At 44.1% G+C, this 288,358-nt stretch overlaps 2 protein-coding genes across 6 annotated transcripts in view; one reads left to right on the top strand and one right to left on the bottom strand.

The window, feature by feature from the left end:
- The first annotated feature begins 77,607 nt into the window (after positions 1–77,607).
- Positions 77,608–202,793, top strand: nkd2b (NKD inhibitor of WNT signaling pathway 2b). 2 transcript variants are annotated; one of them, XM_080203174.1, is made up of 10 exons: positions 77,608–77,948; positions 78,114–78,140; positions 78,390–78,511; positions 164,227–164,284; positions 183,450–183,577; positions 186,856–186,951; positions 191,726–191,873; positions 193,060–193,144; positions 196,579–196,706; positions 200,413–202,793. In XM_080203174.1, the coding sequence occupies exons 1-10, from the start codon at positions 77,924–77,926 to the stop codon at positions 200,973–200,975; spliced, it is 1,380 nt and encodes a 459-aa protein (XP_080059300.1). In that variant the 5' UTR covers positions 77,608–77,923; the 3' UTR covers positions 200,976–202,793. The 2 variants fall into 2 exon arrangements, with proteins under 2 accessions (XP_080059300.1, XP_080059301.1); XM_080203175.1 differs by lacking the exon at positions 186,856–186,951.
- Positions 202,794–252,149: 49,356 nt separating this feature from the next.
- Positions 252,150–288,358, bottom strand: part of LOC145352844 (solute carrier family 12 member 7-like) — a 222,292-nt gene continuing 186,083 nt past the window's right edge. For 3 of the 4 annotated variants that reach the window (XM_080203176.1, XM_080203177.1, XM_080203181.1), the window contains exons 18-26: positions 286,205–286,400; positions 276,212–276,381; positions 275,299–275,430; positions 272,707–272,814; positions 268,682–268,789; positions 264,069–264,244; positions 260,355–260,369; positions 256,736–256,869; positions 252,150–253,397 (exon numbers count right to left, since the gene is read on the bottom strand). In XM_080203176.1, the coding sequence (XP_080059302.1) occupies positions 253,306–253,397; positions 256,736–256,869; positions 260,355–260,369; positions 264,069–264,244; positions 268,682–268,789; positions 272,707–272,814; positions 275,299–275,430; positions 276,212–276,381; positions 286,205–286,400 (1,131 nt within the window). In that variant the 3' untranslated portion in view covers positions 252,150–253,305. The remainder of the gene's footprint in view (positions 253,398–256,735; positions 256,870–260,354; positions 260,370–264,068; positions 264,245–268,681; positions 268,790–272,706; positions 272,815–275,298; positions 275,431–276,211; positions 276,382–286,204; positions 286,401–288,358) is intronic. The other variant, XM_080203178.1, reaches the window with a different exon arrangement.

Below are 288,358 nucleotides of genomic sequence, written 5' to 3' on the forward strand. Positions count from 1 at the left end.
TCGCGCCTTAAGTCTTCTTGTTCTAGGTTTCCGCACCATTTACCACTGGAAATAATTTCTCTGTACTGACCTTTCCGATGCCCTATTAATACTGATGGAGAAATATATAATCACTGGGGAGAACAACCTCACTCCTATTTGAAAGAGTGCTTTTAAAGTTTTTCAATGTATTTGAGAGGGAAGGCCAAAGAGAGCACTTCCATCTGGAGCAACGTCCGAGGTTACATGGTTAACTTTCCGTAGTGGGACTTCTGACTAAGAGATGAGCATGCTAGACCACAGATTATACCTTAGCATACAGCAGGCAAGGCAGAAGTACCAGTCAGTGCAGTAGCAAGACATGTATTACTGGTTTTACCATCACACTGTTTGGAGTCAAATGGTAAATTGTCTCTGTTGCACTAATGTCACTTTTTGTACTGGAGGACTTACTTCAGTGGCCTCTCTTGCTCTGGGCAAATTTGCCACAAGAGCAAACATCTTCATGGTAAATGAAAGATAGCTGTCATGCACATACTACGCATTGATATAAAATTCCCATTAAAATAATTGTTGTGGGGGTAGGGGGGCAAAACGTAAAGCAGAGGGGAGGAGGGGGGAAGCGGGACAGTGGCACAGTCATTAGCATTACTGCCTCATAGTGCTGGGGACCCAGATTCAATTCCAACCTTGGGTCACTGTCTCTGTGGAGTTTGCACATTCTCCCCGTGTCAGCGTGGGTTTCCCCCAGGTGCACCAGTTGCTTCCTGCACTCCAAATATGTGCGAGTTAGGTTGATTGGCCATACGAAATTGCCCAGTAGTGTCAGGGGGACTAACAGGGTAAATTTGGGGATTGTTATCAGTGCAGGTTCAATGGGCCGAGTGGCCTGCTTCTGCACTGTGGGGAATCTATGATTCTATGAAAGAGACCAAACTCAGCCAACAAGTCATTTTTCAACTGAAGTATACACATTGAGTGCAGTAAGTCACAACTGAATCCTGCCAGCACCTATTGATTCCTTCCACATGTTGTCGAGTAGTAAAACTTTCCCGTCTGATAAGACTATTTATTGTGGAAGCATAGCTAGAAGGAAAACAGAAGGAAAAAGAAATGCTTTGTGATAGCTGCTCTTTCAGGGTGAACATGCAGGCCAGATATCAACAATGTGGCTTTGATTTAGTTTCAACACTGATGTGATGTGATCAGTGCAATTCTCAGTGAAGCTCAAAACTCAACACTGCAATTTGCCTGATTGCCGATCTTGCAACTGAACTCATTAGCTACCTCTTCCATGACTGGTGTGCCATGGCCACAGTGTGTATGTCCTATAGCATTCACCATGGTTACATCGACATTCCCCTGGTCTCTATTGCCCAGGAGGTACAGAGCAGCAGAATGGGAATACCACCACCTCCATATTTCCTTCCAAGTATCATGATAGTTTGACTTTCCACGTACAGAGCGGTTCCTTCATTGTTGCTGGGTCAATATCCTAGAACTCCCGACCCTATTCCACAAGAACAGCAGCTGTTTAAGAAACTCCCTACCACCTTATGCAGGTAGATATATGATGGCACAATATATCCCAGCCTTCCCACATCGCAAAACCAAATACAAAAACATTTTCCAAATTAGGAGAGGTGGGTACAATTTTGTCTTTTAAAAAGCATTTAGACAGTTACATGGGTAAGATAGTTATAGAGGGATATGGGCCAAATGTGGGCAATTGGGACTAGCTTAGGGGTTTAAAATAATGCGTGGCATGTACAAGATGGGCTGAAGGTCTTGTTTCCATGCTGTAAACCTCTATGACTCTATGACTGTCAGTGTTGAACTTCGAATGGTGGGGATACATGTTGGGAATCCATACGCAGAGGCCATTTGCTCTGCATATTAACTATCTGTAAGTCAGTCACCTCTGAATTAGAAAGATATGTGTGCAAACCCCATTCCAAAGATTTTTAGCACACAAACTATGCTGATATGTCAGTGCAGTCCTGAGGGAGATAAAGCCAGGTCTGACTTCTTGGGTGGATGTGAAGAATCCCACGGCATTATTACAAGGACAGCATGGGTCTTCAGGCCAATGTGTGTCTCTTCATCAACAGCACTAAAAATTAAAGATGATTTTATTGCTTATTTCTTTGTTGTTTGTAGGACGTGGCCATGTGCAAATCGACTGCTCTGATTGTGCATAACATAGCAAGAAGCCTCACAACACCAGGTTAAAGTCCAACAGGTTTATTTGAAATCACGAGCTTTTGGAGTGCTACTCCTTCATCAGATAAGTCAACTGATCACTCACCAGATGAAGGAGCAGCACTCTGAAAGCTCGTGATTCCAAATAAACCTGTTGGACTTTAACCTGGTGTTGTGAGACTTCTTACTGTGCCCATCCCAGCCCAATACTGTGTAGCCACATCATGGGTAACATGATTCCCGGTGGGATTTTCTGCCTGGTGGATGATTTGGTGGTGGGGGGCAGTTATTCAGGCAGGAGGATGGTGGGCGGGACGCCCTGCCACCTCCACCCCAATTAAGTCCAGGATGAGAAGATTTATCCCATCACCAGTTGAGGCCCTTGAGTGGGCAATTAATGTGGGGTCTCGTGGGGAACATGATGAATAAGCCTTGGCATTTTTATTTGCGGTTTTTCGGATGGGGAGGTGGGGGTGGGGGTGGGGTGGGGGCGACAGTTCCCTCATTCAAAAACACACAGTATCTGATTGAGGGGCCTATTGAGAAGAAGGGGGAATGGCTAACAGCCACCCATGCCCTTGCTGCTAACCCCCTCATTCCCCTCCCTATGGTCCTCACTCCGTGATCCCCTTCCCACAATCACTTTTCTATGCCTTGGGCCTGCCTGATCCGAGGCCTCAGGTGGATGTTGTACCGGCAGAATCCACCACCTGTCTGGTGGCGCTGCTGAGTACGGAATAGCTGCCAATGGATGGTGCTTCTGTCCCCCAGAGGATCCTTGATGTTAGGGGCAGGCTTGCTGCTGGCCGGTCAAGTGCCTGAGTGGCACAGGATGAGGCCGCCCTTCTCAAAAAGAGGTGGCGCTAGGCTCTTGCCAGCTTTCCAGTCGGTGGCCAAGGTCCCCATCACCTTCGTAAGCTTCAACCCAACTCTCCAAGATGAGCTTGGCTTTGAAATGCTTTCAGACATCTTAAGAACATGAAAGGCTTTTCTTTCTAAATATTGGCTAGAAAGCTCACAGGTCTTGCTAGCACCTGATCCTATAGAGCTTTGTATCTGACATATGAGCCAAAACCCTATAACATCGCAGGGTGGGCGAGGTTCCCAGAATGGAAATCTCCATTGGCCTCGGGCAGGACTTTACAATCTCGCCCAAGTGAGGCCGTAAAATCCCACCCATGGTGTTGTATGATCTATTATTATGCTGGAATGGTGACCACTATTGGCTGCCAGTGAGTGTGAAGGTCCAGCTGCCATGAATTGCCACAATTAAAGGTCTTCTTCAGAAATTATATCTTGCTTATACAATATTGAAGATGAACATTCATTCCAACCAGCTTCACATCATTCAAGCTGTGGGAGTTAGACCTGGACTATTTTAATGAGGGCAGCAGTTAAAATGGCGCACGTGTGCTCACCTTCCATCCCAAGTTAAAATTGGGGCGAAAGGAAACAATATGGAATGGTGGTAGTGGGGTGTTGGGGGGGTAGATTAGGGGTAAAAAAGGGACTGTTTCCAAAAACCTGCCCCCGTGGGAGAAACATTCACTCATTAGGATTTTGATGGAGGTTTCAGTGGCTCATTTCATTGACACAGAGACAGATTCTCAGTCTACTTAAGGGTGGTGGTGGGCTCTCTATTCTCTGGGGGGATGGGGAGGGGAAGAGGGTTCATCAGAGGCCTTTCACCTTGAGTGGATAGCTGCATGCAGTAGAGGGTTAGCAACTAGGAAGACATTTCCATATGGAAGTGCCCTCTCACCAACTTTTGTATATGAATGAAAGGAACAGAAAAGGCAGCAAGGCCACCCCTGTGGGGGAGTGGGGTGGGGGAGTCCATCTATAGGGTGATCTTCAGCTTCAGGGGAGACCCCAGATGTGGCCTACCACTGGGTGCCTCCAGGCAGCTAAACTTGCTCTCATTGCATCAGGAAACTGGAGGCTAACTGCAAAATCCCATTTGGGCTCCTTTCTGTCTTCTTAGTAAGGTTCTTAATGGGCCTATTTGATTATCTCTCTGCCAAAGTGGTTAGAGCTGCCAGCCCCAAACCTGCCTTGGCAAAATTGTCTGATGTTGGGTATCTGGGCCCCGTGTGCCCCCATTTCCAACTTTGACATGGCCTGATAATTCAGCTCCAGAGTTTTATCCCATAACCTGGTCACCCTATTATGGAAAGGATATTATTAAACTAGAAAAAGAGCAGAAAAAATTTACTAGGATGCTACCAGGACTTGATGGTTTGAGTTATAAGGAGAGGCTGAACAGACTGGGACTTATTTCTCTGGAGCGTAGAAGGCCGAGAGGTGATTTTATAGAGGCCTATAAAATAATGAGGGGCACAGATCAACTAGATAAACAATATCTTTTCCCAAAGGTAGGGGAGTCTAAAACTAGAGGGCATAGGTTTAAGGTGAGAGGGGAGAGATACAAAAGGCTCCAGATGGGCAATTGTCTCACTCAGAGGGCGGTGAGTGTCTGCAACAAGCTGCCAGAGGTAGTAGTAGATGTGGGTACAATTTTGACTTTTAAAAAGCATTTAAACAGTTAGATGGGTAATAAGATGGATATAGAGGGATATGGGCCAAACGCGGGCAATTGGGACTAGCTTAGGGATTTAAAAAAAGGGCGGCATGGATAAGTTGGGCTGAAGGCCTGTTTCCATGCTGTAAACTTCTATGATTCTATGACTCTAATAGACTGATGAGTGCCAATAGGAGATTTCTCAGGTTTACCCTGTGTGCTGACCTGAATATCGCAGCCATAGAGAAATGACAATGGGTCATTTTTTTGAGAAACACAATTCATAAAAGATTTCCACGCATGATAGCAGAACTTCTTTCACTCACTGATAAGACGTGTGCAACACCATCAAGAACAGTATTTATTGCCCATCAGAATTGGCCTTGAGAAGGTGTTGATGAACCGCCTTCTTAAACCGCTATTGCCCATCTGGTGTAGGCATTGCTACAGTGCTGTCAGGCAGAGGATTTCAGGATTTTGACCCAGTGGCAGTGAAGTAATGTTGGTATATTTCCAAATCAGGATGGTGTGTCAGGGCTAGGCCTATGCGAAAATGTTGACCAAGTTTGGACTCGTTTCTCTAGCAAGGAGAAGGCTGAGAGGTGGCTTGATGGAGGTCTTTAAGAGCATGAAAGCATTTGATATGCTGTTGTAAAATATTTCTACTTGAGGGGAGGACCAAAACTAAGGCTCATAAATGTCACTAATAAATCCAATAGGAAATTCATGAAAACATCTGCAATGACCTTGACAAGGCCCGTGAGATTGGCCTCTTGGTATATGAGCTCCCTGATTGAGGTAATGATTGCCTGCCCAATCAGGGAGCATCACCTATATATTAGTAAAGTTTATTTATTAGTAGCAAGTAAGGCTTACATTAACAACGCAATGAAGTTACCCTAGTCGCCACAGTCCAGCGCCTGTTCAGGTCAATGTACCTAACCACCACATCTTTCAGAGCGGGAGCATCCAGAGGAAACCCATGCAGAAATAGAGAGAAGGTACAAACCCCACACAGAACAGTGACCCAAGCCAGGAATCGAACCCAGGTCCCAGGCACCGTGAAGCAGCAGTGCTAACCACTGTGGTACTGTCCCGCCCTCATTTTTATATATTGAAGAGTGTCAGATTGGGCGGCACGGTGGCACAGTTGTTAGTACTGCTGCTTCATAGCTCCAGGGACCTGGGTTCGATTCCCAGCTGGGGTCACTGTGTGGAGACTGCACATTCTCCTTGTGTCTGCATGGGTTTCCTCTGGGTGCTCCAGTTTCCTCCCTCAGTCCAAAGATGTGTGGATTAGGTTGATTGGCCATGCTAAAATTGCCCCTTAGTGTCCTAAGATGCTTAGGTTAGAGAGATTAGCGGGTAATAATAGGTAAGGATATGGGGATAGGGCCTGGCTGGGATTGTGGTCGGTGCACACTCGATGGGCCGAAGGGCCTCTTTCTGCACTGTAAGGTTCTATGATTCTATGATTCTATCTAATGACACTCCAGATTCTTACTTTGCGCCTGTAGCACTCTTAGGAGTGGAGGTAAATTTGTAAACAAAAGAAATCTGGTGAAGGGGCACTGGGCTCTGGGGAATTATTTCAACATGTTTAGCTAGAGTGTGGTTAGAATGTGGAACTCGCTACTGTGGAACGTCCCTTGAAATGTGTTGTGAACCATATTAGATTAAATGCTGAGAGCTATCGTATGGAGTAGTTGAGGTGAATAGCAGAGAAGTCTTTAAGGGGAAACTAGTTAAGTACATAAGGGGAAAAAAAATCAAAGGCTACACTGATAAGGTTAATGAGAGTGGGGCCAGGCTGCTGTGGACCAGATAACTCACCTCTGTGCTGTATGTCTGTGTAATTCCCTGTAGAGGGATGTCCATTAGGTGGCAGATGTATTGTCAATTTTTTAAGTAGGTTTCTAGCAGGCCCTCATTCGCTTTCCAATGTTCCCCATTTGCGAGGTGTTTGATCAGCTTTCTGTACACCTAAATTGCAAGAAAAATAAAAACTTAAAAAGATCACACGGTGAAACAGAAATACGCAAAAATCCCCAAAGGTGCAAGAACTAAAGATTGAATACATTTTTATCACAAGACTTAAAATCACCACAGATTTACAACTGCACTATTTGAAAGGGAGAATCATCGTTGTAAGGCATGTAAGAATTCATCTCATGGCAGCTTTATTTGGATATTAATTTTATGCATATCAAATGTCATGCAGAAAGTAGCAAACCTAGCTTGACAATTTCTATTTTGTTGCTGAATGCTTGTCTTACTCAATATGGTTTTGGACAATTCAATCCAATGGGTTGAATCCAATGGACAATCCAATCCAAACCACGTCATTGAGTCATAGAATACCGACATCCGGCCCATCAAACCTCATTGAGACGGCAGGGAGACACAGTGGTTAGCATTGCTGCCTCGCAGCACCAGGGACCCAGGTTTGATTCCCGGCTTGGTTGGTTGTCTGTGTGAAGTTTGCACGTTCTTCCCGTGTCTGTGTGTGTTTCCTCCGGGTGCTCCGGTTTCCTCCCACAGCCCAAAAATGTGCAGGTTAGGTTGATTAGCCATGCTAAATTGCTCTTTAGTGTTGGGGATTAGTAGTTACGGGCGGTTAGCGGGGATAGGGCCTGGGTGGGATTGTTGTTGATGCTGGCTCAATGGGCCAAATGGCTTCCTTCTGCGCTGTAGGGATTCTATGATCCTATTGACAACTATTCCATGCAGGCCTTATCCCTGTAACCTCAGATTTTACCCAGCTAATCCCCCTGACATTAAGGGGCAACGTGGTATGGCCAATCCACACAACTTGGGACTGTGGGAGGAAACCGGAGCACCCGGAGGAAGCCCCAGCAGACACGGGGACAATGTGCAAACTGCACACAGACTGTCATCTGAGGCTGGAACTGAGCCTTGGCACAGTGAGGCAGCAGTGCCACCCATTGTGCCACTGTGATGCCCTTTGGTCAGCTGAAAAATGGGGGCAATTATGAGTTTCAAACGGTTTCCGGCCACTATTAAAAGCTAATAAAACGGCGCGTGGATCAGAAGTTATGAAAATGTGTCTGGGTGCATGGGAAAGCAGAGTAGTGATTGTTGCTGGAATGGACATGTTGAAGAAAGATGCCACAAAGTGGGAGGAGGACAAGCTTCTTATCCTGAAGTAAATAGCTTAGATATGCTGAAGGAGTTGTTTCCCATGGTTTGTAGATCAACGCTGGTGAAAGCTAAGGGCCACACATGACTTGTTCACCCTACTTAATTATCTCGTCATATGGCATGACGGGTTAAATAATGGTCAGTGATCAAATCTCAAAGTGACCACCAAAAAGTACAACAACTGCACACATAATTCAACAAATGTTTAGGGTCGTTCATGCCCTTGAGAGGGTATATTGATTGTGGGGGGAGTACAGCGTAGATTGTACCAAAAAAATACACTGGGCTTAGAGGGTTAAATTTATGAGGTTAGGTTGCAAAATCTTGGCTTGTAATCCTTTAAGTTTAAAAGGTCAAGGGAATGTTCTAATCAAAGTCTTTAAAATGTTAAGGGGATTTAATAGGATAGATACAAAGAAACTATTTCCTCTGATGCAGGAAACCAGAACAAGAGGGCATAATCTTAAAATTAGAGCTAGGCTATTTAGGAGCACAGTCGGGAAGCACTTACTCACACAAAGAATAGTGCAAGCTGGAACTCTCTCTTCCAAAAGTCTGTGCAGGCTCAGACAATGGAACATTTTAAGACCGTAAGATTGATAGATTTATGCCAAGTAAGGGTGTCAAGGTGTATGGGAGAAATACGGCTCCGGCCCAGTCCATCTGCCTCTGAAACCCTCATCCACGCCTATGCTGCTTTTGAATTTAACTATTCCAATGCTCTTGTGGCCAGTTTCCCATCCTTCATTTCCTGCAAACCTCAACTCATCAAAATTTTAGTACCTATGAGTGAATTGTAGAATCATAGAATCCCTACAGTGCAGAAGGAGGCCATTCAGCCCATCAAACCCACACTGACAACCATCCCACCCAGCCCCTATCCCCGTAACCCCTCGAAATGCTGCAAAGATGTAAGCATCATGTGAAAATCCCCTAGTCGCCACACTCCAGCACCTGTTCGGGTACACTGAGGGAGAATTTAGCATGACCAATGCAACTAATCAGCACATCTTCCGGACTGTGGGAGGAAACCCATGCAGACACGGGGAGACCATGCAGACTCCACATAGACAGTGACCCAAGCCAGGAATCGAACCCGGGTCCCTGGCACTGTGAGGCAGCAAGGCTAACCACTGTGCCATCGTACCTGCCCAGTAATTCAGCATGACTCCTGTTGTGAGTGTTATAATGATATTAAGGCACCAATTGCTCACAAAAGATTGTGCAAACATGATGTGTTATTAATTCTAGGCACATGTGAACATGTGAGTTGGAAAAGTAATCCATACTTCAATCCCAGCTGGAAATTTTTCTCCCCCTAGAGCACAGAAGCTGCGGCAGAATCTTCAGCACTCTGACAGCTTTGCAATCCTGTCCAACAACTATGTCACCCAGTGGCTGAAATTTGCCTCATTGCAGAAGATGTGTCGAGTGCTGCCTTGTCTCCATATTCTCACCAATTTTTCCCATTGCCCTGAGTGCAGCAGTTTAGCACAGATGAAAGTGTGTATCTACAAAAAGTAAACAGTCCTTCTGAAATATCATCGGGAAATCGTCTTCCTTTCCTGAAAGTCTTACAAATTTTGATGTTTTTCTTTGTCATTATAGAATCATAAAATGCCAACAGTGCAGAAGGAGGCCATTCAAGTTTGCACTGACCACAATCCCACCCAGGCCCTATCACCCCACATAGTCACCCTGCTAGCCCCCTGACACTAAGGGTCAATTTAGCATAGCCAATCAACCAGACCCACACATCTTTGGACTGTGGGAGGAAACTGGAGCAACCGGAGGAAACCCACGCAGACGCGGGGAGAACAGCAAACTCCACATGGTGATCCGAGGCCTGAATTGAACCCGGGTCCCTGGCGCTGTGAGGCAGCAGTGCTAACCATTGTGCCATCGTGCTGCTCTGAACAGCGTGAACGCAATCCCCCACTACCACAAGTTCTGCAGTCGAGTAGCCCACATTCAGGAACATTACAGGCATTGCACAGCGGGAGTGCAATGGGATGGCTTCATTCTGAGAGATCAAACTGCTTGATCATTGACTCTCTCCTTATCATCCAGACTAATTGCAACCTTAGATCTTCAATATATTTCAGTCTTCAATGCAGCATTGTCTGAGAGGGTCTATGGCTGACAGAGTCTTCCCTGGAGCTGAAAATCATTTGTCTTCTAAAGGTTTTTTCCCTGTGAGCTTTGAGGGAATAACACCTTCTTCAGAGAATCCTGATCTCCTCTCTCCAAATCTCAGAGTGCCCAAAGATTGATGCCCTTCTGTATTTGGCCTCAGATCAGCCTTTCATTGCAAAAGATTCCTTGGATGGGATTCTACAGCCTTGCTCAAATGAGACTGGAAATGCCTGCCCGATGTCAATGGACATTTCCATTGTCCGCCCCTCGCCCGCTCTGATTCCGCAGCGGATGGGACAGTAAAATTTCAGCGTTTGACCTCGCAGTTCAGTAGTCCTAAAACCTACACTCTGCTGATCAACAATGCTGCTAAACTGATATCCCATTCTGCTGATGATGATGTCCTCCAAGAAACAGAAGAAAGCCTCCATGTCTCCAAGAAGACTCCCCTAAGGGCTGAGAGTACTGTGGGACATCAAATCCCTGTGACTTGGGAAGAAGGAAGAGCTGGATTGGAGTTTGGTAGAAGCTGTAGTTGTAAAAATGGAGTGGCAGGAATATGAATAGTTGAAAACATCAGTCAGTATTCTCTGATCTCATCCGTAGCTGGGATTCTCCAGTCCTGCTGCTGAGAGCCACATACAACATTGGGCTGAATGGTCCAAGAGGGCGTCGGAGCATGGCAACTCTTTGTGATCAGTGCCCACCATACCCTCTAATTCTATCTTTTACCCCCGTTATACACCGTAGCTACGACTGTAACACTACATTCTGCACCTTCTCCTTTCTTTCTCTATGAACGGTATGTTTTGTCTGTATAGTGTGCAAGAAATGATACTTCTCACTGTATACAAATACATGTGACAATAATAAATCAAACCAAATCAAAGAATTCCGGCCGCAGTTTCATGTTGTTAAAAATGTAGATAATTTATTTGGGAGGGATGTGCAGTGGAAAAGGGGTTAACAGAATGGATATGCTAATATATGACGGGAGATGTATGGATTCTCTGAAGACGGTGTTTGTCCCTCAAAGTTCATGGGGTAAAAGCCTTGAGAAGACAAATGATTTTGAGCTCCAGGGAAGACTGTCTCAGCCATATCAGACGCTACCGCAGTGAAGAGCGAAAAGATATTGAAGATCCGAGATTGCTTGAGTCTGGGTGACTAAGAAAAAACATCAAAATTCCTTGAGTGAGAGAGAGAGAGGTCAGAACATCATGCTCAGGGACAACATACCTACTCTGTCATCTGTTTCGATGTAATACTAATAAATAAGTGCAAAACAAGTGCCAGAGTATGACTACGGTCTACTCAATAACCAAGAACCACGGCCTAGAGTCGATAGATTAGTGGGACCATCTCAAACTACTACTCACTGCTCCATCTCATCAGCTCACACCATTGGTAGCCATGCCGTCATCCGAAGCCATACACAGAAATTCCCTCTCTTTTCCCCATTGAGACCCAGTTCTTTGTTCAAATATCCCTGATACCTCCTGTTTCGGTTCAATGTACGATTTTTCATCTGATTACACCTCTGTGAAGTGCCTTGGGATGTGTTTTTCTGTCTGTGTTAAAGGTGCCCTATGACCCTGAGTTATTGCTGTTGCCTTTAACATCTGGATATGGGTTATCAGCAATGATATTAAATCTGCGGCAACGTGGAGTCGAGTAGCAGAACCATTTAAGCGGAACAACCTCCCCCGCCTTTTGATCTTTGCGTTGAGCTTCGCTTCATACTCGCCTTCTGATTTTTGAAGCAGCTTTCCTTAAAGAAAAGGTCCCCCAGAGTAAACAATCTGCCATGAAAGAAATTCTTTTGAAAATCACAGTGCTAATTATTTATTTCTCTCCCCTTAATCTAAGCCGCAGTTAAATGATTAGTTCTTGCTGGACTGCTTCCAGCTGTAAAGCATGAGCGATGAAGTCAATCCCCAAGTGGGAGTGATCGAGTTCTGAAAAACATGTTTCCACAGAGTAATTTTGAGGCTGGAAGTAATTTGGACATCGTGGGGCCAGGCAGTAAGGCAACTGTGAGGGAACAATCAGGCAGAGAAGTTAACTGACGCAACTGCAAGCCACCCAAATTAATGAATAAGTGCTTTTTGGTTTAAATCTGTTCTCTCGCAGCTACTATTCCTTGCTGGAAAATCTTTAAAGGGAGTTCAAAGAATCCCTACAGTGCAGAAGGAGGCCATTTGGCCCATCGAGCCTGTACTGGCAACGATCCCATCCGGGCCCTGTCCCCGTCAGCCCGTGTATTTACCCTGCTAACGTTACGGGGCTGTCAGGGGGTTTAGTACAGTAAAAATGTAGGATTGCAGCAATAGGAGGGATTGTTGTCAGTACAGACTCGATGGACCAGATGGCCTCCTTCTGCATTGCAGATATTCTACTCTATGATTCTAATCCCCCGACACTAAGGGGCAATTTATCACGATCAATCAACCTAACCCACACGTCTTTGGAGTGTGGGAGGAAAGCAGAGCACCCGAAGGAATCCCACGCAGACACGGTGAGAATGTGCAAATTCCACACAGACAGTCACCCAAAGTCGGAATTGAACCCACGTTTCCGGCACTGTGAGGCAGCAGTGCTAATCACCGTGCCGCCCGCAGGAGAAATTTATCCTGGTGCTCCAGGGCAGTACTGATGGAGTGCCGCATTGTAGGAGTTGCTGTTTTTCAATTGTGACTTATTACACGGCAACAGGAGTAGTCCATTCAGTACCTCGGGCCTATCCTGCTCGTCACTCAGGCTGCGTTGGTTGCCAATGTACTCTTCCCTCCAGCCATAACATTAATCTCATTGCTCCCCAAGTGCGGCCTTCTCCGGGGCCTTCCCAGTGGGAGTTTTCCCAGGCAAGCTGAGGGGGATTTGATTCCTCGGAGGAAGTTAAATTCCGCAAAATTATTGTCAGCTCTGGATCCCTGTTACATTGACCCACCAGCTCGACAGGCTTGATGTCATTGGATTTCTGCTTAGCAGTGTGCACGCACAGTTAGGTACCCGGAACCATATTCATAGAAACATAAAAATCATAGAATCCCTACAGTGCAGAAGGAGGCCATTTGGCCCATCAAGTCTGCACCAACCACAATCCCACCCAAGCTCTATCCCTATAGCCCCACATATTTACCCTGTTAATCCACCTGACATAAAGTGTAGATTTAGCATGGCCAATCCACCTAAGCTGCACATCTTTGGAGTGTGGGTCAAAACTGGAGCACCCAGTGGAAAACTGTGCAGACGCGGGGAGAACGTGCAAACTCCAAATAGAGTCACCCAAAGCTGGAATTAAACCCAGGTCCCTGGTGCTGTGAGGCATCAGTGCTAACCACTGTGACAAGTGCCACCCAATGCATTGGCAAGAGTCACAGTGATTCATTTAGATGATAGCTGACCTGTGTTTTAACTCCATCGATTTTGCATTCGCTCCATAACCTTTAATAACTTTGCCAAGCAGAAATCTGTCTGTTTCTGCAACACAACTTCCAACCCCTTTATACTCCAGGTCCTCCTCCTGCAGGTACCATTCCCTAAGAGGGTATTAGTGACCATGAACTTCCGTTGGATTGGTCCATGATTATGCTTGGCCAAGATCTGCTGTGGTGTGCCTTTGTCGTGTGCAGCCTAGCAGACCAGGAAACTCTCCCACTCTTACCGCCTGCCACCAGGCCTACAGTCATGGAGTCATTGAGTTACAGAGCACAGAAAAAGGCCCTTCGGCCCATCATGTCTGTGCTAGTCAAAAAAATCTAAGTATTCTAATCCCATTTCCCAGCACTTGGCCTATAGCTTTGTATGGTTTGGCATCGCAAATATATTGGAAAGATTTACAGGCTGATAATCAGCCTGCTGTGGCCACGTAGGGTGGCACATTGGCACAGTGGTTAGTACTGCTGCCTCACAGTGCTAGGGACCTGGGTTTGACTCCTGGCTTGGGTCACTGTCTGCATTGAGTCTGCACGTTCTCCCTGTGGGTTTCCTCCGGGTGCTCTGATTTCCTCCTACAATCCGAAAGATGTGCTGGTTAGGCGCACTGACCATGCTAAATTCTCCCTCAGTGTACCCAAACAGGCTGGAGTGTGGCACCTTGGTGATTTTCACAGTAACATCATTGCAGTGTTAATGTAAGCCTACTTGTGACTAATAAATACATTTTAATTTTGACTATCAAATCCTGAAGCGGGTCTTGAATTCAGGGGTTCTGGCCTCGAAGTAGGGATGCTACCTCATGCACCACAAGACTTTCCAACCATTGCTCATCCCACTGTAGATACTGAAAATAATAATTATGATTTGATAGGTAAACATTTACAATGTGACTGACTAAATCATTTCTAATTTCACCAACAATTGACCCTATGTGACAATTAAACATTGATAAAGTGATAGACTTTTGACACGTTGGGTTACAGAACCATGATTGATATCAGTGACTGTTACACCAAACATCTTTGGTGTCTATCTGTCTGTAATGAGGCTATCAAAAGCAGAATGTTTCCTGCCATGACACTTATAGTTTAGCTACATTGCTTGCGAGAGGAGGAAATATTTTGTCTTCTGTGAGCAGCCTAACAGCCTCTCTCCAGATCACATACAAAACCTGGGATCCTTGCAATCGGTGTGGCTCAGAATCACATGTCCTCCATCACCCACTGGGCCATTTGGAATTGTGGTAACGTGGCCCCTTTAAAGGGGGCGAGCCTTTGCAGGTCATGTGATCAGGCCAGACCCTATGGAGAGGCACCTTGGGAAGCTGAGCCAATTGGTATCAAGTGCAGGAGTACTGGATTGGGGAGGAGCCTTAGTTGGAGCCAGGAAGGAGAAGAGAGCAGGTTATGTAGTAATTCTCTCAGGCCCACATCTTGTACATATCTTATATTAGTTAATAAACCATTCCTTGTTGAAGCCACAAGCAGTCACCTTCAAATTTATTGCAAAAACAATGAGAGGTCCTGATGCTTTGGTAGAGAATTTCTTTCAATTTTTTGCACTTATTGCTAAAATCAAGCAGTAAGGGGAAATTGAAACAATATAATGGTCATCAGTTAGACTCAATTCAAGTCTAGAATCCATAAATGAAAGGTTAGGGCTATCCAGTTTCAATAAATATTGAATTCTATTGCTGGAATATGAGGGAAGGTACAACAGCAGGCACACAGCCGATGGCTGAACAGGATTTGGTGTGTATTAGAAAATGGGCAGCAGAAACTTGTCGGTATTCAGGTTAATGGATGATGTATATAGGAGAATGGTCAGGAGACCATTAGAATAGATGTCTAAATGTACCAAAGGCATGGATGATGGCTTCAGCAGCTGATAAGCTGAGGCAACAGCAGGAACATAAGAACATAAGAAATAGGAGCAGGAGTAGGCCATCTAGCCCTTCGAGCCTGCCCCGCCATTCAATAAGATCATGGCTGATCTGTCGTGGCTCAGTTCCACTTTCCCGCCCTCTCCCCATAACCCTTAATCCCCTCTCTTATCAAAAACCCATCAACCCGCGTCTTAAAAATATTTAGCGAGGCAGCCTCCACCACTTCAACGGGCAGAGAATTCCAGAGATTCACCACCCTTTGAGTGAAGAAGTTCCTCCTCAACTCCGTTCTAAACCGCCCCCCCTTTATCTGGATAATTATCTAAAGGGAAAAAAAAAATTACATGGCAATGGGGAAAATATGAGTGCACAGGATTAGGTGCACTTTCAGAGATCTGGCACAGACGCTGCTAGCACTGCTGCTTCACAGTGCCAGGGACTCGGGTTCAATTTAGGCCTCAAGTCACTTTCTGTGTGGAGTTTGCACATTCTCTCTGCTTCTGCGTGGGTTTCCTCCAGTTTCCTCCCACAGTCCAGAGATATACAGACTAGGTGGATTGGCCATGCTAAATTGACCCTGATGTCAGGGGGGTTAGCAGGATAAATATGTGGGGTTATGGGAATAGAGCCTGGGTGGGATTGTGGTTGGTGCAGACTCAATAGGCTGAATAGCCGCCTTCTGCACTGTCGGGATTCCATGATTGAATGAGACAAGTGGCTTCCTTCTGTGTTGTGACTATTTTATGCAGATCAAAATGATGGTCTCAGAAATAGGGATGATATGGATTTGGAAGTTCAACTTAACGTTCAATAGAATGCCCAGTTTGGTAATAGTATTTTATAGCCCGAGACACTGGGCAGGAAGAAGAATGGAGTCAATAGGTTAGAAACAAAATTTGTGGCAGAGATCAAAGCGTGTAGCCTCGACCTTGTTAAAGTTTATCTAGAGGAAATTTCTGCTCATCCAATACAGGAAGTTGGACAAACAGTGCAACCAGCGGAGGCATTGAAACAGGTCTTTGTATAATTTTCTTCTTGTAGTCATTGAGACTCTTTCAAAGATTTCTAATTTCTGCAGAATATATGCAGTTTTTTTCTTAAATCCCCAAAATAGATTAAACACATGGAAACAGGAAGTTTTTGAAATAAGAATCAAACAGTTACATCAAAAGCTTCTGAACATTTGTTCTTTAACCACGACGCTTTTAGAAAACTAGAAAATGCTTACAAATGGATTTTTGTCCTTCAAATACAAGTAACAGCGAGTTAAAATTGATATTTTTATTGATTCATGGGACATGGGCTTCGCTGTCTAAACCAGCATTTAATGCCCATTGCTAATTGCCCTTTCGAAGGTCGTGCTGAACCGCCTTCTCAAACTGCCGCAGACCTTGTGGTGTAGGTACAACCGCAGTGCTGTTAGGGAGGGAGTTCCCAGGGTTTTGACCCAGTGACAGTGAAAGAACGGCTATAAGAAGGGGTTCGATTCCCGGCTTGGGTCACTGTCTGTGTGGAGTTTGCACATTCTCCCCGTGTTTCCCCCGGGTGCTCCGGTTTCCTCCCACACTCCAAAGATGTGCGGGTTAGCTTGATTGGCCATGCTAAATTGCCCCTTAGTGTCGGAGGTTTAGTAGGGTGAATGAGTAGGGTTATGGGGATGGGGCCTGGGTGGGATTGTGGTCAGTGCAGACTCGATGGGCTGAATGGACTCTTTCTGCATTGTAGGCATTCTATGAGTCTATGGTGAGTGGCTTGGAGGGGAACTTCCAGGTAATAGTGTTCCCATGCATCTGTTGACCTTGTCCTTCTAGGTGGTAGCAATCATGAATTTGGAAAGTGCTGTCTACGGAGACTTGGTGAATTCCTGCAGTGCATCTTGAAGATGGTACACACTGCTGCCACTTTGCATCATTGGTGGTAGGAGTGAATGTTTATGGACAGTGTGCCATTGGCCTGGATGGTGTTGAGCTTGTTGTATGTTGTTGGAGCTGCACTCATCCAGGAAAGTGGAGAGTGTTCCATTACACCCTTGACTTGTGCCTTGTAGATGGTGAAAAGGCTTTGAGGAGTCAGGGGATGAGTTACTTGCCACAGGATTCTAGCCTCTGACCTGCTGTTGTAGCCACAGTGTTTATAAGGCTGCTCCAATTTGGTTTCTGGTCAATGAATCAAGTAAGTTGCATGAACAGCACGAACATTCCTTGAGGTCTGAATCTAAACCATGGGGGAATGTAATAGATCAAGGGCGACTCGATGTGGCTTGAAAGGCTTTACTTGCCAAACAATCAGAATAATATATACAACAAGGACAGATTATATTACAATGCGTCTGCTCCACTTCACTCCCTGGCTTCCGCTATAAGTCTCCTCACGATCCGTGGTATGCGTCCCCCTGCTGATTGGCTCAGCTTCATGCCATGGCCATCCATAGGGTCCTCACCAAACAGGTGACCCTCGGAAATTCCCTCCCCCCCTTAAAGGGGGCCACACTACTACACTCCTTCCCCCTAAAATCCTAAATACACCAATGGAGGAACAAAGAAGAGGATTGGTAAGGTTGCATAATAGGCTTTAAATTAAATGCAGAGAAGGGCTGTTTTGTTAGCTGCCTACAATTATACGTTTTAGCCTTGCCTCAGAAAGCAGATATCACATGCCTTTGCCACAAACAGTAGCATCACCACTGGTTCCTCAAGAGATTATACTGAATCTGTATTTTGTGGACATCTAGCCAGTCTTGGCAAAATACATAATATTGTGGACAGAGAGAGATGTAAAAAAGATGGTCATGAAATGGTGACAGCATGAGAGGTCAGAGTTGTTATAAGTAGAAGGTCAGAAATAACCTGTAAAGATGGGGTGTTACTGTGGGGTCCAGAATTAGAGTGCTACCACAGGGAAGATGACTCCAGCTACAAGAATTGCATGACTCTCATCCAGGTCTTTTGATTTGATACTTTGTTGTCAGATACAGTGAAAAGCACTGTTTCTTGCGTGCTATACAACGCATACCACACATAGGGAAGGAGAGAGAGTGCAGAATGTAGTCTTACAGTCATAGCTAGAGTGTAGAGAAAGATCAACTTAATGCGAGGTAACTCCATTCAAAAATCTGATGGCAGCAGGGAAGAAGCTGTTTTTGAGTCAGCTGATACTTGATCTCGGACTTTTGTATCTTTTTCCCGATGGAAGAAGGTGGAAGAGAGAATGTCCGGTGTGTGTGGGGTCCTTCATTATGCTGGCTGCGTTTCTGAGGCAGCGGGAAATATAGACTGTGTCAATGGATGGTAGGCTGGTTTGAGTGATGGACTGGGTTTCATTCAGGACCTTTTGTAGTTTCTTGCAGTACTGGGCAGAGCAGGAGCCATACCACGCTGTGATATAACCAGAATTTTTTTTTCTATGGTGCATCTGTAGAGAGTTATAGTGGACATGCCAAATTTCCTTAGTCTCTTGAGAAAGTAGAGGCGTTGGTGAGCTTTCTTAACTATAGGGCGGCATGGAGGAATCTGGATAGGTTAAAGTAGAATGAAGACCCTAGCCTGGAGTTACGTGTGATAGCCAGATATTGACAAGGAAATGGAAAGGATGATTAGTCAATGCCCTACTTGTGAAGTTCAACAGGCTTTACCACCACAAGCGAATTTGCATCCGTGTCAGTGACTAGGCCGACCATGGGCGGGGCTACATATAGATTTTGCTGGACCATTAATGGGTCATATGTTTCTTATACTAGTAAACACACACATCAAGTGTTCAGATGTACAGTTGATGAAGTTCACAACAACCATGGCCGCCATAGACAAGTTAAGGAAAATATTTGTGTCCATGGCATTCCAGAAGTGGTGGTTTCGGAAAATGGCGTGTCAAGTCTTTGAAGGTGGCAGTACAAGTGGAAAAGGTTGTGAAGAAAGCTTGTGGTATGTTAGCCTTTATAGGAAGGGGTATAGAGTGTAAGAGCTGGAGTCTAATGTTGCAGTTGTATAGAACGTTGGTTAGGCCGCATTTGGAGTACTGCATCCAGTTCTGGTCGCCTTACTACCGGAAGGGTGTGGAGACCCTGGAGAGAGTGCAGAGGAGGTTTACCAGGATGTAGCCTGGTATGGAAGGACTGGGTTATGAGGAAAGATTGAGCAAATTGGGGCTGTTTTCCCTTGAAAGACGGTGACTGAGGGGGGATCTAATAGAGGTATATAAGATTATGAAGGGTATAGATAGAGTAAACAGTGGAAAGCTATTTCCTATGTTAGAAACGCACAGTACGAGGGGCCACGGGCTTAGGGTGAGGGGGGAGAGGTATAACACGGATATTGGAGGTTTTTCGCACATAGTAGTGGGAGTATGGAATACTCTACCAAGCAAGGTGGTGGAGGCAGGCACACTGAAGTTGTTTAAGAGTTACTTGGACAGGCACATGAGTGGGTTGGAGATGGAAGGATATAGGAGATTGTTTTAAATAAGGTTCATTAGCATTGGGACGTCCCTGGTAATGTAGAAGGATGTGGAATGATACTAATGTTTTTCTCTTTTAATTCACAGGCTTTAAGTCGGTCCGCTTTGTTGTCCAACGAGGGGCATACACGCGATGGGTCGTACAAGGGCTACTCTTGGATGTTTGAGAATAGCCTAGTACTTCATGTTGTTAGTGTACGCCTAAACTGGACCAGATGCTGGGCAACACGACAGCTCAGTGACTATCACTGTTTGCTGTGCAGATACATGGATTTGGGCCAGAGTCTGTGGGAGTTTGCGCATTCTCCCCGTGCTTGCGTGGGTTTTCTCCGGGTGCTCCGGTTTCCTCCCACACCCCAAAGATGTGCTATTAGGCTGATTGAATTGTCCCTAAATTAGTTTTCCCTCAATGTGGAATGCCATAAGCATAGATAAGGGTCATGGGCGGAGGGGGGACTGGTAATGTTAAAATGGCGGCGTGGGCTCGTTGGGCCAAAGGGTCTGTTTCCCGGGCTGTTTTTGTTCTTTGTTCTTTGTTTATTCGCAGCAGAAAAATTCCAGAAATGTTTCACGTCCAATGGCATTTGCCGTGTGAGGTCAGCACCTTATCACCAGGCATCAAAAAGGCTGGTGGAGACATTTAAATTGTCAATAAAAACATAAGTAAATAGGCCTCTTCCTTTACGCACAGCCAGCTATTTTATGACACCACCCCAAACATGACTGCAAGGGTCACGCCACCCGAGTTACTGATGGGACATTGTTTAAGAACACGATTCATTTGCCAGGGGTGCTGGAGGCTAGGTAAGCTTCTCCAGAAAGAAAATCACAATTCAGGAAGTAAAAATGAGTGTTCAAACTGGAGGATGCAGTCATGGTGAGAAATTTTAACAGCAGGCTTGGCTTGGGTGGCTGGTAAAATTGCAGTGAGAACAGAACCGGTGTCCTCTGTCATGGAGGTACGAGGCTTTGACCACCTGAGGAGGAGAGCAGTAATGAACACAGAGAATCTACAGGCGACCCTTGCAGCTAGTTTGAGGATGCCAGGACTGATTACTGGGATTTTAGTGGAGAATGTGGGATCAGAGTAACCAATGTTGTAGAGACTGAGGAGCCTGAAGTTGCTGAAGAGCCGGTGGCACGGTGGTTAGCACTCTTGCCTCACAGTGCTGGGGACCTAGGTTCGATTCCCAGTTTGAATCACTGTTGTGTGGAGCTTGCATGTTCTCCCTGTATCTGTATGGGTTTCTCTGATGACTTCAGCCAAGCTAATGAGGTTGGCTTGCTGGAATATGAACTATCTGATGAGTCCTTTGAGTTTGTTTGCAAAAGAGCTATCTGATGAGTCCTAATGATGGTTAAACCACGGAGCTTTATGCTCCTTATTTAAAGCAGGTGCGTCAGACTCCCAGCCTGTACTCAGCAGGGAGCAACTGGAGAGCTGGCCATGTACAGATGTATGGTGTAAATAAAGTAACCTGGTGATGGGACTTTCACCTCAGTGGAGTTATTACAATTTCCTCTGGGTGCTCTGGATTCCTCCCACACTCCGAAAGATGTGCTGGTACACTGGCCATGCTAAATTCTCCCTCAGTGTACCCAAACAAGCGCCAGAGTGTGCCAACTAGGAGATTTTCATAGTAACTTCATTGCAATGTTAATGTAAGCCTACTTGTGACACTAATAAATAAATAGCCTTAAACTTTAGATCCTGGTTTATTGAGTCTGCTTTTTCATCTGTCCTGTCTGGTCCTTAAAATTTAGAAGAACCCACCATTGAACTGAGGCATGCTGCCCAGAGCCTGGAAGTCTCTGGACCAATTAAACCTTTGGTGCTTTTTCCAGAGGTTCTTCCTGATACCCTTTATACATTAGAGCCTAATGTATATCTTTCTCCTTAAGAATATTTTGGATTTCAAGGGGAAAGAGATGTAGTAAATGTAGTGGCCCTCAAAGGAGGAGCATTTCCCGAGGGTCACGCGATTGGTGAGAACCCTATGGATCATCTTGGCAGGAAGCTGAGCCAATGACAGGAGGACGCAGACCACAGGTCAAGGAAGGACTTATAGTTGGAGCCACAGAGTGGAGAACAGTCGTATTGCATTTTAGTCTGACCTTGTTGTATGTACGTTTTTTTTTGGCCTATTATCCATCAAGTCTCCCTCAACCTATTACAGTTATGGGTTCAAATCCCACTCCAGGATTTATGCATCTAATTTTCACTGATATTTCATTGCATTGGAGATGCTGGCTTTTGGATGAGATGTTAATCCCAGGGCCCCATTTGCTGTCTCAGGCAGACATAAAGCAACCCCCTATTTTAGAGAGCAGTAGGGCAGTTCTCCCTAGTATGTAGGTCAATATTTATCCCCTGATACATTACGAATACACATCATCTGCCCATTGCTGCTTGTGGTACTGTTTGTTTTACATAAATTGGCTGCTGTACTTGCGATGTTACAACAGACATTTCAGAAGTATTTCATTGGCTATAAAGTGCATAAGACATCCTGGTCACTAACTAGGTAAGATTCTTTGGTTTTTAATGGATGCCAGGGGAACTTGGACCACCTCTACCTTGGGCACAGAAACACATTATGGATTTGAATCATAGAATCCCGACAGTGCAAAAGGAGACCGTTCGGCCCATCAAGTCTACACCAACCACAATCCCAGCAGGCCCTGTTCCCGTAACTCCACATATTTACCTCACTATTCCCCTGACACTAGGGTCAATTTAGTATGGCCAACCAACCTACATAAAGGTAGCTGTGGACATAAATGTAGTTGTGGAGAACACTGGGTTACAGGGTTGTAAACTGGACAGTATTGCAGTTGATAAGGAGGATGTGCTAGATATTCTTGAGGGTTTGAAAATAGATAAGTCCCCTGGGCCGGATGGGGTTTACCCTAGGATTCTCTGGGAGGCAAGAGAGGCGATTGCAGAGCCCCTGGCTTTGATCTTCAGGTCATCGTTGGTCACAGGTATAGTGCCAGAAGATTGGAGGATAGTGAATGTTGTCCCATTGTTTAAGAAGGGGAACAGAGACTTCCCCGGGAATTATAGACCGGTGAGTCTTACTTCTGTTGTGGGCAAGGTTTTAGAAAAAATTATTAGGGATAGGATTTATAGTTATTTGGAGAGTAATGAATTGATTAGAGATAGTCAGCATGGTTTTGTGGAGGGTAGGTCGTGCCTTACTAACCTTATTGAGTTCTTTGAGAAAGTGACCAAAGAGGTGGATGGGGGTAAGGCAGTTGACGTGGTATATATGGACTTTAGTAAGGCGTTTGATAAGGTTCACCATGGAAGGCTTCTGCAGAAAATGCAGATGTATGGGATTGAGGGTGATTTAGGTAATTGGATCAGGAATTGGCTAGCAGATAGGAGACAGAGGGTGGTGGTTGATGGTAAGTATTCGTCATGGAGTTCAGTTACAAGTGGTGTGCCTCAGGGATCTGTTTTGGGGCCACTACTGTCTGTAATTTTTATAAATGATCTGGATGAGGGTATAGTTGGGTGGATGAGTAAATTTGCTGATGACACCAAAGTTGGAGGTGTGGTAGACACTGAGGAAGGGTGTCATAGTTTACAGGGAGACTTGGACAAGTTGCAGAGCTGGGCCGAGAGGTGGCGGATGGAGTTTAATGCGGAAAAGTGTGAGGTAATTCACTTTGGCAGGAATAACATGTGTAGAGTATACGGCTAATGATAGGACTCTGAATAGTGTGGATGAACAGAGGGATCTAGGTGTATGTGTACATAGATCCCTGAAAGTTGGGAATCAAGTAGATAGGGTTGTTAGGAAGGCATACGGTGTCTTGGCATTTATTGGTAGGGGGATTGAATTTAGGAGGCGCAGCGTCATGTTGCAACTGTACAAAACTCTGGTGCAGCCGCACTTGGAGTATTGTGTGCAGTTCTGGTCCCCACATTATAGGAAGGATGTGGAGGCTTTGGAGAGGGTGCAGCGGAGGTTTACCAGGATGTTGCCTGGTATGGAGGGGAGGTCCTATGAGGAGAGACTGAGGGATTTGAGGTTGTTTTCGTTAGAAAGAAGGCGGCTAAGAGGGGACCTTATTGAAACATATAAGATGATTCGAGGTTTAGATAGGGTGGACAGTGATAGCCTTTTTCCTCGGATGGAGAAAGCTAGCACGAGGGGGCATAGCTTTAAATTAAGGGGTGGTAGTTATAGGACGGATGTCAGGGGTAGGTTCTTTACCCAGAGGGTGGTGAGGGATTGGAATGCCCTGCCTGCTGCAGTTGTAAATGCGCCTAGTTTGGGGGCATTTAAGAGATCCGTGGATAGGTTTATGGATGGAAAGGGATTGGTTTAGGTTAGTGGGTCATTGCTTTTTAACTAGTCGGCGCAACATCGTGGGCCAAAGGGCCTGTTCTGCGCTGTAATGTTCTATGTTCTATGTTCTAACCTAACCTGCACATCTTTGGACTGAGGGAGGAAACCAGAGCACCCAGAGGAAAACCAGGTAACTAGGTAGTTTCACCCCACTGTGGGACAGCAAGTTATTCTGCAAAGGCTGAGTGGAGCTGGGAGAGAGCTGAACCTTTTAACTTCCAGTTGTGTAGTAATACTGGGTGTCGTCACTTAATGCAACACAAATATTTATTAAGCACTTAAGAATAAATTGCTCTTTGATATAAATCTCACTAACTATGGTAATGGCTGAAACACCCCAAAAAATAACAAAAGACTTCACACGCTGGAACTCTGAAAACAGAAATAGCAAATGACAGGAAATATTTCCATTCACCTCCCACATGTCACCACTCTGCAATCATAGAATCCCCACAGTACAGAAGGAGGCCATTCAGCCCATTGAGTCTGTACTGACCACAATCCCACCCAGGCCCTATTCCCACACTCCCACACATTTACCCGGCTAAACCCCCTGACGCTAGGGTCAATTAGACATAGCCAATCCACCTAACATCTTTGGAGTATGGGAGGAAACCAGAGTACCAGGAGGAAACCCACGCAGACATGGAGAGAATGTGCAAACTCCACACAGACAGCAAGCTGGGGCCGGAATTGAACCTGGGACCCTGGCACTGTGAAGCAGCAGTGCTAGCCACTGTGCCACTATGCTGCCCACTAACAGTTCTTTTCCATAAATCCTTTCTTTGGGTTCCTGGTAAGCAGCTTTATGCCTCCCTAAATTCCAATGCCAGTGGGAGTCTGTGCTTCAGAATCTTAATGAGGCCCAGTTTTCGAAGTTGTGAGCACTGCCACTCCAAACAGGCTCATTCCTTGTACTAGGCCGTATACCCACCCGGGAGTTAAAACCAACCTCTTACTGTAAGAACTCATATGTGTGTTTTTGCACAAAGCATTTTTTCCAATGACTCAAGCTTTATAGCATAATTAAAAGATGATTTCCAATTAAAGGGTGATTAAATCCTGATGTTTTGTACGCCAAGCAATGCAAGATGAATGGATTACCAATACATACTTGAATAAATCTGCCGTCATTAGACATTTTCCTTGAGTGCTTGTAAACTTCTTGTATATTATTATAATGCCTACACCAGTACTCAAAATATTAACATAGCTTACTTTCTACATAACTTCAGTTGTCAAAAGACAATCATTACTTAAGAAACTGCGACCGAGAACTTTAATTAGTGACAATACTGGCTCCCCACATAAGTTCATTTTTTGTTTGAATTTGCACTGTCATTAGAATGCGGCTTAGCAAAGCTGACGGGTATAAATGTGGTCTACAATTCAATTTCTGCTTTAAATTCACATGGTAGTTTTGAAGCAGATTCCTGCAAACAATCTCCACGGGGTGGGTGCTTAATTCCTTCGGGATTTTTAACCTTACGTTTGAGATTAACCAAGTTGGACTTGAGAAAATAAATCACGGAGAGTCAAAATTCCACCAAAGCCAAATATTGCCCACTTTAAGTGAAATCTTGACAAGGTGGTATTGCACTACTCGGAGAAGACATTCCATAGCATCAATTTCATTCGCTGTGAAAATTATTTTAGTTTAGATTTAACGTCCACTCAAGAGGTATTCATTATGATAAATGTGGAAAATTCCAGAGACAAAAGAAGTGGCATGAAAATCGCTCATATTTCAAGCTTTTGAAAACCCAAGGGATTTATAGGGCAGGCTCCATGCAGGCAAAGAGTGGACAGTGTTGCTGGATGTTTGACAATTAATATTCAGCATTGGCAAGGGAAAGCAGAGAGGTGTGAGTAACACAGTGGATAGAGGGACCTTAGTGTTCAACACAAAGGAGGAGAAAGCTGTTACTAATTATCCCCCATTTTATCGATGTGCGTAAAACATCAGACATCGTCAAGATTGCATCTGAACCATATCAGCATAAAATATGATGTGGTTGACTGCAAGGGCAAAATCTTTGATTGTTGTTAATGCAAAACAGGAAATAAAGCCTGAGCTGGGACAAGGTAACTGGGTTCAAAAACCGTCGTCCAAAGCAGTGGACACAAAATTCTTGTTTTTAAGGAAATAGAAGCATCAAGTCTAAAAACTCAGGCTGAGAATTTTGTTCAGATTGCTGCCAGTCCATCAACGGTGAACTATTGCCCGCGGAGTGGGAATATACCTGCAAGGAACTTCCTGGCCTAAAGATATATTTCCTGTCCACAACCACAGCCTTGTCTTAAACTAACTGGTTTGATTTGGGTTGGCCTAGCTCTACTGAAACGTGTGCAGAGAGAAATTGAGTTCACGTTTCAAGTCCATTTGACCCATGACCCTTCTACAGATCCTTCTACAGCTCTGCAGAAGGATCATATAGACTCAATGGCTGGAATTCTACTGCCCCACCCACCACAGGAATCGGAGCAGGAAAGATCCATTGACCTTGGATGGGATTTTACGGTTTCAGCAAGAGCAAGGCCATAAAATCCCACCTGAAGTATTAACCCTGTTACTCTCGCCACAGATGCTGTCAGACCTGCTGAGTTTATCCACCACTTTCCGTTCTTAATTCAGACTTCCAGCATCCATAGTATTTTGCTACCATTTAAATATCCTGTGTTAAAAATTCTCTGTCTATATAACAACGCAGTGAGAAGTCTCACAACACCAGGTTAAAGTCCAACCAAGTACTTCCCCGGAGTGAAGAAGCTACGACATCTTCTCCAGAGCCTTCAACATGTCATTGATGAAGACAAACATCTTGCCAAGGTCATCCCCACACACCCACTTCTAGCTTTCAAACAGACCACTGTCCACAGCAAACTACCCAGCCTTCAGGAGAACAGTGACCATGACCCCACACTACCCTGCCACAGCAACCTCTGCAAGACGTGTCGGATCATTGACACGGATGCCATCATCTCACATGAGAACACCATCCACCAAGTGCACAGTACATACTCTTGCAACTCGGCCAATGTTGTCTACGTGTTATGCTGCAGGAAAGGATGCTCCAAGGCATGGTACATTGGGGAGACCGCGCAGGCGCTACAATAACGGATGAATGAGCATCGCTCGACAATCACCAGGCAAGAGTGTTCTCTTCCTGTTGGGGAACACTTCAGCAGTCATGGGCATTTGACCTCTGATCTTCGGGTAAATGTTCTCCAAGGTGGCCTTCACAACATATGACAACACGGAGTCGCTGAGCAGAGACCGATAGCCAAGTTCCACACACATGAGGATGGCCTCAACCAGAATCTGGGGTTCATGTCACACTATCTGTAACCCCCATGACTTGCCTGGGCTTGTAAAATTTCACTAACTGTGCTGTATGGAAACAATACACATCTCTTTAACCTGTGCTTAAAGCTCTCTCCACTCACATTGTCTGTACCTTCAATACTCGATTACCTATAAAGATTTGCATTCCAACCACTATTTTGTAAATTGAGTTTGCGTCTTTATATGCCCTGTTTCTGAACAGAAGTCTTAATTTCCTGACAAAGAAGCAGTACTCCGAAAGCTAGTGGATTTTGCTACCAAATAAGGTTGGATTTTAACCTGGTGTTGTGAGACTTCTTACTGTACTTACCCCAGTCCAACGCCGGCATTTCCACATCATATATAACAGCACTGCGGGAATATATCGTCATCACACGGTCTGTAAATGGCTTAAGAGGAAGACCAGCAATCACCTTCTATTTCCATTTCTTTTCCCAAAGGTAAGGGAGTCTAAAACTAGAGGGCTTAGGTTTAAGGTGAGATGGGAGAGATGCAAAAGGGTTCAGAGGGGCAATTGTTTCACAGAGGGTGGTGAGTGTCTGGAACAAGCTGCCAGAGGTAGTAGTAGAGGCGGGTATAATTTTATCTTTTAAAAAGCATTTAGACAGTTACATGGGTACGATGGGTAGAGAGGGATATGGGCCAAATGCGGGCAATTGGGATTAGCTTAGGGGTTTAAAAAAAAATGGCAGCATGGACAAGTTGGGCCAAAGGGCCTGTTTCCATGCTGTAAACCTCTATGACTTTATAACTCTTTGACTTTCTCAATAGTAACTTTTTGGATGTCTAATAAATGGCTGGCCTTGCCAGGTGTGGAGGAGAGTGGGGGGATTGAACCAAGCGGGCAAGAAGGATTTCTAAGCCTCATCGGAGTGCTAGGCCTCAGGTCTACCATCAGCACCAGACAATAAAAAGCTTTTTGTTAGGTTAATGGATTATCCACTTATTGCAGCTGCCTCCAAGAAACTTTCCAAGGTGGGGGACATAGCAAACGTTACTGCCTGTCCATTCCATTTCTGGCTCTGGTGAGGGTTAATGCTGATTTCTGTCCTAAGTTTATAGTTTACTACTTAGAATCTGTATTCCTACATGACGCTGTTTTACTTGAAGCACTATTTTGATGTAGAGAAGGGGTGTTTTTGCCTTTGCCAAGGTGTCACTGCCAGGGCGTCACTGCCAAGGTGTCACTAGCAGAGTGTTACTGTGATACTGTCATTGCTAGGGTGTCAGTGCTAGGTTGGCACTGTGCGCATTTGGCCCATATCCCTCTCTACCCATTGTACCCATGTAACTGTCTAAGTGCTTTTTAGAAGATAAAATCATACCCGCCTCTACTACTACTTATGGCAGCTTGTTCCAGACACTCACCACCCTCTGCGTGAAACAATTGCCCCTCTGAACCCTTTTGTATCTCTCCCATCTCACCTTAAACCTAAGCCCTCTAGTTTTAGACTCCCCTACCTTTGGGAAAAGAAATAGAAGTAGAAGGTGATAGCTGGTCTTCCCCTTAAGCCATTTACAGACTGTGTGATGAAGATACATTCCTGCAGTGCTGTTATATATGATGTGGAGATGCCAGCGTTGGACTGGGGTAAGTACAGTAAGAAGGGCCTGGAGAGGTGAAGCCTGAGGGAGGTGGTGTGGCCTTCATAGAACCTACAGTGCAGAAGTAGGCCATTCGGCCCATTGAGTCTGCATCGGCCACAATCCCACCCAGGCCCTATCCCTGTAACCCTACATATTTACCCTGCTAATCCCCTGACACTAGACTCAATTTAGCATGACCAATCAACCTAACCCGCGCATCTGTGAAGTGTGGGAGGAGACCACAGCACTCAAAGGAAACCCACACAGACACCAGAAGAATGTGCAAACTCCACACAGACAGTGACCTGAGGCCAAAATTGAACCCGGGTCCCTGATGCTGTAAGGCAGCAGTGCTAACCACTTTGCCACCATGCCATGCTCTCGTTTTGGGTGGCGGGTGAGGCCTCTGACCTGGGGAGGAGGGGACGGTTGCCCATTTGTCTGAATGGTGAGGGGGAAGGTTGCCCCTCTGTGGTGAAGGCTTGGGGGTCCTCCCTTGGGTCTGCTGGGGGTCACCATGGAGGCAGGAGATGGGCTGTCAATGAACTCTTGAGATCAGGGGGCCCTTTAATGATGGGAAGCCTGGCTGATTGGTGGGCGCCCCATTGGGGGATTTATTTCCCAATGATGGTTGAATCCCACCTGGCTAGGCACCAATGGAAAACATTCCGAAATTCCCACTGGTGGCAGCTTTTTCCTGGGCAATCTTGACTGCTGTATTAGGTTGTAGAGAATTTAATTATATTGAGGTAGACATTCAGTTGTTGGATCAGGGTGTTTTATTTATGAAGAGGCTGTGTAAAATCATGTACTGGAAAACCATGTTCCCATGGGGCGGCACGGTGGCACAGTGGTTAGCATTTCTGTGTCACAGTGCCAGGGACCCGGGTTCAATTCCCAGTTTGGATCACTGTCTATATGGAGTTTGTATGTTCTCCCCGTGTCTGCGTATGTTTCCCCCAGTTTCCTCCCACAATCCACACATGTGCAGGTTAGGTGGATTGGCCATGCTAAATTGCCCCTTAGTGTCAGGGGGACTAGCTAGGGTAAATGTATGAGGATATGGGGATAGGGCCTGGGTGGGATTGTGGCCGGTGCAGACATGATGGGCAGAATGGCCTCCTTCTGCATGAGAATTCTATGATGAACATGTGAATTTAGTCAAATGTTGCCACTAAGTTTCAGCAAATGACTACTTTTCTATTAATATTGCAAAGCTGCACATTTAGCCTTTGACCCTTTGGGGTCGATTTACTAAGGTTACACAGATGAAATGAACAGCACGGAGATAACAAGACAAGGGATCCAAGCCCACAACACACAATGCATTCATATCAGTACCCATTGCCCCCTAAATGTCATTGAGAACACATTGCAAAGATCACAGCATTGAGTCGCTTCAAAGTCGAAGCAGCTTGATCTTTTGAGTCCAGTGTAAAAAAAGAAAAAAAGTAAAGATCCTGCTGCCTGCCAGCCTTGAGAGCAAAAGGGAGGGAGAGAGAGCAATGTTTGATATCTGTGATTCAAAGGACTGTTCCAGGAAGACATTTCCCCTCAAGTGACACAAGGCAGAACAGTCGTGTACAAAGTACCTCACTACAAAGTTGGGTTTGAGGTTATTCTCATACCAGAATGCAGCCTGCTCTGTTAATTGGAAAACATCTGAGGAATCTGTTTTAAGTCTCGCTCATGGTGCGTTTGTGCTGCAGCTCAGAGACACTGTGTGCTCGACAGTCGAGTTCAGAGAATGTCAGGGAAAATTAATGCACTCATAGATAAGTCACCGGACCACGGTTCTCTAAAGTTCAACGTGATCATATTCAGAATAATGGGGTCGCAGTTATTCTGGGCGGATTTAATGGCTGTTGACACAATTCCCTTTGGTGGAGCCCAAATTGTTATCAGTGCAAATTCTAATTTGGTTAGGTACAGACGAGGGGTTATATCCTACAATGTCAAATGATACATAAGCTTGTACTTGCATGCCTTTCTGATCTGCCTGGTATCAAAGAACCAGAAAGAATTAACCACGTACTCTTATAGTTCTCAATGGGGCATACCCATCCATCAAAATTTCTCAAAGCACTGTCAGTGTCTCAAAGGGACACATGAACATAGTGCACCAGCTCCACCATATATGGGCAGCACAGTGACACAGTGGTTAGCACTGCTGCCTTGCAGCGCCAAGGATCCAGGTTCGATTCCCGGTTCGGGTCACTGTCTGTGTGGAGTTTGCACATTCTCCCCGTGAAGTGTCTGCGTGGGTTTCCTCCGGGTGTTCTGGTTTCCTCCCACAGTCCAAAAGACATGCTGGTTAGGAGCATTGGCCAGACTAAATTCTCCCTCAGTGTACCCAAACAGACACAGGAGACAAGGGGATTTTCACAGTAACTTCACTGCAGTGTAAATGTAAGCCAATTGTGACTAATAAATAAATAAATATAAACACCATGATAGACCCCTTACCCTTTGACCAATGCATATCCTATACAACCAGTACTAGGTGACCACAAAGGCCATCTGAAGCTAAAGTGCCATGTTGGATGGGATTTTACGGTCTCGCTCAGGCGAGGCTGGACATTCCCACCCAAGGGCAACAGAGTTTTCCGTTGTCAGACCCTTGTCCGTGGCAGGCAAAGTGGTAGATTTGATTTGTTTTATTATTGTCACATGTATTAACATACAGTGAAAAGTATTGTTTCTTGCACGCTATACAGACAAAACATACTGATCATAGAGAAAGAAACAGGAAAATGCAAAAATGTAGTGTTGCATTCACAGCTAGGGTGTAGAGAAAGATCAACTTAATGCAAGTTAAGTCCATTCAAAATCTGATAGCAGCAGGGAAGAAGCTGTTCTTGAGTTGGTTGGTACGTGACCTTAGACTTTTGTATCTTTTTTCCAAATGAAGAAGGTGGAAGAGAGAATGTCCGGGGTGCATGGGGTCCTTAATTATGCTGGTTGCTTTGCCAAGGCAGTGGGAACTGTAAACAGAGTCAATGGATGGGAGGCTGGTTAGTGTGATGGAATGGGCCACATTCACAATCTTTTGTAGTTCCTTGCAATCTTGGGCGGAGCTGGAGTCATACCAAGCTGTGATACAACCAGAAAGAATGCTTTCTATGGTGCATCTGTAAAAGTTGGTGAGAGTCATAGCTGATATGCCAAATTTCCTTAGTCTTCTGAGAAAGTAGAGGTGTTGGTGGGCTTTCTTAACTATAGTATCGGCATCGGGGGACCAGGACAGGTTGTTGGTGATCTGGACACCTAAAAACTTGGAGCTCTCGACTTTTTCTACTTCGACCCCATTGACATAGACAGGGGAGTGATCTATTTTACGCTTCTTGAAGTCGATGACAATCTCCTTTGTTTTGTTGGCATTGAGGGAGAGATTGTTGTTGCCACATCAGTCTACCAGATTCTCTATCTTATTCCTGTACTCTGTCACGTCATTGTTTGAGATCTCACCCACTATGGTGGTGTTGTTAGCAAACTTGAAAATCGAATTGGAGGGGAATTTAGCCACACAATCATAGGTGTAGAAGGGGCATAGCAGGGGGCTGAGAGCACAGCCTTGTAATCCAGTCGTTGGATCTGTAGCATTAACATGAACTCTGCTGACTCCATCACTTTCTGTTATCATAGAGTCATAGAGGTTTACAGCATGGAAACAGGCCCTTCGGCCCAACTTGTCCATGCCACCCCCTTTTTAACCCCTAAACTAATAGCGGGACAGCAAATTTTACTATTTCTATTGAACTCACACTGAATCTCCAAATTTATTTAACACTGAAGCCGACAAAATAGAAGTGAGTGAGGTTCCATCTATTTGTTTGAGATCACCGATTCTTGTTCGGAATCAATTGAGGGCATGTCCACATGGTTGAGTTTATAAGGGTGAAGTGACCTAATTTAGGTGTTTATAATGGAAACAACAGGCTAGATACAGATAAAATATTTCCTCTGGTGGGGGGAGGCAGGGAGTCCAGATCAAGAGGGCACAATCTTAAATTTAGAGTTAAACTCTTGAGGAATGAAATCAGGAAGAATTTTTTCACACAAAGTAGTAGTGGAAATCCTGAAAAACCATGGATGCTTGAGGGCAATTATATTTTTGGCTGAGATTGACAGATTATTGTTGGCTAAGGGAATCAAGGGATAAGGAACAAAGGCAAGTAAATAAATTTGAAGTGAAAATCAGCCATGATTGAATAGAATCACAGAACTTTTCCCTTATTCCCAATGCCAGCCCACAAATAACCAGATTGGTGGAATTAGGTTTTATGATTTGCCATTAAGAGATTTGAACTCACAACATCTGGATCCCTAATCCATAACAATAACTAATGCATGGCCAAACCTTTCCGAAGGTTTGATGTCAAAAACATCTAAGCTAAAAGTCAACCTATACAGCAATGTCTTTTGTAAGGTGTCATGGACTTTTACAGCTTATACTCACAACTCAACAACCCGAACAATGAGAGAAAACCATTGGGGCGGCCAAGTACTTCATGCTGGCATATAGATTTTATTTCAGCTCACTGGAAGTGCACTCCATGCAGGATAAAATAAAAGGACATCTCTCTTTTAAATGGGCCCAAGTAAAAGAGCTAGCTTGCTTGTCCTGCAGTGTTAGTGATGGAATCTAAACTGAAGTTCCATATAATCAAACCTTAGTTATAAACACATGGTTCATAAATGGCTTCCATTAGATATGGAGCGGCACGATGGCACAGTGGTTAGCACTGTTGTCTCTCAGTGCCAGAGACCTGGGTTGAATTCCGGTCTCAGGTGACTGTTTGTCTGGAGTTTGCACGTTCTCCTCGTATCTACATGGGTTTCCTCCAGGTGCTCCCGTTTCCTCCCACACTGCAAAGATGTGCGGGTTATGTGGATTGACCCTGATAAATTGCCCCTTCGTGTCAGAGGGCTTAGGAGGATAAATACGTGGAGTTACAAGGATAGGGCCTTGGTGGGATTGTTGTCAGTGCAGGCTCAATGGGCCGAATGGCCTCCTTCTGCACTGCAGTGATTCTATCACTCTATATCTGGGGAAAACTGTCAGAAGAGGGCACTAATAGTGGACTAATAGGGTCAAGGTGATAGTTTCAGATTGTTGGAGAAGAAAGCACAGCATCAAAACCACTTTATTGAGTCAAGTTCAAGACTTACACTGTTATTTAAATAACACAATAGCTCTAATCAATCACAGCAATCATCACAGCATTATTTCAAAATTGTTGACTGAGACGATTTAAGTTACTGTCCTTCCTGAACACTTACTCATCTCCTGTTTAAGGCCTGATTGTTGGATTTTCTACCTCTTTCTTCCCATCCTACCTCAAGAAAATTTGTACCCAAGATCACAGAGTTTGCTGGTCTTGGTATACGAGGTGTTACATTATCTGAAGAGAGTTAAGGAACTATATTATTGCACACATGTATACAAAAGAATCCAAGATACCGCATCACTCACTACAGTCAGTATACTAACGCAACAATATATCATTCCACACGCACCACATGGAAATCTACAAAAAAAACTGTCATGTCAGCTCCAGAATTTGTGTGTAAAAATGGGATTTGTATAAACTTCTGTAAACCACAAGACATAACACCAAGAGGTATAATGCCCAGAAGAAGGAAGAGAGTTAACTGATCACTACCAGTTCTATCTAGGCCCTACGAGGATTCTTTGGGATTCTCATGTCCCAAGCTTACCTCCCCAGTCTCCCAACCACAATTACTGACTACTGCATCATGTCCTCACTGATCCAATTACCTGGATGAACAGGGGCAATCCGCGCTGATCCCTGACTGTGGCCTCTTCCCTGTATCCCACCGACTGGCCTCAAGTCATCGATGTCAGATGCCAGCTGGTCTGGTTTATTTAAATGAAACTCAGGGGCTTAAATGGCCCAGGCCTTTGTTTGAAGGGACAGCCTGTGTTTGGTGCTCCCTACGAGGCCCATGTTTGTTGCTCACTTTTGGTCAGTTATCCAATAAAATAGAGGGGGTTCAAGTCACAACTTAAACTGAAAGCTTGAATATTTTTAACATCAGCAGTGTAATCAAATGAAATTACTTCAATGGGGATGAAGTGGAAATGGTTGAGTGCTTCAAGTTTCTAGATATTCAGATCACCAACAACCTGTCTTAGTTTCTCCACGTCGATGCTAGATTAAAAAAGCCCACCGATGCCTCTATTCTATCAGAAGAATAAGGAAATGCAGCATGTCTACTATGATTCTCACCAACGTTTACAGATGCACCATAGAAAGCATCTTTTCTGGAGATATCACAGCTTGGTATGGTTCCTGTTCTGATCTACTCTGGGTTCAATTCTCGGCTTGGGCCACTATCTGTGTGGAGTTTGCACATTCTCCTCATGTCTGTGTGGATTTCCTCCGGGTGCTCTGGTTTCCTCCCACAGTCCAAAGATGTGCGGTTTAGGTTGATTGGCCATGCTAAAATTGCCCCTTAGTGTCCTGGGATGCCTAGGTTGGAGGGGGTAGTGGGTAGATGTATGGGGGTAGGGCCTGGGTGAGATTGTGTTCGGTGCAGACTCAATGGGCTATGATTTCTATGATTCCAAGACCGTAAGAAACTACAAAGAGCAGTGAAAGAAGCCCAATTCATCATGCAAACCAACAGACCATTGACTTTATCTAACTTCTTGCTCCCTGTGAAAAGCAGCCAACATAATCAAGGACCCCACACACCCTGGACACACTCCCTTCCTCCTTCTCCTATTGGGAAAAAGATAAAAAAGTCTGAGGTCACATATCAACCGACTCAAAAACAGCTTCTTCCCTGCTGCCATCAGGCTTTTGAATGGACCTATGTTATATTACTTTTATCCTTCCCTATATCCCAGCTGTGATTGCAATACCACATTCTACACCCTCTCCTTCCCTTTTCTATGAACGGTATGCTTTGTCTATAAATGTGCAAGAACAATACTTTTCATGGTATACCAAAAGATGTAACAATAATAAATCAAATCAAATCAAAAATTAACTAGCGAACCATGTAAGGAGATTCGGGTGACAAAAAGCTTGGTTAGAGAGATTAGCGTTAGGTCGTGCCTTAAAGGAGGAGAGAGAGCTAGAGAGATTTAGGGATGGATTTCCAGAGCTTAAGGCCTGGGTAAGCAAGAAAGATTGCCAATGATGGATTGATGGAGGTGTACAAGAAGCCAGGATTGGTGGAGTGCAGAGATCTTGAGCAGGGTGGCAAGGAGGAGGTTAGAGGGATAGGGAGGGGTGAGAAACTGGAGGCGTTTGAAAACTTGAGTGAGAATTTTAGTGTCACTGGTTCAGAAGTTTATGGAGATCAGTGAGCAAATGGGTGGTGGCGAAAGGGACTTGGTGAAAATTAGGGCGCAGGCAGCAGAGGTTTATCTGCGTTTCTCAAGACTGAGAAATTAAACTGACTTATGAGTGAATGACCCTTCACTGAGTTTCACGGAAACAAGTGGGATAGAGAAACTAAGGGTGGGATCTTCCAGTTCTGCCACTGGGATTGTCTAGTCCCACCGAAAGTGAGTTGACTATTGGCGAGGCTGTCAAATCTCCCACGGCAGTTCCCGGAAAGAGCAGGAAAATCCCAGTCTATAACAAAAAAAGTATCGTGAGAGTTGATATTCAGTGGTAGATCTTTTACCCAATTAACTGTTACCTCATCAGTTAATTGCTAACAAAGTATCAGCAATCAGAAAGTCTCAGATGTTTAATTTCCCCTTCAAAGTTTCAAGAATGAGGACCGGCAAGAATGTGTACCCAACTGAGAAGGGTAAATACTTCAATTATTCATGGTTTCCAAAGTCAATGTTTATACTGGGAAGATTAGACTTATTATCTGGTTGTTCTAAGTTCAAAACAATAGTCCTGTTTATACTACTGTATATAACAAGCTTGTTCCAGTGTAATAGCAGTGGGCTAAGAACAGAGACTGAGGCAATAGAAGGATAACAGGCAATAGATGAAAGGAAAAATGTGTAAGCATGAGATAGCATTCACTAGCGGATCTTGAGAAGAGCTATCTTGAGAAGATAGTTCCTTCAAATTGTACACTGGAGAGTCAGGGGGCCAGCTATTCCTGTGGGCTCAGGAAAACCGAGAATGTGCATTATTGCACCTTTTGCAATGCATCTCCCTCCCCCATCCCCATCTGTGATTTTGCTCAGGAGTTTTGTCTTTTCATAGGGGTGAGGCTCCCAGTGCGATCTGTGATGGAGTGCCTGAGGAGGTGGAGTGTGGAGGTGGGCCTCAGTTCTACAACACAGCAGCACAGTCTCCAACATCAGTCAAAAGTCTCGTAAAGCTCACCTCACCTCTCACAACTGTTCACCTCACACCCACCCTATAGCATACCTTTCCTCCAAGATCACTCTTGCAACTCTGTGCTGCCTCATCTTCTCAGTCACCTTATCCCAACTCATGCCCTCTTAGTTCACCCATGCCACCTCCATGATACCTTCATGTACCCTCCATAGTCACTTATCCAATAGCCATTATATACAGTCCTCAGGAGTCATGAAATAGCAATATTTGATCATCATTTGATTTGATTTGATTCATTATTGTCACATGTGTTAGCATTTAGTGAAAAGTATTGTTTCTTGTGCACTATACAGACAAAGCATACTGTTCATGGAGAAGGAAACAAGGGAGTGCAGAATGTAGTGTTACAGTTATAGCTGGGGTGTAGAGAAAAATCAACTTAATGCAGAATAGGTCCATTTGAAAGTCTGATGGCAGCAGGGAAGAAGCTGTTCTTGAGTCGGTTGGTACATGACCTCAGACTTTTCCTTTTCCCCAACAGAAGAAGGTGGAAGAGAAAATGTCCAGAGTGCGTAGGGTCTTCAGTTATGCTGGCTGCTTTGCCGAGGCAGTAGGAAAGTGTAGACAGAGTCAATGGATGGGAAGCTGGTTTACATGATGGATTGGGCTACATTCACAACCTTTTGGAGTTTCTTGCGGTCTTGGGCAGAGCAGGAGCTATACCAAGCTGTGATACAACTAGAAGAATGCTTTCTGTGGTGCATCTGTAAAAGTTGGTGAGAGTCGTAGCTAACATGCCAAATTTCCTTAATCTTCTGAGAAAGTAGAGGCATTGGTGGGCTTTCTTAAATTTAGTGTCAGCATGGGGGGGAACCAGGACAGATTGTTGATGATCTGGATACCTCAAAACTAGAAGCTCTCAACCCCTTCTAGTTCATCCCTGTTGATGTAGACAGGGGCACGTTCTCCTCTACGTTTCCTAAAGTTAATGACAATCTCCTTCATTTTGTTGACAATGAGGGACAGGTTATTGTCCCCGTATCGGTTCACCACATTCTCTACCTCATTCCTGTACTCAGACTTTTAGATTATGAGGGCATATCCCTGATTGTTGCTAGCAAAAGAGACGCTTCAGAAAACACAGAAGAGAAAGTTAATAATATTTCTAAGACCCTCAAGATGAGACAGAAAGAATTAGGTCAAAGCTGCTGCCTCACAGCTGGGACCCAGGTTCGATTCCTGGTTCGGGTTACTGTCTGTACAGAGTCTGCATGTTTTCCCCGTGTCTGCGTGGGTTTCCTCGGGCGCTCCAGCTTCCTCCCACAGTCCATAAGATGTGCTGGTTAGGCGCATTGGCCACGCTAAATTCTCCCTCAGTGTACCCAAACAGGCGCCGGAGTGTGGTGACTAGGGGATTTTCATAGTAATTTCATTGCAGTGTTACATGTGACACCAATAAATAAACATTAAACTTTTAATCTCTTAGAACAAGAAGGGAAATCAATTGAGAACAATAAAATCCTCAGCAACTCATTTAATTCAGGCTTTAGAGAATAGAAAAATGGATGAGTGCTTGGAAGCCTGTGTGACTATGTGGCTACATTCCTGCATTACTTCAAGCAGCAAATTGTTATCTAATTCATGCTCACAATTTGTTCCAGTGAATGAACATCTGTTGATCCAGTGAACCTCTGGCTTGTAAGAATCTCAGTGGGGTGAGGTGACAAATTTGTCTTGTAATTTCACCAATGTGATGATGAAACCTAAATGTTACACTGTTGTTTCATAATGTCAGGACTGAGTATCTGCAGGAAACTGAGTTAGATCAACCACAAAAGTGCGCACCTCTGGGACCCAAACTGTCATCACTGTGCAGTCAATGCTTCCCTAGTATGACAGAGGAACCTACTTTGATCTTTCACAGAGGAGAACATTGTTACATTCTTTTGATATATCGGAATGGATGACTGTGAAAAGTCTGAAGTTTGAGGAGTAGTATTCACCCAATCATTGAAATGCCTGTTACATTTAAAAATCACTATTGTACACCAATCTGAAATGATATTGTTACATGCTAGATCTGATGCTCAATGATGGCTGAAATAGCCTTTGAGGCCCGACTGTTGTCCTTAGTCTACTGAGATATCACAGCATAGAAGTATGTGCCATGATTCACAACCCTCAGCCACAGGACTGTAAAATCATAGAATCCCTACAGTGCAGATGGGGGCCATTTGGCCCATCAAGCCTGCGTTGACAACAATCCCACCCAGGCTCTATCCCCTTAACCCCTGCTAATCCCTCCCATGCTAAGGAGCAATTTAGCATGGCCAATCAAACTAACCCGCTTATCTTTGGACTGTGGGAGAAAAATCGGAGCACCCGGAGGAGAACGTGCAAATGCCGGACAGTGACCGAGGCTGGAATTGAACCCAGGCCTCTGGCACTTATGAGGCAGCAGTGCTAACCACTGTGCCACCCTGTAGCATGTAGGATGCTACATGAAGAGACGGAGAGAAGTATCTGAGTGTTGCTTTGTTAAGGTTAGATGTAGAATGTGAACATATGGTTGGTCAGTGATGAATTACATCATTCATTATCAGAATGTCAGCCAGATCCCCCTCAAGGGAAGAGAGATAATTAAAGGCTGGATCAAAGGAGAACTGTTGTCAGCCTTGATGGGTTTTAAATTGACCTTCTGTAAGGTTGAGAATGATCTCATTTTGTGACCTTTAAAAACCGTGGAGACGGCTATGTTTCATTTGCTGCTCTTCTCCCTTTCAATGCATTGTACATTCTTCATTCCGCCATTGGTGGCTGTGCCTCCTGCTACTTAGGCCTTAGGCTCTAGATTCAATCTCCCCAACTCTGTCTTAATTGCAATTGTTTACAGACTTTCCAGGATCAAGCCTCTAAAAATTAAACTTGTTCTTTTAGGCTCAAGGACACTAAAATGAACTATTAAAAAGCTTTTGAATTTTTTTTATTTGCCAATTAAGAGATGGACTGCTGTACCATAAATAGTTCGGAAATGGTTCTCTATTTTTTTAAAATACTTTTTCACTAATTTAAAATGAGGTCACTTGTGGACGGTGGTTGTCATTGTCTTAGAAATCGCTCATTTTTATGGTAAACACATTTCAGCTATATTAATCAACCTCATTTTCAGAACCAAAGAGAATGACAGGATCTTTATAAGATGCCACTGAGTCCATCGGGTGTGCACTGGCTCTCTGAAGGAGCATTCTACCTCATCCCACTCTCCTGTCTCATCCCTGTAACTTTGCACGTTCTTTCTATTCAGAAGGCTATACCTCAATTGCACCTGCCTCCACCACCCTCTCAGGAAGTTTCTTCCCAATCCAATCGCTCTCTGGATGATTTTTTTTCCTCACATAACTTCTACTCCTTTTGCCCAATATTTTGAATCAGTGTTCTTTAGTTCTTCGTGTTTTTTTGCGAGGGAACAGTTTCTCATTATTTTCCTTGTCCACACCCCTCAGGGTCTTGAATATCTCTATCAAGTCTACTCTCAGCCTTCTTTTCTCCAGGGAAAATAGACCCAAACTCTCCAATCTGTCCTCACAGCGACAGTTGTTCATCCCAGGAATCATTCCTGTGAATTTCCTCTCTATTCCCTTGATTGCCTTCACATGTTTCCCATGTATGATGCCCAGAACTGGATGCAGGGCACCAGATGAGACTTAACTAGTGTTTTACACAAGCTCAACATGACTCTTGTGCTAAGTGTCCCTACCAATGAAACCTAGAATACCATATGCTTTACTAACTGCTCTCTCAACATGCGCTGCCACCTTCAATGACTTACATACAAATACAGTGAAATCCCTTTGTTCCTTCACCTCCTTTAGAGTTTCTCCCTTTATTTTATCCTGTATCTCCATATTCTTCCTGCCAAAATTAATCACCTCACATTTTTCTGCATTAAACTCCATCTGTCACCTGCCCCTCAAATTTAAAGGAGGCCAGTAACTGGAATCAAGAATTTTCACTATTAAAGACTTGGTGTCTTTGACACCTGCCCAGTATCTTACTTCCTGACAGGTTAGTAAAGGGGTAGTTTTGCCACTTGTCTGTTTTCTGCCTCCAGGTTGGAGTAAGAAACCTGGGTGAGGTCCATTTATCTGGATAATGAAAGACATTCCTCCATTAATTATAAACTGAATGCACACTGGTGATGTAGAAAAGCTCCTGGAAACACAGCAATCACAAGCTGATATTAGAAAGTAAGTTAGAGTCACAGGGCAGGATTTTACCACCTCACTCATCCCAAAACTGTAAAATTCCGCTCAAAGTCATGGAGCTTCCCATCGTCTGCCCCTCACCCGCTCTGATATCCATGGCAGGCAGGACAGTAAAATTCTGGTCATAGTCATACAAGTTTACAGCATTGAAACAGGTCCTTTGGCCCAACTTGTACATGCTGCCCAATTTTTATCACTAAACTAGTCCCAATTGCCTGCATTTGACCCATATCCCTCTATACCCATCTTCCTCATGTAACTGCCTAAATGTTTTTTAAAAGACAAAATCATACTTGCCTCTACTACTGTATCTGCCAGCTCGTTCCAGACAATTATCACCCTCTGAGTGAAACAATTGCCCCCTTTGGATCCTTTTGTATTTCTCCCCTCTCACCTTAACCCTATGCCCTCTAGTTTTAGACACCCCTACCTTTGGGAAAAGATGTTGACCTTATTTATGCCCCTCATTATTTTATAGACCTCTATGAGATCACCCCTAAGCCTCCTACACTCCAGAGAAAAAAGTCCCAGTCTATCCAGCCTCTCCTTATAGCTTAAACCATCAAGTCCTGGTAGTGTCCTAGATGGAGATGTTATAAGCAACTCTTGTGAGTAGGGGGTGGAATACTTGTTGTGCATTTACTAGGACGTAACCAAAGTGCTTTAAATTCTGACACTCCAAAGGTGAGCGCCCATTTCAGTGGGTTTTATTGATGCCCTGAAAGACGACTATTAAATTTAGGATGATGATGTGGAAATGGAGGAACCCACTGGTGTGGAGAATGAAGTAAATGTTCTATAGTTCTTATTGCATTGACTTCCGCATACACTGCTAACACAAGGCTCTTTTATTTATTTTTCCAAAGCTGGACAGGCTACACATGAGCCCGAGTATATTGTTCAAAGGAGCATCAGAAGAGAGACATCTTCTCCACATGTCTTTCTTAAATGGCAACGTTGGCTTGTGTTAGTAGCAATTCTAGCCTCTGAGTCATTCGAATCTGAGATCCAGTCCTAGATGAGTAAATTATTGCTAAGATCAAAGCCATTGTCTTCAGTTCCAACCACAAACTCAGTTCCCTAGTCAGTGAATGGTGGTTAGCACTGCTGCCTCACAGTGCCAGAGACCAGAGTTCGATTCCAACCTTGGTCACTGTTTGTGTGGAATGTGCATGTTCTCCTTTGGCCTACATGGATTTCCTCCAAGTGCTCCAGTTTCCTCCCACAGTCCGAAATACATGCTGGTTAGCTGCATTGGCCGTGCTAAATTCTCCCTCAGTGTACCCAAACAGACACCGGAATGTGGCGACTAGGGGATTTTCACAGTAACTTCATTGCAGTGTTAATGTGACATTACTTGTGACACTAATAAATAAACTTAGTCATTGTTTCTGGTCTTCTCCCAGCCATAATTCACAGTTTCGAAGTTCTATCTGATAGCTGGTCCCCATACCCTCTCCTTCACCAAGACTGCATACCTACGCCTCCATAAGATAGCAAACTCTGTTACTACTTCATCCATCTCCTGCTGAATCCTTCATCATGTCTTTGTTACTTCCCATTTTGATTATTATATTGCCCTCCTGGCTGACCTCCCCCACTTCCAACAGCTCATCCAAAACTCTGCTGCCCACATCCTAATCCCTATCAAGTCATATTCACCCCTCAATCCTGTCTGCATTGACTCTCATTAATCATCATTCCAGCTGCCCTTCAGATTTAAAAATCTCATCCGTCCATAGTCTCACTCTGCCAAATTTTTGGTAACCTCCTCCAGCCACACAATCCACTGAAAACTCAGTGTTTATCCAGTCGAGCCCTCTAGTGCACCCCTCATCCTTTGTGTCCCATCACTGGTGGTCCTTTAGTTGTATGGGTCCCAAGGTCTGGAATTCTCTCCCTGAATCTGCGCATATCCGTCTACCTCTTCACTTCGATGCTCCATAAAACCTACCTCATGGCCAAACTGTTAGTCATCCCTCCTAACGTTGCCGTTTATGGGCAGAATTGTCCAGCTGTACTTGCCCCAGGACTGGAAAATCCAGCCCGAGGTCAGCGGACCTTTGTATAGTCCGTATCCCACCCATTACAATTCCTGTGGCGGGCGGGATGGGAAAACTCCCCCCACGGCTCAGATCAGTTTTTCTCCAATTATTGTGAAGTATCCTGGGAACGTTTCCTTCTTTAAAGGTGCTATATAAACGCAAGTTGTTGTTGACCTTGCTGTGTACAAATTATTGGTCACATTTCTCAAAGTAAGACAGTACTTTAAAAGTGATTCATTGAATCATAGAATGCCTACAGTGCAGAGGGAGGCCATTTGGCCCACTGAGTCTGCACTGATCACAATCCCCCTCCCGTAACTCCACGTATTTACCCTTCTGATCCCCAGATACTATGGTCAATTTATCATGGCCAATCAACCTAACCTGTACATCTTTGGATTGTGGGAGGAAACCAGAGCACCAGGGGGAAACCCACGCAGACACAGGGAGAACGTGCAAACTCCACACAGTCACCCGAGGCTGGAATTGAACCCGGATCCATGGCTCTGTGAGGCTAACCCCGGTGCCACCGTGCCGCCCCATTCATTGGCTGTAAAGTGCTTCAGGACATCCAAAGGATGCGAAAGGTGCCATTTAAATGCATGTCCTGTATTCATTTGCAGGCTCCGTACCGAGAATGATTGCAATTAGCCAACTGAATAATTCCCACAGTGGATAGGGAGACACTTTCCCAGTGACTATGAGCATATCAACATGAAGCATTAGGCTGTAAAAAGCATGCTTGGGGTCAATTAACTGTGCAGCTGATAACATGCTTTGAAACAGAAATTTAGCTAATTAATGTTTATTTACAGTTGAGCAGATCCCGAATTCCATTCAGATTTTGAACACAGCCGAGAAAGAATACATGGGAAAATGTTACACACACAGACAATGAAGAGCGGTTTGATGCAAAGACTGATTGTCGGAGCCCAATAGAAAGTACACATTAAAACGAGAGTTTACTTGAAAAATGGGGAGGGGCACCTGGGAACTATTACCATTCTCATTTGTACTTTGTGCTTGAATGACTATTTGTTTGAATGCCGTGTTTTGCGATATAAATTAGGTGAATAATGAACTACTTAGGGAGCACTTAACGGAAAGCATTTAACGTTTAGCAAAAACAGCATCACAGTTGGATGATTTTGATCCTTTGGCTCTGTCTGGCTTTGGACGGAATACAGGAACAGAACATCAGATAATACTTAAAATATACAGGAACATTCTGGCAAATACATTCTGGGAGTTGGGAGCCCTTTCAAAATCCAAAATGCTTGGGGGCAGTGGAATATGTAATTGGAACTCTCTGCTGCTAGTAAGAATCACTGGTGCCTTTAAAAAGCCCTGGTAATTAATAGATTCACATTGGGAGACCTTGATGTGTTCCAATATACTCCTGTGAAAAGCCTGGTGGAACAGACAGAATCTAGACCAGTGCATGAATAGGCCAGTGCAGTCCTATTGTTTAAGTTTACATAATGAACTGTTTGGGGTGAAGCTCAACTATTGATGTAGGAAGGACAGGAATGGGGGCTGAGGGACTATGAATGGTGGCACAGTGGTTAGCACTGCTGCCTCACAGCTCCAAGGATCCAGGTTCAATTCCAACCTCAGGTCATTGTCTGAACGGAGTTTGCATATTCTCCCAGTATCTGCATGGGTTTCCTCCGGGTGATCCGGTTTCCTCCCACAGTTCGAAGATGGGCTGTTTATGTGCACTGGCCAAGTTAAATTGCCCCTTAATGTCATGGGGTGTGTAGGTTAGAGGGATTGGCAGAGTAAATAAATGGGGTTACAGGGATAGGGCTTAGGTGGGATTGTGGTGGTGCAGACTCAATGGGTCAAATGGCCTCCTTCTGCACTGTAGGGATTCTATGATTCTATGCCGTCAGTGGGACCCAGTAGGTGACTGGTAGAGGCGTGCTGGTCAGTGTGACTTTTATGGGACCTAACCTGCCACTCACATTACTGAGGGAACTCTGTACTATTAGAGATGCCATTTCTCGAATGTAACATTAAACTTTTCTTTATTCATTTGTGGGACATGGGCATCGCTGGCTGGCCAGGATTTAGTGCCCATCCCTAGCTGCCCTCGGAGGGCAGTTGAGATTCACCCAAATTGCTGCGGCTCTGGAGTCACATGCAGGCCAGAACATGGAGCACGACAAATTTCCTCCCCTAAAGGACATTAGTGAATTAGATGGGTTTTTCCAACAATTGACAATGGTTTCATGGTCATTAGTAGATTCTTAACTCCAGATTTTTTAAAATTGAATTTAAGATCTACCATTTAAACATAAGAACATAAGAAATAGGAGCAGGAGTAGGCCATCTAGCCCTTCGAGCCTGCCCCGCCATTCAATAAGATCATGGCTGATCTGTCGTGGCTCAGTTCCACATTCCCGCCCTCTCCCCATAACCTTTAATCCCCTCTCTTATCAAAAACCCATCAACCCGCGTCTTAAAAATATTTAGCGAGGTAGCCTCCACCACTTCAATGGGCAGAGAATTCCAGAGATTCACCACCCTTTGGGTGAAGAAGTTCTTCCTCAACTCCGTTCTAAACCGCCCCCCCTTTATCTTGAGGCTGTGCCCCCTAGTCCTACTGTCCTTTCTGATTTGTTGTGGCGGGACTTGAACCCAGGTCCCCAGAGCATTAGCTGAGTTTCTGGACTAATAGTCTAGTGATAATACCACTAGACCATTGCCTCTCAAAATGGAGACACCCATTTGCCCTCAAAGATGGAAGAGCCCATGTTATTTTGAAGGAGAGCAGAAGGGTTCTTCTGCTCTTTTGACCAACATTCATCTCTCAACCATCTTCACCAAAACAGATTAGCTGATCATCACATTGCTGTTCTGTGGGATCTTGCAGCGTGCAAATTAGTTGCCGCTTCTCCTCAGGTGAAATAGTAACCACACCCCCCCAGCAAGGTGCCAAAGAACAGCTCAGGCCTCTCCTGTACAATTAGCATGTCACATGATTTTCCACTACTTTCTGCTGGGAATAAGTAGCTAGTGGAATTTAAATGAGACCTTGGAATTAAAATACCCTGAATTCTGGAGTAGTGAGTGAGTTTCGAACTGGCGCTGCCCACCCACAGAAAATTGGCCTGGTGTTAAACGTGGCCTACATCTCCCTTTTGTGTTTATTATTATTAATCTTTTGCTATTCTAAACTCTGTACAGAGCTGCCCTGTGCAACTATGTCAAAGTTAAGCATTTTTATTAGCACTCAAAAGTGCTCAGTGGTAGCGAAAGTATTTTTCTTGCTGGTCACAACATTTTTACTTCAATAAATCATTACCTAGGCACAAAAAAACATGTCATGGGATTGACATCCAATATCAAAAATGCTAATAATCCAGAAACATCATCCAGAAGTCATTTACTGAATCATGGAATCTTACAGCATACAGGAAGAAAATTTGGCCCAATGTTTCAGCTCTCTGTAAAAGATATACCCACAGCCTTTCCTTTGTCAATAACGTCGAGAATGTACAGATAGTGTCCCAGAAAATCAAATTCCAATGATGCTATTCCTAAATGTGAACATTCTCCAGTAAGGCCAGTCTGCATACACGGACTAATGGCTTCCTTGCAGAACATAGATAACATTTCACCAAGCTCCTAAGAGTAGGGGAGTTCTCTGGCCAATATTTACCACTCAACCATCGTCAGTAAAACAGATAATCTGTCCATTATTGCGTCGCCGTTCGTGGAACCTGACTGTGTGCAAATTGGCTGCCACATTTCCAACAACATTATATTAGGGACGGCAAGAGGACACAGTGGTTAGCACTGCAGCCTCACAGCATCAGGGACTCGGGTTCAGTTCTGGCCTGGAGTCAATGTCTGTGCAGAGTTTGCACGTTCTCCCAGTGCCTGCGTTGGTTTACTCCGAGTGCTCCGGTTTCTTCCCACGGTCCAAAGGTGCACAGGTTAGGTGGGATTGACCATGCTGAATTTCCCTAGAGTGTCCCGAGATGTGTAAGTTGGGTGGATTGGCCATGATAAAGGGCGCAAGGTTATGGGAATGGAGCAGGGATGGGCCCTGGAGAATCAGTGCAGATGGGGTGAATGGCCTCCTTCTACAAAGTAAGGATTCTATAGTTCTATACACTTCACAAATATTGCATAAGCTATGAGGTGTATTGAGATGTCCCGAGAATGTGCATGGAGTTAAGAAAAGTAAATGCGTTCATGTTCTTTTATCTTTTCTCTCTTTTCCTTCTTTGGCTTTATGCCATGTAACAGTCTTAATTTTGCTGCTGCTTTATAATTTCCTTTTACTGTATCCATCATTCTGCATGTGACAAAAAAGTCAGCATCTCATTGAGAAAAATAATGGCAATACATAACAAACTACTGTATGTGTTGGAAGACTAACCTCTTAGAGATTATTTATTAATGTCATAAGTAGGTTTACATTAACTCGGCAATAAAGTTAAAGTGAAAATCCCCAAGTCGCCACACTCTGGCACCTGTTCGGGTACACTGAGGTAGAATTTAGCATGGTCAACTCACCTAACCAGCATGTCTTTCGGACAGTGGGAGGAAACCCATGCAGACACTAGGAGAACATGCAAACTCTGCACAGACAAGCCAAGGATCGAACCCGGATCACTGGCGTTGTGATGTAGCAGTGATAACCATCGTGCCTTTGCTGCACTTAAAGAGCAGGATTCTGTGTAACACAACGAAATGTTCTTTCATGATTAAGTGTCTCCTGGAGGCATGTGCTGGGGTTTGATCTTTCAGGTGGATACAACTGTTGCAATTCTATGTGATAACTGGGCAAATTTGTAGAGCACCCTGTTACATCAAGTTTTTAGATATTTTTGTGACTGTAAACTTCTCAATGTGAACCTCCTAACGTGTATGGTGAGTCTTTGTGAGCCGTGACCGTAAAAAATGTTATTGCACAATAAAAAACATTTGTTCACTGAACCAAAGTTGTAATTATCCAACAACAACCCTGGTAATAATCAAAATGAGAAAGTAATAAATAAAGTTTACTTACTAGTGTCACAAATAGGCTTAAACTAACATTGCAATGAAGTTACTATGAAAATCCCCTAGTCACCATACTCCGCCACCTGTTTGGGTACACTGAGGGACAATTTAGCATGGCTAATGTGTCTAACCAGCATATCTTTCGAATCATGGGAGGAAACTGGAGCATTCAGAGAGAACCTGCACAGACATGGAAGAACATGCAGACTCCGTACAGACGGTGTCCCAAGCTCGGGAATCGAACCTGGATCCCTAGTGCTGTGAGGCAGCAGTGCTAACCACTGTGCCACCATGCTGCCCATAAATACATAACCAAAATCATGCTTGTTCTCAGAGCTTTTTAGATTGGCTTCAATGCTGCTTGTCCAGGGAAAGAAAGAAAAACAGATGAAAGAATTGAGAACCTGGCCTTCAGCCATCAGCGTTTTCCAAAAATCATTCACATTTTCCAAATTTTTTCTCAAATGATCGTTCTATATCCAAATGCTTTCAATGCAAGCGAACCAAATCCTGCCTTGTGTTGACAGAAGAATGAGGCTCAGGCATCCACAGGAAACATAAATCCATAAGACACAAAAATTCACATGCAGAGGTGTTGCTGATTTCCAGAAAACAGGAATAAAACAAGGGGTGCGTGCAGATCAACACTCGGGGCCCATGAACTCCTCCCTGCTCATGGGCCACTGGGTCACAGGTAAAACTTGCCATAAAGCAGAAAAGCTGTGCACAAGAGTGACACCAGAGTCTTCTAGCACTTAGAAACTGTCTGGGTGGCACAGTGGATAGCACTGCTGCCTCACAGTGCCAGGCTTGATACCCGGCTTGGGTCATTGTTTATGTGGAGCTTGCATGTTCTCCCCATGTCTGCATGGGTTTCCTCGGGGTGCTGTTCCCACAGTCCAAAGGTGTGTGGGTTAGGTGGATTGCCCATGCTAAATTGCCCCTTAGCGTCAGGGGGACTAGCAGGGTGAATGCATGGGGTTTTGATGGGGTGTTCCAGTTTCCTCCCGTAGTCAAAATGTGCGCAGGTTAGGTGAATTGACCGGGCTAAATTGCCCCTTAGTGTCCTGGGATGCATAGGTTAGAGGGATTAGCAGGGTAAATATGTGGGGTTATGGGTTTAGGGCCTAGGTTGGATTGTTGTCAGTGCAGACTTGATGGGCCAAATGGCCTCCTTCAGCACTGTAGGGTTTCTATGGAGGGCAGAGTCAGTAGATTTGTTACAGCATTGTGTAAAAATTCAACAAGACTATTTCACAATGTATTTTCCCGCAAGTTTAGTTTTCAGTGGAAAATAGCAAATTTGGCCAGGGGTGGAGGTGGGGTTGGTCGTTTCGGACAATTAAAGGAGTTGATTGTGCAGAGAGAGAGAAATCAGCAGCAGTTTTTCAGCCAGATAGAGTGTTGGAATCCTGGCCTCATCTCAGTTTTGGATTCAAAGTCATGTGAGGAATCCCTGTGGGTCTGGCAGGGAAGAAACTGAGGTGACTGAAAGGCAATTAAAAACCTTTAAAACCTGTGAGTTCCTTCTTTCCCTACAGAACGCAGCTCCTACACTTTGCACTTCACCAGGGTTACCGTGGGCGGCACGGTGGCACAGTGCTTAGCACTACTGCCTCACAGCGTCAGGGACCCGGGTTCGAATCCCAGCTTAGGTCATTGTTCTGTGTGGAGTCTGAGTCTGCATGTTCTCCCCGCGTCTGCATGAGCGTGCTCCGGTTTCCTCCCACAGTCCGAAAAATGTGCTGGTTAGCTGCATTGGCCGTGCTAAATTCGCCTGCAGTGTCCCCGAACAGGTGTAGCAACTCGGGGATTTTCACAGTAATTTCATTGCAGTGTTAATGTAAGCCTATTTGTGACACTAATAAATAAGCTTTAGACTTAGGTAGGTACAAAATAGGAAGAGCTTTCCCAGTGCTGGGAATATTTTGATCAGTTACTCTGAAGAACTCCAGCAATGTGGTCATAGTGCTGTTCAAAGCATTGCTTCCTTCAGAGAGTGCCAACACTGTTTGACAGGTGATTGCCAACTTCTTGGAAGGCGCTGCACTGTCTCGCACTTTAACCACTTTCAAATTCTCTTCCTTGCTGCCAGCCTTCACCGTGACATGGGAGTTCTACAACTGTATGGTTTACGCCTCTGCTGAGGGCAAGAGCTGAGCTCCAGGAGCTGTAGCAGCAACTGCAGCAGCAGCACCAGTTGCCCTCTCCTCAGTCACCTGCCCCTCCACCGGACAGAGGGGATGGCCATTGGAATGAGGTGAGACTCCCCCACCCTTCCCAACACAAGCCAACTAGGTCTGAGTGTCAGCATCTCCTGAGGCTCAGACTCTCACGGCTGATCACTGCTGACCTCCTGGTATACGACCTCCTTTCCAGTGCCACAGGCCTACAAGGTGTTTGTCACTGGAGGTACCACTCTCACCCTGGCTCTCTGCCTCTCAACAAGTTCTCTTCTCCTGCAAGGTCGAGGAAGCAGAGAGGTCTGAGTGTTCATAATGGCTTGTGTGCAGAGGGTGGAAGGACGCTATTTGCGCAAAGTCACTGTGAAACACGGGTGAGAGAGGGCAATAGGCTGAGGGTGGGTGTGAATGTTGGCTGCTGAGGGGATGTGAGGGGCCTGCAGAGTGATGAATGAGTGGAGCTGCAAGGTGTGTTGACCTGAGGAGTGCTGTGCAGGAGAACACTAAAAATGGAGAAAGTGTGGACATTGGCCCTAGATAGTGTTACACCGCTCACCTGTCAAGCACTCCCGAGGCCCTGAATCCTATTGATACACTGTCTCCAGGTTGGAGGGAGCGTGTGCTGATTTGCTTGGCCACTTCCATCCATGCCTGTGTGATTAGAGTGGCTGTCCTCCTCTCACCCTCGGGAGAGCTCACCTCATTGTTGTTCCTCAGATTTAACAGCAACACCTCCAGACGTGAATGAGAGCCTCACCATTCTTGTGGCTTCTGCAGCCTCAAAACAAAAATCCAAGATGGCGCCGGGACACAGCGACTTCTTGCGAGCTGTACCCAGCATACCCTCTAATTCAATCTTTTACTCTTGTTCTATGCTTTTAAAACTATATTCTAACTCTTATAAACTCTCTAAAAGTGCCCTAATTCAGTCTCCCAGACAGCTCCTTCCCTGCTGCCATCAGACTTTTGAATGGACCTACCTTATATTACATTGACCTTCCTCTACACCCTAGCTATGACTATAACATTACATTCTGCACTCTCTCCTTCTCTATGGATAGTATGCTTGTCTGTATAAAACACAATACTTTTCACGACATATTAATACATGTGACAATAATAGATCAAATCAAATCAAATGCCCAATCCGCTGGTCGAAATCCTTCCTTTGACAGAAGGGATGGTCATCCCATCCACTCTTACTAACTGCTTGGGGGCTGGTAGGTGACATGCTAATGGCGTTGCATCGGGAAACAACTTCAGCAAACCTCGAACTGTAGGAGATTGGGTTCTCAAGATGAAATTGATTCCAGCCAGGAAGAAGCAGACAAGATTCCCTCTCAGTTCCACTGATCCTACAGTGCAGATGGAGGCCATTTGACCCATCGAGTCTGCAGCCACCACACTCCTGTCCCGACCCTATCCCCATAACCCCATACATTTACCTTAGCTAGTTCCTCTGACACTAAGGGTTAATTTAGCATGGCCAATTCACCTAACCTGCACATCTTTGGACAGTGGCAGGAAACTGGAGCACCTGGAGGAAACCCACGCAGACACGGGGAGAACGTGCAAACTCCACACAGACAGTGACTCAAGCGGGGAGTCGAACCCGGGTCCCTGGCGCTGTGAGGCAGCAGTGTTAACCAATGGTGTATAATCTTAAAGTTCGGGCGAGGATGATCAGAGGCAATGACCAGAATCACTTCTTGCAAAGAAATCTGAAACCTTCTGTGCCAAAATGCTGTTGAAGCTGGGAGTCCATTAAAAATTTTAAAGCATAAATTGATAGATTTTTATCAGGCAGGGGTATTAACCCCAGTGCAGCAATATAAAGCAAAGTATGACACCGAGTCACCAAGGAGATATTAGACCCAAGATTTGATCAAGGAGCTCGGTTTTACGGAGTGTCTTGGAGGAAAAAAGGGAAGTGATGGGATGGAGTGATGTAGGGAGGGAATTCCGGAGCTCGGGAGCTGGGAAGCTTTCGGCACAGACACCAATGACTGGCCAATTAAAATCAGGGATGATCAAGAAGCCAGAAAAACGTATTGAGAGTTGCAGTGCCGAGGCAGGTAAATGGAGTTAAGATACAGATCAAACATGATTGAGTGGGCGGCATGGTGGCACAAGGGTTAGCACTGCTGCCTCATAGTGCCAGGGGCCCGGGTTCAATTCCCAGCTTGGATCACTGTCTATGTAGAGTCTGCATGTTCTCCCCGTGTCTGTGTGGGTTACCTCCGGGTGCTCTGGTTTCCTCCCACAATCCAAAGATGTGTGGGTTAGGTGGATTGCTAAATCGCCCCTTATTGTCAGGGGGGCTAGTTGGGTAAAAGCATGGGGTTATGGGGATAGGGCCTGGGTGGGATTGTGGTCAGTGTAGACTCGATGGGCCGAATGACTTCCTCCTGCACTGTAAGATTCTATGAATTGTATAGAGGAACAAAAATCAGGGACTGAATAGGCAACTCCCATTCTTACTCCTTCCTAACGCTCTTTTGATTTAAGTGCCTTCATCTGTGGTGCAAATACAGCACATAATGCGAAGCAGAATTATTCCATGTCTGAGAAAACAATTCATCACCAATTTATGTGTAGTGATGCCTCCCTTACTTGTGGTATGAAGCGTGTATCCCATTGGTCCCCCTTGTGTCTCCTCTCTCTCGATTTCTTTGCCTTGAAGGGAAGGAAGTTCAGTACCCAAAGGGTTACACAGTAACTGGTTCTAATTATACTCACAACTCATTCCAGATCTAAGAAAACATACTGACTTTGACCATGACTCAAGCCCATTCATAATCCTCGTAAAAGCAGTCACCCTGGTGCCGTTGACCATATCAGCGAAGTTTATTGCACACTCTCAATGAAACGCCGTTGGAGATGTGTCTTTGTGATTAGACCATTAACCTCATTTACATTAATCTGCAAAAACGCTAACGGGATCAAACTACAGAGTTACAATACACTGAATTGTGCACCCTATCCTCATTTTCATGGCAAGACAGACTTCTGGCGTTGTTTGTAATAATTAATGTTTGAGGGCACACACTTCATCGCAACGCCAGCTGATAGTTAGTCCTAATCCACAATTGATCCGGTTGCAAAATTCAAAGATTACGCAAAGTTGAACATTTGAGTAGCAATCTCTTGGCGGAAATGATTTCATACAGGTCGGTTTTCACATACCCCCACCTCTGTCCATTTAAAGAAGAAAGTTTGTGTAGCGCCTTTCATGACCTCAGAGTGTCCCAAAAGCCGTTTACAACAAATGACGTCCTTTTGAACGCTAGCCTCTGTTGAAATGTAAGAAGTGCAGTAGCGAAAGTTGCAGATATTAAGGTCCACAAACTGTAACGCACTGTATTTCCTGATGCTGGTGTGATGGTGTTTTTCATATCTTTGTGTGTGCGCACACATTTGTTAAACGTGCTCAGTTTGCTCTCATCGATTGGGCGGCAAGGGGAGTTCAAGATGATTGTAATCAGCCCTGGGTGGATGATCGTGTAGTAATCAGACATCAGATTTGATTGATTATTCATGATTAATCGACTACAATACCACAAACTGTACAGAATATGCCATTACATTAGAGTCATAGAGATATACAGAATGGAAACAGGTCCAACTCGTCCAACCAGGTTTCCTAAACTGAACTAGTTCCATTGGCCCATATCCCTCTAAACCATTCCTATCCATGTAACTGTCCAAACATCTTTTGAATGTTGTAATTGTACCTGCCTCTACCACCTCCCCTGCCAGCTCATTTCATATACACACACCACCCTCTGTGTGAAAAAGTTGCCCCTCAGGTCCCTTGTAAATCTTTCCCCTCTCACCTTACACCTACGCCCTCTAGTTTTAGACTCCTCCACTCCGGGGAAAAGACCTTGGCTATTCACCTTATCTATGCCCCTCATGATTTTATAAACCTCTATAAGGTCACCCCTCATCCTCCTACGCTCCAGGAAAAAAAGTCCCAACCTATCCAGCCTCTCCTTATAATTCAAACCATCCAGTCCCAGTGACAACTTTGTAAATCTTTTTAAACCCTTTCAATTTTGTAACATCCTTCCCATAGTAGGGTGACCAGAATAGTACACAGTACTCCAAATGTGGCCTTACCAATGTCTTGTACAGTTGTAACATACCATCTGAACTCCTGTACTCAATGATCTGACCAATGAAGGCAAATATGCTAAATGCCTTTTTCGCCACCTTGTCGACCTGTTGCGCCACTTTCAAAGAACTATGTACCTGCATTCTTGGGTCTCTCTGTTCGACAACGCTCTCCAGGACCCTACCATTAATGATGTAAGTCCTGCTCTGGTTTGTCTTACCAAAATGCATCACCTCGCATTTATCTGAATTAAGCTCCATGTGTCGTTTCACCATATTGCAGGATATTCTTCCCAGCCTGCATAAGGAAGTGCATTCTCTGCAGTCGCAGTGACACCAAATACAGCCAATGAGAAAAGACCATAAGATAAAGGAGCAAAATTAGGCCATTCAGCCCATCACATATGCTCCGACATTCAATGATGGTTGGTAGGATTCTCATCCCCATTCTCCTGCTTTCTCCCCATAACTCTTGATCCCCTTATTGGTCAAGAACCTATCTATCCCTATCTTAAAGACACTCAATGACCCAGCCTCCACAGCCTTCTGTGGCAATGGGTTCCACAGATTCACCACCCTCTGGCTGAAGAAATTCCTCCTCACCTCAGTTTTAAAGGAGCGTCGCTTTACTCTGAGGTTGTGCCCTCGAGTTCAAGTCTCTCCCACTAGTGGAAACACCCTCTCCATTCTATCTAGACCTCTCTGTATTCTGTAAGTTTCAACTGAATCGCCCCCTCATTCTTTAAAACTCCCATTGATAATTTCAATGTCGCTTTTAGTAATGTTTGTTGATGATAAATGTTAGGCAGGACATTGCGGAGAACTCTGCTGCTCTTTTTCAAAGAGTGGGATGAGATCTCTAATGCCTCCGGACAGACAGAGGATGAACCCTCTGTTTATCATTCAAAAGGCCACAGGTACAACAGTGCAGCACTCCCTCAGTCTTGCACTGGGCTGTTGGCCTAGATTATGTGAGTGGGGTGTGAACCCACCAATTTCCGACTCAGAGATGAGAATGCTAGCACTGAGCCCAGATTGACACACATCGTGGAGGAAACTGAGGATGCGAACAAATGTCCCCTTTAAATGAATGAACGGGGTGCCTATTAACTGGAGTGTACTGTGTTGCAATATTCATCTAGAGCTAAAGAATCACATTCTTAAGGGCCATTATGTCCGCCAAATGTTTCAACTCTCCAAATACTTAAGGATGTAAGCCAAATTGAAAAAAACATGGTTGTTAAAATGGATGAAACAAAACCCTAACACATATGTGCTGTAACAACAAAGAACAGGCTGTTTCTCTAGTTTTACTTATCCCAGTCTAACTCCTCAGGAAACGAACACAGCAGGATTCCAGACTGAGTCTTAGGTGTCTTGCCAGCGTAACACAGCATGAAGCTGGATGGAGAATTTTCACCCTTTCAATAGGCCCCCTATCATTAAAGGAGAGTTTAGCCGTGACTGAGAAATCCGCGTGTTAATGGCAAAGATAAAACTACCTGAGCCCTTCTTTTGTCTTTCACTGAATAAACAGTAATTTACTGAAAGTCGGTGTAACGTTAATCCCTGGCTGGTGCTTTTTAACCCCCTCCCTGCTGCACTCCTGGTTGTGAGAGAATGAATCAGTCAAAACTCAACATGTAGTCATGTAATAGTAGGTGTCATTTACTTGGCACACTGTTAATACTAAGAATGGTGTGTCAACTTGGAATCAAATCTAGTGTGGAATGCACAAGGCCAATCTACATAATCCATTGACTGATTCCGGAATGGATGGTAAATTATTGTGGGTTTAATTCCTTTGGAAAAGTAGTGAGAAAGCTAAGACGGGGGAAAACGTGGATTAAAAGGTGTGGGAAGCAAAGTCAGTTTTTAGTTCATGATTGAGCAGCAGAGAGCAACACTGTAAGTAAGGACAGGTCTCTTCAGAGAACTGGAGAGTGAGAGGGGATCTCATAGAAACTTGTAAAATTCTAACAGGGTTAGTCAGACAAGGTAGATTCAGATAGAATGTTCCTGATAGTGGGGCAGCCCAGAGCGAGGGGTCATAGTTTGAGGATAAGAGATAAACCTTTTAGAACAGAGATGAGGAGAAATTTCTTCACCCAAAGAGGGTGAATGTGTGGTATTCACTACCACAGAAAGTACTTGACGCCAAAACGTTGTTTGATCTTAAGAAGGAATTAGATATAGCTTTTGGGGCTATAGGGATCAAAAGATACAGGGAGAATGGGGATCAGGATCTTGAATTTGATGATCAGCCATGATCATAATGAATGGTGGAGTAGGCTTAAAGGCCTGATTGGCCTACTCCTGCTTCTAGTTTATATAGTTATATGAATTTGCCTTTTAACTGCAATGAAACTGACTCAAGTAACTAATATGACACCAGCTTCTAAAAGCATTAAAAAAACATTTGTAGCAACAATAAACACCCCAATATACCATTCTGGTTTCCATATTATTTTTAAAAGGTTATAGAAGTGCTGGAGAAAGTGCAAGGAAGATTTATGAGGATGATAGCAGAGCCGAAGAGACTGGTGTTCTTTTCTCTATGAATGACCGAACAGATGTCTTCAAAATAATAAAGGGTTTCAATAAGGTAGACATATGGAAGGTATTTCCAAAGAACAAAGAAGGGTGGCATGGTGGCACAGTGGTTAGCACTGCTGTCTCACAGCCATGATGTGGAGATGCTGGCATTGGATTGGGTACCTCACAGTGCCAGGGACCCAGGTTCAATTCCAGCCTCGGGTCACTGTCCGTGTGGAGTTTGCATATTCTCCCTGTGTCTGTGTGGTTTTCCTCTGAGTGCTCCGGTTTTTTCCCACACTCCAATGATGTGCGGGTTAGGTTGATTGACCATTTTAAATTGCCCCTTAGTAGGGTAAATAAATGGGGATAGGGTGGGATTGTGGTTAGTGCAGACTTGATGGGCTAAATAACCTCCTTCTTGCTGCACTGCAGTGATTTTATGATGAACAAAGAATAATACAGCACAGGAACAGACCCTTCAGTCCACTAAGACTGCGCTGACACTTGATGCCTTCCTAAACTAAAGACTTTCTGTGTCCATGTGGTCCCTAACCCTCTATTCTCTGCCTTTTCATGTATCTGTCAATATGTCTCTTAAACGTTGCTGTTGTATCTGCTCTACCACCTCCTCTGGCAGGGCATTCTGGGCACTTACCACCCTCTCTGTAAAAATCCTGCCTCTCTCCTTTAAACTTTCCCTCTTTTACCTTAAACCTACATCCCCTGGTACTTGACATTTCCACCCTGGGAAAAATGTGTGGGGAAAACCAAAACCTGGGGCTTATTGATAGAAAATAATCACTAATAAACCCATTAAGGGATTCAGGAAAAACACTTCTACCAGCGAGTGATTAGAACGTGACTTGCTGCCACATGGAATGGTGAAATAACACAAATCTCTACTGGGGAAATATATGAGGAAGAAAGGAATAGAAGGCTATGGACGTAGAGTTAAATAAATTAAGTGGGAAGAGGCTTCCTAGAAGCAGAATAACCAGCATAGACCAGATGGGCCGAATGGTCTGTTCCTGTACTGCTAATTCTATGCACCCTGTATTAAGGTACTCTTAACCACAATTGGAAGTAAGGGTTAATGATAAAATAATTTCACAGTGTGATTTAAAAATGTATAATAAAAATCTTGGTACTTTCAATATTTTCAACGTGTAACTGTGATGTATTGTGTTATTTGTTCAAATTCACATCATTACCTTCAATATGTCTTTGGCTCCATGTTTGTATAATTATCATTTTGAACTGGGAGCCTGGGGTGGGGGGGAATGGGCAGGTATAGACTTGAATGGCAACAGTTCAAAGTCGGAAGCAGGTATTTGATTTTGATTTGATTTGATTTATTATTGGCACATGTATTAGTATTCAGTGAATAGTACTGTTTCTTGTGCGCTGTAAAGGCAAAGCATACCATTCATAGAGAAGGAAACGAGAGCGTGCAGAATATAGTGTTACAGCCATAGCTAGAGTGTAGAGAAAAATCAACTTAGTGCGAGGTAGGTCCATTCAAAAGTCTGATGGCAGCAGGGAAGGAGGTGTTCTTGAGTTGGTTGGTACATGTTCTCAGAATTTTAGTATCTTTTTCCCAACGGAAGAAGGTGGAAGGGAATATGTCTGGGGTGTGTAGGGTCTTTAATTATGCTGGCTACTTTTCTGAGACAGCGGGAAGTGTAGTCAATGGATGAGAGCCTGGTTTGAGTGATGAACTAGGCTTCATTCATGATCCTTTGCAGTTTTTTGCAGTCTTGGAGAGAGCAGGAGCCATATCAAGCTGTGATACAACCAGAAAGTATGGTACATCTGTAAAAGTTGGTGACAGTCATAGCGGACATGCCAAATTTCTTCAGTCTTCTGAGAAAGTAGGGGCACTGGTGGGCTTTCTTAACTATAGTGTCTGCACAGGGGATCCAGGACAGGTTGTTGGTGATCTGGACACCTAAAACTTGAAGCATTTCTATTCCACAGGAGCCTATGAGTGCTGTTGACTCTTGGGCCTCATTTTAATATGAGAGGATATACTTCTACCTAAATCTGGCAGGAATCACACCAGATCAGTAGACAGGAGGGGGATCTTAGGCAGCAAGAGGCTACCACTGGGGTCCTAACATTATAGTCCCCAACATTAAGATAAGTTGACTTGTAGTGAAAGAGGAGCTATCTGGAGTCAGTGCTGTCGGAGGTGAGATGGAGTGGGAAGCCTCAAGGTAGACAAGTCTCCCAGTTTCCTAGTAGGGCAATGAGGAGCTCGTCCTGGCCCACAGGGACACCTTAGGATCAAATGCAAACTTAGATCCTTTATCCAACTCCCAGCAGCTTTGTTAAAAACAAATTACTGCGGATGCTGGAATCTGAGACCGAAAGAGAAAATGCTGGAAAATCTCAGCGGGTTCTGGCAGCATCTGTAAGGAGAGAAAAGAGCTGATGTTTCGAGTCCTCATAACACTTTGTCAAAGCTATAACACATAGAAAGCGGGAGATATTTATACTGTAGGGTGAGGGAATGAAAGATGAGCCACAGCCACAAAAACAAGGGGAAAGGCTGCTAATGGCAGCCCATAGAGAGAATAGAGGTGTGAATGGCCAAATGGCAGAGAAGCTGAAATCAGAGGGTAAACTGTGAGAGATTAAGATGTGGGGGGAGGGAGGAGATGGGTAGGAGATAGGCAAAACTGAGTAAAAGGGAGAAAGGGGAAACAAAGGGGGGGAAAAGGTAAGGGAAGGGGGGATAAAATATAGGGAAGAGTTGGGCTGAAAAAGAAAAATAAAGGAAGACAATAAAGAAATAAAAGGTAGAAAACAGGTAAAAATAAATAAAATGAAAACAAAGGGATCCAGGTGGGGTATAGCTAATCATCTGAAGTTGTTGAATCTGATGTTGAGACTAGATGGCTGTCCTGTGCTGAGTCAGAAGGTGAGATGCTGTTTTTCCAGTCTGACATGGAAGCCACCACGGCGCCCAAATTTCTCCCCTCGAGTTTCCAGGTTGCAGGCAGGCACAAGGCTGATTGGCTTTGGGTGACAACAGTTAGTGGCGTTTAACTGTATGCAGGTGGAGGGTAATAACCCGGGATTTACTTGTGTTCCTCTAAACAGGAACAGGATGATTTTTGAGTTAGGCTGGAATGTTTGGAATTTCTCATTTCTGCGCATAAATGCTTACACAAAGTATGCAACGATCCGCTCCAATTCTATCCTTCAGCACCTGCCTTTCTGGGATAACGTTGCCTGCAAATTTAAATTGTACAGTCGGCCAGATGGGAAGAGAGGCCAGTGGCCAAATCTTCCCTTCCACTTTAACTGCTTCCACATCTGGTTTCTGCTGGCCAGGGATTGTAAACATTGCTTAGGATTACATAGGATTTACAACTCAGAAGCAGGTCATTCGGCCTGGTTGTCCTAAGCTGGTGTTTATGCTTCTCCACATGAGGCTACACCTACCTTCATCTAATCCTATCGTCGAACTCTAACTCCATCACAATGTCCTTTCTCACACCTGCACTTTGTCTTAGATGCAAACTATGTCATTTCTTTCAACCAACTTCCACATTCTCACCACTCCCTGGGCAAAGAAATTTCTCCCAAATTCCTTACTGGATTTATTAGCAACTAGATTAATGGCCCCTTTGTTTTGGATTCCCTCATAAGTGAAAACACCTTCTACGCTATCGAACCCTTCCATCATTTTGAAGGCCTCCATCAGGTCATCTCTCAGCTTGCCAAAGAAAATGACCGCCGTTAATTTAGTCGTTCCTGATTGTCATAAGCTCTCAGTTCTGGTATCAGTGTTCGTAAATAAAAAAACATAGTGGTGGATTTTTTTTGGTCGCAAATTGGGCCTGCCCCAGCACCACCCACCCTCCGCCGATGGGAGATTTGGGTTGGCGATTCGAGGCATCATGTCTATAATGTGGAAGACAGGTGGGAAATAGGCAGCCCACCATTTTGAAATGACTAGCTAACAAGATGTTAACCCTGGTAACAACCCAATTGCTCACCATCTTTCACTACCTGATACAGATGTTGGATTGTAAGGGAGGCAGTGGCGTAGTGGTAATGGTCACGGGTCTAGTAGTCCATCTGCCATCCATCTAGAAGCTGCTTAATTTTGAACACCTCCAGCACAAGAAGAATAATCATACAAACATACAGGCATCGAGCAGGTATAGGCCATTCAGCCCCTCGAGCCTCTGCTCCCCCATTTAGTAAGGTCATGGCTGACCTAATAGTAACATCATATCAGTTTGTCCAGTTATGCCACAAGGACTCCACCCCGATAACATTCTGATCTGCTCTGCACCCTCTCCAGGGCTTTACCATCCTCATAGAACCCAGAATTTTACATGAGTCCTGCCAATGATTTATAAAGGTTTAGCACCAGGTCCTTGCTATTGGAACATTATAAGTGAGGTCATTGCACCTGACATGAAAAGGAGGAAAAAATAAATTTGGAATCACCATCTGATTTGATTTGATTTGATTTTTCATTTGGTATACAGTGAAAAAATCAGTGAAATACAGACAAAACATACTGTATATAGAGAAGGAAAGAAGAGGGTGCAGAATGTAATGTTACAGTCATAGCTAGGTTGTAGAGAAAGATCACCTTAATATAAGGTAGCTGCATTCAAAAGTCTGATGGCAGCAGGGAAGAAGCTATTCTCAAGTTGGATGGTATGTGAGTTTTGTATCTTTTTCTCGATAGAAGAAAGTGGAAGAGAATATGTCTAGGGTGTGTAGAGCCCTTGACTATGCTGGCTGCTTTTCCGAGGCAGCAGGAAGTGTAGACAGAGTCAATGAATGCGAGGCTGGTTTATGTAATGGACTGTACTTCATTCACAACCCTTTGTAGCTTCTTGTGGCTTTGGACAGGGGCCACACCAAGTTGTGATACAGCCAGAAAGGATGCTTTCTATGATGCCTCTGTTGAAAAACAGTGAAAGTCGTAACTGACATGCCGAATTTCCTTAGCCTCCTGAAAGGGAAGAGGCATTGGTGGGCTTTCTTAACTATAGCTTCAGCATGAAGGGACCAGGTTAGGTTAGGGTGGTCTGGACAGATCTACCTATCTGATCAATAAAAGTGTACAGTGGATTAAAAAACATGATCAGGCCATCACTACAGTCCCAACTGAATGGAATGATCTTGTTGAATAAAGCTCACATAGTTGATAACATTGAATAAACATCTTCCAGAATGAGAAAGTGTCTCCAACTAACTAGGGGTGTAAAGAGGAGGAACTTGAAAGGAATAAAATCTTAAGTGTGTACTTTGATAAAACATTAAACTTTGTGTTACCAAAGTATCTGAGTATTAATAATGAAGCACTTTGTTTTTGGAGGGTACTGATGCCACCTGACATATCCTACTTTCAAATTACATATATTAATGATTTGCTGAACATAGGCAGCACGGTGGCACAGTGGTTAGCACTGCTGCCTCACAGCACCAGGGACCTGGGTTCGATTCTAACCTTGGCCACTGTCTATGTGGAGTTTACACGTCCTCCCTGTGTCTGCTTGGGTTTCCTCTGGGTGCTCCGGTTTCCTCCCACAGTCCAAATGTATGCTGGTTAGGTTGATGGGCCATGCTAAAATTGGCCCTCGTGTCAAGGGGATTAGCAGAGTAAATTTGTGGGGTTGTGGAAATAGGACCTGGGTGGCCATGTGGTTGGTGCAGACTTGATGGGCCGAATGGCCTCCTTCTGTATTGTAGGAACTCTATAATTCTATGATTTTATGACTAAAACCAGAAGCCATCTTTTAATTGTGAACAGCGTTCCTTGTGAGACGTTAGGCCATTGATACTGCACTTAAAGGCCCTTGGGTAATCCTGGGAGTGGGAGCACCTTCTCATTTCAGCATCCCCTAAAACAAAAAGTTTCATTATTTTAAAGGACATTTTTGTTAGTAGCGGATTCCCAACCAATGTTCAACTGTCCAGCTGAAGGGTTGTTTGAGAAACATTCGCAGGGGGTTCTCCTTCATTGCCGATCTAGCACTCCAGGTAGAATGGCAGTGTTGACAAATAGCACATTGTTCGATACGGTTAAGTCACCGAGTGACTGAGCCATTCAAGTCTGAGTGACTAATGATTCAGCTCCATGGCAATCTGAGTCACTTTGCTTCAAAGCAAGTGAAGGCTGGTGCATGTACAGAGTAATTTTAAAAGCTAAGGAGAGCGATTCAGTGTCAACAATCGCTGCCAGCGGACAAAACCTTAGCTCTGCAAGAGCTCATTGAGTTCCTTCCAAGCTCTTATTACGTAAAAACTATTATGAGCTATTTGGAAAGGTGATTTTCCTGGCTGAGACTCTGCCTTGGCTAATCCCACAGAAAGCTGTTTGCAGTACAGTGAGGGCAATTCTCCCAGCTTGCTGCGCTACTCTGGCAGAGCAATGGGCCAGGAGGTATCAACGGAGGCCATTTACCAGGCTCCCCGCTGGGCACCTCGGTTTTCATGCAACTCCGGGGCCCAGATTTCTGTAAATCGGCATGGACTTGTTTTAAATATCGAAATTCAAATTTCCATCCTATTAATGGGCCTGGGACTGAAATCTCCTTCCCCGCGAGGGGTGTTTCACCCCAGCAGGGTTTACAGCAGCTCCCCACTAACAGCGAGCTGGCGGCCCTACCCCGCTGGACTGAAGGGAGGCCATGGAGGCCCCCCTCCCCCCAAGCAGGTCAGGGGTAAGAGGGGTGTCCCCTGCACATTGCCAACCTGGCAGTGCCAGCCTGGCCCCCTGGCACTGCCCAAGGAGCAAAGTGGTCATGCCCAAGGGGCACCTTGGCATTACCTATTGGGCATTGGGCAGAACTAAAGGGTGGGCCAGAGGGGTGGAACCTATTTGGGGCAGAGTCCATGGGCTTGGGGTTCCCACTGCCACTCTGCAGTTGGGATCGGTGGCAGAGGGAGGGAAGAAGCTGATTGGGGATGGGAGTAGGGTGAGAGGCTGCCGGGAGGATTCGGGGCTGGCGGGGAGATCGGGACCACCAGGGGAAAGGTTGGGAGACATTTGGGAGGCCGGGGACCAGAGGGTGGATGAATTGGAGGGGCAGCGTTGTAGGGTTGTGGGGCTGGCCAGCAATCAGGAGGCCCGCAGTGCGAGGCTACTGCACATGCGCCAATCTTGGCTATGCTGCGTTGTCTCCAACGGGAATAGGCCCCACATCCGGATCTCCATGAACACTCTGTGATGCACGAAGTGTGGGAAATTCATTTTGAAAATCCCACCAAAAAAAAAACGGGAGTTACTCCTATCTTCATGCAAATTCAGCACTGAGAATTTTTTTGGAAGAATCCTGCCCAATCTGTATCCATCACAGCCTGGAACAGTACAATGAGTACTGTTACAATCGGACTTAGCCATCCAGTTCCCTGAGGCCAATCCCCTCAAGAAAACCACAGCCGAGGCCATGGTCTAAGGGTTAACCCAGTTTTTTGCTCTCCTGAAAGAATCCAGTCAGATCCAGGAAAGGATTTCATTTTCCAAGTGTTTCAGGAGGTCATACAAAGATATGTAGAGGGATAGGTAGTATTGAGGAAACGGGGGGGCTGCAGAAGGACTTGAAGAAAGAAGTGGCAGATGGAATACAAGGTGGAAAAGTGTGAGGTTGTGCACTTTGGAAGGAGGAATGGAGGCATAGACTATTTTCTAAATGGAGAAATGCTTAGGAAATCGGAAACACAAAGGGACTTAGGAGTCTTTGTTTAAGATTCCCTTAAGGTTAATGTGCAGGTTCAGTCGGCAGGTCGGAAGGCAAATGCAATGTTATCACTCATGTCGAGAGGGCTAGAATACAAGAGCAGGGATGTACTTCTGAGGCTGTATAAGGCTCTGATCAGACCCCATTTGGAGTATTATGAGCATTTTGGGCCCCATAGCGAAGGAAGGATGTGCTGGCCTTGGAAAGGATCCAGAGGAGGTTCACAAGAACGATCCCTGGAATGAAGAGCTTGTTGTATGCGGAACAGTTGAGGATTCTGGGTCTGCACTCGGAGTTTAGAAAGATGAGGGGAGGATCTTATTGAATTATAGGATTACTGTGAGGCCTGGATAGAGTGGAGAGGATGTTTCCACTAGTAGGAAAAACTAGAACCAGAGAGCACAAACTCAGACTAAAGGGACAATCCTTTAAAACAGAGAAGAGGAGGAATTTCTTCAGCCAGAGAGTGGTTGATCTGTGGAACTCTTTGCTGCAGAAGGCTGTGGAGACCAGGCCATTGAATGTCTTTAAGACAGAGATAGATAGGTTCTTGATTAATAAGGGGATCAGGGCTTATGGGGAAAAGGCAGGAGAATGGGAATGAGAAAAATATCAGCCATGATTGAATGGTGGAACAGACTCAATGGGCCGAGTGGCCTAATTCTGCTTCTATATCTTATGGTACACATTTAGGGTTAATCCAGCTGAAATCCTTGGAGTATCACCCTTTGTCCCAAGGGGCCCTAGTTACAATCTCATGAGATCCTAAAAACCATGATTCGGACCAAATATCCATATGACTAGGATAAGGGTTTCGGCTTCCTGCTGTTTGGTATCAGGGATTCCTCAAATGGGTCTATTGGCTACAGCCACATTGAATTAATTTACAGGCCTGAGGTGTGGAGCCTCCTGGAGATATTAAAATAAATTTCTGGAGCTCAAAGAGGGTACCTCTTATATCGGAGTACATCTCCACCTTCTTGGAACAGCAATGCATATGTGGTGGCCAAAGAGCATTTGAAGACTTCCCAGTAAAGCATGAAAAAAACAGGCAGATGGGCAAGCTGAGGCCCAGACTCTCCAACCTGGAGATAGGATCCTATTGCTGCTGCCCCTACCCACTGATCCTTTCTCAGCCAAGATCAGCGGCCCATATCAAGTAGCCAAAAGAATCAATGATGTCAATTCCCTGATCCCACAGACATGATAGGAGGAAGAAGAACTGATTACTCCACCTAACCGGCCAAAGAAATATTGCAGCCAAGAGCCCAGTCAACTGATGGGTGCCAAAGAGTGGGAATAGCTGAGGTCAGCTAATTTGGAGTAGGGATTGGAGGGGCTCCAGGTTGAACCCCCAGCTGGCAAACGTCAGAGTCTTGGAAGACTTTAAGTACCCAGTTAACATACCTGACCAAAAGGCAGTAGGGGATGTAACCGCATGATGCAGAAAATTGAAAGAGATCTGTAAGGGCCAGCCAGGGTGTACCAGCCATGTTGCGGATGTGGGAGACACCTCACCAATAAAACAAATACCCTCCTGGCTGAGCCGTCTCGGCTAGCTCAGTACAGGCAGGAAGTCTGCTATAAGCTGGATAATGATATAATTCGGTCTATCCAGGGAAATTCCCCATTGTACTGGTTTCAAAGCCGGATGGGTCAAAACGATTCTGCATTTGACTACCAGAGTTGAAACGAGTAACCAGGTGGGCTGGTTCTGCCAGCAGAATACACACCACAGGAGGAGGGGCAGTGGGAATCCAACCCTGGGTCTTATTCCATCACTCCAGCAATTTGAAATCTATGTTCCATGGGCACCGAGAGACCCTTGTATAAATGGATGTGCGGGTTAGGTTGATTGGTCATGCTAAATTGACCTTGGTGTCAGGGGGATTAGCAGGGTAAACGTGTGGGATTATGGGAATAGGGCCTTGGTGGGATTGCAGTCGGTACAGATTTGATGGGCCAAATGGCCTCATTGTGTGCTGTAGGGATTCTATGGATTTTAGACCACGACCTTTTGAAATTTCCAGAAACAATTAAATTGACCAATTGTGGGCAGCACGGTGGCACAGTGGCGAGCACTGCTGCCTCACAGCGCCACCAGGGACCCAGGTTTGACTCCTGGCGTAGGTCCCTGCCTGTGCGGACTCTGCATGTTCTTCTCGTCTCTGCTGGATTTCCTCCTGGTGCTCCGGTTTCCTCCCACAGTCCGAAAGATGTGTTGGTTAGGTGCATTGGCCATGCTAAATTCTCCCTCCGTGTAGTTGAACAGACGCCAGAGTGTGGCGAGTGGGGGATTTTCACAGTAACTTCATTGCAGTGTTAATGTAAGCCTACTTGTGACGCTCATAAATAAATAAATTGACCAATGCCAGGTTGTTCTGGTGGAGTTTGCTCTTACTGTTGTTTGACTGAAAAATTGCCCACATTGCAGTAAAGAACATCATCACTGATGCCCTTACTTATGTTTAAATCCTCAGAGTGCAGCAGAAAATTGGCATTGCACCTGCTAGCTGTGTGTTTGACTTCCAAGCGTGAATGAGAGAATGAACAACTATCGCTTTATAATTCTTTTGCAAACAAAATGAAACAGAATTAATTTATTTTCCCAGAGGGCAGAAGGAACATTATGTGCAGAAGACATGAAAGAGATCATCAACTGTTTAAATCAAACCTTAATTTCTGCTTATTTAAAAACTTTTTGCTGCCAAAAACATGGCTGCTACAGGATTTACGAGTTGGCTACAATTCTGGAAACTTCCACCAGTAATTGCAGGACAAAGTTCAACCCTCATCCTTGTGGAATCTCCCACCTACTGTTACATGGATCCGTTACAGTCAATGAAACAATGGAGCTGCAGGTAGTCTGTCGTCCCAGCCTGGACCTATCACAAAGAGAGAAAGCCATTGAAACTCATTGTACCTGTGGAGGTGTTAATGGCCACCATCTATCTCCTGGATTTTGACCAGAAGCATAAAAACGGATTATTAACCTGAAACTGACTCATCAGTGGGTAACATGACCTAAGCTCTTTTGGCCTTTGGAAAGTTCTAATGTTACATTCCTGGACTCCCAGGGCAGTCTGCTGTTAACACCCAGCCCCTGTCAACACCGAAACAGAACTCCAGGCTGACAACAAAGCCTGTCTCAATTCTAAACTTCCAGGAAACCTGGTTCTCTGGAAGATTTCTGCCTGCAGAATGAACCAAATATCTATATACCAGCCTCATCGCCACCAACTTTGAAGGGATTCAGTAACTCCTGCTTTTAACTAGCTGAACATGCTTGGAAGTTAACTCCTACATGAAAGAAGTCTCATTAGAATCTAACATTCACATGAATCAATATTCCTGTCTTATTTTTGTTCTATGTTGTTCCTAGTTGTTGCAGTAAGAAGTTTCACAACACCAGGTTAAAATCTAACAGGTTTATTTGGAATCACAAGCTTTCAGGTGATGAAGGAGCAGCGCTCCGAAAGCTCGTGATTCCAAATAAACCTGTTGGACTTTAACCTGGTATCGTGAGACTTCTTACTGTGCCCACCCCCGTCCAATGCTGGCATCTCCATATCACTCCTAATAGTAAAACTCTATTCTTGCCTATCCCCCTCTTGTGTGCTTGTGTAGAAGTGACAGCCATCCCCAGGGTTTAAATGTACGAATAAACAATACATCTGATTTAATTCTAAAGAATTTGCTGCATGTTGCTCAAAAATTAATTTCATTAAACAGAGGGTTTGGGGAAAGACACCAGAGTCTGGTTCAAAAATCAAAATACCCATGTTTAGAGACAAACGGTGAGAGAAGTAAAGGAGTTTGGTTAGCTTGTCTTTCCTGACCAGATCTTTCAGGCCATTCTGTTCTGGTCCCATTGCGGATTTCCCAGCAGCGATGAATACATTCAATGAGAAACCCGGTTGACATTGGTGGGCCCAGAACATCCCACCAGCAGCCACTGGCAGGCAGTCTCTATCGCTGCAAAACACGTGGTGGAAAATCCTGCCTGCTCTCTGTAACACCGTTTATAAAAGCAGATGAATTCCCAGCTAATGCCCGCCACCCGCAATTATACACAATAATCAAATAATTGACATTTTCTGCCCCTCTCTCTTTTATGACACTGCTTAAAAAGTATCTCTTGGGCCAAAACCTTTGAGCCGTCTTTTCTAATATTTGACGACCTGATGTCAAGTTTTGTCTGACAGCTCTCCTGAGAAGGCCCTTGGGCCATTTTATTTGGCTAAAGATGCTATGTAAATGCAAGGAGCTGTTGCAAAATAACAAGAGCAATTAGTTGGCACATTGGGAGGGGGGTCAATGCCTTCTCCTCACCCTTGGCTTTTCCAGGGTCCCAATACCCTTGTACCTGGTGTATCAATGTTAGTCATTTAATTGATGTGCAGCAAGGATTTTCCTTGTTGATCCAGGCAATCCCTATCATTGTTGAAACTGTAATTTAAACGTCACTTGGTCCCTAATACCCTTGGCTCACAGTGAAAGTCACCCAAATTAAAATATTGCTCTTCTACAACTTTTGGTTGAATTTTGGGCAGGTCCTCCCCCCATCCACCACAGCGCGGTTTGTAGTGGTGGAACCAGCCCATCATTGGCTGGGGGCAGAAACCTCCAGTCCCACAGGTGTCAATGGCTTTCTGTTGCTCCCACCCTCCGCCATCGGGGAAGGGGAGTTTGCCATCGGGACTGGACGATCCCACTAGCAGGAAGGGCTGGAAAATGTCAGCCATTTTCATGAAGAAGAGTAAAACGCACTCCTGCAGAAAGCAGACAAATAGATACGCAGAAAACCAATTCCTCTATTTCACTGAGTTTCAGACAATCAGCAACAATGTGTAAGAAACCACAAAGTGGGGGAAAGAACACAGGTCCCAGAGGTAGGGGAATTGCCAAACCTTTCCCGTAAGCTCCCAACACATGAAAATAACAGGCGGGCAAAAGATGATCCGGACAATCAAGCCTACACACTCATGGGCTGGAATTCGGCACCCGTTCACACCGGGAGGATTCTCCAGTCCCGCAGCAGAGCATGTGTCTGTGGGTTTCCTGCTGGCATGGGGGTGACATCAACGGGAATTCCCATTGACAGCAGTGGGACCAGAGAATCCCACCGCAAGCAAACAACCAGCCACCTCCCACCCATGGGAAACACGCAACTGGGAGACCGGAGAATCTCGCCCACGATGCCTGGACACCATCCTGATATGATAGTTTCTACTCATTTGAGCTTCACCCACTTACACACAGTGGAAATTAAAATGTGGTCAATATAATGTGTGGCTAACCAAATTCTCCCATTTTACATCTTGGTCCAGAAACACTTATCCGTTAACTTGTGTTAGTTTCTAAAACAAAGCTACTGAAATGTTAACTTTAAAATAACGTTTTTATGGCATAGTGATTAGTACTGCTGCCTCACAGTGCCAGGAACCTGGGTTCGATTCCCGGCTTGGGTCACTGTCTGTGCAGAGTCTGCACGTTCTCTCCGAGTCTGCGAGGGTTTCCTCTGGATGCTCCAGTTTCCTCCCACAGTCTGAAGGACGTGCTGGTTAGATGCATTGGCCATGCTAAATTCTCCTTCAGTGTACCCGAACAGGTGCCGGAGTGTGACTACTAGGGGATTTTCACAGTAACTTCATTGCTGTGTTAATGTAAGCCTACTTGTTTTTTAAATTCATTCGTGGGACATGGGCATCACTGGCTGGCCAGCATTTATTGCCCATCGCTAATTGCCCTTAGAGGGCAACTGAGATTCAACCACATTGCTGTGGCTCTGGAGTCACATGTAGGCCAAACCAGGTAAGGACAGCAGATTTCCTTTCCGTAAAGGACATTAGTGAACCAGATGTAACAAATAAATAATTTTAATTGGGGGGGTTTGCAGAAATGACATACCAGGATCCTGTGCGATTACATAATTAAAGAATTTATTACATAACTTAAGGAGAAGACAGAAAACTGAATAAGTTCAGCTCCAGCCAAGAGGATGATTTTCATCTGACTTTACTTCCACTCTTTCTACCAACACCACTCCTCTCCCTTCTCCCTCAGTGTATCAGTGAGAAAAGTGAGGGAGGGACGAGTAATATTGAGGGATGAAAATAGAACACAAACTCACCACAGGATTTCAGGACTGAATTTAGTCTACCTTCAAATTTTAAGCAGACTTTGATTTAGACACATAATACTTCCTGAAGCCTCATCAAACTATGTAAATTGGGTTCCAATAGAGTGTACATGGGACCCTTGTGCAATTTTAGTGTTCATAGAAACATAGAATCCCCACAATGCAGCAGGAAGCCACTCAACCCATTGAGCCTGCACCGACCACAGTCCCACCCAGGCCCTATTCCCGTAACCCCACATATTTACCGTACTAATCTCCCTGATACTGTTGTAGCATAGTCTTCCCAATGTACCATGCCTTGGGACATCCCTTCCTGCAGCGTATCAGGAAGACAATGTTGGCCAAGTTGCAAGACTATGTACCATTTACCTGGTGGATGGTGTTCTCACGTGTGATGATGTCATCCCTGTCGATGATCCAACACGTTGCTGTGGCAGGGTTGTGTGGTGTCGTGGTCACTGTTCTCCTAAACTGGGTAGTTAGCTGCGGACAATGGTCTGTTTGAGGTTGTAAGGTTGTTTGAAGGCAAGAAGTGGGATTAATTTAACAGGGGCAATCAATCTAACCTGTACATCTTTGGAGTGTGAAAGGAAACCAGAGCACCTGGAGGAAACCCACCCAGACACTGGGAGAATGTACAAACGCCACACAGACACTAATCTGAGGCCAGAATTGAACCTGGGTCCCTGGCGCTGTGAGGCAGTAGGGCTAACCACTGTGCCACCATGCCACCTGGTTCCAGTGGACACATACAAATTCTGCCACAATCTCAATGCAGAGAGCTCGCCTCACTGTCTTTCAGACAAGCTGATGAAACTCTCAGGTGTTCGGGGAAGCTGAGTATTTTCTGCCTAAATCAAAATCTGCTAAAAATTTGGTGCAGAATTTAATGGGGCCTCTGGGAATGGGAAATGAGGTGGCCATGAATGGCGGTGGGGAGGGGTGGGGGGGTGTGGGTGGATGGGGGAGGGCAGATTAATTTGATCACAGTTGAAATTCCTGGATCTCATCGTTGGGGTGATGTAACAGAGGAAGAGTGGCTTGAGCTGGCAGGAGACCCCTCCCCGACGTCCAAAGGCATGTTTTGCAGCAGCAGAGGCCATTGGCCAGCAGAGGAATCTTCCAGACCTGCTACTGTCAATGGGTTTTCCTGTTGTTTACGCCCTTCACCACTAGGGAACCTATGGCAGGGAGTCACCGTCAGCAGGACTGGAAGATCCCACCAGTAGGAATGACTGACCAATGTGTGTTTACCTCACTTCCTTTTGAATGCGACTATTTAAGCCAACTCATTCTCCCTGTGGAAGTTAGTTCCACATTAATTCTCACTACTCTTTGGATGTCGAGGCTGATAGACAAAACAGATGACACTGCTCCCTGCCAGCTTTTCCTTCCTGTTGACTTCATTGGAAATGAAAATCAGAGAAATTGCATTGTACGTTGCAGAATCATTGTTGTTTTTCACTAGTCACCATGTTAAAATGACCCCTCAGATCTGATGAAAAGTGTCTCCAAAAGGCTAAATCATAGAGACCCTACAGTGCAGAAGGAGGCCATTCAGCCCATTGAGTTTGCACTGACCACAATCCCACCCAGGTCCTATTCCCATAGCCCCACAAATTTACCCTACCTCGTCCCCCTGACACTCAGGTCAATTTTTGCACAGCCAATCAACCTAACACACACATCTTTGGACTGTGGGAGGAAATTTAGAGAAAGCGATTGTGTGTGTATGTTTGTGGTGGGGGCAGGGTAAGGATGGTGGAGGGTTGAGGCAAGGTTTTCTCCATAAGGTTTGCTAATCAGAAGATATAATTTGATTTAGCAGCAGCATGGTGGTTCAGTGGTTAGCATCGCTGCCTCACAGCGCCTAGGACCCAGGTTCAATGCCACACTATCTGTACTGTACACTTCTACACTGTAGGATTCTATGAAAGAACAGGGTCAGGGATTATTTGCAGCAATGCCAACTCTCACAAATATATCACAAGAGACACAATTTCTCAATAAAATTGAGCTTAACAGTTTCACAGAATGAGCTTTGAACTGTCAATATTTTTAACAGGCATTGACAAGCACTATCCTTTCCCTGTTGAATCTTGCTGAGACCCCTGAATGGATCAAGGGCTGCTGTCCCCCTCAGTGTGGAAGTGAAGCCTCCAACAGACTCATCTGCACCAATCTGGGGCAAACATTGCAAGCACATATCACCAGTAAAACCCACGCACCTGGCACTGTTCTCGAATGACAAAAATTGGCAAAAGCCACTTCACTGGATTTTCCAAAGCTTTATGACGCTCTGTAATTTTATACAAAGCTGTAATCTGCCCTCAAAGTTCCTCATAAAAGCAATATTACAATTGATAGGCTGTGCATGGCTGTGTGAGTTACTTGGTGTTGGCGAGTGGTAACAGCCAGGGTTTGGTGCTATGCACACAGGGATCAACAGGATCCTTATGTCCAGGTTCTTACCTTGACACTCATGGTGAAAGTCACAGAATTGCATAAAAATCATAAATCCCACCTGCCCCCCCCACCGCCCCCCCCGCCCAAACTCAACAATTTCCACTTTCATGGAGATGCGAATGGAGGAATTTATTTCATGCATTTTTATTTTACAGAGGCAACTGGCCACTGCGACTGGATCCTGAACTTCCTAACCCACAGACCACAATCAGTAAGGACAGGCAACAACACCTTCTCCACGATCATCCTCAACACCAGTGCCCTATAAGGCTGTAATCTCAGCTGCCCCTACTATACTCCTTATACACCTATGACCATGTGACCAAATTCCCCTCCAACTTGATTATCAAGAAAATACAAAGGTTCATGAATGTAGCCCAGTCCGTCATGCAAACCAGCCTCCCATCCATTGACTCAGTCTACACTTCCCGCTGCCGTGGAAAAGCAGCCAACATAATTAAGGACCCCACCCACCCCAGACATGCTCTCTTCCACCTTCTCCCATCAGGAAAAAGATACAAAAGCCTGAGCTCGTGTACCAACCGACTCAAGAACAGATTCTTCCCTGCTGCCATCAGACCTTTGAATGGACTTTCCTTGCATTAAGTTGATCTTTCTCTACATCCTAACTATGACTGCAACGCTACATTCTGCACTGTCTCCTTTCCTACTCTATGAACGGTATGCATTGTCTGCATAGCACGCAAGAAACAATACTTTTCACTATATACAAATACATGTGACAATAATAAATCAAATCAAATTTAAATAATCAACTACTTTCAATCTGGTCTGATCTTGGTAGAATGTAGATCCCAAAGTGTGTAAAGTGGACCTGGTGAGTGGAGATCAGATCTTGATGTCTTTCTTGGATAGCAGTGGAACCCTTTGAAGAGGTAGGATACCCCCGTGGAATTGGCTTTAAAATGTTATTCACAGCCCCAGTAGAGACACTAAACAGGTTCTAACTGTCTTCCCTTAACCCGAAGTAGTAGGAGTGTGGGGTTCATTGATCCTACAGAACAATTATTGTTGCTCCTATTGATTCATGCACCCAGGTACCACAAGAACTTTGAGCTGTGGCACAGCATTCCTTTCACCATAGTGGCCTCCACCACCATGAGGTGGAGTTTATGGGATGGGCTGTTGGTGCACAACTGTTGTCCATTCTGTCAACTGCTGTGCCAATGGCATGATTGTTCTGTTCAGAGTACACAGTTCTTCACATAGCCCCCGGATGTCAATATTCATGCTCTGAGTGGGCTGTTTCTGGCTTCTGAGGGAGGTTTGCACCCCTTCCTGACCGAGACACGATTCAGGGTGGCATGGTGACACAGTGATTAAGCACTGCTGCCTCACAGCGCCAGGGACCCAGGTTCAATTCCTGGCTTGGGTCACTGTATGTATGGAGTTTGCACATTTTCCCTGTGTTTGTGTGGGTTTCCCCCAGGTGCTCTGGTTTCCTCTCATAATTCAACAATGTGCGTGTTAGGTGGAATGACCATGTTAAATTGCCCCTTAGTGTCAGGGGGACTAGCTGGATAAATGCATGGGGATAGGGCCTGGATGGGATTGTTGTCAGTGCAAACCTGATGGGTTGAATGGTCTCTTTCTGCACTGTAGGATTCTATTCTATGATTCAATCCACTCTGAGTGCCACAAGATTGGTCAATCTTTCATGGTCAGAGTCCATGCAGTTGCGCCCCTGAGGTGGATATATAGTGATATATATGCAAGTGAAGCTCATGAGAGAGATGGACTCCTCCCTTCACAGTACAGCTGCTTCCACTGCTTCAGGAACTGCTGGTGATTCCTATCTAAATACTCTTCCTCAAAAGGTGACTCCTGAGGCTCCATTTCCCTGCCCCACTTCAATATCTTCATTGTGATCCTCTCTCCTGCAAGGGTCAGATGTCTCTGACTCTGACGCTTCCTCCTGCATTCTGGTGCGGTGATTTTCACCCTGTGCCACCAACTCTCCACACGAGCTACATCCCTTCAACATGCTTGTGCCTGAGTTGGTGGAGCATTGGTGTACTAATGGAGTGACGTGGTATCCACAGGCATTTCTTCCATCTCTTTGTGTCCAAGGGCTGTCTTGGGTGGCTGAAGAAGCAGAGTTGGGACTGAGACACAAAATGAGTTATTTAGGTCTAGCCCTTTAGAAATGAAAGCACAGTCTAATACACATCATTGCCTTAAGCGTGCTTAAGTTTATCCTGCATCTTCTGTTTTTGTTTCAGATTTCCAGCATCCACAGAATGTATTCTGCTTTTATTTATCAGATATAAACAAACACATTTTTGTATTCATTCATAGGACGTGGGCGTTGCAGGCTGGCCAGCATTTATTGCCCATCCTGAGTTGCCCTTGAGAAGGTGGTGGTGAGCTGTATTCTTGAATCGCTGCAGTCCATGTTCTGTGGGTTGACCCATAATGCCATTAGGGAGGGAATTCCAGAATTTTGACCCAGCAACTGCAAAGGAACAGCCGATATATTTCCAAATCAGGATGGCGAGTGGTTTGGAGGGGAACTTGCAGGTGATGGTGTTCCTATGTATCTGATGCCCTTGTCCTTCGAGATGGAAGTGGTCATGGGTTTGGAAGATGCTGTCTAACAATCTTTGATGATTTGCTGCAGTATGTCTTATAGATAGTACACGTTGCTGCTACTGAGCGCTGGTGGTGGAGGGAATGAACGTTTGTAGATGTGGTGCCAATCAAACGGGCTGCTTTGTCCTGGATGGTATCAAGCTTCTTGAGTGTTGTTGGAGCTGCATCCATCCAAGCAAGTGAGGAGTATTCCATCACACTCCAGACCTGTGCCTTGTAGATGGCGGATAAGCTTTGGGGAGCCAAGAAGCGAATTACTCACCACTGTGTTTATGTGATGAGTCCAGTTAAGTTTATAAATAACACAGATTTAAGCCACAAGTGCTGACAAAGGTATTAAAAATTTACTGTTGCAGCCCAATTTGTTTAAGTGTAAAATAGATATGTCAGTACAAGTGACAGAAAAATGCATGTAAATGCATTATTACGGTAATGAACCCTCCCCTCTCCCTAACCAGAGAGTCCCCAGTTCTTGGTCCAATGTCTTTTTGCTGCAGACACATTGACCTCTGCATCATTTTTTTGGTAAAGCATTTTCAGACGCATTAATATAGTTCTTTTAAGAAGAGCTTCTGACCTGTTGTGGCACAGTGATTAGCACTGCTGCCTCACAGCGCCAGGGTTCCAGATTCAATTCCCGGCTTGAGTCACTGTCTGTGCGGTGTCTGAACGTTCTCCCCATGTCTGTGTGGGTTTCCTCTGGGCATTTCATTTTCGTTCCAGAGTCTGAAAGATGTGCTGGCTAGATTCATGCTCGATGCGTGTACCCAAACAGGTGCCAAAGTGTGGCAGCTAGGGGATTTTTCCACTGTAACTTCATTGCAGTGTTAACGTATGCTTACTTGTGACACTAATAAATGAACTTTAAACATTATTTATCAGCATCACAAGTAGCCTTACATTAACACTGCGATGTGACTGTGGGATAATTGGCATTCCTGTAATTGGTTAGTAAGGACGGGCATTTGAATGACGGGCCGAACGGTTGGCTTCTGTACTTTGCAATTCAGTGGGAACGATTTTTAAGAGGAGTCACACAGATGGTGCCCTCGTAAGATATCCTTGAACGTGTGTGTGTGCACATTGAAGCATTTGGGGAGGACTCAGCACTCGACTGATCGCGTCTACGAGAGTTTAAAGTGTCTGGAGCTCGGGATTCATAGGGAAGTCTTGCCTCCCACTTTTAAGTGCCGCTTGAGTGTGAGCTGCAGGTTTTTTTTTGAATGTGGTGTTAGTAAGAGAGGAACATAGGAGCCAGCCTGACTTCTCTGCTCCCAGTGACAGCACCTCCTGGAAACTCTAGAAAGGTTTAGTTGGGAGAGAGGGGGAGGAGAGCTTGCTTTGTAATTGCAGGATTGTTACACATTTGTCCACCCACCCCGGCAAAGGAGAGAATCGCAATAAAAACCCCAAATGCTTTTCTCGGAGTGGAAGCGAAGGAGAGACTATTAGCAATTGCTGAGAATGGGCAAGCTTCAGTCAAAACATGGTAGGTAAATGAAACCTCATTCCTCTCCCACACGTGGGATCCGTTCACATTTTTCTATAGTTATTTTTTTTGGGGGGGAGGAAGGAATGAGAAATTGAAAATCGCGACTGTTGCTAACTGTTTACATTTTATATTTTTTTTGTAACATTGGATTGAAACTGACAGCTTACAAGCGGAGAGAGAACCCTGAAGGTGAGATACTCTCTTTAAACTCAGACACTGATCAATGTGGATCATTTAAGTGTTAATTCTAACGACTTTATTCATTTGATTTCCCCCCCCCTTTTCCTTTTAAAATTGAGTTCTAATTTAATTTCCCCCCCCCCCCCACTTTACTCTGTTTCTTTGTTAGTATTATTTTGGGGGTTCTCACCGTTATTTTTCTTTGACCATCCTCCTCTTTTCCCTCCCCCCCACCACCCCGGACATGTGTTTTTGCAGGCGACAGTTTCGTGGTCAATGCCTACCTGAATCGAAGGGGTGTGGAGGAGTTTGAGCGGCAGAGGACATCAAACGGCGTCCTGGAGCCGGCGAAATTGCGCGGATACCGACCCTTCTCCACGGTAATTGACATGAACCCCAACCCCAACCCAGATACAACCATACATCCCAGGGAGGATACAGTGCACTGGGTACAGCCTCACACACAGTAAACATTCACCAGCATGCTCTTAGGTTATTCTCTCCAATGTTGTGCTTTGATTGTGTGTGTGTGTGTGTGTATATGTTTTTTTTAAGGAGAATTAAGTAACTGTCTTTTAAACCTGGAATGCCTGTCTGTCTTAGGAATGAGAAAGTCTGAGCTTGACCCTCCTCCCTACTTGCGTTGGGGTTTGATTCCGAGAGCTTTTTTTTCCCCCCCCTTCCCCATTCCCAATCTTGAGAACAGAGTAGCTGCAAGGTGGACTCAGGGATGTATTTCTTTCCATCTAGTTCCAACTGAGAAGAGTGCGAGAACATGGTAATCTTCCCGTCAGCTTCGTTTCAGTTCCACGCTCGGTTGTGTTAGAACATTTGATTACTTCCAATGGGGCGATCCATGGGAGCCCCCCCCTGGTCTATTACCAGTTAAATCCCAGTCGCCCAGAAATTCGACTGAGCTAACGAAATAGCAACTTTTAAGTGTCTCACCACATAATCATTTCAGATGTAGGGAAATCATTTAATCCGCAAGTTTTGTATGGCGTGCATGTCAAATTTCCTCCCCATGGTGTTTCCAGATCAAAGTAGTGTTGCACATTCTTGAAGGGCTGGGTGGTGTTTTAGAAGGCTTATGTTTTATAAGTGTTCAAACATGATTGAGTGATCTATTTTTCTGCTTTACAAAACTAAAGACATTTGGAGGGAAATGCATTTGGTTTTCCTCCACCCTGTGGGGTTGATAACTTTTTTCATCAGGATGGGAGGTACTGAGGGAAGATCAGCTCCCCAAGAAGAAAGTATTTGCCACACTCTCTCATCTTCAACCTCTCTCGCTCTGCCACCTTTTCAAATCCACCCTCTTTAGTTCTGCCTGTCTTGCAAGATCTGAGAGGCTGGCACAGTGGTTAGCACTGCTGCCTCACAGCGCCAGGGACCTGGCTTCGATTCCTGGCTTGGGTCACTGTCTGCGCGGAGTTTGCACGTTCTCTCAATGTCTGCGTGAGTTTCCTCCCAGTCTGAAAGACGTGCTGCTTAAGTGCGTTGGCCATGTTAAATTCTCCCTCGGTGTACCCCAACAGGCACCGGAGTGTGGCGACTAGAGAATTTTCACAGTAACTTCATTGCAGTGTTAATATAAGTCTACTCGTGACACTAATAAATAAACCAAGAGATGGCCAGTGATTTTAGAGGATAAAAAGTGGCTAAATATGCTCCAAAAAAGCCATAGGGAAGACACAGTGGGAGGGATTTTAGCAATGTCGATATCATTTGGTAGGTGCACATTGTGAATGGGCTGTTACAGCGAGGAGTAAACCTTTCTGAAAAGCTGCTTTTTTGAGAATGATGCTAACGGACTTTATGAAGTGTTGGTTCTGAGAACATTAATCCATGTGTTCATAATGTGAAAAGAGAATTGTTTGAATTGATTCTGATTGGAATGTCTTGCTTCATCATGTAGAAGCTGATGTACTGTAGCAAAAGTAATGGCATGGGGTGGGGTAGCGAAACCTGGTTAGTTAAGGATGGCTTGGCTCATTTGAAACTCAGTGTGAATGCACATTATTGTAGGACGGAACTGGCTGGACTTTTTTTTTGACATGATGTAATCAGCGATGTGTAATGGAGGGCAAGTAACATTTTCACGTGGATGAACATGAGGTTTTTGACTAAGATTTCAGCAAAGTATGATGGGTGTGTAAAAGTGACACTTAGTCCACTGAACTGTAAAAAGAAGTCTGGCAACAGATTTCCCTTTCCAGTTTAATTGAAAATGTTGGTGGGAGAACATCCTGAGATATTTCGTTTGGGGGTTTTAGAAGGGAGGAGTGAAAGTTCATTGGCACATTCTCCCAGTGTACAGAGCCTATACAATCACATAGGAATTGTAATGAAAAAAAAAGTCAACCAGTCCATATTGGGGATTATCCCCCACGGGAACAATTGTCCCTTATTCTGCACCCCTCTAACACACTTTCCTATCTAACCTATCCTTAAACATTGTCATGGTCTTTGATTCATTCATTACATCTGATGGCACATTTCACAGCTCGCTCTTGCACTCTCTCTCTCAAAAAAATATTTCTCCAGCTCTTTCTCATCTTCCGTTTTATTTTGTTTTAATCTACATCCCTCTTGTTCCAGACCCCTCAGCCACTGAAAGCTCTCTTTGTGTCCACTTCGTTCCATTGCTTCATAATTTTAAATATGTCCATCAAATAATTTCCGTGATCTGCTCCTATTCTAACAAACTTTTCCAGTCTTTCTTCCTAGTTCTGTGTCTTCATACCAGGCAGCATTGCAGTGAATTAGTCTATTGCCTCAGTACTCGTAATGTAGAGCCCCAAGCTGCCCACATTCTCTACTTTGATTTGGGGTTGGGGGGTTGTGGTTGTATGGCACAGTGGTTTGCACTGATGCCTTACAGTGCCAGGGACCCAGATTCGATTCCTGGCATGGGTCACTGTCTCTGTAGAATCTGCATGTTCTCCTCGTGTCTGCTTGGGTTTCCTCTGGGTGCTCCAGTTTCCTCCCACACTCCAAAGATGTACTGGCTAGGTGGATTGGCCATGCTAAGTTGTCCCTAGCCACCTCTTGAGTACATCCAATGTTTTGGCATCAACTACTTCCTGTGATAACGAATTCCATAGGCTCACCACTCTTTGGGTGAAGAAATGTCTCCTCACTCCGTCCTAAGTGATCCCTGAACCCTCAGACTGTGACCCCTAGTTCTGGATTCCTCCACCATCGGGAACATCTACTCTGTCTAGTCCTGTTAGAATTTTATAAGTCTGTATGAGATCTACCCCCCCTCATTCAGTTGAACTTAGCGAAAACAATCCTAACCTAGTCAATCTCTCCTTGTACATCAATTCTGCCATCCCTGGAATCAGCCTGGTAAACCTTTGCTGCATTCCCTCGAGAGCAAGAACATCCTTCCTCAGAAAAGGAGACCAAAACTGCACATAATACTCTAGCTGAGGCCTCACCATGGCCCTGTATAATTGCAACAACACATCCCTGCTCCTGTACTCAACCTCTCGCAATGAAGGCCAATGTGCCATTTGCTTTCTTTGCACCTGCATGCTTCCCTTCACTGTCACCTTAATAGCAGCAAGGAGCATGTTGCCATTTTTTTAACTCTTCTGACGGGAAACCAACGATGGCTGTCATCCATGGCTCAATTGGTAATGCACTCATCTTGGGAGCAGAAGGTTGTGTGTTCCAATGCTATTCCAGAAACTTGAGCACAAAATCCAGTTTGCAACACTGAGGGAGTGCTGCACCTCCCTAGTCAAAGTGTAGTCTTCTAGTTGGGAGGAATGTAGTCTTCCAAGTGGGATGTTTAACTGAAATCCCATCTGCCCCCTCCGGTAGATGGAAAAGAGCCTATGACATGTGCACTATTTGAAGGAGCCTTTTGCTGGTGTCCCTCAACTCAACACCTAAAAACTTAGATGATTCTGCCATTTATCACATTGTTGGGCCTTTCTTTATAGGCAGTAGTGTACTTCAGAAGTGGACTAGTTGTGGGCAAATTGGCACAGCAAGTTTCTGCAAACAGCAATCTGATAACCAGGTAGTTATCTTTAACAATGGCTGAGGGAAAATATTGGCTAGGCCAATTTTGTGTTTTATAGTTGACTACATCAGTTATAATTTCTATGAAGAACAGAGGCATATAGGGGGTGAAAACAAAAATGAGAAAGAGAAGAAAACAGGAAAGAAGATAAATATTTATGGGTGAGATACAGAAACCAGAAACAAAATGAAAGAAACTCAAATAAAACCATTGCTATCTTGGGTCTTGTTAGTTTTGAAAACATTAAAACAAACTCTGTGTGTACTTCTGCAGGAAAATGCAACAGGACTTTCATAAGAAAGAGAGCTCATGTGGTATTTCTGTTAGTGTGTATAAAGGAGAAATCTTATCAGTACCTCCTGATTTGGCTTTCTTTAGAAATACGTTAATTCTCAGATCTAGTTTGAGTTTCGGTTTTGGATTAGGATTTGAACCGAAAGTTTGTAATAATCAAAATAATTGGAATTTCCACCTGGGAGTTTTCAAAAATTTTCATGCAGTTTTAAACTGGCTCCAAGAAAACTGTTTTACTCCTAGTTGGTGTAAACTGCATTTGATTCATGTCCATGGTCCTTTTGCCTCAACCTAGGATGCATTCTATCTGGATAAAGTGACTTATCCACTTACAAGTTCTACCAGTCTTTCTAGAACTTCCTTTATGTTTTACTTTGCCCAGTATCCTGACAATTTCCTTATTGGCTGTATCTTTGGCAAAGTTCTCTTTAAATATCAATGCAAGGTATTCATCTAATATCTCAGCCATATCCATTGCTTCCACCAATAGCTCTCCACTGTGGCTCTTAACTGTTCTGGCTGCTCCTCTGACAACCTTCTGCTCTCTTTTCTCCAGCTGCTACCATATCACCAATTTTATTTCTTTTCAAAATCATAGAACCTGCTCCTTTGCAAATGTTTTCACCATTCCCTGTTGTAGATCTCCTCCAATCAAGCTACTGCCTTGCCCATGATCGTACGATGAAGGGCAGAAGGTGGCCATTCGGCCCATCAAATCTGCTGCACCATTCAAAGTGATCACGATTGATCTGATAATCCTGAACTCCACTTTCCTGCCCTATCTTCATAACCCTTAATTCCTTTTACTGATTAAAGATCTGTCTATCTCAGCCTTGAATAGACTTCAACGACCCAGTCTCCACAAAGCTCTGCGGTAAAGAATTCCACGCAAGTACTGTCCTTTCGGAGGAGACATGGTACTACTCTGTGATATGTGCGACTAGTCGCAAGAGTTAAAATGGCATTGGCTAAACATGCTCCTTGCTGCTGTTCGATGATGCATGGGACTCGGGTACTTGTCATCTTATCTTCATCATCACAGACTGCTTCACTTTCCTCTGATGCCTCCCCTCTTCAATGCACCTTGATGATCAGGATATTGCTCTTTCTAGGTTCTCCTCATGCTTGACACAAAATAATTGCTTCCAGACAATGTCTCCCCTTTCAGCATGATCCTTAATGGACCAATCCCTGTTTTCTTTTCCCTCTGCATTAGTTAATTATTAGACGTATAAGATGATGAATGGGATGGATAGGATAGAGGTGGAAAGACTCTTCCCACTCAAAAAAGACAATAGGACTAGGGGGCACAGCCTCAAGATAAAAGGGGGGCGGTTTAGAACAGAGTTGAGGAGGAACTTCTTCACTCAAAGGGTGGTGAATCTCTGGAATTCTCTGCCCGTTGAAGTGGTGGAGGCTGCCTCGCTAAATATTTTTAAGACGCGGGTTGATGGGTTTTTGATAGGAGAGGGGATTAAGGGTTATGGGGAGAGGGCGGGAAAGTGGAACTGAGCAGCGACAGATCAGCCATGATCTTATTGAATGGCGGGGCAGGCTCGAAGGGCTGGATGGCCTACTCCTGCTCCTATTTCTTATGTTCTTATTATGTTCTTATGTTAATACATTAGGCGATCTTGTCCTTGTCCACCCTGCGGCCAGTAAGTACAGAGATCTTAGCGTTCCTGTCAAAGCTCCATTCACTGCAGTGGGACCGGAGAATCCCAGCAGGGGTATGAGGGCAGAGATTTTTGGTGATTCTCTTCCATCAGTCTGCTCTCCCAGTTGCCTGGGATATCAGAAACTGAATGAATCAGACATTCTGTTAGCTTAAGCAATCCTGTATGTGTACTTCTGACCTTGTTTTCGGTAACCTCTGGCTTTGCCCCCAGCTGAATTCTGAGGTCCACAGGCCACAGGCTTTTCTTCAGCTTCCTTCACTACTCTCAGCCTTTTGGGAAATTGCCTCACTGGGGGCACAGATGTGTTTGACTCATTGCTGTGAAGAATCTAGACAACTTGGCCTTGAGGCTCTACATCTCAAATGGTGTTTTAGCCAGCCTCCACTCCCAACATGTTTAATCATCAAAAACTGCAGCCTGTATACTCGCCCACACTGTGTCTCCTTCGCTCTGTCTGATATAAGTCCCACTGGCTCTCTGTGCCTCAATGAGTTCCTCTGGCCCAATCTTGCCTTTTCCCACTTGAGCCTGCATCACACATGGAGCATCTGCCCCTTTGCTTCCTCAACAACTAGCTATTCTTTGTCCTCCTCCCTTCACTCCACAATTTGTGGTTGCTCATAAAGCCTTTGTGTCTTATCCCAACTCTTGCGTGACAGCGGGAGGTTGCCTGTGTCTTTGAACTCTTGCCTTAAGTTGGTGAAAGAAAGCCTTTGACACACCAACTGTAAGAGGGCTCCAGTCAAACAACAGCTTGGGCCTACTTTTAAATCTGTATGCAGACAACATCCTCTCGTGATTTAATTAAATCAGAACAAACATTCATCAATATTGAAACAAGCTGAAGACGCATGTCAACAAATGTGATCAGTCCCATTAAATGGGACTTGTTGGCTTCCCCAACATTGATACCTTTCTCAATTTGCATAATTAAGCAGTGAAGAAGCTGACATTTCTGTAGCTGAACTATTCCTTTGAGAAATGTAATCCTTGCATGTTAATTCTAGAAAAAAAATACAAATTTAAACAAAATCTCAAGGGTAATGAACTTATTTGTGGGTACAATTCCCACGATCAAAACTACTATCAGCCTAGCGTTCCTCCCTCACTGTTAGCCATGGCTCAGTCATGGCACACTCCCCTCCATGTCAGATGGTTGTGGATTTAACACCTCCCGTCAGAGATTTTTAAACACAAAATCTAAGCTGACAATCCCAGTGCAGTACTGAGGGATCTCATGACACTATTTTGGAGAAGAATAGAGTGATTTCTCTGGAGCCCAAGCTAATATTTATCTCTTTGAGCGGAACCACTGAAGCATGATGATCTGGGTATTTGTCACATTGCTGTTTGTGGGATTTGACTGTGCATTAACTGGTTATTGCATTTCCTACATGACAACAGTGACTATATTTCTATAATACTTCATTGGCTGTGAAATGCTTTGGAATTGTGAAAGGTACAACACAAATCAAAGTCTTTCTTTCACTGCCAGTTTGGAAATCAGAGTTTTACTTTCCAAACTGTTCTTGAATTCAAATTTATCATCTGAATATCGAAGTGTGTCTGTGAAAGGGAGAACACTGGGATTTGGGAATCGGTGAACATTTCCTGCTGGGGGAACATGCTCAGTTTAATTCCCAAATGTAACCTGCAGTGGATGAGGGCACTTGTAACTCCTCAGTACAACTTTTAATCTTTTGAGCAGAGCTTCAGTTGAACCTCTGTTACGGGCAGCCTGGTGGTACAGTGGTTAGCACTGCTGCTCACAGCGGTCGGGACCCGGGTTCGATTCCCGGCTTGGGTCACTGTTTGTGTGGAGTTTGCGCATTCTCCTCCTGTCTGCATGGGTTTCCTCCGGGTGCTCCAGCTTCCTCCCCAGTCCAAAGGTGTGCAGGTTAGGTAGATTGGCCATGCTGAATTGCCCCTTCATATCAGCTAGGGTAAATGCATAAGCTTATGATAATATGGCCTGGGTGGGATTGTGGTGGGTGCAGACTCAATGCGCCGAATGGCTGCCTCCAGCACTGTAGGATTTTATTATTTTGGAATTATTGCTGATGTTTTCCTGAGATTTTTACCTTTTTACATTTGTTAGAGTGCAAAATATTTTTGTATATGAATAAATAAGGCTGATGGTGATTCCTGAAGAAATTTAAGCTTCCATGTCTGAATATTATTTTTGCTTTCACAATTAAGATGTCTTGTGTCCCTGTGTGATCAGCTTTTTTAATGATGTAACTTGGTCAGATATTGATTTGATAATTTTCCACATGTGGTCTACTGCATTGTGAGCAGGAATTTTGCAATATTTTATGGGCCTGTATTTTTATATTTGCCCATCTCAAGATCCTGTGGTAGCGTGTAATATGTATAGGAGTAGAATTAGGCCCTTCGGCCCATCGAGTCTGCTCTGCCATTCAGTCACGGCTGATATCTCCTCATCCCCATTTTCCTGACTTCTCTCCATAACCCTTCAACCCATTACCAGTTAAAAATCTGACTAACTCCTCCTTGAATTTACTCACTGTCCCAGCATCCACCACACTTTTTTTGGGGAGTGAAATTCACAAAATTGGTGGCACAGTGATTGACACTGCTGCCTCTCAGCGCCAGGGATCCAGGTTTGATTCCGGCCTTGGTCACTATCTGTGTGGAATTTGCACTTCCTCCCTGTGTCTGCGTGGGTTTCCTCCCACAGTCCAAACGTGTGGGTTAGATTGATTGGCCATGCCAAAATTGACCCTACTGTCAGGAGGATTAGCAGGGTAAATATGTGGGTTACGAGAATAGGGCCTGGGTGGGATTGTGGTTGATACAGACTTGATGGGCTGAATGGTGGCCTCCTGTATAGTAGGGATTCTGAGATTCACAATCTCTTGGGAGAAATAGTTTCTCCTCAGCTCTGTTTTAAATTTGCTAACCTTTATCTCAAAACTATGGCCTCTTGTTCTAGAATGCTGCATCAGTGGAAGCATCCACTCCACGTCTACTTTATTTATACCTTTTTATCATCTCGAATACTTCAATTTGATCTCCCCTCGTTCTTCTAAATTCCAGAGAGTATAGGCCTAAATTGTTCAATCTCTCTTCATAAGACAAACCCCTCAGCTTTGGAATCCATCCAATAAACTTCCCCTGAACTGCCTTTACATCTTTCCTCAAATAAGGAGGCCAAAACTGTGCACAATACTCCAGGTGCGGTCTCACCAATGCCTTGTATAATTGCCACAATACTTCCTTACCTTTTATATTCTATTCCTTTAGCTATAAATGCCAACATTCTGTTCTCTTTTATTATCTGCTGTACCTGCATGCTAGTTTTAAAGAACAAAAACAGCCTGGGAAACAGGCCCTTCGGCCCAACGAGCCCGTGCCACCATCTTAGCACCACCAGTCCCCCCCCCCCTTCCACCCATGACCCTTATCTAATGTTTTATGGCCATCCACATTGAGGGAAACTAATTTAGGGACAATTTATTACTGCCAATCAGCCTAATAGCACATCTTTGGGGTGCGGGAGGAAACCGGAGCACCCGGAGAAAACCCACGCAAGCACGGGGAGAATGCGCAAACTCCCACAGACACCGGCCCAAATCCATGTGTCTGCACAGCAATCAGTGATAGTCACTGAGCTGTCGTCTTGCCCAGTATCTGGTCCAGTTTAAGCACACACTAACAACATGAAGCGCTAGGCCAATCTCGAACAACCAAGAGCAGCCCAAGTTTTCTGTGACTCATGAGGACACCCAGATCCCTCTGCATCAGGGCACCCTGAAGTCTCTCCCCAGTTAGATAATAAGTTGCCTTCCCATTTTTGCAACCAAAACGCATGACCTCACACTCGTGCCAAGTTGCAATTGGCTGGAGATGATTCATGTTGCTGTATCAGAGATTCCTGGGTCCCAAGTATGAAGGAAAGAATTGTATAGCACCTTTCGCAGCCTCCAGATGTCCCAACGTGCTTAGGAAGCAGTGGTATCGGAATACAGAAAATGCAGCAACCAGTTTAAGGCCCCACAAACAGCACTGAGATGAAATGGTATAACTGTCTTTAATAAGGTTTGTTATGGGAGCAACATGGGTCAGGGCACTGGGGGAAATCCCTCCTACTCTTTGAAATGCTCTAGTGCCGAGGGACGTTTTGCACCCACCTGAGTGAGAGGCCTCAGGCTGTTTAGTACCTCATCTTGGAATATGGAAACAGGAGTAGGCCACTTAGTCCCTCAGGCCTACTCTGTTTTCAGTGAGATCCTAACTAATCTGCAACCTAACTCTACCCTCCTTTCCACCATATCCCTTAATACATTTGGCTAAAGCTAAAAATCTTATCAATCTGAGTTTTAAAAGGAACAATTTATCTGGTATCAGTTGCCAACTTGTGAAAGTGAGTTCCAAGCATCATTTGAAAGACTCTGTTCCTGACACTGCAACACTTTCTCAGTACCTCAATCTGCATTTTAGGCTCTAGTTTCTGGAATGGGACTTGAACCCGTAACCTTCTGACTCTCTTGATTTTTTGTTAAGGTGACCAATCAGCCCTGATCTTATTAAATGCCCGTGGAATAGGCCTCAGTCCTGTTCCTATGACTTGAACAGTGCTGACAAAACCATTTTGTTTTGGTCATGAATTGCACTGTATTCAAATTGATTTCTGTAGATTGTAGTTCCTTCTGTATAGAACAGATAACCTTGCATTAGTTCACTGGAGTTGTGGTACATTAGAATCATAGAACAGAATCACTACAGTGCAGAAAGAGGCCATTTGACCCATCGAGTCTGCACCAATTCTCTGACAGAGCATCTTACCCCTATCCCTGCAACCCCTTATTTACCCTGCTAATTGATTGTTTAGAAGTTTTGTTTTAGATTGAACCAGGGCAGAACTTACTCAGTTAACAGTAGGGTGTTGGGGAGAGTTAAAAAACAGAGGTCTAGGGGTACATGTTCATAGGTCCTTGAATGTGGAGTCACAGGTGGACAAAGTGGTGAAGAAGGCATTCAGCATGCTTGGTTTCATCAGTCAGAACATTGAATACAGGAGTTGGGACATCTTGTTGAAATTGTACAAGACATTGGTAAGGCCATACTTGGAATACTGTGTGCAGTTCTGGCCACCCCATTATAGAAAGGATATTAGTAAACTAGAAAGAGTGCAGAGAAGATTTGCTAGTATGCTAAGGGGACTTGATGGATTGAGTTATAAAGACAGACTGGATAGACTGTGGCTCCTTTCTCTGGAGTGTAGGAGGCTGAGGGGTGACTTTATAAAAGTCTATAAAATAATGAGGGGCACAGATAAGGTAGATAGTCATATCTTTTCCCAAAGATAGGGGAGTCTAAAACTAGAGGGCATAGGTTTTAGGTGAGAGGGGAAAGATACAAAAATGTCCAGGGGGGCAATTTTTTCAGAGTGGTGAGTGTCTGGAGCAAGCTGCGAAAGGTAGTAGTAGAGGCAGGTACAATATTGTCTTTTAAGAAGCATTTAGATAATCACGTGGATAAGATGGGTATAGAGGCATATGGGCCAAATGTGAGCAATTGGGATTAGCTTAGGGGCTTAAAAAAAAGGGTGGCATGGACAAGTTGGGCCAAAGGGCCTGTTTCCATGCTGTAAGCCTCAATGACTCTAATCCCCCTAACCTACACATCTTTGGTCCCTTTAGCATGGCCAATCCACATAATCTGCGCACCTTTGAGGATGCCAGAGGAAACCCACATGGCCATAGGCAGAATGTGTAGACTCCACACAATCAGTCACCCAAGGCTGGAATTGAGCTCTGGTCCTGGGTGCCTACAGTAAAAAGTCTGACAACACCAGGTTTAAGTCCAACCAATTTTACTTGATAGTAAACTCACTATCTTTCGGGGTTAGTCACCTGACGAAGGGACTAACCCCGAAAGCTAGTGAGTGTACTATCAAATAAAATCGGTTGGACTTAAACCTGGTGTTGTCAGACTTTTTACTGTGCTTACCCCAGTCCAACGCTGGCATATCCACATCCTGGGTGCCTAACCACTGTGCCACCATGCTTCCCCTGGTTGTCCCATCACCAGTGAAGAACATGTGCTGTCTATTTAGAACTGGAGATGTCAAGCCCACTGAATATTTACATTTGGGCCTTGTTTCCTTCTGTTATTGGAGCCTGGGAACAATGGAGGGAGTCAGTTCATGACACCCGGTCCCCTGTAAGCCTGAAGAAAAATTCTGTCCAGTGCATTGCATTTGTGTGTGTTTCTTGGTTACTTTCTCTGATCCCTTGGCATCATTCCACATGGTTTGTCTGCAGTTCGGGAAAATAATTACTGCTGCAAAGTTGTCATTTTAATCTTCCTCATTCTGCAAAAGGCCTGCTCTGAATCCCCTCTTTGTCTCGGATGACTGTGCAGGTGGGAGGCATAATATGGGCTGCTTAAATGCCAATATCATCAGTGTTCATGACAGTTACTTCATAAATACCGTGGCTTGTTGTAACCCTCCAGATGTGAAAGCATTTGCCTTTAATCAACTCGTGAATCTTGCAATGTAACATTCTTCTTTTCTTCCCTCGCTTCTCCCCGCCTCCACCCCTTTTGAGCTGCATCTTCAACATATTGTTTGGAAAGCTTTGAAACAAATATGGAAAAGACGTGTTTGTTCTGCCCCCTCGCTGCCACCGCAATGGTTAATGTGTTAATATTGTTAAGGAGTGGTAGTACAGTGACTTTATTAGGATATATTTGAGAAGGGGATGAGGGTGTTTTTCTCAAGCTGTCGGGTAATTGGATTCCACAGCTGCTTCACATAAACATCAAAGAGCCCCGAGAGAAGAATTATTCCAGGTTACTCCATCACTTGAATGACAGTGCCTGGCCCAGAACCATCTGCTCCACCTTCTCATGCAGAAAGTTTGTGGAGTTTAAATTAAAAAAAGGCTTGGAGTTGGGTGGAGGAGAAACTTGTATGTTTCCTTTGCAGGATTAGTCTTCCTCTGTGTTCGCCTCTCATACTTTTTTTAAAAATTATTTTGAAAGAGATTTTTGTGTTTGAAAATTCCCCAGCTCCGTCATTATTGCAATTCAGAAAGGCAATTAACATTTACTGATCGTGATTGTTCAAGAAAACAGCTTTTTAAAGGTAATTTTGTTCTCGAAAGTTTGAAGTGCAAATGCGAAAAAGCTGAAAGTGTACAGTTACCGTGCTACGCAATCTTCCATGACTAATGTCTATGAGGATGCAATGGTTATATCATTGGGTTTCAATAGTTTGAGAACTTGAATTCATTTTATTTTTTATAGTGTGGAAGTTGGTATCATTTTCATGAAACTCTCTATAGGAAAGAGAACCTGCCATTCTTATCTGAACTATTTACGACTCTAGACAGCAATGTGCTTGACTCTTAACTGCCCTCGGGAGATGGTCTACCGCGGTGGCACTGTGGTTAGCACTGCTGCCTCACAGCACCAGGGACCCAGGTTTGATTCTCTCGTTCTGCCACCTTTCTTTTCAAACCCACCCCACTTTAGTTTTGCCTATCTTAGAGGATTGGTAAGGCTGGCATTGTGGTTAGCACTGCTGCTTCACAGCGCCAAGGAGCCAGGCTCGAGTCCCAGCTCAGGTCACTTTCTGTGTGGGGCCTGCACATTCTTCCCATGTCTGCGTGGGTTTCCTCTGCATGCTCCTGTTTCCTCCCACAATCCCAAAGACGTGCTGGTTAGGTGCGTTGGCCATGCTAAATTCTCCCTCAGTGTACCCCTACTGGCGCTGGAATGTGGCAACTAGGGGATCTTCCAGTAACTTCATTGCAGTGTTAAAGTAAGCCAATTTGTGACACTAATTAAACTCAAAACTACTCTGCTGTATGGAACCTGTTAAACCGGTTAGGGTAACTAATGTCAGCCATACCCAAATCAAGTTCCATTTTCTTATTTCAAAGAATAAAACGTAGCGTTTGAGCTCGAGTAAAATGTAATGTGACCCTCTAAAGAAAATGTTTTGGCCCAATAGCTCATCTTGTGTTTGTGTTTATTGACGTGTGTTGCACTTCTGCAGAGTATTGACATATTTGAATATTATAGTGTTTGGAATTGATTTACTGCCTGAATTTGCTCTGAAATTGCACCAACTTGAAGTGAATTGAATCAGTTGTTTGCCCAGTTTTAATAAGACAATTAGCTGTATTCAGAGATTGAGATGGTGGTGCTTGTGTTTTTGGGATCAGATGTGAAGCTCGAAGCATTTTTCAATCGATAGCCATCGCTTTGGTTTGAAGCACCAGCTATGATGCCAGTGCCAAGAAGTTGGTGTCATTTCGCTTCAGTTTCATGCACATTTTTAAAAGATTAAACAGAATTTCACTTTCATGACACTGTTTCTTGACCCTCATGTAGTCCCAGTAAAATTCACTGTCACTGGAGCACCTTCTGAAGTATAGTCGTTGTTGCAATATAGTGCAATAGCCGATTGAGATAAATCACCTAATGAGGGAAAAATGTCGGCTAGGACACGAGGAAAATGTTCTAATGGCACAAAAGGAGGCCGTTAGACCATTCAGCCCATCATATTTGTTGAGTGTCTGCAAGTGCAATGGACCTAATCCCACCCTCCAAATTCTTTGCTTTTTCCTCAAAATAGTGCCCATGGAATCTTTTACATCCACCTGAGACAACAGATGGGGGCCTCCGATATTATGACAGCAACTCTCTTGAACGCACATCGATTGAGATTTTGTCTAGTTGAGTTGATGGCTTTTTGATTCTGAATCAAGCCTGCCTCCTCACTGACACCTTTGTCAGTGTTTCATATCCTCACCATCGTTTGGATAGGTAATCAGATGTGCCAGCTAGGGCTCGGTCCATCGCGTTCTTCCCTGTAGAGCCGCAAGGTTACAGTTTCAAGCTCCACTCTAGGACTTGAACAGAAATATCTAGGCCGACTTTCCCAGTAGAAATGTTGAGGGTGTGCTGCACTATTGCAAGTACCATCTTTTGCATGAGAGGTTAAATTGATGTCATTTCCCACCCCCCAACCACCATCTATTATCTCTGTTGGGCTGAAAAGATCCTATGGCACTCTACTGAAGACAAACAAAAGAGTTTATTTCGCTAGATTTTAATCAATAAGACAGCAAAGGGTTATGAAGATGAAGTAGGAGAATGCTGCTGAGGATTATTGTATCGGAACAGTCATCTGCTCACTGAATAGTGGAACAGACTCAATGGGCCAAGTGGCCTGCTTTAGCTCCTATGTCTTATGGTTTTTATAGTTTTAACCAGTGTCCAGGCTGTTCCTTGCACCAACACCTCAAAAGCAGATTTCCTCGTTATTATCACCTTGCTGTTTAGGGAAGGTTGAGTGTAGATTGGCTGTGTTTCCTACAATATGCCCAATGATTAACTTCTAAAGATATCTGATTGGCTGTGAAGCACTTTTGGGGTTTCCAGTGATCATGAAAGCATGATGTAAATATCTCTTTTAGTTGAGTGATATACTAATCAGGTGTCTTTCAGTTTATTGAGAATTGAGGCTGATATTTTCTTACTGACGTTGCCACAGACTCCAAAGGGTTGGGATTTTCTCTGTGTGGGAGCACGTACCGGGATGTTTTTGGTGTGCAGCCCATGAATAGTTAAAGCTAACAGGTTAGAGAGTGGTGAGGAGCTTGGCTGTAGTATTGGCTCCAGGCAAATTAGACGTTTATAATCTTTCCCCTCTCAAATCTGGGGCTGGGAAAGTGGATCTGTGGATTTTACAGTATGTTGCAATCCCCCCTCTCGTTGATTGTTGCTTCATAACCACAATCTCAATATCTTCAACGTGCAGAAACTACTTTCTGATTCTGTGGGTAGCAAACTCGCCTCTTGAGTCAGAAGGTTGGGGATCCAAGTACCACTCCAGAGACGCTGACACTCCAGTGCCACTGTCAAGGTGCCAGCTATTGAATGAGGTGTTAAATCCAGCCATTGTCTGCTCTTTCTGGAGTGAATATAAAAGATCCCATGGAACTATTTTTAAGCAGAGTTGTCCCTGATGTCCCAACCAATATATCCCTCAATCAAAGAAATATTTCTGATCATCACTTTGCTTCTTGGGAGAGCTTGATTTATGCACATTTTTGACTTGATTTACTATTGTTACGTGTATTAGTATACAGTGTCTGTATAGTGCGCAAGAAATAATACTTTTCAAAAGATACCTTTCACAGAGAAGAAAAGGAGACCGTACAGAATGTAATGCTACACCCTAACTATTACTGTAGAGAAAGATTAACTTAAAGCAAGGTAGGTCCATTCAAAAGTCTGATGGCAGCAGCAAGTAGCTGTTCTTGAGTTGATTGGTACATGACCACAGACTTTTGCATCTTTTTCCCAACAGAAGAAGATGGAAGAGAGGATGTCTGGGGTGCATGGGGTCCTTAGTTATGCTGGCTGCTTTTCCAAGGTAGCGGGAAGTGTAGATAGAGTTAATGGATGGGAGGCTAGTTTGAGTGATAGACAGGGCTTTGTTCATGACCCTTTATAGTTCCTTGTGGTCTTGGACAGATCAGGAACCACACCAAGCTGTGATACAACAGGAAAGAATGCTTTCTATGGTGTATCTGTAAAAGTTGTCAAGAGTCGTAGAGGAGATGCCAAATTTCCTTAGTCTTCTGAGAAAGTAGAAGCATTGATGGGCTTTCTTAACTATGGCATCAGCTTGGAGGGACCAGGACCGATTGATGACCCGGATACTGAAACACTTGACGCTGTTGACCATTTCTACTTGTCCCCATCGATGTAGATAGCAGCATGTTCTCCACTACGGAAATTAGCTGTTGCATTTCTGCTTTACAACAGATCCCTGCCTTGCAACCCTTTTTCAAAAGTTGCTGCATTAGCTGAAACGTGTTATGGAATGTCCAGAAATGTGAAAGGTACTTCAGAAATGCAAGCATATCAGTCGTTCAGTTCTAATGAATGACAAATGATATCATTTAAGTGAGAATTTTTTTAAGTATAGCTCCTATCAAATCTAAAGAGTCGGGGTTAGGCTAAATTCTCTATACTCTGGTCTTGTGATGCAGTGAATAGCATCCTTGAAACTCTGGATTCAAGTGCCACTTCAGGAGTTGATGGCCAAGGAAGGTGCATTCATAATGTGGCCAAACATGTTGGCAATCAACCTGCCAATTCTTCCACAGTACACGCTAATGGCAGGTGGGAAGAGCAGGGAGGGACTCCTGGTCAGCTGTGTGATGGCAAGAATGTTGGCACCTCTAACATCACTACCCTACCTCAAGACTACAACATCCACGTAAAAGTGCACAGTGCCACTGCACCTTTTGGGCTCCGAGTAAATTGTAACATCTCTCCAACACCATCATTCTGGTCGCTGCTGATTTGGGGAACAGGGCTAAGACCCCATCCTTCTAAATCAGAGGCAAGTAGATTACTATGAGCCAGTGGTATTTCTGTCTAGGTGTAAATTCCCTGCAAAATCTGAGGACACAGGAACAACTTTTTTCTTCCCTGCTGTCATCAGACTTTTGACTGGACCTACCTTTGTATTACGTTGAACTTTCTCTATACCCTAACTATGATTGTAACACTATATCCTGCACCCTCTCCTTTCCTTCTCCCCAATGTATTCTGTGACTGATATGTTTTGTCTGTATGGCGCGCAAATAACGATGGGCCCGAAACCAGAAAATCCCACCCCGAGGTCAAGAGACTTTTCCATGGTCTGTCCCTCACCTGCTCCGATTACCATGGCGGTTGGATGGTAAAATCCTGGCCAATGCTTTTCACTGTGTCCCAATAGACATGACAATAATAACAAATTTACAATGGCAACTTCATAATTGCGGACCATATTTTGGTCTCAACTTCCCATGACGACTGCTGCTGCATAAACTGTCATTTTAAAACTCTCCACTTCCATGGTACAGGACGTTTCCGCGTTACATTGTGATGTATCCAGATGCATTGGTTTTGAAGAGCTGAGATAGGACATCACTTGGCACAAGCCCCTGTCTGTACACAAGACCTTTTGTTTGGATTTTTTAAATCTGATCTTTGCAAATATCCCTGCTGGCATAAGTCATACACCTTGCCAAATTCAAATCTTTCATCTCTCTCTCTCTCTCTCTCTCTCTCTCTGCGTCTCTGAGATTTTCAATATTGCCCTTTTTGGAATGCAATAGAGTTTTAACGTGTGATGCGATGGTGTTTAACATTGGAAAACCTTCTCCTTCCAATTCAATGTTTGGAATCGACCAAATATAAATGTAAGTCGGCAAACTAAGCTAATTTGACCTGATCATATTTACCAGAGTTAAACTAAAGCTTTTATCCAGTGACGGCAAAAGAAACTGGTAGAGTGAGTTTTGTTTTTCTCTCTGCATACAGTTGTCATTGCACTGTTTGTGAGGGTGTGGGAGCTAATGTAGGTCTGGATTTATTGCAACCCATTGTGGTAGAAAACATGACAACCAGGCCCACTGATCTCTGGGGCCCTGTGACCATCCTGGCTCCCTGGTGGGTGCAATGCCACCGCTCCCTGTGAGTGGTTGACAGCTTGTGGCAAGCAGGACTCTTGCCCATTGAGGCCTCGATGTTAGGCCCTCGCCATAAAATGTTCCCTGCCGGTTCTCTCTCCCGAGACTCCCAATGGATCGACAAAATCCATTGGGGTAGCACAATGGTTAGCACTGCTGCCTCGTAGCACCAGGGACCTGGGTTCAATTCTGGGCTTGGGTCACTGACTGTGTGGAGTTTGCACGTTCTCCCCGCGTCTGCGTAGATTTCCTCAGGCTGACCTGGTTTTCTCCCACTGTCCAAAAATGTGCAGTTTAGGTTGATTGGCCACGATAAATTAACTCTAGTGTCAGGGGGATTAGCAGTGTAAATATGAGGGATTATGGGAATAGGGCCTAGGTGGGATTGTGGTTGGTGCAGACTCGATGAGTCGAATGGCCTCCTTCTGCACTGTAGGGGTTCTGTGAAAATCCTGACCACGATTTCAAAAGGCAGTCTGGCGAATACTTCAACAGAAAAGGAAAGAACAAGAGAACCTGTCTAATTGGACAGGTATGATGGACCAATGTGTAACGACTGGCGTGCATTCAAACTGATGCAAAAATATTTACTCGTCAGGTAATTTGAGGGGAGGGCGTGCTGGGAGGGTAAGGAGAGAGGGGGGGGAAGAAAGCTTCAGCAGCAGACTAATTGGTGGCCAATATATCCAGACATTTGGATGTGGGGGGGATCGCCTAGAAAATTGAATAAATCCTTTTATATGGGTGTGCAGTTGACTCGATTTTTTTTTTTGGCTTTATATACAGTGAGCTGATCTAGTGCAGCTGAGCCAGACTTGGGAAGAACCTATCTTTGGTAAATGCCATAAACAAATTGCCAGTGCCTTCCTGAAGAATCATCGAATCCCAACAATGCAGGAAGAGGCCATTCAGCCCATCGAACCTGCATCGGCAACAATCCCACCCAGGCCCTATCCTTGAACTCCATATATCTACCCTGCTGATCCCCGAACACTAAAGGGCAACTTTAGCATGGCCAGTCAACCTAACCTGCACATCTTTGGATGAATTCTCATTCTTGACTGTCCTTTTTGAGGGTCAGCATTGCAGCCTGACATTTCACATGCTCCCTGCCCTTTTTTAAAAAGGATAAAGTACTGGCAAGCATTCTTCCAGCAGAAGTTCATGCTTGGGAAGGGCTTGAAAGATGTAGTGAAAGCAAACCTGAAGGATGAAGCTGGGATTGGAAGTTTGCCAGCACTGATCAGCCCAGATTGCAGCATAGACACCCACTTGGCGCAAAGGGGGTTTTGCCATTTTCACCTCCTCAGAATCGACATTCCTTCTTGCAGTGTGCTGTTTTTGATTTTGATTTTATTATTATCACACGTATTGGTATACTGTGAGAAGTATTGTTTCTTGTGTGCTGTACAAATAAAGCATACCATTCATAGAGAAGGAAAGGAGAGAGTGCAAAATGTAGTGTTACAGTCATAGCTAGGGCGTAGAGAAAGATCAACTTGGTGTGAGTAGGTCCGTTCAGTGGCAGCAGGGAAGAAGCTGCTCTTGAGTCGGTTGGTGCATGATCTTTTTCCTGACAGAAGAAGGTGGAAGAGAGTATATCTGGGGTGTGTGGAGTCCTTAATTATGCTGGCCACTTTTCTGAATGAGCGGGAATTGTAGACAGAGTCAATGGATGGGAGGCTGATTTGAGTGATGGATTGGGCTACATTCACGACCTTTTGTAGTTTCTTGCAATCTTGAGCAGAGCAGGAGCCATACCAAGCTGTGATACATCCAGAAAGAATGCTTTCTATGGTGCATCTGTAAAAGTTGATGAGATACCTTTAGAGGTGAAGCTTGATTTGCATGCAGGGGGGAGTGGTCAGCTTTATATTCTCCCTTGCTTTCTTAAGTAGGCTGTAAGGGGTATTACCAAGCTGGTTCATTGCGGAGGTCTTGCTGGAAATCGATTTAATATCACTCTAGATTCTGGAGGTTTGGTAACCAATGGCCATGGAGGGAATATATATTCATATTATAATACTTTGACAGTCTCAACCCTATATTTTCCTGTCATCTAGGCCCCTACCAATTAACTATGTGAAAAGTAGCTCATGCAACTCTTTCCTAGATCAATTCAATCCAAAACAAATCCAACAAATGATCATCTCCAGTAACTAATCCCGAATTTTAAAATCTTTTTCTAAGTAGGTTGGGCAATATTTCAGTGGGACTGACTTTTGCAGAGCTGGGCTGTCCTTGTTGGAACAGCAGCCCTCATAGAATCCCTACAGTACAAAAAAAGGGTGTTTTGTCCCTCAAGCCTGCACTGACAACTATACCACTCCAGCCGTATACCTGTAACCTTTACCCTGCTAATCCCCCTGACACCAAGGTGCAAATTGCCATGGCCAGTCCACCTAACCTGCATATTTTTGAAAGGAAACTGGAGCACCCGGAGGAAACCCACACAGAGACGGGGAGAACATTCAAACTCCACATGGTCACCCAAGGCTGGAATTGAACCTGAGTCCCTGGCACGGTGAGGCAGCAGTGCTAACCACAGTGCCACCATGCTGCAATACACTGCAAAAATGAATGCACAGTGAATTAAGTTGGATCCCCTGCCAAATTTCACATTTTCGAGCATTGTTCCATCCTGCAGGAGAGGATATCGATGAATGACTAAAATCCTCAGGTCCAGTAGTGCTTGCTATCAATAGCCAGTGATCCATGCTAATAGACCATGCCAGTTTCTGGCTAAGTCAAAGAAGACACCCCACCCCATGTTCACTTCATTGCAAAAGGGAGCTAGGCAATGCCCTCTGTGGGCTGACTTTCAAGTGACTTCAAGGACTCTGACAAATCTTCCTGTAACTGCGAAGGTCACATCAATAAGCTTCTGGGGAATAAGATCCATCCCGGCCTGGCTGGAGACATGCCAGGTCAGCCAGTCTACAACTCATGTTCTAAATAAAGCAACTGAACTGATTCCACGTTTGCCGGGGAAATGCCTTCAACTGTTTCCCAGCAGAAAGGTGACACCAGTGAAAGAGGGCATACAATTTATCCCACCTGGCAGGCTTCCCAAGTGCCCAGGCCATTATCGAAAGAACAAACACAACCTAGCGTTTGTGTATCCTCTTTCGTGACCTCAGCGTCCCGGGACGGTTTTAGCCAACACAATACTTTCGAAGTACCGTTGCCTGTTTCTCCTGTAGGTTAATGTGGCCGTCCGATTATACACTGCAAAATGGGAAATGAGTTTAAAGACCTGATAATTGGTTTTGGCAGTGTTTGGTTGAAGGATAAAGGATGACAACGCTACCTGATCTCTCCTGCTCTGTTCTCAAAAGCACCACACAGTTGTTAGTGTTTGCCCGAACAGGCAGACTGGAAAGCCCATCTGTTTACACACCTTTTGGCTGTGCTGACAGTGTTAAGTGGACACGATGTTAATACAGTGACCCTGGGCCTTCCGAGCGGTCTCACTATCTTGTGTTCAGGCGTGTGACTGTTTTGCCCAACACCCACTGAAACAATAGCCTTAACGTCTGGGTTTCAGATGTTGCAATCCAAACTGTGAAATTGTCTTTCGGGCGCCTCTTGATGCATGCTTCTCCTATCTTTCATTGTCTTGAAATACTTGTTCAAACAAGATTTGGAATCATATAAAAAGAGAGGAGCAGGAATCAGTTATTCAGCCCTTCGAGCCTGGTCTGCCATTCACTGTGATCATGACTGATCCTCTATCTCAGTTATTCTATCTTTCCTACTAAAGTGGATAATTTCACGCTTAGTGGCACAGTGGTTAGCACTGCTGCCTCACAGCGCCAAGGACCCGGGTTCAATTCCAGCCTTGAGGGACTGTGGAATTTACACGTTCTCTCCGTGTCTCTGTGGCTTTCCTGTGGGTGCTCTGGCTTCCTCCCACAGTCCAAAGATGTGTAGGTTAGGTGGATTGGTCATGGTAAATGCTCAGGGTTATGGGGATAGGGCAGAAGTGTGGACTGCTCTTTCTTAGAACATTTTGGTACAGACTCGATGAGCTGCATTGTCTCCTCAGTCACTGTAGGGATTCTTTGGTCATCTGCCATGTATTTGCCCATTTGGTCAACTTGTCTCAATCACCTGGAAGCTTCTTAACATCCTTCTCACCACTCATTCCCACAAAAATTTTGTGTTGTCAGCAAAAGTGGAAATGTTGCGTTTGGTTCCCTCATCCAAACCATTGCCATGAGATAATTTTAGATACGAATTGTTTTATTTTTGCTTGCAGCGGGCAAATATAAAAAGTAAATGGTCCATTTAAGATTGAGGTGAGGAGGAATTTCTTCACTCAGAGGCTGGTGAATCTTGAGAATTCCCTGTCTGAGGAATGTGAAGCTCAATCATTAAGCATATTCAAAACAGAAATAGATTTCTAGACCCCAATGACATCAAGAGGTAGATGATCAGCCATGATCTAATTGAATGATAGAGCAGACTCGAGGGGCTGAGTGGCCTCCTCCTGTTCCCATATTCCTACTCCAAGCACATTCCGTTTAACTTGATTTCTTTCTCTTCCTGGGGAAGGTGATGACCTAGTGGTATTATTGCTAAATTATTAATCCAGAAACTCAGCTAACGTTCTGGGAATCTGGGTTGGAATCCCACCGCAGCAGATGGTGGAATTTGAATTCAATTTAAAAAAAAAGTGACTCCAGAGTCACTGCAATGTGGTGGACTCTCAAATGTCCTTGGGCAACTAGGGACGGGCAATAAATGCTGGCCAGCCAGCAACGCCCACATACCACGAATGAATAAAATAAATCATTTTTTATTACTGTCACAAGTAGGCTTACATTAACACTGCAATGACGTTACTGTGAAAATCCCCTAGTCGGCACACTCTGGTGCCAGTTCAGGTACACTGAGGGAGAATTTAGCATGGCCAATACACTTAACCAGCTCATCTTTCGAACTGAGAGAGGAAACTAGAGCACCTGGAGGAAACCCAAATAGACATGCAGATTTTGTAGTATAAAACCGGATCCCTCTGTTTTCAGGTTTGAATTATTGTGCCGCAGCTCAGTTTCTTGTTTAAAACCCTCGCTGATTTTTTTTTTTCCCTCCCTCACCTCACCTTGTTCCCCTATTTTTAAGTGTTACCAATCTGGGGTACGGCTGTGGCACTGACATTCCAGTCAGTGATTCATTAGTTTAGACTTGTCGGTAAAAGTAGCAAACTTTCCACTCCTTTTGGGGTGTAGTTTTGAAGAGAACATCTGTTCTCAAGATGAGGAGCGTCCAATCTGATTAATGGATCTAGGATGACTCCATTGACCCTCATAGCTTCAACTGTGATACATATTCCACAAACTGAGTCCATCTGGCTTTAATAAGCCTCATCAGTGCTTGCATGCCTGCTGGCTTTTTTTTTTGTTTAATATAAAACCTGTGTGAATGTACTCTATATTAAAGTACAACACTAGACTATAACCCCATCCCCCAAGTCAGTTCAACAAAGGGAAAGCAAATGATCTAAATGTCAGAGTACAGCAGCTGGAACCACATCTGGCTGCTCACTGTCTGGTCTTATCTCATCTTTGTGGGAGCCTGGCACGTGTGGTATGGTGACATCCTGTAATCATAGAAATCCTACAGTGCAGAAAGAGGCCATCGGCCCATTGAGTCTGCACTGACCACAATCCCAGCCAGGCCCTACCCTCATATCCCTACATATTTACCCACTAATCCCTCTAACCTACACATCTCAGGACACTAAGGGTGATTTTTACCATGGCCAATCAACTTAACTCGCACATCTTTGGACTGTGGGAGGAAACCGGAGCACCCGGAGGAAACCCACGCAGACACGAGGAGAATGTGCAAACTCCACACAGACAGTGACCCGAGCCGGGAATTGAATCCAGGCCCCTGGAGTTGTGAAGCAGCAGTGCTAACTACTGTGCTGCCCGTAAAGAAGCTGCTGCTTTGCCAGTTACTGGGCATCCCATCTAGTTAACCAACCATTTGTACTCCAGTAAGCCATACATTTGCAATGCGAGTTCTATTTATTATTGACAATCTTCCCAGTAAGAAGTCTCACAACACCAGGTTAAAGTCCAACAGGTTTATTTGGAATCATGAGCTTTTGGAGCACTGCTCCTTCATCAGGTGAGTAGCTCATGATTCCAGATAAACCTGTTGGACTTTAACCTGGTGGTGTGAGATTACTTGCTGTGCCCACCCCAGTCCAATGCCAGTATCTCCACATCATGGGTACCCTTCTTAGTCCAGGTGAGCTGCGTCACAATGCCGTGAGGCAATGTTATATGGAACTTGTTCCTAAGACTTGATGACCCCGAAAGTGCCACTTTCTCTATACTTCCATGAACCATTGCTGTGACGTTGTACCCTCGTTGTTGTTGTAGGCTATTCCAAACTGATTCAAAGGATGCTGTGGCATATTTGCTAATCCTGTTTAGAAGGCAATCTTTGCACCAATTTCACACCTCCAGTGTAGGCATTTGTTACAGGTTAGATTCTTCCCTCTTCAAGTGGGGCAGCCCTTAGTAGCCAACTGGCCTCTGAATTAGAAGATTGTTCATTCGAGACCTACCCAGAGACTTGAATATGTATTCACGGGGCTGTACAGCAGGATGTGCAGTCTGTGGGATGAGGCGGATGTATCATAAAATCCCTATGGCACAGAAGGAGGTCAGATGGCCCAGCAACCCTGCACTGACTCCAGTGTAAAAGAGTCCATGGAACTATTTCAAGAAAAGTAGGACAATTCTCTTTGGTGTCCTGTCCAAAATTTATCCCATAACCAACACCATTTGAGACAAAAATATCTGGTCGTTAGTGTCTTATTTTCTGATTTGTATTTGGTGAATGTTTAGTATAACCATCCTGGTTCCTTAGTTACAGTTCCTAACTTGCTAAATTAGTTTTGCATTTGCATTAATGGGGACATATGTTGATAATTTCATTTGTCCTGAATTCATAGAATCCCACAATGCAGAAGGAAGCCATTTGGCCACAACCCCACCTAGGGCCTACCCACATAACCCCATGCATTTACCCTAGCTAGTCCCTTGTCACTAAAGGGCAATTTATCATGGCCAATCTACCTAACCTGCACACTTTTGGACTGCGGGAGAAAACCCACACAGACACAAGGGGAATAGGCAAACTCCATACAGACACTGACCCAAGCCGGGAATCGAACCTGGATCCCTGGATCTGGAGGCTCTGGACTCATTAAACTCCCACACAACATGGCAATGGACGTTCTATTTTGTTCTATGGGTTGAGAGCAAATGTTCCACAAAGAGGCACGAACGCCCCCTTTTCAAATTATTTTTCAAAGGACTTCTAATTTTAGGGGAACAGTATTCAGAAATGAAAAATCCAGCTTGTTTTAGTTAAACAGAAATTTTAAAAACCATTTTCCCAGAGAGGACTCGAGGGGGCAAGAGGGATACTGTAATCTATTATGGGTATAGACATCCTGCGATGTTTTGCTTGGCAGCAATTTTGCCATTTAAATTATTATTGGCCTGTACTTTAAAGATGGAAAAAAAACTTGACACATCCTAAGAACCACACACACATTTTCCCCCAATAGATGACATCAGTGGTCGGACTTGTATGATCTCTTTTTTAATATATGGTATCTGGAGTCATTTGGACCAACCAGGAAGTTGGCAGTCCACTGGGAAGAGCATTAAATAAATTGTTTCAGTTCTGTCCCGTTTACAATACAGCTGGAGATTTGGATTGTATCAAAGTTTCTAGTTGATTCGAATGGGAATTAGGGCACACTCTCAGACGCAATGTTAAACCTGGCCAGAATCGTGGGCTGCCAAATCGAAAAGTGCAGTTTTCTGAAATCAATAAGCTTGAAATGGGTTGAGAAATGCATCAACTCATCCAAGGAGAGCTATGGGAGTCTTCACAAATTCTGTAATGGCGGGGAGGGGAAGCAGCTCATTTGGACAAACGTTCAAGTAGATTGTGAGTGGCACAGTGGTTAGCACTGCTACCTCACAGTGCCAGGGACCCGGGTTCACTTCCTGGCTTGAGTCGCTGTCTGTGTGGAGTCTGCACGTTCTCCCTGTGTCTGCACGGGTTTGCTCCGGCTTCCTCCCACCGTCCAAAAAACATGCTCATTAGGTGGTAAATTCTCCTCGTGTGGACCCGAACAGACGGTGGAGTGTGGCTGCTCGGAGATTTTCACCAGTAATTTCATTGCAATGTTAATGTAAGCCTACTTGTGACACCAGTAAATAAACCTTAAACGTGAAATATCAAAACTGACTACCAGGCCGATTGGAAGGAAAGCAGTTGCAGTTGGATGTGTTTTCACCATAGTTAGAGTCAAATCAGAAGGTGCCCAAAAGGTTAAAATGATCACAAGTAGTCAATCTTCCCTAATACTGAGAAAAGGAAATAAGGCATGCATTGATGTAACACCTTTCAGGATGTCCCACAGCACTTTGCAGCCAATTAAATACTCTTGAAGTGTAGCCACTTTTTTTTTTGTAATGAAGCAGCCAAAATGTGTACAACTGAAGTCTGATACCATCTGTTTTTGGTGTTGGTTCAGGGAGAAATATTGGCAGGGATGATGGGAGAAGTTGCCCTGGGATCTTTTTTGTAGAATTCTAGAATGAAACAATGTAGGAGGAGGCCATTTGGCCCATCATGCCTGTGTTGACTCTTTAGTAGAGTGATCCAATTAATCCACTTTTTTTTTAATAACCCTGCAATTTTTTTCCTTTCAAACCTCTTTTGAATGTTGCTATTTCACCTCTAGAAATGTATTAGACTTTAAAAACCAGTTTCCTCATGTCATCTCTGATGGAATTTGTCAAAGATATGTTATCTGATTAGCGATCTTTCTGCCAGTGCAGACTTCCTCTTCTGAAAAATCTTTGAATGAATCTCCTCATGACCTTTACTGCCCTTAAGAAGAGCAACCACACGTTTTTGACCACTTCATGTAACTGAAGTCCCTCATCCCTAGTACTGTTCTGGTAAATCTCTTCCAAGCTGTCTCCAAGACTTTGACATCCTTCCTTTTAAAGTGCGGTGTCCAGAATTGAACATGATACTCCAGCTGAGGCCTATTTGATTGTCATGACTTCCTTGCCTTTGAACGCTTTGGCTCGTATGTGCATTTTGCAGCCTTAACTTGTCTTGCCACTTCCAAAGATTTGTGGCCAATCCTGGGGCTCTCTGTTCCAGCATTCCCTTCAAAATAAAATTGCTCTACTAGTTTTATATTCCTTTTCTTCATTCTGTCTGTCAGAATATATTGCTTGACACCTCCCTGCATTAGATTTCATCTGCGATATGTCAGCCCATTTAACCTGTTTGTCAGTGCTCTGCAGTGAGGATAGACAGGGAACCGGTTTGGCCTTTTATTCATAAAGGCAGCACCTCTGACAATGCTGCACCATCGTGGAGCGTGACTTGAGCTCACCAGTTTCTGACTGAAGTGAGAGTGCTCGCACTGAACCACAGCTACTGCCTGAAGGCATTCCAAATTGGAACAAAAAAAATCCGATTAAATTTAGTAGAAGGCTTAGGCTGGCCATAGATGTTACTTATTCCAAAGTTCTAAAGGAGACTAGGGAAGTGATTAATTTATGAGGCATTGACCGTCTCACACAGATGATGGACACTAGAGGTATATTGTGAACAGGCACAACTTGGCACACTAATTTAAAAAAGGAGCCAGAAACTAGAGACTTGTCAATCTTCCACCCTATGTGGAATAAAATTGAAGATTATCCATACAATAATGTTTGAGTAAATGTGACCCAGAGGGATAATACGTTGCATGACCAACTTCCTCACCATCTTTGAGGAAGTGACCACCTAAATGGACTTTGGGGTCCTCATCCTGTAGTGTACCTCGATTTCCAGAAGACATTTTGGTAAAAGTTCTACATTTTAAACCATAGAATGAAATCTATGAATTAAGATCAAAGCTATAGGGATGCACGATAAACACAGAATGGATAAGGGGTTGGCTGAAGTATGAAAACCTTTTTTTTGGGGGGGAATTATATCTCCATGGAGAGGGGAGTCAATACTGAGTGGAGTGGTCTGAGTGGCGATAATGTGTTCATTTTAATGCAAAAAGACCTCTGCCCTTTTTTTAGAAACTAGATTTAAAAGGGCAAGTTTGCAGATAATGCCATATTTTGGGAAGCAGTGAATTACAGGAAGCTGATCAGAAATTTGACAATTAAAATTTGATTTATTATTGTCACATAGAATCATAAAAACCCTACAGCACAGAAAGAGGCCATTCGGCCCATTTGAGTCTGCACCGACCACAATCCCACCGAGGCCCTACCCCCATATCCACCCACTAATCCCTCCAACCTATGCATCTCAGGACACTATGGCCATTCTAAAATTGCCCTATCAACCTAACCCGCACATCTTTGGACTGTGGGAAGAAACCGGAGCACCTGGAGGAAACCCACACAGACATGAGGAGAATGTGCAAACTCCACACAGACAGTGACCCGAGCCGGGAATTGAACCCAGGTCCCTGGAGCTGTGAAGCAGCAGCGCTAGCAACTATGCTACCGTGCTATACGTGTATTAGTATACAGTGAAAAGTAGTGTTCCTTGTGCACTATACAGACAAAGCGTACCGTACATAGAGAAGGAAAGGAGAGAATGCAGAATGTAGCTTTACAGTCATAGCTAGGGTGCAGAGAAAGGTCAACTTAATGTGAGGAAAGACCATTCAAAAGTCTGACAGCAGCAAGGAAGAACCTGTTCTTGAGTCGGTATGGTACCTGAGACATTTATATCTTTTTCAAGATGGAAGAAGGTGGAAGAGAGTCTATGTGGGGTATGTAGGGTCCTTGATTATGCTGGCTGCTTTTCTGAGGCAGCTGGAAGTGTAGACTGAGTCAGTGGATGGGAGGCTGGTTTGCATGATGGACTGAGCTTCATTCATGACCCTTTGTAGTTTCTTGAAAATAAAATATTTAGCGCTTGATGTGGAGAGAGCAGATGATGGCACAGAGGTACATACACCATGAATAGTGCTTTGAAATAGCAAATGTTGAAGCTCTGATAAACACTGCACACCCACTCAACACAGAATAGAAAGCAAAGCAGTAAGATACAAATTGGAAGAACTTGCAATCAAATTGTACAGGACTGCAGTTGGATCAAATTTTGGGTGATGTGTTCCATCTTGGTCCTCGAAACACAAGGAAGATAGTTGAATAGTTGCTGCCAAAAGGTGTATGTTTTTGGGAAGCCTGAGAAAATTTTGGAAAAGGGGAATTTCCACTTGTCTGATGTCTGGTTTAACATTGTAAAAATAGACCAAGATGCTTTGCAGGAGCATAATAAAATAAATTGACAAGCCCGGCACAAAATATTAGGAAAAGTAACAAAGCTTGGATAGTAAACGTTAAGCACGATGGTTAGTACTGCTGCCTCACAGCGCTTGGGACCCAGATTCAATTTTGACCTCGAGTGATTGTGTGTGGAGTTTGCATGTTCTCCCAGTGTCTGCCTGGGTTTCCTCCTGGTGCTCCGGTTTTCTCTCATAGTCCAAAGATGTGCGGGTTAAGTTGATTGGCCATGCTAAATTGCCTCTAGTGCCAGGGGATTAGCAGGGTAAATATGTGGGGTTATGGGGATAGGACCTGGGTGGGATTGTTGTCGGTGCAGACTCAATGGGCAGAATGACCTCCTTCTGCACAATGGGAATGCTATGAAATAATAGGTGTGAGTGTCTTACAAAAAGTGGATTGGTTTTTGAAAGAGCGCGATAATCCCAGAGGCGTAATCACTAATGGTGGAGTGAAGGACAGCAAGGATATAGCAGATCAGAATTGAAAGAATGCAGAGATCTTGGTGAGCTGTTGGGGTTTGATGTTTGGTGTTGCTGGACCAGAAGCTAATGTAGGTTAGCAGGCAGAGAGGTGATGATTAAATGGGACTTGGTGTGAGTTAGAATTCTGGGCAAAGTGTTTTGGATGGACTCCTGTTTACAGGGCACAAGGTAGGAGATTAGTTGAGACAGCAGCAGAATAGCCAAGACTTGAAACAACAAGATCACAGATAAGGGAGTCACCAGCAAATGAGCTGAGGCAGAGCTGAAGGTGGTGAAGGGAGAGTTTGTCAGGGTCAACATAAGAATTGGGAGCAGAAGTAGGCAAATTTAGCCTTTTGAATCTGCTCCGCAGGTCAATCCACTACAATCTCATTCATCAAATTGGCATCAATGAATTATTTCATGGATGGCACAGTGGTTAGCGCTGCTGCCTCACAGTGCCAGGGACCCAGGTTCGAATCCTGTCTCGGGTAACTGTCTGAGCTGAATCCACGTGTCTGCCGATTTCTTCCGGGTGCTCCGGTTTCCCCTCTCAGTCCAAAAAGATATGCTGGTTAGGTGCATCGGCCGTGCTAAATTCTCCCTCAGTGTAGCCGAACAGGCGCCAGAGTGTGGTGACTTGGGGATTTTCACAGTAACTTCATTGCAGTGTTAATGTAAGCCTACTAGGGACACTAATAAATAAACTTAACCTTGAAATGCCCTCCCTAAAGCTTGACAAAATTCCGATTCTTGATTTCCAGTTGAATATCTTCAGTCAGGAAAAACTGACTGCATGCTGTCAAGCTGTAAGTAACGTGGCTTAAGCTGGGAACTTTAGGGAGCAGAAACTGACGACCTCGACTGAAAGCCGGTTGTAGATTTTTCGATTCATGGGTGGGGGGGGGTGTGTGCAAAATTGGCTGCCCCCGTAACGTGTAACCAAGTAAAAACACAAAGGTAAGTTCCCGGACAATGTGCTGTGCTGGGAGAATTAACTACACAAGATGTCGAGAGTAGCGTACAAAGCTTTCTTGTGAAGTGTTTCTGTTGCTGATTGGGTTGCGGAGGGGTTTGGGTGGGGGGGGAGGTGGTTTGTGGTAGGGGTAGGGGAGAAGGATCTTTCTGGCTTTTGAGACTATGTGCTGTAGCTGAGAGGCATGTAGAACCTTTTATCTCTGAATGGAAAATGTATGGCTGCTGTCCAGAACAGCAGTGTCTTTCATCATTACAGCAGTAAACATCTGCTGTGGGTTTGTGCTTTCTTTTTTTCTTTAACAAATCCCAATAGAGGGTCGCGGGCAGGGGGAGGGGAGGGTGGGGGCATGCCGTGGATGTTGTTTTTGTGGTGGTGGGGTTGGCGGGGGGGGGATGGAGGAGAGTTTGTAGCAGAGCGGAGGCCAGGCAAAAGCAACAAAAAGGATTTGTATGAATATTTTTTTTTGGTTTGCTATAAGCAATCTGTTAAATGGAAGTGTGGAAATCTCTCCCACAGATGCTGAGTTCAGTTTTAAACCCGCGATCAATAAACATTTGCCAGCTCTGGGGTATTGAGAGAAGTGGAGTCAGGATACAAATTAGCCATCATTCTTGTTGAAGAGTGGGATGGTCTTCACCCTGTTTACCACCTACCTTTTTTGACACCGCCACCCTCCTCCTCACTGTCATTTGACAATGGGCTCTAGTGAATGGCAGCCTTGCCCACCTTTTTGAAACCAGACAGAAAAGGCCATTTGACTGTGGAGGGCATCACAACTGAACCCAGTCCCATCATCACATGACACCAAGCAACGTGTTGCAACAATAATGATCACTGATCCTTTAACCTCCTTGTATTCTGGGACTTGCTCGTTTACTGATGTCCACAGCCCAGTAAATTTAGCATAGGCTGAGCGGTGAACTGTATTTCTCATTTGTATGGTTTGCCAATCGAGTAATGCTGTCACTATTTTTCAGCCACGATCCTTGGGCCCATGTATGTTTTTAGTCTGTGTGTAAAGTCCTGTGCTCACTGCCCTATATTAGATACCTGTACAGTAGCAGCTTCGTTTTAAAGTTTACATCCCTGTATTCAAATTCCACCTGAGCCTTATCCTTCCTATCTCTTAATATTCTCTAGTCCTACGAGAGGCCTCCTTTGTGTTCTGCCAATTCTCATGGCTAATTTTCAGTTCTAAGTTATTGGTGACTGAGCCTTCAACAGTTGTCAATCTACCTCTCCTTTTTTTTTTACTTATTACTGTCACAAATATCTTTACATTAACACTGCAATGAAGTTACTGTGAACATCTCCCAGTCACCACCTCTGGCGTCTCTTCAGGTACACTGAGGGAGAATTTGGTGTGGCCTATGCACCTAACCAGCACGTCTTTCAGACATTGGGAGGAAACTGGAGCACCTGGAGGAAACCCACACAGACGTGGGGAGAATGTGTAGACTCTGCACAGACAGTGACCCAAGCCAGGGACTGAACCTGGGTCGCTGGCACTGTGAGGCAGCGGTGCTAATCGCTGTGACACCTTACCCCCATCCTCCATGAAAAATGATCCTTATGGACCTACTACTTAGGCCAAGCTTTTGGTGACCTGATCTAACATCTCCTTATGGGCAATAAATGCTGGCCAGCCAGTGATGCCCATGTCTCACAAATGCATTAAAATTAACACGGCTCAATGTCAGATTTTGTTTTGAGATGTACCTTCAGACGTTCTAGCGTGTTAAAGGCATTGTATTAAATGCAAGCTGTCATTGGCAGAGGGATGAGCAAGTTCAGATGTAGCTGTCTGCAGTATGATTGCAAGAGCTTATTTACACAGTCTAGATGTTTAATATGGGATCTGCAATGGGAGAAAGAAAAGCTCTATCTGCATGTAACTCTTAAAAAGAGGCAGGGGAATTGTTTTTCAAAAGCATTTCAATGCCAGAGTTCAAAAAATTCTTATTACTGTTTGTGTGGTTTTCCCTATTTCTTGGCTTCTTCCTTTCTTTGGCAACAGAACATAGAATATCTCTTTGGAAAAACGTCCAAATATTGTTTGCAACATCTCTGGAAAGCTCACAATAATTAGGGTATTTACAAAACTCTGAATGGGGTACGTGTGTTTAAAACAGAATTGGCAATATGCTAAAAGAATAACCTGCTTTTTATTAGAACTTTTTAAATATTCCAAGTAATTTGTTTCTGGACTCCTTTGTTATCAGGCAATGACTCTTAAGCAACACAAGGAGGCGTAAGACAAGTGATCCACTCACCTCTTCCCCCTCTCCACTCCCAAGGCATAAATGAAGAGCTAATTTAGGGAGAGTATTTCAGGACTCGAGCCTAGCTGGGTATGGCTCGTGCTCTGCCCAAGACCGCAAGAAACTACAAAGGGTCATGAATGAAGCTCAGTCCGTTGTGCAAACCTGCCTCCCGTCTACTGACTCATGATGACACTTTCCGCTGTCTCAGAACAGCAGCCAGTATAATCAAGAACCCCAGGCATAGTCTCTTCTATCTTCTTCCACTGGGCGAAAAAGATACAAAAGTCTGAGGTCATGTACCAATCGACTCCAGAACAGCTCCTTCCCTGCTACCATCAGACTTTTGAATGGACCTCCCTCATATTAAGTTGATCTTTCTTTACACCCTAGCTATGACAATAACACTATGTCCTGCACACTCTCTCTCCTTTCCTTTTCTATGAATGGTATGCTTTGTCTGTATAGTGCGCAAGAAACAGTACTTTTCACTGTATGCAAATGCATGCGACAATGAAAAAAAATTAAATCAGACAGCTGAAGGCACTGGCGCCAATGGTGGGTCCAAGAGGGCAGAATTGAAGAAGAGTACCAGAACCAGACTCCCCACATGCACCTTGCCATTTCTGGAGATTTGGTTGTCAGTGATGGTGGCCATCTGTCTCCATGTAGATGGAGTCAAACATTATTTAGGCTGTACTACCAGTTGTAGTACTGGAATTGAGATGTAGTCACTCTTATAATGTGGAAAATTCTGCAGCCAATTTGGCCACAACAATGATAACCAAATAGTAATTTATTAAGGTTGGTTGAGAAATCAATGTTGGCCAGGACATCATGGATGACTTTTTGTTTTGCTCATCTTCATATGGGCACATAAAGTCTTTTGTGTTCCAATGAGAGGTCAGGACATCTGTTCCAAAATATGGCAGTCCCCACAATGCGGCACTCCCTCAGTACTGCACAGGAGTGTTAGCCTACGTTGTGTCATCTGGAATGGAACTTAAACTGTCTGACGCTGAGATGAGAATGCTATCTCCTTGTAAATGCACTCGGTTGCAAAAGTTTATTTATTACAAGTAAAATTACATTAACACTGCAATGAAGTTATTGTGAAAATCCCCTAGTTGCCACACTCCGGTGCCTGTTCAGGTACACCGAAGGAGAATTTAGCACGGCAAATGCAACTAACCAGCATGTCTTTCAGACTGTGGGAGGAAACCGGAGCACCTGGAGGAAACTCGCACGGACACAGAGAGACCCTGCACAGACAGTGACTGAAGCTAGGAATCGCACCTGGGTCCCCGGCGCTGAGAGGGAGCAGTGCTAACCACTGTGTCACCGAGTGTCAGACAAAGAGATTACTGACATGTTATTGCAATTAGCGACCAATGGGTTTACAGTTTATTCACCATGTTGAGCATTCATGTGGCTGTAAGTGCATAGGAATGGTCTGTAAAGTGACTCATCCAAAATGCCTTCCTTTATTCATAAGTTCGTAAGATAAAGAAAAAACTACAGCACAATACAGGCCCTTCAACCCACAAAGTTGTGCCGAACATGTCCCTACCTAGAGATTGCTAGGCTTATCTATAACCCTCTATCTTACTAAGTTCCATGTACTTAACTAAAAGTCTCTTAAAAGGCCCTATAAAGGAGCAGAATTAGGCCATTTGGCCCATTGAGTTTGCTCCAGTATTGAATCATGTTTGATAGTCTCCTCGTCCCCATTTTCCTGCCTTTTCCCCATAACCCTATTTATTCAGTGGTTGATTGTGTTTGCACAGGCTGCGCAAGTATGTTTATCCTCGAATTGGCTCATCAAAAATAACAAAGATTACCATCCTGTCTACAGTGCCTCATATGATATCACTGCTTATTGGTGTTCTTTAATCTCATTATTTGCAGAAGTTGTTACCTAACTAACCAGCTGGTCAGTCTGTGAATGCGCTTTTAAAATCCGCACCACTGTAATTCAAGGACATATGCGAACACAAGGTCTCAGTTGGAGTAACATAAGGATGTTTGTCTAACAGGAGAACTGGCAAGTAACGGCATACTTTACTAACTGTGTTTCCTATGGCACGGAACTACCCCAGCAGGATTGCCAACTCTAGTTGGACGCACTCCTACGTGTTATCGGATGTCTTCCTGCCTCCAACCACCCTGTCCTGTCCACGTTTCTGTTACTGTCAGTCAACCTGTCCATCTTCGCGGCACTTTTCCTCCCCACATCAATTGGAAAGCAAACAGACACTTCATTATTCGATTGATTCCTTTATCTTCCTCGCCAACCCCCATCTAAATATTCCTTATCCCTAATAAACAAGTGTTCAAAGAAAATGTAAAAGGCAGATCATTTTTGTTGAATGCCCCTCTTCCTGGGATTTCCACAGCCAATAACGTACTGGAGATTACTCTTTAATTCCTGGAAACTTCAGTGTGGTCCTAAAAGAACGGAAAACCCAATGTTGCTGTACAGAGTTTACCAGCCTCATACTGGGTAAATGCCCATTTTATGATGTGGTTTTCTATCAATAGAGACCAAATCTGAATTGTTTTTAATCATTCAAGGAATGTGGGCTTCGCTGGCTAGGCCAGCATTTATTTTCTACCCCCCAGTTGCCCTTGAGAAGGTGGTAGTGAGCTGCCACCTTGTGTTTCTATTGAGGAGAAAGTAGGATTAGGCTGTTGAGTTGGACGATCAGCCAGGATCATGATTAATGGCAGAGCAGACTCAAAGGGCCAGATGGCCTCCACTTGTTCCTATCTTCTAAGTTCCTTGACCCTCTTGCAGTCCATGTGGTGTAGGTACACTTACAATGCTGTTAGGGAGCTTTGACTCAGAGACTGTGAAGGAACAGTGATATATTTCCAAGTATGGATGGCGAGAGGCTCGGAGGAGAGTTTTCAATTGGTGGAGGTCTTGTGTATCTGCTGCCTTGTCCCAGATGGTAATGGCCCTGGTTTTGGAAGGTGCTGCCTAAGGAAATGTCTTATCTTGTAAAACAGTCTTGTTAATACAAACTCCTCATATTCAGTAAAGTGAAAGCCTACTTTCTGCAAGATGCTTTCAGATAGCACCAGTGCCAACTTGTTCAAAAGCTGTGTGGTGTTAATTACAAAATAAGAAGTCTTAGAACACCAGGTTAAAGTTCAACAGGTTTATTTGATAGTAAACGCTACAAGCTTTTGGAACGCTGTTCCTTCATCAGATGACTTCTTACTGTATTTACCCCAGTCCAACGCCGGCATCTCTACATCATGGTGTTAATTACGCAGAGGTTGGATTTGAGGAAGGGAAGTGCTAATACCGCACATGTCTGAGACTGTGCTGACTGGGGATGGACGCACAGTTTCCTATCTGCTCTTTGGACATGAACATTGAGCAGTGGGCAACAAGTACATTCACCTGAAAATGTGAGGGTGAAACTTCCTAAAACTGCTGTAGAATCTGTGCTTCCTCAATGTTGCTGGAGGGGAGGGAGGAAGGAAGGAGGAGGAGGGGGTGGGAGAGGAGGAGGAGGAAAGAGAGTGCGGGGGGGGGGAATGGAACCAGAAATACAGATCAACAGGTCGAATCTTTTGAATAGTGCCAATCACCATTGGGTTGCCATTCCACTCTCTTTTTTAACCTAAGATGGAGCTCTGCGTTGTTGGCTCAGATCTCTGAATTGGGTATCTTGAGAATTGCCACCAAATAGCATGTCTCCACTGTGAGTAATGAAGCTTCAATTGGATGCAGTTAACTCATTGTTTGCTAATTTCCCAAACATAAGGAGCCATCCATTGATGTTGAAGGTGTGAAGTAGATCTTTGCAGTGATTAATGGACAGGGAACAGCACTTGCCACCAAGAGGAGGAACACTGCCCTGCTAAATCAGCTTTGAAACGCAACCACAATTTAATGAGATGGGGGGTGGACAATAAGTGGTAGACATTCCTTGATGTTATACAGGTGATACTTGCTAAGCTGCACACAACTTTCTACTTATTTTTGAGTGCCCACTCCTGGATTATTAATATATAAATTAAAATACATTGGGATAATATTACTGAGGCCATTTAGAATCTTGTCCTCAATTTATAAATTGGGAGGCGATTGCCCAATGGTTTTATTGCTAGACAATTAATCCAGAAATTCAGCTGATGTTCTGGGGACCCGGGTTCGAATCCTGCCACGGCAGATGATGGAATTTGAATTCAATAAAAAAATCTGGAATTAAGAATCTACTGATGGCGATAAAACCATTTTTGATTGTTGGAAAAACCCATCTGGTTCACTAATGTCCCTTAGAGAAGGAAATCTGCTGTCCTTACCTGGTCTGGCCTCCGTGTGATTCCAGAGCCACAGCAATGTGGTTAACTCTTAACTGCTCTCTGAACAAGGGCAATTAGGAATGGTCAATAAATGCCAGCCAGTGACGCCCATGTCCTGTGAATGAATAAAAGAATTATATTCTGAAGCCAATATGGGAATTTTTTAATTGTAAAATTGCTCATTTTATCTTTTGTTTCAGCTCTTTTTTTAAAGCAAAGAAAATGCCAGTGAAGAATAATTAAAATATAATGAAACCTAAATTAGAATAGCATATCCTTGAGCCTCAGATATCCTAAAATGCTTTGCAGCCTATTAATTAATTTTGCTCTATTGCTCCTTTTTCAGAAAGCACAGCAGACTCCCCCTCCCCCAAATAACAATGAGCTGAACTCTTCTGGCCTTCGGACAGCACAAAGGGATCTTTTTATTTCTACCTAAAAGCATAGACAAGGTCTTAGTTTAAGAGCTTGCTTGGAAGCTGACATATCTGCCACCTCTCCTCACCACTGAGGGTAGCATAGTGATTAGCACTGCTGCCTCACAGCACCAGGAACTGGATTTGATTCTCGGTTTGGGTGAGTGTCCATGTCTGCATGGGTTTCCTCCCACAGTCTGAAAAAGGATGTGCTGGGTTGATGCATTGGCCATACTAAATTCTCCCTCAGTGTACCCAAACAGGCACCGGAGTGTGGTGACTAGGGGATTGTCACAGTAACTTCACTGCAGTGTTGATGTAAGTCTACTTGTGACACTAATAAATAAACTTTTTTAGCACTTTTTTTTTCACTGTGCTGAAACTTGTACTCAGAGCCTGGAGTGGGACTTGAGCCCGGGTTCTTTTGACTCCTGCAGGAGCAGTACCGCTGAACCGAGACTGACCTAAAAAAAATTGGAATGGTTCTGTAAGTATTTCAGAGTACAGCATCTCATTGAAGTGATGGATCACCCACTATTATTCTTTCCCCTACCTCCTCCAATTTTATTCCCAGTAAAGTCCCTTGATGCCATTGCTATTTTTGAAATGCATTGAAGTTAAGTAAATGCATGAAGTGCATCTATTTATAAAGATGATGCCAGCTTGAGTATTTGTTCCCCTCAGATGCATCTCCAGTCTAATCAGGTCTTTACTTCTAGCATTGCTATCTGATTTCAGTGTGCTATAGCTGATGAAAGCTCTTCTACTATAAGCTGCCAAGAGAGAAAGGTTAAAATTACTTTTATTTTTAAAAGTTTTGCCATTATCATTTTGAAGGATTTTGTTTTAAGATTTATAGAGTTTAAGTTTGAATTTATAATGACTAGGTCCAGTTCAATTTAAACCTTATTTGCCCAGAGTATTTTTTATGGTTCCCGTGGATTGCTGGAAGTATTTCTCAATGTCATTCCTAAGAGACATGTAAAGACAAAGATATTTGAGTTAAAAGACCAGTGTCTATAGTCTGATGAGCTGCAGTCCGACTTGCATTCTCATCTGAACAACCAGGTAGTATTGACTTTTTCACAAGCCTCTTTTTATCTGGTGTTCAGGAAATGAGTAATAGAGCAAGGCACGTTGCCTTAGAAGGTGCCACTGTGGACACGTCAGTGAGTTTGGCTCCCATTTCAAGTATCCATACCTACTAAACCACAGATCGTAGATTGAAGTTCCACTTCTGAAATCAAGAGAACAAAATTCCAGCCAGCACTGGGCGGCACGGTAGCACAGTGGTTAGCACTGCTGCTTCACAACACCAGGGACCTGGGTTCAATTCCCAGCTTGGGTTACTGTCTGTGGAGTTTGCACGTTCTCCCTGTGTCTGGGTGGGTTTCCCCCGGGTGCTCCAGTTTTCTCACAAAGATGTGCAGGTTTTTTTTTAATTCATTTGTGGGACATGGGTGTCGCTGGCTGGCCAGCATTTATTGACCAACTTTAGTTGTCGGAGGCAATTGACAGTCAACCACATTGCTGTGGCTGTGGAGTCACATGCAAGCCAGACCAGGTAAGGACAACAGACTTCCTTCCCTAAAGGACAGGTGGATTGAACATAAGAAATAGGAGCAGGAGTAGGCCATCTAGCCCTTCGAGCCTGCCCCGCCATTCAACAAGATCATGGCTGATCTGAAGTGGATCAGTTCCACTTTCCCGCTTTCTCCCCATAACTCTTAATTGCCCTGTCTATCAGAGACCTATCTACCCGTGACTTAAATATATTTAGTGGGGTAGCCTCCACCACTTCAATGGGCAGAGAATTCCAGAGATTCACCACCCTTTGAGTGAAGAAGTTCTTCCTCAACTCCGATCTAAACTGCCCCCCATCCTTATCTTGAGGCTGTGCCCTCTAGTCGTGCTATCCTTTCTAAGCGGGACGGCCATGCTAAATTTCCCCTTGGTGTCACGGGGACTAGTTAGGGTAAATACCTGTGGGTAGGACCTGGGTGGGATTGTGGTCATTGGAGACTTGATGGGCCGAATGGCCACCTGCTGCACTGTAGGGATTCTATGATTCACTCCAAGTGCAGTACTGAGGGAAGAGCTGACTGGTCATGGATACTGTCTCTCAGGTGAGATATTAAACTGAGACTCTGGCTGCCACTCCCCTCCCGGGTAGATGTAAAAGATTCCATGCCAGTATGTTGAAGGACTGCAGGAGAGCTATCTCTGGTGCCATACCCCAATAGTTTTCCCTCAACCAACATCACTCTTTTTAAAATAATCTGATTATAAATCTTAATTGTGGAATTTTTCATAGAATCCCTACAATGCAGAGAGAAGCCACTCAGCCCATTGAGCTTGCACCAACAAGAATCCCACCCAGACGCTATTCCCGTAACCCCACATATTTACCCTGCTAATCCCCCTGACAAGAAGAGGCAGTTTAGCATGGCCAGTCAAACCAACTCACATCTTTATAACTGTGGGAGGAAACTGGAGCACCGGAGGAAACCCATATCGACACTTGGAAAATGTGCAAACTCCACACAGACTTTAGCCCGAGGCTGGAACTGAACCTGGTTCCCTGGTGCTGTGAGGCAGCAGTTCTTGCTACTGTGCTGCCCCGAGTTTGAGTAAATTGGCTGCCACGTTTCCTATATTACTACAAGAATTTAAAGGCTGCACAGTAGTTAGCTCTGCTGCCTCACAGTGCCAGGGAACCAGGTTCAATTCCTGCCTCGGGCTACAGCCTCTGGTCACTGTATGGAGTTTGCACATTCTCCCTGTGTCTACGTGGGTTTCCTCCCACAGTCCACAGAAATGCAGATTAGGTGGATTGGCCATGCTGAATTGCCCTTTCGTGTCAGAGGGATTACCAGGGTAAAAATGTGGGGTTGAGGGGAGAGGGGCCTGGGTGGGATTATTGTCGGTGCAGACTCGATGGGTTGAATGGCCTCCTGTACTGTAGAGATTCTATGATTCTAACTAGATTTGAAAAGGGACTCAATTGGCTGCAAAGTGTTTGGGACGATTTAATTGTCACAACAGAAGTGCAAGCTGTCTTCCTTTATTGTTACTTTGCTGACCTATTTGTGTTTTGGACTATGATCCTGAAACACTACCTTGTCATCCTGACTCTCTTTTTTCAGTGACTAATTGAAAACTAACCATTCATATAGAAGTCCAGAAACTCAGGGCTCCGATTAAATGCAGTCGAATGTAACTTCTGCCAAACCATTTTTTTTTGCTAAAGCATGCTAAGTATTTTTTTGATGTGGCTGTGAAGTTGCACAGTACGGAACCTGTTTAAATACTTGGGAGCAGTCAGTATAAGATGCATGGGTCACAAAGCCCGCAAGCATGACAAAAATAGTAAGTTTATTTTTGCAATGCAAAAAGCAGAACATCATTTTGGAAAATTGGGACAATTATTTCAAAGTTTGCAATGACATCTGCTCTCCTTTATGACTTCTTTTGACTTTTTTTTTTCTTGAATGCTTTCCAAAACCACCTCTATCAACACTTCACAGGGGGATTTTTGTGCGGATTGCTCTGTAGTTGAGGTTTGGATTTGGCCCAGGTTTGACTGACTGACTTGGCATGGATTTCAACGGAAAGGTTGTTTGTCCCTCCCGGATGAAGCGCCTCTGTCTCAGGGAATGTTCCTTTGCGTGTTCCGTGCTGCCAGGTTTGAGTGCAGGGCTGTGGAAGGTGACGGCTTTTGGGATTCCGATCCCGTTCGGCCATTAATCGGCTTGTGTTCATGTAAACATAGTCATGAGCGGCGATGTCTTGTACTCTGTTCCAAAGCCAGCTGCACTCAGAGGAAGGGGGCTGATTCATTTGATTTCCAGCAGAGAATTTTCTCATGCTTTGATGTGGCAGTTGTCAGTGCTCACATGGCAACAGTGATGCAATGGGTGTTACATGATCTCTCTTACACCCCAGCATTTCGATGGCAGGCAGAAACAAGCAAATTAAATAATGAAACTTTTTATGCATCATGGTAGGTGTATGACTATGTATCCCCGACCACTTTGCCCAGTACTATTTTGAGTGTAAAAGTTATCACACACTAATTGATTAACAGATAATGGCCCAGAGTTGAGAAGATTTGTACATTTTTGTAACTTTTACGGAGCACTTTTCATGACTTCAGGATATCCAAAAGTACCTTTTTATGACCCGTTAATCTTTGGTCACCCATTTTTGATAAAATCCCCACAGTGCAGAGGCCATTCAGCCCATTAAACCTGCACCGACAACAATCCCACCCAGGTCCTATCCCCATAAACCCATGTATTTACCCTGCTAATCCCCTGACACACACTAAAGGGCAATTTGTCAGAGCCAATCAACCTCATCCGCATGTTTTTGGACTGAGGGAGGAAACTCACGCAGCCAAAGGGAGAATGTGCAATTAAGCTGATCTTTCTCTTCACTCTTAGTAACTGCAGCACTATATTCTGCACCCTATCCTTTCCTTCTCCCTTATGTGCTCTATGAACGATATGTTTTGTCTATGTAGCGCGCAAGAAACAACGCTTCTAAGTGTATCCCAATTCATGTGACAATAATTAAATTCAGACTCCAGACCTGAGGTTGGAAATGAACCCTGGCCCCTGGGCACTGAGGCAGCAGTGTTAGCCACTGTGCTGCCTGCACGGCATGGAAGAAAACATTTTTTCCCACAGCAAGCTCCGCCAAGAGAACAATGAAGGAAATGATCTGATCATCCTTTTGGTGATGCTAGTTGGGTGATCAGTGTTGATCAGGATCCCTGGGGGAAAACTCCTGTGCTGATCTTCAAGGAGTGCTGTGCCTCAAAGTGTCACGTCTCACTGAGAGGGCAGATGGAGCCTGGATTTAATTTCTCAACTGAAGGATGGCACTTCTGACACTCAACCCAGCACCCGAATTGTCAGCCTCGGTTATGCACTTGGTGACTGAATCCCCTCCTTTCGAATAGCACGCATTTTACAAGCTTCCAAGCAACTTTTGAGCAGGTTTTAACGATTGGTTTCTGTGGCGGATATAATGGTGAAGCTTTCGGTGCTCATTTTAGTTAGATAAATTGAGGAACAATTTCCAGCCTGCAATAATGGACGGTTAACCATCAGAAACTACAAGTAGCCAGGAGCTGGCCAGCTTAGAACATAGAACATTACAGCGCAGAACAGGCCCTTCGGCCCACGATGTTGCGCCGACCAGTTTAAAAAAAAAACAACAATGACCCACTAACCTAAACCAATCCCTTTTCGTCCATAAACCTATCCACGGATCTCTTAAACGTCCCCAAACTAGGCGCATTTACAACTGCAGCAGGCAGGGCATTCCAATCCCTCACCACCCTCTGGGTAAAGAACCTACCCCTGACATCTGTCCTATAACTACCCCCCCTTAGTTTAAAGCCATGCCCCCTCGTGCTAGATTTTTCCATCAGAGGAAAAAGGCTATCACTATCCACCCTATCTAAACCTCTAATCATCTTATATGTTTCAATAAGATCCCCTCTTAGCCGCCGCCTTTCCAGCGAAAACAACCCCAAATCCCTCAGCCTCTCCTCATAGGATCTCCCCTCCATACCAGGCAACATCCTGGTAAACCTCCTCTGCACCCTCTCCAAAGCCTCCACATCCTTCCTGTAATGTGGGGACCAGAACTGCACACAATACTCCAAGTGCGGCCGCACCAGAGTTGTGTACAGTTGCAACATAACGCTACGACTCCTAAATTCAATCCTCCTACCAATAAACGCCAAGACACTGTATGCCTTCTTAACAACCTTATCTACTTGATTCCCAACTTTCAGGGATCTATGTACACATACACCTAGATCCCTCTGTTCATCCACACTATTCAAAGTCCTCCCGTTAGCCCTATACTCAACACATCTGTTATTCCTACCAAAGCTTTTCCAGCAAGTTTGCTACTCTGGTATCTCACTGAGAGATTCTGCATTCAACACCTGGAAGAGGATAAAGTTGTGGCATTTTAGCACTGAGCACATCAGAAAAGGTAAGGGCTTATCCTCCATTCAAGTGCAGGTGAACTTTTCGTGGTAAAATAAATCTAAATTGTTACCAAACAGTCCCTCAGGATAGTGTCCTTGGCCCAGCCATCCTTAGCTCCTTCATCAATGACCTTTCCCCCCACCATAAGGTTAGAAGCAGGGACATTTGTTGATGTTCAGCGTCATTCGTGACTCCTCAGACACTGAAGCAGTCCGCGGCCAAATGCAGCAAAACCTGAGCAATATCCAGGATCTGGGACTAACGTTGTGAGTAATGGTCATGCCATACACATAACCTACAGTGACAATCTCTAATGAGAGGATCTAACCATCGTCCCTTGACATTCAGTGGGAGATTCAGTGATAGAAATGCCACTATCAACATCCTGGGGTTTACTATTGAAAAGGAGCTGGATTAGCCATATGAATATTCTGGCTACAAGAGCAGGTCAGAGGCTAGGAATTCTGCATCTCCTGACTCCTCAATGTGTCCACCATCTACAAGTCAGGAATGTAAGGAATACTCTCCACTTATTCAAATGAGCGCAGCTCCTTCGGCACTCAGCTTGGCACAGGAGCCTTCTTGATTGGCACCCCATCCACAACATTCATTTCCTGTATCCCTGACACAGTGGTACAAGTGTGTATCCTCTACAAGATGCATTGCAGGAACTCACCAAGGCTCCTTAGACAGCATCTTCCAAACCATGACCACTTCCATCTAGGATGATAAGGGCAGCAGACACATGGAAGTTCCCCTCTGAATCGCTCACCATTGTGACTTGGAAATAGATTGCCATTCCCTCACTGCTGCTGGTCAAAATCCTAGAACTCCCTCCCAAACAGCACAGTGTGTGTACCTACAACACATGGCCTGCAGCAGTTCAAGAAGGCAGCTCACCACCACCACCTCGAGGGCAGTTAGGGATGGACTAGCCAGTGATGCTCATCCTGTTTTTAAAAAAAAAATAAATTCACTGCCACTCAAAATTAATGTTTGCAAGTATGGAGTCTCATTCTTCAGATCTTTAATTCTGTTTCACAAGTTATTTTTTCTGTCTCTTTTTTTTCTCAATCTCTATTTATTCCCTCTTATTTCACTGTGTGTAAATTAAATATTCTAGCCTAAACGTTCCACTTCAGGCTCTGCATGTTTTGGAAAAGATTATGCAGTCTGATTTTATTGATGGGACACGCTGTTGCCCAGCCTGTTGCCTCAGATCTAAGATCCTCTGTAGAGGACAGTGCACTGATCTAACTTGAGATTATCTATAAGATGCTGTTCAAAATCTCATGAAAAGTCTGTGGGCAGTTGTTGTGCATAACTGAATGACAATCACCTCTGATCCACCTGTGATTACAAAATTGGTGCAGTTATCTTTTGATATATTTTGATATCAGTACCTCAAAAAGATATGATTCTCGGTTGTATCGATCCAGAGTTATGTTTGCTATAAATTTCTATAACATAATGTCCTCCTTGACTTCATTTACTCTTGCATTTTAAAATAATCCAGTGAAGAAGCTACTGCGTAATTTGTTAGATGCAGTGTTGGAATTTTGGCAGTCGACTAATGTTACACAAAAACAGAAAATGCTGGACAGTCTCAGCAGGTCCGACAGCATCTGTGGAGAGAGAATAGAGCCAAGACTTAGAGTCTGGGATGACCCTCCATCAGAGCTCCCGATATTTAAGAATGGAGAGAGCGTGAACATGTCCAGGGAACTAAGGACCAATTTGCAGCAGTGGCAGGAAAAATAATGGCATTCTCTCTGAAAGAAAGAATAGAATAACATCAAGAAAACAAAAATGTAATAAGGAATAGGCAATGTGGGTTTCAAAAGAGAAGATGTTGCTTTAACAAGCTTGTTGATTTTTTTTGTTGAGGTAACAGAGTAAATGAGGATGACACAGGCAATGTAATTTATCTAGATTTTTCAAAAGGCTTTCGATAAAGTATCACGTAATAGATATAACGAATAAGGTCTGAGAATGTGGGCTTAGGGGACAGCTAGCAGAATGGTTAGCCAGCTGGCTTCAAGATGGAAAGCAGAGGGTAGGGGTGAAAGGTAATCATTCAGAATGACAGAAAGTGGAAAACGATCCTCAAGTGGGGCCACTTGTTCACAATTCATATTAATTTTTGACTAGGCCTAGTTTTTGATTAGATGTGTGGAGGAGTGGCAGTGGTGCTGGGAGTGTCCCAGCAGCAAATGGACCGCGTTGCTCAGCTGGTCGTCTTAAATTTTGCCTGTTTTTTTTAAAATCTTTCAATTATGGTGAATAAATTTGAGTGGGTTGTCACATTCAGTTAAACATGACCTTCCCCCCCACCCCCCCGCCCCCTCCACCAACCTCTGCTACACCCCTATGGAATCATGGGTACGTTGCAACCCCTCCTAACCAAACATTCACTGGGTTATGCCAGTGAGAAATCCTAAGTAATGTTCTGTAGTGGCTGATCTACTCCTCCTGAGCTCCCCCTCCCCACACGTCTTTCTGTCTGTCCAGCACCGTGATTGTTTGTTGCAACCATATCACGGCAAGGCTGAAACATGATTTACTACAGACTAAAGGTAAAGTGCTTCTTATAATGAAAGCAAGACAAGGACCTAGAGGGATAAGGGTTAAGTGGCAGTGAGCAACTATGTTTAGAAAAACTGCACAGCTGTTTTCATTCAACTTGTACAGCTTTTTTTCCCTCTATTGATCGCACTTTTTTTTAAGAAGCTGTTGAAGGATACAATTGGAAATGCTCAGGGAATATTTATTCATTAGAGATGCATTTACTTTTTAATCTTGCTGCAGTTATGTTTGACAATTTCTCCAAATTCTTTACATTCGGTTGCTGTTTGAGTGAATTGAATTCCATCGCTTGGGATTGAGCTTACTGCAGATGTTTTTGGCCCAAATCCTTCAATTTAATTCCCCATTTGATCTCGAGCAAGGTCTAGCCAGCAACAACAGACTTATTAAAGTTGAACGTGCGTAGGAAGTTTTTTAATGTACTGGTGCAGTTCAGCTGCTAATATAAGTGCTTGAACCTGCGACAGCAAGTGCAGACCATGGGCGCAATTCTCCTGAGAAATTTCTAAGTCTTTTTTTTCCTGGTGGGAAAAGTGGTGCCATTCCCATTGGGTGGGGTCAGTGAAATCCAGATTGCAATCCATCCAGACTTGATCTTTAATTTTGGAGCTCGTGGAGATTCCCACCAGTAAACAGATGTGCGGGACCCGATGATGCCAGCAAGGCTGGCACCTCGGAGATTGGGTACCAGAACTTCTACTGAACCAGTGCCACACTCATTGGCAAAGGTTTGGCCTCTCAACTGCCTCTACTAGGGCCCCCCCACCCCTCCTAGTATGTGAAATCTTGCAATGGGGTTGCCAAAGATGAAATGCCACCCCCCCCCCTCACCCCCAAGAACCAGATTGCATTGCCCCCACCTTCTAACCCCACCATATTATTGATGAATCGGCATTCGAGTTTCGCGCTGGAGTCATTAATTAAACTTTTCAGATTGTACCTCTGAGCACCTACGTAATCCATTGAAATCAGCTGGCTTCTCTTGTCGTTTTTGGGACAGGGGCATTGCTGGCATGGCTGTCTTTATATCATTGCCCCCTAGTCAGCCCTGAGAAGGTAATGATGAGGCCTTCAACTTGAACCTCTGTAGTCTGTGTCCAGTAATCTGTGGAATTCCCTGCCCAGTGAAATGATTGTGGCCACCTCATTGAATGTTTTTAAGGCAAGGATAGATAAATGTTTAAGCAGCAAAGGAATTAAGGGTTATGGTGAGCGGGCACGTAAGTAGAGCTAAGTCCATGAAAAGATCAGCCTTGATAGTGAATGGTGGAGCAGGCTCAAGGGGCCAGATGGCCTACTCCTGCTCCAGGTTCTTAAGTTCTCAAAGGGATGGCGTCACGGATCCATGTCAGTAGCCAATGTTTCCTTGTGCCATCTGTCTGAAGCACAACCTTTTAGACTGTTTAGACATCAGAATTTCTGTGGCATGCCTACGTGAAATGACAATCCATCTACTTTTTCTCTTTGTTGTTCCTCTCGTTACACCTAGTCATGCATAAGGCAGACTTCCATTTTTTCCCATAGCGAGGTTTACCAGGAACAGATCACTAGCCTGTCGCCACTTCTTTCTTTTTGCTATTCTTTAATAAAGATTAGGTCTTGGTACTTTCTGCTCCCCATGCAAGCTACTGTCCCAACTGCTAGCCCCACCTCAGGCTTTGAAACTCACACCATTTTATACACATTGAATATCCTTGCTTCTGTATGTGCATGGAAGGGGTCAGCAGTGTAGTGTGCACCTTGGTTCAGAGGTCCCAGGGCCTGGTATTGACTTGTCTCATTTGGACTGGGAGATATTGGCAACTGTGCTTTGTGGTATGGTTCAATGGGAATCCTTCCTTCCCACGTTTGCAATAATAGCAATGCAAATGAAAGACTTGACAATGGCCTGGTGGTATTATCACTGGACTATTAATCCAGAAACTCAACTAGTGTTTTGGGGGCCCAGGTTCAAATCCTGCCATGGCAGTTGGTGGAATTTGAATTCAATAAAAATATCTGGAATTGTGAATCTACTGATGACCATGAAACTATTGCTGATTGTTGGAAAAACTCATCTGGTTCACTAATGTCCTTCAGGAAAGGAAATCGGATCTTACCTGGACTGGCCTACATGTGACTCCAGAGCCACAGCAATGTGGTTGACTCCACCTTGGCCAACTAGGGATGGGCAATAAATGCTGGCCAGCCAGTGATGCTCCGCGTCCCATGAATGAATTTTTTAAATGATGTAACGTCATTCAGGCCTTTTTGAGCTTCGTAGTTGAATGAAGGTTAGTCACCGTTGTAATGTATGAAACATGGCAGCTAACTTGTGCAAAGCAAGTTCTCACAAATGACCAGATAATGTTTTTTTTAGGACTGAGGGATATTTTTCGGTCAGGATTAAAGGGATGAATGTTCCTGTTCTTTCAATATGATCTTGTATGTCCGCCAAAGTAGACAGACAAAGCATCAGTTTAATGTCCCGTTTGAAAGGGATGCCTCCAATCGTGCAACATATCCCTCATGGAGGCTGACATTCTCGTGCGCTAATTTTTAACTCCCAGCTTCTGGAGTGGGGTTTGAACCACCAAACTTCGCAGTGAGAGTGCTACCATGTGAGCCACAGCTGATTTTTACCTCAGTCAATTTGGCAAGACAGCAACCGCATCACTGCTGAATATAAGCAAATAATGCTGGGTCAGTTAACTCGATTTGTATTTGGGCTACGAAGCCTGATCTGATCCGCAAATTTTTTTTTCTTGGGCTCATTAAATGTGGTGCTGAAAAAGAAATACTCGAACCGTTGTAAAGGATGGGCGGGGGGCTAATAATCCGAATGGGTTTAGTGTGAGTTAAATGTGTGTGGAAGAAATGACTGGTCCTCACGTTTGAAACTTCCTGGACCTGCTGTAAATGCACAATGTGCATCTCACAATTATTAATAACTAGGAACACTTGGCAGCTCAGTGGGCACACTGCTCCTGCCGACGCTCCGGTGTAAGCAATTCCAAAGCACCGGACAAGGGCAGTGTTCTGCCTTGCCCTTTTTTTTTCTGGAAACCCATCACCACTCTCTGAACAAAAGAACCTTTCTATGTTCGGATGAAGGTGAATATGAGCTAACATAGGCTGGCTCAGTGTGGTCAGTGTGAACCACAACATGACTCTGATGTTCAGATTTGCGTTTATTTTGAAATAAACTTACTTTTTTTGGGGGGGGGGTTGTGTAGAGATGAAGGGGTAACGGGAAGAGACTGTCTCACTGTAGAGAGCAGGATTCTCAGCCTTTATCTTCATGGAATCTATTGATGTTGTCTTCAGAGCTTATTGATGTCAATGCTATTTTCTAATCGACTTAGAAAACACTGAGGCAACGGAGGGCCGTTTTAAGACATGGGGTGGGATTTTCTGGCTGCACTCGCCCCCAAGGCTGGAAAGTCTCAACTGAGGTCAACGGACCATGGCAGGCATGATGAGAAAACTTTGCCCTCAGTCCCGTGGCGGGGGTGGGAATGTGGAGTGCTTCCCTCTGCACAGGCTGGTGGGGAAACGCACCATAGCTTCAGGCCTTGACCTAATTAACTGTGCACCTGAGTGTTTTGCGCCATATTCTTTGGCGGGGCAGGCCTGGATGGCACGTAATCCACTCTCATGGTGCCATATTGAAAAGGTGCCCAACATCACTGACCCACCATTGAAGAAACACGATGGATCTCCTGAAAACGAAGTTTGATCTCCAGGAACACTCTGAGACTGGAAGATGGATCTCCTTGAGAATGAAGGTGGCTTTCCAGGAATTTTCCAGGACTGGGAGACGGACTGCCTCCAGGACATCTTATCTGGAAGGACCAGCAGCAGACGCACCAATACTGTGGTGTTCCAGGGTCCAGCGTTGTATCTCAAACTCCGAAGGCAGCACCAGGCATTGTTCCGATGAGACCCATCCGCACGTCACGTTGTTCCAAAATGGTTTTCACGCCGGCGTGTTTTCTCACTGGCATCTCAGAGAATCTGGCATCTTGGGGGAGGGTGTCACACCTTCAAATGAGGTTCACCCTGCCCTCTGTGGCAAGGTTTCTGACCCACCGAGGGGGGCCCAAGCAAAGGATCCTGCTGTAAATTCAAGCTGCATGAAGCAGATGTCTTTCCGCCCCCCCCACCCACGCACATACACCCTGCATTAAACCTGCTGATGGGGGTTGCCTGGTCGACCGCTGTTGTGCTGGATTTTGTTATGCATCTTTTCTTAGCAGTTGAGGACTGATAAAAAAGAAAAACAAGCCTGGGACAGCACAGCGAGAGATTGTACATTAGCCAGGTGTCTGCAGTTGTCAGAGCGTTTATTTTTTTTCTGCTCCAAAGATATGTTTATTTGTCCTGCTGGCAATAGAATAAAACTGAAACTTGGCATCTAACAGGTCTGGACTGGGGAGGGAATTCTGAAATAGTCTGGTTTGATGCCATCAGAAGAGACAGTGGTGGAATGCTTTGAAGACTGTTACAGAAAAGATCAGAAGAAGAATTCAAACAAACTACACAATATGGTTTGCTTGGCTTTGATTAAATTGAGTCGCTTGAATATAGAAAATTGTAGGGTGACCCGATCGAGGTGTTTAAAATGATGAAAGGTATTCAATAGGTTGAATACAGAGAGAGTCCCTCTGATGGGGTAATCAGGGACAAAGGGGATTTAATCTTAAAATTAGAGCAAGACTGCTGAGGAATTAAATTAGAAAGCACGTGTACGACAGTGTTACGGAAATCTGAAACTTAAAATGTTATGCATTTTGGAGCTTTCAAGACAAATCTCGAGAATGTGGAGTTGAGGTACAAATCAGCAATGATCTAATTAAAGAGCAGGACTTGGAGATTGAACAGCCTACTCTTTTTCTTTTTTAAAAAAAAACCCCGTTTTCAACTTCCAATTATAGACTGAAAGCATCTGATATTTCTTTCTTCCTGGCTTCTTTAACAGATTCCATCTATGCGCTATTACATTCTTGGGAGGCTGTATCTAATGTAATGCTGCAAGGGTGGCACAGTGGTTCGCACTGCTGCCTCACAGCGCCAGGGATCTGGGTTCGATTCCCAGCTTGGGTCACTGCGAGTCTGCACGTTCTCTGTGTGTGTTTCCTCCCAGGTGCTCCAGTCTCCTTGGAAAGACATGTTGGTTAGGTGCCTCAGCCATGCTAAATTCTCCCTCAGTGTACCCAAACAGGAGCCAGAGTGTGGCAACTAGGGGATTTTCACAGTAACTTCATTGCTGATGTAAGCCTACTTGTGACTGATAAATAAGTTTTTTTTAAAAAAGAAAAGGATCAGTACCGGGGCTTTGAGATTAAAATTTGTAACAATGCTGGGCAAAGAGACAGAGCAATGTACCCAATTTTGCAGATTATTACCAAGTTAAGTGACAGTGCAAATTGGGAAAGATGCAGATTTGGGATGAGTGAGCAACAAATTGGCAAATGGAATATAATATGGGATATGATGAAAGTGTGAAGCTTGTTTGTACGAATAGAAAAATAACTAACTCGAGCCTTTTTGAAGCTATGGTCTTAGGCTCTTGTGTCACATCTAATGCATTCTCCAGTAGGATTTATGTTCGCTCTGTTAGTTTAAGTCAGGATGTGGGCTAAACTCCACTCCGAAACTTGAACATACAATCTAGACTGACACTATGAATCCTTCAGTGCGATATTGAACTGCTGCATTGTTTGGTCCTGGCTGGTGGGTTAGGAAGATTCTGGATGTGGCAGTATTTGAAAGGAGCAGGCCATTAGGAGATGAAAGGATATCTCCTGATGGCCTGGCCCAACATTCCTCCTCTCAACCAACAGAAGTTCAAAGAAGTTAACCAGTCATTTTGTCTCCTTGATGTCTGCGGGATGCTGCCGACATGCCATTGAAAGAGAAGAGGTTTTGGCATGATGGTTTGGATGTGCCTTACTTCTCCCCAGTGCACTGATCTGCCTTGGATGCATGATGAGTTACTTTCTCCCCACCCTGAAGCTATCGTGTGCCAGCCTTGGCTCAGTGTAGTATCTTAACTTCTAAATCAGAAGGTTATGTGTTCAAAACATATTTGAGGACCTGGGCTGATGTGCAGAGAGATAAGGAAGGAATACTGCACTGCTGGAGGTATCCTCGGGTGTGATAAATTACTGCCCTTTCTGCACCCTCAAGGGGATGTAAAGTGTCATAGCATCACAGAATCCCTACATGCAGAAGGAGGCCATTCGGCCCATCACATCTGTACCAAAAACAATCTCGCCCTATCCCCATAACCCCATGCATTTTCCCTGCTGGTCCCCCCTGACACGAAGGGGCAAGTTAGCATGGCCAATCAACCTAACTCACACGTTTGGATTGTGGGAGGAAACTGGAGCACTCGGAGAAAACCCACAGATATGAGAGAATGACCCAAGGCCAGAATTGAACACTGGTTTCTGGCGCTGTGAGGCAGCACTGCTAAGTATTGTGCCATCATGTGTGTCCTGGGCAATATTTGCCCCTCAAACAACACGACCAAAAGGTCTAGTCTTTATCTGATTACCGTTTGTGGGATCTTGCTGTGTACACGTCGGCTATTGTGTTTCCTACATTGCTAGGGTGATTGTTCTTCTTTGTCACTACTCAGTCAAGGAATGACTTCAATGAAACATGATTTAAAGCTACAAAATCCATTAACAATGCAGGTTAGGTGTTGGTTCAATTTGTGGCATTGTGGTTTAAAATCACTTTTACTCAATTAAACAACTGTTGAATATTCCTACAGTGATTAAATTAATTCTTCAGCAGGAACATTGCACATCCACGTGGTATATATTGTAACACCAGTTTGCTCAGGGGTAGGGCTGGAGAATAAAGTTGAAACGAAATAAAATCACTCCCTATCTTTTCCAGTACAAACTATTGTGGAGCTATTTTAGCAGTTGATTCCAGTTCAGTCTCTCTACAATCTCGCTGATTAGTAGTCACTCACAGGTATCCGTTATTATTCTATGTATATTTTTTGGTTTGATTGCTGTTCTGCAGTCATGCTACTTGGAGATCAATCATAGAATCCCTACAGTGCAGAAGGAGGCCATTCAGCCCATCGAGCCTGCACTGACAACAATCCCATCCAGGTCCTATCCCCTTAATGCCATGTATTTACCCAGCTAGCTGCCCTGACATTAAGGAGCAATTCTCCATGGCTATTCAACCTAACCCGCACATCTTTGGACTGCAGGAGGAAGCCGGAGCATGCGGAAAAAACTCTTGTAGACAAGGGGAGAATGTGCAAACTCTACACACAGTGACCCGAGGCCGGAATTGAACTTGGGTCCCTGGCGCTGTGAGGCAGCAGTGCTAACCACTGTTAGGTTGATTGGCCATGGAAAATTGCCTCTTAGTTGCAGAGGACAAGCAGGGTAGATTTGTGGGACTATGGGGATAGGGGCTAGGTGGGATTGTGGTCGGTGCAGGCTTGATGGGCCAAATGGCTGCCTCCTGTACTGTAGGGATCCTATGATTCTTTAATCCTTCAATTCTTCTGTCGTATCATAATCACTCTCAGGTTATCCATTTTAAAATGATACCTGAATAATTTTAATTTTTCCACTGATCAGTCTGAAAAGAAGTTTCACTTGACAATCCATTTTGATTTGAAACTTGTGTATTATGTAACCTCTGAACCCCAAACACTGGTCCTGTTTCCTGACTAACTCCTGCCAAGATACCCTCTTGTCGGTGCTGATTGAAAGATGCGCCAACTCATTCTGGGAGCAGCTTCCTCATCACTGGAAAGATGGTCTCTGATGTGAAGAATGACTGACTGGCTTCTAAATTGATTTGTTTTGACAAATTGGCACGGGGCTGGCCAAATAGGAACTATTTTTTGGATATGCATCCTTGGCATTGCCAAGCCAGCATCACTCATAAACCCACAATCAACCACTATGAAAATGATGATAATTTGTCAGATTTCCTTTTTAATAGAGTGACTGTGAAATGTATTCTGAGGCTTGACTCACGAAAAGGGCTTCACAAACCCAGACCACAGGCTGTTGGCAGCAGTACACAATTACCCTGAGTCCTGAATGGGCTCTTGGCTGTGTCTAGCTCCAAGATGACTTTGCACGGCTTTGGGGCTTTTAAGTTCCATTCTTTTGTTTTAGTGAGATGCATCAGTTCGGCAATGCTGAGTTCATAATGCCCTTTTGTATTCTTTGTTGACTGACATATCTTTGCTACAAATGCACAAATATCCCCTTGTCTCAGAAAGCTTGAAAATTGTGTCTTTTAGTAGAACCGTGCAGATTTCGGGACGATATAATGGAAAGTTTAAAATTGGAAAAGGACAGGTAGAAAAAGACTTTTTGATTTATTACTGTCACATGTATTAGTATACAGTGAAAAGTATTGTTTCTAGGTCACGATACAGAGAAAGAATACCGTTCATAGAGAAGGAAAAGAGAGCGTGCAGAACATAGTGTTACAGTCATAGCTAGGGTGTAGAGAACAATCAACTTAACATGAGGTAGTGCGTACAAAAGTCAGATGGCAGCAGAGGTGAATCTGTTCTTGAGTCAGTTGATACGTGACCTCGGACTTGTGTATCTTTTTCCCGATGGAAGAAGGTGGAAGAGAGAATGTCCAGGATGCGTGGGGTCCTTGATAACGTTGACTACTTTTGAGGCAGCAGAAAGTGTAGATGTAGTCAGTGGGTGGGAGGCTGGCTTACGTGATGGACTGGGCTTCGTTCACAACCCTATATTGTTACTTGGTCAGAGCAGGAGTTTTACCAAGCTGTCGTACATCCAGTAAAGATGCTTCCTATGGTGCATCTTTTTCCCAGTAGTTGATTTGCAAAGTAGATGGACTTTTATTTGGTGAGTGGGAATTCATTGGTAATTTGTACTAAAAGTGTGCTATTTTTCTTATCAAATTGAAACTGCACATTGTTTTGTAACTTCAAATACTGCAAGCCAGCTGATGGTTAACTCAAGTCGTCTGCAGTTGGGTAGTTGCAAGGTATTAGTCAGTGGCATTATGGGTGGCTTAGCTGTACAGGGATGTAGACTGTAAGAGGAATGGTGCTGGGTGATTTGCTAGTGGGATTAGACGGGCACTTTTGCGAGTGCAGGCGCAAACCCAGGAAGCTGTGTTGCCTTCCTGCTGCCAAAATCAAGGATGCTACTGAGACAATTCCAAGGCAGGAGGGTGAACAGCCAGCAGTTTGTGATTCACGTTGGTGTAAACAACAGGGACAGAAAGAAAGGTGTAATCCAGCATTCAAAATTTAGCAAGCTAGGTAGGAAATTAGCAAGCATGACCTCCAAAAGTAGTAATCTCCCAGTAAAACATGCCACTGAAATGTAGAAATGAGCAGATTAAGCAGGTGAATGAGTGGCTGGAAAGATGGTGCAGAAGGAAGGGCATCACGGGGCATCACGGCTGGCTCTGGGGGGGAAGTTCTGGGCAGACAGGTTGCGACTAAACAGAGTTGGAATTGAGTACCTTGCTGGACAATTTTTACTCATGCTAATGGGGAGTGTTTAAACTAACTTGGCATGGCTGGAGGAATCGAGATAATATTAGAGAGGAATCCACATTGCACAGAATACTGAGAGAGAAAGCTAGCACCAGAATAAGGAATAGTAAGTGATGGATAAGGTCAGAGTAAGGAAGAAAGTCATAAAGTCTAAATCAGGGTTACTGTACATGTCTGTGAATGTGCAGTGTGGCAGAAAAGATTAGTGAATTACAGGTGCCGATTGCCATATGGAAATATGACTATGTGGCTATAATGAAAACTTGGCTCAAAGAAAGACAAGACTGGGTATTAAGTATCTCTGCATGTGAGGCATTGAGGAAAGAGAGGCAAGGGGGAAAAGGAAGGGGTTACATTATTGATTTAAGGAGGACATTGCACTGCTGGGGAAAGAACACATCCCAAAAGGGCAAGGATGGAACCAATTTGGCTACAGCTAAGGAATAAAAAAGAGGTAGTTACGTAGGTCATCAACTGTTGGGAAGGTTGGAGGGGAACAAATTTGCAATTATCAAAATATTATATAAAATTTGCAATTTGAATATAGACTAGTGTAGTAGTAATGTGAGAGGCAAGGGTTCCACTATACATGGAGGAAATTTTCTACAACAGCGTGTTTTTAGCCCAGTGCAAAAGAAGACATTGCTAGACCTGGTTCTTGGGAACGAGGTGAATCAAGCATCAGGAGGAGAACATTTGAGGATCAGTGTTCAATAAAACAATGTGGAGGATAATGTAGAACTTCAAAGGGATATGGACAAGTTGGTGAAATGGCTGTGGAATAAGGTTCAATGCAGAGGAATGCAAAGTGACTCATTTTGGTTGGAAGAACATAGGAGGAGGGTATAAACTAAAAAGACACAATTCCAAAGCGTGCATTGAAAATGGCAGGACAGGTTGAGAGAGTGGTTAATAAAGTGTACAATTTCCTAGGTTTTATAAATAGAGACAAAGAATACAAGAGTGAAGAGATTATGTTGAACATCTATAGGTAGCTTGGTTTCAGCTGGAGTATTGCATTCAATTCTGGATGCTGTACATATTGGAGTTTAGAAAAGATTCACAAAAATGGTTCCAAGGATGAGGAATTATCAATGAGGATATATTAAAGAAGTTGGGATTGGTCTCCTTGTAGAGGAGCAGTTAAAGAGGAGATTTGATAAGAAGGTGTGTTCAAAATCATGAAGGACCTAGAAAGTAGTTACGAATGAACTATTCCCGCTCATGAAAGCATTGAGAATGAGAGGGTGCAAATTTTAATTCGTAGAAAGAAGCAAATGCAAGATGAGAGAAAAATATTTCAGAGCAGCGAATGCTTAAGGTCTGGAATACACTGCCTGAGAATATGGTGGAGATTGGTTCACTCAATGCATTCAAAAGAGAATTACAGTTGTCCAAAAAAGAATAATGTGCAGGGTTACGAAGAGAAGACAGGAGAATTATACTAAATGCATTGTTCATTTGGAGAGTCAGTACAGACAGAATGGGCTGAATGGTCTCTCTTCTGCCCAGTAAGATTTCTGTGAAGGGGCAGATTGGAGATAATTGGCAAAAGAAGACAAGAAGTATTTATTTTGCACAGCGTGTCATGACCTGGAATGCATGAAGTGGTGAAAGCCTATTCAATAATTTGAAAACAATTGGAATATATCGTAGAATCATAAAACCCTACAGTGTGGAAGGAGGCCACTTGCCCCATTGAATCTGCACCGACAATAATCCTGCCCAGGTTCTATCCCCATTACCTTATATATTTACCCTGCTAATCCCCCTGACACTATGACCAATTTATCGTGGCCAATCCATCTAACCTGCACATCTTTGGACTGTGGGAAGAAACCGAAACACCCGGAGGAAACCTATGCAGACACAGGAAGAATGTGCAAATTCCACACAGTCACCCAAGGCTGGAATTGAACCCGAGTCCCTGACACTGTGAGGCAGCAGCGCTAACCAGTGTGCCACCGTGCTGCCCAATGATTGAAAGAGAGAAATGTACAGGGCTAGGGACTAATTTTCTGAATATCTGACATGGATGTGATGGACCAAATGGCCTTCCCCCTATGCTGTGTCAGTGATAACGTGAAGCATATTGATGAGGGACCTGGATTTGTGTTGAGGATGGGCTGACATTGAACCAGCTGGGGTTTTATTTTCGCAACAGTCCTAACACTTCTTGGCCCCTTTTGTTTTTGTAGATCTTTTTATTGAAAAGGAATTCAGATTGTCAAAGTGCCATGATGAGATTAAATTTAAATTTTCATTCTCCTGCATTATTAATTCAATCCTCTGCATTTACTACCCCATAAGTAACCACAACACGAGAGCACCCTGTTAGCAGTTCATTTAAAAAAAAAATGCAAGGTAGTGTCCTATCTTAACAAGCCAAGTTGATAAAACAGGTGCTCCCAAAAGGGGAAGAGAGGAAATCAGCCGGTGACTCAACCTTGTTCTCTGGAGGGCTCCTTGCCATCTAATATGGAGCGCCATTGGCGTGGTTTCTCTGTATTGTGTGCAGAGCAGGAATGCTCAAATACTTCTTGTCTTAACCACTTTTCTTTTTAATCTCTTGTGATGTGGGGGATTTATTTTTTTTTATTGATGGCTGTTGCATTCAAATGAAATGTTCTGGCCCTGATTTCCTTTAAGTCTTCTGGAGTTTTCTAAGCTCCTGTTTTTGTTTTAAATCTGGGGAAGGAAAATGATATTATAGGGGCCCAGTGCTCTGCAAACCATCTTTCAGTATTGTTGTAATGCATCCTCTGTGGACCTCAGCTGTGAGTGTATAGGTATAATTGAGGCCGTAAAATTACATTGTCACATCTGAAACTATTTTAGCCGTTGAAATGGAGACTTGAGCTTCAAAGCGTTCAATAGTGTTTCCAGACTCCCCTAGCTGGCAGAGCACCTTGATATTAAGTTCCACTCGGATGGCGAGTGTGAGGCAGTTGCGCTGTTATTATGTTAGCAGAGCTGCTTTTCATACAAAGAATTTTTTTTTTAATGAAGTTACTGCCAGATGTGTTCACAGAATATGGGCATCTGTGAACAATTGCAGGAAAACGCATCAAAATGGGGAGGTTTTTGCTGAATTAATGCACGTATTTGCACAGTACGCACGCAAGTATGTTTGTGCGTGTAAGTGTACAAATACTCGTTAATTGTGTTTTTTTTTGTTTTTCGCTGATTAAAGTCATACATCATTTCAATTTTGGGGAAAGTGAAGCCAGTTGGAGCGGGTCCAATTTCTTTTTTGTGTTTAAAGTTGTTGCAATGTAGCTTCTAAAGTGAGGAGAAATGAACTTTATCCCACTTATTCCGGGGGGGGGGGGGGGTTGGGAGGAAGATCTAATACCTGCCACTCTGTGTGGGGAGCGTTTGAATGCTTGACCGTAAAGTTTATTTTAGAAGGGCCCTTTTGAATGGGTTGAGGAGTTGGTGGGTGGTTAGCGGGGGACGGGCAGAATACCAGTCAATGAGGTGGGCGGGGGGGGGGAGGAACAAAATGGGTGGCTGTAGTTCCTGCCTGAATTAAAGTGGATTGAGAGCCTTTGACTGACTCCATTATTGCTCAGACAGCAAAAGCGACCATGCTGATTTGAACTCCATCTGTCCCACAAAAAGGTAACCACTTCGAATCAGGCATTTATATCACATGCCCCCGTGATTATATATCGAAACATAGAAGATAGGAGCAGGCCACTTGGCCCTTCGAGCTTGCTCCACCATTCATTACGATCATGGCTGATCATCCAACTCAATAGCCTAATCCTACTTTCTCCCCGTAACCTTGTACCAGTTCATGTCCCCATTCCATAGACTTTCTATCACACGGTTCCTATCACGTTGACCCAGCAGTGCGGGAAGTTGCAAATTCGTGGCTGCCTGCAGTGCTTGAGGGTATGTGGCAATGTTGGAGCTGTAGCCTTTGGTTGAGAGGCCCCGTTGCCTGCTCTACTAGTTCAGGGGTACCTGAGAAACTCGTGGTTGTACAATCCTATAGTGCAGAGGGAGACCACTCAGCCCATCGGGTCTGCACCAACCATAATCCCACCCATGCCCTATCCCGATACATTCACCCTAGCTAGTCCCTTTGACACTAAGGGGCAATTTAGCATGGCCAATCCACCTAGCCTGCACATTTTTGGATTCTGGGAGGTGGAGGAAACCCACGCAGACGTGGGGAGAATGCGCAAACTCAACACAGACATTAACTCAAGCCGGGAATCGAACCTGGGTCCCTGGCGCTCTGAGGCAGCAGTGCTAACCACTGTGCCGCCATGCCACCTCCAGTCACACTCCAGGAAGCGATGGGAGCTTTCTGATGATCTGATTGGCATTCATTGTGTTTACTGGTGTAGAACTGCCAGCAGATCCGTCATCTAGCTCATAAGGGTCAGCTGTGCTCAGAATGGCTGTTGTGGTGATCGAGGCCATTTTGAAGAGGTTTAACTTGTGTCAGTGTGAGTTTTGTCTTAAGAGGCATGATGCTGAAATAGTATACACGGAGCTCAGTTTTGGATCTTGCTGTGATGGCCTGATTTGAGAGAGCCAGAAACTGAAATAATGTTTATTCTTTTTCAAGTGCTCCATGCCCAAATCAAGGGCAGAATTTTATGCTCTCGCTGGTTGTGAGCTTGAAGGTGGAGAGGGCGTGTAATTAGGTGGGATGGTGGCGCACTGCCTTTCCACCCCTGCCAGAATTAACTTCTGAGTGAGAAGTTCATGTACGACCACCTTGTCCCACTGCCAAATGAGATCGTTAAGTGGCCAATTAACGACCACTTATAGGCCTCATCTCACCTCCACTGGATGTCCAGCTGCAGCGGGGGCCTGTTGCCATGAGTCGGGCACGACAGATACAAATGTGCAAGTCTGGGTGCACTGGGGGGGGGAGGGTGGGGAGTGCTGAGAGGTACCATCAGTTCCAGGAGCAGCCATGGCCTCCGCAGTGGGGCTGTTGAGCCCATGAGCCTCTGATTGTCTGCCAGCTCTTGATAGGTGAGAATTCCACCCCCAGGCTCATGATTCTAGTGGAAGGCCCCCTGCTGGCCTCGCTACTGCCTGATTGGGCTTGTGGTGGGCCTTTCGCCAATCCTGCAGCTAGTAGTACGAGACCTCCGACACCTCAGCAAGATTTTCTCCCCCATGATACTTAATTTCCTCCTCCCGTTTTCCCCCCCCCCCAAAAAAAAACATGAAAGTCAAGTTTGGATGAAACAAGAATTGCAGGACTTGGTCAATGGCACACTGTTTGTTTTTGTAACTATAAACTGCTAAGCTCTAAAATATGCTGAAGCTGGAAAGTCTGTAATGCCAGGAAGCCCAAATGCTGACTGTCCTGGAGTTCGCTTTTGGTTGTGGTACTCAAATATAGACTCCTTAGAATTCGTTCCATTGAGTCTGCACCAATTCTCTGACTGAGTGTCTCACCCAAGCCTCTTCCCCCACCCTATCCCCATAACCCCACACATTTCCCATGGCTAATCCATCTAATCCATACATCTTTTGGACACTAAGGGACAATTTAGCATGGTTAATCTGCAAATATTTGGAACGTGGGAGGAAACTGAAGCACTCACCCACACAGATACAGGTGGAACTTGTGACCGCCACACAGTGACAGTAGAATTGAGCCTGGTCCCTAGCACTGAGAGGCAGCAGTGCGAACCATTATGCCACCTTGTCGCCTGTATACTTACAGAAGTTCTGCTGAAACAAATTCCTTCCGGGGCTGAATGGCCAAATCCTGTTCCTTTCGAGTTTTTGAGTGATGACTACAGGCTTTGACAGTGGGCAGGCTGGTATGAGAAATGCTCATCTATTTAAGAACAGATCTGGTAGTATATCTATATTTGCAGAAGAAAGATAGCTCAGAGTTTGTGGGACATTTCCACACTGCTGATTGGATATCTGTGCCACTGGTTAAAGAAACATGGTAAGAACTCTCCACTCACCTGAAGAAGGGTCAGAGCTCCGAAAGCTAGTGACATTTGCTACCAAATAAACCTGTTGGACTTTAACCTGGTGTCATGAGACTTCTTGCTGTGTTTACCCCAGTCCAATGCTGGCACCTCCACATAAAGAAACATGAACAGGGGTCCTTGACGGAGAGACTCTCTCTGTGACGGGGATTCCTGACGGTGAGATTCCCTGATTAAACGCACTCTGGAGTTGTTGAAGTTGTACAAGAGGTTGGTGGGGCCACACTTGGAATACTGTGTAGAGTTCTGGTCACTCTCTTATAAAAGAAAACTCTTCTCGAGTTTTCCTTTGCGGTTTTAGACTTTAGATTCTGCTTACGTTAGTAATTGGGGTGACTCAGGTATGTAGTTATGTGGATACTTTATTGTTGAAAGTCATAACCATTCGGTGTCCGGGGACACGATGACGATGTGATATGTTAACGTCCCCTATTACCTGCAGCAAGATGAAGGGTAATATTGTCACAGGAAAAGATAGTGTAATATGCATAAAGCCTTCATGCAGACAAATGTACTTGTGGGACTTCCGTCATAGATGTCCTTTTAAATGTTGCTTTGTGGAGTTAATTCAACCACTCTTATTTCCGATGTGCAAGTCCTCGGTGACTAGCTGAACCAGGAAGGTCAGGGATAATCAGAATTGGGGTAAAGTTTTTTTTGGGTGCAGGAGGTAGGGAAACATACCCAGGGCTCCTGATCCTGATTGCTGCCTTGATGGAAGTACGGAGATTGGATGATGGACAGGGTGGTTGACGTCACCTTTTTGAAGTGTCCCTCCCTCAACATTTAATCTCCTAGCAGAGCTTGTTGTCAGAGTTCACAGCTGAATAAATGTGAGAAACTGGAATGTGGCTGGAGAACTGCAAGGAATCAATGCCTTCAGGAAGAGGGGGAAAAGAAAATTTGAGACGATGTTGCGGGGGAAGATGGTTGACCAATTAATGAGACGAGATATTATAGGTAATCTTTACGCTCAGTTGTAAGATTAGATTAATATGTTTATTATTTGTGGCTGGCCCAGCCAGAAGATTTGAGTTCAAGTTCCACCCCAGAGAATTGAACGCATCCAAGCCAACACTCTAGTGCAGCAATGAAGGAATGTTACCCTCTCAAAGGTGCTGGCTGTTTGTTTTTAAGACATTAAACCGTGGTCCACTCTTCCCCCTTGGATGAATATAAAAGATCCCATTATTTTGGAGAAGACAATTGGTGACCTCGCTGATACCTCTAAATGATTATCTGGTCATTATCCCCTTGTTCTTCGTGAGAGCTTTCTGCACACACTCCTTACACACGCACACACATTGGCTACAGTAAAATGTGTGATATTGATTGTGAAGCATCTTGAGGTGTGGAGAGGCATTGTCTCTATGTATGCACAATAAGAAGTCTCACAACACTAAGTTAAAGTCCAACAGTTGTTGGACTTTACTTCTTACTGCACCCACCCCAGTCCAATGCCGGCATCTCCACATCATATCTATAAATGCAAGTCTTTTTCCCTTTTTACTATCTGGTAAGAGTTGTCTGCAGGAGCAATAAGAAGCTGCAAATGGAGGAAAGGGCACATCAGGATGTGTGTGTGAAAAGTATGATCTAAGATTTGATATTCATAATCTGGTTGGGAATGATGACAGACGAGTATTTGTGTGACCTTTTGTGCTGTGATGATAAAATCAGAGGGTGAAATCAGAAACTAGGAACAGTTGCTGCTAAGTGATAAAGCAAATACATTTTGATTCATGTACCAGTGCCTACGCAAAGTACTCTTGATCTACCCGCATGGTTGTGGAACGTGAAAATAATGTGCTTTTGGGACTGCACCGTCTCTGGGAGAGACTGGAGTAGGTTGGGACGCTGTCCCTGTAAGAGAGTGCAAATTAAAACAGCTCCCTTTGAAGTCTTTTGATTTTTTTTCTTCTTTTCTTTCAATTGAGTTTACTATTTGAACAAACTATTAAGGGACCGGTGGTAGACTCAATGTTGGTTGCTCAGATTTAAGGTACTAATTTGGAGAAGGATCTGGCTTTGCTTTGAATGAAGCAGTTCCCATGCGTACTGGGAGAGCAGTATGTGTAAGGATTTTGGAACTAGGGTTAGCATTGCTGCCTCACAGCGCTAGGGACCCGGGTTCAATTCCCAGCTTGGGTCACTGTGCAGAGACTGCACATTCTCCCCGTGTCTGTGTGAGTTTCCTCCGGGTGCTCCGGTTTCCTCCCACAGTCTGACAGATATGCAGGTTAGGTGCATTGGCTGTGCTAAATTCTCCCTTGGTGTACCTAAACAGGGGCTGGAGTGTGGCGACTAGGGCATTTTCACAGTAACTTCATTGCAGGGTTAATGTAAGCTTATTTGTGAGACTAATGAATAAGCTTAATAAATACAGTCCAAGTGCAACTAACTGGATTTGCAGTTAAACATCCCAAGGCACACTCACGAATGTTAAAGAACAACATTTGCCACCATGCAACGTGAACTGGTTTTACTATAAATCGCAGCGTATAGGATTACCCCATTTTTCTGACCCCACTCCCAAAAAAAAAAGTAGGTGAGCCTCAATTATTCACCCCTCAAATGCATATTTTACTTAACGGTACCTTTTTATATCTGGGCACAAAAGATCAAACAGGTGATACAGGCTGTGTTGCAAAGATTTAGTTATTAATTAGTCACAAGTAAGGCTTAACACTGCAATGAAGTTACTGTGAAATTGCCCCCAGTCGCCACATTCTGGCGCCTGTTTGGGTCAATGCACCTAACCAGCATGCCTTTCAGAATGTAGGAGGAAAGTGGAGCATCCGGAGGAAACCCACACAGACGTGGGGAGAACCCACACAGGCAGTGACCCAAACCGGAATCGAACCCAGGTCCCTAGCTAACCACTGTGCTACCGTGCTGCCTTCCAGATGTGCAGGAGTTTAAGACATACCCAGTCTTTGCGTAGGTGATGATATCATTTCAATATTGGTGGTCACCCATACTGGTGGTTTACTTTTACATCCAGTGCGGAAATTGATCCTTATTTGTGGAGGGATTATTCAAAAGCTCAACCTATACCAATTATCTAAGGTGGTACAAATGACCCAAAGCCTAGTCAAAGGTGTAAGAACAACTTGAAGGAAGCGGGGAGACTTACTGAGGGAACTCCCAGAGCTTGGTACCTAGGCAAGTGAAGGCATCAACTTCAATGATGGGGTGAAGGAAATGGCAGTGCACAACAGGCCAGAATTATAGGGGCACAGTGTTTTTGAAGGGCTCGAGGAAGATTCCAGAGGTGTGAAGGGACAAGGGCATGGGGGAACTTGAATGTAATATGAAAAGTTTTGAACAGCAATGGCTTGGGGCATTCTAAGTATTTGCGAGGTGTGATGCTGAACACACAGAGGTTAGCTAATTCCAATATATCTTTTGTACTTCTGATGCTAATAAGTGGAGTTGTTAGAAAATTTCTGAAGAGAGGATCTTCCTTCATTATTTGTATGTGGGCATTGTCCAAAGGGGTGAGGCTGGGTTGGTTTCCTATCTGATATAACTGAGTGACCAATACTGAAGAGAACGAATGCAAAACCCACCAGTGCTATTTGCGATTTTTAAATACCCTTGTTAAATCATTTGGAAATTAAAAGCCCATGATAGTAAAAGTGACCATGAGGCTACCGCATTGTGGCAAAAACCCAGCAGATTCAGTAGTGCCATGTAGAGATGGGAACCTGCTACCCATCCTGAATTTGACTTATCTGCGACTCTATTCCTGTATCAATGTGGGGGATTCTTCACTCTCTTTTAAAATGGGGAGGTGATGGCCTGGTAGGATTATCATTAGACTATTAATCCAGAAACTCGGCTAATGTTCTGGGGACCCTGGTTTCAAATCCCACCACGGCAGATGGTGGAACTTGAATTCGATTTTTAAAAAAAGAAATCTAGAATTAAGAACCTGCTGATGACCATGAAACCATTGTCGATTGTCGGGAAAAACCTATCTGTTCATTAACATCCCTTTTAGGGAAGGGAATCTATCGTCCTTACCTGGTCTGGCTTGCATGTGATTCCAGAGCAACTAGGGATGGGCAATAAATGCTGGCCAGCCAGCAATGCCCATGTCCCACAAATAAATTTTTTTTAAAAATGGCCTGACAAAACACTGACTGTGGTGGCTTAAGAAGGTGGTTCCCCCACCACAACTGGGGATTGCAAATAATGTTGTTGTTGTTGTTGTTGTTGTTGTTGTTGTTGTTGATGATGATGATGATGATGATGATGATGATGATGATGATGATTATGATTATTATTATTATTATTATTATTATTATTATTATTTCTTTACACCCATGCTGTTTTTTCACACTTTGAGTGGGGGATTTGGTGGGAGGATTTCTGAGCTGATTATTGAATTCTTCTTCCGTTGCCAACAAGTCCTAGCGTTGGATTCGAACCCAGAGCTTCTGGTCCAGCAGTAGGGGTGCTAGCACTGCACAACCTTGCAAATAGTGAATGTCAGGATATGGCACTCCCGGCAAGACTGGGAGAAAATGAAAACCAAACATACTTTTGCCACCCTTTAACAAAACCTCCTGTTTATATCAAGCACCTTTCGATACAATGAACATTTGATTTCCTACACTAATGCTACAACACCAGTGCATTGTATTGTGCCACCACGGGATATGGGGTTTGCTTCCTAATCTCCGTTGCCACCCTAATGAATGGCAGGGGCTGTGTATGAGGACCTGTCGAATGCAAACTGTGCGCATATTCCGATCTGACATTGTGGAATTCTTCAATCACTGTTTACCAAGGAGTTCCCCCAGTCTGAAACTGAGAGTTTCTTTGATGCAATAATTTTCCACTAACCTGACTATTCCATGATGCAAAGAGCCGACCACATCCTTAGTGAGCCTGTTTTTAAACTGTGTGTGTTTAGTAGACTCGTTTTATACGTACCGGTGCTGCTGACGGAAACGTATGTTTTAGTGAAGTGGATTGTGCTCTCTCGACTTTTAGATTCCGTAATTGAAAAGGAAAAACAAATCAGGATGGGTTTGAATCCGAGTGAATGGAAACATTAAACTTGTTGGTACTGTTTTGTTCCTAATCCTTCAAGCTTTGAGGAAAGTGATTTATAATAATTTAGACTGCATTTGCAGTGTTGGAGTGAGATTGGTGCTGTATATCTCACTCGCTCTCTGTTTCTTCCTCGTACTCATATTTACTCTTTGTCTTGTACATTTTTTTTCTCCTCTCCATCCCTGAAGGTGCACATTCACATTGGGACAGGCCACCTAGCCAGTGAGTATGTCGAATGGTTCGACCATGGAAGAAAACCACCGTTTGGGCCTATCCTAACTCCACCTGACATCTCTGCATTCCCTTTGACAGGAAAGTGATGCAAAGCAGTTGACCATTGGGCTTCGATTTATTTGATTCTTTCCTACCTTCCCAAAGCCCATGGAGGAGGTTGCCTCCCTTTGTCGACTGATTAACACACCATATCTGATCAGAATCGTCCTGCATGGCTCCTGAAGAAAAGTCTTCACGTTCGCCCCAACTTTATCCCTTTTCCCTTGCTTGTATGACCGGGTTGAATGCATGATCTCGGAGTCCAGTTTGCCCTGAATGGAATTTCAAACCCTGTGTTCTACCTATTGCCAAGGCGATGCCCTCTTCAGCCTTTACCTTGACCTCACTGGCATTGAAGCTCTTTACATGTTTCTTGACTCCTGGTTTTGACCTTCCCTGAGCTCCACCCACTAACTCAGATGCTAGAGGTGGATTTTAATGCCCTCCCTCTGGTGGGTTTGGTGGCAAGGGAGCATTTAATCAAACCACGTTTCAGCACCGGAATAGGCTGATGTCTGGCACTACCCGAGCATCCTCTTCCTCCAACCTTATCAGAATAACATTCTCTTCTCCTTTTTGTGTTCTTTTCCAGCTTTTCTTTAGATGTATCCGTGCTATTCACTTCAACTAGTGGTGTTAGAGTTCCACTTTCTTCCTGAATTCACGATTGGATTTAGTAATGCGTTATGGCCCCTAGTTTTGGCCTCCCTTGTGAGGGGGTAAGATCCCACCTGCATCTAACCTGAGCTTTCTCTTGTCTCAAGAAAGGCCTGTTCTGCTTCTCCCTCCCATCCATTCTCGTATCATCTTTGCAATCTAGTTTGGACCTTCTATGGTCTCCATATTCTAAAAAAGGATATTAGGAGACCAGTGCTAATTTCCCCTTTTGTCCAAATAATACCTTGCACATTGGGAGGGTGCGGAAAATCTTTGGCTGTAGGCCAAGTATAGCTTTCGAATACTTTTGGCTGACTAATCAGTGAGCAGTCGGAAATGCCAATTTATTATCTGTTCACACTCTTGGCCATTGAGATGCTAAGACTTTGGCCAGATTTTTCTGGCCATTTACATTACTGGGATCTTCTGGTCCTGTCGATGGTGTCCCCCACCCCCAGCTGTGGGATTCACAGTGGCAAGGGGTGCACTCAATGCCCCATTGACGCTGGTGTGACCAGAAGATCCTGCTGCCATGATACACATGGCAAGTTGTGTGGTAAATCCTGCCACACACACACTACATTTTGATATGTGTGTAGTAACTGGAATTTGAGAAACTTGGAGACTTCTGAGCATGACCCTTGGTTCCCATTTGCCTATCAACTATGATCTTTGTGTTCAGAAGGTCATAAGCTCATAAGAAATAGGAACAAGCATAAACTTAGACTCTTCAGTGTTCTGCCATTCAATACGGACATGACTGTTCCCCTCATAACCCTTGACTCCCTTGTCGATCAAAAATCTGTTTACCTCTGCCTGGAATATATTTAGTCACCTAGCCTCCACTGCTTTCTGGATAAGAATTCCAAAGGCTAACGATCGTCTAAGAGAGGAAATTACTCCTAATCCCAGTCTTAAATAGGTGACTCATTTTTAAATTGTGCCTCTAGTTTCAGATCTCAACTCCGCCCCCCCCCCGCCCCCAGATAAGAAAACATCCCCTCAGTATCTGACTCCCCAAGCCCCCTCAATCTTTCACCCCTCATTCTTCTAAACTCCAATGAGTAGAGAGCAATTTGGCCTTTCTTTGTAAAACAATCCCGTCATCAGCCTGGTGAATCACCTCGGAACTGCGTCCAATGCATTAACATACCCCTTCAAGGAAGGGGACCAAAGCAGGACACAGTGTTAATTTATTTCATGGGATGTGAGCACCTCTGGCAAGGCCAGCATTTGTTGCCTATCTCTGACTGAGTGGGCCATTTCAGTGGACAGTTAAGAGTAAACCATCGCTTTGCTCTGGTTCTAATCGTATACAGGCCAGATTAGGTAAGGATGACAGATTTTCTTCCCTACAGGACATTAGTGAACCAGATGGGTTTTTATAACAATTGATGATAGCTTTCAATGCCAGGTTTTATTGTTTGAATTTTACCAGCTGCCATAATGGGATTTGAACCCATGACCCCAGATGTTTCGCCTGGGCCCCTGGATTACCGGTTTACCAGCTCACTGCAGTCTTCCCAGGTGCAGTCTCATCAATGCCCTATACAGTTGTCACAAGACTTCCCTACTTTTACCTGCAAAGTTCCTTCCAAAAAAGGCCAAATGCCTTCTGAATTACTTGCCATACCTGCTTGCTGACTTTTTGTGATTCATTTACAAGGCTACCCAAATCCTTCTGTGTACAACAACATTCTGCACTCTCTCTCTCTCCCTCTCTCCATTGAAACAATAACCCACTTTTCTGCTCTTCCTGCCAAAGTCAACAACCTCACATTTTCTCCTCTTAATTAATCATTCACTTAACCCATCTGTATCCCTTTCCAGACTCTTTGCATCCTCCTCACTACTTGATCCATGAAAGGTGCCATGTAAAGGCAAGATCATTTTCTTTAGAAGCTTTTCTTTATAAAGCACACTTGTCCACTCTTACCGAGCTGTGCAGCTTCCTCTTCTGATCTGACACTGTAAGTTTCAGTTAAAGCACGAGTGGCAAAACCAGTGCAGATGTTTGCATAATTGATTGAGCCTGCCTAGTGTTGAGTTATTTTATATTGGTCATGGCAATGAAGTGACCATTTCACTGAGACTGTTGACGTCTGAGCCAAATGGACTGTTTTACATTGGAATGGAGTGAAGATACAAATCAGTCACGGTCTGATGGACTGGTGTAACATTTTACAAGGGACTGAATAGCCTTTTCCTGTTTAGTTGCAGTTGGTGGGATTAGTTAATAGTGTAAGAACGCAAGAAATAGGAGCAGGAAAAGGTCATCTAGCCCTTCAAGCCTGCCCCGCCATTCAACAAGATCATGGCTGATCTGAAGTGGATCAGTTCCACTTTCCCGCTCTCTCCCCATAACCCTTAATTCCCTTGTCTGTCAGAAACCTGTCTACCTGTGACTTAAATATATTCAGCGAGGTGGCCTCTACTACTTCAACGGGCAGAGAATTCCAGAGATTCACCACCCTTTTGAGTGAAGAAGTTCCTCCTCAACTCCGAACTAAACTGCGCCCCCCCCCCGCCCTTATTTTGAGGCTGTGCCCTCTAGTTCCGCTATCCTTTCTAAGCTGGAAGAATCTCTGTACCTCTACCCTGTCTAGCCCCTTCATTATCTTATATGTCTGCTCAGCCTTATAAACTCCAACGAGTACAGACCCAGTCTATTCAATCTGTCCTCATAGGCTAGTTGTAGTTGTGCCTAGTTTTTTTAAAATTAATGTACCATAAGTTTCGGGTTGAAGTCTGTTTTATCTCCATCAGTTTTAATTGGATATCTGTTAGTAATAGCAACTAGGGGCGGGATTTTACCGCATCGCTCAGGTGAGACCAGGAATTCCTGCCGAGGTTAAAGGGGATTTCCATTGTCGGACCCTCGCCTGCTCTAATTCCATGGTGGGCAAGATTGTAGAGTTCCAGCCAAAGATTGAGGGGAAATGGCCTGTACTGGTTCCCTGCACCAGTAATTGTTCTTCTTTGAATGTTTTTTTTTGCATCGTAGTATCTTATGACTTCTGTTTACAGGTTGCACATCATAGTATTTTGAGTCTTGTCCATTTACAGATTGGAGATCTGGGAAGGGTTGCGCAGTGATCTGCCTGCTCAAGACTTTATGGGCATTTCTGATTCTCTTTACCTCCTTGCCTTGAAATGGTGGGGATGGGGGCAGGGCTGGATGAAATGAGACACATTAATGCTCAACGTTTGTCATGGGAGGAAAAGGACAGGAGGGGACTGGGGCCCATTAGTCCGCGAATGACTTCCAGTAGCGTGTGCCTGCTCTTTCCTCTGCCAGAAATACACTGCTGTCAAACGCGTTTGGGATTCTGGAGTTCCAAACACTTCTTTTTTTCTTCCTGTTTGGTGCTTGCATAGATCGTACGGTTCTTTTCTACTTCACTGTAGTAAATCCTGGAAAGCCAACTTGACACACTCTCTGCTGTTGGGTTTCCCGCTTTGTGTAAATGATATCAACGGTAAAACCCCAGATGTCAAGCCGTGGCAAAATGAGCGAACACAGAGACTGACCAAAAGGAACTGGCAGTGAAGTGAGCTCCGGGTCCTGTTATTTTTTTTCTCTGTTGGCCCTTGCTCTGTCTCCTGGTGCCTCGCATAACTCTGGGGCTCTGTCCCAGCTGGTGGCCAGTATTTGTCACAGCATGAGGGTTAGAATTTTTTAGGAGGTCCTGTGGAATGTGTAACAAATCCCTTAAGCTTTATCAGCTATCCTGCATGTATCCTGAGCTGTTATGTATGGGCCAGGCTGCGAGAATGCAGCAGGAATGTACACCGGTGGCCAGGAATGGAGCTAACATACTGTTAAAGGCTGTTAAGTTGTTTCCCACACAGCTTTTTTGGACGGATTTGAAGGGTTTATTCCCTGTTCCTCTTCCTTTTGAACGAATTGAAACCTGTTTCACCGTGGAGCAGGTTGCCGCGAGAGACGGTGGAATCTGTTAAAAGTTGCTTTCGTTTGCACGCGTATTCAACTCATTCCTGGCGATAACACATTTTTGGATTTGGTGTATGAGTAATTTGAGACGCGGCATGTGGTAAGTGGAGCATTGTGGAGAGGAACAGGTGACTCTGGCTTTTGCGGTTCCCAAAGCTCGCCACTACTGGGATTTTTCCTCATGCTATGTGTGTCCTGTTGTAGACTAATTAATAGAGATTGATTTGCTCTGATTAGGCAACAACCCCATTATTGTGTGACTGCCAAGATGATGGAAGGAAAACTGGATGAACCTTTTTTTTGTTACGAAGAATTGCATAGATCTGACAGCTTAGCAATTAGCCATTTGGTCCAACTGGCCAATGCCAGTGGCTCATGCTCCACACTTGCCTCCTCTATTCTAATTCCCCCTTCTAACCTGTCTCTTCTTCCGCTCTATTCCATTCTCCTTCCTGCATGTACCAAGCCTCTTAAATGGACCATAACTGCTGCAGCCACTCCATGGCAGGGACGTCTCACTCCATCCTGCAGCTGGTTTTCAGGCAGTGGAGGCAGCGTCCAGTTGGCCAGCAGGTTCGTTGGTGGAGTGACTGGTGAGCCATGGAAGATGCCATTGCATTTGACGGAACTGGAAGATCCTGCCAAGGGGAGAAGGGTGGGGTTGGAAATTCCTGGCCCATGTGGCAACATGTTCCACGTTCTCACTACTCAATTTTGGAGGGCTACGGAGAATGGGACTGGCTGGATAGCTGTTGCAGGAGCCAGTACAAACACACAATGGGCCGAATTGCCTCCTGTAAAAATGCCTTGTGTTAGAAATTCATATCCAATTCTTTAATGGTTACATAATATTCATCTTATTTTGTTACCCAATGATCAGGACCCTTCAACAAGAGGAATGTGTGTACCAGGACACAGGCAACTTATCAGTGCTATTGAAGCTTGACACCCATCTGGGACAAAGCAGCCTGTTTTATTGGCACCCTGTCCACCAACTTAAAATAATCAGCCCTTCCATCCTTGGCGCATAGTGGCCACAGTGTGTGCCACCTACACGATGCACTGCAGTAACTCATCAGGGTTGCTTTGCAACACCTCTCAACCTGTGATCGCTATCGTTCCTACATCAAAACACAATCACCTACAAGTTCCTCTCCAAATCTCACACTATCCTGGCTTGGAAATAGGTTGTTGTTTCTTCGTTGTCACTGGGTCAAAATCCTGAAATTTCTTTGTAATGATGCTGTGGGAGTGTACATTCACCAGGGACTGTATGGGTTCAAGAAAGTAATTCGCCACCACTTTGTTGCGGGAAATTGGAAATGGGCATTATAGTCATTATGCCCCATGAATAAATGTGGTGAAACAAAATCCTTCATCCCTTGAGATGTCAGGACAGTCAACAAGAGTTGGGGGATCCCAAAAATCTGGATTGACTGAAAGCAGAATGAAAACCTCTTGTAGCAGCTTGTTAGCGAGGCAGACTCTTCCCTCCAGAATTGGAGAGAAGGTGGCACTGCTGTCTCATGGCATCAGAGACCCAGGTACAGTTCCAGCCATGGCTCACTGTCTGTGTGGAGTTTGCACGTTCTCCCCATGTTTATTTGGGTTTCCTCCCACAGTCCAAAGATGTGCAAGTTAGGTGGATTGGCCATGCAAAGTTGCCCCTGAGCCCCCCGATACTAAAAGGATAAATGAATGGGGTTGAGGCTTGGGTGGGATTGTTGTCAGTGTTGATGGGCCAAATGGCCTCCTCCTGCACTGTAGAGATTCTTCTATGAATTCTCTCCCAACCTCATTATGTGCATTTTCACAATACATAGAAGACTAGCACTGGGATATTTTTTGGCGTAATAAAGAGGATTTTAATTTTTCCTTCGTTTTTGAAGTCCATTCAAGTAATCTGCAACTGTTAAAGTTTTTACATCTCAGTGAACAATGATGGATTAACTTGTTATAGATGTGTTCCCTTTCCAAGAATGTTATTTATTCACAGCCCACAACAGAAATTACTTCTCCATCTGTTGAGCCGCCTCTATTAACGCAGCGAATGTGTGGCTGCAGCCATCAGAGTTCTTTTAAGCAGCCCTGTTTTCTTCCAGCTGGATTTCTTTGACTTCCATTCTTTTACATACCAAAGCGAGAAGACCCTTCACTTCAATTCAAACCACTTCAAACTTGGCGAGCGTTTTAAGTTCGACTATTGTAGGGCTTTTGTTGGAATTGCTTTTTAATATTCCACAAGGCTAGAGAATGGAGCTGACCTGGCTCATTACTTAACAGGAGCTGCCCAGAAACTTCTCACCAGCTAAAAAAAAACAAAGGGGCCATTCAGCCCCTCAACCCTGTCCTGTCATTTTATTACCTCATAGCAGCTCAGTTCCCTTTCATGAACTTGGGGGGAGAAGTCAGTCTACAGGACGAGATTGATGACGGAACTTGACTGTTCGGTTTGACTGCTGTCTCTTGCAACACGAGCAGAGATTGCTCAAACATTTTCCACTATATATTTTTGGAAATTTCATCACTACATTTCCAGACAGGGTGAGGTGCTGTGGTGACCTTGCTGTAATTCAATTTGAACAACATCCCTCGGGGGGGTGGGGGGGGGGGAAGTTTTGCAGTAATAAATTTCACTCCGTCCTGTGGATGAAAGATTGCAAAATGAAATTGGGAGGCTTACCTCCTCCGTTTATTTAATTTGAAACAAAAAGAGAAACACATCAAAAAGTAAATCCGTGTATGCTGGAGTTCCGGGCAAGGAGGTTGGACGGGGAAAAATGTGTGTTGTGTCTGCCTTCCATTTTAACCTCGTCCACTAATTTATAATTGGAACACTTTTTTTTCACCAAGTTTTTCAGTAAACAGGATGTGCCTTCACAATGCCTATTTTCCTTCACCCGAAAGCATGTGCCCTCTGCTCTAGAGTGGTTAAAATTGCTAAACTTGAGGCTATTTCTAGCCGCAATTTTTTTTCTCTCTCTCTCTTGGGTCGCGCATTCAAAATGATAAGTCTACGCGAGGGTCGGGACCATCCAGCCCTGGGACAAAAGTTTGGGTTAAAGCAGTGAAAGGATGCCTTTGGCTATGTTGGTCGATGGGAGAGGTGGGGGGGGGGGGCGCTGATTATTGCTATCCCGGCTGATGTTGTGCCAAGTTAATGTAGCTGCTCCTTGACTACTAAAGAGCCTCAGAAGCACTGCCAAAAGCCTTTGCATACTACACACCACTGAGACTGACCTTGTTACTTTCGCTGAGATTCGATCCAGCTGTTGCAGTGATTAAAAGCGTTTGAAGGCTGCCCAGTGCCTTGACTTGTGTTTGACGGTATGTTTTCATATGTATATTATGGTATGCATGTATGATTGGAAATCTGCTCTGTGGGAATGACTTGACATGTTGGGCGTGCTGATTGTTTAGGTAATGTGCTGTAAATAATGGGGCTGAGCTGTGAACAAAATTACATCCTCTCTCTCTCTCCCTCTCTTTTTTCTTTTCGTTCCCAAACAGCGTACTGGCCAAAAAAGCAAATTCTGGCTTTGATCACTGCTGGCGAGGGGGTGGAATGAGTGCTGGGAGGAAGGGAAATGGAAGTCGGCCAATGGGGAAAAGGCAGTTACTCCCCTGGGGCTGCTATATAAACCCCTTGGAGAGATGACGCGTTTGTGGTCCGGAGGAAAGAACTGCTGGTCGCTGAGCTACTTCCACATCTGGCTTTGTGTGCCAGACTTGCCTCCTCCCTTTTTATTTTGTTTGCAAGAAGGGAAAGAGAGAGCTCCAGATCTGGAGGTTGTAATTAAATAGCTGGCTGAGGCCCTGGCTTGAAAGAAAAGAGCATTCGGTAATAGTGGCTTAAACTGCACAAAAGGAAAGGAACGCCATGGATTTGTGTTTATCTATCACGACCTCGGGGGCGTCCCTGAACACTTCACAGCCAGTGAAGTAGGGTGGAGGTGTAATCATAGTCGTGTGTGAGTCTGTGCACAGCAAAGTTCTACCAACTGTATTAAGAGAAGTGCCCAGGATTCCCTGGGTTATTCTCTCATTCAAACGGCACTGTTTGCTCTTGTGACCACCTGAGAAGGCAGCCATGACCCTGTCTGGAAGGTGGCATCTCTCTGAGAGTGCAACATTCCCCTAGACTGCAAAAGGAACTTTGACTTAGATTTAGGGCTAGAGTGCCTGGAGTGGGACTTGAACCCACAGTGTTTAGCACCGGGGACCCAGGTTCGATTCCAGCCTCGGGTCACTGTCTGTGGAGTTTGCACTTCCTCCCTGTGTCTGCGTGGGTTTCCTCTGTACTCCAGTTCCCTCCCACAGTCCAAAGATGTGCAGTTAGGTTGATTGGCCATGCTAAATTGATCCTAGTGTCAGGGGGATTAGCAGCGTAAATGTATGGGTTTTGCGGGAATAGGGTCTGACTGAGATTGTGGTTGGTACTGATTCGATGGGCTGATTGGCCTCTTTCTGTACTGTACAGATTCTAGGACACCTCTCACCCAAGGAAGTGGGCTACTTACTGACCCAAAACTGTCAAAAATGGGCCACCTTAGCCTTCCTCCCCTCTCAAGGTTCAGTTTAATTTTGTAACTTAAGTTTTGGACTACTTGTCCAATAACTTGTTTCTTCCCTTTCTGCATTGTCTTCACTTCTCATTTACGGCAGATGTTTAGCCCACTTGGGGAAGTGTGGGTGTGTAGATTTTATCTGCTGGTCAGTCCCATCTGCAGGTAATTTTCCCACAGGCAGTGGAAGGTGGCCATTTATGAACACACAGAATGAGAGCAGGAGGAGGCTGTTAGTGCTGGGGTTATGATTCCCATTTTGTTCTAACACAAAGGACAAAAATCTTGCCCTTAATTTTCAAGATCCAGTTCTGCTGCAGTAGAATCCAGAGGCCCAATACTCTGGGCACCTAGGTTCAAATCCCATCCCAACAAATGGTGAAATTTGAATTCAATAAAAATCTGGAATTAAAAGTCTAATGTTGGCCTTGAAACCATTGCCGATTGTCGTAAAAACCCATCTGATTCAGTGATATCAGTTTAGGGATGGAAATCTGCCACTTTTACCTGGTCTGGCTTACCTGTGACTCCACAGCAATGTGATTGCCTCCTTACTGAAATGTCTGAGCAAATCACTCAGTTCAAGGGCAGTTATGGATGGGCAGTAAGTGCTGGTCCAGCCACCGATGTCCACATCCCCTTGACAAACAAAAAAAAAGTGGACTTTGAGGAGTCTGCAAAAAAATTCCAAAAAAATCATACAGTACAGAAAGAGGCCATTCAGCCCTTCATGCCTCTGTGTACACTATCCAATTAATGCCAATCACTCCTGATGTTTTTCCCTGTAACCTCTGACTATTTCCTTTCGGTTCCTATATCCAGTAAAGTGATTGCTCAGATTGAAAGACAGTCACAGGAACCAGGATTTTACTTGACATGGACTGAGTACAAGTGATTCCCTCAGGTATATAAATAAGCAGTGAAATATGGCAGAAGCCGGAAAGTGTGCAATGCGACCGATACATCTATTGCTTCTCAATAAGTATTTGGAGCTAGTGCACAATGTAAATGCAATTTTGGTATGAAATAAAATTGGCCAATAAACTAGTTTCTTTTTATAAAAAAGATGAATTTGCATCTTGACCTAGAACATTTTGGATCAGACTATAAACTCTTGTAGGATTTTGAAGTATTAAATATCTTTCAAGTCTGCATGAGACCTTATTTTTTTGTGTTTGCCTGAAGCTGTGAGCTATTTAATTTCCTTTCACTGCAGGGAGCATCAACTGAGCTGTGTTTCCTGGTATAAGATGCTTGCATTCCAAATTAACAGAACATGTATGTTCTTGTTTCAGAAGTGAATCCATGTTTTTATATTTTAAAATTGCCCAAATAAAGTAAACCTTGTGTAAATTAGGTTCCTCCTATCTGCTGAAGTTACACCCACTGTAAATTTGGAATACTATTAGATGTTTATTGAGTTGTTGATCACCAACAACTTATAATGTGCTTCTAATATAGGATCCTTACAGTGCAGGAAGAGGCCATTCAGCCCATCAAGTCTGCACCAACAACAATCTCTATCTCCATAACCCCATGTATTTACCCTGCTTGTCCCCCGACACTAATGGGCAATTTAGCATGGCCAATCCATCTAGCCTGCACATCTTTGGAATGTAGGAGGAAATCCACGCAGACACGGGGAGAGCCTGAAAACTCCACCCTGACAGTGATCCAAGGTCAGAATTGAACCTGGCTCCCTGGCACTGCGAGGCAGCAGTGCTAACCACTATGCTACCATGCCGCCTGTATGGTAAACCATTCCAAGGCAGTTCACAGGAACATTATCAAACAGAACTATACAGTGAGTCAAGTGAAGCAATAATGGACAGATGACCACTGGGAGGGGATATAAAAAGAGCATCTCAAAGGGCGAGAGGTTTAGGGAGGGTTGCAAGGTGATGGCGAAGGAAATAATTCCCTTTGCCTTTGTGGTATATGGTCAGTAGGAAGCCTGATGTTGGATGGAGCAGCATGGTTGATGAGAGTCCTTGAGCAGTAGATCTCTCCATTAGTAATATTAGAAATCTCAACTGTGACTCGAGCAATACCATTCTCGCTTCCGAGTCCCAACATTGCGAATACAAGTCCCATTCCAGCAACATCTCCCCAAAAATAGTCTGACTTTTTCATGCAGTAATGATGGTGTGTGGCGCACTCTTTCAAAAAAGACATGAACAGTTGTCCCCGGGACTAAGGAGGAATTTGGAAGTAGTGGGAGTGCGGTCAGGAAGGGATCATAGTGCCAGGGACGCATTGGAACCAGACGAAGGCAGCTTTCCCAGAGCTGGACAATAGAGAAGATTGTTCCATTGCTCAATCAATATGTTGAGTTATTGAAGTATTATTTTTGCTGGAATATAGAATATCAGCACATTAGTAGGGAAATTAAAAAGTCTTAGTCATAAGTGTTTTACAGCACAGAAAGAGGCCTTTCGGCCCATCAAGACTGTGCCAACTGAGCATCAAGCATCCATCTATTCTAACACCATTTTGCAGCACTTGATCCATAGCCTAGTATGTTGCGGCATTTGCAGACCTCTGGATATACTTCCCTGTAAAGCCATTCTGAAAGTTTCAGCATGAAGTTGGAGTTTGCCTACACTCTGCTAGTGGTTAGCAGCGCTAACCACTATGCCACCATGCTGGGTGGCATGGTGGTACAGTGGTTAGCACTGCTGTCTCGCAGTGCCAGAGACCCAGGTTCAATTCCTGGCTCGGGTCACTGTCTATGTGGAGTCTGCACGCTCTCCCCATGTCTGCATGGGTTTCCTTCAAGTGCTCCCGTTTCCCCCCTCAATCTGGTGCATTGGTCATGCTAAGTTCGCCCTCAGTGCACCCGACCAGGCGCCGGAGCGCGACGACTAGGGGATATTCACAGTAACATCATTGCAATGTTAATATAAGCCTACTTGTGACACTAATAAATAAACTTTTTTAAAAAAGTTTTTAAAAAAATACTTTTTCTTCTGGGAACAAGTACAGAGAATGTGCCAGGAGGATGTTTATGGAGCTCGCAGGTCACCCAGGTTATCTTTTGCTAAGATAGTGTTATCAGATCTGCGACTTCCGGCCCTCCGCTCGCACCCCCTGTCTATCCGCGGGCATCCGTCCAGGAGGCTGTGTTGTATAGGAAACACTGCACTGAGTGAGCGCGCACAGTGTTCTTGCCGACCTGTTGACTGAAATGAGTGACTCATAAAGGTTACCTTTCCGAGAGGAAGTGTCGGAACAAAGCTCTGTAGTGTTTCTGACTCCGTGGGGATGAAAAGGGGAGGCTTCCTGCTGATGGGAGTTGTTGTGGATTTGGGGCTGATGTCACCTGGTCCTTTTTTCTTCCCCTCCCAGCGATGACAGCTGCTCGGTAACCCGACTCCACTTGAAAGGCTGGCAATGGTAGAGTTGAAAGGTGATCGGCAAGTAACTCCACAGATCTTGGGAAAAATCAACTGGCTCGCTCTCTCTCTCGCTTGCTTCTGATTTTTGATTTGTGCATGCATTAAATAAATCAGGGGAGGTCATTTTCAAAACCAGCAAAGCTCCGTTACATAAAGCTTTCCTGAAAGTAATCTCTCCGTTTGTCTCTGCGATTAGAATCTCTCCATTTGAATGGTTTGTACTGGACACACCAGTCACTGATGTTAAGCAATGCTGACGTGAGGGGAGTTCAGAAAAAAGACTGGAGCTCCTGATCAGCTAGTTATGTCATCCATATTTGAGCGCACAGCCAGAAATTCAAAGGTACCACACATTTGAAATAAACAGGCTAAAAAGAAGAAAGAAAATTGAGAAGGAACATTGACCAGGACCAAATGTAAAACAATGTCATCCAACTCTCAATGCCTGAGCTCTTTTAACCATTGTAGCTTCTATTCAGTGAGTGATTTCTCAAGCAGAAGATAAGGGCACAGAATTGGGCCATTTGGCCCATCAAGACTGCTCTGCCATTCGATTATGGTTGATATATTTCTTAACCTCATTCTCCTGCCTTTTCCCCATAAACTTCACTGTATCCATGTGGCAATAAATCGAATCTAACCTTTGATCCCTTTATCAATCAAGAACCTATTTATCTCTGGGTCATTGAGTGTATTAAGACAATCTCCACAGCTACCTGTGGCAACGAGTTCCACATTCACCATCTTCCAGCTGAAGAACTTCCTCCTCACCTCGGTTCTAAAGGGTCATAGAAGTTTACAACATGGAAACAGGTCCTTCGGCCCAATTTATCCATGCTGCCTTTTTTTTAAACCCCTAAACTAATCCCAATTGCCCACATTTGGCCCATATCCCACTAACCCATGTAACTGTCTAAATGCTTTTTAAAAGACAATCCTACCACTTACAGTCAACTTCTACATTTAGTCTGGATTTTTTTTTATATACTACAACAGTAACATCAAAGGGCAGGAGTTGTCCCTTTACTCTGAGGCTGTACCTTCAGATCCCATCCTTTCCTACTAATGGAAACATCTTCCCCACGTCCACTTTATGTAGGCCTTTCAGCATTCTGTAAGTTTCAATGAGATCCCCCTTTGCCCTTTTAAACTTCCTCGCATACAAACCCAGAACATGAACATCTTCCTATGTTGAACTGCAGACATGAACAAGATGCAGAAACGTGGATGGTCATTTTTGCAATAGTGAGATGGCAGACTGTTCTACATCAATTTCCATTAACGTTCATCGACATAGAAGTTGGGTACAATGCAAGACTGGTGGCTGATTCATCATCTTCATTTGCCAACTTGGTTCAGTCAGTTCTCTGAATCTTAAGGTTGTGGTTTCAAGTCACACTTTTGAACATTTAATCCAGCCTGCCTCCAGTTCGGAGAAAATGCTATAACGTTGGAGGTACGTCTTTTGGATGAGCCACTAAATCTTGGGTTGATGTAAAAGATCCTGTGCGATGGCACAGTGGTTAGCGTTGCTGCCTCACAGCGATAGGGAACCAGGTTCGATTCCCACTTAGATCACTGCCTGTGCAGAGTCTACAAGTACTCCCAGTGTCTGTGTGGTTTTCCTCTGGGCGCTCTGGTTTTCTCCCACATTCCAAAAATGTGCAGATAAGGTGAATTGGCCATGCTAAATTGACCCTAGTGCCAGGAAAATAGCAGGGTAAATAGGTGGGGTTACGTGAATAGGTCATGGGTGGGATTGTGGTTGGTGCAGACTCGATGGGCTGTGAAAATCCCTTGGGCGCCACACTCTTGTTCAGGTACACTGAGGGAGAATTTATCATGGCCAATGCCCCTAACCAGCACATCATTTGTACTGTGGGAGGAAACCGGAGCATCTGGAGGAAACCCACACAGGCATGGGGAGAACATGCAAACTCTGCACAAACAGTGACCCCAGCTGCGAATCGAACCTGGATCCCTGGCATTGTGTGGCAGTGTTGCTAATCACCGTGCTGCCCAATGCTCTAGTAGATGCACGATGGGCTGAAATGCCTCCTGCTGGATTGCACAATTGCACCATTACATGTCGTGTCATATAACTTTTTCTTTCAAGCTGCAACGAGCCCCAATTGTTCTAACCATATGAGAAATGTTGAGTTGTTTATTCATTAAACATTGTTGTGTTTTATGCTTGGTGCCACTCAATTGTGCAGGACGGGGGAGGGGAGGGGTGAGCAAACAGCAGGAAACAAGGCATCTATCCAGTGTTCAGTCTCCCTTAAGCCCCATAATATTCCTAAAAAATCTATGAATTTTATTAACCAGTTACTAGCATGTATTTAGGGACAGGCTTACCAAATGTCTAATTCAGAACTTTTAAAATGAATCATGACTCTTTTAATTAAACGAGATGCAGTCCAGTTATAACAACAGGGAAATATCATAAATCAGAACTAGTCTTTTTGTCCGCCTTGACTGCTTTGTGGCTAAACCATCAAGATTTACTTTGATAACCTTATTCTTTATTCTTAATTTTTACCAAAGCTTGGTAAAGCTTATGGGTTTGTGGGGTGGCACAGTGGTTAGCACTGCTGCCTCGCAGCGCCAGGGACCTGGGTTCGATTCCCGGCTTGTGTTACTGTCTGTGTGGAGTTTGTGCATTCTCCCCGTGTCTGCGTGGGTTTCCTCCTGGTGCTCTGGTTCCCTCCCACAATCCAAAAGACATGCTGGTTAGGTGCATTGGCCATGCTAAATTGCCCCTAAGTGTCACCGAACAGGTGCTAGAGTGTGGCGACCGGGGGATTTTCACAGCAATTTCATTGTAGTGTTAATGTAAGTTTACTTGTGACACTAATAAATAAACTTCTAAAACTTTAAAGGACAGATTTGTTCACTTGTCTGCGACAAAACGTTTTTACTCAGCCCAAAAGTGCTCATTTCTGTGTGCGTGTGTAAATCCTGGTGCATCTCTGAGAATTCCTGATCAATGCCAGCTGCTTCCCAGTAGATTAGGAATCTGTACACCTCCCCCTCTGCCTTTAAAGGTTTTCAGCTGTATCGCAGATGATTCACGATGGTGCTAATAGACGAGAAGGTGTCTGAGAAATGTCAGGTCTGCTTTAGAGGGACAGGGGGGAGAAATCTCCTGGATATTGGCTGGGTTGAACTGAAGCAAGCTACACTGACACTCGTCAGAAACAGTGAGCCCCATTAGAGGTCAGAAAGGGAGATTACCGCCTTTCTCGGATTTCACTGGGTAGCTTTAACTCCACAGGCAAGAATAATCGATTGAATGAATGAGTTACAGGTGCAGATTCCAGAGTCGGGGGTGGGGGGGGGGTGAAAAATTTTTGAGCTATCATTAACTTGAGAACTGTTTCAGATTCAAAGGTGAGGTTTGAGGAGATTTGATTTGTTATTGTCGCATATACTGGGATACAGTGTAAAGTATTGTTTCTTGTGCACTTAAAAATGGGTAGCACAATGGTTAGCACTGCTGACTCTCAGCACCAGGAGCCTGGGTTCGATTCCCGGCTTGGGTCACTGTCTGCGTGGAGTTTGCACGTTCTCCCCATATCTGCGTGGGGTTTCCTCCAGGTGCTCCGGTTTCCTCTCTCAGTCCAAAGATGTGCAGGTTAGGTGAATTGGCCATGTCCCTCGATGTACCCGAACAGGCACCAGAGTGTGGTGACTAGGGAATTTTCACAGTAACTTAATTGCAGTATGAACGTAAGCCTACTTGTGACTAATAAATAAACTTTACTTTAAACTGTAATGGCAAAACATATCGTTCATGAAGTCCATAGGGGAAAAGGAAAGAATAGGGTGCAGAATATAGTATCGCGGTTACAGGTATGGTGAAGAAATAAAGATCAGTTTCACGTACGATAGGACCATCCAAAAAGCAGGGAAGAAACTGTTCTTGAATCGGTTGGTACGGGTCCCAGAGGATGCACTGTTTTTGCTTAAATTTCTGTAAATTTACAGATACATTTGAGGGGACTAAAGGGGTGAAGTGTATGTAGATTTGCTGAAGGAGGAGATTCCTGTGAAGGCTTAAATAAGTTGGGCCAAATGGCGAGTCTCTGTATTGGCAATTGTGCAAGTTGCAAATGGGGAATGTTTTCAATCTGACCCATCAGTTATGCAGAAATTCCTTTCTGCCCATCATCAGAGAATGTTCCTCCTCTGTCTTTATGTTCTGGTGTCTTTACATTCTAGGTAGATGGTTCCAAACCCATCTCTGATACAAGCTCTATTCTGTGACTTCCCTAAATATTGTTTGTACAGTACACCCAAGTGTCCTGAAGGTATGGTCAGTGGCAAGTCCAAAAAAATCAGGAATGCAGAGAGGCCAAAATTGGAGAAGAGGATCAAAACCTACGGGTTTAGATATACAAATCTTTAAAAAAAAGGAAATAAATCTGTTTAAAAATGTTGATAAATCTGTTTATCGAACAAAACAGTTTTGCAAGTAGGATCACAAAATTAATGTTAAACCTGCAGAAATCATTGGTCATAGCAGACTTAACAAGCTGTCCAGGTTGGTTGTCTAGTGGACAAGCTACAGATGAGGTTTATCAAAATGGCCGGGTTTAGTTATGGAGAGACACGGAGAATCTTCAGAATGAAGAAGGCTATGGGGAAGTCAGATGGAGGTGCACAAAATGACGTGAGACTCTCAGCAGGTTAAAATGGGGGAAGAAAATTAATTGAACATCTGACCCAAAAGATTGAGAGAATGGGTTGGAAAATGTTCTTATCTGGTGACATATGACCATGGAAATGCCTGACCAAAAACATTTGGGAAATGATCCTTGGAATGGAGAGCTTGTCATATGAGGAACGGTTGCGGACTCTGGATCTACACTTGGAGCTTAGAAGGATGAGGGGGGGATCTTATTGAAACTTAAAAGAAACTGTAAGGACTGAATAGAGTGGACGTGAAGAGGATGTTTCCACTAGTAAGAAAAACTAGAACCAGAGGGAATAGCCTCAGACTAAAGGGACGATCCTTTAAAACTGAGATGAGGTGGAATCTCTTCAACCAGAGAGTGGTGAATCTGTGGAACTCTTTGCCACAGAGGGCTGTGAAGGCCAAGTCATTGAGTGTCATTAAGACAGAGACAGATAGGTTCTTGAATAAGGGGATCAGGGGCTAAGGAGAAAAGTCAGGGGAATGGGGATGAGAAAAATATCAGCCATGATTGAATGGTGGAGCAGACTTGATGGGCCGAGTGGCTTAATTTGGCTTCTATATCTTATGGGAGTCAGAACAGTGTGTAAAATAGAAATGGACAAAGAAAATTGATTGATAAGATTTTGGGTGGGGGTGCTATATTGTAGCAGGGAGAAAGACCAGGGGACTCGTACTAAGACTTTTGAAGAACAAGTGTGTTGAGCTGGAAATCTCCCATTTGCAGTGTACAGTTCTGTGTAAAGAAGTGCCCACGTACAGCCAGTAAAATGACCCACCTGTGTTTGTAGAATATTCTTCTTTTCCAAAATAAAAATTTAGAGGTTAAGTGTGTCCTTTCATGCAATTCCTCTTGAACGGTGGGATTGCATTTTGATGTTTAAAGCTGCAAAGTACTTAATGGGACCTGTTGCCACTTTTATCTGCGGCCCTCTGTTCAAGGAAGTGCTTATCCTTTTGTGTTAATGACTCATTGACTCGAGATTCCTTCCTATTCAACCACATCTGTTCCTTGTCTGTAATAGATTTCTTTCTCTCTTGCAGGAGCTATTGAGTGCTGAACTGAAAGGACAATTCCTTGATGACCAGTGCCCCCTGGAGGGTGAGTACAGAATGAAATATATAGCTGCTTCTTTTGTGGAGTTAAAATGGGAATCTACAAGTGCTGGAAATCCCAGAATTTTCCAAATAGCCAGCAAATGTTTAACTGGTGAACCGATATCTAGATAGTTGATTATTTTGCGTGGGTTTGTCTGTCAGAATTCTCATGTGCCAATGAAGGCTCTCAGTCAAAATGAATAAGCCATCTTTCTCTGAGACTCCTCCAACACATTGCATTTGTTTAACATCATCACTCCTTTTTTAAAAAAACATCCTCAGGTGCTTCACAGGAGCATTTTTTTTTAATCGTGATGAAATCTAGTCTTGCTTTGAAGCTGAACTTGAAAACATAAGAACTAGGAGCAGGAGTAGGCCCCACGAGCCTGCTCCGCCATTCAATAAGATCGTGGCTGATCTTTTCGTGGACTCAGCTCCACTTGCCCGCCAGCTCACCATTACCCTTAATTCCTTTACTGTTCAAAAATGTATCTATCCTTGCCTTAAAAACATTTAATGAAGTAGCCTCAACTGCTTCACCGAGCAGGCAATTCCATAGATGCATAACCCTTTGGGTGAAGAAGTTCATCCTCAACCCCATCCTAAATCTGCTCCCCCTTATTTTGAGGCCATACCCCCTAATTTTAGTCTCACTTGCCAGTGGAAACAACCTCACTATTTCTACCTCACCTATTCCTTTCATAATCTTATGTTTCTATAAAATCTCATCTCATTCTTCTGAATTCCAATGAGTATAGTCCCAGTCTGCTCAGTCTCTCCTTGTAAACCAACCCTCTCAACTTCAGAATCAACCTAGTGAATCTCCTCTGCACCCCCTCCAGTGCCAGTATATCCTTTCTCAAGTAAGGAGAGCCAAAACTGTACACAGAACTCCAGGTCTGGCCTCACCAGTACAGCTAGAATATAACCTCCCTGTTTTTAAATTCCATCCCTCTAGCAATGAAGGACAAAATTCCATTTCCCTTTTTAATTACCTGCAGCACCTGCAAACCAACTTTTTGTGATTCATGCACAAGGACATCCAGGTCAGTGGACACAAGCCAAGTCTATCCAACCTATCCTCCTCAGACAACCCATCCATTCCAGGCATAGTCAACCTTCCTGAACAACATCTAATGCATTTACATCCTTTCTTATATAAAGTGACCAACACTGTACACCGTATTTCAGATGCGGTTTCAGTAGTGCTCTGTGTAACCTCCGCACTGTTGCATCCAATTCCCCTTGTAATAAATGAGAACATTCTATTAGCTTTCCTAATTACTTGCCGGACCTGCACACTAATCTTTTGTGATTCATGTACTAAGATATCCAGATCCCTCTGCATCTCGAACCTGTGCAATCTCTCTCCATTTAGATAAATATGCTCCCCTTTCATTCTTCCTGCCATAATTGACAACACATTTTCTGCCAGATCTTTGCTCACTCATTTAACCTTTCTTTTTGCCCTTTGTAGCCTTTTTCCCATCTTCACAGATAACTTTTCCAATTTATCTTTGTCATTTCTCACTTCCAATCCCTCCTAAATGTCCTGTACCCCTCAACATGCAGGTCCTAATCAATGTCCTCCTGCACTCATGTCTCCCTAATGTCCATTAAATCATACTGATTTATTTCTAAGTGCACACTCAGTTCATCTGTTTGGATTTGAATGCTTCATGCATTCAGATTTATAGCTTTTAGTTTTATCCTTTTAATCTTTTCAAAACCTCAAGTCTCACCAGATGATGTACTCTTTATCCATTCCTGTCAGAGTCTGTTTTTCATTTCCATAATAATACCTTTCCTCTTTTGCTTTTGTCCCTACTTTTTGATTTACCACATTTTCCCAGATTTGATTGACTAACTATTTAGTTTAAAACTTTCTCTACTCTCCTCGTCAAGCGGCTCACGTGGACACTGATCCCAACATGGTTCAGATGTAGACCATCCCAGCAGTACAGATCCCACTTTCCCACAGTATTGGTGCCAGTACCTCACAAACCGGAACCCATATCCCACACCAATCTTTGAACCATACAAAAATCCCCCTAATCTGATTTGTCCTGTGCCAATTTACATATGGCCCTGATAATAATCCAGAGGTTATGACCTTTGAAGTTCTGCTTCTTAATTTGGTGCCAGCCTCCTCATACTGACTGTGCAGAACTGCTCCTTTAGTCCTGACTATGTGGTTAGTACCTATGTGGACCATGACAGTCGAGTTCTCCCCGTCCCACTGCAAATTGCTCTCAATCCCAAACAGATATCCCGAGCCCTGACACTGGGCAGGCAATGTAACCATCTAGAATCCTCTGCTCGTGCAGCGCCAGGGACCTGGTTCAATTTCCCCGCTTGGGCCGCTGGCTGTGCAGAGTCTGCACATTCTCCTTGTGTCTGCGTGGGTTTCCACCAGCTGCTGTCATTTCCTCCATGGTCGGAAAGACATGCTGGTTAGGTGCATTGGCCATGCTAAATTCTCCCTCCGTGTACCCAAAAAGGCACCGGAGTGTGGCGACTAGGGGATTTTTACAGTAACTTCATTGCAGCATTAATGTAAGCCTAGTTGTGACACTAATAAATAAACTTTAAACTTCTGCTATATGTCCACCTCATCGACAAAAGGTCTGTGAAGAGTGACACCTCCTGGCAGTTGAATCCAGAGGTCGGTGTGTGTGAAGAGGTATCTGATGTAACTGTTTCCTTAACTCAAGCTCAGTACATTGTAGAGATTTAGGGCTCAACTGAAACAGAATTTGCTGCATAGGTTGGTAGAATTTTGCTGCACAGAGGAAGCTATTTGTCTCATTGTGGCTACGCTGGTTCTTTGAAAGTTGTGTCTAATTGGGCCCACACATCCTTGGTTTCTCTTCCTCTCAGTCCTATCTTCTTCTGCCTTTCAGGTATTTACAAAATTGCTTTTTCAGACTTGCTGCTGAGATGCTTCCAACCTGGCCTTCATAGCGAGGGGGATTGAATATAAAAGTAGGGAGGTCTTGCTGCGGCTGTATAGGGCATTGGTGAGGCTGCAGCTGGAGTACTGTGTGCAGTTTTGGGCGCCGTACTTACGCAAGGATATTTTGGCCTTGGAGGGAGTGCAGAGGAGGTTTACTAGGCTGATGCCGGAGTTGAGGGGGTTGAGCTATGAGGAGAGGCTGAATAGATTAGGCTTGTACTCATTAGAGTTTAGAAGAATGAGGGGAGATCTCATTGAGACGTATAAGATGATGAATGGGATGGATAGGATAGAGGTGGAGAGACTCTTCCCGCTCAGAAAGGACAGTAGGACTAGGGGGCACAGCCTCAAGATAAAGGGGGGGCGGTTTAGAACGGAGTTGAGGAGGAACTTCTTCACTCAAAAGGTGGTGAATCTCTGGAATTCTCTGCCCGTTGAAGTGGTGGAGGCTACCTCGCTAAATATTTTTAAGACGCAGGTTGATGAGTTTTTGATAAGAGAGGGGATTAAGGGTTATGGGGAGAGGGCGGGAATGTGGAACTGAGCCACGACAGATCAACCATGATCTTATTGAATGGCGGGGCAGGCTCGAAGGGCTAGATGGCCTACTCTTGCTCCTATTTCTTATGTTCTTATGTTATCTTTTGAGGTGGTGCATTCCAAATTATAACTTGCTGGGAAAACAAACGACACCAATTTCTAATTTTAAACATCTCTATTCAATCGCTGCTCTAAGGAGAACAATTCCAGCCCCTCTAGACTCTTCACATAACTCGGTTGTCTCATTCCTGGTACCATTCTGGTGCATTTTATTATACACCCTCCAAGATGTTGTCGTTTTTCCTAGTATGATGACCAGAATTGGCCACAGTACTCCAGATGAGACCTAGTCATGATTACATGAGTTCTGGTTTGATCTTGTATCGTCTTTATGCAACCTTATATTTACTCCCCATGTATTTCATGTTTTTGGGTGGTTCAGTGCAACTGTGTTGTTAGGGGTATCAAGACTCTCTCCTGCAGAGTGTTCTGGCACCAAATATAAATAGTCATTATTGCAATTTGGACAGTGCCACCTTTTAAAGTCTAAAAAAAGGAAGATTTGCATTTAGTACCTTTCAGGACCTCTGAAGTTCCCAAATTACGGTCAATGAAATACTTTTGAAATATAGTCACTGTTATAAGAAATACAGACAACCAATTTGCACACAGTAAGGCCCCCATAAACAGTAATGTGATCATGACCAGATCATCTGTTTTGCTGGCATTAGTTGAATGTCTCAATTAATGTCTCAGTTAAATTAAGACTCCTGCAACAGTGTCGCACTGTCTGTGCTCATTGAAGTGTTAATGAGGTTTAAGTTCTAGTGTTCCTAGATTTGTGACTTGAACCCACAGCCTTCTGAGATGGTTGATTCTCTTTTAGCTTTCCCTCTGTGTACACCTTTTATACCAACGTCCAAGCCATGTCACCGGTAATGTTGTAAGAAGTTGTCTGCCATAGGTATACCTCAGAATTCACTGAAAGGGTCACTGGAACAAGGTTTATCATCACTGTGATGCTACTTTGTGATTTTTATCTGTTACAGTTGTGCCGTTTCTAGAGTATTATAGGTACGTCTTTAGAAATAGAGTTTGTACTCAAAAGCCACCTCCACACGGAGTCAGAAGAATATGGGTTCAAGTTCCACTTCAGAGATCTGAGCACACTGGGAGCAATGTTCCCATTTCCCTGCGCCTGATACAGATCACTCCAGTCCCAGGAAATAGCATGTGGGCCTAAAATTCTCTCTGCGCGTGGAGCCGAATGGTTTGCAATTGTTCTGGCTCCTTTTCTACTGGCACAAACTGGATCGTGCCCACGAAAGGCACAAGGTGGATTAGCATGAGATTGGCTGGATTTCAGTCTCATGAGCAAGTTTGGCATGCGATTGTTCCACAGCCCACCCAGGCCCAATCTTCATAACCCCCTGCATTTACCCTGGCCAGTCCCCCTGATACTAAGGGGCAATTTAGCATGGCCAATCCACCTAACGTGTATATCTTTAGTCAGTGGGAGGAAACTGGAGCACCCAGAGGAAACCCACACAGAACTTGCAAACTCCACACAGACAGTGACCCAACCCGAGTCCCTGGCACTGTGAGACAGCAGTGCTAACCACTGTGCCACCATGCCACCCCACTAGTTTTAAGAACAAGGAATTTCCCCCCAATGTCCCAGTCCATATGTAACACAGGTTCCATGTCACTGAAGCTGATTATCTGACCATTTATTTCATTAGTTTCCTTTGTGACCCCACTGTGCACCAGTTGCCTGACACCTATTTTTACATCACAGCACTGAACTGTGTCTCAAAAGTAATTCTGAGGAGAGCCATATTTGACTCAAAACATTAACGCTATTTCTTTTCAAAGACATTGCCAGATCTGAGTATTTCCAGCACTGCTTGTATCACAAATTACTCAGTTGGCTGTGAAGGTGAAAGTCGCTACATGAATGCAAGTTTTCTTCCTATCTAGGTCAGCATGTACGTCTAAGAAAGCTGATTTCAGTTCTGCTAAATGTTGACCAGCCGTTAAAATAAAATTTCTGCTTTTGTAGAACTTTAACATTGTCTGGAGAGAACACACACTAAAATGAGACCCTTTTAATAAAAATGAACTGCATTCTAAGGTTGGCATTTGGGACATCAGCATTATGTAGCAGCTACAATTCCTCATGTGACCTGACTCCCGATCCCTGCCAACATAATCTACTTGTGGATCAAAGAGGAAAATCTTAAGGATGAAAACTACCACTGTGGCAGCTTGTAGCAGGCTAGGGAGTTGAACTAATTATGTACTTGCTTGTCTTGGGAATGGTATCTGGGGGCATGGAAACAGATTAGGAAGTAGCGTGTGTGCGCATTGGAGAAGGGATTCTTCCTATTTAAATGTGTGAGTGAAATGGAATGATAGTTATTTTAACTTAAATTGGCTGTCAAATTTTGGTAACTAAAAGTTTGAGCCTTGTTTAAAGTTTGTTTATTAGTGTCACAAGTAGGCTTACATTAACACGGCAATGAAATTATTGTGAAATTCCTCTAGTCGCCACACTAAAATGTTACCACCTTTGTACCTATTACCTGACAGGCGATAGGACTTGTCATCTCGAGTGATGGGAGAGTGGACATCAATTGCCAGTGACTATCAGTGAGCTATAATTGAGAATATTAAATGGCTGTCAATGCAATATATTGCCCTTGTTTACTATTGGGCACTTCTCCATTATTTAACTGGATTTTCTTGGGCTTCCTTTTTCTTTTATCTGCTCAATGTGCCTTTACTTTTGTTTGTTGACCGACACAAGTATTTCAGCGGAATCATTTTGTTCCGCTCATTCGCATGCACAGGGTGTCATGGTGATGGAGCAGCCAACAACACCTTTTTGAGGGATTGCTAAATTCCCTTCATTGGTGTGTGTGAAGAATTAAGCACTCTAAAAGCAGGCTCTAATTAAATAAGTCATGGGCAGCTTTCTGCTTTGAAAGAGACAATTATGTCTTTAAAATATGTCACTTGCCAGTGACGTATGTACGTCTACAACCTCTTAATCAGTCACGGCTGGATAAAAACCGCTATTGGGAATGGAGCTTGCTTACGAAAAGGCTCGATCAATTAGCGTCTTAAATTGAAAGCCCAAGGGTCAACAGAAGCTTTTCAGCTCCCCCACAATCCACTGTTTACGGTGATGATGTGGGACAAAGTAGGGTAGAAATTTGGTGATTTTATTTTGAACGTTGTGATGTATCTGCATTGTCAACTAACCAGCTTTCAGTATACTTTGGGCATGGCTTAAAGACCTTTGTTCCTTTTGCACTGGAAATTATATGACCCTCCTTATGGTTTATAACATTTTGTAGACAAGTTTGTGCTTCTTTCTATCGTTATTTCACAAAATCACTCTCTTCCTTTTTAAGTTCTTTTTTTCTCTCCTTTTCTCTCTTTTTGGATTTTTTGTGGCTTTTTGTCTTCCCATTTTCATTTTTCTTCCTCTTTCTTTCCACATCTGAAACTCCAAGAAGTAGTCTCACAACACCAGGAGTGACTCACCTGATGGAGGGGCTTGTGCTACCAAATAAATCTGTTGGACTTTAACCTGGTGTTGTGAGACTACTTGCTGTGCCTGCCCCAGTCCAAAGCCAGCAACTCTTCATCACACCTGAAGTTTGCTTTGCTGCTAATGATCCTCTGATTACCAACCACAGGACATAAAGGGTGGGATTTCCTGCAGCGGTATTCCACCATCCTCCATCCCGGTATATTTCCTGCTGGCAGAGATGGGATTTTGTCATCCCGCCAATATCGGCAAAGTTTTGCCTGTCCCAAATTCTGCACCGCCAGGAAAAGTGGGTGGGTTGCCATCGGCAGGGTCATAAAATCCTACCAGCAGGACAGGCCAGAAAATTTCGGCCAAAGTAACAAGTAAGGGTGAGGAATTCATCTTGTAAAAATTTGTATTTTGGTGACTGGTTTATGTAGTTGATTTTTTTTTTCAAATCGGGCAACGTAAGTAAAATCGGTTAATCCAATCCAAAAACAGCAGAAAATGCAACCCAAGGGCAAACCTACTGCAGTCGAGCTCCGTGAGTTCATGTGCGACGTAGGCCAGAATCTACTGGCCCTTGCCAATGTCTGCAAGGAAGAAGAATTTGGTGCTCAGCCAAATCTCCGTTCATTTGCAGTGGGACCAGAGAATCCCATCAGCGTGAAAGGCTGGAGAATCTGGCCCATAATTTAATCAAAATATTAAATAAAAGGCATTTATTGAGCAGTATCATGGCCTTGTACATAATTAAGAAAGATCATAGCCAGAGCTAATTTTTTTTAATTTTAAAATCCAAAAGGCATTTGTTGAGATGCGAACCATGGCAAAGATGCACAAGTCTCCTGGAAACAAAATCTATTCCCAAGGTTATTGTGACAAAAATATTCTTGTCCCTTTTTAAAGTCTAATTACCATGCATAAGGAATAGACAAAAGAATAACTGTCTACAGAAACTCTGTCCTATCATAAATCAGTGCAACTTCTTTCATGATTTGACAGTTCCTTACAGTTATCGGTTTGAGGGTATTAAGTATCAAGAATCGAACCTTGGCAGTGTTGCGCGATTGATTCCATTGTCTGTAGGGCTGGCAGCTCTGTTTTTGATTGGAAGATGTCTGATTCCTATTTTTAGCTGTTTCAAAGGTGCTGAAGTGGGCTGAACTGCTCAAATCAAAACAAACCAACTTGAAACCTTTGAGGGTATGTTAGTTTCCCCCAGAGCATTGAGAAATACAAGGAAAGAGCAATTGATTTCCAAGAAATAATAGATGACAGTTGTTTTCTGTCAAGAAGCATGACCACATTGCACAGAAATAATGCTCTTTCATAGAATTCCTACAGTGCAGAAAGGGGCCATTTGGCCCATGGAACCTGCACTGATGATTATCCCACCCAGGACCTATTCCTGTAACCCCATGTGTTTACCAAGCTAATCCCCCTGACCATAGAAGGCCGATCCACCTAACCTACACATCTTTGGACTATGGGAGGAAACCAGAGCACCCAGAAGAAACCCACACAGACACAGGGAGAACCTGTGAACTCCACATGGGCAATCACCCAAGATTGGAATTGAACCCGGGTCCCTGGCGCTGTGAGGTAGTAGTGCTAACCAATGTGCCACCCTTTATTTGCTAGTTTATGTTATTGTTCACTTGTACTGGTCAAGGATGAGACATCTTTGTTTTCCCATCAGCAAAAAAAAACAAATGCATTATGATAGTTCTGTTTTTGGAGATGAGAGAAATGGGATTTCTGCACCCTCTGCACCATCTTTTCCAGCAACAATAGCTGCCAGTGGGATCTTCCTGTCCCACCAACATCTACAGCATTTTGCCTGGCTCACCCATCTCGCCACCTCAAGGTGTCACCTTCAGTGGAACCAGAAGATCCCACTGGCGGGAAGGGCTGGAAAATCCCACCCATTGTAATCCCAGTAGTGTTACTTTAGCTTGGGCATATATTTGAAAGTTTAATTCAATATGGTGAAGAAATATTTATTCACCCAGTGTCTCTGATACACTGTGAAACAGACTTGTGTGAGTATGGGAGTGAATAACTTAATTAAACTGAAGACAGTAGACTGCAAGGTTCAAAACATCAAAATGGAGTTGGGTGTGAAAGCAAGGAGTTTGAAGTGGAAATCAGCAGAGCTAATACGGTGTACCGGTGGACAGCATGAATAGAAATTTAAATTGGTAAGATAAGACTTGAACTGAACTTGTTTTTCAGAAGGACCATATACAATTGGCATAGATTGTAACTGGAATGTAGCAAAACAATTTAAATTTATGCAAAAAAAAGTAGTAGCCATAAAATGACTAAGTCCTAGAAATTCTAAGAAAGTGAACTTCTAAAGAAATGTAAAACAATAGAATTAAAGATGAAAGAGGAAAAAAAACCATATCTAAAGAGGAATTAAAGGCTGTACTGATGAATGTGGTTTTGAAATCCTAAACCAGTGTGTGCTGGAAGTGAATCTGTGGAAAAACAACTGCTGCTGCCACAGAGAGAAGAGTTTCTGTCAGCAAAGTTTGAGATGAGCTTGGGCTTCCCAATATCAAAGAAAAGAGAGAGAAAAGCTTGTGTAAGACTCTCCCCTTTAGCAGCAGTGGATATGTGGTAATACTGGAGTTTTGTTTTTGTAGATTAAAATCTGAGGACTGTGGCCTAAAAGGGATGTTTAGTTCAGAGTTAATTCAGCAGAAATATTTTGGGAAATTTTTGTAGAAGTACTGTTAAATCTGTAGAACCTTGTATCTTCCTGAATTTTATTTTGTTTCTTTTTTTAACGAAATATTTAAATTTGATTTTTAAAATCTGAAATTTGTTTTGAATTATTTGAAATTCTTTCTCCTGATTTCAGATATCTTCTCATAAAACCCGAATTGCAGTTTGTTGTGATAGCTAGTTCAAGTCTCCCTTTGGGCACTTACTACCTGCCATAATCATAGGACAATTAAGATTGATGATCTCTTCAATTTAGTTGATCTTGTCTCTGGGGATAATCTAAAGTACCCTAACAATGTTTTTGGTGTCAAAATATTACTGTAACATGTCATAAACTCTCAACTTAAATGTACAGCGATTGGTAAGTTGATATCTAGTTACTTGTTACTATCAATGCTTCAGGAGATATTATAATGGGAACATAGGGAAAATTGGATAATAAAAGATGTAATATACCTAGCTTTCCTTCTACCGTCCTGGTAGCATGTGATACAATGATAGCAGTTGACTAATTTACAAAAATCAGTTTCCAATTAGTCTACCACAGAAACAAATGTGAGATTGGAAACCAGAGATCCAAAGTTGCTTCAACGTATCATTGACTTTCTATTCTGCCTCACCCCCTCTCTAAGTATATTTTTCTATCCTGTTTCAATTCTTCATAAGGACCATGTGGACTTGAAACGTTAACAGTTTCTCTCTTCACAAATGCTCCCAGACCTGCAGAGTTAGAATCATAGAATCCTACAGTGCAGAAAGAGGCCATTCGGCCCATCAAGTCTACACTGACCATAAGCCCATCCAGGCTTTATCTCCATAACCCCACACATTTACCCCGCTAACATTAAGGGATAATTTAACACGGCAAATCCACCTAACCTGCACATCTTCAGACTATGGGAGGAAACTGGAGCACTCAGAGAGAACCCATGCAGACATCAGTGAGAATGTGCAGACTCCGCACAGTGACCTGAGGCTGGAATCAAACCCGGGTCCCTGTGAGGTTTGCAGTGCTAATCGCTGTGCCACCCCATTCATCTAGCATTTTTCTGTTTCAATCCAAAGCCATGGACATGTTGTAAAGTGTATCTCAAAATATTATTTTCTAAGATAAATCAATTTGATTGTGATGGTGGAATGGGATACGTGAGCAAACTTGGCAGCTCTGACCCAATCCTCTATTATCCTCATCTGCCGTAGTTAAAATCCTGGTCTGTGGGTTCCTGGCATCGGTAGCTAAAACTTTACAATCTTGAATATTAGTTCTAAACAGGCCAAAACAAAAATGGGGATTTTTATTGCCCCCCAACCACACTGGTGTCAAGTGAGCTTTACTGATGGAATAAAAGAGGGCCAGAGACCTTGTGTGCAAGATAGCCACCTGGTTCTGTTTAGTGCGTTAGAAGCACAATTTTGAGAGCTAACATTTAAAAAACCAAACAAAAAGCTACCCCTAGCTGAGCACCAAGGAGTAAATTGTCCATATATATAGTTAACCGGAGAAAAAGTGAAATGATTCATAGCTGCAAGTGATTATTAGGCTCCAATTTCATCTCCACTTTCACATGTTTCTCTTTTTTTCAAAAAAAAGCACTGTTTGACCCTTCTGCAGCGAGATTATAGCCTGCTAATCATTTCCAGGTATCCATTATTCTCCATAATCTCACATGTAGAGTAAATGATTTCAGTCTGCTGGTTTGAAATTTGAAGACTGCTCCTTTTCATGGTTGCTTCAAAGCTTAATGGAGCTAAATTATTTCTTTTTTTTCCTTTCAAATCAATGATCGAGCTACTTCGCTATTAGCAGCCAGTTCAGTATCGGTTTTGTTAATGTAACCCTTCACCTGGTGGGTTGGCTGGCGTGATCCCCTTACTGCTTCTGGTTTTAAATTAAAACCAAGATCACGGACAAATGTTGCCCCAACATAACGCCAACATTGAGCAGGGAACTGTACCTGGGATTTTACAACTGTGGTGTAATCCATCTGCTTGTCCTGTCTAGACAGCAACCACCTGTATTTATATAGTGCTCCTTACTCCAGTAAAATGTCCCGAGAAGTGCCATCGGGACAAAATTTGACACTCGGTCACACTAGGACAAGTAGATATTAAGGAACATTTTAAAGAGACTTGGGAAAAGCAAAGAAAATGGGGTGGATAAGTTTATTTATTAGTAAAAATAGGCTTGTTTTAACACTGCAATGAAGTTACTGTGAAAACCCCCTCAACGTCACACTCCAGTGCCTGTCCGGGTACACCGAGGGAGAATTTAACATGGCCGATGCACCTAACCAGCACATCTTTCGGACTGTGGGGGGAAACCAGAGGAAACCTACACAGACACGGGGGGAGACTGGAAAATCCCGCCCAAGGTCAGCAGTCCTTTGCATGCCTCCCCCCACCAGCACCCTGCATACTACTATTCTTGCGGCGGTGGGACGGGGAAATTCCAGTGTCTATCTACGGTTGGGCTGTGTGACACGAGGATTGTGCTCCTTCACAAACTCTTGCTGCAGGCTGGGCTTACCGACATGGGCACTTTTGTCAAGGGCATGATCGCGCCAGTGTAGAACCGTGCTGACTGGCACTATGGTGATGGCATTTGTGCCCAAGGTCCTCCCCCTGCAAATGCAATTGTGTTTGCTTTAACGATGATTGATGTCGGTTATACAATTCCGTGCGCTAGGAGTGTGGGTATTTGTGTGTTCGCATGGTGCTGCCCTCTAAATTCTCTTGGCTGTGATCTCTGGCTCGTCGGGGTAGGAACAGTGGTCAGAGCCTGGAGACATGTGCCACAAGCATATAAACATAGCACTTCTTCCTGTTGACCTTGGCGTACAAAAAACCCCACTTTATCTCCACAGATGTAGGCAGGAATGTGTTTGCTTTTTATTGATCTCCAGGTAGGTGAGGATCCATAAGTCTTTGCTAGCAATTAGCGAGCAAAAGTATAAGAGGATGTTAGGATGGGTTTCAATCTCTTAACTGTTTATATACGTCTAAAAGCAACTTTTTATAAGGCACAGGTTCATGTTCCCTCTTCCTAAATGAGGAATGTGCAGGAGGCCATAAATGTGAGATATTCACTAATAAATCAATAGGGAATTTAGGGGATTTTTTTCCCTGCAGTGAGTGGTTAGAATGAGAACTTGGAATGCTTTTTTTAAAACTTACAATCTGCATAGAAACTGGAAGTTGGAATTAGCTGACAGGATTGCACAATAAAGATTACACATTTTAAAACTTTTACTGTAGCAAATGACTGAAAAGCAGCTTGTGACTAACGCTCTTCTTTTTGAAGGCAACTTTTATTTTAAAGAACAGAAAGGAATGTTCCCCTTTTACACTTATCATGTGCTGAATATTACTTGGATTGTCCGTCACGGCGTGTTTCCTCAGTTGTTGGAGGGCTTCTTAAATCCACTAGTTGCAGTAGTATGTCCTGATGATTCTCCGTTCCCTTTGTTGTACCAGGCCAAATCTCCTGGAATCCTTAGGTGACTGCAGGATGTGCCTCCTTGACTAGAGACAGTCTCCGTCTCACATCCAACTATGGCAGCATACAAAGCTGGGCGGCCTCTTTCTCCCCTGCGCACTCAGTGACCTCTTCTCCTTGCGCAACAAAAATGCTGTATGCCTGTGATTGTCGTAGATTGTATAGGGAAGCCTGTAACCTGATCTTGCAAATGGCTTAATCTGCCTTCTTCCCCGTGGCAACACAAAACGTGTTAGCTTTGCATCCAGGTAGGACTGCAGATTAACCATCCGTCACCCCAATTATCCTTCATCTTAGAAGTAAATGGGCAGCTTACAGTGTAACTGTTTAGAATCCGGTGCCCTTGACAACTTTCTGGGACTTGAGTTCTGCTCGTTGTAAACTCAAGACAGCTGCCATTGTCTCCAGGCTAAGTTAACAGTAATTTTTGTTAAAATGTACATCTTGGATGGTCATGGCTGATAACTGCACTGACTGAATGGGATTCTGGGTGCAGCAGGCACAGTATTGTGTTCAGTTGTGTGGGTCTGTTTACAGTTTATACTCTACCTGTTTGATTAATGGCGTAGACTCATAAATACAGTAAGCAAAGCTTTAGAAAGAGCTAGATGGCAGAGCTGAAGCTAGTGGAGTAGACATTTTATTTAAGATACTTTAAAACCTGCTACACAGCTTAGGAACTAGTGATATCTCTATTGATTTCAGATTAAGAAGTCTCACAACACCAGGTTAAAGTCCAACAGGTTTATTTAGTAGCGAAAGCCACTAGCTTTTGGAGCACTTGCTGCCCGTTTAGAACCTCACCTGCTGAAGGGGCAGCAAGTGCTTTGAAAGCTAGTGGCTTTTGCTACCAAATAAACCTGTTGGACTTTAACCTGATGTTCTGAGACTTCTTACTGTGTTTACCCCAGTCCGATGCCAGCATCTCCACATCTTGATTTCAGATTTCAAATATGTGACATTCAGCAATGACTCCCCATGACCAGTTTCCATAAGGGGTGCTTATGTAACGAGCTTGGTGACTCTTTTTGCCCTCTGCCCTAAGCTACAGGCCAAGTATCCTTTACCCAAAACCCTTGGGACCGATTGCATTTCAGTATTCAGATATGGTTGTTTAAATGTGATGTAGCTACAGTATCTACAGTTGGTCTAGGCCTATTTGCATTACAATCATAAGAACATAAGGAATAGGAGCAGGAGTAGGCCATCTAGCCCTTTGAGCCTGCCCTGCCATTCAATAAGATCATGGCTGATCTGAAGTGGATCAGTTCCACATTCCCGCTTTCTCCCCATAACCCTTAATTCCCCTGTCTGTCAGAAACCGATCTACCCGTGACTTAAATATATTCAGCGAGGTAGCCTCCACCACTTCAATGGGCAGAGATTTCCAGAGATTCACCACCCTTTGAGTGAAGAAGTTACAATCAACTAAGCCTAGGCTAGCTATAGCCTACAAATACTAGGTTGTTTCTCCATTTGCCAACTCTCACAAGTGGAATCATAGAATCCCTACCATCCAGAAGGAGACCGTTTGGCCCATCGAATCTGCACCGACTCTTGACAAGAGTATCATACCCAGGCCCACCACCCTGCACTATTCCTGTAACTCCCACGCACTTATCACGACTAATTCCCCTAACCTACACATCTTTGGACACCAAGGGACAATTTAGCACGGCCAATCCACCTAACCTGCCCATCTTTGGAGGAAACTGGAGCACTTGGAGGAAATCCACGCAGACACAGGGAGAACATGCAAACTCCACTCAGACAGTGACCCAAGGCCTGAATCAAACCCAGGTCCCTGGTGCTGTGAGGCAGCAGTGCTAACCACCATGCCAATGCATCGTCTTCAATCAAAGTGCAAAAAACACTCATAGTCACAAAGGTCACAAGATGTAAGGCAAGAGCATGTGACTAAACAGTGCAGGCAAACAACGAGACTTCCCACACAAAAGGGTGGCACAATGGTTAGCACTGGTGCCTCGCAGCTCCAGGGACTCGGGTTCGATTCCCAGCTTGGGTCACTCTGTGAGGAATCTGCACATTCTCCCTGCGTCTGCATGGGTTTCCTCCGGATGCTCCGGTTTCCTCCCACAGCTCAAAGGTGTGCGGGTTAGGGTGATTGGCTAAATTGCTCCTTAGTGTCCCTGGATGTGCAAGTTAGTGGGATTACTATGTGGGGTTACAGGAATAGGGTAGGATTGTCAGTGCAGACTCGATTGCTGAATTACCTTCTCCTGCACTGTAGGAATGCTATGATCCTATGAAACGTCAATTAGCTGCAAGTTGGCTCACATTCGGGCCTGTTCAAAAAGGCATTCGGTTCTTAGATGTGTTTGGTTTTCGGATGTATGGATAAAGGATATGCGACTGTAGCAGTCACCAATATTGTTCTGGTGCAGGATGTCATTCCCTTTAATTTGTTCCTCCTTGCCTCTTCTCCCCTCCCCCGGTTTCCCCGATTGGAAAGTGGACACCGATAAGGACTAATTTGTGATCCCTTTGTTTCCATATGGTTACGGTTAGCATAATGAAATTCCAGCGAGGATCTTTGGTCACCCAGCACAGATCCAAGAAAAGCACGCGTCATATTTCTGAAATAATTATTGTTTCATTTGAAGCAACTGTGAAGAAGGCAGAAATAAGGACAGTTCCAGGAATTCCCGGAGATTTTCTAATTTTTCTTTTTGAAGATTCCTCTTTTGGATGTTTTCCCTGGCAAACTTGGTTTCCTGAATATTTGGCTGCCTCTATCACCTGGCTTGATCCAAATCCCAGGGCTATCACATCAATGTTTTACTGCATCGGTGTGTTCCTTACAGCAGGAGGAAGCCCTGGCTATTATATCCCTCAATTGGCATTACTTAAGCAAAGAATGGCACAGTGGTTAGCACTGCTGCCTCACTTGCCAGGGACCCAAGTTCAATTCCCAGCTTGGGTCACTGTCTATGTGGAATCTGCACATTCCCCCCATGTCTGTGTGGGTTTCCTCCAGGTGCTCCAGTTTCCTCTCACGGTCCAGAAACGTGTGGATTAGGTTGATAGGCCAGGTTAAATTGCCCCTTAGTGTCAGGGGGATTAGCAGGGTAAATATGAGGGGTTATGAGGATAGGGCCTGGATGGATTGTGGTCAGTGTAAACTCTGTGGGCAGAATGGCCTCCTTCTGCACTGTAGGGATTCTATGATTCACAGTGCCAGGGTTTGATTCCCTGCTTGGGTCACTGTCTGTGTGGAGTCTGCATGTTCTCCCTGTTTCTGCGTGGGTTTCCTCTGGGTGCTCCAGTTTCCTCCCACAGTCCGAAAGACGTACTGGTTAGTTGCATTGTCATGCTAAATTCTCTCTTGGTGTACCCAAACAAGTGTGGCAACTAGGGAATTTTCACAGTAGCTTCATTGCAGTGTGAATGTAAGCCTTTTTTGTGACTCTGAATAAACATAAGATAATGTGGCATTCATCACATTTCTAATTGTACATTTCCTACAGTCCTGTAAAGCTCCAGCCAAGATTTTCCAGCCCTTCCCACCAGCGGCAGAAGGTGCAGAGTAGGCAAAGTTCCATTGATATCAGTGGGACTGGAAGATCCTATTGCTGGCTGTGTCTACCCACTGGAAAATACACCGCAGGAGGACTGGAAAATCCCGGCAATAACTAAAGTTTACATGTGCTTCATTGTCTGTCACTTGTCTAAATGTCTACTTCTTTTGACTCTGTTGTCACCTTTAGTCTGATCGCACTCGGGATATTTATCTACCTTAATGGTGCAATTACAATATAGAGTCTGTTGCTGCTGTCAAATGCTTAAAGATGTTCTGAGAATGTGATAGGTGCTATGCAAATGCAAGGTCATTCCTTCAGTAGGTGGAAGGTGTGATCCGTGCAGAAACTGTTAACAAATTATAATAGGTTTGGGGTTTTTTGTTAGCTTGCTTTGGTGAGCCGCCAGTGTCTTGCTAGATCAGGGTCGCTAACGTGAATGATACATTCAGGGAATGAAGTCACCCTTGATCGAATGGGTGCACGTGTCATGTGACGTCACATTGGAATTGCAAGAAGTCGAGAGTGTTTCGAAAAGATCATTTAGCCCAACCAGACTGTCGTTCTTGATCCTGTGCCACGCTCTGCTCATTAATTAACCCTTTCACTGCGTTGGAGAATTTATAAATTGTGCAGGGAGAAATCAAATTGTCCACACGAACAAATGAGGAGTATTATAATGTAAGTCAGTATACTTTTTAAGAAAGTATTGGAATGAGGTCCAAAGATATGCGGGTTAGGTGGATTGGCCATGTAAGTTGACCCTTAGTGTCAGGGGGATTAGCTAGGGTAAATGTATAGGGTTATGTGGATAGGGCCCAGATGGGATTATGGTTGGTGCAGACTCAATAGGCCAAATGGTCTCCTTCTGCGCTGTAGGATTCTATGATTGCACTATTTTTAAAACTAGAACAGTTTTGGGGCAATTCCAATGCTCTGCTGGCCCATCTCTGATCTTTCACCACTTCCACTCGCTCTGAACTCTGCTGTCCGTATCTTAACTTGCATCCAATCCCATTCAGACATTAGCCCCACCAGGTAACCCATTCCTCAAAAAAATTCACTAATGTTTCAATCTCTTATCCCTCTAATCTCTTCCATCACCCTTCAAGAGTTCTGCCATTCAGGTCTTCTGAAATTTTGGCCTGTTATCACCTCCCCCAGCTTTCTTTGGGCCCAACACTGGTGGCTGGACTCCAGCTACCTAGGCCCTCAGATCTGAAATTCCTTTCTTTAAATCTCCATTTCTCTGTCCTCCTCAAAATCTGCCTCTTTGACCAAGCTGTTGGCCACTTGTCCTAATGTGGTGGCCTAGTGGTTAGCACTGCTGCCTCACAGTGTCAGAGACCCCGGGCTCGATTCCCGGCTTAGGTCACTGTCTGTGCGGAGTCTGCACATTCTCCCCGTGTCAGCATGGGTTTCCTCCGGGTGCTCCGGCTTCCTTCCACAGTCCAAGGATGTGCTGGTTAGGAATTTAGTACTAATTTCTCCCTCAGGGTACCCAAACAGGTACCAGAGTGTGGCAACTAGGGGATAGTCACAGTAACTTCACGTGCCACGGGTGCTGCCCTGGATTGAGTGCTGCACAGACTGAGATGCCATCTTTTGGAAGAGATGCTAAACCAGGGCACCATTTTTCCTCTTGATTGGAAGTAAAAGATTCATGGCACTTTTTAAAGAATAGCAGAGATGTTCTCTCCAGTGTTCTGGCTAATATTTATTCTTTATTTTAAATATTATTTTATTTTAAAAATAAAGGGCGGCATGGTAGCACAGTGGTTAGCACTGCTGCTTCACAGCTCCAGGGTCCTGGATTTGATTCCCGGCTCGGGTCACTGCCTGTGTGGAGTTTGCACATTTCTCTCGTGTCTGCATGGGTTTCCTCCGGGTGCTCCGGTTTCCTCCCACAGTCCAAAGATGTGCGGGTTAGGCTGATAGGCCATGCTAAGAAAATTGCCCCTTGGTGTTCAGGAATGTGTAGATTGGAGGGATTGGTGGGTACAATATGTAGGGATATGGGGGTAGGGCCGGGGTGGGATTGTGGTCGGTGCAGACTCGATGGGCCAAAGGGCCTCTTTCTGCACTGTAGGGTTTCTATGATTCTTTAATGAACATTGATAAAACAGCTAATTTGCTCAAGATTAGACTGTGGGATCTTGCTGTTGCAAATGAAGTCTCATGTATGACAACTGTGATTACAACTGTGAATACTTAACTGACTGTATGCTGAGACTGTGAATGGCATTCCCAAAATGTCCTTCTCTATTGAGAATTGATAAATTGACCTTGTCTCGTTCTTAGTCACAAATAGACTTCATAACCTTTTACCTTTCTCCCCCCCGCCCCTTTTTTTTCCACCAGTGGTGCTCCCCCCTGAGAAGGCTGAGCCATGTGATGGATTCACATCGACTTCCGGCCAGGAAGACGGTGAGAAGTGCCCCGGGAAAGAACCCAGCCGAGGGACAGGCAAGAAACGGTTGAACTTTGATGTGAGTTTTGCAATCCGGGGGACGGTGAATGAATGGTTTTTGGGGAGACTTCTGTTGACCCGAAGAACAGAAGGTTGACCTTGGCCTATTTAAGAACCAAATGTTCGAAGAAATGTGGGTGTTTTGCCTATATAGTGCCTCTTTACTCTTAAGTATCGTGATAATAATTAAAGGAAATTCTACAATCCCAATAGGGTGTTGCACTCACGGGGAATATAGCTGAAGAATCAGGGCTACAGTGCTGGGATATTATGTCCGATCTGGGCCACCAGATTCCTGCTGGGAGTGCAGGAGGGAATGTCGGAGGAGTAGTCAGTCAAGTCTAGTACACCATTCAGTTAGATCACAGCTGACCTAATATTTTAATTTCATTTACGCATCTTTTGTTCCGTATCCTTTAATAAACTTGCCTAACAAAAAAAGACTATTAATCCAGAAACTCAGCAAAGGTTCTGGGGACCCCGGTTCAAATCCAGCCATGGCAGATAGTGGAATTTGATTTCAATAAAAATATCTGAAATAAAGAATCTACCGATGACCATGAAACTATTGCAGATTGTCGGAAAAACCCATCTGGTTCACTATTGTCCTTACCCGGTTCAGCCTACATGTGACTCCAGAGCCACAGCAATGTGGTTGACTCTCAACTGCCCTCGGGCAACTAGGGATGGGCAATAAATGCTGGCCAGCCAGCAGCATCCATTCCCACGAATGAGTTAAATTTATTGATCCCAGTTTTGAATTTGTCAGTTGACCCAGCCACAACAACCTTTTGAAGGAAAGAATTTCAGATGCCATTATCCTTGTGTGAAGAAGTACTTCTTGACATTAACCCTGAACAATCTAGCTGTAATTTTAAGGTTATCTCACCACCACCAACCAACACCCACCTCCCTGCCCCACCATGGGCTGGAAACCAGATCAAAAATATTTTCTCTCTCTATCCCTCTATACACACACACACATCAGCACTTCTTCTACCATCAAGATGATACAAACTGAGTCAATGTAACTTTTTTTCTGATGCTAAACATGCATAAAACAAGAATTGAATTGATTATTCCTATTGTGTACAGTGGCACAGTGATTATTAGCACTGCTGCCTCACAGCACCAGGGATCCAGGTTCGATTCCTGGCTTGGGTCACTGTCTGTGCGGAGTCTGCACGTTCTCCCCCGTGTCTGTACAGGTTTCCTCTGGGTGCTCCGGTTTCCAACCCGTCCAAAAGACATACACCATGCTAAATTCTCCCTCCGTGTAGGCGCCAGAGTGTGGTGAGTAGGGGATTTTCACAGTAACTTCATGTAAGCCTACTTGTGACACTGATAAGTAAACTTAACAATTTAAGCCTTTGGTCTCCTGTTTTCAATTTCACCCCTTTACAATGGTTTATATGAATCACCAGATGATTTGGGTACAGTGTTGATGTTGCAATGCAGTGCCTATCAATGAAGTCACTAGTTTAATGATTTCCTCAAACATTGCTTCTTCGGCTTACAATAGAATTGGATCTCATACTTAAGTTCCATGAATCACTGACTGTGAAATGTTCCAATGCAAAAAGTTGAAGTTGTAATATACTGGCAACATTTTTTAACTGATAGAAAACACATCTGAGCACAGTGGCTATCCGACTTATTAGCCATTGGGGCCATATGTGGCGAATTGGGAATCTGGATGGGGAGAATTGGCTTTGGATTCACAAATAGGAAATGAGTAACAGACCCTATCAGTGTGTATTTGAGTGCAACTCTAACATTCGCATGCATATGCTTGTGATTTTTAATGATATTGTTCACTGCTTGACAAAAGTGAGAGGGAAAACAGAGTTAGAGTATTTTTTGATACAGATACTTCCTTGCTTACTGAATAGTGGAGGCTTGGAAGTGTATATACACGTGTGAAGTACATTTATGTGCATTGTGTACAGAGTGCATGTGCCTACAGTGATGCCACCATAGCTACACCAATGATTAGTCATCAATTTCCATTGTACAATGTCCTGGGTTTGATTCCCGGCTCGGGTCACTGTCTGTGTGGAGTTTGCACATTCTCCTCGTGTCTGCGTGGGTTTCCTCCGGGTGCTCCGGTTTCCTCCCACAGTCCAAAGATGTGCGGGTTAGGTTGATTGGCTATGCTAAGAAATTGCCCCTTAGTGTCCAGGGATGCGTAGGTTAGAAGGATTAGTGTATGGGATTAATGTAGGGATATGGGGGTAGGGCCTGGGTGGGATTGTGGTCAGTGCAGACTTGATGAGCCAAAAGGCCTCTTTCTGCACTGTAGGGTTCTATGATTGATGTCATGCCAAATCTCCTGCGTGTGAGTCAGTGGGGAAATCTGACATCAAGCAGAATAGTATTGGCCTGGAAGGTCCCAGATTTGATTTTTGCTTCTTGTATTGAGGCAGCTAATCTCCACCTTCAGGGCCTGATTGGAAAGATGGATAAAAGCAAAACACTGTGGGTGGTGGAATCCTGATACAAAAACAGCAAATGCTGGAAAATCTCAGCAGGTCTGACAGCATCTGTGGACAGGGGATAGAGCCAACATTTTGAGTCTGGACGACCATTTGTCAGAGCTGAGCTCCAACGTTGGAAAGGTGGAAATTGGCTTTTGAGGTCATGGGTTGGAAAAGGGCAAAATCAGCCAGCGTACCCAGCCCAGAGAGCTTCTTAGCAGCATTCACTGGAAACCTAGGAGTGTGGAAATGTCAGGTTAACTAGAGATCAGCACAAGGCTTGCACATTGAGATGGGCGTTCAGGTAGAAGTGCTATGAGTCTTACCCTTCGAACCAGCCCAACGAGAATAGGTTCCTTCGATTAAGAGGAAGCCTGTTATGTTTTTCCAAAGCATTTGAGGGGCGACCTGATTGAGGTGTTCAAGATTGAGGGGCATGGACAGAGTAGTTTTGAGGAGACACAAGTTAAGAGTGAGAGGTTTAGGGGGAATTTGAGGAGAAGCTTTTTTACCCCGAGGGTGGTGACAGCTTGGAATGCACTGATAATAACAAGAATTAACTAGCAAGTATTGTTGCTAGTTAATTCTGAAACAAATTATTAACTTATCCCTAAATTTCCTGCTATGAAAGGGTACTAAGCTGCCACCATTTCCTTACAGCAACCGAACTTAATAGCAGATTCTGCCCAGGTTTTACATTACTGCTACACCATACTTGGGGGTTCTGATGTACCTTAAGTTATGACGAGATTTCAATCTGTTGAAAGAATCCTGTAAGTGGAGGAGAGATTTAGAACAGAGAAATGCCCTTTCTTTTCAGGAGCTAGAGTGTGACGTTTCTGTTGAAGAAGATAACCATCAGGAATGGACCTTCACTCTTTATGATTTTGACAACTCTGGCAAGGTTACTAAGGAGGTACATTTCCATTTGTTACCGCTTCTTATAGGGGCATGGTGTCTTATGGTCTGCAAACTTCCAATGTAAATGGTACTGATGTAACTCTTTAGCTCCTAATATTTGGGAGAACTCTAGGCACTACCTAAACAGCTCGAAAGAAGCTTGCTGCTTTTACTGAGTGTTTTCCAGGTTTGTGGGAAGTAGAATGATATCCAGTGGTTTCTGCTGCTGCTGCTGTGTTAGAGCAATTCCAGATTCACTTTGTTTAATGAGTGGGGAGAGTGAGATATGTCTGCTTGGTGAGGATAGCTGCTCACTTGAGGCCGTGGGGCAAAAGGCTTCAGAAGCTGAAGTCAAGTCTCGAATATGTGACGCCCAAACCAAATCCAAGTCTAGAGAAACACTATTTAAGCAAAAGACCTGTCCCCACCCTTCAACAAGGTTGAAGCAGTAACTGAGAGTTAGGGAATGGTCTACAAGGATCCATTTCACTTTTAGTTCCTCTAAAATGGTAGATATGGGAGATCCTTAGCCAATTTCTACAATAAAAAGTATTGTTAGTCAGGCAAATCCTTTGAAAATAGGAAGTGAATGCTCTCTGGCTGAGCACATCAAGTGAGATGGGTTTTTATTTGCACTTAATTCTTGGAGTGTTTAAAACCTTGGATTATTCCTCAATCTCTACAAACTCTTTCATCCATAAGTGCAGATTTGCTGTTTAATTGTTTTGCACCCACATCTGATTTTTATACCATTTGCTTTTTCTTAAAAAATAAAAGCATCATCATGGGGAAAATCAGTATTGCTAATTTGAAAGTTGATATTTGAACAGGATTTCTCATTTTGGGAAGCCTGTAAGTTTTTGCTACGGTGGATTGTGGATTCTTCATATGATGAGCAGTATATAGACATTGACAATAGAGGAAACAGTAAAGTTCTCTATAGAAGTTGATTAGAGGTTATAGCGATGACTTCATTTAATTGTTGCTCACTTTGGGTTTAAAGCATGGAGCAAACTAAAATAACATTGCCAATTCACTCAGGTCGTTGCCACGTGGCAACACTATGGCAACTCTCTTTGTATCACCCAACACCACAAATCCTTTGACAGTTCCCTATCATATTGGATTGAAGGGTTATGGGGAGAAAGCAGGAAAATGGGGATAAGGGGCATATCAGCCATGATCGAAAGGCAGAGCAGACTCGATTGGATGAACGGCCTAATTCTGCTCCTATGTTGTATCTCACGAACTTATGAGAGTGGATGGAAAATGCTTCCCTAAATTGCCAAATCATCTGCAACCCTAAAGACAGTCAACTAGAATGCAACAGGTCATGTAGTTGGACACTTTTCAACTGCTTCCAAATAAGACAGAGTGCGTACCTCATATCTTCTCCTGTTAGGCCATCATGTCAAGACAATTATAATCTTATGTCCCGCGTGATAATTGACCTGGTTACCTGTTGGTTTTGCACGCTGACCACATTGCCCTCAGTCTGCATATACCATATAAATAATTGCGGCCATGGCAGTCTCTTGTTGGTAGTGGTTGAAAATGTCCCATCCCACCTGCCACAGGAATAATAGTTGGGAAACTCAATGGACCACTTAAAGGTCAGATGAACTCCAGTGGGAATTTCCAGTCTGGGGCACACGTGGCCAGAAAATCACGCCCATCTTTACAGAGAAGGATTTTTTTTTGGTTTTGGAAGGATGAGGCATGAAAGAGATCAAACATTTTCAACACTATGAGGTAAACATTGAATAATGTTCCTTGCTCAGGGTGAAGGAAACACATAGCATGAACAGGAGAAATGGGAGTGAGGAGAGAATATTGAAGGTCATTATGAGGCAACTTTTTTTACTCATTACAATATGGAATTTGCTACCATGTGGAATAGTTGAAGCATTGATGCGTTTAAGGGGAAGCTAGATAAGTATATGAAGGAGAAAGGAATAGAGAGGTGTGGAAAATGTTGGAAATACTCCTCAGGACAGGCAGCTTCTGCTAAGGGACAGTTGTGGGAGAGCAAATGAGGATTAGGTGACTGTCTTCTGGAACACCTCATTCAGTTGATAAGCATGACCCCAAAGTCCCAGTCACCCGTCATTTTAATTGACCTTGCTCCCATGTTGGCCTCTCTGTCCTTTGCTTCCTGCAGTGTTGCTACGAAGTTCAATATCTGTTCAGGAACAGGACCTTCATCATTCGATTAGGGACTTCACAGCAATGCATTCGACCATTTCAGATGGTAACCTGTGCCCCCATTTTATCATCTTTTTCTAAGCAAGTTCTGTTTTGCCGTCTTGTTTTTCTCTCTCCTTTTTTTTTTGAGCTGTAGCTGATAGTTCTGCCATTCACACTTCACTTTTGTTTCTTTACTTGTTCCATTACCATTCTCTTTGCCTTACACCACCAAGCCTTTGGTATTTTATGCCTCCTGCCTTCTGCACTATCACAGACACTCCCTTTTCTTTTTCCAACCTTCCTTGCTTTCATTTGATTAAAACCTAAAACGCTTCTAACTTTTCTTAGTTCTGATTAAAAGTTAATGATCTGAAATGTTAGCTTCGTTTCTCTCACCATGCATATGGTCTGACCTGAGTATTTCTGATGTTTTCAGTCATTACAATTCCTGCATTGTAGAAGGAAGCCATTCGGCCCATTGAGTCTGCACTAACTCTCCAACAGACCATCCCAGCCAGCTCTATCCCCTTAGCCCCAAGTATTTGCCATGCTAATTCCCCTAACCAACAGACCCTGGAATACTAAGGGCAATTTAGCACGGCCAATCCACCTAATCTGCACATCTTTGGACTGTGGGATGAAACAGGAGCACATGAGGAGAACAAACATGCCAACTCCACACAGATGGTCACCCGAGGCTGGACTTGAACCCGGGATCATGGTATTGTGAGGCAGCAGTGCTAACCACTGTGCCACCATGCAGCCCTGCATCAGACATTCACAATATTTTGCTAAATAATATAATAGGATTAGGTGAAAAGAGGGAGGAGGCTTGTGTGGAGAACAAGCATTGGGAATTGGACTGAATTGATTGCAGCAGTGCTGTGAACTCATTCTGCATAAAATGGACTCAAATCCATCATGATCTCATACCTTTGAGTCGTTCACATTAGTGTTTTATGAAGATTCTCCAGTTTTCACGCTGGGGAGCAGACATGAGTCTAAATCAGGATTGCTCAAAGTGTGGGCTGTGGGCCACATCATGGAACCCCTCCATGTGGCCTCGCGAAGCAGTGGTTTAAATGCTGGCAAGATAGGTCAATGAATTTGAATATTTCTGCGAGGGATTGCTCCTTCTACACAGCTAACCGCTGTGTCATGGTGCTGTCCCAATGTCAACTGGAATACAAAGGGGTGGGAAATATGCTTCAGTTGTATAGAGCTCCTATATTAGACTGTATCTAGACTCTAGAGTACATGCATTCAGTTCCAGACACTGCACCTCACTGCTTTGCTCTTAAAGGAATTGCAGCATTAGTTCACCAGAATGGTGCTAAAGCTGTAGGGTTAAATTACAAGGGCATGTTGCACAGACTCTGCTATATCTTCAAACACAGAAGATTAAGGTGTTTAAGGTGATTAAATGATTTGCTGAAGTAGATAGCAAACTATTTCCTCGCCTAGTGGGGAGTTCAAAAAACAAGGGGGGCTTAGCTCTTTAAAACTAGACCTAAGCATTCCCGGAACAATGTCAGGAAACATCTCTTCACGGAATAGCATAAATCTGGAAATTCCAGGAAAGGCTGAGAGTATTGGGTCAGTTGGAAATATAATAATCAGTTCTAGTCGCCATGCTATCAGAAGGATTTGGAGACTTTGGAGAGGGTACAGAAAAGATTTACCAACATGTTGCCTGGTATGGAGGGCATTAGCGAGGAGGAGAGGGTGGAGAAACCTGGTTTGTTCTCACTGGAACAATGGAAGTTGAGGGGCAACCTGATAGAAGCCTACAAGATTATGAGGGGCATGGACAGAGTGGATAGTCAGAAGCTTTTTTCCCAGGATGGAAGAGTCAATTACGAGGGGGCATGGGTTTAAGGGGCAAGGTTCAGAGGAGATGTACGAGGCAAGTTTTATTACACAGCGGGTGGTGGGTGCCTGGAACTCGCTGCCAGAAGAGGTAGTGGAAGCAGATACAATAGTGACTTTAAGGAATATCTTGACAAATACATGAATAGGATGGGAATGGAGGGTTATGGCCCCCAGAAGAATAGGGGTTTACAGTTCAGTCGGGCAGCAAGGTCGGTGTCAGCTTGGAGGGCAGAAGGGTCTGTTCCCGTGCTGTAACTTTCTTTGTTCTTTCTTTGTAACATCAAAATTCAGATAGATTGAATTTTGTATAAGGGTAGTCAAGGATATAGAGTTGAGGTACAGATCAGTCGTGACCTAACAGAATAGGCAGAAGGTTTAATGGGCTACTCCTGTTGTTTGGTAACAGACTCAAGGGGCTAAATGACCTTCGATTACAATGTGGAAACCTGGCGCACAACCGAAATTGTTAACCACCTTTCCGCTGTTGTAAAAAAAAGTAAATTAAAATGTTGTCACATATCAGTGTGCTGGAACTTGAACATGACAGTTTGAATATTTTAATGTTCTTGAGGTGTTAGGATATCATATACAGCATGGACTCGGGTTTGAATAATCCATTTGTCTAATCGTTAAGATTAGAGTTTCCGTCAAGAGCTTCTGTGCAGCCAAGGATTTTTTTTTGAATGCAACATAATTTTGTGAATCGTTTGTGTTTTATTTTGAATATGTAGGATATGTCTAGCTTGATGCACACCATCTATGAAGTTGTGGATGCTTCAGTCAACCAATCATCTGCCAGCAGCAAGACATTGAAGGTCAAGTTGACGGTGACCCCTGAACCCTCCCATAGGAAGAAAGATGGCCTTTCCAATGGACAAGGTAAACCAATTGACAACTACTGTAAGCTCAACACTGAATAGTTTCCTTTCTGTTTAATTGTTTTTTTTCTCTCCTGGAATTTGTTTCTGAACAGGAGGGATGTCTAATTGGTAGGTATTTGGAGTACTTGGTCAAATATAATTGTCAGTCTAAACTTTTGTGTTGCCACAACATTACAGTGAGACTGGGCATTTTAGTCCATTTTGGAGGATTGAATAGAGCTGTAATGTAGTATGGATTTATTTTTTTAAATAAAATGTTCCTGTCCAATTTTTTATTGCACCCTTATCGTCACGGCGTCAGCCTTGGCTCAGTAAGTAGGGCTGTCACCTCCTGACTCAGGAGATTATGGGTGTAATCCCCTCTCTAGAGACTGAGGCAGCAAATTAAGACTTGTTGGCCGGGATTTTACCTTCCCGCCTGCCACGGGAATCGGAGCGATGGTGGGGCGGACCATGGAAGGGTCTGTTGACCTTGGGCAGGATTTTACGGTTTTGAGATGAGCAACACCATAAAATCCCGTCCCTCATCTCAGTGCTGAGGGAGTTCTATCCTCCCATCCTGCTTTATCGGACACTATTTGAACTTCATTCAAAAAAACTGCCAACATAATCAAGGACACCATGCAGTCCGGATATTCTCTCTTTCTTTCACCTTCCTCCATCAGGAAAAAGATACAAAAGTCTGAGATGACAGTCCAACCAAGTCAAGAACAACTTCTTCCCTGCTACAATCAGACTTTTGAATGGACCTACCACATATTAAGCTCTGCATCTTAGCTATGACTGTACCACTTTATTCTGCACCCTCTCCTTTCCTTCTCCCCAATGTACTCTATGAATGGTATGCTTGTCTGTATAGTACACAAGAAACAATACTTTTCACTGTACCTCAATACATGTGGAGAGGGAGGGGGTTGGGGGTTCAGGGCTGTGGGGAGTGGAGGGGGTTGGGGCTGCAGGATGGAGGGGGTGGCGGATTGGGAGATCGAGACAGCCGGGATGGGGGTTTTACTCCAGTTTTTGCGCAACCTCGGCATTTGGAATTGTTTTGGGAGAATCCCACCCATCACTTGTGGAGAGTATGTGTTTTTATTTGAGGAGCTTGGAAACTGCTGTGAGGCAGTGAGCGTTGGCTGAATTAAACAACAGGTTGACAGACAGATTGTGGTGTTTCCCTTCTGCAGATCGGGAAAGCGGTCGGTGCAGGAATGAAACAGAACATACAGAGGAAATGAAGAGCGTGGATAAAAGACTGTCTGCTCAGCTAAGGTACTGGAGGATAAATTTGTCTCCTCTAACACATCTCTGGCCTGATTTCCACATCGCGAGGATCACTGAAAAAGGTGACAAAGTGGAAAAGCCATTTTAACCCTTGGGGTGCTGAGCGCTTGAACCTGTTTCTTGGTAGATTGTGGCGAGATCCAGAGGTGCAAATATGCCAGGTTCAACTCCCAGTAGAAATTCTCACTTGACAGGAAGACAAAATCCATACATAATAAGCCCCAACGGTTGTCTCTCCAACTAGCTCTCGACCTTAGGAAAAGGAACATTCTAGAATGATTCCCTCGATATGTTAGGAATAAACTTTTCCCTCTCTTCACAAATTAATCATGTTTCACTTGTCGCATTCCTCAATCCCATTTCTCTGATGAAAAATTCCAAATATCTCCCGGTCACAACTTATATCATCCTTCTCTGAGAATTCATGCAGCAATTTCACTATCTCTTGGTGCATCGATTCCACATTACGTGGATGTGACAGCTCAAGAAGGCAGTTCACCAATGCTTGTCAAAGGACAATTGAGGGTAACAAATAAATGATAGCAGGTGGGGCAGTAGGATGGCACAGTGGTTAGCAATGCTGCCTCACAGCACCGGGGTCCTGGGTTCAATTCCAGTCTCGGGTCACAGTCTGTGTTGAGTTTGCACGTTCTCCCGGCTGCTCTAGTTTCCTCCCACAGTCCAAACATGTGTGGGCTAGTGGATTGGCCTTGCTAAATTGCTCTTTAGTGTCAAGGGAACTAGCTCGGCTAAATGCCTGGGGTTATGGAGATAGGCATTGGATGGGATTGTGATTGGTGCAGACTCGATGGGCTGAATGGCTTCCTTCTGCACTGTGTGGTTCTATGAAGTTCATATGTCAATAATGAATAATAATAATTTAAAAATCTTTCCTTGCTCCTAATTTTCTCATTTTTTTAACATGTGCTCCCCGGAATTTGGCTACACTGAAAATTTGCCAGTCAGTTCCATTTGTATGCTTTAAAACATACATCATGCATCATCTCAAGTGCCATCTTTTCCAACATCGTCAAACTCTGTTTGTAACTTATCTGGATAACTGTAATATTCTTAGTTTCTCATCTCTACAGATTTTTGAGCCGCAATATCATAGCTTAGATACAAATTGATTAAAGTCTTCAGTACAAGCTGTTGAAAACTGTGGGCGGCACAGTGGATAGCAGTGCTACCTCACAGTGCCAGGGACTTGTGTTCAATCCTGGCCTTGGGTGACTGTGTGGAGTTTGCACATCCTACCCATGTCTGCGTGGGTTTCCTCCAGGTGCTCTGGTTTTCTCCCATTCTCCAAAGATGTGTGGGTTAGGTGGATTGGCCATGCTGAATTAACCTTAAGTGTCAGGGATTAGCAGGGTAAATTCACGGGTTATAGGAATAGGGACAGGGTGGGATTGTTGTCAGTACATGCTTTATGGGCTGAATGGCCTGCATTTGCACTGTTGGAATTCTATGGGCGGGGGGGAATATTTCCCCATCCCACCCAACACGAGAATTGTAACCGTTTGTGGGAGCAGCCAGGATTTCCCAGTTTTGGGGTGAAGCTGGCCAGAAAAGTCCACCATGTGATTCTAAAAGTCAGGTTCAGGGCTGGTGTCAGGAGCACTTGCTCAATATCAGAGATCGTGTGCTTACTAGGATCATGTAACTCACTTGTTTCTTTTAGAGATGAGATGGGCTGAATGGCCTTCATGTGATGATGAGAATTGCGCGTACGTCCTTCAGCTGAGGTCTAACCGAGTGGCTTCTCATTCATACGCAATAGTGAGTTGCAGTGACAGCTGGTGGCTTCCTCTAGCCACTTCAACTCTGTTCAGCACACTGCGTCATTGTTCCACTTAATGCTTCCTCCTTCTGGTTCCTTGTCTTCCCTTTACACTTAAAAATAGTGAACCTCAAGAACCAGCTATTGACTCAATGAACTAAATTCTTCTGAACCTGGTTGCATTGGTTTTCACTTTTTGACCGGCCTCCCATTTTGATGTAATCAACTCGCTTGTAAATTTTCCTTGCCCAATCCTTACTCATTAATGTAGATGGTAAGAAGCAATTGGCCTTCCATCCTCATTCTAGCTTCTTTGGTAGCTGCCAGTTGTTTCCGAGTTTGAGCTTGTCTGTTGGCCAATGTCAGCCTTTGTTTTGTGCTATTTTGTATTGTCAGCTGCCAACATTTTAAAGCTTTCCTGAAAATCCCAAGCACATGTTAGCTGCAGTTTGCCTGACCCGGGAGGCCATTTGGCCCACTGTAACTGCGTGCTGGCTCTTTTGAAGGAGGTGATTCCCCTCCTCTGCTCTTTTCCCATGGCCGTTATCCCTTCCACAAAACAGGAAGCTCCAGCAATCCAACATTTCTGGTAACAGCCCTTTTTAACATGTTGTGACTTTCACTGGGCTCACACATTCGAGCTCACTTCGAACCTGGTGTGCCATAGTTTCCTGCGGTTTTCTCAATTGTTTACTTTCTTGAAATAGGGAGCCATGTTAGTCATTTGCCAAGCCTTCAGAATTCGATCCAGATTTATAGTGAACTTGCTAAAGACAAATGGCTAAGGTTCATAAATTTTAGACTTAAGTGGATTGGCTAGTTTGTGCATTTGGAGTTTTAACTTTTAATGACCCTATGTATCCATCAATATGTGCTGCGAGCTACTTTGGCATGCTTCTAATGGGTTCTTGGAACTCATTGCCCTGCTTAAGCAACTTATTCTCCCGCTGTTCCTGGGGATAAAGATTGATGAGGAATAACTAGTTGGTGACTGTGTGGAGTTTGCACATTCTCCCCATGTCTGCGTGAGTTTCCTCCGGGTGCTCCAGTTTCCCTTGTCCAAAGATGTGTGGGCTAGGTGGATTGGCCATGCTAAATTGCCCCTTAACGTCAGGAGACTAGCTAGTGTATATGCGCGGGGTTATGGGGATGGAGCCTGGGTGGGATTGTGGTCGGTGCAAACTCGATGGGCTGAATGGCCACTTCCTGCACTGTAGGATTCTATGACTCTGCATCTTTTCTTTTTAACACATCTGGATTCTAGAACTCTAGATTTCTAGAACTCTAGAAAGAAAGAACCAGTTTCTTTCTTTCGTCATTTACTGTGTATATTTTGAATAGACCTTTACTTATTGTACATTAAAAGTGGCCAGGTTGTGGGGGCCTTTTATTGTGACACACTTTTAACAGCTGCAGATTGGCTATAAATTCAACAACAAAAAATGGTGGAGGCAGGTACTGAGGGAGGTATTGGAAATGAAACCAGATCTTGCTGCAAACGGTGGGGGTTTGACCTTCGGTTGAAGAAGTTGGCTCTGGATTCAACCTAGAAGGTGTTGAGCTCACACGGAGAACTGCTAATATACTGAGAGTGAGTCAAAAGCACAGAAAGAATCTTAATTGTGTGTTTGCTTTTTTGCAGACGATACAACAGTGACCAGCAGCATTCAAGTATTCGTGAACATTACTGCGTTGATGAAAACACAGAGAGAAGGAACCATTACTTGGACTTGGCTGGGATAGAGAATTACACATCCAAATTTGGACCAGGTATAAGAATAAAATGCTCACGACTTTCGTTAGTTTGGAACTCACTGCATAAACGTTTCTCCTTCTTTCCCTGTAATTCATCAGCTAATAAAGTTAATTTATTAGTCACAAGTAGGCTTACATTCACACTGCAATGAAGCTACTGTGAAAATCACCCTAGTCGCCACACTCCAGTGCCTGTTCGGGTACTCTGAGGGAGAATTTAGCATGGCCAACGCACCTAACCAGCACATCTACAAGATTATCAGAGGCATGGACAGAGTGGATAGTCAGAAGCTTTTTCCCAGGGTGGAAGAGTCCATTACTAGGGGGCACAGATTTAAGGGGCACAGTTTAAAGGAGATGTATGAGGCAGATTTTTTAGAGGTTGGAACTTGCTGCCAGTGGAGGTCGAGGAAGCAGATACGGTAGTGACTTTTAAGGGGCGTCTTGAAAAATATATAAATAGGATGGGAATAGAGGGATATAGTCCCAGGAAGGTAGGGGGTTTTAGTTAAATTGGGCAGCATGGTCGGTGCAGGCTCGGAGGGCTGATGGGGCTGTTCCTGTGCTGTAATTTTCTTTGTTATTTTGTCTTTGGAGTGTGGACAGAAACCGGAGCATCACACAGACACGAGCAATGTGCAAACTCCACACGGGCAGTGACCCAAGCTGGGAATCGATCCCAGGTCCACTGTGAGGCAGCAGTGCTAACCACTGTGCCACCGCACTGCCCTGATCATCTTAAATCTGTTTCCTCTGATTGTTACTTGAGGTTTGGCTTTGGCCTGCAAAAGTTATCTTTTGCACTCACCACAATGGAGTGTTGACAGAAAGTTGCAAAAATTGGTAGTACAAAATTATTCTTTCCACTGTGCAACGGGAGCTTCGAGACAACACTGATGGGATAAAAGTTAGCTTTCCAGGCCTTATGTGAAGAGACGTTAGATGTCTTTAAGTCAATTCAGGAGCTGGGCGGGGTGGGATAAGGTGGAGAGAGAGATGGTGAGGCTGGGGTGTCTTAGGGAGCGAGATGGTATGAAAAAGCAATCGGTATCTGTACCACCCAGAATTTGAAAACTCATTCAAGAGCCATGCGACTACGTAGAAAGAAAACAAATGCCTAAGATTAGGCTCTTGGACTACACTTAACTACCGAGGGCTGACATAAGTAATGGCTACAAAAAGAGAAGTTACCTTTTAGGTAATGAAAACAGTTACTCTCTGCTCTTTTATCAGAAACTCCCTCAGGATTCTGAACACCTTTATTAAATCTGCCCTTAACTTTCCCCACTGTAAGGATCGTAGCTTCTCTAACTCCTTCATGTAACCAAAGTCCCTCATCCCTACTACCATTCTAGAACATCTCCTCTGCAACTTCTCTCGGGCTTTGCCATCCCTCCCAAAAGTATGGTGTCCAGAATTGGACACACTGCTCCAGCAGAGACCTAACAAGTATTTTATAAAGATGGGCCGAATGGACTATTTCTGCTCTTCCATCTTATAGTAATGTGCATGCCTCAGTTCAACGTCAAGAACAAGAACACCAGTGCAAAGTTAACTTTTGCAGGCTACATCCATACCTCAAGTTGTAGACCGCTAAACTTTCAAATGGACCAGTGTTGTCCAGTAGAAGGCGCATGTATTGAACTGAAAATTTGGACGTGACTAATTGCTTTTCTGAATGGTAAATAAAAAGTGAGTCATAGGCACTGCAGATCATATGATCGCAATACTCATTGGCACAGCATATGCATGTGAACTTTAACCTTTCTAGCTACTTGTTGGTAGAATGGTACGTTGGAAAGCAGTGTGTGCAAGTGTTTTTAACAGATGTAGCTATTTTACTTCCCTCCAGGTACTCCAGTTTCCTCCCACACTCTGAAAGAGGTGCTGGTTAGATGCACTGGCCATGCTAAATTCTCCCTCAGTGCACCGGAACAGGCGCAGGAGTGTGGTAGCTCAGGGATTTTCACAGTAACTTCAGTGCAGTATTAAAGTACGCCTAATAAATAAACTTCAAACATCCCTTGCAATTCTGCCTCCATTCTCTCTCTCTCTCTCTCTCTCCTCATCTCTTGTGAAATTTCTCTCTAAGTGGATTGATATTACCTGTTTCAATCATACCCATGTGGTAATGAGTTTAGTATTTCCACCACTCTCAGGGTGAAGGAATTCCTCCTAAGGTCTGTGCTTGTTGAGTAAATACCCACATGTTTGGTACATTTACCTGCACTGCGTGTAAAGCTTTTTAAAATTAAATGAGTGCCTGCGGTTGAATTGGTGTTACCGTAGTAACAGTTTTTGGCAAGTCTGTGATTTCTAATGGACAACACTGAAATAATGAGTTGCTCAATTAAGGGAACAAAAGGGGTCAGCTGATTAAAACTGTCCATGTGGAACTAATACAAGTTGGTGGTACGCAGTGTTAATGAAGTCTGCTGGAAAGGCAGATGGTTTGGGACAATTCCAGCCTGCGTGGATAACTTAACAGTGTTCTGGCATTTCGAGGGTTCCCACATGTGATTTGGCACTGACAGGGTTAAGAACAGATTTCCTTTATGGATCAAAGCGGGGAAACAACGGTGCCAAGTTGGACTGCTGCCTGTGCCCAGCACTACACGATCCGCACAAATGCAGGAACTTATCTCCTGTGCAAATACACAAGAGAGCTGGACGGTGGCCAAGTTTCATTCACACTCGACGATAAATTAACCGCCCCAAGGCACAGCCGAACAGAGAAGCTCTAGGGAACACTTAAAAGCCTGACTTTGAATCCTGGAAAAGTGGGCTGTGTAATTTGGAGTGACTGGTACAAAGGCTGTTCTTCACATGCTGATCAATGCAAAAAAGAACTCCTGCTATGGGGCAGCAGTCACTCTTTCCACCTTTTCTCGGCACAAAAGGAAAGGCAGTGAAAGAACACTTGACCTGTGCCAAAGGCAAAAAATCTCCTCTCTCCACGTTGGCAGTGAACCATGTTAAAGCTGTTGTGTTGGATGGAATTATGTTGCTTTGAGTCTGCAGCACGAAACCGGCCATTCAGTCCATCTATGCCATCTGCTCCATAGAAGTTTCCTCCCATTCTAATTATCTGGGGTGGCACGGTGGCACAGTGGTTAGCACTGCTGTCTCACAGCACCAGGGACCTGTGTTCAATTCCTGGCTTGGGTCACTGTCTGTGCGGAGTCTGCACATTCTCCCCATGTCTGCATGGGTTTCCTCCTACTGTCCGAAAGACATGCCGGTTAGATGCATTGGCCTTGCTCAATTCTCCTTCAGTGTACCCAAACAGGTGCCAGAGTGTGACGACTAGGGGATTCTCACAGTAACTTCATTGCAGTGTTAGTGACACTAATAAACTAACTTCAAACATCTCTTCCCATTCCACCTCCATTCTCTCTCTCTCTCCTCACCTCCTCTGAAACTTTTTCTCATTAGGTGGATGAATATTATGTGTTACACTCAGACACGTGTTTAGTATTTTTTAAGCTCTCTGAGTAAAGAAATTCCTCTTAAGGTCTTTATTTAATCTGCTAGTAACAAATTTATGTTTGTGCCCTTTTGTTCAAACTATCGGACCACTTTATAATTTATGCGTTGGGAGGGGGAGGGGGTCTCCTAATCCTCTCAAAATGATCAGATCTACTGGAAAATGCCACTTTGTCTCTCCTAATCTGTTCGTTTTATTCTAGTGACACTGGTTTGCCCTTTATTTCTCTGTCAGGGTCCCCACCGTTGCAGCCCAGACAAGAACATCACGGGAAAAGCGCTCACTCCCAGAACAGGTCACGGTCCCAGGAATCGGAGGCCCACAGCATCCACCACCGTCGGTCCCAGCTCCTCCTGGACCAGCCCTCTCCGACGAGCGTGGGCGAGCTCAGGTCGGGCGATGCGCACCAGCGGCTGAAGTGCCAGGAGAAGCCGCTGGGAAAGTCCCCTAAAGGGGCGGGGAAAGCTCCGGCCGCGCCCGTGCAAAGCGGCGGGGGCAAGGCCGGGAAGGGCCTGCACTACCACTCCCAGCCCGGCCACGCAGGACACGACCATCATCACCTCCAGCAGCAACAGCTACACAGCCACAAGAAGTACCGGCAGCGAATGAAAGAGAACCACTCCCCGCTGAAGGCGGCCCACGCTCAGCCCCCGGCACTGGAGCAAGAATTTGTGCGCGATCTGCCGCCGGTTCTGTCAAGTGATGGCTACGTTATGCCCGTCATCCAGAGACACGAACACCATCACCACCATGAGCACCACCATCACCATCACTACCACCATTACCACCAGTCGTGAGGAGCGGGCAACGGCTGCAAGAAAGAAAAGCAAAATGTCCCGCGTGGTGCTGGACCTTGCCCGTCTCCATGGTAACTGTGTGCTCCCAGCACTGTGGCGGTGGCCATTTTTGAACTGGCAGGTTGAGGCCTGCACGAGTATCAGTTGGGAAGAAACTGGCTTCAAAACTCACTTGGTCGCTCCAGCAAGTTTTCTGGCAATTTATAAGGGTTTTTTTTTTAATTATTTTTTTTTTTCCCCTCAGTTTGAACTGATACATGTGCACATCCTTTTAGGGTTAATAATCACTTTCTTATCTTCTCTTCAGTGTGTGACTACGATGAGGTCGGCAGCTCCTTGGCTACTCGCAGGACTGCCAGGAAGCACAGGTCTACTTTTATAGCTTGTGTTTTCGTTACGATCCAAGAAATTTTGTGACACCACTCCCGTGACTCTGCTGCACAAGAAGTATAAGCATCGGAATTTATGATCTATTATCAGCCGAATAGAACTCCTATTTTATACTGGATGAAAAGTGCTCCTACCTTGCTTGCTTTGTGGCACTGTGGGTCTGAGCTATCAAAACAAACTATCTATAATCACAAATCCTAAGCTCATTCCACAAGCCATCTAAAAACGGGCTTCGTCTGTCCAAACAAGATTGCCTTTACTGTAGGTACAATTTGAAGTGTACTGTGTTATGAACTGACACACGCAATAGTCTGACAGCATATATTAGTAACACCATAAGGATGAATGTAACACATAGTAATCATTTTGAAGATATAATTTATTCATATATTGAGAATTTTTTAAAAATTTTTTTAGTTATATCCTCTTTGGTTTCTGACGTCAACACCCATTGGTAGGTTCCCATCTTCATAGGGAAAGGATTTTGGCATTTTTTCCTTAAAGGAAGAGAAAATCTCTGCCTTCCCAGCATGTATTGCGTGTGACACGTTTTGGTGCAGTTAGGCAATCCTGGAGTGTATTTGTAAGCCTCGTCACATCAAGCTCTGCCAAGTAATTTAGTCTGCCCCCCCACCCCTGTGATGATGCTACCCTGGTAAACAGCAAGTGATGTTGAATATATTGAATGGCTATCCATTCAGTATCATCATCCAGTAGCCACACCCTGGCCCAACGCGTGATTGCTTTGTCGTTCTCTTGCTGAAATATCTTGCTAAAACATCCAATCGTGTTTGAAAACCAAATGATCTTCGGAACAAATTGATGAGTGACGCACAATCCCCTTTGCCTCCGCCACTGCTCTTTCTTTCTTCCCCTAGAGTAATATTATTGAAACAAAAGTGTCGAAAAAGGCTCCGGTGCCAGGGGATGAATCAGCCATGGTTTCAAGGTTGTGCCAACATATAGGATAGCCTATTTCCAGAAACTGAACTAATGTTTGGAGACAAACAACTCCCATCTAGGTAATTCTGCTTTGAATACAAAACCCCCATATCAGAATCCCACTGCAACTGGTGTTAAACCCTTATTTATCTTGCATGGACGCCGGGGGTGGGGGTGGTGGGCCTTCCAAGCCATCAAGGTTCTGTATCAAAATCATGGTCAATAGTTTCTCAAGAGTTGATGCTAATGTCAGAAGAAATATGTTACTGTAATACTTTTCTTACATTCCAGTTTTGTGTGGATTTTTCCCCATATTATGTCGACAGTATTCTCCCAGATATGTTATCAAAAGTAGCCAATACCACATTGTAGTGATATTTTTGTAAAAAAAAAAGACCTTTCATAATAGTTCTACTTTATTGGATTTCACTGCGATTTTTATATAGTATTGTACATGGACTTAATTAAATGTATTATTTATTTAAAGGCACGCTATCTGTTTTCATTTGACGCCTAAAGTGTTAGAATCCTCAGTGAACTTGCCAGGCATCTTATTTTCTTTCTTAACTGTGGCATTTGTCAGCTGTGGTTCAGTGGGTAATACCCGTGCCTCTTGAGTCAGAAAGTTGTGGATTCAAGACCCACTCCAAAGACTTCAGCACAAAGGTCAAGATTGGCATTCCAGTGTTGTAGAGAGAGAGCTGTGGTGTTATAGAACCATAGAATCGCTATAATGTAGAGGGAGGCTATTTGGCCCATCAAGCCTGCAGAGACAACAATCCCATGTTGGTCCTATCCCCATAACCCCGTCTATTTACTCTGCTAATGTCCAAAGATGTGTGGGTTAGGTGGATTGGCCATATTAAATTGCCCGTCAAGTGTCAGGCAGACAAGCAAAGTAAATATATGGGGTTACAGGGATGGGACTTGGGTGGGATTGTGGTCGGTGCAGAATCTGTGGGCTGAATGGCCTCTTTTGGCACTGTAGGGATTGTATGATCTCCTTGATACTGAGGGACAATTGAGCACGACCAAGAAAACTGACCCGAACATCTGTGGGCAGTGGGAGGAAGCCTATACTGACACGGGGCCAACGTGTAAACGCCACTCGGGTCCCTGGTGCAGTGAGGTAGCAGTGCTAACCACTGTGCCACCATGCAATGGAGTTGCCGTTTTTCCAATGAGATATTAAACCAAGGCCCTGACATTTCCTCAGGTGAACTGCGAGTGAACCAACATAGATTTTGAGGGAGTGCTCCGAATGGCCTGGCCATTACCTGTTCCTCAGTCAGCATAACTGAAAAACATCATCTGATCATTATCAATGGCCACAAATTCTGTTTGCAGGAATGTGCTGTGGGTAAATTGGAAATTGCCTTTCCTACACTTTCCTATAAGTGACTACACTTCAGCAGTACTTAATCAATCTTAACGTTCTTTGGACATCTGAGGTAGTGAAAAGCATAACATGAATGAAAGGTCCTTCTTTCATTGATGAGAATTTAGATGCAGAATGTATTGAATTTATTTTTGATCTGTTGAAAGATTTGTACAAAACAAACGCACAACTCTCAAACTACTAAAGTCGTGTATAGACCAGAGATGCACAAAGAGCCATGAGCTCTCCTCATAATGTGCTTTCTGGGTAACCTGGTTGTATTTAAATAAAACCTGCGTGTTGCTTTCTTTTTGATGCAGTTCCACCTTTGTAAGGTAATGGCCCCTTTAAGATAAAGCATTTTTATACAGTTTTTAAAAAAAAATTCTCAGGATGTTGTGGCAATGTCAGCATTTAATTCCTTCAGAGGGGACGTTTAATACAACTGAACAGCTTATCAGGTCATGTCAGAGGGTCGTTAAAAAGTCAACCACATTTTTGTGGGAATGCAGTCATGTAGGCCAGACCAGGTAAGGACAGAAGATTTTCTTCCCTAAAAGGATATTGGTGAACAGGTTGAATTTTTAAGACAACGCACAAACTAAGCTTAAGTTTATTTACTAGTGTCTCAATGTTTTAAGCTTTAAAGTTTGTTTATTCATGTCACAAGTAGGCTTACATTAGCACTGCAATTAAGTTACTGTGAAAATCCCATAGTCGCCATTCTCCGGCACCTGTTCGGGTACACTGAGGGAAAATTTAGCATGGCCAATGCATCTAACCAACACGTCTTTCGGATTGTGGGGGGAAATCGGAGCACCCGGAAAAATCCCAGACACTGGGAGGATGTGCAGGTGCCGCACAGATAGATTTGATTTATTGACACCCGGAGGAAATCCATGCAGACACGGAGAATGTGCAGACTCCGCACGGACAGTGACCCAAGTTGGGAGTCAAATCCAGGTCCCTGGCACCATGAGGCAGCAGCGCTAACCACTGTACTACCATCTATTCAGTGATCCAGAGTTCAAATATAATAGCCTTTACTCTGGTTCGGGAGTAAGTGACAAGGTCATCACCCTTTGAAAATTGTCACGGTGGGAAGATTCAGAGGAAATTCTAATTGCCTGGGGCTTGGAATATTATGTCATCGGAAGTGAACTGAGGCTGAAAACATTGCAATTTTTAAGGAAAATTGGATAAATATTTAAAACAGAGAAGGATGTGGGTTCGTCTTGGAATAATCCAGCAGAGAGTCACGATGGGCTGGGTGGCCTTTTACTGTCTGCGCTTCAGATTTTAATTAGGTTTTAGAAGTCTTCTCATGTTCCCATTGTTTTTCCACAATGGATCAACAACAGGATGTGTAGGTTCAAGTTAAGCACAAAAGAATACAATGTTTTATTTGGTGGGCCCACCAAGGGTGATAATTCAAAAACTTTCGCCAAAGGATCCCTGTGGTTTAGTTAGAAAATCGTGAGCTTTGGATGTTACAAAATTATAACAAGCCGGCCTTTGCAAATCCTAACCATTTAATTTATGATGGACATTAAAGTAGTCTCATCTCTCCTGAGGAGAAAAAGGATGTCTGGCCCATTACCCGCTCCTTCCACGGACCTTATCATTTTCCGATTGCAGAACTTGGGGAGGTGCCAATGTGGCGATGAAGGAAAATTAAACAGAAAAGAAACATTTAGAGCCATGCCAGTGAAGAGCCAGCTTTTAGCGTAGATTTGAGCAGTGTGTGCTTGAAAAGATCTAGAATCATAGAAATGTTACGGTGCACAAAAGATGGCACATTGGTTAGCACTGCTACCTCACAGCACCAGGGACTCAGGTTCGATTCCTAGCTGAGATCACTGTCTGTGTGGAGTTTGCACATTCTCCCCGTGTCTGCTTGGGTTCCTCCAGGTGCTCCGGTTTCCTCCCACACTCCAAAGATGTGCAGGTTAGGTGGCTTGGCCATGCTAAATTGCCCCTTAGTTACCTTCCTCGTCCCCTGACACTATGTGGGGTGATGGGAATAGAGCCTGAGTGGGAGTGTGGTCTGTGCAGACTCGATGGGGCGAATGGTCTCCTCTGCACTGTAGGGATTCTATGAAAGAGGCCATTCAGTCCATCGTGCCTCTGCAGGCCAGAAAAGAGATAAAGTAACACTGCTTATTTTAATCCCATTTCCCAGGCAGCACCTGCTCCATAACCACATTATTTTGGTTGAATTTTTATTTTAAGATAGCAACAGCCTGTGTGAAGACAGCAGTTGGTCATTTTTGGCTTTTGGATGGTTATATGGTCCATACATCATCCAGTGCGTCACCATTGCCTTGGAACAAACCACACCACGGCATCACTCCAATGTTTTCCATCTTCCATACTAATTTGTTGGAACCCAGTGTGATTTTCTTTTAACCTGGCCACTTCTTTTATGACTTAAGTAAAGTTCTAAGAAAAGTACAGCACAGGGACAGGTCCTTCAGCCTTCTAAGCCCATGTTGATCATGGTGTCCTAACTAAAAATAAAACCATCTAAAAAAAATCCCTCTATTCCCTCCCTATTCACATACCCATCCAGATGCCTTGTAAATTTGCTAATGTATCTGCTTCCACTCCCTAGGCAGCATGTTCTAAACACCCACCATTTACATCTAACTCCCATGCTGACCAGTTTGGGTGAGTCAGCATAATATGTATCGATTATAGCTTTCCTTATTTAAAACAACCATATAAAGATTTGATCGATTATGGAGTTGGGGGAACAAAAGTGAGTCTCAAAATGGATTCCCCAAGTACCATATCTGCATCTCCTTTCGCTGATGTCTCCCTGCATTTAATTCTGCAGTGTGTAGAGGGGAATAGAATCTTCCCTATCAACAGGAGGAGGAAGGCTGTCATTGAAAGTAAGGCAGTGTGGCTGGAGGAGAACAGAGTGCCACCTTCCTGAATAAGGTGCTAAAAGTGGTTCAATGATCCAATCAGGGTAGGAAAGGTCAGCATAGTGGCATGTTCAAATACATCCTATCGTGCGCATCACACCACATCCTCTTCCTCTGTCTTCTCAAGCATTTCACTCCTCATGCCATTTCCCATCTGACTCTCCACCACCAACACTCGCCTTCGTCCGAATGGAAAGTCACAGTCGCACAAATGTCCTTCCATTCCATTGCTCTCAATCACAAGTTTCTACCTCCTGGCAGGAGGACATCGAACACTTTGATGTCAGCAACCAGTGAAATAGAGGCTGCAATTCTCCATCTTGTACGCCCAGCACTCCAGCCAGCAAGAACGGGGAATTTGATGCTCGGACACATCTCCATTCACAGCAGAGAGACTGAAGAATCCCAGCCAAGGTTGGAGAATCCTGACCATGATCATGCGCAGAACGATCATTTAAAACATGTTTCCTTGAGGGCTCCAATTCATGTCTTAGATCGATCACCCCATAAGAGGTGGTCCAGGAGGGCAGTGATGACTTCTTAGATGAAGTCATACGTTCTGAGGATACATCATCACAGGATTTGTGCAGGCAGCATTCCAAGTGCCCTCACTTTGGTGGGTTTGGTAAGCAAGATAGCTGGCTTTTCACCCAGCATCTCTCACATCACATGCGAATAGTGGAGACTGGGAGAACAGTGGAGAGCACAGGGGACTTTGCAAGTTCTGTTCAGTTGATTTGATTTGATTTGCGCACTATACAAAGCATACTGTTCATAGAGAAGGGAAGAGTGCAGAATGTTGTGTTACAGTCATAGGGTGTAGAGAAAGATCAACTTAATGCGAGGTAGGTCCATTCAAAAGTCTGATGGTAGCAGCATTGGAGGAAGCTTTGGGCTTGTAACAAAGGGGATGCTACTGAAAGTATAATTTTGAAATGGCAATCAACAATGGTTGCACTGTCATCATTTGCCCTTTTACTGCCAGACATTCATGGTGGCAGCTAGGGGACTTCAACAGTAAATTCATTGCGCTGTTAATGCAAGCCTACTTGTGACTAATAAATAAATATATTTACAATAATTTTCCCCAAAGTGTTGGGGGATGCTATCAGGGTAAATACATGCTGTTATAGGGATGGGGCCTGGGTGGGAGTGTTGTCAGGGATTTCACAATAACTTCACTGCAATGTTAATGTAAGCCTTATTAAGCGTATATCAGATGCACAAACCTCCCACGTAAAGTGGCTTCCAATTTATTAGAAATCACCTGCAAAATGATTTTAAAAAAAACTTGAAATAGTGAAAACAAAATCTGAGAACAAATCTTTCTGTGAGCAAAAGTCTTTCCCACGATTGTGTAAGGAAGCAGCTGTGAGGTTTCACTTTTTATGGGGAGTATTTTGCCTTTCATTTCTCCACCCCCCCCCCGAGTTACCACTGCGTCTCTGCCTTGTTTTCAACTGGTAAGTTCCAGGGAGGTTTTTAACTGCAAAGAGAGTGCAGCCTATAACGCTGAACATAAACATAGTCCACAGATCCCGCAAAATTGCATAAAAGGCAAGTGTCTTGGGGAGGTACGATGGCACAGTGGTCAGCACTGTTGTTTCACAGCACCAGGGACCTGGGTTCGATTCCCGGCATGGATCACTGTTTGTGTGGAGTTTGCACATTCTCCTCGTGTCTGTGTGGGTTTCCTCCAGGTGCTCCGGTTTCCTCCCACAGTCCAAGGGTATGCAGGTTAGGTGGATTAGCTAGGCTGACTTCCCCCTTAGTGTTGGGGGGACAAGCTAGGGTAAATGCATGGGGTTATAGGTGTATGGCCTGGTGGGATTGTGGTTGGTGCAGACTCAAGGGGCCAAATGGCCTCCTTCTGCACTGCAGGTGTTCTATGATTCTATGAGCCTGTGAACCAGTGCAATTTGCATTGGTATGGTATTGCTATGTGCATTAGCCCCCACCCTAGATTCTCAATGTGATGAGGGCAGAAAGCCTCAGTAGAGGGGCTCTACAGCAGAAGTTCCAGGAAGGCTCACCCTTCCTAGATTTCCCAAACCCCAATTAAGATAGCATTTAATGAGCTATTGCCATGTTGGGCTAGCCAACCCACCACTTTTGAAGGGGTTTCTCACATGCAGTAAAATACAGGAGTTGGTGGGTTGGAGCCAGCTCCTTGTTGCACTGTCAATATCAGCACTTTTAATCAACTAACTCCACCCCCCTTACCACGGTGGCACAGTGGTTAGCACTGCTGCCTCACAGCACCAAGAACTGGGTTCGATAACCGGTTTGAGTCACTGTCCCCCATCCATGATTCTGTCTACACTTCCTGCTGTCTCAGCAAAGCAGCCAGCATAATTAAGGACCCCACACAGCCTGGATATTCTCTCTTCCACCTTCTTCCATCAGAATAAAGGTACAAACGTCTGAGGACATTTACCAATCAACTCAAGAACAGCTTCTTCCCAGCTGCTATCAGACTTCTGAATGGACCTCCCACATTAAGCTGACCTTTCTCTAGATCCTAGTTACAACAGTAACACTGCATTCTGCACTCTCTCATTTCCTTCCTTATGTACAGTGTGCTTTGTATAGTGCCCAAGAAACAATACTTTTCACCGTATGCTAATACACGTGACAAATCAAATCAAATCATATCTGTCTGTGCAGAGCTTGTACGTCCTCCCAGTGTCTGGGATTCCTCCAGGTGCTCTGGTTTCCTCCCACTGTCCAAAAGACATGCTAGTTAGGTGTATTGTCCATGTTAAATTCTCCGGAGGCACTGGAGTGTGACAACTGGGGGACTTTCACAGTAACTTCATTGCAGTGTTAATGTAAGCCTACTTGTGGCACTAATAAATGAACTTACACCCCCTGACACACACACACACACACACACACACACACACACACTATATATACTGCTCCCAAACCCACTCACTCGTGAAAGTCCCTGAGCACTTACTGCACTGCCAGAGATGCTGGGGCTAAGTTTCCTGTTCCACTAGCCATGGGATTTGTAGCGGGTGAGGGGTGGACCATGGGAAGGTCCACTGACCTCAGGTGGGATTTTCCAGTTACGGGGAAAGCACAGCTGGAAAATCCTGGCCCGCCATCTTTCAGATGCATTTTAAAATCAGGATATTATTTGCCTTCCCAGGTAGAGGTAAAAGAATCCATGCCACAATGTAAGAAGAACAGATAAGTTCTCCCTAACGACCTGGTCAATATATATCCCTCAACCAACAGCCCTAAAACATTGGATTACTGCAGATGTTGGAATCTGAAACCAAAAGAGAAAATGCTGGAAAATCTCAGCAGGTTCTGGCAGCATCTGTAAGGAGAGAAAAGAGCTGATGTTTCAAGTCCAAATGACCCTTTGTCAAAGCTAAAAGGCAGAGAAAGTGGGAGATATTTATATTGCAGGGTGAGGGAATGAAAGATGAGTCATAGCCACAAAAACAAAGTTGAGGCTAAGAGGTGCTAATGGTAGTCCATAGAGAGAATAGAAGGTGTGAATGACGAAACAGCAGAGAAGCTGAAATCAGAAAGTAAACAGTGATAGATGAAGCTATATGTGTATGTGTGTGTGTGTGCTTGCGGGGTGGTGGTGGGGGGGAACGGATGGGAGAGAGGTAAAATTGTGAGTAAGGGGGAAGAGGGAAGCAAAGGGGGAGAAAAGATAAGAAGGGGGGGATAAAATAGGGGGAAAGAGTAGGGGGGGAAAACATTATTTGGTCACCATCTCATTGTTGTTTGTAGATCTTTGCTCTGTACAAATTGGTTTCCCTCCAACAGTGGTTACACTTCAGAACTTCTTCATTGGTGGTGTAGCACCCTGGAGAGTTCTGAGGTTCTGGGATGTTGCACTAGGGTGAGCTCCTTTAATTCATTTTGGGCTTCAGACGTGTGTAACCCTTCAATTTGATATTGTTTCACTTGTTCCCCTTCCAGAGTGCCTCCAAGCCCCACCACAGTTTAAATATGACGATGTGCTTAATTCCAGCCGAGTGGAAAACCAATAAAGCTGAGACAGTTGGGAAAATCTCATTTCCTGCCGGTTGTGGTTACAAACTAATCTGACATAACAGGTTTTAATAGCTTTTTTCAAACTGTGGAGATCGCCATGTTCCAGTAAATGTGTCACCAGGGGAATCAGACCAACGTGACAATTAAGCATCAAGAGTATGTTTTTCCATTGTTCTGATTGCTCCATTTACTGCTGTGTTTCATTGGCGTGTTAAAGTGGAAAATATCATTATTCAAAGCCATGGTCTACTCATGCTCCATAAACAATCCAATTTCCATTAAACTTTGACATGTTGCAGGAACTGATTGTGAATTATCAGCGAGAACTCTCTTTTCAACAGTTCTATGCACAATCGAAAGGGAGGCAATGGCCTAGTGGTATAATCACTAGTCTGTTAATCCAGAAGTTTAGCCAATCTTCTGAGAGCCTTGGTTCAAATCCCACCATGGCAGCTGGTGAAACTTGAATTCAATAAAAGCAAAATATCTAGAATTAAGAACCTCCTGATGCCCATGAAATCTGTTGGACTTGAATTGTTGATTGTTGGAAAAACCCATCTGGTTCACTAATGTCCTTTAGGGAAGGAAATCTGCCCTCCTTACCTGGTCTGGCCTACATGTGATTCCAGAGCCTCAGTAATGCGGTTGACTCTCAACTGCTTTCTGAAATGGCCAAGTGAGCCACACAGTTCAAGGGCAACTAGAGATGGGCAATAAATGCTGGCCAGCCAGTGACACCTGTGTCCCACAAAAGAATAATTTCATTGCTTTTTGTGAAAGATACATTGTCAACTCCCCCTTCTTAACTGCTGATGGGTTAACAACTTTCTAGGATTGGTATGGAGTCTTCCAGAACTGAGGATTCATCTCCTGGACACTGCACAGGGGAAAAACAAAGTAGAGAATCAAAATAAGTTACCTAGTCATTATCACATTGCTGTTTGCAGAACACATTTGTGCAGAAGTTTGTCATCTCATTTCTCGACTACTTCAAATCTTCAGCACTTTTATTAGAAGCTTTGCTGATATGGTGAGATGATAGACATGATGTGGAGATACATTGGACTGGGGAGGGCACAGTAAGAAGTCTCACAACACCAGGTTAAACTCCAACAGGTTTACTTGGAATCATGAGCTTTTGGAGCACTGCTCCTCCATCAGATGAAGATCAGGACAGAATGTTCAAGAAGATCGCACGTATCACTCATCTGACAAAGGAATGGTGCTCCGAAAGCTCGTGATTCCCAAATAAACCTGTTGGACTTTAACCTCTTGTTGTGAAACTTCTTATGGTGAGATGAAGAAGAGTGTGAGGAGTCTTGTGCAGTATAAACAATAGCAAAGTTTAAAGTTTACTTATTAACATCACAAGTAGGGTTACATTAACACTGTAATGAAATTACTGTGAAAATCCCCCAGTCGCCACACTCCAGCACCTGTTCGCGTCCACATGCATCAAGACGTTGACAATATTCAGGTTTTGGCAAGTCACATTCATGCTGCATAAGTGCCAGGCAATGACTATCTCCAATAAGAGAGAATCTAACCATTGACATTCATTGGCATTACATCATGGAAAACCCACCATCAACATCCTGGGGATTACTATTGACCAGAAACTGAATTGGACTGGCCATATAAAAACTGTGGCTCCAAGAGCAGGTTAGAGGCTGGGAATTTGGTAGCAGAAAACACATCTTTTGACTCCCCAAAACTTATTCACCATCTACAAGGCATATGTCAGGAGAATGATGGAAAACTCTCCATTTGTCTGAAAGAATGCAACGCCAACAACACACAAGAGACTTGACACCATCCAGGACAAAGCAGCCTACTTGATTGCTTTGCCTTCCACCACTTTCAACATTTATTCCCTCCCACACCAATGGACAGTTACAGCTCTCTGTACCATCCTCAGGATGCACTGCAGCAACTCATTCAGGCTCCTTAGGCAGCATCTTCTAAACCCTCAACCATTACCATCTAGAAGGACAAGGGCAGCAGATGCCTGGGAACACCATCACTTTGGAAGTTCCCCTCCAAGCCATTCACAATCCTGACTTGAAAATATATCGCCTTTCCTTCACGTTGCTGGATCAAAATCTTGGAACTCCCTCCCTAACAGCACTGTGCGTGTACCTACACCACATGGACTGCAGAAGTTCAAGGCGGCAGCTCTCCACCGCTTCCCCAAAGACAAATAGGATATGCAATAAATGCTAACCTAGCCAGTGATGCCCACATCCTGTGAAAGAATAAATATTTAAAAAAGGCTGTGGATTCAGGGTCAATTGAAATTTTCAATATTACTTTCAAAATAAATTCTTCGCACATGGATACTTGTTTTCAGGCTTTAGGTCAACTTTGAGAAACCCCACATGTTATGTTGGGATTTCAATGTGCAGCACAGTGGCACCATGGTTAGCACTACTGGCTCACAGCGCTAGGCACCCAGGTTTAATTCCTGACTTGAGTCACTGTCTGTGTGGAGTCTGCACATTCCCCCCATGTCTGTGTGGGTTTCCTCCAGATGCTCTGGTTTCCTCCCACAGTCCAAAAGACAGGCTGCTTAGGTGTATTGGCCAGGTTAAATTCTCCTTTGGTGTACCCGAACAGGTGCTGGCATGTGGCGACTAGGGGATTTTCACAGTATCTTCATTGCAGTGTTAGTGTAAGCCTATTTGTGACTTCAATAAATAAACTTAAACTCTTGGTGATGGCAAATGTCAATGCCCAAATTGGTAGTCCTGGCAATGTTCATTGTGGTGCTAAGGGGGGTGGGGGGTGGTGACAGAAGAAGACACAAAAATACTGCTAAATGTCAAAGTAGGACCATGAAATGCTGTAAAGTTGCCTCAAATGCATCATCAAACTTGGGAAAAATGAAACCTTTCCACAGATCAGTGCAAAGGCAGAACTTAAGCTAAAGTGATTGTATGGAAAGAGGAGCTGGATACATTTGTGGATAGAAGGAGCAGTTACAGGGATTGGCAGCAATTCCGATGGCGTGCAGTGTCTGTTCATTGGGGGTAGATGAGGCTCATTACCTGTGGAGGGCAACAGGATCCAGTTAAACAATAAGAACAAATGATTATTTGCTGGAGGGAATTGGAATGAATTTCTTTGCAAGATGTTCCCTTCAAATGGTTAAATAGGAGGAACAGAAGTTGCATGTTAGTGAGTTAAAATCTACATTGCTTATGGAAGGAGCTAGTTTGGAACAAATGAAGTAGCAGAAATTAAATTTATATTGTGCATTTCAACGCCTCACGTTGTCCCAAAATGTTTTACGACAAATGAATTGCTTGACGTCAACGTTGCAACATAACAAAATGCAGCAGTCAATTTGTGCGTGAAATGCCTGATGAACCAGAATGTTTGTTCCGGTGATGTTGGTTGAGGGATGACTATTGCCCAAGACACTTGGGAGAACTTTGCTGGTTTTCTTTGAATAGTGGCATAGGACATCTGGAAAAGAATTTAAACCTGTAACTTCCTGGGTGGAATTTATCCATCCCACCTGCCAGGGGGAGTCATAGCAGGTGGGACAAGACCAGACAAGGGTCCATTGACCTCAGGCAGGATCTTCCGGTCTAGAGGCGAACACGGCCAGTAATTCCCACCTGACTCAAAATTGAGAGGGGACCATGGCTGATATCACACACTTTATATAAAGGGCAGTCAATACAATAAAGGCAGTTTTATACCCTGGCGGTTAATTAGGGATCTAGCTGGGTTTTTTTCTGATGTCAATAAATGATATTTGATGAAGAAAAAATATTCTCAGTTTTACAGATGGTGAAGTCATTGTTGCTTATATCTGAAAGACAACATGTGATGATATTGTTATGTGAGCATAACGCTATGTGACAGGCTTGTGAGCATTAAGACGCGGGTTGATGGGTTTTTGATAAGCGAGGGAATTAAGGGTTATGGGGAGAGGGCGGGAATGTGGAACTGAGCCACGACAGTTCAGCCATGATCTTATTGAATGGTGGGGCAGGCTCGAAGGGCTAGATGGCCTACTCCTGCTCCTATTTCTTATGTTCTTATGTTCTTATAACGCCATGTGACGGGCTTGTCTTAACTCTAAACTGTATAAAGATGCTTTGGAATGAGGCAAAAGGAGGAAAACCTCTTTCAAAAATACACCCAATAAACACATTTGTAAAATGTGTCAAATTAACTAAAAAGTTATCAAATGAATGAGCTGAAAGGGCCCCTCTACCAAACGTGAGTGACTGCAGCCCAGGGGAGCTCCGGACAAGTTTCTGTTCATTGATTCTATTAAGGGGAGCCTTCACTGTTAACATAGAAACACAGAAGATAGGAGCAGGAGGAGATCATTTGGCCCTTCAAGTCTGCTCTGCTATTCAAAGAACAAAGAACAAGACAGCACTGGAAACAGGCCCTTCAGCCCAACGAGCCAGTGCCGCCATTTTAACATTATGAGTGCCCTCCTATTGGGGAAGATTGAGGGAAGACTAATTTAGGGACAATTTGTTACACCAATCAGCCTAAGAGCACGTTTTTTGGGATGTGGGAGGAAACCGGAGATCCCAGAGAAAACCCGTGCAATCACGGGGAGAATGTGCAAACTCCCGCAGACACTGGCCCAAATCCATGTATCTGCACAGCAAAGAGTGATAGTCACTGAGCTGTCATCATAGTCATGACCAATCATCCAACTCAATAGTCTAATCCTGCTTTCTCTCCATTCGCCCCAAGTGCTATATCTGGCTGCCTCTTGAATACATTCAATGTTTTGGCAACAACTACTTCCTGTGATAATGAGTTCCACAGGCTCACCACTCTTTGGGTGAAGAAATGTTTCCTTGGCTCCATCCTAAATGGTCTACTCATTATCCTCAGACTGTGATCACTGGTCCTGGACTCCCCCACCATCAGAAACATCCTCCCTGCACAGAGTAGTGAAATATGGGCTTGTAGTTACTAGTAGCACACAATTCCTGAGTTCCTGAGGCCATTGTGGAAAGACACCAAGCCAGGGAAAGAAGCAAATAATCTTTGGAGGGTCAACCATCACAAATTGAGATTCATTAGGTTGATTCCGGAGCTGAGAGGGTTGGCTTATGAGGAGAAACTGACTATACTCATTGGAATTCAGAAGAATGAGGAGAAATCTTATAGAAACATATAAGATTATGAAGGGAATAGATAAGATAGAAGCAGAGAAGTTGTTTCCACTGGTGAGTGAAACTAGAACTAGGGGGCATAGCCTTAAAATAAAGGGGAGCAGATTTAGGACTGAATTGAGGAGGAACTTCTTCACACATAGAGTTGTGAATCTATGGAATTCCCCGCCCAGTGAAGCAGTTGAGGCTTCATTAAATGTTTTTAAGGCAAGGATAGATAAATTTTTGAACAGTAAAGGAATCAAAGGTTATGGTGAGCAGATGGGTAAGTGGAGCTGAGTCCACAAAAAGATCAGCCATGATCTTATTGTATGGCAAAACAGGCTCAAGGGACCAGATGGCCTACTCCTTCTCCTAGTACCTATGTTCTTATGCTCTGGTGTCCCTCTTTGTGGCCATCACATACCACATGGTCAGATCCCCTGAAGGAGGTGGCTGCCCTCAAATGGGGTAATAACATAAGTGGCAGGAAGATAAAAGTATCCATTCAGTAATCCTTCAAGATTGCTAAGGGTCCCGTGTAGAGAGGTTTTGCTATCTTTCTACAATATTGTCCTCCCCTCCACTGAACTATTCTGTCACACAGCTCACACTTCCATTGGACATCATCAGACAGCAGTCAGGAATTGTGAGCCCGCCTGCTTTTAACTCCTTCCCCTGGCCCTGACCCATCGAGTCTACACCGACCACAATCCCACCCAGGGCCTATCCCCATAACCCCATACATTTATCCTAGCTAATCCTCCTGACACTAAGAGGCAATTTACCATGGCCAATCCACCTAAGCCACATATCTTTGGGCTGTGGAGGAAAGCGGAGCACCTGGAGGAAACCCACGCAGATACAGGGAGAATGTGCAAACTCCATACAGACCTTGACCCAAGCCAGGAATCAAACCCGGGTCCCTGGCATTTTGAGACAGCGATGCTAACCCATTAAAAGGAAAATCTTTGCTCATGGGGAATTGAGATGAATTTCATTGCTCTTCAAAGACACAGCACAAGCAACGATGGGCTGAATGACCTCCTTTTACACTACATGACTCGATAATTTCATATTTGCTGCTCAGTTGAATTCGGTGAAGCCTCTTTCAGGAGGCCCCTGTTGAAGCCTTTCTAAAGATGTACAAGTACCCGTTGTTGCGACTTGGATCTCTTTTTAAGAGTGGCACGGCGACACAGATTGCATTTCAGTGGGGAGGAGCACCTCCTGAGACCAGGGCTCTTTGTGTAGCTCAGATCAAAGAAGCACCAGAGCCCTAAATGTCAAGCTTTGGGCATTCAGACGTGAGTAATAGGCACCAGAAGCATAACACTCACATTGTCCCAGATCATAAATAATCAAAGCCTTCTGCAACCGATCCAAAGAAAACACAGGCACTCACACAAAGCCAACGCCATCAGCCTTCATTAACAAGCAGCCCATGTAGGGTCAGCAATGCAGCCACAGCAGAAGAGATCTCTTTGATCTGCACAACAAGCCCCTGTGTTGGTTCCGTTATTGCTTGCTTTTCAATCTCGCTGTTATCCTGCAATATTTACCTCTTAAAACGAATGGAGTCCACTTTGGTTTGGGGGTGGAGGTGGGCGGGGGGGGGGGGGGGGGGGGGGTGGAGACAAACCTTCCCCAGTGGAAACAGATTGACGTAGACTCAAAGTTCTCGATGGCGAATTTTTCCACTGTTTGGACAGGTTTGGATATAATTGATTTGAATTTGGAGCCAACTGCACTACATAATGTGCACATTTGTGCAGAAAGCGTCTGGCTAAGGAACAACGTACAGACCTCCCTTTGATTGCATTTATATATAGTCTCCTACACTTCAATAGGAATTGGGGTTTATTTAGTCATCATCGAAATACATGGTCCAGGGATTGGTGAGAGTCATCGCAGAGATGCTGGGCATTTTTTAATATTTTTGTTTTGTGCGAACATAATCAAACTGGTGCCGCACTTCATGCTGTTTCCACAAGCCTTATATTTTTCTTGTATTTTACAATCTCTCACGGTGCTTTCATTTCTTATTACGGCAAGCTCTCAAATGTCAAGACCATTTCCTCATTACATCATGAGGGCCTCACTCAGCCCCACCCATAACAAAAACTTTCAAAAGGCCTTCCATTTATTATCAGTTCCTGTGAGTATATTTTACAAGCAGCGTTGAAAAGGATACCTCAGAGGGAGCATGGAATACTCTTAATGTTCTAACTCCTGAGGGGTGACTTGGCTTTGGTATCAAATCATGTGGATATAAATAGCTGCTAGGCTCTCCCCAAGAAGCATTCTAATTTTACAAAAGAATTTTGTCACGGTAAGAAATACTACAGGATAATACAGGAATCCAGCTTTTCATAGAATATCTACATTGCACAAGAAGGCCATTCGGCCCATTGGGACCACACTGACTTTCTGACAGAGTAACTTACCCCAGCCCTCTCTCCCAGCTTGTCCCCATAACCCCATACATTTCCCATGACTAATCCATCTAACCTACACATCTTTGGATGCTAAAGGGCGATTTAGCGTGGTCAATCTGCCTAACCTGCACATCTTTGGAGTGCGGGAGGAAACCCCTGTACACATGGGAAAAATGTGCAAACTCCAACAGACTAACTTGGGGCAGAATTGAACCCAGGTCCCTGGCACTGTGAGGCCACAGTGCTAATCATGGCATCACCATTTTTGGTTTTGTTTTTGTTAAAAAAAGGGCATTAGCCTCAGCTCCAGTTCCCTCCCCCAACTCCCTCCGATCCGTTAGTCAAAACAATATTTTTTGGTTTTCTGCTTTCCTGGAGGTACTGACTCATGCTGGAATGAAGATCCACAGCTATTGGCTCTCCACCATCCAACTAGAATAGTAAATGTCAGTCTGTCTCAATCTATGTGCTTTCTTCTAATTTGCTGAATGTTGGATAGCGTATGCTATAACGATATAATCTAATGACACAGAAGAGAAAGATAATGTCTTTGCATTATGAACATATTCTCTGAGTGATAGAGACTAAGGAGGCAATCTTACGAAAAGATTCTAAGTGAGAATACAGAACAGTTTCAGACCTTTTTTTTTGGTGAGTTTGAAAATGCAATCTTATAATGCTCTGTCACTTATTTTGAACGGTAGTGCGGTTCTCACCGGTGGTTGGGCAGAGGGGGGTTATGGGGGGGGGGCCTCAGCTTGCTGGTGATGCCAGCTGCAGACTGCTCAGTGTGCCACTGTGCAGGCATCCCGCTCTCCCAGTGAACTGGGAGACCTCCTGCCACTCACTTGTGAGAGCCTGTACCAAAGCCCACGCACTGCAGATCCCCGCTGGGGACACGGGTCAATAGCGAGGGCCATTCAAATTGGACTGTAAGCCCATTAATTATATTGAAATGTACAGATTTGAATCATGCATGGAGTTCCTGCCCATATCGAGGCTGGTGAGGTGGCCTGGGAGGGTCACAGTGGATTTGGCCACAAAACCTGCTTTCCCACCATCTCCCGATTCGCAGTCGGGGCTAGTGGAGAATTTCCCACCATCCCCTTCCCCCCACCCTTTGGCCTTTCTCACAGTGTTAATAAATCCAACAAATCACAGCCCTATGTAATATGGATTAATTTACCCAGTTAGTCTAACAATGATTAGGAGTTAAAATTGTGTTTTTCTAATACCTCCTAATTCATTTGTACACGCCTGTGTACTCATTTGTACACGCCTACACTGCAGGAGTTGGCCACTTCAGCACAGACAGAAGAAAACATCTAGGCCTCATGGCCCAATCCCACAAGTGCTATACACGCTCATCAAAAGAGCAGGGAGCCCTAATTACTTTTAGCTCCTTCTTGTTTCTAAATCCTCTGCACCCCTGGATTAAGGAGACAAATAAAATCACCCAGACTTTCCAACTCCTGATTTGGAAAGAACTTAGAGGCCCTCAGGTGAGGAATGAATCTGAGATCCCTGCACTAACAATTAACCTAACACACACCGTTAATATAGTGGCAGGTTCTGAATCTGCTGAAGTGCATTGGGTGCAAAAGTTTAACGCCTACAACATGCCAAAGATGCTCAAGCATTGAAATTAGTGTGGAGAACTAGTATAATATAGAACCATAGAAGCTTCAGAACAGACAGAGACCATTCAGCTTTTGACAATTATGTTGGCTTTTTGCTAAAAAAATTTGAAACTGCTCCCACTTCTTTTCCTTTTCTCCCCATTATCCTATATTTTCCACTGCACCGAACATATGCACTGTTCCTTTAAAAGGTGGAGTGGTCGTTGCCTCAACCATTTCTGATGGAAATGCAAGTCATACTTCAACAATAAAGCTTGCATTTCTGTAGCACTTTCAATGTATTAAAACAATATGATGGTTTCACAGGAACACAAATGCTTGATACTGGACTACATGCGATGATGGTCGGACAATTTTCCTCCGTGATAATGTTAAATTGATGGACCCATCATTACTGACTCACCAACCAGAAGAAACATCCTTTACGTATTTACTTTTTCAAACGCACTCAGAGGGAGGTCTGTGGAGCAGTGGGTAGCATTCCTGTCTCTGACCCGTGAAGCTCTGGGTTCAAGTCTCACTGCAGGACTTGATGGTCCATGCAAGGTGCATACATAATGTGGCCAAACAGACAGACAATTCTTCCAATGTGCCTATAGCAGGTGGTAAGGTCAGGGGAGATTCTTGGTCAACCACGTGTGGCATTCCTCCAGCTTCAGGATAGCAACCCCTTGCAGGAAAAGTACACTATGAAAAACAGACAATGCATGTGTCTTGTCTGCTACGTGTGTCCCTAGACACAGGAAGTCTTCTAAGTCTAAAACCACTCAAAATTTCAATTAGATATCAGCTTAACCTTTGCTGCGCCTCTGTAAATGGAATATCTGAAGTTCCTTTTTAACCAGTTTCCCATCCTAAACATCATCCTGTTGAATCTGCACTGGACATAATCTGATCTTAATATCCTTTCTACAATGAGCAGTATTGATACAATATTGTAGCTGTGGCCAGACCAATGTTTTGACAAATGAATGAATACTTCTTTATTCTGATACTCTGCATGGTACCCCAATCCATAAAGATTCTGTTAGCTTTTATGATGCTATCTACCTCTTTCCTGAATTTTTAAGGAGTTTTGTAATTGAATGCTTTGTTCTCCATTGTTACAGTTATGAGATTCATATTATATTTTGGGACTGCAGCTTTAAATTTAGGGAAGATGAGAGAGGTCATGTAATCTGTCCTGAAGTCTGCCTGACAGTCAGCCTGTATTGTATCAATACTGCTCATTGTAGAAGGTTTGGTTGTTAGAAATCAAAGAAAGGTTTACATCATTTTATTGGAAAAAAAATGCAAATTATTTATGCTTGAAGACAATGGCAGCAGTCTCTGAGTTTGTCTGAGTAAACTTTGAGTCTCCTAATGTCCCAGAAAAAAGTGTTGTTTGTATTGTGTTGTAAAAAGTTTTGCTGTCAATGGGCCATTTACTTCTATGATGCAAGGGAGTTTTGTTTACAGATCATTAATTAGCAATTTTACCTAGATACAAGGCTAATATGCTTCATGTAGCTATGGGGGAGAGCGCAGAGGAAGCAATTTTTAACGTCAGGATACAGGCTTCCCTATGAACACTGAATATATCATAAGGAGCCAGCAGTTTGTTTGGAGTGGTCTTCAGCCATCTTAGAGGTAGAGAGAAAGAGTATGATATAATCAGTATTGCTATTCACCATATAGAATACGGTTGGGAGTTAATACTCAGATTGCAGAGATTAAATTTGTAAAGATTTAAAAGGAGGCCAGAAGATTTACCTAGTTTGGACTGAAGACAAGGAATCTACAGCATAATCACAATGAAATTCAATTCTAGAATGAGAACTTACCTGGCTTGGAATGTAGAAACAAAGCAAGCCATCAGAAGCAGAGAATAATTTTAGACTGGTTCCTGGAGGATTAAGTCCATTTAATATATAACTGTGACAGGAGGATTTTCAGTTGTTCTGAAGGTTTAATGGAAAATTCCTTCTCTGTAGTTTAAAGTATGAGGTGCCTATAAAAAGAAAATAGAGTTTTGTTGTAATTTGTTACACTAAAAGCTTTAATACATGAAATGTTGGGCCATTCTTTCAGCTATAACTGTTACTACTAATAATTCTCTTTTGTTAAAAGTTATCAGTCTCTAAAGAGATCATAATACTGTTCATCTACATTCATCAGTATCTTTCCTTGCCTTTCTTCCTGAACTATATGAATTTACAATAAAGCACCATATTGCATCAGTTGCCCATTCCATTTCTTTCCAAAAGCCCTCAATCTAAATACAAATTAGCTATTACTATATCAGAATAAAAGTGGATGAATCAATTTGGAGTCACAAGTTCTAACCTATCTTCAAACCAAATCAATTTTTCCTGACTCTTTGGGTGAGATTTTCCACTCCCGCCAGTTGCTGGCAAGACCGGAAAATGTTAGCCTTTGTTTCCTCTCAGTTGATCGATATTCAATTCTTGCTTCTGACACATCTTTTTTGTGAAGCATCTGACCAATCATCGATTGAAAGTCCAAATATACATCCCCTTTATCTGTCCAATCAATGCATCTACTGTAAACATCAAATGATAAGATTAACCTTAGTTCAATGAGTGGATTATCCATCTCAACCCCCTTCAATCTTCAGTTCACTTGACTCGCTCCATGTGTTATCAAGAAACAATTGAGTTCACTGAACACAGCAAAGGCTTTCAGTGGCAACAACATCCTGGCTGTAGTGTTGAAGACATTTGCGCCAAAACTAGTTCTGGCTGCATGGTTGCACAGTGGTTAGCTCTGCTGCTCCACAGCACTAGGGACCCGGGTTCAATTCCTGACTTGGGTGACTATCTGTGTGGACTCTCCACATTCTCCCTGTGTCTGCATTGGTTTCCTCCAGGTGCTCTGGTTTCCTCCCACAGTCCGAAAGACATCCTGGTTAGGTAGATTGGCCACGCTAAATTGATCCTTAATGTCAGGGGGATTAGCAGAATAAATACGTGGGGTTATGGAGGTAGGGTCTGGGTGGAAATGTTGTCAGTACAGGCTCAATGGGCTGAATGGCCTCCTTCTGCCCTGCGGGGATTCTAATGATTCTCTTCCACGATTCTAGTTGTTTTCTGATGACCATGGGGATGCCAAATATCCGTATGTCAGGGGGGCACATTTCACACAACTTTTCCTGCCTGATCAAACAGCAATTTTGAGAATATTCCATCCATTGTAATTTCTTCACCCGATCGTTAGGTGAAATCCTAGGACACTGTGATACATCCACACATGTAGACTTCAGTTGTTTAAGAATGTGCTTCACCACAACTTTCTCAAGGGAAATTAGTATTGTCCAATTGTTATAATCCCTGTAGAAACTGATAATCGTTAAATAAAATGAATTTTTCAGCAACCAACAGAAGTGAACAAAAGGATAAGACCTCAAGGGACAAGTTTTAAGACTTCTGCTGTAACAAAGAAACTCAAACCAGCAAAAATAAACGTGACTTAAAAAGAAACTAAAGAAAAGATGCTTTCCCATTATCTAATACAATTGAGATACACCTAAAAGCTCTGTTTGCTGTGCACTGCACTTAAGGTTAAAAGTTTATTTATTAATCATAAGTAGGCTTACATTAACACTGCAATGAGGTTACTGTGAATATGCCCTAGTCTCCACACTCTGACACCTGTGTTCGGGTACACTGAGGGACAATTTAGCATGGCCAATTCACCTATCCTGCACATCTTTGGACTGTGGGAGGAAACCCATGCAGACCCTGGGAGAAGGTGCAAACTTCACACAGGGACCCCAGTCGGGAATCAAACCCAGGTCCCTGGCACTGTGAGGCAGTAGAGCTAACCACTGTGATCTGTGCTGCCCCTTTGGGCAGATCGGGAGGATTACGAGTTACTAATTATTTTTAGGTTTCCAGCATGCTGATTTCTCCCTTCCACAAAAGATCAAATCTTCCAGTGTCTTTCCAAAATTTTCCATTCAGCCTGAGTATTCTAGAACTGAGTTCCATCGGCAAAGCCCACCTCAGCAACTCCTTGTTCCTTAAATTTTCAAAGCATCTCATTTGCCCCATCTTCTTTTTAAACAAAAGAACCAGCTCTCACCAGCATCCATCCTGGTTGCTATCACAAAAAAAAGCTTTTCCTGACCTTCACAGAAGATGCATTATTTTAATACTTTGGTGTCTGTGTTTCAGCATCTGTCTCCAGAAAGCAGTTGTCCCATTTCTGTGTCAAAGCGTGAAAGCTGACAGTTGATTTTCAGTAGAATTAGATTTGAATTGCTCTCTCTATGGCAGTCAGATCACATGGGCCTATATCTGGGCAGATGTTTAGTGAGTGAACTGTCACTCCTATCCACTTTACAAGACTTTCTGGCTCACTGTAAGTTAAAGGAGACACTTTAAAACATAACCATCTTGTAAAGTTCTGCATTTATAATGTAATAAATGTTGCCCTTGCCAGTGGCATTCACATCTCATGAACAAATAGAAAAACAAAAAAATTTCAAGTTGGCCGCAGTTAACCTACAGATTTGTCACCTTTCATTAATGGTGTTTCTATTTTTAGATTCCAAAGTTTGCCCAAAATTGTGATTGGACTAATTTGTTTATAGTTATCTGCTTTAATCTTCTCTCCCTTCTCGATGAAAGACATTACAAGCTAAATTAATGATTTTCAAAATATTTTACTTTCTGAAATTCAGATATGCAGAAATATATCAGGAGTTGATTATTTACTGAAACTAATTAGCCTACCCACTTCCATCCTGATAATATTTTAGAAGAAGGTTCCAAGGCACAGAAAAAACTCTGTAAGCTATGAGTCCACACTCCACATGTGTGGCATGGTATGATTAGGTGTTGTACAAAGTGATATTTTCATTGGAATTATATCATGAAAACTCTGACTGCTGTTATTTTCAAACTCTGGGTATTTTTAGATCTACCATTGCATTAGTTAACATTCTGCAGACAGAAACACAAAAAGGATTTAGCCCACTTAACTCAATCTCCCAGGGTGATGTCACTCGGGAAGCACTCCACCTCGTACAGACAGGCGAATAAGGAACTTGGTCTGGCGAAGTGTGCATATGAGTCGAGAAATAAATGATAGGAACTTCTGGTACCAATTAAGCATGAACCAAAAACAATTTGTAAATTCACTGCAGTAAATGCAGTTTTAAACAGCACGCAAACCACAATGTGTTTTATGGCATTGTGAAGGGAAATTGTGTCATAAATCATAACTGGGCAATTTGATCACTTACAAACCCTAGGCCCAGAGAAGATTGTAACACTTATGCAGGCATTCTGTGGTCTACATCAAGTGACTCCCTCAACACTCATATTAAGGTTTTTAATTCCTTTGCATTTTTCTCTCCCTCTCCCACCCAAAGATGTTAATTCGTAGCTTTGTCTCCACTGCCTTCATTATTCTCTCTGTATTTGCCCCAAGTGTTAATTCTTCACTTTTGATCCTGGAGTGACAGAGGCCCAGGTTTTCAGTGTTGGAGTCCAGAGGAACACTATTAAGTTTTAAAGTTTGTTTAAAAGTGTCACAATTAGCCTTACATTAACACTGCAATTAATCCACTGTGGAAATTCCCCAGCTGCCACACTCCGGCACCTGTTCGGGTCCCCGAGGAAGAATTTAGCACGGCCAATGCACCTAACCAGCACGTCTTTTAGGCTGAGGGAAGAAACTGAAGCACCCGGAGGAAGCTCGTGCAGACATAGGGGAGATCATGCAGGCTCTTCTCAGATAGTGACCCAAGCCGGGAATCGAACCCGGATCCCTAGTGCTATGGGGTAGCAGTGCTAACCACTGCGCCACCCTGCTGCACACTCAGCCCCAGAGAAAATAAGAAGTCTTCACTGACCTTTTGGGCGTTCCATTGTATGTCACTATGGTTTCTCTGGGAAGAATGATCAACATGCACTACCTCAAGCAGGAGCCCATTAGAATTGTGTCACGTGGCAATCAGACATTCAAAAGTGAATTCAAAAGGTTTATTCCTGACAAGGTAATATTTATGCTCTATGTCTACTCACATACAGTAATCACATCTGGTGGAATAATATTGTGGGGGCAGACCACACCCCCACCCCCACCACTCCTGGAAACCATGTCAGTATTGTCATGGATCCGTCTAGTAATAGCAGGAACAAGAATTTAACAAGGAATGATAGAATGTAATCTGCCCAGTAACAGGTAAAAACCTGCCTAGCGACAGTAGTAGCCATCATTCAAAAGGGAATAATGAGATGCAACCTTTCCCAGTAATGAGATCAGCAGGCATCTGGACAGAATCAGGTGTAAGTAGCCCTACCATTGGAAAACAGCTTACCTAGATGACTCAGAGGTCAGTGGAGGTATACAGATACTAATTTTGAGAGTCCATGGAATATGAAAGCCTAAATACACAAAGGGGAGAATCAAAAAGGAACCAGGGTATGATTGCCAGAACTTGCAGAAGGTGGATGGTCAGTTTAACATCTATTGACAAAAGGCATTGTAGCATCTAAGAGCTGGAGAGGCCAGTTTTACAGCTCAGAGTAAAAGAAGCCAGTTTAACATCTAAGGCATTTTAGAACTAGGGTAATGGTGAAACCTTGGCAAAGGCGGTTTAAATATCTTCACTGGATCAAGAAAAGACATTTCCTAGACTTAATCATCAGCCTTGTATTGTGAGGTATAAGCTATAAGCTGGACTTGATTTATCGATTTATTTAATTTGGATGGGGTTTGGGAATGGGGACGTTTTAAGGAGTTCAAGAGTCGCAGATACATATTTTGAAACGAGGGGTAATTTCTGTATAAACTGTATGTGCATTTAGTAATTCATATATTTAATTGTCTTAGAGTGCTGCAGACCTATTTGTGTGCATTTATCCCTTCTTAAGTTTAATAAATCGGTTTTAGTAATTGTTACACAATGACTGGGCTGGTTATTCTCACTGGGAGTTTCACATGACTGCTCACACCACTGGAAACACAAACTATACATCATCACAAACCAATGTTTCGTGTTGAGACACCCTCGCAGATAACATCTGCATTGTTTGTGATGGCAAGAGGCTGCAGGGCTCATGAATAAGGTTGGGGCAGAGGTCCCGCCCTCTGGAGCTGCTGCCTACTTTAATTCCCTTTCACGATCAAAGAGAATATTTCCATATTTCTTCTTCCAAGTTGGCCTTGGGGCTTTAACCTGTTTTTGCTTCTCTCCCAGGAGATCATATTTTGGGAAGAGCATGGAGTGTTTATATTGTGATACAAGAGGATTCCCAATTGTGTAGGACAGGCTGCATGGACCAGAACATCGTTACCTATATGTTTACAATCCAGGGACAAAACAGTTAAATCCCCCGGATAGTCTGTTTCTCACACGTTGTCAGATGCACTTTTAGAATGGGCTGAAAGCCTTTATTAAGATGAAACCAGAATCAAGTTGTTAGACTGCTTCATTTTATGGACGGTGAGCCCACAAATTGACAGTCATAAGTAAAACTCACTTATTACACTTAATGACAAACCCCTCCTTGTGAATAAGAAACCATGCCAAATACTCATGTTCCTCAAATTCAAATCTCTCCATGGCCTCTCCCCACTGTATCTCTAGCTTTCTCCAACTTACATGCCCTTAAGAACTCTCCTACTCTGGCCTTTTAGGTGTCTCCACTCTATTTATCCCATCACTGGCATACATACCTTCAGTTAGCTTAGTCCTAAACTGAAATTCCCTCCCTAAATCTCTATGTGCATGTGTACGTGCGCGCGCATGTGTATCTCCTCATTCAAGACACTCCTGAATGCCAACCTCTTAGACCAAACTTTCACCCATCTCAATATATACTTCTTTGGCTAAATATCAATCTTTTTCTGCTAACAATTCTAGGTGGCATCTAGGAATGCGACAGTGGCACAGTGGTTGGCACTGCTGCCTCACAGCATCAGGAACCCGGGTTCAATTCCAGCCTCACGTCACTGTCTGTGTGGAGTTTGCACATTCTCCCCATATCAGGTGCAGCAGGTGGTCAGGAAGGCGAATGGGATGCTGGCCTTCATAGCGAGGGGGATTGAATATAAAAGTAGGGAGGTCTTGCTGCAGCTGTATAGGGCATTGGTGAGGCCGCAGCTGGAGTACTGTGTGCAGTTTTGGGCGCCGCACCTGCGCAAGGATATTTTGGCCCTGGAGGGAGTGCAGAGGAGGTTTACTAGGCTGATACCGGAGTTGAGGGGATTGAGCTATGAGGAGAGGCTGAATAAACTAGGCTTGTACTCGTTAGAGTTTAGAAGAATGAGGGGAGATCTCATTGAGACGTATAAGATGATGAATGGGATGGATAGGATAGAGGTGGAGAGACTCTTCCCGCTCAAAAAAGACAGTAGGACTAGGGGGCACAGCCTCAAGATAAAGGGGAGGCGGTTTAGAACGGAGTTGAGGAGGAACTTCTTCACTCAAAGGGTGGTGAATCTCTGGAATTCTCTGCCCGTTGAAGTGGTGGAGGCTGCCTCGCTAAATATTTTTAAGAAGCGGGTTGATGGGTTTTTGATAAGAGAAGGGATTAAGGGTTATGGGGAGAGGGCGGGAAAGTGGAACTGAGCCACGACAGATCAGCCATGATCTTATTGAATGGCGGGGCAGGCTCGAAGGGCTAGATGGCCTACTCCTGCTCCTATTTCTTATGTTCTTATGTTCTTATATCTGTGTGGCTTCCTCTGGGTGCTCTGGTTTCCTCCCACAGTCTAAGGATGTGTGTGTTAGGTTGATTGGCTATGCTCAATTGCTCCATAGCATCAGGGAGATTAGCAAGGTGTGAGGAATTGGGCCTGGGTGGGATTGTTGTCAGTGCAGGCCTGATGGCCAAATGGCCTCTTTCTGCACTGTAGTGATTCAATTTATGTACAAGTTGTTCTTAATGGAAGTGGGCTAATATATTGGTCAGTCAACTGTTCATGACTAGGTCTGATTTAATATGATCAAGCTCCTTGCCCTGATCTCATCGGGCTGACCGACTTTCCTTGTGTTTTTATTTTTGACTCATGTGTCCCTAGGAAATGGAGAAAGTTGTCACTTTTCCTTTCAGGAATTTGCCAGAGGGTACATCAAAGTGGCTACATCCCTCTTAAGGTGGTGGCAGAAAAATGGGTATCCAAACAAATCATCTCAAGCGGACAGCCCACTGTTTGTCTGGCTATATTCCATTACCCCTAGTTATTGTGGAAAACAGTAAGTAAACTTAACTCATTACCATGCCAATCCCCTTTTCCCTGGGCGGGTAAGACCAGTATGTATAATCAGTTCAGCAAAAAAAAATTACTTTTCTCCTACCTTTGCGACATACTTTCCAGAAAGCAAATCACTTGCTGTCCTGTAAAAATTCAAAGGTGTTTTATTATTTTGTTTAGGAAGAACTCAAATGTTTATAATCTTCTCTCTGGGATATCCCAAAGTGCCTCACAACCACTAAGTATTATGAATAGGATGGGGATAGAGGGATATGGTACCCCAAAGGGTAGAGGATTTTGGTTCAGAGGGGCACTATGGTCAGTGCTTGGAGGGCCTGTGCTGTAATTTTCTTTGTTCTAACCGATGCATTACTTTAGTCTAGGCCTTATGGTTGTATCAAAAAATGTGGCAGTCAAATTGCGTACAGCAATGTTCCACAACAATACGAAGAGAAGAGACTTATGGGATGAATATATTGGTCTGAAAAAAGAAAAACTCCCTGATCTTGGATTGACAGAGGGCACCTCAGCTTTATGCCACCAGGGAAAAACAGAGAATTCTACTGTCCGAAAGGGGGTCATTCAGCCCATCAGGTCTGTACCAGCCATAGAAGAGCTATCCAGTCTAATCCCAGTTTCCAGCTTTTGGTCCTGAGCCTGATAGACACTTAAGATGCAATGAGGGTTTCTACCTTTCCCACCCTTTCAAGCAGCGAGTTCCAGACCCCAGAACTCTCTGGGTGAAAAAATTCTCCTCTAATCCTTCTGCCAATTAGTTTAAATTCATGCTCCCTGACTATTGATCACTCTGTCAGAGGTGATTTGTCCTTGCTATCCACTCTATCATGGCTATTCATAAGACCATAAATAGTAGGAACAGGAGTAAGCATTTGAGCCCTTGAACCTGTTCTGCCATTCAGTAGGATCATGGCTGATTTGACATTGCTCACGTCCACTTTTCCATCCTTTACTCCATAACCCCTGATTCCCTTACTGATCAAAAATCTATCCATCTCAGCTTTACAAAGGTGCCTGGCCATTTTCGCATTGCTGTTTGTAGGACCCTGTTGATGCAAATTGGCTGCTGCATTCCTTAAAGTACACCAGGTTCAAAGTAACTAACCAGTTGTGTAACGCTTGGGGAGGTCATGAAAGAAAGTCCTATATAAATGTAAGTCTTTCTATCGAATCCCTTTGATGACCTTAAATATGATCAGCCCTCAATATCCTGGATATGTACACTTGTAGCATTCTGCTACATGTACGAATTTTTTTAAAAAATGCTGCTTTTTCCTATGGGTTTAGATGATTAGTGGCAACGCCCTGGTACTAGAAAGCGAATGCCAATAACACTTCAGCACTGTTATGAGGGAGCAGCAGGAGGGCTTGATGCAGTCCAGCTGGTGACTGCCCACAGCTGACTCTACTTAGGCCACACCTGCACCCAATAATGATGGGGAAGCAACTTCAGATGTCGACAAGAGGTAAATCCAACTTTTGGAGACTATGCCAAAGCGTCTCCTTAAAAGAAATATGTATTTTTTTATTCACAGCTGGACAATGATGAATGGCTCATTCAACTTACGTTTGCAACTATAAATAGACAGTTCTTTATGGCACCTTGTCCCTTGGCCTGCATGATCCATTGAAAATGTAAATAGCACCGATGTTTCTTTGGTGAGCTATGAATCTCCATGGGTAAGGTTTACCAGCCCTCCAGTATTGGCTTGGAACCACCAAGATTAGTAACTAGACCCATGAATCCAGGTAAAAATCATGGGGATGTGGAGAAGGCTCTTTCACCAACAGTCAGGATTTATCCAAATGGGTAACATATGGATGGCCAAGTGGAGCAGATTAAGGTGCATATGGTCAGTTAAATCCCTTAAAATGGATGCTGGGTAGGAATCCCAGCATTATCCTGCCTACTTTTGAGTTTCATCTGAGCCAGCTTGCAGGCAAGCGGACCTCCTGACCCCCACCCTACCTTGGAGCTATCAGTTAAGTCATTAAAATACTGATATCGGCCACTAACTGCAGTTTGTAAGAGAAACAGAGAAACATAGGAGCAGGCATAGGCCATTTGGCCCTTTGAATCTGCTCCACCATTCAACATGATCATGACTGATTCCCAATCTTAACACCATGCTGTCCCCATATGCTTTGATACCTCTAGAACTCGATTTATTTCCTTCTTAAACATATCCAGTGACTCGGCCCTCACTGGCTTTTGTGATAGAGAATAGGGTCACTACCCTCAGAGAAGAAATTTCTCCTTGTCTCAGTCCTGAATGGTATACCCCACATCTTGCGACTGTAACCTCTTGTTCTAGCACACCTGGGCCAGAGGAAGTAACATCCCTGCGTTCAGTCTATCCAGCCCTTTCAGGATTTTATATATTTCAATGAGATTCTCTCTCGTTCTTCAAAATTCCAGTGAATATTGGGCCAGTCAACCCAATCTCTCCTCACATGACAACCCTGCCATCCCAGGAATTAGTCTGGTGGACATTCGCTGCACTCCATCTATGGCAAGAATACCCTTTCTTAGATAAGGAGGCCAAGACTGCACAGCAATCATTCTGCTTTTACCAGCCAGCTATTTCATGAGCTGTTAGAAACTCAACAGGGTCAACCAGATGGGTGCACAGTGAGAGGAGGTTCTTCAGTGAATTGACAAGCCTGAAAAACTGAGGAGCTCCAGCCATGGCCAGATGAAAAAGGCTGCAGCACTAAAAACAGAAAATGCTGGAAAAATACCCAGCAGGTCTGATAGCAACTATGGAGAGAGATATAGAGTTAATGAGTTTTGAGTCAATATGACTCTTAAGACATTCCTTCTCAGGAGGGCGCTTTCGCTATTTGTCAGGCGATTGCCAAATTCTCAGACCAAAGAATAGAGAACAGGACAGCAGAGGAACAGGTCCTTCGGCCCTCCAAGCCTGCACCGATCATGATGCCTGCCTAAATTAAAACTGTATGCATTTACGGAGTCCCAATCCTTCCATTGCCATCCTCTGCATGTATTCTTCCTGGTGGCCCTTAAGTGTCGCTTAAAAGCCAGAAGTCAGTTGAATGGCCCTTTAAGAACAACACAGCAGAATAGTGTCACTTGGCTTAAGTGACCAATTGGGGCCCATAGTGGTTAATCACCCCAGGAGGTGGAACCCTCTTAGGGAAGGAGACATATAGGGAGCAAGCTGCAGCCAGGAGGCTGTTGAACCATTCTACTTGTTAAATAACCTTTTGTGTTCATTAGTGAAGTCTGTAAAAGTGTTTCTTTACACCACAACCCCCAGATTTCCACCAACTTTGTGTGAAAAAGTATTTCCTGACATTCAACCCTCAGGGCTAAACTAAAAGCAAATCACTGCAGATGCTGCAATTTGAAACAAAAACTGAAAGCACCAGAAAATCCTCCGGCAGCATCTGTGAAGAGAGAACAGAGCTAACATTGAAATAGCACATGGAAATCCGGCTTTCAATGTCATTAGCAGGCCCAGACTGGTCTCCGAGGCCACTTGCGTCTCCCCCACCCCCGCCAGGTGTGGGTCACTCCAGTGGATTTACAACTGCTCCCCACTAATGGGGAACAGGCGGCCAACCCTACTGGAGTGAAGAGAGCCCATTGAGACCCCACCCCGCAGAATGCCGGGGCTAAAGGGAAGCCAGCTGGCACCCTGGCACAGCACAATGGGCAAACTGACAATGCCCAAGGGACAAGGGTGGGGACAAGGGGGCAGAGCCTATTGGGGTGAGCAGAGTGAATAGGATCTGCTGCCACTCTGTATTTGGGATTGCGGATAGAGGGAAGTAGGATGGCAATTGGGCCTGGTCATTCGGCTGGGTGTGGGTCAAGAAGATCAGGGCTGGTCTAGGGTTGGGGGACATCAGGGATGGCCATGTTGAATACAGTGAGGCTAGCAGGGTAAATACATGGGGTTACGGGGATAGGGTCTGGATGGAGTGTCGTCAGCGCAGACTCAATGGATCAAATGACCTCCTTTTGCACTGTAGGGAGTCTATGATTCCATGAATAGGTGAAAATGAATCACATTATGAGCCCGATTGATTATCCTAAATTGGTTGTTAGTGTTGCTATTAGCACACTGACATTGTTTACACTTGCTAGAAGCAAAATGCATTTGCACACAAGGATTTTGATTTGTTTTCATTTTTCATCACATGTATTAGGATAGAGTGAAAAGTATTGTTCGTTGCATGCTATAGAGATGAAGCATACTGTTCGTAGAGAAGGAAAGGAGTGAGCGCAGAATGTAGTGTTACAGTCATAGCTAGGCTGTAGCAAAAGGACAACTTAGTGCAAGGTAGGTCCTTTCAGAAGGGAAGAATCTGTTCTTGAGTCAGTTGTTACGTGTCCTCAGACTTTTGTACCTTTTTCTCAACGGAAGAAGACGGAAGAGAGTATGACCAGGTTGCGTGGCGTCCTTGATTATGCTGGCTGCTTTTCCGAGGCACAATTTTTGAATTACCTGGGAGCGTGGGTGCCTATATATCACCATTGATTTCCGCACGGCATTGCCACAGCCAGAGTTGACTTGCCAACAATTAGAGCCCTTTTTCCCTACAGCATAAATTGTTGTTTGAAATTTGGTATTCTTGTGTTTGTCCCAATGGGCGCAAAACAAAAAGATTCAATAGCGTGTCTCTCTTTTCAGCCATGTACAAACTACAAGGTTAAGAGTGTGGTTACCTTATTGGTTTAGTGGCTAGGACCGACTATCTGCCCCATTATTTGGATGGCGGACTACAAGCCCTACTGCAGGGTTATTCTGAATTACTCAGCATGGTATTTCTTCAAGCCATTGCAGCCAGCATACAGGTTAACGGAGTTTGTGCTTGTGAATGCAACCCCTTGTTTGCAATATCCTCTGATCAGGATTTCTATACACAACAGGAGATAGGGTTGGTGAAGGATCACTTTTGTCTGCACTTAAGAGAATATAAACCTTCCGATTATAAATATCTTAGTATTCCGGTGTACTTGCTACCAATAAATATGAGGGAAGAAGAAAGCAGTATGTTAGCTGTAGTTCCGTATAGAGGGTCAAATCCCTCAAGAGAGAACTAAGCACAAACATCTGTCCAGTGCTCCCAGTGCAGTATTGCATTGGAAGTCCAATCTCTCTTAAATTGAGGCCCATCTGTTCCCTCAGGTGGAAATAAAAGAACACAGGGGAGACTACCCCACTGTGTTGCTGAATATTTATCCCTCAACCTACATCTAAAACATCCAACCAGACAGAGGGTGCTGGTGTACGGTAGAGTAGACTCAAAGAACTGGCTGGCCTATTCCTGCTCCTAAGTCCTATGTTCCTATGTCAGCAAATTAAGAAAATGTTCTTTAATGGTGGTTAGTAGGAATGCTTGTCTGAGACCCACAGTGCATGTCCAGGCCTATGCTGGCCTCTGCTCCCGATCTCCCTAACCCCCTGTAATGGGACCCTTAGAACATCTCTCCTGCGAGCTAGCTGCTACTTACACAGAATCATAGAACCCCTACAGCACAGAAAGAGGCCATTTGGCCCACTAAGCTTGCACTGACAACAATCCCATCCAGGTCCTATAGCCTTAACCCCATGTATTTACCCTGTCAATCCCCTGACATTACATGACAATTTAGCATGGCCAATCAACCTAACCCGCACATCTTTGGAATGAGGGAGGAAACCGGAGCTCCTGCAGAAAACCTACACAGACACAGAGAGAATGTACAAACTCCACACAGCCACTCACCTGATGTTGTGAGGCAGCAGTGCTGGCCACTGTTGAGGGAACAGATTCCCAACGAGACTCTAATCCTGATGACTCAAATGCTAGGATGGGATTTCCATCCATTCATTTTGGGAATTAGAATTGGTTCAATCCTAAGGTGCCTGCTCCCAATTGGTGTATAGTGCACAGTTCTGGTCTCCATATAATAGTTGGAGTATTGTGCAGAGTTCATCACTTAAGGGGCTAAATTGGATTTCTCCGAAAATAGGCATGTGCAATGAACACATGCAGATTGGTTGAAATGCAGTCAGCATGTCAATTTTGTGCTCTTAAAGGGAATGTGACTCTACCAGGAATTGGCGATCACACAGGCAGTGAATCCATCCTGGCAAACAAGGAGGAATGGCACAACATTTTTGATTGCTGCACTGAAGGTCTTGGTAAAAGAATGGAGAGGGGAAGAGCTACCCTGTATCAACAGGAAGTTCCCTACACACATGGTCAAAAATCCAGAGGAGCTGATAGTCTTGGAGATCAATGTGAGGAGTTTAATCCCGGGGACCTGGATGCAGTGCTGCATGAAGTTCAATGCTCTCATGCGAGTGAGAGTCAAGGTCAGTTAATGCATCTTCAAATGGCCATCAGCTGCATTACTAGCCTCAGACACACTCCATCATTTATCTACCAAAATGTTTCACTTTGCCATGGGGAAGAAGAAACTATTTGTGAGATCAGGTTACGAACTTCCTTACAAATCAGTGAATATTCTACTGGTCAACTAAAGAGAAAGACTATTTAGTGTCATGAGCTACCACAATGCACCTAACTAGCATGTCTTTCAGGCTGTAGGAAGAAACCAGAGCACCCTGAAGAAGACACGAGGAGAACATGCAAACTCTGCACAGACAGTGACCCAAGCTGGGAATTGAACCCGGGCCCCTGGTACTGTGAGGCAGCAAGTGGTTTGAAAAAAGGTTTGAAATATAAAATCTTGCCGTATCATCTTTTCCAGCAGCTCCTAAGTGGAAGATTTAATTTCCTTCACAACATTACTGGTTTCTATGAGCAGCACACCAACATACTGCAGCCAAGATGCACTGCTGATAGAACGATTGGATGACCATGGTTGTTCTGGTCAGTGATGAACTTCTTGAGTGTTCTTACAGCATCGCCCATCCAGGAAAGTCTATCTCATGACACTCCATCCCTTGCGAGTGGCAGAGGCGCTCCAAGGAATCAGAAGATAAGCCACATCTCACAGAATATCCGGTCTCTGTCTGACTTGTTCCAGCAGCTATGACATTTATAGTCGACCTTCTGGTCAGTGGTGGCCCCCTAGATATTGATGCTGGGAAACTAAATGATGGTAATTCACAAGATTGACAGAAATGTCATTTAAGAGCCTTCAAAAAGAAAGGAAAAATAATCAAGTGGTAGAACAAGACTTGAGTAATGCTACAAAAAAAAATATGCTGTTGAATCTTTTAATTTTGCACTCATCAGATACAAAAATACCAAATTGAAAAGGGGACAACAACTGCATGAGAAGAAGGTGCCTATTGGTTGGCAAATGAACTCAGAAGAAGAGATGTTGCAATGGAGAAATGTACCAGTGAACAGCTGACCACCAACTTTTTGTTTAGGTTCAAACCAGGCAAGTTGATTCTGGTTTGTCAAGTTATTGACTGAATCAGGAAATTATAGAATCCAACAGTGCAGAAGGAGGCCTTTCGGCCCATCATGTCTGCACTGATCACAATCCCATCTAGGCCTTATCCCTGTAACCCCATGCATTTACCCTAGCAAGTCCCCCTGATACTGAAGGGCAATTTAGCATGGCCAGTCCACCTAAACCTCTCATCTTTGGGCTATCCCACAAGCTTTTGTTTAGTTGAAAAAGGCGCAATGTATGAACATGTCCTTTTTGTTTGAAAAGGACAGGGTTTTCTGTGTGAATAAAGAGAAATAGGAATTTATTTACAGAAAGAAAGATGAAGGTCCAACTTTACCAGATTGAAAATAATGAACCTCATTGCTGGCAGCTTTGAAATACCGACGCTTTGTCCTAGCTTAATATCATCATAGAAAGAGGGGTTAAGCTATCCACACATATTCTGAATAAACTTTCAATGCACTTCCCTCTCACAGGGTTTTACCCTGACCAGGAACTTCCATTCAAAGAGGTTGAAGGGAAGAGGGGTGGGTGGAATACAAATATTCAGACAGTAATAACAACAGGGTGGTGTCACAGAGATTAAAGGGAAGCCTCTCCACAGACAGAAATAATTCTTAAACCCTTGCCTGGATTTCTTTGTCTTGTACAAGAGAAACATGAAGGGGCTCTTCAAAGTTTATTATTCTTCATGAAAGATGAGGAAGAAGTTTCATCTCAGTGTGTAATTCAGACCCTTTGGCCGCCTTAGTGGTGACATCCTCCTAAATCCCTTTGACAAAAAGCAAAGTAGTTCCTTTCATTTCCTCTACCAACACAAGTAGGACGGAGGTTGCTTTGAACAATATTCTGTTTCTTTTCTTTATTCCCTCTCTGCTGGCTCAGTGTATTCAGCGCAGGTCTTAATGATCCTTAAGAGAAAACGCTTGTGAAGTTAATCAGAAAACTGCTGAAAAGGACTAAGTTGGCCACGTAACTGTCTTTTCTTGTTAACCAGCATGTACACCTCAAATTCACTGTGACTCACCACCAGAACCTACTGTTTGTTCTTGCAGCAGCAGGTTTTTTTCAAATAAATGAAGAACTTGCATTTATACAACATCTTCCACATTCAGGATGTCTCAAAGTGCTCAACCATCCATTAAAAACTTTTGAAGTGTAATGGGGAAACGTACACACAGCAAGCTACCAGAAATAGCAATGAGTTAATAGTTAATGGGTGGCATGGTGGTACATTGGTTAGTGCCTGACAGTGCCAGAGCTTGAGTTTGATTTCAGGCTTGGGTTATTGTCTGTATGAAGTCTGCACATTCTCCCGGGGTCTGCGTGGGTTTCCTCTGGGTGCTCTGGTTTCCTCCGGGTGCTCTGGTTTCCTCCCATTGTCCAAAAGATGTGCTGGTTAGGTGGATCGGCTAAATTCTGCCTCAGTGCACCCAACCAGTGTGGTGACTAAGGGATTTTCACATTAACTTCATTGCAGTGTTAATGTAAGCCTACTAATAAATAAACTTTAAACATAACTCAATCATTTGCTTTAGTGATATTGGCTGAGGACTAACTATTGGCTAAAGCACTAATCTGCTTCAAAGTAATGCCCACCAGGTCTTTTACATCCATTTGAAAGGGCAAAGGGGACATTGGTTTCATGGTTCATCTCTAGGAAGATACCTTCAAAAGTGAATGTCAAATTGAATTTTGTGATCACTTTCTGGAGCAAAACCTCATAACCGGAGCTGAGGGTGGGTAATGCAAGATTGAGGTGCACAGAATGCACAAAGATACCAACACAGTGATCTTTTATTCAACCAGCATCAAACCTATATGTACACTCATGGAAAAGCTTATCCTAAAAGAACTTCTTACAAATGGATGACTGTGGCTTGACACCCCAAACACAAAAACATTGAGAACTCAACTCCTGGTATTGAATAAGCTGTGTTGCAGGTATGGTTTTGTTGAACAGTAGGAGCAGAAAGTTGAATAGAAAGGAGTGTCCTTTCTCTCTTTCTTCCTATCCCCACTCTTCGCAAAATGAGTTTGAGGTTAAAACTAGATTTGCAGTACAGCAAAGAAACAGGGTGCAGAGCCAACATGCTTGGGGCACTGCCATTGCTAATTCCCCTCATCCATGAGGCAGATTACCTTGCCATTCAGACCACAAAAGTTATTTTCCACACCCAAAGCTTCTCAGAATCAGGGGAGGTTTGGAGTTTAGCTGTCCTATCCAGACTGTGCGCCTGGATCCCTAACAAATATGTGTCAGCAGTTCTCCAAGACACTGACAGAAATTTTTGACCACTCATTATTCATAGCTCCTGCTCCTTCTGTCTGCTCCTGCCCACTCCTCTTGGCCTCTTGTTCCATCCTGACTTCAGTAACTTCTGGCCTCTGCGCCCATCCCAACCTCAGTCCTCACTTTTGGACTCTGGCTTCAGCCACGCCTTTTCTGTCAAAAATTGCTCTCCAGTCCCAAAGCAGATGAGGATGCTCCTGCCCGGCTGACATGGGAACCACGAGGAAGGCCCAGGCCCAGGCCCAGAATCCAGGCCCAGGCAACATATCTTGACATCCTCCAGACTTAAAAGCATTCTCTATGTAATCCTTCCTATCATATCGCGATAGTACAGCCATTGCTGATTGTGTACTCATTGAAGGCACTTGAAAATCTGAATTGGGACGACCAAGTCTGAATCATTACATTACACAGGCAGTGTAATCACTACATTACTGGACGGATAATACCCAGAACACGAGTTCAAGAACAAGAGCGGTGATTCAAAAATTCAAACTCGATCTACAAAAACTGGTATTGGTAAAAATACACTATGACTCTTTCAGTTTCACAGGTGAACCACAGAAAGCACCCTTTCCAGTTGTATCACAGCTTCATATGGCTCCTGCTCTGACTAAGACTGCAAGAAGCTCCAAAGGATTGTGAACGTAACCCAGACCCTCACACAAACCAGCTTCCCATCCATTGATTCCGTCTACACTTCGCACTGTCTTGGCAAAGCAGACAGCATAATTAAGGAGTCCACGCAACCCTGATATACTCTCTTCTGCCTTCTTCCTTCAGGAAAAAGATAAAGTCTGAAAACATGCACCAACCAACTCAAGATCAGCTTCTTCCACGCTGCCATCAGACTTTTGAATGGTCCTATCACATATTAAGCCGATCTTTCTGTACACTCTACCTGTAGCTGCAACACTGTATTCTACATCCTTTACTTTTCCTTTTCCCCGATACACTTCACGAACGGTGTGTTTTGCCTGTATAGCACACAAGAAAGAATACTTCTCACTATATCACAGTACACGTGACAATAAAGTTAAGTCAAATCAAATGAAATGGCGATAAAGCTGTTGGATTATTTTTAAAACTTGACTGATTTAATCATGTTCTTCAGGACAAGGAAAGCTACTGTACTTTCTCAGTGTGCCTTATATGTGGTTCTCACCCCACATTGATGTGCTTGACGTCTAATTACTTCCTGAAAATGGCCTAAGCTCAATTGTGTCAAACAGCTACCAATGGGTTCAAGAGGGCTGCCCAGAGCAACCAGGGACACTCAGAAAATGCCAGCCTTCCCACTGAAATCTCATGCAGGAATTTAAAACAGGATCTGTTAGCTGATGTACCTCAGTGTTGTGTCTGAAATTAAAGTCTTCATTTAAACAGGATTCTGTTCTCTTGGCAAGTCATCCTTCTGTCTCACTTCGATCTTTCGATTTGATTTATTATTGTCATATGTATTAGTGTACAGTGAAAAGTATTGTCTCTTGCGTGCTATACAGACAAAGAATACCGTTCATAGAGAAAGAAAGAGTGCAGAATGTAGTATTATAGCTAGGGTGTAGAGAAAGATCAACTTAATGCAAGGTAAGTCCATTCAAAAGTCTGATGGCAGCAGGGAATAATCTGTTCTTGAGTTGGTTTGTACATAATCTCAGATTTTTGTTTCTTTTTCCTGACGGAAGAAGGTGGAAGAGAGTATGTCTGGAATGCATAGGTCCTTAAAGTTATTAGTCACAAATAAGGCTTACATTAACACTGCAATGAAGTTACTGTGAAATTAATTATGATGTCTGCTTTGCCGAGGTAGTGGGAAGTGTAGACAGCATCAATGGATGGGAGGCTGGATTGTGTGATGGACTGGGCTACATTCACGACCTTTTGTTGTTTCTTGCAGTCTTGGGGGCAGAGCAGGAGCCCATACCAAACTGTGATAGAACCAGAAAAAATGCTTTCTATGGTGCATCTGTAAAAGTTGGTGAGACTCAATTGACATGGCACAAGCATAATGCTCACCTTCATTCTAATATACAGCACAGGCTTTTCTGAATGAATGTAATTCAGCTAAAAAAACCCCATATTGTTAAATAGATTTTTATTTTAACACAGTAGGCATTAGACTGTCTCTGAGATAGGAAAAAAGGAGTGGATCATCAGGAGAACTGGACGCTGCTGACAGAGGTTGGGAGCCTCAACATCGAGGCTTCCTTGAGGCAAATGGAAACAATCATCAGCCTCAGAGCAGATTCCACGAGCAGAATGGTTTTGGTCATAGGACGGCATTGAGGAAAAGCTGCACCAATCATTGAGCATGGAATCCCTGGCTCTGATGGCCCCGCATGGTCCACAGCAGGGAGACCACCTCCATGAAGTTGGCAGTCCACACATAACTGCACAGGTGACCAGAGGGGGGTGGGGACAGTGTATTCTGCCATCTCTAAAATGACACTGACGTCACAAAATCACCCCTAAATGGGGTCTCAACCATTTTATTTCCTACTCACCTTTTGGGAGCAGGAACAGATCCACTTCCCAGCCCGTTCCTAGGAAGGATCCCTGTTGGTGGGACTGCATCGGGGAGTCATTCTGATGCAGTTCTCCATATTTTCTTGCCCTCTACTTCCAATCCCACCACCTTGGAGCCGGGAACATTCATCCCATTCTTTCTGATGTCTTTAGAGATATCCAAGGACTGCACCAAAAGTTCTTTAACAAAGTGCGCAGTTAGTCCATGCTGTATGGAAATGGTCAAGCAACAAAACAAAGGCCACTGGCTTCAATGTCCATTGAGAAAGGCACCATCTGCAATGATCAGATACTTAACTGTTTCAGTACTGGTTAAACACCAAAGGATGTTTAAAGCTTTTATGCTAAAACCTCACTAGATGAGCACACTATCGCAACACACACACTAGTCAGAGTTTTACAGCATGGAAAGAGGCCATTCGGCCCATCATGCCGGATTTGAGAACCTATTTATTCTAATCTCATTTTCCATCACTTGACGTGTATGCTATGGCATTTCAAATGCTCATTGAAATACTTCTTAAAATGTTGTGAGGGCTCGTGCCTCTACCAAGCTTTCAGGCAGTAAGTACCAGATTCCCATCATCTTCTGGATAAAAAGGTTTTCCTCACATCTCCTATAAACCTCTTGCCCCTTAATTTAAATCTATACCCCCTGGTTATTGACTCTGCTCCTAAGTGGAGCCCTTCTCTCCTTTCCTCCCTATTTACACCCTTCATGATTTTATACACCTTAATCAGGTCCCCCCCTCAGCCTTCTCAGCTCCAAGGGTAAAAAAAACCATCCTATCCAATATCTCGGTAGTTGAAGTTCTCCAGCCTGGACAACATTCTGGTGAATCTTCTGTGCAGCCTCTCGAGTGCAATCACATCCTTCCCAGAGTGTGGAAATGTAAAAATATAAAAGTTACAAGGTAGAGGAGGTTACAATTAGGCCATTTAACGTTCAATGAGAAAAGGCAGTAAATAAAGAGTTCATTGACAGTAAGTATGTTGACCACAATTTAAATGCAAGCAAACATAGCATTCAGCTTAGTTGAAAGAACAGGAAAGCGAGGCACACAGCTTTTTTGCTGTTTTCAGGTGCTCATTCTCCAGACTGCTCCAAAGCAAGTAGGGCTATAAAATAAAAAAATCAAAATGGGATCCTAATCATGTGACCTGTCTCTCCATGTTGCTTGAATATTTCACATAAAGTAACTGATTAGCTTATATGTGGACAGATCGTGGCTTTTTTAAATTTAATTTTGGGATGTGGGTGTTGCTGGCTAGGTTAGCATTTATTGCCCATCCCCTGTTGCCCTTGAGAAGGTGTGTTCTGCCTTCTTGAATCACTGCAGTCCACATGGTGCAGCTTCACCCACAGTGCTGTCAGAGAAGTTCCAGAATTTTGACACAGGATCTTGCTTCCCTCAGGCAATTTGCAAGATTTTACAATGATTTCAATAACTTCAGATTGCATCCACTACACTCATTTATTTTTCAGATGGCAGATGCTGGTAATGGGCAGCACAACAGCACAGTGGTTAGCACTGCTGCCTCTTGGCACCAAGGACCTGTGTTCAATGCCTGGCTTGGGTCACTGTCTGTGTGGAGTCTGCACATTCTCCCCATGTCTGCGTGGGTTTCCTTTGGGTGCTCCAGTTTCCACCCACAGTGTGAAGGATGTACTGGTTAGGTGTATTGGCTATCCCCACCCGTGTTCCCAAACAAGCACCTGAGTGTGGCGACTAGGGGATTTTCACAGAAACTTCATTACAGTGTCAATGTAAGCCTGTTTGTGATACGAATAATTAAACTTTAAACTCAATGGCTCTGCCACTGTCATTTATACCTCTTTTAGATCCAGCTTCTGTTTCTTACCCTCTTTTGTTTTGTAGCACCATTCCTGTTATGCACGTCATAGAATCATAGAATGCCACAGTGCAGAAGGAGGGCATTCGGCCCATGGAGTCTGCACTGAGAATAATCCCACCTATCCCCATGTATTTAGCCTGCTAATCCTCTGATACGAAGGGACAATTTAGCATGGCCAATCAACCTAACCTAACAACTTGGACTGTGGGAGAAAACCAGAAGACCTGGAGGAAGCTCACAGAGACATGTGGAGAATGTGCACATTCCACAGAGACACCCAAGGCTGGAATTGCACCCATTTCCCTGGTGCAGTGAGGCAGTAGCATTAACCACTGTGCCACCATGCCATCCCCAGAACTTGTTGCAACCTTGAAAATGTTTTCCTCCCCTTTTCCCTGATATAAAAGGATACGTCACTGGAAATATTCAGCAAGCCAAGCAGCATCTGTGGTGAGAGAAACAGGACAAATGTTTCTAGTTAATGGCCTTTTCTCAGGATTGGGAGAAGTACAGAGACTGGGGAAATGGGCAGGGGTGAATATGGAAAGAGGGAAAAAAACAACAAAAAGGAATAGAAAGTAATAATACGGAGGACAGGCAGTGATTAAATGTACAAAAGAGATGACGTTACGTGGTAAAACGCGATAAGAAACAAAAGGGAGAAAAACAAATTTTTTTCAAATCCAAATCTAAATGTGGGTGGCACAGTGGTTAGCACTGCTGTCTCTGCGCCAGGGACCCCTGGTTCAATTCCGGGCTTGGGTCACTGTTTATATGGAGTCTATGCATTCTGCCTGTGTCTCTTTGTGGGTTTCCTCTAGGTGGTCTGGTTTCCTCCCACAGTCCAAAGATGTGCAAGTTAGGTTTATTGACCATGCTAAATTGACCTTAGTCTCGGGGAGATTAGCAGAGTAATGTGAGTTTTTTGGCAATAGGGCGAGATTGTTGTCAGTGCAGGCTTGATGGGCCAAATGGCCTCCTTCTGTAGTGTAGGGATTCTATGAATCAAGTGTTGGGCTTTATTTTTTAAACAGGCTAAATTATGGAAATTTTGTTTTTAAAAAAAGTCAAATTACATGATGATCGGTTGTGCTGGAGCCTGGAACCAATCACTGCCCCAGATTTTTCTTATGTATTAGGTGCTCTTTACCCCATAACCTACAATGTCTGCTCACACTCCAATGTCATTAGCTGTAGGCTCCCTTGGTTTTGCTATGAAGGTTTATGAATGCAGATGAAACAGAGTACAATATGAAAGATGTAAAATCACAGAGTCCGCCACTTGTGCCGTTGGCTTTTGCGGTGATCATTTGGACTGAATGGCCTCCTTCTGCATTGTAGGGATTCTGTGGTTTTATGGAATCAATCCCTGGTCCACACCTCTAAACATTCCCAACATACCTGCCTTTTCCTGCGGCTCCTTGACCTGCAAGCACAGGAACTGCTCAATTGTCAGAGGTCCAAGTAAATCATTGTGTCACCTGGAGGGAGCGTTTGGGATTTGAGACAGTGGGAGTGAGGGTGTGAAAGAAGATCAGAAATCTTCAAACTTTATTTCCACCTCTGCAGTGTTCATCAGCAGTGGAATGCCGTGGGTGTAGATAGGCCAAGATTAAGTCCTCCCCTTCTTCATTCTGAGGTGCTTTCGTAATTTTCAGAGAAGGAAGCTAGACATGTAAAATAAAGTAGGCTCGCCAGAAACTGATAGCGCTCAATGATTTGCTCGTTTAATAAGAGTACGTAGGCTGACCATTTCCTCTGTCACTTGGCAATCACGCAAGTGTTTCCATGACAGAATAGTTTTCACATACTGCAAAATCTGTACACTACTCTCCAAGGTAACAGGCATGAGGGAAACAGGAGGGCAAAAAAATTAATACCTCAAGGTTGGCATGTGATTGAGGTAACATGTAAAACTTTTACTCCATTATTGAATAGGAAAAATGCTAATTAATGCACATTTAATTTTCACATTTTCATTCTTTTCCTGAAAGCATTAACGTTGTGCGGGGCTCAGTTTCACTGCATTGAGTGTCTTTTGACACAAGGTTTTAAGTAAGCTGAATTCATGTGTGGGGTTATGGGAATAGGGCAGGGGGTGGACCTGGGTCAGGTACTCTGTCGGAGAGTCAGCACAGACTCAATGAGCTGAATGGTCTCCTACTGCACTGTAGGGTTTCAATGATTCATAAAATAGAATCACAGAATCCCTATGGTCTAGAAGGAAGCCATTTGGCCCACTGTGTTTGCACAGATTCTCTGGCAGAGCATCCATGCCTTATTCCCATAACCCATGTATTTACTTGCTGAACCCCCTAATCTGGGCGTCTTTGGACACTGAGGGGCAATAAGCATGGCCAATACACTTAACTTGCACAGTCTTCGGACTGTGGGAGGACGTGGAGGAAACCCACGCAGACGTAGGGAGAATGTGCAAACTCCACACAGACAGTGACCCAAGGCTGGAATTAGACTCGGTACCCTGGTGCTGTGAGGTAGCAGTGCTCACCACTGTGCCACCATGCTACCCCTATTCTATCAACTCTCTTTCACAGGCACATCTAGGAAGTAGCCCAGGACTTCAACTCTGACCCCAGCAGCAGCACAGAGGAGAAATTTAAAGACCGTGATATAGGAAAACTGTCACAGCTAAGAGACACACACCTTACTGGGACCTAGGCTTGAAGGCAGAGACAGTCCAGGGTGCTGGAATTCAGAGGATACTGGAGGCCTGGTATCTGCTGAGTCCCAGTCAGATGGTTCCAGTACCTCCAGACTCAGTCATTCTGAAGTTGCTGCAACTCCAAAGGAAAACTCATTAAAATCAGGAAGGGAGTCCATCTGATAATGCAATGCAAAGATATCAACACTGCTAGGGTGTTGGCCACCCTGGAGACCTTAGTGTAAGATTTTTGCCCTGCACTATTGTAAGTCATGCACTCCCCATGCAGGAACTTGCTGGGATCCATCAGTGCCAATACCAGAAGCTGTGGGGCTTTTCAAACTCACTCCAGCCTCCCCTCTATCTCAAGGAGGGAGCACCCATAGGCAGGAGGATTGGTTTGCGCAAACCCTGGGGCCACCTAGGCAGGTGACTACAGGAGTATCCCGCCCGTTTGAATCCCCTCTTCTCGTGACTGCTTCAACTCCATCGTCACAGACTGAGATTGGTGGCATTGCCACACAGTGGGACCCTAAAATCAGGCTGGGCACCTCTAGGCGTTGGCCCTCCACAGGACACCTGTCAAGGTCATCAGAGAAAACAGGGTGTGGCAGACAGCAGGCCGCCTCCATCTCCTGCCGTAATGTCTTGGTGCATCCCCAACTCAGTCTGACGTTGAGGTATTATTTGCTGTCAATTCCCACCAGTTCAATCCATATTTTATAGAATACAGACACACTGTTTTTCTCCCTGCTGTAGTGATTCCCATTCCAAATATTTGATTGCCATGCATAACCATCCCTAAACAGCCACAGTGTCTATGAAAAGCTGATTTTATATTTGTAGAAAGTCAAATTTCTCCATTACGCCAACAAATGTGTAAAGATTTTTCTATTTGAGATTTTCCAGCTGTGCATCCAAATCATTTATTGGCACTTTCAATTAAGTGAAAAAGTCAAAGCATTTTAATCCCTATGGGTGACACAGTGGTTAGCACTGCTGCCTCTCAGTGCCAGGGACCCGGGTTCAATTCCTGGCTCAGCTCAGTGTGTGGAGTTTGCACTTTCTCCCCATGACTGCATGGGTTTCATCCGGATGCACCAGTTTCCTCCCACAAAGATGTGCAGGTTAGGTTGATTGGCTATGCTAAACTGACCTTCAGTGTCAGGGGGAGTAAAAGAGTAAATACATGGGGATAGGGGCCTGGATGGAATTGTGATCGGTGCAGACTCGATGGGCTGAATGGCCTCTGTGGGGATTCTACTCTATTCTAAAATACTTCAGTGCAACTGGCTGCTTACCTTCCTGACCACACGTGCTGGGTGGCTGGGGATTGGCTTTGTTTGGGGCCATACTCAAACTGATGTCAAGAATAGGGACATCTTTGCTGCAGAGATCACTGGATGTTTGTGGGCGCCTGTTTGAGGAAAGGAACAAGCCCCAGTCTTTGTCACTAACCCTGAAATCCAAACTACCAGAAACGTCTGTTTATATTCATGACCTAGGTTCTGGTGTGCAGGGGACTGTTTCAAAGTTTGCAGATCATGGGAGGTGATGGCCTAGTGGTACTATCGCTAGAATTTTAATCCAGATACTCAGCTAAATTTTCTGGGGACTCAGGTTTGAATCCCACCATGGCAGCTGGTAGAATTTGAATTCAATATAAAAAATATCTGAAATTGAGAATCTACTGATGACCATGAAAACCATTGTTGATCGTCAGAAAAACCCACCTGGTTCACCCATGCCCTTTAGGGAAGGAAATCTGCCGTTCTTACCTGGTCTGGCCTACATGCGACTCCAGAACCACAGCAATGTGGTTGATTCTCAACTGTCCTCGTCTAGATGGGCAATAAATGCTGGCCAGCAAGCAACGCCCATGTCCCGTGAATGAATGAAAAAACATACAAAACTTGGCAGCACTGGAAACGGTGAAGAGAACAGTGTAGAACTTCAAAAGGACATAGACAAGTTGGCAGAGTGGGCAGATAGGCAGCAGACGATGTTCAATACAGAGATGTGTGATGTGACGTATTTTGGTGGGAAGAACATAAGGGGCAAAATTCATAGAATCATAGAACCCTACAGTGCAGAAACAGGCCTTTTGACCCATCCAGTCTGCACCAACCACTATCCCACCCAGGCCCTATCCCCATATCCCTACACATTTACCCACTAATCCCTTTAGCCTACACATCCCAGGACACTAAGGGACAATTTTAGCATGGCCAATCAACCTAAACCACACATCTTTGGACTGTGGGAGGAAACCGGCACACACGGAGGAAACCCACGCAGACACGAGGAGAATGTGCAAACTCCACACAGACAGTGACCCGAGCCAGGAATCGAACCCAGATCCCTGGAGCTGTGAAGCAGCAGTGCTAACCACTGTTCTACCATGCCGCCCCACTCAAAGGACTTTAGGAGCATGGGGACCTGGATGCATTTGTGCATAAAATCACAATAAGTGACAGGGCAGATGGAGAGAGAGCAGATGATAATGCATATATTATCTTGGATTTTATTAAAACAGCATAGAGTACATGAGTACAGATGCTGAACTTATACAACACTCAGCTGGAATACTGTTTACAATTCTGGGTGCTACAGGAAGGAAGTGAACACATTGGACAGAGTGCACAAGAGGTTTACAAGAATGGTTCTGGGGATGAGAAACTTCAGTTATGGAGATAGATTGGAGGGGTTGGGACTGTTCTCCTCGGAGAAGGAGGCTAAGAGGAGATTAGATAGAGATGCTCAAAATCATGAGAGGGCAGAACAGAGCAGATAGGGAGAAACGGTCTCCCCTCTTAAAAGGATCAAGAAAGAACGCAAGGGGATAGATTTGCAAAAGAAGCAAACGTGATGCCAGAGAAAACATTTTCACTTTAGTTCGGGTCTGGAATGCACTGCCTGGAAGTATGTTCGGATGCAGGTTCAATCGAGGCATTCAAGACGATTACTTGAATAGAAACAATGTGCTGGGGTATGGGGAAAAGGCAGAGGAATGGAACCAAGCCATAATGCCTGTTTGGAAAGCTGGTGCAGACATGATGGGCCAAATGGCCCCCTTCTGCGCCGTAACAATTCTGCGATCCAAGTGTGTAAACAATGTCAGGATGAGCAAAAAAAATACAAGGCTTGGCTTAACTTGTAAAGCTACATGAACTGCATTTTCTGAGTTTCTGAAAATAAGGGTTTTCTTTCTTGAGAACTTTCTTCAAGAAAGACGGCTCCGTATTAAAATCGACAGCACTGGAATAAAACGCAGGAAGTAAATGGACTGACCACAAACACTTTGTTGACTGAAAGGTTAAAATGGTAATTATGTGCAAGATTTAGCATTTGTGCTAATTCTTCAAATCGGACATCAAGTGAGAAAGACAAAACAAGAAGTTCTTCAAAACTTTCACTCATCCAAAATTTGCAACGGATCAATCCCAGTTGCTGAGAAGGATAATTGAAATGTCACCCATTACATTTTTATATCGCAAACCATAACCACTTTGCTCCCAGCTGCACACAACAACACAACAGAACAATAGCTTCAACTAAATACATTATGCATTGCGTTTTACTCATTGCTCAAGAACAGTACTTAGTCTTTAGAAAGATTGGAAATTTAATTTCACAATATCAACTTGTTAAATACATGTGTTAGTTATACAATTGTAACATGTTACGTTTTAGTTACATTTACACCAGTTTTTTTTTCAAAAACCCACTTCCTCTCAATCCCACCACCCCTCCAAAAATAAAACATAGCCCAAATAAGTTACCCTACCGAAACTGGCCTGAAAAATCATTACAACTAGTTTAAATTACTCGTCAAAAAGTGCAGCTAATATATGAATGCTGGTCATTTTTAAAAATGAAACTACTTTTATTTTTACTTGAAATAAAAGGCCAACTTCACCATGTATATTCAGTGCATCATATGTCCTGCCTTCGCTTTTGGGAAAGGGCCGGTGTAAAGTTTTGTCTCAAGCTCCAGTGATCTCTGCGGGTTATAATTAAAAGGTGCCTCAGATATGTAGCTTCAATCGGAGATCACATAATAACCATACTTTGTGCACAGCAGATCCTACTTCTGCCAACCAACTTTTTCTTTCTTTTGAGATGCCATATCGGGATTGCCGAGTGCCAACCACTGGGCACCTTTCTCCCAGATGCTGCAAGTTAGCATTAATTCAGTTCTACTTGCTGCCCTAGCATGGGATGTAAAAAAAATTGTGGCAAGAAGCTTCTATATCAGTTGGTGCCTTGGTATCTCTCTCCATCCATGTGTGCGCGCGCGTGTGCGTGTTCCCACGTACAAAGCAAACATTGAGTCCTACTCTATAGCTCCACTGGGGAAAAAAAAAGGTGCTGCTTTGCTGGAAAAATTCCATTAACTACACCCTAAATAATGGGAGTTCTTCCTTGTAAAACAGTTGGCCAAATCAGCCTATTCTATCTGCTTTACCATTAGAAATCATACAGTGCAGAAGGAGGCCATTCAGTCCATCACGTCTGCACCAACAACAATCCCACCCAGGCTCTATCCCCATAACTCCACATATCTATCCCGCTAACCTACACATCCAGGGGTACTAAGGGGCAATTTAGCATGATCAACCTAACCTGCACATCTTTGCACTGTGGGAGGAAACCACAGCACCTAGAGGAAATCCGCACAGACTTGGGAAGAACGTGCAAACTCCACACAATGAGCCAAGCCAGGAATCAAATTCAGATCCCTGGAGCTGTGAGGCAGCAGTGCTAACCACTGTGCCACCATGGTAGGGGCCATACAGAATAACACAGAACCAACTACTGGGCAGTGCAAACATAAATTCAACACATTTTGAATAAAACATTGGGTGACAAGGTTTTCCGAGAATTGCCAATTCTGGAGCCCACACTCTTAAAAAGGCAAAATTGCGTGCAACACAACTGTGGGCACAGTTCAATCATTGTGCAGTGTGGCATCCTCTAAAAATGGTGCTTCTTTCACCAGAAACTGTGAACTACTTGAGGAATTTTAGCACAGGTAATCTTTGGACTGTGAAGATTTGAGTTGACATTACCTCAGTCACACTGTGTGGGGACAGGTCTAAATTTCCTAACAGACGAATCATCACAATTAAATTGGAGAACAAGAAATGCCTCATTTGGTTTTCTCCTAATTAATCAAAGTAACCCAATAACAAAATAAAATAATCTTTACTTAGAACGTAAAGATTTAAAGTCAACTGCATGGAATCTTGGGAGGTCTCAGCTCAGGATAGCTGAGAACATTTAGCTATCCGTTCACACTCACACCCAGACTAATGCAGGGAGATGCAAGGTTCCTATGCTTGAATAGATAGCACTGATTGAACACAGAGTCAGATATGCAAAGAGGTAGACCCCACCACCAGCTAGAAATTGGACCAACCTTTGTCAACATGGAAGAATTCAAAACAACATGGAGAGGGCGGAGGGGGTTACACAAGGAATTAGAGAGACTGAGAATTAGCTTATGTAAAGTGTGATAAATAAAGGTGGATTCTATGATAAGGAAGCTAGGTTCACAGGGGTAGCCAGGCCTGGACTGGCCATGAAAATGAGGCCCACAACTACAGCCAGGCTTATGCAGAGAGCAAGTGTTCGAATAAATAGTTTGGGGGGGGGGGGGGGGGGGGGGGTGACTTCCATTCTTCGCATCTTGATATGAACTGGAGGCTTTAGAAAAATCTTGGATGTTTTAAAACACTTTATATGATCCGCACTTATAGGCAGGCAACATGCCTGCTAGGCACACGCTGTCAGCCTATAATATGCGAGGACCAAGCACGTTTAGTGAACAACACGTATGGATTTAAACTAGGCAAAAAAAAACTCAGAAGGAAAACATGTCACTTCAGCTGTGAATTTCTATATGTAAAAAAAAAATGACTGGGGTAGGTCACCTGAATAAGGATTTTTGCGCACAGAAAACACAAAACTGCACGCGCCAAGAATTGACATGCAGAAGAGCGATTTCGGGAAGTTTCTGTTCATTCACCACCTACAAAGTGGAGGTGGTAAGTACTTGACACATTGAGGAGTAGTGGGCTATGGGGAAACGGTGCAGAAGAGAGGCTGGCATAGATTAACCGTGATTGCATTGAATGGCGGGGCAGGCTTGAAAGGCCTGCTGGCCTACCGCTGCCTCTATTTCCGGTGTTCTTCAATGTGAATGGACAGAGGGCCTTGCAAAGCGTGCGGCCTTGATACCCAGTTCCTCAGACCGAACTCTGCAATGAAATCTACCCAGTTCTATTTGCACAAACAGAAAAATAAAAGTCCTGGGGATGGGGTGGGGGGGGGGGGGGGGGGGGGGGGGGGGGGTGGTGTGTAACGTTCATACGGTGTGTAGAAAACAAACGCTGAAGATACACTTAACCTGTCCCTATTCTAGATCCATAAAAATAATTAGGTAAATACACATTATTTAGATTCTTACGGTCATTTAATCAGGACTACAGTTTCTTATTTTTAAGAAAGAGGATTCCTACATCGATATAGTGTAAAAATTCATACTTTGTTATCCTTAATGCTGTTTTTTTTATCCACTTTTAGAAAAGTATGTGACAAAATATTCTTACGTTTAATACATTCCTAGCATCAAAACTCATTTGATCTGCAATATACTGCGTCTTTATAGAAATAAGGCTGTCATTCAAGCCTATCTTCCTACAAGAGATGAAACAAATGCTTAAACTGAGCGAATAACTTCTTTTTGTGAAACAAAAGGGATGAGACACGAGGTCTCGGCAAATGCCCGCAAGTGCCAACTCGGACTTGCCGAAAATCTGACAGACTGCTCCCCGCGTGGGGATGAACAGAGCAGGAGGGCCACCCAGTGGCCTATCCTGGCAAGTGCCTGCAGCAAGACAACTTGCAAAATTTTGACCTGGCAAAACTAAAGTTGACCAAAAAAAAAATAGGAATTTCACATTTATTTATACAGTGAAAACAAACACTTTTCGCCGGATGTATTCTCATTTCTTCCCCCCCTCCCCACCCCAAATGGTGCTGATATTCCTTGGCTTTGATCCAACTGTTTCTGAGGAGGTGTACAATCACTCAGCGTTTAAGAATACACCAGTGCTATCGATAGTGGTACACATTTAGATTACACAATTTGCACACAACTGTTGTGAGAGATAGAGAGAGGGAGAGAGAGAGAGAGAACATAAAGATGATCGCCTGAATCAAGCGTCTATGGTTTTGTTTCCATCGAGAATTGTGCAGTGATGTCTCTGTGCTCTCATGGTCCAGAATATCCAGTGGAAGTCTGTTCACCCTCAGGATGCTCCTCTCCTCCATCACAATCAAAGATCCCAGCAGCAAATGACACACAAAAGCAAAACATTTCAAACACACCCCTCCCCTCCAGTCACACAAAAGCCAAATGTCACCGGTGAAAGTTGTTGGCATCCCATTCGATACAGATGCTCCGAAGCTGGCCAGCGGAGCGGTCTTATGAATAAATGGTGATCACTTCACTGCCGCCACCTCGCACCATCAACACTCTGTTTAAGCCCTCGGTCAGCACCTCCAGGAACTCCATGTCTGTCACGCTTTAAGTCAAGGGTGTATCATCCTCCGAGGAAGACTGCAATTGGAAAGGGTATAACAGAAGGCAAAGATCTGATCAACAGGGAGGGTCACGCAGTGTTTAGCACTGCTGCCTTCCAGCCTCAACTCCAACCTCAGGTAACTGTCTATGTGGAGCTTGCACCTTCTCCCCTGGGCTTTCCTCCAGGTGTAAGTCGTCTCACAACACCACGTTAAAGTCCAACAGGTTTATTTGGTAGTAAACACCACTAGCTTTCATCCAGGTGCTCAGATTTCCTTCCATCTAACCTGCACATCTTTGGACTATGGATGGGCCGTGCTAAATTACCCTGGAATGTCACACGGTTTGATGGATTAGCCCTGGTAAGTGGTGGGGCTGGGAACGTAGGAACAGGGGTAGACTATTTAGCTCCTCAAGCCCGCTCTGCTATTCAATAAGATCATGGTTGCTTTTAGCCTAACTCCACTAGACTCATATCCCTTGATACCCCTGCTCTATAAAAAAATGTGCCTGTCTCAGACTTAAACCAAACAACTGAACCGGTAATTTCAAGGATAGGGTGGGGAAGAGGGGCTGGGTAAGATATTCTGTCAGACAATCAGAACACACACGATGGGGTGAATGGCCTCTTCTGCATTTTATGGATTCTATGATTCTAGGAGGTTGGGGGCAGGGAGGGTCAGAGGCACAAGGAGAGGGATTTGAATAAACTGTCCTGCAGAGTTTAGCAATATTTCAGACACGTTGAAGCTGAGAATTCAGACGTGCAGTCCTCTCTGCATTTTATAGCATCCTCCAATATAAATCTGGCAGCTTCCAACAGACTCCAACAATCACATTTTCCTGGCACCAATCCTTGCTTATCTTTCACTGATTTTGATGTGCAAGGCCAGCATAATTAAACAAATCGGGTTCAAACAACCTGCAGAGATCGGGGTTGTTTTGTTTCAGGGCCCTTCAAGGGGTTCATGTATTTAAATATAGAAGTGCTTTTATAACACATACCATCCCAGGTAGCATGTCCACCAGCAACTAATTTGCATCAACCAAATTATCGGAATTACTAAAAAGGTCATCAAGTCAAGTGCCAACAAATATAAACGCTCAAGTGTTCGAAAGCAGCTCTATGCTATAAATGTAGTTCAAATTCTCTGAAGACTTAACCGAGCATTGATACTAGCTCCTGAGAGATCACAGAATCCCTACAGTGCAGAAGGAGGCCATTTGGCCCATCAAGCCTGCACCAACAACAATCCCACCCAGGCCTTATTTCCATAACCCCACATTTTTACCCCCAACACCTGACACTAAAGGACAATTTATCATGGCCAATCAACGTAACACACACATATCTTTGGACTGTGGGAGAAAACTGGAGCACTCGGAGGTAAACCCACACAGACACGGGGTGAACTTGCAAGCTCCACACAGACAGTCATCTGAGGGTGGAATTGGACAAGGATCCCCGATGTCATGAGGCAGCAGTGCTAACCAGTGTGCTGCCCATAAAAGAACATTCCATCCAGGCTCATCATCTCCAGCCTATCCCCGTAACCCCATTCATTTACCATGCCTACACATCTTTGGATACTAAGGAGCACAGAACGATGAAGAATTATAGCTGCTTTAGCAAAAGCACACAATACTCTCTTCACAGGAATCATGAGGAGGATTGTTATTTTACACCCAGATCTTTGGCCACACTTCCCTTTCCTTGTGGTGAGCTGCTTGGCTCCTCTGAACAGACAAGGGAAATTCTCAAGTCTGAGCTGCTGAGTCACAAAGTCCGTGCTCGGAAGTTAAAGGAAATTAAGAAATTCAATGTTTCCTTTATAAAGGCAGGCCACCCCTTCACAGCTCGCCACTTCAGAAAGCAGAACTCCTCAAGGATCCGAGTGGCAACATGCCAATGAATAACGGCTATGACAGCCAAGTTCCGCACACGAGGACGGCCTCAACTGGGATCTTGGGTTCACGTCACACTATTTGTAACCCCCATGACTTGCCTGGGTTTGCAACATCTCACTTTCTGTCTGGAGACAATACACATCTCTTTAACCTACGCTTAATGCGATCTCCACTCACATTGTCTGCACCTTTAAGACTCGATTAGCTGTAATGACTCACATTCCCATCAGTATTCTGTAAATTGAGTGTGTGCCTTTATATGCCCTGTTTGTGATCAGAACTCCCCACTCACCTGACGAAGGGCAAAGCCCTGAAAGCTAGTGGCGTTTGCTACCAAATAAACCTGTTGGACTTTGACCTGGTGTTGTGAGACTTCTTACTACATCCACCTTGCCAGTGGCCTGTGAAATAAAATCAAAAAGCAAATATTCTTGCCAAAAATCTAGTGAGCTATCAACTTCAAAACGTGGCAGCCATTTTGAAAGGCTGAAATGAGGAGAAAAGAGAACCATTAAAATGGGGATATCAAGGAGGTCAGGAAGGGAAGTCGAGTGATCAACAGTTGCATTAGACTAGACAAGGGATGGGCCACTTGGATACGGTAGGATCGGAAGAAGATGGGGACAATGAGAAGGAAGAAAGCAGCAAGGGTGCAGAGTCTGGATAGCTGGCACTGGTGGGAGATTTGTTTGACGGAAAAATGTGGGGACCAAACAGCTAGGATTAAGTTTTAAGTTTTAAAGTTTATTTATTAGTGTCACAAGTAGGCTTACATTAACACTGCAATGAAGTTACTGTGTAAATCCCAAATCGCCACACTCCGGCACCTGTTTGGGTACACCGAGGGAGAATTTAGCACGGCCAACGCACCTAACCAGCACATCTTTCGGACTATGGGAGGCGACCGGAGCACCCAGAAGAAAGCCAGGCAGATACGGGGAGAATGTGCAGACTCCGCACAGACAGCGACCCAAGCCAGGCATCAAATCCAGGTCCCTGTCACTGTGAGGCAGCAGTGCTAACCACTGTCGCCCATGCTCTCTAACTCGAGTGACAAAGTTGAACACGAGCTCCTCGCACTCATTAGTGGTGAGAGCGGAGGGGGCAGGCTTGAGGGGGCTTAGTGAAAGGTTTGGAGGTTGAGAAAATAAGCTCTGGAGGGTATGTTGGATCAGCAGTGTTCAAAAGGTGGCTGAAAAGTCAAGCAGAGAAATATAAAGAGAGGGAGAGAAAGAGAGAAAGAGAGAGGAGTTAAAAATTCTTCGGGAACGAAATGCTCATTACATAATCAAAGACAATGATGCACAGTTTGATGCAGCTTTTTCAAACAAGCCTCTAATCAGATTACAAATAAAATGTCATCTTTCCAAACCTGTTCTTCATCATAGTGCACTATCTGTAGCAACTGCCATTGAAAGGATACAGTTTTCGTCACCTTGTCTGTTCTTGGGGGGACCTGGCATGTTCAGTAACACAAGTCTGGCATCCTGGGACTTGTTGACAACAACTTCATTGAGTTTCACCGCAGTATGCATCCGCCGAACATTGGACTGATTCCTGAGAGAGGGAAAGATTGATAGATGTGTACACCTTGGGTCAAGTGATCAGGAACGGAGTAGAATAAACTTATCATTCACAAAACCTCCCTGCCTTAACCATGTTAAGGTATAGGAACCACAGAACCCTACAGTGCAGAAACAGGCCCTTCGGCCCATCGAGTCCGCACTGACCACAATCCCACCCAGGTCCTATCCCCAAATATTTTACCCGCTAATCCCTCTAACCTAAACATCCTAATACACTAAGGGACAATTTTAACATGGCCAATCAACCTAACTAGCACATCTTTGGACTGTGGAAGGAAACTGGAGCACCCAGAGGAAACCCACGCATTCTCCTCGAGGAGAATGTGCAAACTCCGCACAGACAGTGACCCGAGCCGGGAATCGAACCCAGGTCCCTGGAGCTGTGAAGCAGCAGTGCTAACCACTGTGCTACCGTGCCGCCCCAAGGTGGAAAGGCACTATGGTTAATTGTTCTCTCGACACACACACACAAGAAATACATTTAGAAAAGCTGATTGAATTTAACGTGGGCTACCTTAAAGAGGTGACGTTTTAAGGAAAACAACTTATGCAAACAGCTCATCAAATTCCACCTTGCTGCCTCTGCATCCAAATTCACTGGAAATGCACCTGGCTAATTTTTGGGAGTAGGCACATTATAGGTATTTTCAGAAAGCGAGATTTCCCAGGTACTCCAACACAGCAGCATTATCACCACCCCTCTAAAGCATATCCAGGTGAAATTAAACAGTTCCTACTGTACAGCCGATTGCAACGGCAGAAAGCATTCTCACGACGTGCAAGATCAGTGTCATGCTTATAAATCCAACGAGTACATGCGGGGTCATTCATTACCTTTCAGTCCTTTTCAGCCGATCCAACCCAAAAGCTTCACTGATTGTCCAAACCAATAGCCTACTATATTTAAATGTTATGTATTAAAATCTGTTTGATGATGTGCCCATTTCTGCCAATGATCAATGTGCCAAAACTTATGGCACCCTGCATCTAACTCTGTACTGAGTGGCAATGCTGCTTAATAGCAGGGACAGATTCTTAAAAAAAAACCTAGAGCAGCAGGGTGGCACAGTGGTAGGCATCATTGCCTCTCAGCACCAGGGACCCGGGTGCAACTCCAGCTTCGGATAATTGTGTGGAGTTTTCTTCCCTTGTCTATGTGCGTTTCCTCCCATGCTCCAAAAATGTGCAGGTTAGGTGAATTGGCCAGGCTGAATTGCCCCTTAGTGTCCCAAGATGTTTAGGTTAGAGGGATTAGCAGGGTAAATATGTTGAATTTTGGGGATAGGGTCTGGGTGGGATCATTGCCGGAGAGTTGTGCAGGATCAACGGGCTGAATGATCTCCTTCTACGCCGTAGGGATTCTATGATCTCTTCAATATGTTTTCAGTCAGCAAATGATAAAGCAGTCTTATCTAAGAGGGAGTCCACCTGATGGCTTCATCTACAAACATATTGTGAAGTACATTGCTAAGCAAACTGAACAGCTTGCTAGACCATTTCAGGTGGTGGTTGACAGTCAACTGTAGCCCTTCTCACCCAGGGTATTACTAGGGGGAGAAATAAGGAAGGGAAGTATGAACTAAAAATCCAACCCACTTCCTCAACTTCAATACACCCATTTTGCTACTTGATGTGTGTTTGCATAGATATGAGATGAAGAAAGTTTCTCTGTTAACTGCATGATGATGGGACAAAGCATTGCTCTTTCTACCTCCTAGCATGACTCAGTACTCAAATCAATGGTAGTGTTAGGAATATTGCCATCATTTTTGAATTAATGTGAACAGGGGTTTGGGTAGTTACATTGGAGATAGTCTTTCTTTTTGACTGAGTCAATTCACCCTCATTGGTGGTGAGGTTTGAAGAGGTTGGAAAAATGAATCAGAAGGAAATTAATCATTTGAGTTACAGTAATCTTTCCAAATATCAGTTTGCGTTATAGATTTTGTAATGACTTTAAGCAGACAAATTGAGGTTGGCCTGTTAGAATAGGAACTCCCTGATTAATAGGCCTAAATTGATGGGCCAATCTTGCTTTGTATTTAACCAGGAATGTCCATTCCTCTGGAACTCCTAGTGCAGACTGTGAACTAAAAGCACTCTATATGCTGTTGTCAGCAAACAGGTCATTGACCTGTAAATAAAGGGATTTTGGTGAAGGGACTTCTGCCTCCAAGGATTTATTACAGGTTTCACCGAATTAATTCTGGTGAATGAGATTTGAACCAGCCATTAATTCAAAGTACCCTCTTAACACAGCAAAATATCCCAAGGAGCATCCACAAGTGCATTATCAGACATTTTATACTGAGCCAGACAAGGGGATATCAGGATGGGGAACCATAAACTTGGGCATAATATAGTGATTGATTTTAAGGATCATCTCAAAAGGAGGAGACAGAGAGAGGCAGAGGGGTTTAGAGAGGAAATTCGGGAGCTAGGATCTAGATAGCTGAAGGCATCACCATCAACGGGGGTGCAAAGAAAACCAGAAATACACAAGAGTCCAGAGATGCAAAAATGCAGAGATCGTAAAGGGTTATGGTTGGTGGATATACGGCGTCAAGGAAGGATAGAATAGATTGAGAACTTTAAAATTTAAGGCATTTACTCGACTAGAAGCCAAGATAGATCAGCGAGCATAGGGCTGATCAGTGAACTTGGTGGAGGTTCCAATACTGCCAGCTTACGTCAATGAAGGGTGATAGATAGGTGTTGAATTAGGGAGCTCAGATCTCCACTAGCGCGACCAGTTTTCAATGTCAACCAAAGGACAAAATACACTCACTTAGTCACTGCCCAGATAGGAAAAAACTTCTAAAAAGATCTTTGAAATGTTAAGCTTATTTATTAGTGTCACAAGTCGGCTTACATTAACAAAGCAGTGAAGTTACTGTGAAAATCTCTTCATTGCCACACACTGGTGCCTGTTCAGGTACACTGAGGGAGGATTTAGCATGGCCAATGCACCTAGCCAGCATGTCTTTTGGACCGTTGGAAGAAACCGGAGGAAACCCATGCAGACACGGGGAGAACGTGCAAAGTCTGCACGGTCAGTGACCCCAGTCGGGATCCTGCGTCCCTGGCGCTGTGAGGCAGTAGTGCTAACCACTGCACCACCATGCACCCTTCATAGTCCGTGAAACTAGGAAGGTAAATTAAAATATACAGAACTGTATGGAGCTACACTGGACACCACATTAACATCCAATTTAAACATGTAAATGATTCACTAATAAGCAGACAAAACAATCTTGGCATAGCAAGTGCCCAAGCTGAATTAGTGCAAACAAAATGAGCCCTTACTCTCAAGAGTAATTTGAACATAGAGCAAACTTCCTCCAGTCTGCCGTTACTGAGGCTTTTGGAGAAAACATCATGTGCTGTTAAGGACTATCTACAAACACAAACACACATAAGGAGTACAGATTAAATTGAAATCAAAATGCGACTTACAGATTTCCCCATTCTCTGGAACAAGAGGAAAGAGAGAAAAATGACAGTTACTGCATAGTTCAAACACTGAAGCTCTTTATTCCTATTTTCACAAAACGTCAACGAAATACCTAAAAGATTACAGGATGTCATAATGCAATACTCCGACTCAACAATATCTCAAACAGTTCAAACTGTTTTCTGGCATGATTGTCATTTGCAAGTATCCTTGATTGACAGTGATGTGACAAATCAGAAAACACCAACTTGTGTTCCACAAGAGGCAGATTTTAACCCACGATGGGAAACTACACAGGCGCTACATTGGCACGGTAATCTTAACAACCAGTTAAATAACACTGGTCCACTATTACCTCCTGGAATGGGCCAAAAGCAGGTGAAGATCAGGTGGTGATCCACTGGTCTCTTAGCAACTAGCATGGATAGAGTTTGGAGAGGATTTCATGGGCAGAAGCAAAAAGGTGGGTTGAGTGTCTTGGACTTGAGCTGTAATTTTCTATGATTCTATAGTTCTATGAATCTCACCTCATGATGGTTCTATAGGTCGGTGGGACTAGGCAAAAAATGATTCGGCACAGACAAGAAGGGCCAAAAGCCTGTTTCTCAGCTGTAATTTTCTATGGTTCTATGACAGCGAGGGAGACCATGATTTTCTTTGTGCAACATGGAAAGAGTACTTCTTTTCCTTGTCGTTCCATAAAAGGAAAGCATTAAGACTCACCAGAAGGAGGTTGTCTGCCTAAAGATCAGCTGCCAATCTCCTCTGGTCAATGCTAAATGCATCACAATCTTTTAATATAGCCAGTTTGTATGGTTATGAGGGGAGCTGATGGCCTAGTGTATTATCACTAGGCTATTAATCCAGAAACTCAGCTAATGTTCTGAGGGCCCGGGTTCAAATCCCGCCACGGTAGATGGTGGAATTTGAATTTAATAAAAGAAATCTGGAATTAACAATCGACTGATGACCATACGACCCTTGTTGATCGTCAGAAAAATCCCTTTGGTTCACCGACATCCTTTAGGGAAGGACATCTGCTGTCCTTACCTGGACTGGCCTAAATGTGACTCCAGAGCCACAGCAATGTGGTTGACTCTCAACTGCCCTCGGGCAACTAGGGATGGGCAATAAATGCTGGCCAGCCAGCGACACACATGGAAAAAAAGATTAGGCTTTCACCAGATTATTGCTGCTAACAGACAGCCTTTAAGTGGGCAAGTTACCTGCTTGTTGTAAACCGCCAACCTCTTACACAACCCCCTTTTGTTAATATTGAGTCCAAACATTACCACTTACTTTCTGCCCTCCCTAAAGTTGAATCTCACCTCATGATGGCAAAGCTTTACATCCATCCCTGACAAGAGACCTAGTAAGGGATTGTTGCGTGTGCTCACAAACCTGATCAGACAAAAGAAACTCTACACATCCCCACCTACTGCTAAGATCTCTTGTTCTGTCTTGTTGGTGCCTCTAATTTGTCAACAGCAACAGCCACTCCCATCTTAAATAATCTAAACTGTGGCGTGAACTCAAATATGTTTTGTGCTCAGTGACTAATAATTGCAATTAGAATGCCTAAAAATGTTCTTACAGGATTTGCTAGAGTAACCATTTCAAAGCTTTTCTGAATTCACAACATTCTGGTGTTAGTTGAATTTTTTTTTAGTACTGTAAAGTTTATCTATCTACTCTGGGCCTACCTGCGAGTCCAATCCCATACTATGCGGTCAATTCTTTATGTCCTCAGGGCAGTAAACATGGTCTTGGTGTCCCAACCTGGATTACTAGTCTAGAACCATAACCACTAAGCTAGGCACAGGAAACTCATATCAAGGCCCACTCCCCGCCTTATCCCTGTAACCCCATGCATCTACCTCACTAATTCCCCTAACCTACACATCTTGGATCACTAAGGGGCAATTTGTCATAGCCAATCCACCCTAACCTGTACATCTTTGGACTGAGGGGGGAAACCAGAGCACCCGGAGGAATTCCACGCAGACACGGGGAGAATGTGCAACCTCCGCACAGTGACCCGAGGCTGGAATTGAACCCAGATCCCTGGTACTGTGAGGCAGCAGTGCTAACCACTGTGCCACCCTGTCCAGTCAGAAGAGACACAAAGGAGACCTGTTATTTAAACCAGCCTTCCATCCATTGACTCAGTCTACACTTCCCGCTGCCTCGGAAAGCAGCCAGCATAATTAAGGACCCCTGGACATTCTCTCTTCCACCTTCTTCCGTCGGGAAAAAGTCGGAGGTCACGTACCAACTGACTCAAGAACAGCTTCTTCCCTGCTGCCATCAAACTTCTGAAATGGACCTACCTCGCAATAAGTTGACCTTTCTCTACACCCTAGCTATGACTGTAACAATGCTTTCTGCACCCTCTCATTTCCTTCTCTACGAACGATATGCTTTGTCTGTTGCAAGAAACAATACTTTTCACTGTATACTAATACATGTAACAATAATAAATCAAATTAAAGTCAGTCAGCTTAAATGTGTGTTTGCCACTGGAGGTTAACAAAGGAGTTTGGTTTTCTGGTGCCTTTTCAGTCAAAAGATTTGGAACATTTGTGAACCGACTTAAGCAGACCTCAGGATTATACAGGGAATTGAATACACATTTCAGCTCACACATTAACAGAACACACTTCACAGAAAAGCTGGGGTTAAGAACATAAGAACATAAGAAATAGGAGCAGGAGTAGGCCATCTAGCCCTTCGAGCCTGCCCCGCCATTCAATAAGATCATGGCTGATCTGTTGTGGCTCAGTTCCACATTCCCGCCCTCTCCCCATAACCCTTAATCCCCTCTCTTATCAAGAACCCATCAACCCGCTTCTTAAAAATATTTAGCGAGGCAGCCTCCACCACTTCAACGGGCAGAGAATTCCAGAGATTCACCACCCTTTGAGTGAAGAAGTTCCTCCTCAACTCCGTTCTAAACCGCCTCCCCTTTATCTTGAGGCTGTGCCCCCTAGTCCTACTGTCTTTTTTGAGTGGGAAGAGTCTCTCCACCTCTATCCTATCCATCCCATTCATCATCTTATACGTCTCAATGAGATCTCCCCTCATTCTTCTAAACTCTAACGAGTACAAGCCTAGTTTATTCAGCCTCTCCTCATAGCTCAATCCCCTCAACTCCGGTATCAGCCTAGTAAACCTCCTCTGCACTCCCTCCAGGGCCAAAATATCCTTGCGCAGGTGCGGCGCCCAAAACTGCACACAGTACTCCAGCTGCGGCCTCACCAATGCCCTATACAGCTGCAGCAAGACCTCCCTACTTTTATATTCAATCCCCCTCGCTATGAAGGCCAGCATCCCATTCGCCTTCCTGACCACCTGCTGCACCTGCAAGCTGGGTTTTTGCGACTCATGCACAAGGACCCCGAGGTCCCTCTGCACCGTCGCCTGCTGCAGTTTTTCGCCCCGTAAGTAATAGTCCTTCCTACCATTCTTCCTACCAAAGTGGACCACCTCACACTTGCCAACATTAAATTCCATCTGCCATTTCCTGGCCCATTCGCCCAGCCTATCTAGATCCTTCTGCAGACTCTCCACACCCTCCGCACAATTTGCCTTTCCCCCAATCTTGGTGTCATCAGCAAATTTCGACACCCTGCACTCGGTTCCCTCCTCCAGATCATCTATATAAATGGTTGAATATGGGGCAGGCTCATTTGAAAATAAAACTGAAATCAACTTACGGTTTCATGTTAAAAATATCTCTCACACCTTCAGGCGATAACGATTCTTTATTTTTGTACTTTTCTGCGCTGATTTTCTCCTTGGTCCAGGTCATGTGCACCCCTTCGGGAGTGGCTGAAAGCTTGTCCATGGCAGAGGAGTGAGCTGCAGCGTTCCTGTCGTGGATCAGCTGGGCCTAAGGTGGAGTCAGGGGGAAACAACGGTCACCAAATCGGCACAACTCCCCCAGCCACGCAGAACCGTGTGAAGAAAGTGAAACTGCTCGCTCTGTTGCTTCTGGGCCAAGACCACGATTACTGTTCCTATCTGCCCCGGCAGGCATTTAAAAAAAAATCAACCACCGGAGTCACACGTAGGTGTAGTGGGGAGGCAATGGCCTAGCCGTATTATCATTAGACTGTTAATCCAGAAACTCAGCGAATGTTCTGGGGACCCGGGTTCGAATCCCACCATGGCAGATGGTGGAATTTGAATTCAATAAAAAAAAACTGGAATTAAGAAGTGACCATGAAGCCATTGTCAGAAAAATCCATCTGGTTCACTAATGCCCTTGAGGGAAGGAAATCTGCCATCCTACACGTACTCCAGAGCCACAGCAATGTGGCTGACTCTCAACTGTTCTCGGGCAATGAGAGACAAGCAATAAATGCTGGCCAGCCAGCGACGCCCAAGTTCCATAAATTAATTTAAAAAATCAGAGAGAGACAGCCAAGTTCCCTTCTTTAAACTGCCTCACTGAATAAGTTGAGTTCTTATACAGAGAAAAGTCATCACCTTTATCTGGTGCCAGTCTACAATCACCAGATTCATTCATTTCTTTGTTTGCCCTGGTCAAACTCCTGACCTCATTAGTGCCCACTGTCTGAGCCATAAATGGCATCAACTTATTCGAGGCACATTTCTGGGCCATCATCTTTTGTGTGAAATGGTATAGGAATCAAACACAGATCATGAAAATTCAATCAAAAGGGTAAAAGCGAAAGAATGAGACCAGGAGACAGACAGGAACGCAGCTTCTCATTATCCGAGACCCACTGCTGCACAGGAACAATGGACAAAGCTGGAACAAGAGGTGAAATTCTCATTTTCAGACTAAGGACGGTCCCGGTCACACACGTCCTGCCGGCCAGTTCCTCTCTGACTGTCCAAAGCTATTTCATGTCCCCTTCTTGCCCTCCTGATGTCTCTCTTAACTCTAATCCTACACCCTCTATACTCTCCAAGGGATCTACTTGAACCCAGCTGCCTAGGCATGTTATTGCCTCCTTCTTCATTATCTTCTCCTTATCTTCATGAGGCCACATTCCCCTCAACCCCTTCTGGCCTCACCTTGCACTCCACGTCCTGCTGAACTTTGGATGTTTGTTGTGGTGGCTGTACAAGTCTTAGACTGGTCCTGTCCAGATAGATACTGGTGTGCAACAGCAGGGGCAAACAGACCCCTGTACTCCCAATCTCCAGTGCAGTACTGATCTAAGAAAAAATGTGTTTTTTGTGTCTCAGGGCTGCTGCAATGTTTTAGTGAAGCTCAATGCAAACTGGAGGGATTGTATTTTATCTTCCGGTTACAGCCTTCCAGTATCAAAATTAAATTCAACAACTTCACTTGATTAGCTCTACACCACCTCAGACACTTTGTCTTCATTTTGTTTAACTTTTAACTATGCTCTACCTTCTATTTCTTTATTGCCTTTATTTTCCTTCCTCCACACTCTTGCTTCTTATTTTAATCCCATTTCCTTACCTTCCCCCGGCTTTTCTCAGTTTTATCTATCTCCCTCCCATTTCCCCCTCCCCTTCCCTCACATCATCTCCTCTGATTTCAGCTTCTCTGCCATTTGGCTATTCACATCTTCGATTCTCTCTACAGGCTGCCATTAGCAGCCTTTTCGCTTGTTTTTGTGGCTATGACTCATCTTTCATTCCCTCACCCTACACTGTAAATATCTCCCACTTTCTCTGCCTTTCAGCTTTGATAAAAGGTCATCTGGACTCGAAACATCAGCTCTTTTCTCTCCTCACAGATGCTGTCAGACCTGCTGAGATTCTACAGCATTTTCTGTTTTAGTTTCAGATTCCGGCATCCGCAGCAAATTTGCTTTTGTTATGGGAGACGATGGCCTGATTTGAAATCACACCAGTGACAGACTGGGCGAAGAACACAGCACGTATGCAATTGGCAAAGGCAGGATTCATGGTCTTGTGTGAGGCACAGAAGGAGCAAGAACATTTTTCTTTATTTGCCCTTGTGACACCATGCATGGTTAGTTGCCCTGCAGTCATTAGGATTTGAGGACTGGAGTCACAGATCATAGAATTATTACAGCACAGAAGGCTGCCATTTGATCTATTGTGCCTTGGCTAGATTGGCTGGAGGCAAGTCTGGCCTGAGTAACATCAAATTGGCACAACACATCTTTCCAGGTCAGTACCAGACTGACTGAACACCACTGCCCATCTTGGTGTGATGAGATTTGAGTTCATGGGGTGGTATTTAATGGAGGCAACAGGGGTCTCTCACCCACCAGCTGAAGAGCAAGGAAGTGTCTCACGTTGACTCCTTTCAGGAGCACCTGCTGAAACATCCTTCAGGGAAGGAAATCTGCCATCCTTAACTTGGTCTGGCCCACTTGTGGCACCAGAGCCACTGCAATGCGATTTGTGTCTCAACTGCTCTCCGATATGGCCTAGCAAGCTGCTCAGTTGAATCAATCGCTCAGAAAGGCAGCTCACCACCATTTTCTCGAGGGCAATCTGGGACGGGCAACAAATGCTGGCCAACCATGAACATCCATGTCCACAAATGAGTAAAATCAAAGTGCCAATCAGACACTTAACTGGACAGAGGTGGGCCTTCCCTAGGAAATTGCACCCAGAGTTACTAGTTGATCAGAGGCCAGTAGCTCTAGCGAATGGCAGTGCCACTGGAGAGATAGTGGCTACTACTGGTACAACACCCACCAAGATCAAATGCTCTCCTCAGGAACATTGGAATGGGCACTCGGCTGTTCTGAATCTGCTCTGCCACTAACTCATTCCCACGCCATCCCCATACCCCTCAATGTCATTAATATCCAGTAATCTATCAACTTCTGTCTTGAACAAGCTCAAAGACTGGGTTTTCATAGCCCTCCGGTAGAGGATTCCAAAGATTCACCACATTCTGAATGAAGAAATTCCTCCTTGTCTCAGTCCTAAATGGCTCTGTCCTTTATTTCAGAGGTTGGGTCCTCTGGTTCCAGACTCCCCAGCCAGGGAAGCCACCTACAGCTACCCTGTAAGTTTCAATGGGATCACCACTCATTCTTTGAAATGCCACAGAATACAGACCCAGTTTGCCCGCTCTCTAATCACCAAAACAGGAGCCTAACTATTGTGCTAGTTGTTCACTAAAGTTTCCGCTGTTGCTATACTTTAGGAATCAATTATCATCTGATTAATGCTATTAACAAAAAGGTCAAAATTACAATTTCTTTTTCTTTGAACCCAGGATTCAGATGCTCTCATTCATAACCAGGCAAAATCTGTTCTGTGAAGCACTGGAAAAATGTCAGATTAGATTGTACAAACATGCCATTCTGCTGTAGTAACCTTCACACTCTACACTGCCCCTGCAGTCCTTAACACTACTGTCCTTAACATTGACAAAAATAAGATACGGGTAGGAGGATAGATACAGAGAAGCCATTGCAAAGTAACACCCTGTTCCTTCTGCAACAAATTAAGAACATACAAAGTTCTATGTTATTTTGCAACTATTAGTTTACTGCCTTGTAACAGCTTAATTTTGTTAAATCGAGGATCAATATTGCAGGAACACCAGCACAGTTAGAGCAGAGGGGGCAGGTGAGGTAATTTGAACCAGTGTGATACAGGCAATAGCAAAAGCTTACGTTTTTACAAGTCTCGTACACTGTAGGAGAGAAACATAGACTGGGGAAAGTGAATCAATAAAGTATCAAGCACCGAAGTACTGAGAAAGGGGATTCAAAAGGAAGAACTGTAACAAGTCTCAATTTCAATACTGAGAGGATGGGGGGAGGGACGGAGGAGGGTAACATTTCACTCAGCATTCTGATCAGATTCAAGACATCCAGACATGTTTTGGGCTCTGGTTGTGAGATTGTATCATTTAGATATCCACACCTTTTGAGATCCCAAACTGGCTTCCAGGTTATATTGCTGTAGGGTAGAATTTACGTGTGACTGGAACAGGTTCACTGAACAAAGACGCACTCTCACTTGATCCTTCATTTAAAGGATGCATTGTGTTTGGCTCTCTAATCTCTCCAAACGGTTTAGCCAAATAATCAAAGCATTCTCAGTTCAAGGAAAGGGAGTTTCCACTCTTCCGATTAAAAGACAGATATATTGGGAAGTGCTGATTTGGATAAGAAAAGAGCTTCAACAAAAGACAGACAGGCGCAAAGGCGGGGAGCGCAAGGCGCAAAGGCAGGGGCAGGGATAGCGCGAGAGTAGGAAAGTGCAAGAGAGAGGAAAGGGAAGAGTGAGAAAAGGAAAGGGAGAGAGATCCCAATATAAAAAAGTGATCGAGAAGAATATTTGGAGTTGGCATGATTGGAGAAATGTAGTCATGGGTAAAAAAGACTACCTCTTCATTGGGTACACCAACAGGATTCATGGCCTGGATATCCAAAGAAGGGCGTGCCGAATTCTTCCTTATAGTAGCGCCACGAGACTCATCAGTAATGCTCTGAATCTGGGGTATAAGGAGTGATGAGCACATGCAAGCAACCACAATCAAGTTAGTCAGCAGTACTAAGAGCAATTAGTCTAACCAACATAATCAGAATTCACCTCTCCATGGCTGTATCCTCATGACTGCTGCATACCTCGCACACAGTTCTTGACTTTATTTCTTAATGTCTAAGGCTTCCATTGAAGAATAGAAGCTTCCCCCACAAATGGGAGCAGAAGGATGAGTGCGGGTCTTCTGAAATATTTCTCGATGGCCATTTAGACCCAAGCACCACATGCGCGCCTGTTCTTAGTTGGCGTGTGAACAGTCAGTGCCGGGTTAACAAAAAAAGCCATCTCAAATCATGATGTTCTGAAAGTAACAGCCCTTCTGGCAACTGCAAAAACTGTACAAATTAGGGGGTGAGAAACAGAAGGCAGCAGATGGAATTGCAGCTTCACTTCTGTTGTTTGCTTTGCAGAAGGAGTGTCTCTGAATCATTCAGGAATACAGTTTTCACATCACAATGTACAACCAAGGGAGAATGGACCATTTTAAAAACCTTTTGACATCAGATTGACACTGGAAATCTGCAGTTTATTCAAATACCAGACTATTTGGTAAGAAGTCTCCCAACACCAGGTTGAAGCCCAACAGGTTGGTTTAAAATCATGAGTTTTTGGAGCGCAGCCCCTTCATCATGAGCGTCTCACCTGATGAATAAACCTGTTGGGCTTTAATCCGGGTGTTGTGAGACTTCTTACTGTGCCCACCCCAGTCCAACGCCGGCATCTCCACTTCGGCTGTTTAGGGCTCGTGTCAATACAAAATGCATCAATGAACTGCTTAATCCATTGCAAACAGACTTCAAGACAGACAGCACCGTAAACAATGGTATTTCAATCTGTATTCAGCATTCGTTTGTTGTGAGCAAAAGCCCATCATCATTCATCCCAACATGATATGCAGCCAGGTCTGAGGCGAATATACCAGCCCACACACTTGTGCACAAAACAACGTCACTATAATTGTAATGTTTAATGGTACTTTTCCTTACATAGCTCCCACATGATCCAGGATTCTGCAGTGAACCGATTCCAATTCACTCGGTTTGACCATTCACATTACTTCATACTCACCTGGACTCTGCAGGAGCCGGAGACAACTAGAATCAGGAGCTGCTGCATGTGGGCAGGAGCTGGGGGACTCTCTCAGCGGGACCAAGATTGAAAGAGAGAGTTGATGAAGGAAGACTGGTCAACAGAAAGACCGGGCTGGCAGGAGAATAGGACAGAGTTGAGACTGGGTGGCCAATTTGCATACAGTACTTAGAACCAAATCACCATCCCCAAATGTCACCCATTGGGATAAGTTTTCATTGGCGTTAATCCGATGGAATGGATGACCTCCCACGCCTGTGCATCACGAGATCTATGCAGGTCAGATGATCTGTTGCCAGATTACCATCCCAGCAGTGGAATGCTTACTCCTTTACACAAGGCAGTTTTAAGATTGGACCCCACAGATTACACGATTATGGGTTTTAAGGGTAATATGAATTGCATTTGTCACAACCATCAGATCTCTCATACAACGAAGACCATTCTGAAAGGAAATCGTTGCTCTAACATAGGAAACGCAGCAGCCAAAAGCAAACTCCCATAAAGGGATATAATAATGCCCAGATAATCTTGTGACACTGATTACAGGTTAAATATTGCCAGGACACAGCTATAAATCTTGTTCTTTTTCAAAATATTTATTTATTTATTGGTGCCATAAATAGGCTTATATTAACACTGCAATGAAGTTACTGTGAAAATCCCCGAGTCGCCACACTCCGGCACCTGTTCAGGTACACTGAAGGAGAATTTAACATGGCCAATGCATCTAAGCAGCACGTCTTTCAGACTGTGGGAAGAAACTGGAGCTCTCACAGGCACAAGGAAAACATGCAGACTCCACACGGACAGTGCTCCAAGCGGAGAATCGAACCCAGGTCTCTAGCCCTGTGAGGCAGCAGTGCTAAGCACTATGCCACCATGCCATCCCAAGTAATGCCATGAAATCTTATACATCCAAGCAGGCAGACGGGGCCTCCATTTCACGTCTCATCTGAAAGACCGTACCCTTCGGCAGTGACTAGTACAATATTTTCCAGTATATACGTCAGCTATTAACTGCATGATCTATTGGTAATCCTAACATATCTAATTGTATTTCTGATCAGCAAATCAAAAAAAATGCACAAAAAAGTATTCTAGCTTGTAATGTCATCCTGCACATGCTCATGGAGTGCGTGTGTGAACCTTCATCTGCATTTGTTGGTAAAATGAGAAGAAAAAAGAGATAACGTGTGAGGATTTGTTTAAGTAATTGGAGCTGCTTTATTTCCTTGGTTACTGAAGGGTGGTAGACGTTTGTTAAAAACTTAAACGATGCATATAAAATGTAATTACCACAATCAGGTACAATTACACAATTGGCAAATTTGTGCCTTGTAGCAATGCAGTCATTTGCACTTTGTGGGATTGTGAAAAGTTTCAATAAAACACTTGCGTCAATTATAGAATATGTCAGAAAACGAGGCTGGAAGTGAATGAGGAAGTCAGTGATACGTGGGAGCGATTTCTAATGATCCCATGAGAATGAGAGTGCAAGTCTTATATCGTAGCTCCAGTTGTCATTGCCTCGTCTCCAGCCCAATAATCAGAAGTTTAAAGAAATAACTTTGGGATTGACGACAGTGGCCCAGTCGGATGCAAGGTACAGATCCATTTCACAAATCATAGAATCCTACAGTGCAGAAGGAGGCCATTCAGCCCATCGAGTGTGCATCAGCCACAATCCCACCCAGACCATATCCCCACAACCCCATGCATTTACCTTAACGAGCTCCCCCTGACACCATGAGACAATTTAGCATGGCCAATCACCTAACTCGCACATCTCTGGTCTGTGGGAGGAAACCAGAGCACCCGGAGGAAACCCACGCAGACACATGGATAAAGTGCAAACTCTGCACAGAGAGTGACCCAAGCCAGGAATCAAACCCGGATCCCTGGCGCTGTGAGGCAGCAGTGCTAACCACTGTGCCAACAACCAATATTTGACCAGCATTTAAATCGGTCTGTGGGAGTGAATGACTGATCCTGCAACTGGTAGGTTTTTGTTTTTATTCTGTAATAACTGGGCTGTTTTTAATCATTTCCACCACCTCTCCCATGGCATCAGGCCACCCGACGCAGTCAGCCACGAGGAGCTGACCTATACCTGGAGGACTCGCACTTGACGGAATTTTAACCTGCACATGCTCATTTATTCATTCCAGTGTAGGGCCAGCCAGGTTTACCAAGGAATTTTATTTATAATTAAATGGTTTGTAACTAAATTAACCTGCAACTTCTTCAGAATGGACCAGCAGCTAACTGAGTGCCCAATCATGAATCCATGATTTAGAGCGTATTATCCCAACTTCGCCAAAAATATTGGCCTCACAACATCAAACCATTGTTCAATTGGCTCCCAGCAATTATTTGTGTTTATTCATACATTATCACACATCTGCTATTGGCAGAAACTGTTTGGAATCAGTCAACACAGCCTTGGCTTTATTTCAACCATAACCCAGTGGAATTGCTTTCCAGAATCCTTACCTTTTACCGTAACGTGTTCAATATTATTTTCTGCCTTGATGCAGCATGACTAACATTTAAACATATCTATGTATCATTGAGTAAAAGTAGGAACTGTGCAAAACATTATGATATTGACACACAAAAAACAAACATGTTGTGAACCTGCAAAAAAAAAACTGTTTCGCGTGAACTTTAATATTTCAGCAAAACAAACATGACCGGGCATGAGAGAACTCTTTGCAAGTAGAATGGTGTACATTTCTTTGGTGGTAGTGAGATTTGCAGGCAAAACACGCTTACCTCTCGCTCCCTTTCGTTTTTGGAGAGTTGCATCTGTTTCAGCATCTGTGATCTCTGCTCCATCACCAAGGTTCGCTCGTATGTGAAGGCTGAAATATCATTGTCCAACTGGGAGTTGAAACAAAAAGAGGGACAAAGCCCCAAGAAGTCATTAATAAATACCTGACATGCTGGCCTTTGTTCAGGAGCTTAAATTTACCAGTGATACATGAAATGATGAGGTTTGTTACATAACCTAAGCTTCTTCTTTGAGTTCAGCAGTTTCAAAGAACATTAAAATGATAATGAGATTTAATAGGTTAGAGAAAGAAAACCTGTTTATTAATTAGCGTCAAAAGTAGGCTTACATTAACACTGCAATGCACTTACTGTGAAAGATAGAAACTAGAAGCTGCAGTAGACCATCAAGCTTGCTCCACTATTCATTTTGATCATCACTGATCATCAAATTCAAAATCCTAATCCCCCATTCCCCCCATATCACTTGATTCCTTTAGCCTCAAGAGCTATATCTAATTTTTTTCCCTCGAAATCAGACAATGTTTTGGCCTCAACTACATTCTGTGATAGTGAACTCCACACATTTACCACTTCTCATGGCTAATTCATGCCTCATACCATCATTATTACCTTTACTGAGATTCAGGACTCTGGTCTCACAATCAACTACATTACTTTCCACCGTGGCAAAGAATTCCACTATATTATGGTCATTCATCCCCAAAGGTTCTCAACTAAATTGCCAACTAATCCTCTCGTATTGCACAACACCCAGTCCATGACGGCCTGTTCCCTTGTTGGTTCCTCAGATTATTGCTCCAGAAAACCATCCCACGTACACTCCAGAAATTCCTCCTCGATTGTACAGTGACTAATTTGTCTCTACCAATCTATATGCAGATTAAAGCTGCCCACAATCACAGATGTTCCTTTTACAGAGGCATCTCTGATTTTCTGTCTAATGCTTCCCCAACAATATCACTACAGTTTGGTGGTCTGTATGCCATCCCCACCAATGTTTTTTGCCCCTAGAAAATTCCCTAGTTGCCACATTCCGGCGTCTGTTCAGGTACACTGATGGAGAATTTAGCTTGGCCAATACACCTAACCAGCACGTCTTTTGGATTGTGGGAGGAAACCGGAGCAATTGGAGGAAACCCATGCAGACACGAGGAGAATGTGCATACTCCACACAGACAAACAGTGACCCAAACCGGGAATCGAACCTTGATCCTTGCCACTGTGAGGCAGCAGTGCGAATCACTGTGCTACTGTGCTGCCCATTCCTTCTGGTGGGAGACTTCAGAGCAAGGGAACAAAGCCTAAAAATTAAAGCTTAGCCTTTCAAGGGGTAATTTCAGAAAGCACAACATTTAATTAAGCATTTAGATGAGTGAAAGTCTACACATGACAGAAAATAGGATTAGAATAGATAAGTGCTTGATGGCTGGACAGATACAATTGGCCAAAACACCTCATGATGGGCTGTAAAAATTCCAAGATAATGACATTTATCACGAAGTTTAGTGACAATCCGGAACTTTCTCCCAAACAGATGTAGATGTCGTGGCAATTGAAAATTTCAAGTAGATTTTGTTACATGAAAGTATCTAGGGCTCTCAGGCAAAGGTACATAAATGAAATTGAGGCACAGCTCAACCCTGATCTAATGGAATGGTGGCACAGGCTCAAGGGACAGAATAGCCTACTGCTACCCTGGTGTAAAGGCTGCACTTCCAACATCCTTCAATGATCAGCATCCTGCACTGCAAAGGGCAGGACAAAGTTTCACCTGAAATTATGTCAGGTAATTTTTCAGGCATCCCGAGCAAGCACCTGAAACAGGAAGCGCAAACGAAGGGCACTCCAAAACCTCATTTTAAGCCACCTCAAAGCTGGCTGAGCATCAGTCAGTGGGGGAGCGATGGAGAATGCTTCATTTAAAAACTTTGATCTATTGGTTGGATGTGAGCTGTCTGGGACAGGAAGCGGAAGATCACCCAGAGGCTCAAATTGGAGTCAGCCTGAGGGATCCCAGCTCGGAGATGCTAAGTGCCCACAACTATCCCTTTGGGCTCAAGATTAGGTAGATTGGCCATGGTAAATTGCCCCTTAGCTTCCCAAGATTTGTAGGTTAGGGGGAATAGCAGGGTAAAAATGTGGGTTTATGGAAATAGGGCTTGCGTAAGATGCTCTGTCAGATCCAGCCCTAATGGGCTGAATGGCCTCCTTCTTCACTGTAGGAATTCTACGATTGCAGCCAGAAAATTTCTACCCTACCATTGGATAGCGCCCCAATAAATGTAGACTGATACTTCAAGATTCATTATCACCCAATATAGTCGTACAAATAAAACGAATACAGGATGGGTAGGTCTCCATAGACCAGAACTGTTATCAAGTTCACTGAATATCCCCAACTCAATTTGGCTGGCATCGTAAAACAAATGGAAGGGGTAAATCTTAAGAATGTAGGATCATGAACATGCCCCCAAACCTAGTCTTTCATTCAATTAGATCACAGAAACTAATGACTGCTCCCGCAGCTGGTAGGCTTTTGTTCCCTTTCTGTAATGGCCAGGCTGTTCTTACCATTTCCACCACCTCAACCTCGGCATCGAGACGGAGCTGGTACAGGAACAGCTGCAAATCCTTCTTCATCTGGATACTGTTGTCATCTATCTGGGCGACGGTGAAGATGCGCATCTTGCACTTCCTCCAAACCTGCAACACATTCACTTATCAGTCACCATTATTATAACAGCAACTGCATTTACATAGCATCTTTAACCTAGTCACATTTTGCAAGTTATTTATTTTTATTTATTATTGTCACAAGTAGGCTAACACTAACTCTGCAATGAAGTTATTGTGAAAATCCCAGCGTTGCCTGGCACCTGTTCGGGTACACTGAGGGAGAATTTAGCATGGCCAATGCAACTAACCTGCATGTCTTTTGGACTGTGGGAGGAAACCCACACAGACATAGTGAGGAGCTTCAGACTCCGTACAGACAGTGACTTAAGCCGGGAATCGAACCAGGTCCCTGGCGCTGTGAGGCAGCACTGCTTGGAGCTGCTGAAAGTGGTTGGTCATGGAGGGGTGAAAGCAATTTGGAATGCACAAAGGTGCCAGAACTGGGAGGAATTCAACATCTCACAGGGCTGAAAGAATTTACAGTAATTGTAAAGGGCTAGGCTAATGCAGGGTTTTGAAAGGAACAAGAACAATTTAAATTCCAGAAATTGTCAGAGCAAAGCTAACGTAAACCAGCAAACACAGGACTGATGGTTATATGGTATTTGCTGTGACATAGATTGCAGACAGGGTTTGGAGGGGTTTGGAGGAGTTTAAGTTTACAAAGGGTGAAAATGAGTGACTGGCATTGGTCAAACCTAGAGATATCAAAGGCATGGATGACAAGGCTGCATTTGTAACACTGGAAGCAAGCAGTTAGACTACCATTCATTATGACTGAATCTGTTGAAAGGTGTAGAAAGGTTACCTTGTGCTGACTGAGGAGGAATGGCAGTAACATCAGTAATCCCCCATCGTGGACAATCCACCAGATATCGATGGTGCCCCCAGCGAACCTCTCCTGGTTTGTCGGGAAGGAATCTATGTTCTTGGTCACCAGCAGCGCTTGGTGAGCAGTTGTCGTTTCACGTACCATGTCTGTAATGAGACAGAATCCGTACATTAACTACAGCGGGAGATGGTGATGCAGTGGTAACATTACTAGACCAGTAACTCAGCAGCCCAGGCCAATACGGACTTGAATCCCACCACTGCAGGTGGTACAATTTGAGTTCAATTAATAAATTGGGAATCAAAACCTAATCCCAGTAATGATGCGCATGAAGCTATCATTGAATGTTGTAAAAAAAACACTATTGGTTCACATTGTCATTTAGGGAAAGAAATCTGTGACTCCAGACCCACAACAATTTGGGTTGACTCTGATCAGCATGGTGGCACAGTGGTTAGCACTGCTGTCTCACAGTGCCAGGGACCCGGGCTCAATTCCCGGCTTGGGTCACTGTCCATGTGGAGCTTGCACATTCTCCCCGTGTCTGAGTGTGTTTCCTCCAGATGCTCCGGTTTCTTCCCACAGTCCAAAAGAGTGCAGGTTCGGTGGTATGGCCATGCTAAACTGACCCTTAGTGTTAGGGGGACTAGCTAGGGTAAATGCATGAGGTTATGGGGATAGGGCTTGGGTGGGATTGTGATTGGTGTAGGCTCGGTGGGCCAAATGGCCACCTTCTGCACTTTAGGGTTCTATGATCCTGCAGCCCAAGGGCGATTAGGGATGGGCAACAACTGTTGGCTTTGCCTATACTGTCCACATAAAGAAGTAGCTTGCAATGTGGCTTTCCTATTCTCAAAGGAAGAGTCAGTTTATTTTGAGCAAATATGAGGTCCACTGAAACATACTGCTTCCCGATTCCATCGTCCCACTCCTCAACTCCATGAACAGATCAGCAGAACATGGTAGTTGGTCACCCAGGCCAAGTTAAATCCCCAGACCCAGCTGAAGAGAAAAGAAAGTCATCAATTTAATTTAACATTTAGAAGTGAATTTAAATTTAATTATTAGTGTCATAAGTGGGCTTACATTGACACTGCAATGAGGTTACTCTGAAAGTCCCCTAATTGCCACACTCCGGTGCCTATTCGGGTACACTGAAGGAGAATTTAGCATGGCCAATGCAACTAACCAGCACGCCTTTCGAACTGTGGGAGGAAACCAGAGCACCCGGAGGAAACCCACACAGACACGAGGAGAACATTCAGACTCCACACGGAACAGTCATCCAAAACCAGGAATCGAATCCAGGTCCCTGGCGCAGTGAGGCAGCACTGCTAACCACTGTGCCACCTTCATATATAAATGAAATGACACCTAGTTTAGATACTCATTAATAGAATCTGGTCGGTCACAGTTAACGATTCAGGAGCTGAAAGTGGTTGCCTGAACAGTTGTTACAAGCTGCAGCAAGAATCTAAATTAGCAGTTTTAACCCGGGAATGAGTCATAACTGCTATTTAAGTGAGCAATATTCGCTGGAGTAGGGAGCACAGTGATGACAGGATTGAGAGCTTCATTAAGAATGCTAGTGTCAGCAATCTGGTTATAAAAGAGTTGATGTGGAGAGATACAGAATTTTACTGTTCCATCTGCCATGGGAATCGGAGCAGGTGAAGGGCAGACCATGCACACATCCATTGACCTTGGGCAGGATTTTAGAGTTTCTGGACCAGCGAGGCCATAAAATCCCACCCACTGCTGTTGTTTTTAAACCTCCGGTAGCTGGTGACTGCTCTTTATCTCCAAGTTAGGATGCTGTAATTTATTTTTAAGTTATTAATCAAGTAAACTAGGAAAAAAGAACACAAATCAATTCATCAAATTAAGAGGTCAACTAATTAACCAACCATAAATAAAATTAGATAGACATAACAGAGCAAATGGCATCCCATAACTGCAGTACGTGGAAGCTTGCGGACAGCAATACTACATTAGCAGAGTCTGGCACATATAGGATTAATATGGGACTGAGCGTAACACTGCCATACAGTGATGCACACTACCCATACAAGAGCACGTGACCCAAACCCTGGGCCAGTGTGGTATTCACAGTAAGAAGTGTCACAACACCAATTAAAGTCCAACCAGTTTATCTGATAGTAATCCCACAAGCTTTCGGAAACGTTGTTCCTTCGTCAGGTGTGCGGAAGGCTCTGATGAAGGAACAGTGCTTCCGAAAGCTTGTGGGATTACAATCAAATAAACTGGTTGGACTTTAACCTGGTGTTGAGAGATTTCTTACTGTGTTTACCTCAGTCCAACGCCAGCATCTCTATACCAGTGTGCCATTGTTCAGAGCCATGTGCAGACCTAAATATGGAGATAGTTCCTAATTTGTACCCTTCATCATAAGCAAATAATTTCGGTAGTTAACAAAAACATAGTTAACCTACGTAAGACTAAGATGACATTTTCGGAACTACCAAAACATTTGATTTGATTTATTGTCACATACATTAGTATACAGTGAAAAGTATTGTTTCTTGCGCTATATAGACAAAGCATACCATTCATAGAGAAGGAAACGAGAGTGTGCAGAATGTAGTGTAACGTTCACAGCTAGGGTGGAGAGAAAGATCAACTTAATGTGAGGTAGGTCCATTCAAAAGTCTGTCGGCAACAGGGGAGAAGCTGTTTTTGATTAGAAGTGCCAAAAGGTACAAAAGAAAAGTCAGTTAGTTTTGGGTGGCGTGGTGGCACAGTGGTTAGCCCTGCTACCTCACAGCGCCAGGGACCCAGGTTCAATTCTGGCCTTGGGTCACGGTCTGTGTGGAATTTGCATTTTCTCCCCGTCTGCGTGGGTTTCCTCCGATTTCCTTCCACAATCCAAAGATGTGCAGGTTAGGTTGACTGGCAGTGCAAAATTGGCCCTAGTGTCAGGGGATTAGCAGAGTAAATATATGGGGTTACAGGATTAGGGCTTGGGTGGGGTTGTGATTGATGCAGACTTGATGGGCCAAATTAATTCCTTCTACATTCTAGGATTCTCTGATTCTAGTTAAGTCCAAAAGTCAGATCTTAAGTCTGAACAAAACAAACTTGAAGAAGACAGACAAACTGCCTCAGATTGGAGAAAACTATCAAAAATGGCTAGCACTTAAATAATCAATCCATAATTTACAACAAATACACATTCCTTTCAGACACAAATGTGTGGTGCAGCTATGATTAGTGAGGAGTTAAAACTGGTGTTCAATCAAAGGAAGCATCTTATGGTTTGTCAAAATAGCTGTAAGCCTGAGAATTTGGAGGATTTTAGAATTTAGCAAAGGACTGCCAAGAAATAGATAAGAAAAGAGATTAAGAGTAGACCAAGAAGCCACTCAAAAAGAGATAAGAAAAGTTTCTGTAGGCACGTAAATAGGAAGAGATGAGTGAAAGTAAACATGTACCATGGAAGCAGAGACAGGTTAAAATTATAACGGGTCATTAATCAAATACTTTGCATCTGTCCTCATTGTGAAAACACTTAAAAACATTCCAAAAATAATGAGAAACCAAGGGATTAGCCAGAATGAGGAACTTAAAGCGGTCAGTGTATGTAAAGAAATTGTCCCATTTAATCTCTCCAGTACTAAGTAGTGACAAATCCCTTGGAGGTGACCTGCATTTTCAGAGATAGCTGCAAAGATAGCGGATTTTTGGTACTGATCTTCCAGCATTCTCCAGAATCTAAGTCTGTTTCTGAGGCCTGGAAAGTCACAAACATTTAAAGAAAAGAAGGAGAGAGAAACCAGCAAGCTATAGATCAGTTAGTTTAACGTCAGTAATTGGCAAATGGGCTAGAATCAATTATGAGAGACACAGTAACAGGTGTACTTAGAAAACCATCATATAATTAAACAGCAGACTTCTGACAGGGCAATTTTATTTGTAAAATCAGTTGGGAATTTGTGAGGACGTAACTAGTAGGATGGCTGAGAGGGAGCCAGTGGATGTAGTGTAATTGCATTTTCACAAGGTCTTTGATAAGATGCCACACAAGTGGCTATTACATAAAATGAGGCAATATGATTCATACAATCATGTTGTTATGCACTTTTAGAATGCATCAGGGCTCCAATTTGATGTTGAGTTTGGGAGGACCTGATTGAGATGCTTACAACGATCAAAGTTCCTGTTGCTACGGGCAACATGTTAGCACTGCTACCTCACAGCGCTAGAAGCCCAGAAAAGATTCCGAGCTTGGGTCACTGTCTGTGTGGAGTCTGCACATTCTCCCCGCCTTCAGGCATCTGTTCAGGTACACTGAGGGAGAATTTAGCATGGCCAGTGCATCTAACCCGCACATCTTTGGACTGTGGGAGGAAACCAGAGCATCCGGAGGAAACCCATACAGACACATGGAGAATGTGCAAACTCCACACCGACAGTGACCCAAGCTGGAATTGAACCCGGGCGTGAGGCAGTAGTGCTAACCACTGTGCCGCCCTGTCCATTAACAATAATCAATCCTTGCTAATACTTTGCCTTAATACATAGGAACAGGAGTCAGTAAAATTTGATTATAATTGCACAGTAGTATTTAGGTCTCATCAACTTTGATTCAACAAGGAAATTATAATACAATACCATCCGAGCCAGGCTATAAAGGTGGAGAGCTATTTGAACTTGTTTCAGGGATGGTGAAAGTAAGTATACTATTACTAGGGGGCAGCATGGTGGCACAGTGGTTGGCACCACTGCCTCACAAGTGCCAGGGACCTGCGTTCGATTCGCAGCTTGGGTCACTGTCTGTGTGGAGTTTGTATGTTCTCCCCATGTCTGTATGGGTTTCCTCCAGGTGCTCCGGTTTCCTCCCACAGTCCGAAACATGTGATTAGTTGCATTGGCCATGCTAAATTCTCCCTCAATGCACCTGAACAGGCACCAGAGTGAGGCGACTTGGGGATTTCCACAGTAACTTTACTGCAGTGTTTAATGTAACCTACTTGTGACAATAATAATTAAACTTGAAAACTTTAACTACTTTCTCTGTGGAATCCAGAGTCAAAGGATGAAAACTTCAAATTAAAGTCATACTACTGACGAGTGGCACACAGGAATCAACTTAAGATTTTCAAGACTAACACTAATAGATTGTGGAGTGAGGGTATCACGGAATTATGCTGTGATACCCTCACAGTAACTGTGAGGAAAAGTAGAGTTGAGGTACAGATCTGATCTAATTGAACTGGCCTGATCATAGAATCCTACAGAGCAGAAGGAGGCCATTTGGTCCATCAAGTCTGCACTGACAACAATCCCACCCAGGCCCTATCCCTGAAACCCCACATATTTACCCCTGATAATCGCTCTAACATTCACATCCCAGGACACTAAGGGGCAATTTAGCATGGCCAATCAACCTAACCAGCACGTTTCAAACTGTGGGAGGAAACCAGAGCACCCAGAGGAAACCCATACAGACATGGGGAGAATGTGCAAACTCCACACAGACAGTGATCCAAGCCACAAATCGAATGCAGGTCCCTGGCACTTGCGGGGCAGTGGTGCCAACCACTGTGCCACTATGCTGCCCCCTAATAATAGGATACTTACTTTCACCATCCCGGAAACAAGTTCAAATAGCTCTCCACATTTATAGGTTAAGAGAGGGGATTAAGGGTTATGGGAAGAGGGCGGGAATGTGGAACTGAGCCCACGACAGATCAGCCATGATCTTATTGAATGGCGGGGCAGGTTCGAAGGGCTAGATGGCCTACTCCTGCTCCTATTTCTTATGTTCTTATAGCCTGGCTTGGATGGTATTATATTATAACTTCCTTGTTGAATCAAAGTTGATGGGACCCAAATACTGCTGTGCAATTATAATCAAATTTTACTGACTCCTGTTCCTATGTCTTGGGGCAAAGTATTAGCAAGGATTGATTATTGGTTAATGGACAGGGCGGCACAGTGGTTAGCACTACTGCCTCACACCCGGGTTCAATTCCAGCTTGGGTCACTGTCAGTGTGGAGTTTGCACATTCTCCACGTGTCTCCATGAGTTTCCTCCGGATGCTCGGATTTCCTCCCACAGTCCAAAGATGTGCGGGTTAGATGCTAAATTCTAAGGCCATGCTAAATTCTCCCTCAGTGTACCTGAACAGGCGCCTGAAGGATTTTCACAGCAACTTCATTGCATTGTGAATGCAAGCCTACTTATGACTAATAAATAATCTTTAGAGTTGGAATAAACAGGATATTTTTTGTGTTAGCAGGATGTAACTAGTGGGACGTAGCAAGGGTTACTACTTGGACCTCTGCTACTTATGATCTACATTGTCATACACTCAGGGATTGGGTGTAACCCATCCTAGTTTGCTGACAATACAAAGTTGGGAAAGTACATAGTGAGGAGAGTTCAAAGAAGCTGCAGAGGGATACAGAAGATTAGAGGAAAAGGGCAAGAACATGGCAGATGGAATACAATGTGGTGAAATGTGAAGGTATCCACTTCCATCAAATAAAAATAAAAACACAATATTTTTGAATGGACAGACTGGGAAATGTTTGCATTAAGAGGGACCGGAGGATTCTTCTATATAAATTACAAAGCAGGTGAAATGGTATGTTGGCTTTTGTTACAAAGGGATTGGGGTTTGAGAGTATAAAAGTTTTAGTGCTCTTATATGGGACATTGGTGAGACCAGAGTAGCGTGTGCAGATTTGGTCTCTTTATCCAAAAAAAAGACATACCTGTCCCACAAAAGTAGTAATAAAAGTTCACTAGACTGTCTCCTGGGATGAGAAGATTACCTGATGAGGTTTGAATAGGTGAGGCCCGTACATGTGGAGATTAGATGAAAGGTGATTTAACTGAAATGTATAAGATTGCTCGGCAGCTTGACAGGATGGGATGCTGAGAAAATATATCCCTGGACTGTGGCTTCAACAACATGGGTCAGAATAAGGGGCTGGTCATTTATAATGGAGACCAGGAGAAATTTCTTCACTCAAGGGCTGTGAATCATTGGAATTCTCTATCCCTGAGTTTCTATGGTTCTTCATCATTGAGTATATTCAATAAGAGGTCTCACAACACCAGGTTAAAGACCTGCAGGTTTATTTGGAATGAGCTTTCGGAGCGCACAGGTGAGTGATGAAGGAGCAGCGCTCCAAAAGCTTGTGATTGCAAATAAACCTCTTGGACTTTAACCTGGTGTTGTGAGACTTCTTGCTGTGCCCACCCCAGTCCAACACCGGCATTTCCACATCATGAGTATCTTCAAGGCAGAGCTCAGTATGAGTTTTGGATATTAAGGGTATGTACAGAAGATCGATCATGATCTTGTTGAATAGTGGAGCAAGTCTGAAGGGCCAAGTGGTCCACTCCAGGTCCTAATTCTTAAATTCACAACTGCAGGGACTGTACTGACCCTTCCGACTTTTCAAAAGGTGAGCTGTGAGCGCCACCTCCTGTTTGCGGTTGGGAGCGCAGAGATCCAGAGAAAGTGCCCGTTTTATCAAGGACCACCACGCACAAAACCTTTCTGCAATAATTGACAACTTATGCTATACGAGAACAGTGCATTTATCTGTTTTCTAACACTGAAGGTTTCAAATTGTTAACTCTCCATTAAAAAATACACATATGACACGCACATAAGAGTTTCACATTTCAAAGGATGATTGGACTAACAGCGAGCAATTTGTACCTTTCTCCAACATGTTGATTGTGATGTTTATATTAAGGCATATTTTATGTAAATGGAATAGAAAAGAATTATGAAATGTTTACAGTTCAGAAGTGAGGCATTCAGCCCATTATGTCTGGACTGACTCCCTGCAAGAGCAATCATCTAAAATCATTCCCCTATCTTTACCTCTAGCCCTTCACATTTTCTTTTCAGATACTTACCCAATTCTCTTCAGAAAAATGATAAGAAAGTCCTAAAATAGCAGGATGTGAAACTGCGGTAAAATATTGTTAGAGTGAGTATATCGCTTCATCGATAGTCCACCTACTGGTTTACACATTCACTCCCTCCATCACTGGCGCACTGGCTGCAATGTGTACCATCTACAAGAGGCACTGCAGCAACTTCTGAAGGCTTCTTCAACAACACTCCACAAGTTGTTGACCTTCACAACCTCAAGCAGCAGCTCAGGGATTTGAATATCATCTCCAAGTCACATGCCTTTCAGATTTGGCAAATTTGTTGTTCCTTCAAGTCAAGTGTTGGAATTCCCGTTTGAACACAACGCTGGAGGACCTGCACCATACAGTAACTGTAGAGTTCAATCACCAGCTCCCAAAGGCAAGGGCAGCACGGTGGTTAGCACTCTTGCCTCACAGCACCAGGAACCTAGGTTTGGGTCACTGTCTCTGTGGAGTCTGCACATTCTCCCCATGTCTGCGTGGGTTTCTTTCAGGTGATCTGGTTTCCTCCCACAGCCCAAAGACAAGCGGGTTAGGTGGATTGGCCATGCTAAATTGCCCCTTAGTGTTAGGGGGACTAGTTATGGTTAATATGTGGGGTTTTAGAGATAGGGCCTGGGTGGCATTGTGATCGGTACAGACTTGATGGGCTGAATTGCCTCCTTCTGTACTGTAGGATTCTAAGGGAACGGCCACAAATATCAACACCCCAGAATGAATTTTTTAAAGATGTATCTGGGTGCACTATCCAGAATCCTGGGCAACTATTGACCATCCCACAAGCAGTCAGAACCACGTGACTGCACATTCAAAGTGACTTGAAATGAATTATGCACATCCCTGAAAGTTGCAGCAGGTATCAGAGAGGAAATAACCTGCTGGACTTTGGTGGTATCTTTATAACAAAGGAATTAAGGCACGACTTAAGTTTAGCTCCTGGGTTTTGATATTAAAAAAAATTGACAATCCACTTGTTAGGCCCAATCACCTGTGATGCGTTGCAAGCACAATGGAAAAAGCAGAGAACGGATCCATGGTGTACACATTACACAACTTCATCTGGACTTGGAAAGTGATTGCAAAATCTTGCAAGCTAAACATAGGGACAGACAAAAGCCATTTGGCCCTTCTATCTTATTACACAAGGTTAATAAGCACATTCGTTCCACAATTCAATTAGATTGGATCTCGATTCCACTTTCCCACCTATTCCTTGATATCCTTACTCTACAAAAATCTATTAATGCTAGTCTTGAAACCCCAGCATCCACAGGAAGAGTTCTGGATTTCCGCAACCCTTTGTGTGACAAAATCTCCCCTTGAAATAGCTTGGCTCCAATGTGAAGATTGTGCCCTTTGCTAACCACTGAAAACATTTTCTCTGAGCAGTCCAGAACCAATGTCAGCTTGGATCCTGTTTGACCGAGCCTAAGATGGGATCAATATCCTTGCCTTGTCAGCTTGGACTTGCCTTATCCCTTATGTTGGGACCGTGATTGGACTTATTAGCTTTTTGATTAGAATTACCAAAAAGGTAGGAAAAAAATCTCAATTAGTTTTGGGCGGCACAGTGGTTAGCACTGCTGCTGCACAGTGCCAGGGACCCGGGTTCGATTCCCAGCTTGGGACACCGTCTATGCGGAGTTTGCACGTTCTCCTGCATCTTGTAGGTTTCTACCGGGTGTTCTGGTTTTCTCCCACAGTCTAATGATGTGCGGGTTAGTTTGAAAGGCCATGATAAGTTGCCCCTTAGTGTCGGAAGATGAGCAGAGTAAATACTTGGGACAATGGGGATAGGGGCTGTGTGGGATTGTGGTCGGTGCAGACTCGATGGGCCAAATGGCCTCCTTCTGCATTGTAGGAAATCTATGATTCCTCATCAACCAGCCTTGATCATTTTTAGCATCTCGCTCCAATCGTCCCTTAACTCAAAACGGATCCCCAATGGATTCCCAAAATGCACAGCAGCTGAATTGGGAAACGAAGACTTGGCGCCTCTGCGACTAATCGAGAAAATGTTCCGTGAATAATTCAACAGTACTGACCGACAAAGCTCTTCCACCCAGATGGACCGTCTGTCTGCCTCCATAACTCTGGCCACGCCACCAGTACAGTGTTGTGTTTCATTCCTCCCAAGCCAGACGACTGGATCAGGTGGGAGACCCCATCTCGCCGGTTGGATGACACGACCACATGGCAGAAACCTTTCGTCTTCTCCAGCCCCATCAACGACTTGATATTCTGTCAACAAAACCAAGCACGTAAGGAGGGGCAAAGACACTGGCGTACGTGTCTGTCATGCTGGTGGAGAGTGCAGACACGTTTTATGCAATAATGTACAGTGGATGTTAATAGGGACAAAGTGGCAACAACTATCACAATTCCAACCCAGACTGCAGCAGAATGGAGGCTGAAGCCCACTTCCTCCACTCTACTGACTTCCGAATCTCAGGCATGCCAAGGCCTAATATTCCCTAGATGGGAGGAGGAGAAAATGAAGAGACAGTCACCACTGCCATGGGTCAGTTAGAGTCACATTGCTGTACAACTGAAAGCACGTACTTTGCCTGCTCACTCAAGCCACTAAGAGTCAACAACACCCAAATAGAAAGGAAAGAGGGGAAAGTAACAGGGTTCTCCATGTTCTCTGGCAGCACAGCGATGAACACTGTTGTCTCTAAGCACTAGGGACCCGGGTTCAATTCTGGCCTTGGGTGACTATGTGGAGTTTGCACATTCTCCCCATGTCTGCGTGGGTTTTCTCCCACGCTGGTTAGGTTGATCGGTTATGCCAAATTGTCCCTTCGTGTCAGAGGGATTAGCAGGGGTAAATATATGGTGCTACGGAGATAGGGTCTGGGTGGGATTGTTGTTGGATGCAGGCTCAATGGGCCAAATGGCTTCCTTCTTCATTGTAGGGATTCTATGATTCTTAACGACAAGCTGCAAGAGTTTATGCCCCACCACCTGACTTTCTGTATAGCATAAAACATTGTGGCCACCATCTAACTCAGCACAATCAGTGCTTTGCCACAGCAAATGGTGAATTTACCACTGCTAAACAATCACATGGAACTGTTGACACTGGATAGAGAAACTACCAACCTCAAATTTCTCAAGGCTCACTCTACAGACTCCTACCCCAGTTCATTCTTTTAGATAGTGAAAATCCCCTGGCATCTAGTGAAAATCTCTCACTCTCCAGGGTTGATATGCAATGGAAATTCTGTCTTCTAGTAAAACTTGGCAATCATCAGATAATTAGACTCTATGCTGGTTGGTCTAATTCCAGTCAAACAGGCGACTTGGATCAAAAATACAATGCATCCCCAAGAAAGCACTGCAAAGATTAGCATACAACTCAACATGTCATCTATCAGAGATAACGGGGGGTGGGGGAGAAACAGCCTTAAATATAGTTGGTCACAATCAAGACCTGAACACAAATCGATCATAGCACTTGGGATGAACCGGATCAAAGGTTGTGGGGAGAAAGCAGGATTAGGCTACTGAGTTGGACAATCAGCCATGATTGTGATGAATGGCGGAGCAGGCTTGAAGGGCCATATGGCCTCCTCCTGCTCCTATGTTCTATGTTTCTATCAAGGTTTGTGATTACTCAAAAATCAATTCCACGTAATGCATTTTCCATGCCGCATTTTATTGTTTCACCAACTTTATGTGCGAAATCTTTTCACCCACCCACCACAGGAATCGTAGCCGGCGGGACACAGACCTCGGGTGGGATTTCCCGGTTTTGAGGTGAGCGTGGCCAGAAAGTCCTGTCTGAGGTGTCAAATAGAATTGAACAGCTTTGCAAAGGTAGGAGGCGCTTGTGAGCAGAGAGATTGGCCCAAAATCTTTGGTCACAAAATTTCGACAACCTATCCAGGTTCTCTTTGCAACGGGCGTCAACCAAATCCTCCGAATGGTGAATGGCTCATGGAAAATGGTCCCAGTCTTTCTTGGTTTTGTCACTGTTTTGATCTTCCGTTCTGGTTTTGTTTTTAAAAGGCCGCTATTGTTGTGAGTAGTCTGGGTTTGGAGCTACACAAAACAGACCGAAATCACATCATGCCACCCTAGCCAAGAAATGTCAGGCCTACAAAGTTGTTGAGCTTCCTTCCCCAAACAAATGATGGGAAAATATAGCATTGGAGATGACCATTCAGCCCATTATGCTTGGGCTAGCTCTCTTG

This window comes from Carcharhinus amblyrhynchos, chromosome 2 (genome assembly GCF_965287045.1).
Source record: "Carcharhinus amblyrhynchos chromosome 2, sCarAmb.v2.hapA, whole genome shotgun sequence".
Taxonomy (NCBI): Eukaryota; Metazoa; Chordata; class Chondrichthyes; order Carcharhiniformes; family Carcharhinidae; genus Carcharhinus; species Carcharhinus amblyrhynchos.

Bases quoted from the DNA above. Each gene is read 5' to 3' on its own strand.
- nkd2b (XM_080203174.1), top strand. From the start codon at position 77,924: ATGGGCAAGCTTCAGTCAAAACATG. The intron at 78,512-164,226 runs GTAATTGACATG...TCTCTCTTGCAG, and splicing joins GATACCGACCCTTCTCCACG to GAGCTATTGAGTGCTGAACT. The intron at 193,145-196,578 runs GTACTGGAGGAT...GCTTTTTTGCAG, and splicing joins AGACTGTCTGCTCAGCTAAG to ACGATACAACAGTGACCAGC.